Source organism: Colias croceus, chromosome 2 (assembly GCF_905220415.1).
Source record: "Colias croceus chromosome 2, ilColCroc2.1".
Taxonomy (NCBI): domain Eukaryota; kingdom Metazoa; phylum Arthropoda; class Insecta; order Lepidoptera; family Pieridae; genus Colias; species Colias croceus.
The window spans coordinates 6,278,710-6,567,067 of record NC_059538.1 but is presented as its reverse complement, the minus strand read 5'-3'; the positions used below and the strand labels follow the sequence as shown (position 1 = coordinate 6,567,067).

The 288,358-nt window shown below is 33.3% G+C and overlaps 14 protein-coding genes and 2 long non-coding RNA genes across 45 annotated transcripts in view; 9 read left to right on the top strand and 7 right to left on the bottom strand.

The window, feature by feature from the left end:
* The window catches only part of LOC123705691, a 1,542-nt gene extending 1,399 nt beyond the window's left edge, over nt 1-143 (top strand). For both annotated transcript variants that reach the window (XM_045654654.1, XM_045654653.1), the window contains exon 2: nt 1-143. This exon is cut by the window's left edge. In XM_045654654.1, coding sequence (XP_045510610.1) covers nt 1-84 — 84 coding nt within the window. In that variant the 3' untranslated portion in view covers nt 85-143.
* Nucleotides 144-991: 848 nt separating this feature from the next.
* On the bottom strand, nt 992-67,111 carry LOC123705666 (extracellular sulfatase SULF-1 homolog). Its single transcript, XM_045654588.1, has 17 exons — nt 66,807-67,111; nt 38,272-39,079; nt 37,378-37,517; nt 18,162-18,313; nt 11,445-11,614; nt 6,659-6,797; nt 5,801-5,988; nt 5,406-5,570; nt 5,065-5,254; nt 4,849-4,987; nt 4,614-4,765; nt 2,938-4,412; nt 2,637-2,751; nt 2,341-2,560; nt 2,035-2,163; nt 1,874-1,952; nt 992-1,799 (listed from the first exon to the last, which is right to left on the bottom strand). Exons 2-17 carry the CDS (start codon nt 38,925-38,927, stop codon nt 1,718-1,720), a joined length of 4,191 nt encoding a protein of 1,396 aa, XP_045510544.1. The 5' UTR covers nt 38,928-39,079; nt 66,807-67,111; the 3' UTR covers nt 992-1,717.
* A 5,655-nt stretch (nt 67,112-72,766) lies between these two features.
* LOC123705674 (glutamine-rich protein 2-like) lies at nt 72,767-83,145 on the top strand. Its single transcript, XM_045654627.1, has 22 exons — nt 72,767-72,793; nt 73,034-73,095; nt 73,935-74,105; nt 74,210-74,243; nt 74,335-74,379; nt 74,969-74,998; nt 75,282-75,477; nt 75,577-75,747; nt 76,120-76,283; nt 76,592-76,639; nt 76,955-77,094; nt 77,284-77,392; nt 77,741-77,853; nt 77,999-78,184; nt 78,382-78,569; nt 80,561-80,685; nt 80,898-81,006; nt 81,625-81,784; nt 82,167-82,209; nt 82,367-82,455; nt 82,637-82,658; nt 82,934-83,145. Exons 1-22 carry the CDS (start codon nt 72,787-72,789, stop codon nt 82,951-82,953), a joined length of 2,232 nt encoding a protein of 743 aa, XP_045510583.1. The 5' UTR covers nt 72,767-72,786; the 3' UTR covers nt 82,954-83,145.
* On the bottom strand, nt 83,124-91,054 carry LOC123705667. The gene is made up of 8 exons (XM_045654589.1): nt 90,590-91,054; nt 90,333-90,482; nt 87,105-90,068; nt 86,435-86,567; nt 86,159-86,246; nt 85,907-85,993; nt 85,243-85,398; nt 83,124-84,698 (listed from the first exon to the last, which is right to left on the bottom strand). Exons 1-8 carry the CDS (start codon nt 90,854-90,856, stop codon nt 84,563-84,565), a joined length of 3,981 nt encoding a protein of 1,326 aa, XP_045510545.1. The 5' UTR covers nt 90,857-91,054; the 3' UTR covers nt 83,124-84,562.
* A 3,738-nt stretch (nt 91,055-94,792) lies between these two features.
* Nucleotides 94,793-102,662, top strand: LOC123705703 (prenylated Rab acceptor protein 1). Of its 2 annotated transcripts, none has more exons than XM_045654671.1 (6): nt 94,793-94,961; nt 95,878-95,980; nt 96,246-96,349; nt 100,786-100,870; nt 101,307-101,415; nt 101,790-102,662. In XM_045654671.1, exons 1-6 carry the CDS (start codon nt 94,891-94,893, stop codon nt 101,891-101,893), a joined length of 576 nt encoding a protein of 191 aa, XP_045510627.1. In that variant the 5' UTR covers nt 94,793-94,890; the 3' UTR covers nt 101,894-102,662. The 2 variants fall into 2 exon arrangements, with proteins under 2 accessions (XP_045510627.1, XP_045510626.1); XM_045654670.1 differs by having other exon boundaries at nt 94,793-94,982.
* Nucleotides 102,663-108,443: 5,781 nt separating this feature from the next.
* LOC123705694 (transcription factor E2F7-like) lies at nt 108,444-110,226 on the bottom strand. Its single transcript, XM_045654658.1, has 3 exons — nt 109,799-110,226; nt 109,387-109,720; nt 108,444-109,311 (listed from the first exon to the last, which is right to left on the bottom strand). The coding sequence occupies exons 1-3, from the start codon at nt 109,984-109,986 to the stop codon at nt 108,832-108,834; spliced, it is 1,002 nt and encodes a 333-aa protein (XP_045510614.1). The 5' UTR covers nt 109,987-110,226; the 3' UTR covers nt 108,444-108,831.
* A 2,072-nt stretch (nt 110,227-112,298) lies between these two features.
* LOC123700028 (protein cereblon-like) lies at nt 112,299-114,411 on the top strand. The gene is made up of 4 exons (XM_045647132.1): nt 112,299-112,359; nt 113,368-113,576; nt 113,811-113,976; nt 114,249-114,411. The coding sequence occupies exons 1-4, from the start codon at nt 112,299-112,301 to the stop codon at nt 114,281-114,283; spliced, it is 471 nt and encodes a 156-aa protein (XP_045503088.1). The 3' UTR covers nt 114,284-114,411.
* Nucleotides 114,285-114,647, top strand: LOC123700012 (RNA guanine-N7 methyltransferase activating subunit). Its single transcript, XM_045647097.1, has one exon. It carries the CDS (start codon nt 114,285-114,287, stop codon nt 114,645-114,647), a length of 363 nt encoding a protein of 120 aa, XP_045503053.1.
* Nucleotides 114,648-115,785: 1,138 nt separating this feature from the next.
* Nucleotides 115,786-213,489, bottom strand: LOC123705668 (TLD domain-containing protein 2). Of its 21 annotated transcripts, XM_045654610.1 has the most exons (26): nt 189,935-190,193; nt 180,115-180,793; nt 159,454-159,516; nt 158,688-158,785; nt 156,400-156,461; nt 154,778-154,913; nt 151,663-151,755; nt 150,862-150,962; nt 147,917-148,110; nt 147,629-147,701; nt 147,202-147,345; nt 146,736-146,828; nt 146,396-146,614; nt 144,680-144,871; nt 144,055-144,203; nt 143,472-143,558; nt 141,781-141,908; nt 140,966-141,128; nt 139,311-139,449; nt 134,226-134,279; nt 133,407-133,499; nt 123,457-123,575; nt 122,006-122,165; nt 117,963-118,155; nt 117,463-117,562; nt 115,786-117,020 (listed from the first exon to the last, which is right to left on the bottom strand). In XM_045654610.1, exons 2-26 carry the CDS (start codon nt 180,669-180,671, stop codon nt 116,885-116,887), a joined length of 3,546 nt encoding a protein of 1,181 aa, XP_045510566.1. In that variant the 5' UTR covers nt 180,672-180,793; nt 189,935-190,193; the 3' UTR covers nt 115,786-116,884. The 21 variants fall into 21 exon arrangements, with proteins under 21 accessions (XP_045510566.1, XP_045510550.1, XP_045510546.1 ...); XM_045654594.1 differs by lacking the exon at nt 143,472-143,558 and having other exon boundaries at nt 189,935-190,192; XM_045654590.1 differs by lacking the exon at nt 143,472-143,558 and having other exon boundaries at nt 147,905-148,110; nt 189,935-190,191.
* On the top strand, nt 204,421-205,932 carry LOC123705713. The gene is made up of 3 exons (XR_006753328.1): nt 204,421-204,538; nt 204,900-205,038; nt 205,797-205,932. It is a non-coding gene; the product is annotated as an uncharacterized LOC123705713 (long non-coding RNA).
* A 2,112-nt stretch (nt 213,490-215,601) lies between the features above and the next one.
* LOC123705712 lies at nt 215,602-216,879 on the bottom strand. The gene is made up of 3 exons (XR_006753327.1): nt 216,839-216,879; nt 216,210-216,404; nt 215,602-215,762 (listed from the first exon to the last, which is right to left on the bottom strand). It is a non-coding gene; the product is annotated as an uncharacterized LOC123705712 (long non-coding RNA).
* A 2,253-nt stretch (nt 216,880-219,132) lies between these two features.
* LOC123705686 (ankyrin repeat domain-containing protein 13C) lies at nt 219,133-221,512 on the top strand. The gene has a single exon (XM_045654648.1). It carries the CDS (start codon nt 219,440-219,442, stop codon nt 220,769-220,771), a length of 1,332 nt encoding a protein of 443 aa, XP_045510604.1. The 5' UTR covers nt 219,133-219,439; the 3' UTR covers nt 220,772-221,512.
* An 851-nt stretch (nt 221,513-222,363) lies between these two features.
* On the bottom strand, nt 222,364-233,694 carry LOC123705670 (coiled-coil domain-containing protein 39). Its single transcript, XM_045654613.1, has 24 exons — nt 233,436-233,694; nt 233,180-233,288; nt 232,937-233,084; nt 232,630-232,787; nt 231,953-232,072; nt 231,769-231,870; nt 231,305-231,496; nt 230,807-230,932; nt 230,597-230,686; nt 230,370-230,496; nt 230,139-230,227; nt 229,711-229,808; nt 229,112-229,241; nt 228,735-228,929; nt 228,343-228,482; nt 228,187-228,262; nt 226,849-227,008; nt 226,200-226,365; nt 225,906-226,053; nt 225,193-225,368; nt 224,154-224,209; nt 223,932-224,050; nt 222,931-222,955; nt 222,364-222,641 (listed from the first exon to the last, which is right to left on the bottom strand). The coding sequence occupies exons 1-24, from the start codon at nt 233,564-233,566 to the stop codon at nt 222,535-222,537; spliced, it is 2,988 nt and encodes a 995-aa protein (XP_045510569.1). The 5' UTR covers nt 233,567-233,694; the 3' UTR covers nt 222,364-222,534.
* Nucleotides 233,695-234,313: 619 nt separating this feature from the next.
* Nucleotides 234,314-237,141, top strand: LOC123705684 (zinc finger protein 33A). The gene is made up of 4 exons (XM_045654646.1): nt 234,314-235,548; nt 235,963-236,160; nt 236,455-236,558; nt 236,629-237,141. The coding sequence occupies exons 1-4, from the start codon at nt 234,705-234,707 to the stop codon at nt 237,094-237,096; spliced, it is 1,614 nt and encodes a 537-aa protein (XP_045510602.1). The 5' UTR covers nt 234,314-234,704; the 3' UTR covers nt 237,097-237,141.
* A 623-nt stretch (nt 237,142-237,764) lies between these two features.
* On the top strand, nt 237,765-284,443 carry LOC123705663 (E3 ubiquitin-protein ligase TRIP12). 7 transcript variants are annotated; one of them, XM_045654579.1, is made up of 39 exons: nt 237,765-237,955; nt 251,917-252,192; nt 254,534-255,492; nt 255,746-255,859; nt 255,934-256,025; nt 256,322-256,420; nt 256,820-256,937; nt 257,198-257,271; nt 257,359-257,455; nt 257,828-258,022; nt 263,201-263,391; nt 263,719-263,907; nt 264,122-264,270; nt 264,362-264,497; nt 265,034-265,198; nt 265,561-265,735; nt 267,124-267,345; nt 267,729-267,907; nt 268,168-268,371; nt 268,688-268,820; nt 268,991-269,066; nt 269,293-269,471; nt 269,804-269,978; nt 270,340-270,535; nt 270,872-271,059; nt 271,340-271,532; nt 271,736-271,833; nt 273,109-273,240; nt 273,422-273,546; nt 273,650-273,802; nt 274,107-274,327; nt 274,753-274,844; nt 275,000-275,231; nt 275,608-276,066; nt 276,218-276,406; nt 281,829-281,997; nt 282,194-282,310; nt 283,142-283,321; nt 283,655-284,443. In XM_045654579.1, exons 2-39 carry the CDS (start codon nt 252,134-252,136, stop codon nt 283,849-283,851), a joined length of 6,921 nt encoding a protein of 2,306 aa, XP_045510535.1. In that variant the 5' UTR covers nt 237,765-237,955; nt 251,917-252,133; the 3' UTR covers nt 283,852-284,443. The 7 variants fall into 7 exon arrangements, with proteins under 7 accessions (XP_045510535.1, XP_045510537.1, XP_045510538.1 ...); XM_045654581.1 differs by having other exon boundaries at nt 237,765-238,009; XM_045654582.1 differs by having other exon boundaries at nt 237,765-238,138; nt 255,937-256,025.
* A 143-nt stretch (nt 284,444-284,586) lies between these two features.
* On the bottom strand, nt 284,587-286,412 carry LOC123705705 (transmembrane protein 256 homolog). Of its 2 annotated transcripts, none has more exons than XM_045654673.1 (3): nt 286,346-286,412; nt 285,784-286,059; nt 284,587-285,249 (listed from the first exon to the last, which is right to left on the bottom strand). In XM_045654673.1, exons 2-3 carry the CDS (start codon nt 286,003-286,005, stop codon nt 285,106-285,108), a joined length of 366 nt encoding a protein of 121 aa, XP_045510629.1. In that variant the 5' UTR covers nt 286,006-286,059; nt 286,346-286,412; the 3' UTR covers nt 284,587-285,105. The 2 variants fall into 2 exon arrangements, with proteins under 2 accessions (XP_045510629.1, XP_045510628.1); XM_045654672.1 differs by having other exon boundaries at nt 286,200-286,388.
* Between the last annotated feature and the right edge of the window lie 1,946 nt (nt 286,413-288,358).

Below are 288,358 nucleotides of genomic sequence, written 5' to 3'. Positions count from 1 at the left end.
ACGAAAACCAAACAAGGAAACAAATCTTTATTTTCAATGGTGGATGAAGATGATTTAGACAGCATTTTAGATTTTTCAATGTAACAAATTAAAATCTAAATGATGAACATGAGTAAAAGGAATAAAATACATGATTTTTTTAATTCATTTCTTTATTTTTATCTTCAAAAACCAAATACATGGTGTTTACAATGCATGCCTCAGTTTGCAAATCTCTGTTGTTACACATTTAAACCTACAAGCATTTCTATAAACAACCATTCTCATCACATGGCAACAACATTATATCACTTTATTTCTAATACATAAAACTGGCTACAATCATTTCACTTAATAACTCCTAATAAATTGCATAAAATATATTATGCATGCAAAATACATATAAAAAGTTTGTGTTTTATTAACTAAGATATAGAGAAAATGCAAATTTTGTAAAAATTAACATTACATTAGTGTTCTTATCTCAGATAATAATACTTCAGGCAGTGTCTCAAGTCCCAGAAAATATAAATATTATTTTAGCTACGGCTAGTCCAGTTGTATGTCACAGTAAAACCACAAAAAAGCAGCTAACTGCTCCTGTTCAGTGAAGTCCTTTAGAATATGATAACTTATAGAAAAATAAGTCTTACGTTTTTTAATGTAAAAAAAGGTTTTTTATAACCCGTTAATTCATTAAACAAAACTTAATAGGTACGAAATTTAAATTAATTTTATTAGCTCAAAACCAGCTTTATTATTTAATGTGTCATGACTCATGAACTATCTGATAAGTTTCTGTTGGACTTGTGTCTGTTACTTATAAAAACATTGCATCACCCCTAATTCATGAATAATATTCAAATACATATTTCTAACACACCTACCTAATTATATAATTCTTTTTTGCCGTTATATTACCGGATAATAATCTATATATATAAAAATGAAACCCGTTTTCCTTGGTCACGGCATCACGCGTGAACGGGTGGACTGATTTCGATAATTCTTTTTTTATTATTATTCTTTGAAGTACGAGGATAGAAAAAACATAAATATGTACCACGGGCGAAGCCGGGGCGGACCGCTAGTAATTAATAATTATAAAAAAATACTGTAACTCTCATTTGAAGATTAAGAAGTTAAACGGGTGTTTTCGATGAAATATTGTTTTCCATCAATGTTTATAAGAATTATTTAATAAATAGATTTCGTCAATGAAATATAATGTTACCACACCATAACCTAACTTTATTCTATAACGTACGTACGTACGGGCTAAGTTGCGACTTAGTCGCTTATATCCAAGCTTTGAAGTCAAGGATATTAAATATAAGAAAATAATTTCAGTATTATGCGCATTTTGAATTAAAGAATTATTCTCCATCGAGTTATTCTTGTGGTCTTACTGCGACACAATATTAAAATCACAGAAAAACAATATAAACATACTGCGTAAAACAGAATTATCAATATAATAGCATAGAATACATTTAAAGTAGGTTTAAACTTTAAAGATAATTTCGGAAGCCCTACAAGATTCGATGCTTTACAATTATCATAAATAATATTACAATATCTAATCAAGATGAAGTAGTATAATTTAACTAGACTATTATAGATACTGTATTCATCTAGATCTAGAGTATAGACAATCTTCTTTTCTCCTCTGCTATTTTCATACCTTGAGGGCATTAATACGTTAGTAAATTTCTTCAACAAAATAAATATTTTTCGACTAGTATGCCATCATGTGTCGGCGACGATGTAGCTCACGGGCTCTTGCATATCGCCGACCATAACCACTCCACCTCCATGCTCTAAAATACAATAAGTCTTAATATTGTATAGGTATACTTCAAGTGTAATGAAAAAAATGGATAAAATAAAATACCTTTCATTATAGCTAGGAGAATCTCCTCTATACGTAATATGATCATCCGCATATCGTCTACTAATATCTTCAATGTTACCTGCAAACGAAAAGGTCATTTGCAATAAATTAATGCATTTGACATATAAATAATAATATCCTAATAAGTGTCCGTAAATTACCAGAATTAGAATGCGAAAAACGCCTGCAGGATGGTCCTCGACAACTAAGTAATTGTTGTAACTGATTGTGGAAGTAATCTTTTTCCGCCACTGATAAATATTTAAACCTGTTTTGCGTTTCAAATGGATCTGAAAAATGTTAACAATTATTAAGTTTAATTTTTTTTTCTCACAACACTTAAGCGCTTGGCCACTATCTCGCCTGATGTTAAGCTGAGACCACAGTCTGAACTGGTACGCGCTAATATTAGTGGTCTAATGCATATTGAAAGAATATGTTCTACTATTTGTGAAATTTAAACTTACCTATCCGTAGATTATAGTAAGTCACGAGTCCAGTGACAAATTCACAGTATAATAAATTATGCGTTGCATTTATAGTTCGCACACAGTTGTACGTATTATTTGAAGCGCTCATACAAAAGCAGAATGGCCCTGCAGTCCATAGCGGAGCAGTTCGCCAATGTTCATTGTCGTGTCGGAAACAGTTCATACGCTCGGATTCGCATAACCGTTCAAGCTCCGCCTGTATACAACAAATAAAAAAATTAATATTATTGATCAACAGGAGCATAAAATCTAACATTCGTATCCGTTTATACCTTCTTTTTAGCTTTTCTTAACTTCTTACGCAATCGCTGTTCTTTTAGCTTCCGTCTTTCTTCTTTAGCCCTTTGAGCTGCTTCTAGATAAGCTTGAGCAGGTCCTTTAACTTTTCTGTCGATATTAACAAGTCTTTGTTGAAATATTAAGAATTGTTTATGTATTAAGATTAAGTAATTTGCCTCAGATTATATAATTTATCAACATGATCGATAAGTAATGTTTACATGTAATTAAATAAACGAAAAAAACAGAATAAAAGACAACTGTTAATTTATTATAACAATGTCTTTAACTTACCGATTTTCTTCACAGTAACAAACATGCTTGTCTTCATTTTCAATGAACAGAGGATGTAATCTTTTTTGAAATATATCTGTAGGCTTACTAAATATATCCATGTTGTTTGGAGTTCCCCTATTAGGGTTAAGTTTTTCATACTCTGAAGCATCAAATCTCGTTGGCCCCAAGTTCCCCGCTGTAGACGATACAGGCCTCCCTTTAGAAAGAAATCGGGGCGTTTCCGTAGTTCTTTGAATCGACTTATTATGCATATGGTTTTGATGATGGGAAAGTATAACGTCTGCTTCAGAATTATAATACTTCGCGGTGGTATAAAAATCAGTTGCTGCTGTTGTGCTATCAGTTTTTGGAACAGATACATTTGCAAACGGATCTCTGATGCTCGATGATTCCATCATTCGTGAAAATTCGGTGGTAATTTCATCAATTGATGTTGATAAACTGTATAGCGTACTTTTTTCGACGACTTCTATATTTTTGTCGGAATTATCGTTGTTGGTAATAATTGTTGTGACTTGAGGTTTCGGTAAATCTTCGAGAATTTTTGTTCTATTATTGGAAATATTACTACTGTTTATACTATGTAACTCGAATATATTCGGCATAGTGGTTGTATTATTTTTTAATTGTATTTGTAAAATATCATCCTTTATATTAGTGTTTACTGTAGGTACACTATACTCATTTGTGTGTTTTAACTTTTTTTCAAATAAATCAGTATTTCTCTGTTTAGGCTTTAGTCTTTGTATTCGAAATTTGCGCATAGAATCTTTATTAGTGTTATTGCCATTTGCAATAGTCTTGTTCTGCACGCGGTTAATTATGTACGATGGATTAATAGTTTGAACTTCTACTTGAGCAGGCTTGCTAATTTTTAAATGTCTTTTAATTTCTTTTAAATCTTCTAATTTCGTTTTTAGCTGTCTTATTTGATCTTCTAAACTTAATCTGTTAGTATGCCAGGCTTTTAAATCATTGTATATAACTTGTGAGCAATTAACTGTGCCATCCTTTTCAAGTTTGCACTCTAATGTTGAATCATTGTTATTAATCATGCCTTGATTTCTTTGTTTGTGTTTGTTATGATTCCAGTGTTGTGCCCTTCTTTTGCTTCTCTTATGATCTATAGTATCTTTGGTACGTTCGTAAGCTTCTAAGAAGGCTTCAGTCTCTTTTATCAGTTTGTCTATTTTATCTTCGACGTTCTTTTTCTCAACTTCATTTAATGGTTCATTTTGGAAACTCAAATGGCCTATACTAGGGTTTTCTTCAAGGATGCTATCAACTGTGTTGGGTTCAAAAACGTCGTTGTTCATAGAACGTTTAGTTCTAGTTATATTTTCTCTATGGAGATCAGCCGGTCGCCTAGCAATATTGCCGTCAGTTTCTAATCTTGTATATACTAGACCACTAGGTGTAAAACATGCGCATTTCTTTGTGCTCATTTTTGGCTGAGGTTCAACTACACTTGGCTGTAAGAAATATTACAGATACACGTAGGTATTATATTAAAATTGGAGACAAATTTTATATCGATAGAGCTGTTTTTTAATATTATCAATATGAAATATAAATAGTATAGTTAACTGTTAAGTGTAACCATCCTAATTATAAATTTAAGTTTTATGATTGATATTATATCTGTATAGGTACAAAATGCAATATTGTGTTACCTCGTATTTGCATTTGTGTTTTCTCCATCGACCGTTAACAAGCACACACTTCCACTTGCGTTTGTCAGAGCATGGAGCTCTTAGCTCAGCTTTTGAGCATTCCGCAGCTAGACGTGCTGCCTTTCCATTAATTATACTAGTCTCCGATGATTCTAGAAGAACATTAAATTCATATTGAACATTTAAACTAACTAAAAACATAATTCAAACATAAATAAAGCATAAACCTATGTACCTGACAAATAATTTTGTTCATTAGAGTTAGGATCATCAGCTTCCAGAACTTTCTCTAAACTGGCTTCAAGGATTGGATTGTGACTTTCATTTGATATTAACGGCTCAGAAGATTTACTTGCACCTGTTGCTGCAGTACCCTATACATTGATTGGGGGTTTTAGTTTGTAAAAAAAAACTTAAACATCATACTTAATTAAAAAAATACAATACTCACATCATCATCATCATCGGTATCGTCGTCAAGTTCTAAAAAGTCATCCTCCGAATCATAGTCGAAGTCTCCACTTTCCGAAGACGACTCAAAGGGATGCGGTGTTGTTGCCTTCTCGTTCATTTCACGGCTGTACTTCTGAGCGCGCAGACGTTCTTCCATAATATGAGCTTGAGTTTCACGACGTCCAGAACTTAAAGATTTTAACATTTATAAAAGTGTGAATTTAGTACCTATGCAAAAACTGAACGTAGTGTTATATAGTATTATTAATATACTGGCTGGAAAAAAAGCTTGGACAATGCAAAACTATTATTTAATATCTTGTTTCACATGTTTCTTACCTCTCTACAAGGAAAGTATCCGGCCAATGTGCAGCAGCCACTCTTCTCCTTCTAGGCTGGAGCAGAGGCAGCAATGAACGACCATCCATGTGTGCAGGAGGGTCCACGCCGCCCATATCCAGAAAAGTTGGCGCCAAATCTATATTTAGGACGATATCGTCGACGCTGAAATTGATATAAGCTTCGTAATTTTACCTATATAAAAAGAATTGTCGGAATTGGATTTGGACACAGCTTATATTTTTAAGATTAACTATTCATCATTAGTCACGGAACATTTTCTGCCAAACAACTCGACTTTTCAATGATATTTAATTTAAATTGAAAAATAACTACTAGCTCTATCTACATTTGTTTATAACACAAAACTATTATAAAGTGACATTGTAACTTACACAGTGCCAGGTTCAACGCCGGGTCCACGAACTAGAAAAGGTACTCTAATATCAAACTCAAAAGGAAAACTTTTTCCCTTTACGAGCCCGAACTGTCCCAGGTGATACCCGTGGTCCGAGGTATACACGAGATACGTGTTATCTAATTCGCCGAGGGCCTTTAATTCTTGATACACCCGTTCTACTGCCTGCAACATTGAACATAATTATTAACGTCATCTTACGTCGTAGGTACGCTTTTTCCTGGCATAAGCTTTTAGGATTAGCATTGTTTGTATCTAGGAACATTATTTTTATTATATCACAAATCACTATAAAGACAGGGAATTAGAATATTTCAATATAACCAAATTTAGTTTTTTTTTTACAATATTCCGCTACTATTCACGTTCATTTTCTTAATATCAAGAAAAAATCTATACCTATATTACCTACCTAGTATGATAATATGAAATAGCTCACTCGTGGAGGTATTAAAACTGTGTATTAAAATATAATCATAGAGGTTGTTAGGTAATAAGTTTATATGCCTCTCGTCTTTCTACGGACTAGAAGCGTTTTGATTTTTTGCTCAAGTAACATTTTAATGTGGCGTAACCGGTAACAGATTTTGAGATGAATAGTCCTAATTATTAATTGCAGCCATAAAATTTTATAATTTGCCTGGAGAGTGCAATGAAATCTGAATGGTAAATTATAAAATAGTTTGTTGAAATATTACGATATTTCGCTATTAGACTAGTTTTGTTACTTATTGGAGTTATTATTAGGCGCAATGAATATTCAGTTAGGTATAGTATGATTTAAAATAATTTCGATAGAATGTCATATTTGTTCCTAACTTCTGAATAATATTACCATATCAACGCTCTGCAGTGTCTGCAAACGTTTGGTCATCAAGAGGTCTGTGAACTGGCGGTGAATGGGTTTCATTTTCTCCGTCACACGAAGTATCCATTGCTTGTCAGGATTTGGCGCCATGTCATATGTAGGTGTGCTGAAATAATGAATACGGTTATACTACGACATGATAATTATTTTCATAGGTAAGAATTACTCTAACTAAGTAGTTGTAAATGATTTTTTTCATTGGTAGAGCGTGTATAGCGCCTGGCAAACTTGGCCAAAAAGTAGCGTGGTGGAAGAAGCTTGCGCATATAAAAATGTACTAAAACTTGATGCGCAAACTTCCCGGGCGCTATACTTCACTATCAATAAGTTTAACTGTATTTAAATACATTGTAGAGAAGAAATGTTTTAATTTTAGAGTTGATAATATTTTATTAAACAAAAATATTGTAATTTAAAAACAGAGTTATAAAAGTAATTATTCTGCTTGTGCAATTATCCGCCTTGCCGGAACTTGATCTAAAGCAGAGTAAAAAACTCAAACAATAATCAATTAATTAACCCGTTTAATTGACAAGGGCGAAATATGTGGCATGTGGTTTATCGTCATGCATGATGCATCGGCGCAAAAAGACTAAACAAAGATAATTTCACTTATTTGTAGTAAGTTATTATTATTCATACTAATAGGTATAGGTAATTTATGTAATACCTAATTGTAACACTAGGTGTTTAATATAGATATGTATCTATATATTATGACCTAATTGTAACTCTAGGTGTTTAATATATTTTATTAACCATGTCGATTTGAAATGCAACGTATTACTTTCCCAATAAATTTGCCAGTTCATACTTCCTTATAAAAAGTAAATAGTAATTATCATCACCAACGCTTCGATGGGTGTGTATTTTTTTGTATGGAGTCATAAAATACCTACCTACTACAATACTTACAATATATTATAATCAAACACAAGTGATAACTGCGTTAAAAACAACCGACTTCAAACTTGCACTTGCAACATTTACAAATACAAAAATGCTCATAAAAAAAACTACTGGGCCTATCCGAATAACATTTTTATGGGACCAATTCGACTCCATTCCGCATCGAACAATAAAGAATCACGTAAATCGGTTCAGAAACCTCGGAGTAATCAGTGTACTAACATAATTAAAAATAAAAAACAGAAATAAAGGTACCTATTAATAACAAAAAACAAAGCTTTACACACTAATTAATCTAAAACCCTTGATAAAGGTCTTGATAAACCTTAAACAACATTCGCCGATGTTATCATTTTGTTATATTTTGTAGTTTTTTTAAGTGGTATCATTACAATATTTTAAAATTAAAATACTTTTTATGTGTTTATTTTTTATTGCAATCCTGTTTGTCGGCTCGACCCCCAGACAGGTTTGGTGGCCACACTGAAAGAACAGAATCAATAAGAGATGCTGAACAAATTATAACAACGATTTAGATCTCCAATTTTTATCATAAATCGTAGGGGAATAAACTTATTCTAATGAATAAATTCAGAACAGTTTCAGATACAACGCTTTGAATGTACCTACCTAACTAGTAACTACCAGTTGAAGGTATAAATTATAATAAACAAATATGTACACTATGTTCTTATTTGATGTACCTAAGCCCCATTAACCAAAAAAGTAAATTTAAAATCTTATTACAGGCCCCCATGTACCTAGTTGGTAAACAAATTCGATACACCTGTTAGTTCTATGATATATTATATACATAGCTCTCGAAGTAAACCTGAATATTAAAAAAAAACACTGTCAGTTGCCAACTTTACACCGGGCGGTGGCGCCCAGACGGTGTGCGAAAAACTCGCTTTATAATATACCTATCTACGTCTATATTATAACCTCAGCCATAACGCGGAAGCCATCAAAGCCTTCAATGTATAGTCATTAATCACACCAAGATGCAAATAACTTACCCGAGGCAAAAAAACAAAGGAGTTGCAGTTGTTTTTATACATAACTTAGTTTTGGTAATCGTCTTAAAACGTCACTTATAAATTCGACTCGTATATCTTAATATTCTCGATAGGTATTACGAAAAGTATAACCATACTTCCTTTTCGTATTCTTTTTGTATAAAATAGTTCCTTGGTGGTCTCATTAAAAAATCAGATTATCTGATCGTGGATTTGAATGCATTTTTTAGTGCCACAGCCCACATTAATTAATTTCAGCTGTCATTGGGTACCGAATATTTAGAATCGATTTTTTAGCCAGCCAGTTATAATCGAGATTAAAATTTCGAATATTGTATTTAAATAAATATAGGTACACTGCTTATTCCAGGTAGTGAAAAAAAACATAAAAAATAATAATATGTCTTCATGGTACGTGATCACTGATCGTGTGTGCAGTTTACTGCCATAACGGTGATCCCTCACTCCTCAGTACGGTTCCTACCTACTAGAAAGACATAGAAAACTAGAACAATATTTAACAGTTAACACAGTCATTAATAATTTTCTAATTATCACGAACTACGTTCAATTCCAAGTAATAAACCTCAACAATAATTTGTATGCAGCATGCGTGAAATATACAAGATTTATGCTCTTTAACAAGACATTATCTTACAGTTGTAAATTTTTATATCTCTATGTACAGCAGTTAGCTATTTTTTCCATGAAAAATAAATCGGCGTTGGGTTACCTAAAGGTAAAATTATTCACAGCGGTAAGTACTCATGTTGGTACGTGAAATTTTGGTGTTCAGAAAAAAAACAAGGTCGTTACAAGGTTCTTATGCGATATTCCAAACGGTTCCGTAGTTGCTCTTAAGACAAATTACTTGATAATATAATCACTTGTTCGTAAACACGCCATGCAATCGATTAGAATGTTTGTAAAATATATTTAGCATTGATGTCATGATCATTATGTTTATGCAATAAAAACCTAAGTATTTATAAAATTTAACTGTAAGAAACGACTTACAATCAAATTTATTATGAAAAGATATTTAGTACAGGTAAATGCAGTTAGATATGTAAGATATAAAATACATAGGTATCACTTAATAATAGGTACCAAAGTAGCTAACTACCTATCCTCAAGTCTATTGTTTCTTCAAAAATTTTACCTGAAGATTAAGTAGTGGTTCTTTATATTATTATGTTACTTTGTTGCAGGCTAGACGAGTTTAATTGACATAATAGCTTCCGTTGTAGACAAGTGTAAGGGTCACTCTCTCCATGGTTGAAGAACCCTAAAACACGGTCAACTCCTTAAATATTTAAGGGATGTAAGATGGCCGCTAAGCTCGCAAAAATACCGAAGCAATTAGAGTTTTTGTTGAAACATTTAAGAAACATGCTCCGTAAGTCTGGTAAAGATTCTCGTCTCATTTTGATTTAATTTTAACGGTTTCAATATTGCATTTTTTGTGACACACAGAACGATAAAAATAAATTAATATAAGGAATATAGTTTTTGTGTTTCTCTGTTTGCTTAAATCCATCACTATAGTTTTTAATCCAAATCAAACTTTTGCACAAGCAAAACAACTAGAAGGAATTCAAAAATAATATTTAACTTTCGTGACTTCGTGTCTTGTTGGGTCATCAATATAGCTAGCATATTTTTATTCGTACATTTTTTTATTATTGTTTTTATAGTAGATAGGTAATATGGAAGTCGGCAGAAAGACTTCTTTGAATAAAATTAAGGCTCTTCTTGATTGTATCAAAAAATATTGTATAAATTACATAATGCAAATGCTGTTAAGTTTCACCCGGTTGACTTGTGAGGAAGCTGTCGTAGAAGCGAATGGAATGAATAGCTGTATTTATATAATACATACGTATACTTCTCAGACTTGCAGGCATTTTTGAATGAAAATTCCGATGCTTCTTCGTGAGCATACTTGTATAATCGCAATGTTATGATGATACTGATAACTAGCATAATATTACATCAGATTTAGTAAATCTTCACATATTAAGTTAATATTGGGTATAGGTACTTACCTAATTTATTGCAAGAATTTCACCGATATGATTTTTATTTTTAAAACCTAAGATAATTAATTTTAAATTGTAAGTGATACCTATTGAATAATTTGAATAAACCATAGATAGTTCTCTTTATACTATGTAAAAACCATGAAGATGTGTGGAAAATCGTCTGAATTTTCATCATCATCATCATCAGCCCATATACGTTCCCACTGCTGGGACACGGGCCTCCTATGAGGGTACAGGCCATAATCCACCACGCTGGCCAAGTGCGGGTTGGCGTCTGAATTTTACTGTTTACCTTTTTTTATAAGAGATCAAAAATACTCTTTTCATCATTGGCTAGAGGTTATAGACAACATTAGACAATCTATTTTATATGCAAATGTTGACAAAATTTCATTTCACAATTATTTTTTATTACTTGTGCACAGTGTGCACTGCACACATAAAGCTCAATTTCTCTTATTATAAAGTACATATATGATATGGTACCCAATTTTATTGAATCATCCTAATAGTATGCTTAAGAAGTCTATACTATTAATATCTGTCTTATCCTAGCTGACTATTAATCATATGATGATTATTAAAGTGTTATTCGATCGTCTCAAGTGCTTTCACACACGGGTGTGATGCGACGTCTCAAAATAAAAATATGAAGAAATACATAAGTACCGTATTTCTTAACCTTAAAGTCTTACTTTTACGAAACATAACCATTTGATGATCATAAAAGGCCGGTAAATTGTGTCAAAATATTAATTTGGTCATTATAGATATACTCACTGGTGTGTCGTTACATTAAAGAATAGATGCGAATACTGCGGCGCCGAGTCTTCAGGCCCGTGTGGTGCCGGGAAGGACATAACAAGCAGTACCGGTTTCCTCGTAAATCTTCGCTTCGACGCTCTCAAAAACGCTATTGAGTCATTCGCAATTAAATCTGGATAGTAATCCTGGAACAATCACAATTATATGTAGCTGGCTTGTTGCCAATGTCGCTGTAAATCATCGCATTGTTTACTGTTTCATTCTTGGAAATTAGCTGCCATTACAAATTCGTAAAATAAATACACTATGCACACACACACACATATTGGAAAATTTGCGAGCATAAATTACAGCAGGCTACGTCGTATTTATACTTAAGACGTAGGTATATAATCCAATATGCATGTAATTTGTATGAAATAGGAAAAAAAATTACGTACGTGAGAATAGATAACAATGTAAAATACTTAGATTGTACCAAATTCCAAAAGTACCTACCCTACATACCTATGACATTTAATCACAGCATTTAATTAAGTAATAAAATACGTATACAATACCCACAAATTTATTTATTAAACCGAAATATATGATAACAATAAACTACCTTAAACTTACACAGTTCGAGGGTAGGCGTGAAAACGTTAAAACGACTTTTAAGTGTGCTCTAACTAAAAAGTATTTTAAAAATATATTTATTGGGTAGAACTAGTATAAAATATGTTCTAAAGCCCTAATTTGCCTACTGTGTCTTACATCCATTGTGTTTCTCCGAGTTTAAATACGTAAAACGCAACAGGTGTTTGTGAAAACTGCACCGCACTTAGGTAACAATGGAATCAATTCAGCAGTCAATGATGGATATGTCCGAAATGTTTCAAAAAAAGATGGCTGATTTTCACCAGCAACTACAAAACTCGACTTCTTCATCAGCAGACCCTCCTCCGCAACTGATTTCGGAATTCCACGCGTTTCGTACATTTGTCCTGTCGTCTTTGCAGTGTCTCCAAAATCAAGTTGCTTCACTTGCAAAATTACTGGATCAGCAGGAGATGAGGAGTAGGCGGAATATTCTTTTGGTACATGGAATCACTGAGGAAAGTAATGAAAATCCGACTGATTGTGTTGTTAAAGTGATTACTGAAAAAGTTAAGGTGACCAATTTCTCCAGTGTCAGTTTGAAACGTTGTCATAGGTTAGGAGCTCTAAAAGGTGACAAACCAAGACCTATACTTATTAAATTTCATGAATCTAATATGAAAGAAGAAATCTGGTCTGCAAAGTCTAATCTTAGAGGGTCAGGAATTACTTTATCTGAATTCTTGACTAATGAGCGACACAAAGTATTCATGGCAGCAAGAAATCGCTATGGTGTGAATAAATGCTGGACTTCTAATGGCCGGATTTTTGCAGTGATAGATGGTTCACGACGGCGTATTGAGTGCATATCAGATCTTGAGGCTACTTCAGACAATATCCCTGCGCCCCCAAAAGACAATACAATTGCTCAGAAATATCCTCAGCGGTCAAGACGTAAAGCTAAGTAATGTTGTAAAATCTATTACCTATTTTTATTTATATACTTACTCTCTTTTCTCTTCTTTAATTGGTTGTACCTATGTATATTTAATAATTAAATAGTACCTAAGTAATTATAGTTCCATCACAACATACATGCTACTTCTAGTTATGCCTTTTTTGTTAAATTTATTATCTAAATTAATGTTTATTTTTTTCTCATTTCATTGCATTATCAAGAATTGCATATAACCTATAATTATTTGTGATATAAAGATAAAAGATTTTAGTTATTTTGGTAGACCTTTCATTTTCATTATTTCCTTAACTAACTTTGGCTAGCCGCTTACCTAATTAAAGTTTAATCTAAATCTCAATCATCTTAATAAACCAATAATTGTAGTAAGCAACTATAAACTGAAAGTAGCTAGTATCTAATCAGTGATGTAAGGATTTGAATTGGTACTTAAATTAATTAATTATGTAAGTAATACCTAGCTAATAATTTTTGTGTTATAAATTACTTCTATATACTTTGTTAAACATAGTAGCTGTTAATTTATTTTCAAATTTCTTTATATTATCATTAACTTCATTCTTTAATTTGTTACCTGCAAATTTGAATGTAGTGTTTTTGATGTACACTTCTCACCTATTATTATGAATTATAAAACTGATTTATTCAATTTCCTTATATTATCAATAATTTCATTCTTATTCTCATTTGTAACCTGCAAATTTGATTAAGTACTTAAGGGTTTTTTATTGATCACTATTTAGCTAAATTAGTATATGGAAGTTGTATTGATGATCGCTGTAAACTGTTCCTAACCTGCAATTTTGATTGTTTTTATTATTCACTAGGTAATAGCTAAATAAGTATGTTTAAATTGAATCGTTGATTGCTGTAAACTGTAACCTGCAAATTTGTTTATGTGTTTTTTATTAATCACTATATTAGTTAAATAAGTATGTTAAAATTGAATCGTTGATTGCTTTAAAATGTAACTTGCAAATTTGTTTATGTGTTTTTTATTAATCACTATATTAGTTACTTATATAAGTATGTTAAAATTGAATCGTTGATTGCTTTAAACTGTAACTTGCAAATTTGTTTATGTGTTTCATATTAATCACTATATTAGATAAGTATGTTAAAATTGAATCGTTGATTGCTTTAAACTGTAACTTGCAAATTTGTTTATGTGTTTTTTATTAATCACTATATTAGTTAAATATGTAAATATGTTAAAATTGAATCGTTGATTGCAAATGTAACTTGCAATTTTGTTTACGTCTTCTTTAGCTTCACTATTAGCTTAATAAGTTTGTTGTTAAAATTGAATACAGATTCAAAGATTAAAATGTAGGTATGTAAATTTATTGTAAAAGGTAAAAGCCACAAAAACTGAATTGATGATTGCTGTAGTGTCAATCTGTCAAATGTCCTATGTCAATATTATGACATATGCAAGACTTAGATCAGTACACTGATAATTATTGTTGTATACCTCTGTGTTGCCGTCATAATAATTAATGTAAGATGCCTTAGGTAAAGGATAAAAATTTTTTTTTGAACTTAGTTAAAATTATAATTATTATTTTTATATTTTTTTTTATATTATTATTAGTAATATAAGTATTGTTCATTTATTTATATTTCAATAAATTAAAAGTATTAGTAGTATTTCTTGTATTTATATAATCTATATTTTAAAGTTGTCTAGTTTATTTAATATTTGTTAATTGTTTTCCCTTAGTGTTAGTACCTATACCTTAGTTATTATTTTCATATTATTACATTGCACATTCATTCTTTTCTTTTTACTTATTTATTTGTGTATTTTTTGTACTTTTTTATTTGTTCTCATCTATTATTTAAAATATATTACTTTTCTACAGAAATGTCTCGGAGCGATATTTCAGATTTTAATGATTGTCTATCTAGTATCTCATCACAGTGTTCGTTCAGTGATGATAGTTTTCATAGCGTTTCTGCAGAACCTTTGGACGTTACTCTCTCTGCTTATTTTTGCGACGTACCTAAACATTTAAATGTTATTCATATGAACGCTCAAAGCATCCCTGCTCATTTTCCGGATATGCTGGCGTCATTCGTGTCGAATAATATTCACGCAATACTTGTGTCTGAGACATGGCTTAAGCCATGTCTTCCTTCATCTTCCTACTCCCTTCCCGGATTTAACTTAATTCGTAATGACCGAATCGGGAAAGGTGGCGGTGGTGTGGCCATATACCTTCGCTCACACTTGCCTTATAAAATTGTAAGTACTTCTCCCCAGCCTCCACCTTTAAATACAGCAGAACATCTTCTCTTAGAACTGGATCTTTCTCCCTCAAAAATTTTACTTGGTGTATTTTACAGCCCTTCCCTTTTAGTAGACTACTTTGCATCTTTAGAAAATACGCTTGAAAACTACTTACCGATTTACAAACATGTTATTTTTATGGGGGACTTTAATACGTGTCTTCTGAAACGTGACCACCGTTCCAACAAATTTCTTGGCCTTGTTAACTCGTTTAACCTTCATGTTCTTTCCCAAAATGCTACTCACTTTATGCCTGGTTGCATCCCTTCTCTGTTAGATCTCATGATAGTCTCCTCTCCCGAATTTGTTGCGAAGTTTGATCAATGTCCTGCTGATGCATTTTCCTGTCATGAACTAATTTACTTGTCCTATAAATTACGTCCACCAAAACTTCGACCATCTGTCCTGTTGCTACGTAATTTTGGTGGAATTAATCAGGAGAACCTCTTGTCTGATGCCAGACAAATGAGCTGGTCAGATGTTTTTGAAGCTGAATCAATTGATGCTAAAGTGGGTATATTCAATAGCATCATTACTCATTTATACGATAAGCATGCACCGCTAAGGCGCGTTAAAAAGAAACATCTGCCTGCGCCGTGGCTCACCAAGGATATTGTTGCTATTATGAATCAGAAAAACCGAGCGAAGTCAAAACTGAAGTCCGCAAAAACTGATGCAGCCAAATTGAAGTATAAGAATATCAGGAATCGGTGTAACATGTTGTGTAGAGATGCACAACGACGCCATATCCATAAATCTATTGACAGTGGTGACACTGCAAAAACATGGAAATTTCTTAGAACCTTAGGTGTTGGAAAATCAGAAACCAATCTCCCGCATAATGTTAACATCGATTCTTTAAATCAACACTTCTCTTCTTCTTCTACCTCCTTCGATGACAAGTTAATTCATCGTACCTTAGCTTATCTTTCATCACTTCCAACACCTCAATTCCCATCATTCGTCTTTAATCAATTCACCGACTGTGATATTAAGAAGAACGTTCTGTCCATATCTTCTAATGCGGTCGGAAGTGATCTTATCTGTCGTAGTATGATCATTCCCATCCTTGATATTATTTCTCCTATCCTCACCCATATTTTAAATTATAGCGTAACTACGTGCAGTTTTCCTGACCTTTGGAAAGCTGCTCAAATTATACCTCTTCCAAAAAAAAATAATCCCAGTAATCCCACTGATTTCCGCCCTATTTCCATTTTACCCTTCCTCTCCAAAGTCCTAGAACGCTTGATACATCAACAACTTACCACCTTTCTGAACAAAAACAGCGTCCTTAGTCCTTTCCAATCCGGTTTCCGTCCTGGTCACAGTACTACGACAGCGTTGGTTAAGGTTACCGACGACATCAGATCAGGTATGGACAATAAGCAGCTAACCGTATTAACTCTTTTAGACTTTAGTAATGCTTTTAATAGTGTCAATCATAGAGTATTGTTAGGTCTGCTTCGTTCAATTAATATATCTCCAGAGGTGATTGATTGGTTTCAAAGTTACCTGCGTGGACGGCGACAGCGCATTATAGTTGATGATAAAATATCATCCTGGTCATCCATTACTGATGGTGTCCCGCAGGGTGGCGTGTTGTCTCCTCTTCTTTTTGCGATATTTATAAACTCTATCACAAGTAATTTAACTTCTCTCTACCACATTTACGCCGATGACTTGCAAATATACACTCAATCAAGCCTCGAAGATATATCACATGCTATAGCCTCAACTAATGCTGATTTAGCCAGGATTGTTGAATGGAGCACAAACTATGGCCTTACCATTAATCCATCTAAGAGTCAGGTCATCATCATTGGTAGCCCCCGTCTCATCTCAAGGCTTGACTGGGAGAACCTCACACCTATTTCTATTGATGGCATTGTTATACCTTTTAGCAAAACTGTTAAAAACCTTGGTGTGTACCTTGATACAACTTTATCTTGGCGTGATCACATAAAAGAGGTGAGTCGTAGGGTTTATGCTTCATCTTGCTCGCTAAGGCGTTTGCGTAACTTCTTGCCATTCTCCACGAAAATCATACTGGCACAATCCCTTCTTTTGCCTATTATCGATTACGCTGACGCTTGCTGTTCGGATCTTACGCAGGAGCTTTTAAATAAACTGGAGCGTCTGCAAAACTTTTGTATACGTTTCATTTTTGGGCTTCGGAAGTACGATCATGTTTCGTATTTTAGAAAAAAACTCAAGTGGCTGCCAATCCGATCTCGTCGTAATATACATTTTCTCCGTCTTTTGTATCAAGTACTTTTTGACCCTAAATCGCCTTCATACCTTAAGAATAACTTTGAATTCCTCCAGAATGAAACTTATACTCTACGGTCGAAAGAAAGACTCACACTGCGTGTGGCTACTCAAAAAACTGATTTCTTAAGTTATTCATTTGCTTCAACCGCTGTAAGATTGTGGAACTCTTTACCTGTGGATATAAGACGTGCACAATCTTTGACTTCTTTTAAACGTCTAATACATAAATATTATTTAGATCTGGAATATGGCTCTGAGTAGTGACCTTAATACTTTAAGTAATTAATAACTATTAACTATATTTTTATATGTGTATGTTTATCATTTAGTAGGTATATATTATTATGTAATTATTAAGTAATATGTATGTTTGTAAAATATTGTTTAGTTTTTAAAATAAGATTTTGATGCCTCCCTTTATACAGCAAACACTTGTCCTTTGCCTAAGGGGTCGCCTGGTAGAGATCACTCTGAAGTGATAAGGCCGCCCCGTTACACATATTAAGCTGTAACATTGTGACTTATTAGGTATATACTTTTATATTTTATAAAAACAATGTGTGTAATGAAGTGTCAAATAAAAAAATAAATAAATAAATAAAAAACTTACCTTAAAATAATCATCGCCGTGTTTGATTTTCTTCCCATTCATGTTAATACTGTAGTTGTAATACTTTGAGTTCATAATAAGGCCGCCCCATTCACGCCAGCCAGGTGGTATGTAGGAACCGTTGTATTTGTTCAGATATTTTCCGAAATAACCTGTGAACAAAATATAAATTTTTATCAACATGATGATATATTAAGAATAATATAATAATATCCACTAAATTAAACGATGTTTGTCTGTTAAATTTGATCTGGTTTTTTTTCATTATTAGTAGATAACTACAATATTGAAAAAAAGTTAAGAAAGAATCATGTTCGGAATATATATAAAAGTTAAAACCACAATAAGAAGACCTCTCCACAGGCTAATTCTATCCATAATATAATCCAACGTTACCAAAACATAATAGAAGTATATAAAATCATATCATTATTTGGCACCATAACTCATTTATATGATCGGCGTCCCGTATCCAAATTTTGAGAAGACCTTTAACCTCATTAAGACCAGATATTTATCGGTCCCAGGGCAGGGAGCTTTGCTCCTATTTCACGGAGGACTCTGGAATTTCATTTCGCCCGACCTTAATCTCTTCACGGACGTTGACTGAAATCTCTCACCCCCTTTATGACCGCTCGAAATGCTTGCATTGCTTTTCGCTGCTTAATTGAAAAAATGCTAAATTGATTAAAGAGAGACACTTTATCTCTGACGATTTTATTGTTTTTATTTTTGTGTTAAAAGGAATTAAGTAGATAATGGATGAAAAATTTAATAGAATTTAAATAAAATTAATACATATAAAATAATCTTTAAGTCGGCACTTATTGATAACAGAGAATGGAAAATAATAAATTTTAGAAAAATGTAACAGTGCACGAAAAATATTTAACTAATAAAAGTTCTTTAAATATTTTCATACGTCGGAGAAAGTACCACATTCTAACAGAACTAAGTTGTTAAAGTGAAACGCTTTTATATTGAAAACTTCTAACGATACTCAGAGTGAGCGGTCAATATCCAAATCTCATTTTAAATATTGATCCAAATCAAATCCTAATCTGCACATAAATAATGTCGCCTTTTGCGATGTTCATTTCATAGAGTATCTCGCATATAATAATGTAACTTTATTCTACAAATAATAATAATAAGTCCAAATAAATACCTTCCGAAAATATCATATTATCTGGAGTAGCTAGTTAAAAATTGTATCTTAAATTGTAACCTACATCCAATTTTATTTTATTTTAACGAGCCAACACAGTGCTTAACCCACATCGTTGTTAAAAACTCAAAAATTTCGAGCAGTAAGTGACACCATTTCTTCGTTCCGTTGTCATTCACAACGTAACGAGCTCACCTTAGCCCCTGGCACTTTCCTGGCGCAATCTTTGTTACCTCATAATTTATTATTTTAATTAAATCCTTTTAAACTGTTCGCCTTCAGATCCATTCACTATCTATAGATGGAAAATTTCAATAGAGTTTAATTAATTGTGGTTTTAATTAATGTTCAAATCATTTTTTACCCCAACTGTTAGCAATTTAACCCGTTGAAAGGAATTCTATACAAAACAATTCATAATAAGCCACTAGACATCTAGAGCAGGCTCCAAGGAGATGTTCGTTTGCAAAAATAGCGGACCTAAATCTGACTTCTGATATATATTGTATAGATCCCAGACATCCTATAGACAGATGTTGCCAACCAGTTTTGTGGTCCCCCTCCCCCCACCCCGGTAATTAAATATGGCATACAAAGAAAAAAATAAAAATTTCCAAAACATGCCGTGTGGGGTATCAAATGAAAGAGCTTATTGAGTAGATCACGAATATATAGCATACTATAACATTTCTTACACTTTCTCTAAGATTTTTTAGAAAATTTACGAAAATGCTCCATTTTTGAGTTAACTTTAAACCACTATAGATTGAAAACTCATGAATATATTTTTTAAATTATTATTTTAAATAATTAACAATAGAGAGTCCGGTCTAATCAATAAATCTTAAATTATTACAATAATGTATAATAAAATATGAGGTTTCTTAATAACTTGACGTCTGATTTGTTAAACGTTTGATATGCACGGAAATGTCCTGAAGCAAATGCATAAACTAGTTCGATTTTATCTATGGCCTCCACTCAACAGCTTTAAGTTATTTCACAGGCCAACAACTTACTAATTCATTTAATATTGAACGGCAATTAATCATTTCCACAGTGCTTGTTGCAGTCGCTGATGTAATTTACGGTCTCTTAGAGATGATAATAGATTTTAAATGCTATGTTATTTTGAGCGCTTAGAGTTACCTTTACATTGTAGTTGAAATACTATTATTGTGATAACGTTGTATTGCTAGCATTCTTGACCTACATCGGTCCTAATAAAGGCGTCCTTGGAACATTAATCATCTTCAATAATATTTATCACTGCGACTACCTACATCGCTAAAGCTGTCACTATTTAATTATTAATGTCGTTTTATTAAATGCCTCGTAATTATTTAAATTAAATTTTAATTTAACTTTATCAGGGGTATCTCAATTTAACAATATTCCCGGAACTGTTTCTTCGATTTGTTGATCTTTATTTAAATTGAATATTATATTTCTGCACTCAACAGTAGCACAAATTAGTAGATATAGTTCGTACTAATTAACGTTTCATATTTACGACAAGTCTGTTTTGGTTTTTAACGAACAAAAAAAACACTTTTTGCTTTACAAATGTTATATCTATACAGTATCTCATACATTAATTGATTGGCAAGATAATAATTGTACAGTAAAATAACTAGTTGGTACATATCCTGGTGAGTCAATCGTAATAAATATGTCAATGGTTCGCCACTTATCTTTACATTTAAGCGAACGTGATGTCACGCAACACTGCTTAATTTACACAATCACTTTCAGACTATGGTAGGTCTAATTCTAGTATTTAATGAGTCAACAATAGAGCTAAATTCTGTAAACTGCGACTGCTTTGTGTACTGCGACTTCGTGCGATTGTAGAACACTTATTAATCAAACTTTGTATAATGTAACCTAACAATCTCAATATCATTAGTAAAATAGGGTAGGTGCCTTACTAATTTATTATTGGATTACTACAATAATAAGTTTAAAAATTAAGCCTAAAAGATTTGTTCTTCTATTCATTTGCATTAAAGCCTATCCAAGTTCGTGCAAACACACCTCGTTTTATTTACTTCTAAAGTTGCTTTGTTATATTATTCTAAGCATTATACTAAAACATTCCAAAATGAAATGAAAAGTGATTTCCATAATAGCTTGAATCGAATGGTTCATTGACAAAACTTATGAATGGTGTGCGCAGAGGCAGCGAGGCGCCGCGCCGCCCACACTCAGGCACGAGCGGAAGCAATTAAACCTACGAAGGTACAAATTAAGAATCACCTATTATTGGAACGTGTTTCTGAGAACAGTTTTTCTAACTTATTTATTTAATAACAATAGTCGTCAACCTCCTACACTAGTTTTTGCAGATTTGTATTTAGATCTGAAATCAGTTGTACGGCTTCCAAGAGCATGTAGCATTCATTTTGATTGTGTGAAAATATCGCACAGAATACAATAGTCATATGTAGATATATGAGGGTATGTTATGAGTTGAGAAACTTACAACATGATGATTTTATAACATCAGCCTCTCCTAATATGAAAACTGTATGATTTATTCAGTGAATTCAGCTAGTAGTTAAGCTTAATTTAATTTACAAGCATGTTATGAATGTAATTTAACGAGGTGGTGAAGTGGCACGTGCGACACCCACACGAGCCAAGCGGAAGTGCCGTCCGCTTTGAACATCTACCCGCAAACTGGCTACCGAAATACGAGCTAAGAGCTATAAGCTTTAAGCGTACCTATATAATATGTTTATAAGCAAATATATTTGGCAAAAAATTATGTAAACTTTTTATATTCTGAGCGTGAGAATACATGTAACATGCGTAATTATTTGCTGGTATGATTGAATCGTTCATACGTGTACATATTATCTTAATTTTTGAAGATTTAATTTAAAGCTAACATCCAGAGCTTTTTTCATTATAAATCAATGAAAATGTTGACTCTATTTTATTCTATCCTTTTATTATTTAATTGACGTTAAACATTATTTTCCTATCGGAACTGGGATTTGGAAAGTGGGGAAGACAAAAGAAGAATATTCTGAAATTTATATTTTTTAAGACTTTCATTCGCATATATAAAATGTTGTACTAACAATGGACCACAATATAAATTCAAGTATTTGCGTGACCCACGTGGGCGTTCCACACTAACTGCCGATTATACAAATCTATGAATTATTTAACAGTGTCCGATGTCGCAAGCTAACGCTAGAGCAACGCTATAAATCTGTAAGTACAATAAATATTTATTGGAATTATACACTATCGCATTATTTACTTCTTATAAACGTTCTTATATAGTATTTTATGTGCAACAACGACAATTAGTCTCAAAGTAATGGTGCAAATCGTTTGAACTGTACAAATAAACATCTACACATAGATTTTAGAAGACAGACAATAATTTTGAACTTATAGCTTTTCTTGGAAAGTCTTTCTATAATAATATGTTAAGATATTGTTTACAAGAGAAATAGGCTATCACTATAATGCAACTATCATTATTCACATTACAATGTGTACCATTCGAGAAAGCTGTTATCACTTTATCAAGCCAGATGTTTTCTGAGAAATCACCACAAATACATTATTAACGCTTGCTATATTCTGTAACACAAAATTATGTGAATAAATTTTCTACTTGGATTATAACATGACTTTAAGTATACATGTAGTTGCAAAAATAGAATTATTATTAGACTAAGCATGGTGTTGTATGAAGATACAATATAGTAAAATAAGCTGATAAGATTAACAACAATATTCTATAATTTTTTTGTGAATGTATGCATAATGCATCTGCCCTTCACCTTACATGGGGACATGGGACTACACTTTTGTAAACTTGGTTAAGTGACTACCTACACAAAACAATGTATCTGAAAACACTACCAGTGAAACAAATCAATTCCCGAAGTTTTAGGAATCCAGATGTTTATCAAAACATTCCGTGATATTTTTTTAGCTTATTTGAATGGCAATGACCAAAAATAAACTAACGAGCTGCTATCGACAGTGGGTGGGCACCGTAACAAGATCCAGTCAAGGACGTCTATTGACAACTTAATTAGGAACACAATGCTCACCAATAATAGCTGTGATAATTTTAATGCGATCAATAATATTCGTCTAACAATTTATACAATATCACAAAATATACCCAAGGAATGGAAATCCTCCGGTTTTGGGAATACCGCTTGCTAAATAAAATAAACAACACAGACTATACCTATACTAATTTATACTTAGGTTTAATAATAATAATCAACGACAGACCAATTATCAAGACAATTTTAATTTGGAAAATTGCAGAAAAATGTATACACGCACGGCGTTATGAACCAACCCCGATTCGTGGTCATCCATTTATGTGGATTAATATTTATTTAGAAAATCGCCAAAACTCAATATTTAGTCATGTAACATGTTGTTTTAAATTGTAAAAACCTTTTTTTTATTTACTCGTAATTGACACCACGTTTCGCCATAACCACACAATGCCAATTTCAAACTGTGGTTTCAAACATCATCAGTAATAAGCAACCGCACCACTGAAATATGTTTGACATTTTAGTGCTTTACATTATAAATGACTTCCGTTTAAGTCATTATAATTCAGAACAGTTTAATTTACAAGTACCACATTTAGGAATGTTGGAATTTATGAACTGACTCAAAATATACGGATAACAAATAAATCTTTCAATGAGAATGTAATACTAATAAATCAATGATTCTGTTTTTTTTTTTCTGATTCTTATATTACACACCCACAAACAACCTACGTAGTAAGCACTATCTCAAATTTTTTCGGGGTATTTCGCTATCAGTAATCATATAAGTATATTGTTACCTACTTATAAGAAACTAATAGTAATTTAATTTATATTAAAAAAAATTAACAAATTAAGACTAACACAAATATTAAATCCTAGCCCCTTATCCCAGACTAACCGGGGAAAAAAAATAAGTATATTATAATTTATAACTTTTCTGTTGACGAAAGCAATGTTCAATTGGTCCACTATAAATCAAAAGCTCATTTAATTTCATACAAGTACCTACCTACATAAACACAAAGCCTTCCTCTTTATAAAATTAGCGTAGACAAAGTTTGATAAACTTATCAACAAAGTTCTTTGTGATTAGTTAGTACCTAGAGCCAAAGCATAAAGTCATATACAGAACTCTACATCTATCCGGTCACTATGTTTTAATTTACTTTAACTAAACTACAATAACCGTATAATTTTTGTGGCGTTTCTTATTGATTATAAAATTTACAAACCTCCATTTCTAAAACCCTTTTAAAAATTATATTCTCGTCTACTCACATAACATTATGTTAAAGAAATAATCGTAAATAAATTTACATTGCAGGCATTTATAATATATTGCCCAGTTCTATTAGACGAATACCTTTATATTGGACGTGAGTAGGCGGGCTCGTTCATTCATTTGCTCTAATGAATGAACAAATTATAAAATCAAACTGGGAGTCATTTACATTTTATTGCTGTAATGAAATTTCATAAAAATCAACGTTGAGATATGATATTTAATGAAGCAGGTTAACCCACACATACTAACTTGTGAGTTCTATTATATGAAGTAAGGGCCGAAGCGGAGAGTTGTTAAAATAACTGGATTTACCTACATCTTTGTGACTTTAGTGTGAATGTGTGTAGTCCCGTGTTGTATGCCCCGTGTGGTATGTCCCTAGTAGAGATGCACCGAATATTCGGTTCCTATCCGGTATCTGGCTTATCCGGCCCTTTAATACTATCCGGCCGGATACCGGATGGTAATGTACTATCTGGCCGGATACCGGATAGTAAAATTGGTAGATTTTATAAATAGAATCGAAATAAAGACAGTTGTAATTGAAGCTTTTTATTATTTTTAACGAAATTTTTTTTCACTGACACGATAAAAGTGTCTCTACCAAGAACTGTGACCGCGCGAACGTTCACTACAAAACAAGTCAAAACCTGCACTGCACAGGCGGCGTGCCGGTGCGCGACACGCACCTACGAAACTCAAAATGCCGTCAGCCGAATATTCGGCGGCCGGATACCGAACATTCGGCTGGTGGTCAGGCCGAACATCCGGTATCTGGTATCCGGCCAAACAACTATTCGTTGCATCTCTAGTCCCTAGTATGGGGGCAGATGACTAGTTAATCCGATATTATTTACAAACACGTAGGTGAATAATGTTTAATAACATGCTGTAATTTTCAACAAATGTAACCCAGAAGATAAATTAAGCACACACAACTTGGGAATTGGTGGAATTAAAAAACCAGTTTATGTTTCAGAACATTTAACCCCAGCCAACAAAATTCTCCATGCATCTGCTAGAATAAAAGCAAAAGAAGTGAGATATCAATTTGTTTGGGTTCGGAACGGCAAAATATATGTGCGTAAAAACGAAACTAGTCAAGCATTACAAATCCGATGTTTAGACAGTATAAAACTGATGACATAGTCTCTTTTTCTTTATCCCCAGTGAATGTTGCGGTTCTTATTTAAATTTACAATTATGATTACCCTATATTATCAGAATGTTAGAGGATTGAGAACTAAAACTAACGACCTATATAAAAATATTCTGTTAAACTCATACGATGTTATTGTTTTAAGTGAAACGTGGCTTAATTCTGGCATTTCTAGCAGTGAGATATTCGATTCCCGGTATGTTGTTTATCGTAGAGACCGTATTTGTAACAAAAAAACTAAGTTGGATGGAGGTGGCGTCCTAATAGCAGTAGCTCGGAAAATACAATCTTCCAGATTATTTAAATACGAAAGTGAATATGAGGATCTTTGGGTGAATATTACTTGTGTTATTAACGGTGTGACAAAAAACATACCTATTTGTGCTATTTATCTTCCGCCTCCAACCAACTACAATGCCCTTGACAAATTTATTTATAATGCTAATAATCTACTAGAACATATGGAAAATGTAATAATACTAGGTGATTTTAACCTAGGTAATATAGAATGGGCCTATGGTCAAGGCGGTACTTGTGGAATGGTTCCTGTTGCATGTCACGGTCGTGTGGAGTGTGCTTTGGTCGATTTTATCAACTTAAATAACCTTGAGCAAATAAACAATATTACAAATCAAAATGGAAAAATATTAGATTTAGCCCTAACTAATGTTCCTCGTTTTAAGATATCTACTGCGATTGATATATTGACCAAACCTGATCCCCATCATCCGTGTTTATTTCTGAGTCTGGTATCTGAAGCACCTTCCACACTAAGATGTGATGACTACGTTAGCTATAACTTTTTTAAAGCCGATTATGATTGTAGTGTGCGGGAATTGGAGAATATTGATTGGTGCTCCAAATTCGCTAAATTCGTTGATATTAATGATAAGTTAGGGGCATTTTACGACATTATGCGAAGTGTAATTGATAACCATGTGCCTAAGAGTAAAATGAAGAAAAGTAAATACCCTCCCTGGTTTACGTCCGCCCTAATTCACGTTATCAAAGATAAGGAAAAAATGAGACTCAAGTATAAGAAATATAAAAATCCCCGCGATTTGTTTGAATTTAGTATATTACGTGAACGTTCCCATAAATTAATTGCACAGTGTCATCAAAATTATAAGTTAAAGATCGAAAATGCAATCTCGAAGGATAGTAAAGCTTTCTGGAAGTTTATAAATAGTAAACGGAACAATCCGACATCTTCCATACCTTCTGTTGTGTGCCTAAATGACAAAATCGCGACTAACGGCCCTGATATAGCTAATCTTTTTGCATTGCATTTTTCTTCTATATATTCTGAACCCTTATCAAATATTTGTGTTCAGAATAGAGAAGCCGCTTGGGATTCTTGTGCAAAGGTTATTGTATCAAAAAAAGAGGTTCTTCTCAAGTTGAAACAACTTGATATAAATAAGGGTGCTGGTCCAGATCAAATTCCTCCTGTATTTCTTAAACGCGCCGCTGTCGCAATTGCCTCCCCTCTCGCTATAATTATTAATGAGTCACTTAAACAAGGTATATTTCCTGAATATTGGAAAACCTCTATAATTGTGCCCGTACACAAGAAAGGCGACCTAGGTGCAGTCAGTAATTACAGGCCCATAACTATCTTATCTTCTTTATCAAAGGTGTTTGAATCGTTGATTTGTCCAGTTTTGACTCGATATTTAGATAAATTTATAACTTCACATCAACATGGCTTTAGGAAGGGTCACTCAGTGCAAACTAACCTTGTTAAGTTTTTGTCTGACCTGACGCATGTGATGGACATCGGTAACCAAATGGACGTAGTCTACACAGACTTCAGTAGCGCATTTGACAAGGTGGATCATCTGACTTTAATCACAAAATTAAAAAACTATGGTATATCGGGTCCTATTTTACAATGGATTGCATCTTACTTGTATAAAAGGAATCAAGAAGTTGTTGTAAAAGGTTTCAGATCTAAAGTGTTTACTGCTACATCTGGTGTTCCCCAGGGATCTCATCTGGGTCCACTTCTGTTCGTTGCTTACATCAATGACATCTGTGACTCTATCAAACACTGCAGTTATGCACTTTTCGCTGATGACCTAAAAATTTACAAAACTGACAGCTTGGCGGATGTAGCTGCTATCCAGAATGATTTAGACAATATAGGTCAGTGGTGTAAAAATAATAATATGATAATTAACTCTAATAAGTGTTCATTCATTCGATTTACAAGGAAAAAAGTACCATTTAATTCGACTTACAGTATCGACAATGTTCCTCTTCTTCACCAGCATGAAATTGTCGACCTGGGTTGTAACTTTGGATAGTAAACTCAAACTTACATCTCATCTTGATATAATAATTAAGAAAGCTGCAAGGATGACTGGGTTTATTAAAAGAAATGCTACATCCTTTAAAGCATCAACAAAAATTGCCTTATATAATGCACTCGTACGGAGTCACCTCGAGTTTGCATGTGTTGTGTGGAATCCCCATCACGCCGTGCACTCGCAGCGCATAGAATCCATACAGCGATCGTTCACTAGGCATTTGGCTTTTACCTCCCCAGGTATCTCACATCGTTGTCCGTATGCTGAGCGCTTACATTACTTCAAAATGATGACGTTAAGAGATCGCCGTAAATTACACGACTTGGTATTTCTTTTTAACTGTGTAAATGGTTTAACTACCTGTGAGGATATTGTTTCTGGTATCACTTTTCGAATCCCGTCTAATTTACCCAGAAAACCGATTAGTAATCTCTTTGATTTACCAGTGAGCCGAACTAATTTAGTACGTCAAGCACCATTGCCTCGTATGTGTGCAGCATATAACCAATTTGTCACTTCTATACCGGACCTTGATATATTCTTTGGATCTCTTGCACAATACAAACATAAAATTATTAATTGCTTGATTAATAATAATTTGTAAAACGATTAATAATAATTTTATAAATACTTAATTATAGATAACACTAATAAAAAATAAATATTTATATTGTAATGTAATTAATTATCTGTTATGTTCATAAATAATTCTATTTAATTTATAAATGCTGTGTACACCTTTTATTGATAAGTACATAATATTAATTAATTAATAATGTTAATTATATCAATGTCAAATGTATTTATTGTTGGTGTGCCTAATTAAAATAAATAAATAAATAAATAAATTTGAAAATAGAAAAACACAATATTTTAAACTGGATCGGAAATTTTACTTAATAATAATATGTATTATATTTATGTATGTAAGACTCAAAAAATATAAATTTCCTCTTCCAATCGTTATTATAACAATATTTTAAACAATAAAGAAAGTTGAATCCAGTGGGCGCGCAGTCGAAGTAAATTAACGCCTGTCCGGTTTTAATCAGGATATCCAGGCAAAACATTAACACAACCGCAATTGAAACAAATGACACTTAGGAAAATTACAATAAAAAATCTTCGAACGACGCTCGTAATTATGAAAAAGTAGAATTAGATTCAATTAGTGACCTCTTCGTCCTAATAGACTCTTCCTTGTCTCTTTAATGAATGGAGGCGCGCAGTTTGGAAGTTTTATTGTCTTTAATTGGATTACGATATTTTCTAATTTGCTGCCCAATTTAAAATACTCGTACAATTTAATGATGAACAACAAACATAATAAAGAACATCTTACAACATACAAGATATATATTTAAGGGATATATATCTACATGATACAACATAATATGACAACACTCGCAAAGTCATTATTTTTACAGCAGTTTCGTCGTGTCAACAAATGTGTTCAGATTATCTTTTTACAAGTTCACGGCAAGCTGTACTTAAAATAAAGCTTTCATTACAAATCTCTATGAAAGACTAACGAGAGCGATATTTTTATCGCTGCGACGCGACTCATTCAGTGCAATGGTTTGTGAAAAGAAACATGCATCGTGACTCACATTCCAATTTCGAGGGATTTGTATGGATTTACTGGCGTTTAGAAGTTTTATTTTCGTTGAAGTTTACACAAAAAACGTGTGCTTTTTCTATTTGGGTATTATTTTCAAAAAGTTTCTTGCATGGATGTGTTGTTATATATTTTTAAATGGTTACTTTAAATTTAAATATACCGTTCATGATACATTAGATACTTAACATTTTTTGTATGATTAACATTATGTGGAATATTTTAAGTACCTATGGCTACCTAAAGGTGTTTTAACTTTTAGTTTGCCCATATATAATATATTTTATTAGCTGAGTCTTATCTTTAATTCTTTAAAGAAGCGATTTTATTAGGAATTCCTAATGATCGATATGTGACCTATTCGCCTACAACCTTTCCGCAGGGCCACTTAACGACGCGCCCTACGCAACTTACAAATCAGCTATTACGAAATGTTTTTCTTATAGTTTAGAGCTTAACAAATCAATATTTGAGTTTTATGGATATTTATAAAGGAAAACATTTTTAAAATATATCTTATAATTGTATCTTTATGTTATTGTTATACTGTATACAATATCTATCGTTGTATATAGGGAAACATGTTTATAAGATGAAGGTATGTATTATATAAAAAATCGTAAACAGGCTTAGATTTTATAATTCTTCTGAGAATTCAGATGAATATTCGATAAGATCAACAGACCCTCCTATCCACGAAAGTATATGGAATGGACATCTAGACTGCATACTTGTTCATAAACATATCAACCCTAAACCATTACCATATCTACAAAGTTATACTCAAACGCTTATCAGGGTCGAACGTACTTGCTATCAGTAACCGCTTACTAAAGTAGAGATGCTTTCACGTCAAGGCTGCTTTACTGGTATGACAGAGAAAGCGGTTTGGTCTTCTAATAGCCACTAATGTTTGACCTTATGAGCTTTTGTTACTATGTGTTTTGAGGGCAATAAAATGCTGTTATTTTGACTGCTGTGATTTAAGACAGTTGGACATTTCTGGTTATAAAAACAAAACTGTATTTCTTTATAATTAAGATAAAATAATATTTAAAAGAAAGAAGTTTTAACGAAAGTGTGTATGTTGTAATATTATTGTGATCGTAATAAATAATTCATCTACTTTACCATATTATAGTCTAATTGCAGTCTTTTTGAGAGTATCTTACATTTATCAGCAATAAATAAAATATGTAAATGTAGACTATACAACTTAAATGCTTTTGAATATAATAATTTAAGAATCCTGTAATATGCCATATCAAATATCTCTTTTGTGGTTTAGCAAAGCGAAGGGAAGCGAGAGTATTATTAACTTATACAGCTTGCTACATGATTTAATGCCTAAAATTGTTCACAATATAACATAAATGTTCATTGCGTATTAGCACACGTCATGCCTTATTATCCGCCATATATTGTTGGCGTATTAATAGTAATGGACACTTGCGGCGGAGTGACATGCAACATGCGAGGTCAACATTGTACTTTGATTTGATTATATCTCGACGTGAAGCTTGATGAAAATGAATTTGTTAACATGCACATACTTTTACCAAAATGTATTGTACTTATTTACATGATTGCTATATTACCTATGTATATATGAATACTAAAAATAACTCTATTAAGATTATACCAGGGAGAAGTTCATTGAGAAAACGTTTTCTGAATACAATAAAGAATTTAGATAAAAGAAACCCTTTTGTTATTATGCAAGATTCAGTGAAAACAAATCCACCTGTCTTTAAGAATAGGATGGATAAGATGAATAAGATAGGATTAAGGATAGGATTTTTTTTGAATTTATTTCAGAAATCAACAGTTGATCAACTAAAAAGATTGATAGAATCATTGCATTTATTTGCCATAAATCAAAATGTATAAAAAAAGACTTTATTTATACATACCTTCTCAAAAATTTCCTAGAAGTTTATCATTTCGTTAAAATATTTACTTCAACTAGCTCCCGTCTGCTAAGAAGTATGTTGCACGAACGGCCTGCGGTATTTGTATTGCCAGAACAAATATTTACTTCGGAGAGGATCAAGTCTACCTCCCTAGTTTATAGAGCAGCCTGCATTTCGATCTTTATTAACTTTGTGATGCACATTAGTTTAATGTGCAGGTTACGTTGTTTATACGAACTTGATATCTTTGCTTTGATCGAAGTATGTGAGCAATATGTAGACTACAAATTTACAATACGAGTATAATATGATACCTGTATGAGGGTGTGTAATTAATATTATATCCTGCATAGGTGGTACTGGTACTACCTACTGATATAAGTAAGTAAAGCTTGACTCAGGGTCTATTTATACCCTAGGCCTAGGTGATTGCTGTTTTCAGCAAGTTCTATGTTCCATCCATATTAACAAAGAACTGGGCTTTTATTATATAATATTTCTTCGGATTCACCATTCACAAGTCCAAAAATGTTTAACACTCAACTAATAAATATACGATTGCAACAATAAGTTTATATATGCAGTTCTACTGAAACACCGGCCGTACAATATCTTAAAACAAACGTAGGATAAGTAGTAGATGAAGAAGACTTTCTATTTATATTGAATAAACTTTATTCAGATTGCAAACGACTAGACAGCACGGCGTCGTCTGCGCCCACGCATACAAGTTTACAATAACGTATACTGTTTCAACACCATTTACATAATGACACATGTCTTCATTAATTTATCAATAAATTTACAATATTTTATTACATCACATTACCCACATTTAATTTTTTACCCCTAATTAGTAGTGGGTATGAGAATTTATTAGTAGTTGGTAATTATTTTTCTGGATCTGATACAATGTGATGTAGAAAGACATCCCTGAATAATAATTTAAAACCATCAGTTGGTACCGCATATTTAAATTACAGAACTTTGTAGCTGTGTAACAGTAGTTAAGAGCTTCTTTGACTTATCCAAGTCAAAGACCAGAGAGTTTCCGTCGTATATTTACTTGAGAGTTGAGATGCTATCGTTAAAAGGTGTGCCTGACCCCTGAATAACACAAAGGCACATTAAGGACCCATTCCCTTTCCTAGTGGAGCATGACGACAAACTGTACCTTAGTAGGATAATTTTGCATAATTAAACCTAAGTCTTTGTACTACAATCGCTGAACATTTTATTAACGTTATGGAATGATGCTCTTTTGTTAAATTAAACTCTTGAATTTATCTAGCAGCTATTTATTTCCTTTTAAGTTAATATTATGTTTGTAAACAATACAAATAAATAAAACATTCAACAAATAGATTTGTTGGATTGACCACAATTTAAAAAACATTGCATTCTAACTTGCTTATGACGTCACATGGCTATAATCACTATATTCTTATAATAATAAACGTTTTAATTTTCTTCATACGTTACTTATTTTAAAATATGAATAGTTGTACGCTAGGTTGAAAATACTTGAAGGTATTTTCCTTACCTGTGTTAATTACACATTGCGCAGGTAATATATACTTAGATAAAAGGTTAACTGTTTCTAGCCAATTCAAGACAATGTAACGTAAATAACTAGCCGTCTTTACAAATGTGAACGTTATGTTTTGAACCTTGGTCCAGTAATTAAAATTAAACATTATTATATTAAATTGAAATATTACAACTTATTATTGTATAAATAACATCCTTATTATTACACTATGACGCGGCGAGTATTTTGGTTTAAATACATAACAAATTATTCTGAAAAACGTAGGTTTATTCTGAATATTAATAATTGGTCCCGATATTAATATCTGTATTGTAAACGAAGTATTTCGATGTAAATAACGTAAATATGCCATAGTACAAATTTGAATATCTCCTCCGAGCTCTACACTTGAAGAAAACCAACAAGCTCTATAAACAGCGACCCACACACTTTCATCTGTTAACGGAAGCAGCAATCTATGTGATTAGACTGAGCAAAGAATCTAAAATACTGGTCTTCCCTCATGTGTAGGCGTACCCTTCGCCCACATGCCCGCGCGGAAGGGAAAGCACAGGGCGAATTTATTATAGCTCGTTTGGAACATAAATTTACCAACTAAATGGACTCTTTAACGGCACAGTGATAAATCGTCGACACGTGCTGCTTGTCACATAGGGCAATTATTTAAATTGCACTGAATGAACAATAAAACACGAGAGAAGCTCAATACCTACTGCAAATACTAGGTAAAAGTTCATACGAAACTACACTAAAGTAACTAAGGATATTATAGTTCACAGCTCGAGTTTGAGTTACTTATGAACAGACTGCAATGGGTCCACCACCAACTATTCGTCGCGTGCCATAAATTCCTTTATCAATTTAAACAATAACCCTCCAATAAATCGCAACGTTCATTGCAAGTGATTCCTTCCGTTAGGTCCAAATCACGACTATTCATAATGTCTTCGCCGGATGGTCTATCGGTCACCCCAAATACCGGCAAGGACATTTCTATCTGAATTTATTCATTCGTGACGGCAACAGTAGGTATCGCAAGTGTGATGTGACCAAATGGCTAGCGTCCGGCGACCCACGTGCGCCCACGCCCAGCCTATGATGATATTTAAAACAAATCCAGAGACTACTGTCGGATACAATCGCGCTATTGACTTATGGGCCTTTGTAATGCGCCAGGATTAGATAACAATCGGACAAGCGTAAAGATCATGTGTCTCTTTGCACTCAGTTTTATTGTTGTGCATTTGATAGTGTTTACGGGTTTCTATTTCTTAGATTGCGAACATAAATCGATATCGTATCGTCGTACTGCAATGTGCCATTGAAATGCAATACAAGTTTAAAGTTTTGCATTTCTATCTCGGTGTTCAAAGAGAATTTGAGTAGAATTTACTTATTACCCAGAAAGTTGGAAATATATAGTTACTAGTGGTTCGCCCCGGCTTCGCCCGTGGTACATATTTCGCAATAAAAGGTAGCCTATGTCCTTTCTCGGGTATCAAAATATCTCCATACCAAATTTCATGCAAATTGGTTCAGTAGTTTAGGCGTGATTGAGTAACAGACAGACAGACAGACAGAGTTACTTTCGCATTTATAATATTAGTATGGATTATTGCATCATTAATACAAACATTGTGTTTTGGGTCACCACTTCTCGTCTACGGCTTTTTATTATATTTTATGAAGATTCTGGTATATAAAGTAGATAATAATCAAATGATACGAAGATTTCAGTGCCTATAACTTATAAGCGTAATAATGACATTAAAAAACAGATCTCCCTTGCTAGAAATGTTGGCAAAAAAGCAATTACTTTTTTATTAATATGGGTATGCTGACACAGTATTCGTCATAAACTTGCTTGCAATGCAAAAAGAAATCATTTGGTATGTTTTTGTGCGATTCCCAATGTAAGGAATGTACAAAGCGTAAGGTATTATAATACTTGTTTTAATATATTTAAGAGAGCTATCTTAACCCTGAAAGGAAATAAAATTGTATAAAATATATAATCTATACATATAATAAATCTGTAGAAGGGTCAATTCTGTACATTGAAAATATTGAAAAAATAAATAGCAGGGGGTGTTACTGGATCGATACCAAACCCAAATATGTGATTAAAAAAATTTTTGTCTGTCTGTCTGTCTGTCTGTCTGTCTGTATGTGAAGACATCACGTGAAAACTAACGGTTCGATTTCGATGAAACTTGGTATAATTATACCTTATTATCCTGGGCGTAAAATAGGATACTTTTTATCCTGGAAAAATACGTAGAAAAAAAAATAAACTAAAATTTTCAGTTTTATCCATAGACGTTGTTCTATACCGCAGTGGATTCAGCGCCGTAACATGTAGCTCCGAAAGTCGGATTTGGCTTGAACCGTTTGCGTCACACGAGAGCCGCACGATGCCACGCCTGCCACGACTCCTATATGTATAAGGACTGCGATCCGCGCCGCGCGACGCCCGCGTCCGCGTTAAAATGTAGAAGCCCTTCTGGCTAACATTGAGAAACACCATACAAAAAAAAAAAAAAAAAAAAAAGCCGCGCGACGCATAAAATTTATGAATTTTGATGCGAGCGGACGTGTCCAGTGTGGCGAGCGGTCGTTCTTATTGGAATAAAATATATTGTATGCATAATAATAATAATTAACATATTAATATTGTTTTCACCGTAAATTGGTTTATTCATTAAACTCATAATTCTCTCTGTCATCTCATTTCATTGTATTTGTAACTATACATATTATAATAAATCTGTAGAAGGGTCAATTTTGTACATTGAAAATAAGTTGAAAATATTGAAAAAATAAATACCAGGGGGTGTTACTGGATCGATACCAAACCCAAATATGTGTTTAAAATATTTTTTGTCTGTCTGTCTGTCTGTCTGTCTGTCTGCATCACGTGAAAACTAACGGTTCGATTTCGATGAAACTTGGTATAATTATACCTTATTATCCTGGGCGTATAATAGGATACTTTTTAAATAAAATACGTAGAAAAAAATTAATCTTTTCAGTTTTATCCATAGACGTTGTTCTGTAGAACCGCGAACACACGTTGCGTATTATTATAGGCCTAGCCGTATTTGGGTCCAATATATATTTATAAGATATCATTGTCAGAGTTACTCAAAATGAAGAAATAAACCATCCACGCGAAGACCGACATCCGCGCGGACGGAGTCGCGGGCGGAAGCTAGTAAATAAAACCTTAGCCTATTAAATGTATTCTCGTTAATTTTAATAATTTAGCATTATAAAATTTTAGTAAATCATTAACACGAATAAAGTTGACATTAACATAGAAGAGGTCGTAAAACCTTATATCCCAAATTAATAAGCAATAAAATGTTACAAAATGATTTGCTATAAAGGTGTTACATTCCACCGGCAGATTGGAATGTAACATGTTATGCTTTAGTGAAGCATTCTCAGGTGCTGTCAGTATCGTATATCGAATGCTTACAAGCAACGACTCTATTGATAATCAGAATCAATGTAACAACATATTACAAGGATAATACCATATAAGATTTCACTTTTAAAACTATTTATACGACCATAAATGTATACGGATGTTTTAAGTCTATTGCACGTGTTACGTAAAATATATATAGTAGAGATAAAGGGAACCATGTAGTGACTCAGTGACATGCTTTTTGTGTGTAAAACATAAATGTTAAACACTCATTTAATTACAGCTCCAGTCAGTCTCTACCACCTCTACATTCAAATATCACGAAAGCAGTTAAACATCGGTAAAATCTGTCAGTAGCTCTTCATCCTGAAACTTACAACTTATATATAGCTTGACAAAACTTCAAAGGATTATTTATGTTGTCAGCCTTCAATCTTCACGTTAGAAAATAAAACATTACAAACAACACTTACTAGGTACTGGAATAGATCCGACACATTTATGAGAGGTGAGGACTTACGGGTTGTGTATACTGAAAATATACGTGATTTTTATATGTATTTTTATGTTATCATAGCGCCATTAAGAACTACTGTTTCTGTTCTGTTCCCACAAAGTGACACACTTCATACTTCATAAAAACCCTTAATGCACACGGTATGTATTAAGTTCAACGTCAAACTTTTTTATGTACAATTTATATACAAAGGATAATGAAACTTACCAGTGCGATATCCAGCGTTTGAAAGATATGTAGCAAATGTATTAGTTTCGTGCTTGGCCTGCCACATCGGGGAAGAGCAGTTGTCATTATTTGTAAACACATTGTGGTTGTGCACGTACACTCCGGTGAGCAGTGAACTCCTGATTAAAAAAAGGAAAAATAAATGAATATAATATCTTAATATAATTGAGTAATAAAAATCAGACCAAATACCTGCTACCCCATGAAAAAAATATATAATAATATAAGTTATGATAATATTATTTGATAACTAGCTTCCGCCCGCGACTCCGTCCGCGCGGATGTCGGTCTTTGCGTGGATGGTTTATTTCTCTTTTTTGAGTAACTCGGACAATGACATCTTATAAATATCTATTGGACCCAAATACGACTAGGTCTATAATAATACGCAACGTGTGTTCGCGGTACCTACTACAGAACAACGTCTATGGATAACTGAAAAATTGAGATTAATTTTTTTTCTACGTATTTTTCCAGGATAAAAAGTATCCTATTTTACGCCCAGGATAATAAGGTATAATTATACCAAGTTTCATCGAAATCGAACCGGTAGTTTTCACGTGATGTCTTCACATACAGACAGACAGACAGACAGACAGACAGACAGACAGACAGACAGACAGACAGACAAAAATTTTTTTAATCACATATTTGGGTTTGGTATCGATCCAGTAACACCCCCTGCTAGTTATTTTTTCAATATTTTCAATGTACAGAATTGACCCTTCTACAGATTTATTATATGTATAGATACAAATACACTTGTGATGGAAATATACATATAAATACACCTACTGGATATTTGATAATACAAATACACTTGTGATGGAAATATACATATAAATACACCTACTGGATAAAAAATAAACGCACCGTGAGGGACAGCACATTGGCGTAGTAGTGTAGGCGTGACGAAACTCCGCACCGGCACTTCTTATTGCTTTCATTGTACGCGGCATAAAATTTAAACTGCCCAGTTCAACGTCTTGATCATCTGTCAGAATTAAAATGATATTAGGCTTCTTCTCGCGTGGCTGCGGGTACGGAATGAAACCACCAGTTTGCCATTTGTTAGCCGCTTTAGACTTGAATCGTGTTGTGTTTTCTCTAATAGGTGCTGAAGATCTTTCCGGAGGTTTGTTTTGCGCCTGTTTCCTTCTCTCGTATGATTTTTCAGTAGTACCTTTTGTATGCTTATCTTTCCTGGATTTATCATTTTTAAAAGGATTCGTTCTATTTAAAGATTCTTCGGACGATTCAGATCCTCTCCGTCGGTCACGTCTCACTTCATGTTCTCTTTCCCAAAATCTGCGTCGGTCACCGCGATACCTTGAGCTGTTCCGGTGCCTCAAATTTCGTCTCTCCGGCAAATCTGTTAATGTACCATTAAAGGTAGTTCGATTTCTATTATTTTCCTTATTTCTTAGCTCTCTGGCCCGTAACGAGTCATCATCCTCAAACGAATCTCTCTTTGCGGAAATTAATAAAAAATTCCATGTAAGAAGGAGTGATATTATTTTCAAATTCATGTTTGATTCAATGTGTTTAATATTACACAAATACTGAGAGTAATCCTGCGTTTTTTTTTTATTTTGTTTTACAATAAACAAATCTTCAGGTTGTTATAGATTGAAAGTACCAATAGCAAAGCTTAAATCGTAGTGCCATTTTGGGTCGCTACCTGTAACAAAGAAAATGTTTTTTTAGTAAATTTGTAACACTCAAATGCAATTTAATTAGGTTAAGTATTTCAATCTGAAATAAGTTCATACGCTATTTAGTCCCAAATTATTCGACGAGTAACTTACGTGAATGAAAAGCAAGCCAGTTGTATAACTATTTAGAAGGGTCTATGTCGAATTGCTTTTAAGAAAATTACATCTTTGAGAAAGTAAATATTTTCCTGTATTGCTTAGAAATGAGTTAGGTACCGTAGCATCTTTGCTTAATTTTTAAATCATAGGCTACCTACTAGTGTTTTGGCCCCGACCTCGTGTTCTTACTCTACAAGTTTTATAAATTTTACACGGTTTCTGTATATATTGATATTACTACTGTTTTCTCGATCTCGAAATTACTTTGCTATTGTATAATACACATTATGTTGTATTATTATTATTTAATGTATCTTTTTTAATATAAGTAATTTAATCGATAAAAATACTTTGCATTATTGCCTTACAATATTATGATATAAATACAAAATACATACGAATTTATGTATAAGAATAAGATGGTTATGAAACATAACCACCTTTGATAAATAAAAGACAACGAGATAGATTGCACTGCTAGTTCGTATACCTACCTACTACGTCTATCGCTGACCTCCAATTGATTTAAAACGCATTTATGTATTTGAAATTGAAACGCAGTTTTGTTCATCGTCTTAAATTGCTGCAATGATTGTCAACCAGTATGGTCAATTATTGTCATAAATAAATCCTATAAATTACATTCAGTCTCTGTAAATGACTGCGAAATGACTCAACCAGTGGTGTCATTAAATTTAATGTTTGGTCCTTAGATGTGCTTAGGGCATAATGAAGATGTTTTGGACAAGCCTTTTTAGTGGGTACAATTAAATTAACTTTGATAAAGCAGTTATTGCATTTTCATCATGAGTATAATTATTTATCTTGGCTTTACCAAATGCGTAAAATCATAACAGCTGCGTAGATTTCTATGTTTGTGCGGTGAAAGCACGCATATCTCGTAAACCTCGTTGAATTAGATCAAAATGCGTAATTTTAACTCAAAGTAACTTTACGCTAACAAAAACAGTTATTGCTTCAGGCACTTTCTCTGAAAGTATAAACAAATATTAGCAACGTGCCGCGAAATTGTTATTTATGTATTCCCGCCTAATGTTTAGACGATATTGGCACGTCCTATTTCCAAAGATACTAATATAACTCCTAGCGTTAGACCAAATAAACTTAAATAGTTTCGCATCACACTCCGAAGTCTGATACCCACTTTTTGGTTCTTGTAATAAATTTATTCGGGAAAAGTATTAAAAGAATGAGAAAATTTAAATTTAATTCGTTCTAAAATATACATAGAAATTTTAAAATGAATTATCTCTGCAGAAACTTAGGTTGTAACAATGTTAATGATCATTATAAATTAGAAGTTAATCACCCGCTCTCCAAAGTTTTGCCCGCTGTCAAAGAAGTTTTATGTAAATCTCCTTAACGATTTCTGGAAACCAAACTTTATCCTCCATTAATATTTGAATCGAGGAAATATTTGCCGTAATTAGTAACTTAATGTATCAGTTATATTTAAAATACATTTCTGCTAATGTAATTTCGTCGTAGGAATCCTTACAATACTGATTATGAACACTAAATACAACGATGATATAAAATGTTATATTCATTTAAAACAAATTGTTGTTCTACTTTGTGGTCTATATTAAGCTAGCGTTTTATTCTACTTGTAATAAAGTAAGTTTCACAGTACGGGCATGATTGGCTTCATAGGCAACGCATCACGAACACGCTCCTAACAATACCTTGTACATTTTATGCTCGAGCGGACTCCTAAGTATTTTAAAGGTGAGAACAAAGGAATCGTTAAGGACTATGTAAATAGCGGGTGCAAGATGTTTCTTCTTTCGTGAGCTCACATAATTCCATAATTAAACATTCCCTTATCTTGTCTATCTTTCGGTGCAATTTGTTCGAGGTTGGGTTTATTAAATTTTTTGGGGGGAATATTGTTTATTTCAGCGCTTACAAAACATAATGAAAGACAGTCTGTTTTAAAGTTATATTTTTTACAGTAGGTATTGTTTGAACGTTATTTAGGCCACGTTTTTTAAAACTAAATAATATTCTTATATTAGGTATTAAGAAGTATTTTCTGGAACTATTCAACCAAATGTGAAAACTCTATAAAGGCTCTATTTTCTATAAATTCGTCGAGATTAACGTTATTTAAAGTAGAGCTCGTGTAAACTGAAAACATTATTGTTATTACAAAGTGTAATTTGTATCTGACATTTCAATTATTATTAAATGTGCTATTGACTGTATAAAGTTGATTAATACAACCGCATCGTGTGACACATTGAATTAGTGAGAAGTTACGACGGCCGTAATGAAATGGTACGGTCATGTTACATTACATTAACTTAACTCTTAATTGATATTTACATACAATTAAATAGCTGTAATTATTTTGTTAACCGTAAAAAATTAATAGCCGTATAACCATGTTTATACGGCTATTAATTTTTAATAGCCCAAATTATTGTTACAAATTAAACTAGCTATAGTATTAACATAACCTACGTGTGTGTATAATAAGAGGGCAGGTTCATACCTGAAATTTAAAATAAATAATAATTTAATTTCTGATATATTTCCTGATATTGTAAAGGGATAGAGCTAAAATGGCTCTATGGTATCTATGAAATAATTCAATTATAAATATCAACTCATTTATCAAGCCTAAAAGTACCAATTTCTTTACAGTATATGTAGACTAGATAAAGCATGAAAAACAAATTATACATAAACTGATTTCTCCTGAGCAATTACTTATTTGGAACGTGTCATGCTGGATGCAATTTATGAATCGTGTATAAATAATATGGGGACGTGTGTTGTAAACAAGAATAATGTTTTCGACAAATATCAAAGTTCAGACGCGGGCGAAAGCAGAGCGACTATTGATTCATTTACTGCTCGTATGTATACATTTTACATCGAGTTATATTGATTAGTGTGCCATTTTTATCTTTGTTGATTGCCGGTATATGATTAAAAAGACTTTTGAACTTTTCATTGCATTTATTAGAAGTGATTTGCATAATTAAATATTATGTTGTTGTTGAAGTATTCATCTATACATCTATACATATATAATAAATCTGTAGAAGGGTCAATTCTGTACATTGAAAATATTGAAAAAATAACTAGCAGGGGGTGTTACTGGATCGATACCAAACCCAAATATGTGATTAAAAAATTTTTTGTCTGTCTGTCTGTCTGTCTGTCTGTCTGTCTGTCTGTCTGTATGTGAAGACATCACGTGAAAACTACCGGTTCGATTTCGATGAAACTTGGTATAATTATACCTTATTATCCTGGGCGTAAAATAGGATACTTTTTATCCTGGAAAAATACGTAGAAAAAAAATTAATCTCAATTTTTCAGTTATCCATAGACGTTGTTCTGTAGTAGGTACCGCGAACACACGTTGCGTATTATTATAGACCTAGGCGTATTTGGGTCCAATAGATATTTATAAGATGTCATTGTCCGAGTTACTCAAAATGGAGAAATAAACCATCCACGCAAAGACCGACATCCGCGCGGACGGAGTCGCGGGCGGAAGCTAGTACGTAATATATGAGAGCAAAAGCTCTTCTTCAAGCTGGTGGTTTTTTTTTAACCGGTATTAACTTTTTCATTGGTTTTATCCGAATTTCATTGTTTGATGTTTAATTTCGAATTCTCTTTTTTATTTGCTCGTAAAAAAATAAAAATAAAAATTAAGTAAGTACCTACACTTAGTCCTGTAGTTATCAATAAATAATTCGTTAAGAGGTTTACACGGTAGGTATATGCAAAACGAGCATGGAAAGTACAAACCTGCCTCCGGCAAGGGCTGGTGCTTGCTAGATCAATATTACGAAGCATAGATAAACTCAAAGATAAGAAAATCTAGGTATATAACATTCTACGAATATATATTAGTCAAATGCAGATACTCTTTGTCATAATAGCTCATCAAACATGAATCACGATTGCCAAATTGGTCTTTGGATTGTTAAATTCATCGAGTAATTGTACAATGGAAGCCTATGCTGACTTCATAAATTCCCGATATCAAATACCTAATAGAAACATAAGATTTCCACTTAAATAGTTTCAAACTAGCTTGTTCAATTACACAATATACAATCATAGAAATTACGAATTTCCCATCAAATATCTATTATTAGCGTCGTCTAACTTTGACAGCCCTAAAGTCAGTATTATTTAACGCCCAGAGAGAGGATTACGTACAAGTCTGCACTGTGATAAGCTTGTAATAAACCTCCGGAAGATTATAGAACAGTAACGACTCTCTAAACGTAATATTAATAGCATGTTAAATGTCACTAAGGGCAAGGCCCTTCTTATGATAAATATGGGTTCTTAAGCTCTAATGAATTTATAATGTTGCATTACTAGAAACTTGCAATGGCCGATCAAATGAAGTATATTAAGTATATGATGGCAATAATAATAATTCGAAAACATGAAATTATTTTTTAACAAAAATGGTTATGTAATCAATATAAGATAAATAAGTACTCAATTGTTAAAAATGCCAAGTAATCATAATGTATCTAAATACCTGGATGTAGATCATAGTATAGATAACAGAGAGTTACCTATATCCAAATACATTTTTTACACTTTATACAACTGAACTTGTGGAATAAAGTAATTGGGAGTGCAACAAAGACCGTCTTTGAGAGCTATTTCTAGAACAATAAAAGCTGGAGGTGTTTTAAACTCAATGCACCCGCGGGCTAATTTTACTACTAGATCGTGTTTTAGAGTTAGTTTCAAGGCAAGTTTATTTTTAACTTTTTAGACGATTACGTTTACGAAGATAAAGTAAGCTTATAATATTAGTTCCATATAACTAAACAGACTTCGGCTAGAGAAAAGCTAAATAAAAAGGACTTAATAACTTACACCTTAGAATTACAGAATTACTTAATACTTACTCATGTAAGTTCTTTAAAAGTTCATTAATTAAACTAGGTATTTATCGACTGTCAGTAGGTACCTAAGTACTTTGTACAACGACTTTGTCGATGCAATGTAATTTATAAAAATCCGTATCGTATCCATGCAATTTAGCGAACTGACTAAATCTTATCTGTTGTTGTTGCATAATAATTAACACATTCCAAACAAACCTTGACAGAACTATGTGGTTGCGCATTTAACGGATTCCCACGGATCTATGCGCAGACGCAGGTCGGGCCATATGGCGCCGGTTCCTGGCTCTTAATTTATTTGCCGACGAAAATACATCATGCATTAATACACACTATTGTTTGTTCTAACCTAATTATTAATTACTTTTTCGCAATAGTTTAAATTATAAAATGTGATATAAAATACCAACTCACTCATTTTAAAAGTGCAGTTACTTAAGACATTTACCAATGAAGATTGTAAAGTGTATGCAAGTTTATTATTTTGATATGATATAATATGTAACAACCATTTTCATGTCATTGCTATGCATAATATAACAAGAGTCAACAGTTATCTACCTATATTATTAACGATCTCGTTATCCATAAAATCCATAAATGGTTAAGCACATAAAATAAACCTTCCAACTAATAATGCGAAATGAAATAAATTTAACAGTAGGTAAATCTTGGCTTGAAGCTAACTCTTTTGGCTTTAAATTCATAGAATACACACATTGAGATAATATTATACTACGTATGGAGAAGACACCACGAACAAAATCTGTGCGCCATTTTTTTGCTCTAACTAAGTTTTAAAAATCTAGTTAGGTATACTTACCGATGAAAGTTATTCCTTTGCACTTTTCCGTATAATTTGTGCAATATCGTAACACACACGAAGGCATATTTGATGCGTTTCACTTTAAAACAAATAAAAAATGAGCGTGCAGTTAAGCCATATGGCTTATGGTGAGCGGAACATAAGTGATAGGCGGTGTCGCCTCCATATGTATATCTCAATGAATACGCACAACATAAAATTAAAGAACTGTACTCCCAACGAATTTGCGTCATAATTGAACTAATAACAATGATAAATGTTCTGGATCGAACACGTGACTCCAAGGCTCACTTTGATTTGTTATTGTTGTAGACAGCCGCTATAAACACTGCACAAATGTTCGCCAAACGCAGAACAATAATATTCCAGTAATATTATATCGTGTACAATTTGTAGATCTCTGGTTCGTTTTCATGATTTATTATAAACGCCAAACATAAAACGTTGGTATCATTCCATTCCTATGTAATTTAGATAGAGCAATGTGCAGCTATTTTGTTTTAATTTCTTTAAAGAAAATATCTTTTAAAAATATATAAGTAGGTACTCCACCGTAAAAACTATCGAATCCGCCAATATTTAGGTACTTACATAGAAGTTACATAACAAATCTTACGGTTCCCTACAAAATATTATTCCTATTGTTCCACATGCCAGTCTCGATTCCCGACTTGGCGTCGTCAAAACACTGAAATACACAATTACTCGTCTACATTTAGCTAATATTAGATGAACTCAAATGTGCATACGGTCTGATGTCAGCTACAAAATTACTCTAGGAATCAACTTTATTTGTTAAATACTGCATGGAACTAAGAGATGATGAATGACATTTACAAAGGTTAGTTTTAAACGCTTACACGAGTGAGCTAATCTAACTTCAGTCAATATTGACTATAAATAGGTAATTCCTTGAAATATTTCATTTCATGAATTCTCAGGTCAACGTATTTCAATTGCGATCAATATGGAATCTATTAGCTGGGTCCACACCGGACGATCCACCGCGATCCGATCGCGCGCGGCAGGCGCGCGATCTAAAGATGCGGGCGGTGTGGACGTGCCGCGCGCGATCCATGCACGCGTTTTGCCGCGCGCGATCCCTACCTCGTGCGATCCGTTAGCGGGCGGTTTTTGTACCCGCTTCAAAGGTGCCTCAGTTGCGTGATGCGCGCGGTGTGGACGGTTGTGTTTTGGTTCGCGCGATCCACCTCACCTCAGAAAGTCATGGATATCTCGGAAAGTCGCCGTCTGATATCGTTATACAAAAAATTTCCATGTTTTTGGGATCCCAAGGATTCGAATTAGACAAATAGAGGTGTCAGGGATGATGCATGGCGTCATATTTCTTGCGAAATGGGGAAGTCGGTCAAAAATCTGAAGAAAATATAATTTGTATCATTCTTTCTTAGCTTGTTATCCAATAATGAACACAATAATATCTCAAATTGATTAGCATTCATTCTTGCAAAATTGTGTTCCACTTCATCTGAAACTAACTCTGCGTACAGCTGAGTCCCAGATTCCAATCGATTTTTGTAAAGTTGTTTCACCCAAAACCGTCGATTTCTTTTTTTTGATTTTTTTCGCAAACATTTCAGTGTAATAAAAGTTACTGCTGCAACGGCAAGACGTCGCCGTTGTACGTGTGACTCCATATCGTACAAGAGTTAGACTGGCTGAATCACGGATCGCCTTAGGATCACTTGGAGCGCATATTTTGGATCGCAAGTTTTTAAAGTGGATCGGCCTAACATGATCCACGATCCATGCTCCGCGATCCTGGATCGCGGATCGCGGGATCACTGGATCGTCCGGTGTGGACCCAGCTATTGGGCATAAATAAGAGTCAAACTAAAATAATCGAACAATATGATACCTTTACACAGAAAATTTGAAATACGCTTCGGGGAGGGCCAGCTCTCAGTTATCTGAAGTTTGTAGCAGAATTCACAAAGCACAATAGAGACAGCGTAGAAACTAACAAGAAAAGATCAACATCACCGCTCAGATTATTACGAGATCAACTTTTCTCGGCGTCCGGTGGCAACCGGCTGAAAAAAATATGGAGAAATAGTTATCACATTATTATTTACCATTTTATCTTCATCTTTTATGCATTTATTCGTCTTGAATCTATGAATTGTATATTAACTAGTATAACATCGAATAATTAACATACAAAATTTCGGCTTCAATTTGCATCCCGAACAATTTCAAATACAAAATTGTTCTTTTATATAAAATAGTTGATAATTAAAAAATAAAGGAATATACTCCTTCTATTGTAGTAACTAGTAGGTGACAAACTTTGAATAATTTGAGAATAAAAATTATTGTGAACCAAAAAAGTTTGGGATGCATCTAGAAGTCAAAGGATTTTCTATTCACACGATGTCATTAGCATTGAGAAATGTTGCCAAGTTTACGCCAACAACATGTTTCTAAGCTCAAGAAATTATTACCAACCTTCACAATAGGGAATGGAGAGTTATGAATAATTCAGTCTCCTATTTAAGACTGACGTGAATAAGTACATATTTAAACTATTCAATTTATAACAAGAATGCTAAGTTATTATAAAAAACACAGGTCACTTTTCCACTCATATTACTCTTCAAGCTCATTTCTTCTCTTAAACGTTTAATAGACGATCTTTTAATTTATACTGAGATTATGATCGACGATTGAACATGAAAATATAATGGAAAATAAAGAAGTCTATTTTGAGATTATTTGATACCTAAATTGAATTTGAAGAATTAAAATACAATATACATATTATAATAAGCATATAAACCTATGCTAAATCCATACTAATATTACCTATAAATGCGAAAATAACTCTGTCTGTCTGTCTGTTACTCAATCACGCCTAAACTACCGAACCAATTTTCATGAAATTTGGTATAGAGATATTTTGATACCCAAGAAAGGACATAGGCTACTTTTTATCCCGGGAAAATGACGCAATCCCGGGAATCCCACGGGAACGGGAACTATGCGGGATTTTCTTTGACTGCGCGGGCGAAGCCGCGGGTGGAAACCTAGTACTTAATAAATCTTTTAAAACTAATGTCACTTTTAATATTGTGCTGGCTAGACAATCAAAAGAGCAAAATACACATATTTTAATAAAAAATAGGAAATCAATATAGACGAGTTAGAACAGCTTTGCTTATAAATTAAAAGGTCATAATGAATTACCCATTTTAGAAGATAAACGTATGTAATATACGTGATAATTTGTTATGATTGTTTTGGACATGACACAGTAGGTACCTATATACTTAGTAGTAGCAAAATAAACAGTGATAATTATTCTTGGTTAAAAATATGTCTACTTGATAGTTTCTCAGTAATAGTATGCTGCTTGAATATGATATTTTATATGGTCTTAAATTTCGCGAAGGGTGGTCTCGAATCCTTACAAATAAGGATACTTTATTTAAATATGCTGGCATCGTATTTCAACCCAAAATATGTATTTTACATTATGTGTGCGATGCATTCACCCGTTACTTAGCTGTAGTTTACCATTATATAATTATAACTAAGTTTACATGTTTCAAATAATAAGTTAACATAAAAAAATGCAATTCATAATTTATTGCAATGTCGCTTTTTTTTTTCATAAAAAGTAGTGTCAAAAGCTAGTTATGTTAAATTAACATTTGCTTAATAAACCGTAAATGCCACCCTAGCCTTGCAAGCACGTATTAAACTGTCCAATAAGAAAACTGATACCAGCATAATCAGCGAAGACTGTATTTTATTCTCAGCGGATAGTCGACGTCTCTTGTCGTCTAATTAAACGGTCTTGGATGCCAACGATAATTTCGTTGAGACATTTTATAAATGTTCCTTCAATATCTTTAAGACATACCCTGTGCCTTAATAACTTGAAACTTTTTAAGCTCTTTAAATAAGGCATTCTGTCGACTGTCAGCACTGTCGATACTCGATACCTTAAATCGACGCATATACCTAATAATGCAAGTTTTTTGAAGATTTCATTGTTTCGTAATAATAATCACACACACACACAGTATTGCTGTGCTGCTTTAAAACTTTTATCTTAATAGTTTATATTTTAACTATTATTTGGAGTGAATACCCATTGCTTTAACTTTGAGCATAGAACACTTTATATAAAACATACTTTATTAAAATATTATTAATTATAGGCAGACTAGAATTATAGACTTTTGCTTATAAAATTTCACATAAAAGTCCTTTCGCAATTTCAAGTATCATTCATTAATTATAAAAATGACTTCAAAGAAAACAGAAGAAATATATGATAAATAACTTACTGCAACTAATAGGTAACTATTATTCTCGCTACATAAGCTAAACGTATTCAAAGACATCTGATAACTTTGATAAATATGAATGATAATATATTCAACTACACACTAGGTTATAGGTATATAATAAAATCTAAAAACATCAGGTAAATTCAGGTAGGTCCTAGTTAAATACCTAGATTAAGTACTAAAACATTTTTAAGCTATTGCATAGCTTCTATCGCGGGCCTTGAGCGCGGGGAATGATCACCGAATCGAGAAATTCCGTAACGAAAAAACCTCACGCTCCCCACTCCGACGGGCTCGGAGGTGTGGCTTGAAGGCATAGCATGCAATAGCTTTACCGCGGCCGCGGCAGTCCCCGAGTGCCACTGGCCACACGTCTTTTTTTCTTGTTTGTAGTAGACACGCTTTTAATTGTCAAAGCTTCATATTTATTTAAGTCATAAAAAATATAGTAGGTAACATATTTTTCTAGGATACAATGCGTTTTCTTACAAACGTACGGAGGTACTTACTTTTAGCATGTTTGTTTAAATAACATAATATGAAATATGCAACTACATCTCCGCAACTCATATTAATCTTTGTATATATTACACACCTATATGCTTAGCCTATAAGTAGATATATACGTATGTGTAAGCCTATAAAATATGTGTTGCTATTTGGTTGCTATGCTGTAAAAGTCGTTAATGTTGCTATTATAGGTGTTATTCATAGAAAGCAAAATCATGAATCGAGAGTCGAGCCCACAAAGAAACCTGTTTAGGCATATCTCGATTGTGAATACCAAGTTTGTTTTAGGTCCAAGCACTCTTTACTAAGGGTCAGGGGCCTGATTGAAATATTATCTTCTATTTTTAGTAGATAGCGTAATTTATACGTTCATTAATACATAAAGGTAGCTACAATTAAAATTATTTATATATAGTAATAATGAAGAACTGCAATCTGCAACAGATCCTTCCCCCGTTCGTCATCGTTTACAAGCAATTATGAATACAAACGGTCTATAACAATCTTAACAATCTTATTAATCTCTTATTATGCAGATCATCAAACTTAAAACGACCTTAATAAGTGTTGAATTTATAGAATCATTTACAATGATTTCTCATTCTTCCTGCATAAACTAAAACAGCACAGAATTATAAATGTTTTACAACAATCAATCTTTAAATTAGGATGGACACGAACCGCGCAGCAGAAGTTTAAATACCACTGAGGCTTTAACAATTAATACCAACAGTCTATCTCATCGAAACATTTTTATTTTACTAGAAGACTGCATTAATTAAACATTTGTAGAATAAAAAACGACGTTTTAATATGTATATCTAATCCAGAGTCTATATCGTATTCTAATTCGTCGTATTCTAATTGAGACTGAAATCATTTCGATTGACGGTAAATTACTGAGACCCTTCTCAAAATGCATGCTAATTAGACTATTTGTTACTTTCTTTATAAATGTATAAAAAAAACATACTGAAGAGTTTCTAAAATACTTTAATATGGCTATATTCTACACAATGCGATTCTCTATATAGCTCTTTTAAAACCTATTTCAAGTTCTGGTCACTTTGTACCTATACATTGTAAAAAATAAGTTCATTTTTGAACGAGTCAATATTTAATAATCTTTTAGTAAAAAAAAAATCATAAGTTTTCACACTTTCGTTCTTTATCTCCAGTACCTATTGACACGGCCAACAAGGCAGTGATTGAGCTTTTCTATATGCCATTATCGATTATATCAACTGCATGTTCTGCACAAATCCCTTAGTAAATATAAGTTAACTTTCTCTTGGAATATACGTTATTATATGCTGTTGATCTTGTTCATAATTAATTATTCCAATCACATTTATAATTAAACTAGCTTTGCTTTCGCCCGCCTATTATACCTAGTAGGTATTTTAATCTATTTTATAGATATATTGGATTATGGATATAATAATAATCTGAATACATGCAATATTTAATCAACCGTATTGGCGCTTCTCAACATTAATGAATAAAATAAATATTATTTAAGGAGTTTACGTGCTAAGCTTTCATTACTTTTGGCATTAATTTTGGCATGAATATGTTTTTAAGCATGTTTATATAATTTTTCAAACCATTCCAGTTACAATTAATTAACCTTACAAACGAACGAATATATTCTTTCTTCTCTTAAAAAGGAAGAACATTTTATTGTTCCTATCAGAACTAAAAGTACATGAGTCTGTATCAGGTTGTGTGTGAAGCAATGTTTAAGGTTATAGTAAATCTTCCATTAATAAGAAATACTAAACTTATAAATCCGTTATGTATTTATTTATTTTAATTTTCTAAAAATAGCAATCCTCATAGTTAATTTTTTATAGCAATACAAAAAAGGGTGTACAAAAATTAATATCTTAAAAATCATTCGTAATGCAAATTCAAGTAGGTTTGAAGTAGATAGTATTCTGTCAAATTTCGTGAAATAGGATAATGAATTCAGCCTTTGAATAAAATCGTACAAAGGACTGACTTTCCCATATTATATAATATTGTAGATAAGTACAGACATTGGTCAGTCTAGAATATCAAGAATAATTAAAACATAATTTCAGGATAAACAGACGGAACAAGGTAAGATACTCCGTACCTACATTGTTTTACTAAAGATAAATCGTTTCGTAGACCTAGATTCGTTACATTAGAGTTTTATACACTTACTATATAATATATTATACAGTCTTAAAACTTTAAAAGAAGTACGAAGTCGAGCTGTCAACATCCTTTTTGTTAAAAAGAATCCATGATTAGCAAATAAATCAGCATCGATTTGTGTGCATTGTGATGCACGTCGCTACCAACCTGACTGCAATCAGTCAAGTCCTTTTTAAGCATCCTTACGAAATTTATAATTCAATTGAAGATCACATGGACAATTTGGTACTCTCGATCAGACATTCTATTTGATATAATTAACAACTAAGTACCTATTTTTTATGTGTTATCTACTGCTATATGTATAAATTATCATCTACACTACACATGTTTTAATAGCGCTATAATTAACCATTAAACTATTTTATAATTTATTAAATGTTGAATTATGTTGTCAAAATTTATGGTAAATGGATGAATCTATGATATACCTACCCACTATGTATTATAATTAATTATTGCAATAAATAACTTGCGTAGGATCTAAAAGCACTTTATATTGTAATACTTTATCCATAAGAATGAAAGAATAAAATCTCCTTATTAAGCATTCAAATCAAGACTGAGAGTAATGTTCTTCCGATTTGCATTTATTTGTTTTCCCCCTAAATGCCATTTTAATTGGGTACCTACCTAATTCGTTTTCATCTCGTTATAAAGCGATATTCATACAAAATTAGATACAAATATTATGTAAGTAGTAAACAACGTAATACATCCAAAAAGCTATTACTTGCTGTGATTAGGTACTTGCCTACTTTAAGGCTTCAATTTCTACAATTATATTATTTGTACCGTTTTAACAGTGCAATAAACATTAGTATTTATCTATTTATATCCATACTAATATTATAAATGCGAAAGTAACTCTCTGTCTGTCTGTCTGTTACTCAATCACGCCTTAACTACTGAACCAATTTGCATGTAGTTTGGTATAGAGATATTTTGATACCCGAGAAAGGACATAGGCTACTTTTTACCCCGGGACATACGATAGGTTTATCCCGGAAATCCCACGGGAACGGGAACTATGCGGGTTTTTCTTTGACTGCGGGCGAAGCCGCGGGTGGAAAGCTAGTAGGTTATATATTATTTACCTTTAAATAAGTAATTATCATTTAAAAATAAATAAAGAATAAATTGCACCCCCGAATGAATAAAATCATAATATCGAAATCAAGGTTTTTCAGAAAGGTATAAAAACTGTTTTGATTATGGAAGCGATTATAATTTCATTTCCCATAAGATTTATATTCATAAATATTTTAAATATGTATTTTATCAAAATCATATTATAATTATACAGACATGTTTGAAAGGAAACTGAGATAACGGTTCGAAAATATCGTGTAACTCGGCAAGAGCAATATTTTTAACCGACTTCAAAAAAAAGGAGGAGGTTATCAATTCGGCCGGTATATTTTTTATTTTTTTTTTTATGTATGTACACCGATTACTCCGAGGTTTCTGAACCGATTTACGTGATTCTTTTTTTGTTCGATGCGGGATGGTGTCGAATTGGTCCCATAAAAATTTTATTCGGATAGGCCCAGTAGTTTTTATTTTATGAGCATTTTTGTCTGTAGGTATTTGTAAATTTTGCAAGTGCAAGTTTGAAGTCGGTTGTTTTTAACGCAGTTATCACTTGTATCTACTATGTAGTATGTACAACTACTTTCAATGATATCCGCAAAGATCACATTTAGATTATGTTAGATATTTGCATTCAACCTGTTTGCAACGTTTTGAAACCGACACACCTGATTTGAACGGGCTTAACATTCCTTAAAGCCTCTATTCCACTAAATTTATAGCGTCACGGTCAATGACGGGTCAAAATTGTTATAGATAAAATATTTTAAAACATCTGTTTGGCGATACCTACAATCTACATTCCAAGCAATATGTAAATACGTTTAACTTTATACATCGTAAATTGTGTTTAATTATATTGCGTGTTGAAAATATGTCGATAATGGAGCTTTTTGAGCAATCCTCCAAAATCGTAGAAATAAAAATAATTTGTAAACACTTAATGATTGAGGAAAATTATATTTAGAAGTTTGTATGCTAATTATTATATAATTTTTATATTAATATACATTATCTAGAAATTAAAGGTTTAAATGATTTCGAAAGATGTACATAGTTATACACATCAGAGTACCTATCGGCTATGTACCGTAAACAATGCATTTGTATGTAGGATAACTTATCGTTATTCAATCTACCTACGATCCATAATTTTCATAACATTATTTAAATTTCTTAATAGAAATTCTAGATGATTATTTATTAAATTGCTCAGTCATTTAGTATAACGCTGCGGATACCTCCACTCTTTCATACCTGTAAAGCTCATGAATAAAGTAATTTATATTTAACCTAGCAAATATAAGAGTCATCCAGCTTATCCTTTAGTAGATGTCATACAGCTGATAGTGCAAAAATATTCAAAGCCATCACCTTCTTCACGCATCAGCCATCAGATTTAGCGGATTAAAATAACATTGCAGGTTTCTGGAATACGTGTTACTTATGGACATTATTTCATTTTAATGAGTTATTTGTTACTAATGGAAATAACAAATATACAAAGCATCTTAGCATAAAAATCTTTTACTGTTTTCATCTTCATAATATAAAGTTTACCTATGTAGTTATGTACCTACAGTCAAAAAATACACCATGCATTTATCTACACATGAATAGTTATGGGAAATATTATATTAACGAATTCTCCCCACGTATCGTAACATTATAATGGTTTTTCGTATTTGTATTGGAGATTTATGGTATTTACCTTTGTTGTGAGAATGAGACTGATGAATTGGATCACCCGGCGATCATGACAACATAGTTTATTCGCGAGATATCGTTATCATCTATTATGCATGTACTTATGAGTTATGCAAGTGTTAAATAAATTTCTACTCTCAATTCAATTGATAGGACCAAAAAAATATAAGCAAGACGTTTTAAAGTAATGTATTCAGAAACCAGTTGTAATTACATAAAAAACCGTATTGTTTACGATGCAATACATGAAAGTGCACAACAATGGGTCTGTTATCTTTCCACAATTAAAACACAATCCATTCTCAAGACCGCTAAGAAAGTTTTTATGTAATCTATTCAATAAAAAGTAGTGTTAATTATCATTTGCAATCAATACAAAACGATTATTAAAAAATGCGAAACATAGCGGGTCTCTTTGAAAGCTTACAATGTACTACAAGACGTACATATACTTAGTATAATGAATGGATATAAGAAATATAGGTATGCAATGGATTAAGTGGATAATTATAAGAATAAAACGGTGGATTAATTCATCAAATTAATAGGTATGATGAATACGTTTTGTTATAAATATAAATATGTAATGATGACGGTCTAGTATGCTCAAAGTTTTTATAGAACATCAAAAGGGATGTTTTTTGAAATGTAACTTCTTTAGGCGCGTTAAGAGTAAAATTTTGATATCTTTAAATTTTGCCAAAGAAGTTTCACTTCTGACACATGTTCTCGGCACGCGCGCTCTTTATTTATTTGTACATAATTTGGTTGATTCGAAAATAGAATAGAAAATGAGTAGGAAATCCTCACAAATACCGAAATATTTTTCACAATCCCCTAACAATGTAACAAGCTCTTAGTAAGGTCATATAGATTAATTACCAGTAGATATGGGGTATAAACTGCGTTCCAGAGTCACCATCAACTGCTAAAGTCTAGAGTGTTCCATTAGAAAGATGGCTGTTTCTATATTATACCATTATACCGCTATAGCTATAAGCGTTAATAAGTATGTATTTTATATCTATGTTGTCTAAGATATACCTTAAGATATACCTATTTTATTAAATTAATTTTACCATTCGATTATTATATGTGATCCCTGTCTGTCTGAGTGCTACAGGCTAAAAAATAAAAAATCTGATTAAACAATAAGTAGGTATTATAAAAGTGATTAAAATTTAAAGCCGCTAAATATAATATAATAAAAATTCAATGTAGTTCTTATTATAGAAAAAAATGTCATAATTATCAACAGTTTATGATCATGATGGTTAACTTTTTTTTAATCCTATAAAATACCTGATAAACTGGAAAGTCAGTACCTACCTAATAGAATACTGATTAATACAATTTGATTATTTATATTTATGTAATCAAATGATTTCAAATATATCGTATTATTAATTATAAAATACTAGTTTATTAAAAATAAATTGCCAAAAGAAATTGTAAATTTACATATTTTGAAATGTTAGAATAACTACTAGCAAGAAATATAAATCAGACACCTGTTTTCGGTGTCAATCCAAGTTACACTAAATGTGTGTGCCAAATTTCATTGTAATCGGTTCAGTAGTATTTGCCTGAAAGAGTTACAAACATCCACACAAACTTAACTAACTACTAATATAATAACTTATTTATTATATTAGTAGGATAGAATCATAGATGTAGTCCAATATGTTTTAAAAAATTAGTAAGATAAGAATATTATGCATACCTACATAGTGCTGATTTACACAGTGCTCATGACTAGTATATTGACCGGCCTCTGCCGCGGCGGTCAAAAACCCGACCTTGTCAAATCTAGTATCAAATAAGTACGTTTGACAAATCTGCATTGTAATACGAAAACAACAATATATTATGCATTGTCACGTACAGATGTACATGTATAGGTACATAGCAATGACCACTCAATAATAGGGGAAATCGGCCAAGTAGGTACCTACCGACGTAGCTTTATTCCAATTTTTTTATTTGATAATAAGAAAGAAAGAGTTAGTATTAGTTAGTTTAAACTATACAGATTTTATATTATCAAACCCCACATCAATAAATTCCTATGACTTTTTTTATTTTATTTATTTTAATTCCGAAAATTCGATTCTCTAGAATCTAGATTAATCAGCTGTTTTTTGCATTAAAATTAATATCTATAGCCGCACACCTTTACAAGAAAGCTGCAAATAATTATCCCTTTACCTATGCCGAGTCTAATAATGGAATGCATTCATTATTATGGCATGCTACCGTATTAGGGTCCAGCACCCCGCATCCTACCTTATCCGTCCTCAGTCCTAAAAAATCGTGGCCATAGTTACTATGGACTATGGACATTCCTGGAAACCAGTGGTACGGAATAACAAACCACATTTAGATAATCAAGTATGTTAAAAACAAAGGATCAATAAGGAGAAAGGTGCTTGACATTGAATAACGTATAAAACTTAGATAAATACATAAGTGATATCAGTCGTTACGCTGATTAATTGATATCAATAAAAAATATATAATATTTACTGTCTACATTTATTACTCACCTCAAGCTTAATGGCCTTCAATTTTAAAGATTATTAAGACTACTCAGAGGTGGTGCGGGAACAGAAGAAAAGAGAGTTACATATTAATATATATAGAGATATATATATATATATAGATATTTATCAATCATTATTTATCACTTCTTACCTATAGTTAGTTATTATTATTCTGTGTCTATAGGTAAAAATAATAAAAATCCAAACTGCATTTTGTGATATCTATATTATTTCGGAATAAGACAAGAATGTAACACCTTGTAAGTTGTAACGCCTGACAGAATAAAAATGTTACAATAGCGCACCATTGTTTTTCGTCTCTGACATTATTGTCGCATACATTTTATTTAACGCTGGTACCACAATGAATGGAACAAAGAATGCCAGTCATTCATAACTTCACCAAGATCCTTTTGTGAAGTTTTACCGCGGGCGCTAGCAAACGTCACAAAAAGATGAGCAACCCAGGCGGTAGGTAAATTTTCTTTTTTATCATAAAGAGGAAAATAATTTTAGACTAACTAATTCACGAGCTTGAATCCCTACTATCTAAATAAATACATATACTATCAACGTTTGTATAATGTTTGAAAGTAATACGATCAAATTACATCATTTAAAAGGTGAATTAAATGCTCTATACTCAGAGATCAACCATATATTATATAATAATTAATACGTTTCTGTAAAGAATAATGAGAAACCATTATAATATCCTGAAAAATATATCAAGTTTTAAATAACACTACACTACGTATGCATCTAGTGCACTAGTTGCTGATCTACAGAGGGCACTACATGAAGGGTGTTCTGTTTACACTGTATTAACTGTTATATATAAATATATCACATAGCGGCACAAATAAAATGTACAAAAACGAAAACAAAAGAAAGATTAAGTTACAATGTTCGACAAAATCTCTCCCAACTGCTACAAAACACCACTTTTAAAGTGTTTAGTCCTCTTTCTTCCCAGAAGTCGGTAAGTATCAATGAATGGGTTTGTAATTACCTTTTTTTTATATCTTTCATAAACGCCGACACCTGGAATTATGGTCTCGTTAACGTCTTCATGTCTCATTAAAAATAAATAGCTTGCTAGACAATGGGTTTGTTACGACAATGTTTATGACGAAATATTTGAGCCGGTTTAAGATAATTCAATTATCGATGGATGTGGTATTGTTATTGTTATGTAAAGCATTTTTATCCGCTTTTCATGTAGAAACTAATATTTTGAATAAGTAGATACTGTATACAAGACCCAAAAAATATTCAGGAATCTATATTAATATGCATTTTATAACAAAAACAAATAACACGATTAAATTAAATTGTAGAAGAAAATAATACAGCTTTTTTGGAATGTACGCACGTGTAAGTGTTAAATACTTCAATGGAGCAAGCGCGCTTAATAGGATAATGAGGCAATTAGAAATAACACTAACTATCTATTGGCAATTTGTACCATTGAGTGGATAATTTCCACGTATTAATTACGTTACTTTTCGGACGCATTTATATTGCAATTTTAAAATGTGTTCATGTTCAAAAATTTTAAATAAGATACCATCAATCATCGGTAGATTGCTTAACCTAAAAGCCCTCTTTATAAAACGATTTACAAAATTCAATTCTTGTAAGTTGTAAGTTACGCAAATGACTAGTAAAACTACGTCATTACCGGTGACTTCCGCTTGTCATAATGACAGGTGAGTGTCGCCCGAGTGCCTCTGGATGATAAGCACGACCCGATTGGCCCCTTCTGATATTACCACCGACTAATAGCTGACATGGACATTATCTGTGACGGAGACATAAATTTCCCGGCGGGGTAAATATCGAATATCAATGTGATTTAATAAATTACTTCAACTTTGCTTTTAGTCCCAATATGTATCAACAATCTGCATTACTCATTCGACTCGACTGTGTATTGTACCTCTATAATAACGTATATCGCTTCAGCAAAAAGAGGTTGTGCAAATATTTGTTTAGCTCAAACCAAACGTCGGACAGTTTGACAAACATTATTATATCAGTGTTTAAATAAAATATGCGCATATTAATTATTTACATAGACTTTACGAGTCCTTGTTAATTATATGAAATAGCAAAAGCTCGCTCAGTATTATCCAATATTACAAAGTTATTTTGTAACACTTTATTGCGTCTGCCGCAGTTAAATTGATGATAAATTAGTTATACCAAGAAATAAGAATATACACAATAACCTCAGTTAATAGTTACAGGAAGTGAGATGCCGTTTTAAAATAAGTACATTTTACTTAAATAGCCAAAAAACCATCACCAACAGTTTATATCACACATAAGACGCATAGGTTGTGTTTATTTTATTATAAGAAGCTAGAATATACCACGTTACTAATTATTGATTACACTAAAACTTGTTTGCGACCAATGAAATATTTCGAAGTTGTCAGAGCTCTTCCTAAAGAATCCGGGTATAGACATTCGACAATCTTATAAATAATGACTAAATTAATTTAAATAAAAATTTTAATGATACTGCAGACTCATATGAGAAGAGTGTGTGTAGGTACCTAATTTTAGTACTTACGTTAATATAATTTTTGATTTGAAATTACTAAAATAGTAGTGGTTTAAAAACAATATTATATTTATTATTTTGATGACTACTATCAAGATTGGTCGTTTTTCAGTGCATTAAGTCGAATGATGAAAACGGTTTGAATTGAATCAATTTAAACAAAAATTGCTTGATTTAAATAAATAGTAATCACTACCAATTAAAATTCACCAGATGTAAGTCAAGTATTAAACATTATATCTACCTGAAATAATGCAAAGAACAAAAATGTTGCAGTTCCGACGGAAATTCGGTCAACCAGGCGGCCGTTTGGTTTAAATCGTAGAACTGTATCACGCCTCTGGCACACTTCTAAGTAATTCATTTATGCAACAATTTTATGAATACATATGGAAGCGCTCATGTCAATACAGACCGACACGCTAATGACTTACGATTATTTTCCTTTTCGTGTTCGTGAGCAATCACGAAAACAGATGCCTTTCTTTCTGATGAGATGGAAATAATTAATTCATATACGATTTCTATGATGATTTATGATAGTCCTGTTTTTCTCCCCTTTCAATATCGGTAGCTGTCATGTACCTATTGCATAGGAAGCCCGAGATCAAAAGTATAGGTAAGTTGGCAAATTGGATGTTTAGAATAGCCTGCATTGAACACAGCTTGAATTCAATTACAATAGAAATCACATTTGATACTCTCTTAAAATGTTTATCTTTAGGACAAGCTTTTTAGCATCGTGTTTCAAATTATTTTACATCAGTATAATGTCGTAAAGCTTGAGCTCTTTAGTATCCTATTAGAAGATCCAAACATCCTCAGCAAATCCTGACTAAATAAGTTTATTCGAAAGAAATCACACACTGTTTGTGTTATCGGAAATTAATATATGTTTATTAACTATGTTTAATTCAATGTCGATGTATTAATTTCCAATAACACAATACAAGCAGTGTGTGATTCGCTTAAATAAACATTCGTTCCGATTTCTTTATTATTATTAATTAATCAACATAATTAATAGATACAACGACAATAAAACGGAACAATTGCATTAATTTCTTAGGGAAATGAAATATTATCATTTAAATTGTACTATTATATCTGTTTTCAAGTTTATATAAAAATTTCTTTCACTTACTCCTTTTGATCCTTATAAAAACCTCCTAACACTTCGTTATTTGACCTTTAATGAATTTTGATCTTCAACCGCGAAGCATTTCAAACATTCTATTTATGCTGCATATCAAAGTTAACACAATAAAAGCAATCTAGTCGAAAATGAATCTCACAGAATGTTTGACACAAAGGCGGGGCCGGCTCGCTCTTGACCGGTTTTTGTACCATGGTGTAGTGAGCGCAGCAGTGGACCGAAGCGGCTTTGTCATTCAATCGTCCCATTGTGGTCTTTGTCGGTTGGCCTGAGCCGACCATACCCTACACGGAGACAGGTCTGAATGCATTAGTTAAATGGTTATAAAAATCAGGGTGAAAATCATGTGAGCGTATTATATGGCTCGTCGTTGTTATTCGTGTCTGCGTAAGTATCCTTATATGAATGCAAGTCGGTATCCTTACCGTTTCAGCTTAAAATTTATTTTTTTCATTCATATTATATCAAAATGATTTAAAGTTTTTCTAATGGCAATAATTATAAATGTTATGGTTTTTAATTTTCTAAATTCTAACTACGAAATAACATATTGTACTATAAAAATCCCAATATTCCAAACGTATCCAAAATCCAAATATTTTGTATAAGTTCATCGACCAAAAATATCCATAAAAATCTTTCTAATCTATTTTTAAAGAAACCATTAAAACTTGAAAGCTACGCTAAGCCTCTTTAGACTTGTAATTAACAAGGCTTTACATTTATTATCGTTTCATTGTTGTCCTATCTAACTTTAATCTGAATTCAGATAAACTCCTTCTATCTTCAAAATCATTAAAGGATAATCTTCTTAGATTAGCTCGTTAGCACGGCTCCAAAAAACTACAAACAAAGTGTTGTTTGTTATTGTTTCTCTGTGTTTGCTGTAATCCCTTCGTAAAATCATTAATCATCCCTTACGAGATGTGGAGTTATGGAACATAGACTACATTTTGTATTAATGTTGGTTTTTGTAACGTTTTGTGTCGGTTAGCACACGTAGCGATTTTAGCAATTAGGTATTTCGTAACGTTCATATCCCCTTTCTTATTCACACTAGTTTTCGTATAATATCATGTCAAAAAAATGATTGGTATATATAAAAAAATATTATTAATAAAACTATTCTTCTTTCATTTACAAAGATCGCAATCTCTTAACGGTCATAAAGCTAAACGGTACTGAAGCACGGTAAAAATAGTGTTTTTCATGTCATGAATAATTGCATCGAAAACTTTAAATTCGACATAAATATCTACAACTACACTACCATTGCTTAAGCGCAATACACATTGAGCCCGCCGGGCCGCCGACATATGTCGGCAACTTTTTGTCGGCGGTCTAGTTGGCGGCTTCACTTATTACAAGTCGGAAAATCGCCGGGCAACTGAGCGCAGGCGTACCCAAGCCGCCAACATGTCGGCGGGTAACACGCGCGGGCGCATGTTGCCGACATGATTCTTTTCATACAGGCCGCCGGGTTGTGTCGCCGGGCTTTGTCGGCGGCCCGGCGGGCTCAATGTGTATTGCGCTTTATATATCATTTGGACATCGCAGCAGGCGCCTCGTAATCTACATTGAACAATGTTGTAAACTGCTTCGTGTGCAAACAAGATTAGTGAAACGAATCCTGGTTTATTCATGAAAGTTCAGGTCATCGACTCTACAATAGAACTTTAAGCTGTGTTTACAACTCGATTCATTTAGTTCACTTCGAGTGCACATTTGTAATATGCATACGGCTCCAATTTTATTGCTGGGACAAACTGGGCATGTATTCCGCATTCTAATATAAATCGAGCCTGTTCTCGGAGCTCCATTTATGTACCATTTTACGTTGATTTTAATTTAGAATCGATTTGAGAACAATGCAAACAATGAACGTGAAACTTGTTAAACTCGAAGTATTTTCTAGTTAGGTATGTAAGTTTAAGTTTAGCGAGTAATTACTGGAACAACAATTTTATTAAAAAAAAAGACCTTTGTTTTAGAAAATATGATAACCTACAGAATATCTTTGATAACAAATTCTACTATTTACTTTTATGTAAGTAAATAAAATAATAAATATTGTAATTATTTAATGTAATTATTCGAATAATATTTTCTTTCGATATACATAGAAGAAAATATAAAGTCATTTCTAATATCAATCTTGTAGGAACGGTAAAATAACTGTAGAAGAAAAAGAATACCTATATTCATTGATTTAATTTAAACTAGCTTCCGCCCGCGACTCCGTCCGCGCGGATGTCGGTCTTCGCGTGGATGGTTTATTTCTCCATTTAGAGTAGGTACCTACCTCTGACAATAACATCTAATAAATATCTATTGGACCCAATTCCCAAATACGGCTAGGCCTATAATAATACGCAACGTGTGTTCGCGGTTCTACGGAACAACGTCTATGTATAAAACTGAAAAATTAAAATTAATTTTTTTCTACGTATTTTTCCAGGATAAAAAGTATCCTATTTTACGCGCAGGATAATAAGGTATAATTATACCAAGTTTCATCGAAATCGAACCGCTAGTTTTCACGTGATGCCTTCACATACAGACAGACAGACAGACAGACAGACAAAAATTTTTTTAATCACATATTTGGGTTTGGTATCGATCCAGTAACACCCCCTGGTATTTATTTTTTCAATATTTTCAATGTACAGAATTCTACAGATTTATTATACTATATGTATAGATGTACATAGATGTATAGATTATAATAATAAAAGATTACAAAAAAATAAGTATTTTAATTCTTATATCGAGAATTAGTTAAATATATAATTTTGATTAAGTACCTTGTACCTACGAACCTAGTATGTACCTTTGATGTACCTAGAACATCATCAGAAATTTAATAAAAAAAAGATAGGTAGTCTAGGTTTATCTCTAACAAACTTTTACAGATGATATACACTAGGTAGGTATGTATAAGATATTACTGAATTAATCTGTAACCTGTTTACATAAAGTTTTCAATCTCATCAAGGTGTATTCAAATTTGCTTTATCTTATAAATTAAAACGACTTTTTTCTACGTTTGCCAAAATATGCACTAGCTTTTGCATATTCAAATTGAGTTTCTTTATTTTTACCCAACAACGTGGAACATTTAAATCAGCCCGTGTTACTGCGCTATATACACTTCTATATAAAATAAAATTGACTGTTATTTCACTGTTGTTTTCTATTTAAACATTTTATGTCACACACAATGCTAATGAATTATTGATATAACGGTTTTAAATTCGATATTTTTTTATCAATATAAGTAACTACCTATATTATTTAAAAAGTTAATATACCTAATTGATTTATTTATCTACCCACATCACAAATGTAAATAGGTATATACAGATTTAATATATTTTTGTTAATTCTTGCGGCTAATCTTAGAACTAGCTAGACATATTTCACATATTTTGATGGGACTTTTACTCCTGGATTTCTGATGTTACAATTAGAAGCTACCTAGGTACCTACATATTATAAAAAATTGAGTTCATAGACCTTCCTACGTACCTATGCATGTAATGTCATGAATTGTCTCCAAAAAATACCTTACGAATATAGGTACCTATTATTAGTGGAATTGAAATTAAGGCAGGTTTACCTACGGCCAAGTCCGTTTCTGAAAATAATAACATACCTACCTACCTACGAACAATTTCAATCAAAACCTGACAACATAATATGACCTCTATTGATTGAATTAAAATAATATTTACGAACGATAAAAACATATTAGCTAGGGTAATTGCGCCAGTTCGCGTCCACTTAGTGCAGTTGGAAAGTTTGAAGGAGAAAATAAAAATGTTCCAGAACAAATTTCAACGCAAAATTTATGTAACGTGTTCCTTACATAGTCTATTTTATGATTTCCTTTCAATTGTGTTGGAAATATCATGTGGTTTTTATTTATCTAGACAAATAGCAGAATTTGGCGTTTTACCCAGTTCGCGTCCAAAAATTCCTTTTTGCGTCCACCCGTGGACCAGTTCGCGTCCACCAGCTTAGAAAAGGAATTAAGATTGTATTGGGTGATATTTTATCAGATAAATGCAAATAAAAATTAGATTTTAATAAATTATTTATTTACGAATATAGTTATTTAATAAAAACCGGCCAAATGCGAGTGGGACTCGCTTACCGAGGGTTCCGTATTAACCTGTCTTTTTTCATATGTTTTAACTGTAAATGATTATTTTTTCAATGTTTCCCTTATTTGTGCTATAAGACGTTGCTTCGTACCAAACTTCAAGTGTCTGTGTTTAGGTACGTAAAGTACCCTGTAGGTTTTGATTCCCTTGCGAATGTCGAAATTTGCAGCATAAACGGCTGTATCTTTTGATTGCTTTGGCTTATAAGTTTAATTTTTTCACTGCTTCAAGGGACCGTAGACTTGAGTATTCAAAATAAATTTCAGCTTTATACCTCTACGCGTTACTGAGAAAAAGGGTCTTGACAGAAAGACAGACCGGCAGACGGACATACAGACGGACGGATATCAAAGTGATCCTACAAGGATTCCGGTTTTTCCTTTTGAGGTTCGGAACCCTAAAATCAACATTATTTATTAATATAATTCACTGTGTAAGGAAACTGGAAAAACTTAATTATATTTATCTTCTCATCATTATTAGAAGTTAGAATCAAAAATTAACAAAAAACAAAGTTACGTTATGTAAATAAATAATAATCAGTTCTATTAAGATTACGCTATTTTTTAGTTTCTAATGAATTAAATTTCCTTTTTGTTTATATTATTTTCTTAACCACAGACTTATTGACTCTCATTCTCAAAAATACTGGTCTCATTCTTAGAATACCCATTTTAAAATGAAAAAATAGCATAAAAATTTGCTAATTTGAATGAAAATTTAAATTAACAACTTGTGGTCTTAGTCAAAAATTTACAATATATTTTAAATTACATATTTTAACAAACAATTCATTGCTACGTAATGAAAAACAATGTGGACGCAATATGTTCTATTGTTATGCACTACAGGTATAGTTTGCGCCCACCGTGGACGCAAAATGGAAGTTGTACAAATTCGGTGTAGTAATTCGCGTCCACCTTATTTTAGCTATTAATTGTAAGAGAAATAAACTTATTTATAATCCATACTATTCCATGTTTTGTTAGCAAAGCAAAGAAACAGTTACATATTCAAAAATTCACATTTAACAATAAGATACTTACCGTCAAACGCGACGCTGCGCACTATTTTTTTCTCAAAATCCCGCGCGTTTTAGCTCTCTCGTTTAATAGCCAAACTTAAATAATTTTTTTAAATAGGATAGGCGGTGCGCAGGCATAATTTGAATATGTGTGCATGTCTCTTATACATTGAGGTAATTATCGGAAATTTTTCTTATTACAATTTTACATAAAGTATACTTATTTTCGTGAATTTTCTAAAAGATATCCGCAAAATGGACGCGAATAGGCAGGTGGACGCGAACAGGCGCAATGACCCTATGTATTAATATGAATATCAAATAACATTAATAGGTATCTATGCAATATATATATATATAACATATTGCATTTCGCGCAATGAATATACATGTCATACCTATCTAGGTATAATAATTACAAGTCTGTAATCATAAAACGTAAAAATCATCTCTTATCATAATTAGATATTACAAAGCGTCGGTTTGTCTGTTAAAACAAAATTTTAGCACGCCCGTATATTCCCTCTGACCGACTAATTTATAGACCAACTAGATATCGTTAAAAATACTCACCGCAGATAAAGATGCAACAGGATCTTGCATGCACTCGATACCAATGCTTTTCACAAAATTGAAAACACGAAACTGCTCATTAAAATAATAATAAAAACAACGGAAGATATCGGAAATAATTCAAACAAATTAAAAACAATATAATAATAAGAGCTACGAAATAAGAAATTTATACGAAAGCTTAGAACCGATATGTAACACGTAAAGTTTTTGACGTTTGAACTTGTAGGTATGTGTATTGGAGATACGTAATGCGGTCGGCCGCCAACCGTGCCGACACAAGACTGTTCCGCTGAACAGCGAACTGTACTCCCGGCTCACAGCTTTCGTACTCTTCGGAACGTGCATCCCGCTCTCGCAACCAGTCACCTGCCGGCTAAAAAATAAGAAGCCTCATATTTCGGCGAAATACGAGTCAAACCAAACAGCACTTTATTCATGAACAGGTACAAGGGACCATCGGAATCGTTTACAAAACAATATAGACACCCCATGAGAGTGTGTTAGAAAGATAGCTCAGTTTACACATTCCCTCATACGTAGTTAACAGAAAGGCCGTTCGCACGCCACGGACTATAATTTGGATACATTATCTATCATTCAAGATCTCGTAAATTGCTTCGGTGGGAGCGCAGCGGCCTATCGAATCGAGTCTCGAGGGAACTTTAACGTTTCATTGATAACAAATCATATAAACAAGCAGTGTGTTTTAGCGTCGAACATGTAATCACTGATACAAACTAACACATAGTTAAAACAGGGATTGGATACAGCATAGCCGTTGTTTCTTCGGTTTATCTCGGAGTATACGTACATCCTAGATCAATATTGATGGATCCAAAGCAAAGAAACCCCACCGTGTTTTGTTTGTACACCCTATTGTACATCTTATGTAACTTATTACTGTTGCGCTACTAGGCTCTTCACATAATTTAATGCCGCAATGCATTTTAAGATTATTTTCATGTATTTTTCCTGTTCCATCACATTTATTTTTCTCGCCCTTGTTTCACATGAATGTGAAATCTTGTAGGGTAATTGCGCTGGTTTGCCGTCCAGCTTCTGTTTTCGTCCATTTGACTGACCTGCTACAATCACGTGCGTAAAACTTGAATACAAACCTACCTTCCCGCGCAAGTTTGCACTTTTTACGGTCCATAATGTTTAAGCAACAGTACTATCAACATGAAAATTTGATTTGACAAGAAGAGAGTTCAAAAAATTAACGTAAAAGTGGCCGCTTCGCATACGTGCCTTGCAGATGTCATCGCGCGAGAGAAAAATTTGCCGGCGAGAAAAGTTCATGGTAAGGTAAATCACTGTTTTAGCTAGTTTACGTAATGTTTTTGGTACGTATGTTTATTTCTAAGCATAATAAACGCAATTATAAGTGTTTATCATACTTTTTTATAATACTCTTCGAAATATTAAGTGGACGGATACTAGGTTACCAAATTCTCAAAATATTTGGTTTTCGTCCAAGTGGACGGAAACTCAAACAGCTACGTGAATATTTGTTAGGGTCATTTTACTTTATCGGACCTTTAAAATACTGAATAGTTTCTCCCGAAGTGATCTTTATTGCTATTAGTTTAGTTTTTTTGGTTTCCGTCCACTGCTATGTCAGTGCTGCCAAAATAAAAAAATATTTAAAGAAGTGGACAAAAACTAAATTAAGCTTTAAATGTTTTAGTTTTCGTCCATGAATGAGTATTGGAGTAGACAAAAATTAAATATAGCTATTCTTTTGCATTACTTTTCGTCTATTTTTACGTATTGAAAAGTTTTCTATTCAGTATCTTCCTTATAAATAATTGGTGAGGGCCAGAGTGTTGTAGGTACCTAATATTGTCATTCATTCAGTCATGTATCATTCTCCTTATGTGAAGTAGAGTCAATTATTCGTAGCATAAATGAGGGTAGGTCAGACATAATACACTGTATTTTTCTTGATTATCATTCACTTGAGTATCATCTTTTATTCTAGGTCTGTTTTGCCAATGCAGTATTTTTTTATTATACTTACTCAACGTATCCTCAGAAAGATCTTATTGTTTTTAGATGGCCTCGAAGGAGTCTAAGAAATCTAGAAAAAAAAGACGCTGCGTACACTGAAGATTCTGTAGCTAAAACTTATTATTATGGCTGTGTGTGTATAGTACGTTTCATTTGATAAAGAAAGTATTAGAATGAAAATTTTTGTTGTTAGAATGAATATTTCTGTTTTTTGATGTTATTTCTTAGTCCTGTTATTATTACTTGTTTTATTTAAATTGTAAGGAACGCATTCCTTTCTTTATTACGAATGATTATACAGTCATCACTAACGCCTATAAGGACTGCCAAGTGCTACATAGATCTCAGTGTTGACTAGTTATATTGATTATTATTAGTAAAACCACAAGTAAAACTAAACATGTAAGGTAGTGAAAAATTGTAATGTTAATTAAATAAACGTATATATTTACCTGTAATTGATTTTTAACTTAATAGTTGACCTACCCTCCTTTTTCTACACGGTGGTCGAAAACTAGCTTACACTAGGACGAAAACCAGTTTTTTTGGACGAAAACTAGCATTTACCCTACTTTTGCAGAAAATAATTTAAATAAAAAGATACATCAAAATGAATTATTTTCCCTTAATATTATCATAAAGAAGACTATATAAGGACTTAAAAAAAATATTATATGTTTAAGGAAGGGTGCTCCAAAATATTTATTTCGTATCACAAAGTTGGCAACTCCTATAATTGGACGAAAACCAGCGCAATGACCCTATATTGAGTTGATAAAAAACACCAATAGCTACACAATTTTTTCCAGCTAAATAACTTAAATAAGGATAAAAGTCAACCACCATACCATATTGGAACCCAAACTTTGTAGATATTATAAAACTTTGTTTTTTGTCTATTTCTATATTATCTAAAATCACAAGCATGAAGCAGAATAAACAAGAAGCCGTATTGCCTAGTATTCGATCTTGCTATGCCTCGCCTTGCCAGATGTTAAAGTTCCTTCATCCCGAAAAACCACGGTGGAATACTCAAATCTCTGCACGTTACACATAAGGTTTTTATCCTTATATACCCAGGATAAAACTAGATAGGACATGACAAAGCACTTTCAAAAGCCTAAAATAAATTCGGAGTTTCAAACCGCATTGTTACGAGCGACAACTTTAAATCCTATTAAATTCTAAGCTGCGTAATGCAACACAACCTCAATATTTTCCTCGAACAATGATGTAATTATGTTTAAAGTATAACATGAGTAATCACTATCTTTCGCACTATCTAAGTATATATTATGTTTATGACGAAGAATTTAGATGTAGCATTGATAATAAAACAAAAATATTATACCGACGCAGACACTGCATAGAAATTGCAAAAAAGTAGACGAAAGAAAATGTTTTTCAGTTTTTTTTTTTTTTTGTTATTGAAAAATAAACTATCCGACCACCGGATGCCATTCAAAATTAAAAATGGAAAGAATTATTATCATAATTACATAAATCATATTTTATAGTGCAAATAGTAATTACGATCACACATATAAATTATAAATATGCTTGTATAAAGTAATAATTATCTATAATTCTTTGAAAAAAAAAATATTTTTAGGGGCGATCAATGTAACCGGGGCCTTAAAAATTAAATTCGGGAATTCATATGAAGATAAATGAGGTATCCTTGGATTAGTCTAGATTTAAAAGTTAAATAGATAGTTCCAAATTAGGTTTTTAGTAAAATAAATAGTGTTCCTACGCAATATTATTTTACGAGACAACACGGGTGAAGTGGCTATTATATCTATGTAGTTCTTTTTAATTAAAAGGGATTACAATACCTATATTTATATTATTCCGCAATCTAAAAGGTAAAGTTATTGATTATAAGTTCTACGAAAATCGCAACCAAAAGGCAACCTGATGAAAAGCAAGAAAAGGTTGGATTACGTAACCAATAACTCCTTTAGGTACTTTAACTGATTATGAAATCTGGTTTCGAAAATAAATTCAAGGACTTTTTATAAAGTTAATTAAGTAGTTACCTATACTTTTAATTAAACACAAAATCTTACAAATTTTATTTTTATAATTTATTACAATTTACCTGACTGCACAATGTTTCTCATGGGATGCGATAGAGGGATGTGTTCCACATGGATTTTCATATAAAAAAAAATATCGATTACCGGCAGTAATTCTCAATATAACAAACATACCTATTATGCCATAAAAATTTCCTCCACACCATCTAGCATCTGAGGTGTATTTAGCTTTTTGTAATATGATTCGAAAAACGTGAACTGTGAAAATAAAGACGTGAACATTATTGTATTATATAGTTTCTCGGAAACCTAATGAGCAGTACTTATACGTGATTATGATATATGATATAATGATATCTGTCAACATAACAGTAGTTAAGACGTGATGTGCTGATGACCTTGTGGGTAACCACTATACCAGCACTTTAAACAAACCTCAGACTTGAACTGAATAAACCCTTTGATATTGTAAAAGGAATTTACTGGGCTATGAACACTCAGTAATAATTATAATATTAAAATTTAATTAAAATTAAAGCTCTATCTGCAAGGAAATTTTTAGGTAGGTATATTGGATATTAATGGGGTTGGTAAATATTAATGATTAAAAAGTATGTCTGCAGGCGAATGTCTTTATTATATACGAATTACGAAGTTGGAAAGGTCAGTACTGAAACATATACAAATGGTTATTAGCACGCTCGTTTCCTATAATAATATAAGCGATCCATTTACGAATCCTGGCTTAATTTCGTAAATGAAACCGCAAACAAAAATATATTTCATTTATTCATGCAATTCACTTCCTGCTTTTGTGTACAGAGTACAAAATAAAAACAGCCAACGCGACCGCACGGTTCATCTGTCTACCGTACGGACTTTTTCGTTTTGTATTCGGTACATAGAAACACGCTCCACGGTCTTAATAAACGTACCGTCAGCAACATAGTTTATTTTGGATCTTAAGCTAAAGAAGGAAGGTGGAAAACTCTGCGCGTTTTTTATTGCTTCTTTACTAAGTAATAGCAAACCTTTCGATTTAACTAGGACTTGAATTACTTCGGTTTAGCTCAGGTTTATGGGTGGGCTAAACTTACCTTTATTTTAATGGATAAAAATTTTCATTTTAAATTAATTTTAGTTAACTACCTATTTATAGTCTATATTTTTTACAATACAAGTTTTGTATGTCTGCAAGATTGATTGAAGTTACATACAAAAGCTACATTTGTCGTAAGAAAGCTAACCTTTTCGATTTTTCCTTTTTAAATACACCCATGTGGTTTTCATACTAATTATGACATTATAGCACTTCTATGTGCCTTGTTATTTAGATTTCTATGAATACACCCCTAAATTAAAAAAAAATACTAGTGCAGTCCTCAGGTACACATCATCTATTACATATATAAATTGCAGATATAATTTATCGTTCATATTTTTTCACAGTAGGTAAGAATTTTCCATTTTAGTATTCGGCGTGGATGCAACATAAGGGCTGTGCTGTTTTGCATTTTTATAAATACATTCTCCCACAGCTTTCTCCCCTATCCAAACCACTTACAATATGGAGCAGATGGAAAGAATCGTTTCTCTTTTAAATCTTGACATTAATTTTCTTATTGGTATTCAGTAGATACCAACGTTCTTACATAAAATAAGCTTTATAACACCGCAATTTAAATTATATTTCAATATTTTTTTTTTTTTTTGAGAAAATATGCAAACAAACAACACCTACAATAACAACTCGTTCTGTAGACATGAAAATGAAATTCAAATGTCAATAAGGTAGTACTTATTTGAATTGTCAAAATGTTTAACAATATTTTGTAAAAGATTTGTTCATTATTTTTGATTTATTTTCGTTTTTAAACTTATACGGGATCGTGTTTTGAAAAATATACATCGAAACTATCAATATGGCAGGTAAGGAGTATATATTTTTTATTATCTATTAGGAATTAGGAAGGTACCTAGTTCATAATAATTATAAAAAGTTAATTCGAACAAGAAGGTAAATAACTTATCTACTTTTTTTGTTAGCTATAAAATATAAGTAAGTACCTAGGTACTAACTACTAAGTATTAAAAAAATTTTAATGCTCCTGAGATCTGAATAAAAAATTCGTTAATCGTGCAAATAGGTACCTAATGATTATTTTGCAGACGAAACAGCCGTCCTTTTGAATATCAGTGAAATGATTGATTTGGCCATCGGTACGCCTGAGGTAAAAGCAATTATATTCTGCTTTTATTACACATAGCATTCATGACACTGGAAAAAAACTGCTTACGCTGTACGGTACTGATCAGCTTAGCATATTCTTCAGGAAATCGGCTTTATATATTGTTATCTGCTTATTCTCGACTTGAATGATATCTACTGTCTACATTACCGTTTCAATCTGTCGAAGGAAAGTTACTATTAGCATAAGATTCGTAAATCTCATAAGATAAAATAACCAATTATAGTAGAGCCATTTTAATAGGCAACATTTGACAGTTCAACAAAATTCAACAACGTAACTTAGTAACGACGACATAGAATAACATGATATTTCGTTTTGTTAGAACTGCACATTTGCTTAACTTTTTTCAATTACGATTACATATTTATAATAATAATGACCGATACAAGTAATTTTAAGATTTCATTTTACCGATAGACCATCCTAAACATAATAAACAATTTCTGAATTGAAGAACTGACGTCGCTACAATTTTGTGTCAATAAACCTTTTTTCTTTTTAAATACTAGAGACGTTACTTTAAAAATCGAAATCTGACATCTAGAATAGAATGCATTGATTACTTGTGAATAAAAATCATCATAAATTAATAAATTCGATTGACAAATGTTTCAAATCCGTATCGATTAATACACTTTAATCGATGTTTTTAAGCAGGTTACCTCTCTTCGAAGATAAAATTGATAGATGTCAAATGTTGCCTATTAAATTGGCTCGACTATAATAATTCAATTTGTCCTATCAATCTTATTATCTAAAACAAATACCAATTCATTAACAAAACATTAACAATATGGTTGTTATATCAACTCCTTCAGGTTGGTGTGGTCGATTTCTGCATGCTTCAAACAGTATTACATTGCCTTGCCCAACAATTGCGTGTACTTGGCAAGAATGTAGAATTACGAGGCAGTGTAGCCGCCCTGCCCCTCGGCAGAGAAAACTCTCAGACCATAGCTGTCAGCGAATTTGTCGTTGATACTGATCAGGTATATTAAATAAACCTTTCTAGTAGTCATTTAATCCGATAATCTTAGTTCCGATTTTTTATACATCATCTTTATTTGTAATAAAATCTTTTTGTATGTGTCAGGATCAGAACAGGACAATTAAAAAGACAGAAATGGGTAAGTGACAGTAAAACCTTCTTAATGAACCAAATATTATGTTTGAAAAGCTTTCAAACATTTAATACACTTAATATTTGGTTGTTTACAGTTTCATCGCAACCCTCTAGTAACGAGCAAGAAACTATATTAGTAGGTAAGAATTCATCAACATAATACTTAAGTTAATTGGCAACTCTTGATCATCGATGCACACGCATAGGTATTTTACTTTCGACCAATTATATTCACGCTATTATGCAAATCGTATCCAATAGGTTGGACACCCATAGGAATTAATGTTAAATACGCGGCAATTTCCATCTACCAACGATTATAATATACCTAATAGGTACCTACTATACTAGTACTTCTTCGAAACTCCTAGAAGCAATATTTTGTTGTAAGTAATGTGCTGAAATTCCTTGTGATTTGTTTTTTATGGTCAAATGCAACTATTTAGCGCTGGTATAATAATTAATGTTATAATACTCATATTGATGCACATTTCTGACATATCTGGGACAAATGAAAGTGATCACGCAGCTAATTATTTTATTTTATATGTGTAGGTACCTATTAGCCACAACCTATAAAGATTTCCATGGACCTTTACAATGTTATTAATAGGATAATATTAAAGTCACGATACGCAAATGCAAAGCAACGTGTATATCTCATTTATAAAATTAAACCTTTGTACCATTTTATACAAAATCTAATTAACAAGGTAAATCTGATTACAGTTGAACGAGTAAAAAGGGCGGACTCACCGGGTAAGCATTATTAAATTATTATATTATCCTGCACATAAAGAATTACCTAAAGAGGCCGAAACGGGTAACACATTATACTTAGTACAATGTCTGTCAAAACATATTAGTCCCACTTTATAACTTTCTCCGTTCTTTTCGTAATGAATTAAAAAAATGTAGATATTGCCAACAACATCCCTACTCTAAAAGCAAGTTAGAATTCATTTTCAATTCAACAACACAATCTGCGTATCTGCAATAATAAAATTAAAAAATAATAAGCTATTAAATCTATTTACTTAAGTAAACCGAAGTCCTCCCCGGGCTCAATCACCACAACCAACCGCACCGTCTCCTGCTCCTGTTAGAGTTACATCAACGGAGAAACTATCACTCGTTACCCTTAGTAAATTCAACTTGCTTGAAAATACCGTGGAAGATCTGAAAAATCGAGTTTACGGTAGTATGCCTAAAAATGAAGAAATTCTGGAAGAAGTGAGGTAAGATGATATTATGCGAATAGCCTGTAAAATATGAATAATTTGTTGTTTTAAGTACATATATCTAGTTTAAATATTAATTCTGCTTTAAATTTTGAGATCACAAACAAATCTGAAAGCCATAACCGATATGTGGACATCTCTAAACGTGTCTTCGCGCCTGGAAGCGGCGGAGGCAGGCATCGCCAAGCTGAGTTCACTAGTGCAGGACATAATATCTGATACAGCAGGACTCCAAGAAGCTATTGCAGCTCGTAGGGCGTCTAAACCGTAAGTTTTAATTTGATAATTCCAGTACTCATTTAAAATTAAGCTGTACCTAAGTAATATAGAAACTTTGAATAACAAATTCTATTTCACCTGATATCCGACAAGATCCTCAAGGTTTGGCCAGGATTGAACCAGCCTTAGAAGTTGTTATTCTAGGTGTAAATCTAGATTACATGTATAATATTTGTGTCTCAAATTTCATCCAATTAGCTAAATATTTTCGTTCATAATATTAGCATGAATGTGTCGTTATGTTTTGTAATACATTTTTTTTTTCATCTCTGTTTTTTAAATAAAAAAATGTCTGTTCTGTATTTGATTTAATTTAAATTTAGAATGTATTCTTAACAAAGTAATTGTTCATCTCCTCAGAGCTGAACCAGTAATAACCACAATAGTAGCCCCTCCAGTGGACAACGTTGCATCTAAAGAAGATTTAGCTTCTATACAGCAACATCTCACGCGTATACGGAATGATCTTGATAACCTGACTAATGCTTATTACACCGCTATGGCTGAAATTCAAGCTGGTTTAGGTAATTTCATGGAAACTTTATGACAATTTTCTAATAATTAAAATGCTATAAAAATTAATAATTTTGAGCTATGTTTATGATATACTTACTAAGTATGTATTAAAGTTTAAACAATGCCGAACCGAAATCTTAATTACCTACGCACTTACACAGTAAACTACACTTCGATATGCTAAATGCTAATACACTATTCGCTATTAGAGAAAGTCAGTCAAAAATATTAATTAATTTAATTTAATTAATGATATAACTACCTATTCGATATAAAGAAAGTGTCAAAAATACGAAAATATTATTCCAATTTTCAGAAGCAGTTCCTCCTGTCCCACCGCCTATACCTCCTGCAGAACCTCCTGGTACGTAATTAGTAACTATAAGAAGTAGTACTTTACATTAAAATATCTGCAATACCAATACCATTACGTCTATATATGATTAGATACGTATAGACGTAATGGTATTATATTGATATTTAAAAAACTTTGCAATCCGTCTTTTTCAAATTTGTATTACAAATATGTAAATAGCTTATGGGGCAGTATTTTAAATAGTACCTAATACATAATCGTAGTATCTGTTTTTCCTATTTCAATGAATTTTCGGGTTAATATACATTTATTTATTTTTTGTGTCGCAAATCCAATATAAAACAAAATTAAATTTCATTTCAGTGCGAAAAATGTCTGAACAACCTCGTAGATCCTTCTCAATGTTGACAGCTGGTCTTATGGAAAGAATGAATGATTTAGAAAAACGGCTTAAGGAATGTTGTGACAACCTTGGAAAGAAGGATGGCATAATACAAGACCAGGTACCTTTATTTTCTACAATATTTTTTGTGACGTATATTTTTTAAAACTGAAACACCATATCTATCGGCTTTTAAACTAGTATTTGTTTATTCAGATACCTAATAATTCAAACATAAATTCACCTACAACTTATAAACTGTTGTAAACATATCTAATTGATTATTGAAACTATTGTGATATATTTACAGATTAACTCTTTCCAAGATCAAATCGAATATTTAACCAGGCAAATAGCAGCTTTAGCGCAAAGTCAAAACGCTAACGCGCTATCCCCCGACATGTTCAAGGATATTCAGGGTAAGACGTGTTTCTTATACCTAAATAAAATAAGAATATTCTTACTGATTACGAAAATAAACATTTCTAACGCTAGAAATAGTACTGTAAGGTGCATTAGGGTAATTCCGGATGACGGGATAAATGCAATAACTTTAAATTAATACGTAACTATAATTGATTGATTAAACAAATATGAATAAAATTGTTATCAAACCCGTTTATTTTCATGCGATGCCTTCACGATACTCACAATAAAACGATGGTCTGAAGTGGTATTCACAATTTTCCGATTCATCCGACATCCGGAATTCTTCGAATGCACAATATAGGTACCTAATATACAAAATCGGCTATTTTCCCAAACAGGACTCATGACACTCTTCCAAACTGTACAAGACATGCAAAATCAACTTAAACTCGTACACGAAACAGCATTGCAACTAGCTGCAGAAAAGGAAGACCGACTCTACAACATGAACGTATGTTTTAGAAATACCTATTTTACACTTACGATATTGATGTTTTGTTGCGTAGCATATGCCAATAAAATTGTAGACAAATTACCATGTTTTTATCTAGGTATGCTCAATGTTATCGTATTGAAACGAATAAGTCGAATTCCAGGCTTTATTAGAACAAATTGAGCTACTTAAAACGATCAAACTGGATCGTGAAGATATGGTGGAGGCGATGGCTGAGAAGGCAGACTTGCGTATGCTCGCACGCAAAGTCTCCCACGACCAGTTCGAAATGGCCTGTGATGACTTATCTCGGGGACTCGAACATGCTCTTGGAAAACTTACTTTGCAAGTAAGCAATATTTATCTAAGTATCTAGTTAAAAATTATGAAAAGATAACATTACCTTTTTTGGTTATTAAATATTTTAGGATTTCAAAACAAAAATATTTCTGGATAATTTATTTGAATGAAATGAATATTATTCATATTTTCTACATCTAAACAATTATTTCGTACATAATAACATTATGTTCATGTATTTTCAAGGAGTCATTATGGCAACAAGCTCTGGATGACATACAACGAGAGATTGAGATGAAGCTTGACAAGATGGAGCTATCACCAGTCAAAGAATTCTTCAACAATAAATTAAGACAACTGCAAGAGAATCTTAAAGAGATGGCCGCTCTACGACGAGAGGTCGAAGCTGCCGGCACCAAGAAAAAGTTATTGAGGTGAGAAATAAGATGGGTATTCAAATATTATTTGTATTTTACACTTCAAGTTATTATTCCAGGTAGGTAATATTTTAATAAAGTGAAGGAAAAGACCCCTGCTATTATATAGAATGTTTCGCAAGCAATAATGGTTATGTTTGAACTTACTTTGCTAAAGGGCTTTTCCGTGTTCAATCATTGTTTAGATTCCATTATAGTTCAGGATACATCGCCTATTTTTGCAAGTGACTACTATCAAGCTGATTTTCCGTTTGTAGCTTTATTTTGATGAGACACCGAATAATTTCGTGTACGAAACTCTCATTTGTGGTAGCTAACAGAGATAACAAGGATAAAAATTTTTGATTTGATGGTTCTCAAATATTTATTACGCAATTTGTAGGACAATTATATGTCTGTTGAATTATATAAACATTAACCTCAGACCAATAAAAAAGGTATAGACGGAGCTGTCGCAAACAATCGGGGCGAAATAAGTGAGGACTAGTCTCGGCTTTGTGTGCGTAACTTGGTGTAAGACATCGTAGATTTGCGCATGTGTGCTAGAGAAAAATGTTGCAAGCGTTGCGATGCGACTCCCAAGTGCGAGAGATATACTTTAGTGAAAAGTGTTATTAGTATGTAGTATTGTTGTGTATTATTAATTTATTATGTATTTGTCTTGGGTGTATGAAATGAAAGATAATTTCTTTTAATGACAGTTAGGTATTTATTTTCATTTTAAATACAATTATGAAAAAAAAATCTAATTTAAGAAAACACACAACATTTTATACGTGAATGGATAAATGAATGACAATAATGCGAACCATGTATGCTCTAGCTTCTGTCTTCCACCACCACCAGCCACCTTTGGTGTTGTACATATCAATTTCTTCAAAATGTGCAGAACAAATTACACTAAATTTTGAAGGGAGCCACTCGACATCATTTCTGTTGTCCCGTATAGTTTTAATCCAGTTTTCTTTTCACGTTTTTTCAGCTGGGAATCTAAGAAATACCATTTCAAACACATATATAACAACAATACATAATAACATACCTAATGTATACCAAAACTAAGTAATTATGCAATAGTAAATTTAATGTAGTAATTTTGCTTACTTTGTAAAGTACTTAGTATTCGTAAAAAATTACGATTTCCCTTACTTTTGGGAAAAAAATAATGTTTTTAACTTGCAACACTGACATAATGGCGTGTTCCGAGAAAGTATGTCTAGTATTTTTACGATTTTGTTTAAAATATACAGCAAATAGGTTACTTACTTGTGAAAAGTTATCCCAGAAGCTTTATTTTTAAAACAGGAATTGTTTTTGCAACACTTTACAACACAGGACGGCATAATTTCGCAATTATTAGGTATTGTTTACTACGTCATGCGCGCTCGCTTACTCGCTGCAGACTACCGCACAGCCGTCTTCATATTTCCGAATCGTCTTCATATTACGTGCCTCACTTGTAGGAGCGCAATGTTCCGTCTATACTTTTTTATTGGTCTGAGACATTAACTAAGTGAAAACAAAAAAATCAGCTTGTTAGTAATCATTTGTGATGACCTCGTTATCGATACACTTTGGAAAGGGGGACTCTTTGAACAAACCATAGATTTTGTAGGACAAATATTTTTTCGAATAATTTAGGTAATTATCTTGAGATTGAACAAAAAAAAATTCATTCAGTTAGTAATAAATATTTGAGAACCATCAAATCAAAAATTTTTATCCTTGTTACCTATCTCTGTTAGCTACCACAATCGAGACTTTCGTACACGAAATTATTGGGCGTCTCATCAAAATAAAGCTACAAACGGAAAATTAGCTTGATAGTAGTCACTTGCAAAAATGGGCGATGTATCCTGAACTATTAAACAGCATATCGTAGAAGTTAAAGTAGTAGGTACTATGACTATGTATTTATGCAAGATTTCCCAACTTAAAAAAAGGTACTAGTCATAGTAGACGATAGTCATAGCGTGTTTTGGATATAGGGATGTCAACTGCATATCATGCGATGCACGTGCTGTGATGCCCATGGAAGCGGCGTCCAATGTACCGGTCAGCAGACCAATGCCAGCAAATTTGTCTATGAAACCATACCTCAGCTATGAACTGGGTAGATATCTTATGTCTGTTAAATTAAATACCTATTAAATTTCAGTAAAATTTTTGTTATGCACTTCTTTTCTTATAAGTTATCCTATCTAGTGTTATGAGTAGAAGAATTATTAGGCACACATTCTATAAGAATTTTGGAATGAAAAGAAAGCAAAGATGAAATAGGTACCTAAGATAATGGTTTCCTATCGTTTTCTTTTCCAAACAAAGATGCAATCAGGAAGACACAAGCAACCAATGTGCCACAAAGGAATATGCGAGATTGGGAAAACATAGAGAAACAAATGGGACAGACGAAACAACCGCCACCTAAGCCAAAGTAAGATTGAAGTCATTGTTGATATTATATAGCCGTTTCTCTTCTCGAATCATAAAGATATAACTATGGACTGACAACATAGTACCTACTTATTAGATAATACTTATGTTTCAACGTAGTAAGTACCTACCTACTTAAATAGTCTCGATTTGGCCGTATGCAAACAGTAAATAAGGCTATGTGCAGGCCGACTGCCAGCTGCCAAAAGTGAGCGAGCGTTACGCTTTTTGTCGTTACAAATATTTTCATACATGTACACTTTATCGTAGCCAGACATCTAACCGACTGCACGTAATTACGCTATACGTAGACAGTAGATACGACAAAAAATAGCGTTTATTGTCACGTTGACACTGGTTCACAGACCACAGTGAGCCTGCTCTCAATCAGTAGCTGTAGTAAATTAGCTGATAAATTGTCTGAACATGGCTTAACAATTTGCTTCTTCATAATATAGAAGACATCGAAAATTTACAATTTTATACTCGGGGATGAAACAAAATTGTAAAACTTATTTCAATATTATGCATTTCAATTCATTCTCAAAACAAGCTCAGTCATAATATCGCCTCTATTTCTTCCGTCAAATGTGCTATAATATTGTGTACTGTTGCTCAGATCGGTAACAGACAAGCACCTGTGCAACCGCTACTGCGGCGGTTCCCACACCACTACGACGGCGGCGCAGCGAGTGGCTCGCCTGGGCCACTTCATGAAACAATGGGGACCGGATGTGGTGCCCCTGTCCTCTGGTTTGGCGGCCGGTGACGATGGGAGGGTGCGTTTTTATTAATATTGTTAATTGTGGAATATTAAATATGTATTGTCGGTAAAGGTTCATTATAAAATAAAAAATAAATAATATATCGCAACTCATCAACAATATCGTAGATTATCTACGGATGGAGACCCTTTTATATTTTGAATAATTTAAATAAGTACCTCGTAAGTCTTTACTACTTATACATACTATGTATAATAAAATGCGATTTACTTAGAAATACTTTTTTGTATTTAGATAATTACTGATTCATTTCATTTAGTTACGACTCTAAACTCTAATTTAAGTACAAACATTATTGATTAACTTATTAGTGTTTGAGTTAACAACAATGACGTCACAATATGGCGCTAAAATGATCCTATTCTCCAATTTACAGATGTACAAAGTCAGTCCAGTCGAAGGTGCCAACGTCGGTCCAGGTAATTATGATCACCGAAATAACCTTACAAATTTAGTATCCATATTGCAATTTATCTTATTAGATTTATCTTATTAGATACGTTGTATGCAACGTATCTACAATTTTATAATAAAATAAAATAACTCAATGTAAAATATTAACTTTATTTTTCTAAGGTGGCGCTGTCGATGCAACTTGCACACCACGATTTAAGAAAACTGATATGCCAGCAAAGCCTCCTCCGAAACCAGTACTCATTAACCCAGTACGTCATTATGTCTTATCCATTGCCATTTCATACGATTAAATTTCTAAAAGTAATATTGGTCTTTACACCTTCCAATGCGGTGACTTTTCAAATCTAATTTTATTCGCGACATAAAATATGTCATTATTTTCTTTTATATTTTGTTAAGCAACTTTGTAAAAATATTACATTCTTACAGGAATGCCGCTGCCTCGAAGCAGGTAAGATTATGAATTTTTATTACTTAAGAATTTCTTCTTAAATACTCTCTTTTCTTAGTCTAGATTTTTATCGTTATTTAAAGTAGCATATGTTTTATTATAATAGATAGTCAAATAAATAGAGAGATGAACAGAAAGGACAGCTTTAAAAAATATTCTGTTTCCTTCTGAGACTCCGGTTCCGCAAAATAATTTCATTTTGATAATAAAATACAGAAATCAATTTCAATAATTAGAAAAAATATAAGTATGTAATAATCCTTTTTTTATTTCAGATCGATCAACGAAGGGCTGAATTTGCTTATGCGACGTGTTGTTACATATTCTTATAGATTTTAGATAATTAAATATACTAGCTTCTAGATGAATTCAATATATTTTGAAATATATTATTAATGCCATTTTCTATATTCTCGTTAAAATGTTCTCCATATATTAATTGTAAAAATAAATAAAAAAACAACGTCTGGTTTATTTTGATTTATTGGTAAATCAATTACCATACATTTTCAACTTAAAACCTATTAGATGGTAATGTTCGGAACAGAAAATAACACAATCGTCTTTTTGCAAGTATACCTGTATGTATGTATGCAAGTATACATGTATGTAAAACAAATACATTGAAATTACTTAAAACTAAACCTATTATATATTTACATTATATAAGGAGCATAAATCACATGTTAGCATTATAAAAATAATAGTGCGAGGGACTGAAAGCATATAACTAAGCTCTAATAATAATAGAAGCATGTAAAAAATATAAACTCAAATTCCTATAGTTTTACCAACTTAGTTCTACAATATTCAGAGTTATATACATATCAATAAACAATACAAACATATTAATAGTATATTACTAAAATGGCTAAGACTGAGGACAAAATAAGCTAAAATAAGGGGAAAATTTATGAACTTATTTCAATGCTACGACGATAAATTTCCTTTATTTGAAAATTGTGCACAAAAACTTTTTTTTTTCATTGAATTTAACCACGCGGTTATTTCCCTAATAACTTGTCCCCTATCTTAGCCCACTAAACTTATACGATCTAGCAACAACTAGGGGACAATATCTTTCCGATTAAATACTGTACAAGATCTTCCAAGTTTCAACCATTAAATTCCCTGCTCTTATAATAAATTATTATTACTGTGAAAAATAAAATTATATTCATTCACTAGAAAAAGATGATTTTTTAAGATATAACTAAGTACATACATATTTTTCATATTGTATGCATATATATTAGCTATACACTAATGTTGTTTAAATTTGCACTAGAAAAAATTTACTTGTTAAATCATTTTGAGTTATTAAATTTAACTTTATCTACTTTAATATTATGTGGAAAAAAAACGTGGCAAAAAGCGACAGATTTCAGAATATATATTTTTAGAATCTCTGTGTTTTGTAAGATATTTTTATTCTTAGTATTAATTTTTTATATCGTATTCGGGTGAATAAGAATGTTATAGTATAAAATAACCGTTGATGTTTTGACACAAACGTGGCATCGCGTAAACCACTTCTTTCGAGTCCATTATTTAAGAAAGCCCATAAGTAAAAGACAATCTACTATATTTTTTTTACCAGAAATACCTTTCCATGACTTCATGTTATTACACAGAACATGACGTATTTGTGATTTATCTTTCAGTATAAAAAAATCGAAGCTAGGCATACTCTTCGCGTTAACAATATAGCTATCCCCCTCTAGCGCCAATATACGCCCTTATCACACGCTGCACAGTGTTATCTATCTCGCTCTATTGAATCATAAGTGTCAGAAGATAATATCTTGCTGGATGTGGAAAATTCCATCTGGTTTTGGAAGTTTTAGCGCTAAGCTGATTTTAGTTGTTTGTTTAGTCCTTCCGTTAAAATTAGTATATAAGTATTAACGATGTCTGCCGCGGCCGCCATAATGATTTCCAGAACCTTCGCGGCTGTACCGACGCTCCTTCTTTTCCCGGCTTCCGCGAGACCGATCCCGTCTGTCGCGGTCACGTGACCATTCCTTGTCTCGAGACGTTCTAGAAAATAATCGATTTATGATTTGGAGACTTAGTTTATATCTAGTACTATAATACATATTAGTAGGATGTTTAAGTATATCGTGTGATTAAACATTGCGCCACATGCACGCACTGTACAAATTTAAAAAGTGCATGAAGTAGTAAACGTAAGTGACGGTAAGTATCATGTAAAGTATAAAAAAGTATGGTGTGGTTATTAAAACCACGGTAAAAGTGAAACTTTTTTCACATTATAGACAACAATAGGCGCCACCTTATTGGCCTCGGCTGCTCTGAATAGCGCCTTACAGTGTAACCCTACTCCGCGGCCAACCGTCACACGGCATGCAAGACACAAGACGAAAAAGTCAAAATATCACATAGATGTTTTTAATTTAGTTTTAACTTAAACTTTACCGATATCTGAAAATCATCATACAGAAACATAACCAGCCTTACCCCACCAAAAATGCTATTACATATACAGTTAACCATTCAAACACATTAAAGACATACACAGACACACTATGCCACTTTCAAACACTACAAAGTTATATCATACCTATTCTCGCCAGCGGAGCGGCTATCGCGCGACCTGCGCCTGGCGGGCGCGCTGGAGGAGCGCGAGCGCGGCGAGCGGGAGCGCGTGCCCGACTTGCGGCCCTTCGGCGAACCGTTCGGCGACTCGCGCTCGCTGTTCAGGTTGAAGTCGTCGAACCTGAACGTTTCATTGTATGATAATAAAAGGTGTTATTTAAACGGTTAGCAAAGTATCGGTTTATTTGTGAGCAGAAATATGTAATTGGTAAGCTAAAACTTGTGTCCAGCAAATATTTATAAATTAGTCTGCAATATCATAATTTAAATATAATTAAAAAATAGCGTGTGTGCCGCCACACGTGTCAGAAATGAAACTTCTTTGGCATGATTCAAAAATACCAAAATCGTCGCCTTACTCTATGACGTGACGGTATTGCCATGATGCGACCTTGAAATTTTACTCTCAACGCGACTAAAGAAGAAGTTTCACTTCAAAAACAACAACTAAACACCGCAGGAAAATCATTGTATCGTCAACGATCCTTGATCCGTCGAGTCAACAAGTAAATTATGAAATTTCAATAAAAGACACATTGATTTGATCACCTATCATTTACATCTCTATGTTGAGAATTTAGAAGCATAACTAGTAAATGATAGCACCAAAACCACACTTATTTACATACTTATTTTTCGGCGTCTCTGTATTTGTTGAACTGTGACTAGAACTTGAGCTGGATGACGAACTCGACGACGACGAGGAACTTCTCGATCTTAAAAAAATTTCACTATTAAGAAATACACAATAAAATGTCATTAAAAATACTAAGAAATACGCTATTATTTTACTCAGGAACTCGTGTTGTACATAAAATATAAACATCTGCAAACACTTATTTCTTTTTATTTAAGTTCTATTAATGATTTTGTTGTCTTACCTGCTTCTTTCTACCGGCGATTTCCTATCATTAACTGGTTCCGCCGAGTGTTTCGAATTTTCTGACTTTTTTTCATCTTCGTCGTTTTCTGTCAATATATAAAATACAAAAACCATTTAGATATAATGGAAAAAAGGCAGCAGGGAAGCAGCTGCATCAAAAGTATCACATATGGGAGCATAGGAAAGCACTTCAGAATGCAATATTATTAAAATCACCAAGTTAAATAGGCGAAAACATAGCCCTTTAATTACTTTAACAAGTATTAACAATTACCAGCTTTGGATTGGTTATTTTTTTCGTCGTCACTGCCCCACAAATCATATTTGGATAGATCAGCTTCATCTCCCGATTCTTCCTCTTCGTCTTCTTCAACCGCATTGCCTTCTTGAGAAGCTGAGGTTGTGGGCTAAAACAATTAATTAAGCCTTGATAGAAAAAAAAATACCAAATACAAAAATTAATAATCATAATTTCCAATGCATATGCATTCAATGTGCAATCAAGCAAAAAAGGCTCATATAGTATCACTAATATGACTAATAAACACGTCACTTCAAGGATTTTGCAATTTGCTTTAAATTTATTGAATTATGATTTATTTCTTTTACAAACATAAATAAATTCAATTTAATAGTTTGATGATCACAATTAAATTCTTGTGTTATATTCATTATTAATAGATAGTTTTCTATAAACACTATCTTCGCCTTTTTTACTTGGAATTCCACCAGATGCAATAAATAAAAAAGTATAAAAAATACATTATGTGATCTTATCTATAAAAACGAAAAATAAACGCAAAATAAGCTCTTAATATAGTCAAGATTCAAAAGTAATAAATAAAATACGAAAAACATTTTTTTTTAAAGTACAAAAAATGTCAGTAAAGTTAAAAAAAATCGATATAAAAAAAAACGGATACAACTTCATTAGAGATACAAACCTTTTTCTTGCGTTTAGATCTTTTTCCCTCGGCACTTTTTTTATTTCTATCTGGTTGTTTAACTGTCAATTTAAGCCTATTTAAGATGACAGGTTTGGGGAGCGCGAAGCTTTTAAAATTGCCTATTACTGGTGCATTTTCATTTAAAAGTGGTATTTGAGTTTTACTTTTATCATCAGGATTTTTGTTGTTGTTAAATTTTATGTCAATATTAAAGGGCATTGTAACAGGGCCTGGATCAAAGATGTCACTTAGAAAAGGTGTGTCACCAGAGTTGCCATCTAATTGCCGCAGTTCCCTTTCTATGCTATCATGTCGGATTGATTCAAGTTCCCAATCATCATTTGTCAAATTTATAGTTTCAACATTCGTTGATTGCTCTACATTATTTTCACCTTCCGAAATGTTTTTTTCAACTATATCTGTTGGTGGATTATTCTGTGGCTGAGACATCTGTTGTAAATTTTGTAGAGCCAATAAGAGTGTATCTGTATTAATATTAGAAAGTATGTTAGATAAATCTAGTTGCGGAACTGTATTGGTGACGTCTTCTGTCTTGTCGTTCTTATCATCATTCTGAAGAGTTTTTCTAATTTCTTTTGCATCATTTTTCATTTCAAAAGACTGAAATTTGTTCAATTCTTCAGTGTTTCTTGGAGAATTTTCTGGAAAATCAGGATCTTTTGGCTTTATTGTGACAGATTCTAATATTTGTACCCTCTTTGATGGACTTATAATTTTAATTTTGCTTTTTGAGATACTTTCAGGAGATTCATGTGAAATTTTAAGTATTTCAGTAGACATTTCCGTTGATATTGGCTCAGGCAATGGAATATCGAATAGTGAAGGTGCTGAATGATAACCTAAAGTATTATGGTTCTCTTGATTAATCTGACTAGTAGAATTATTGGATATTTCTTTACTTTTTGGACGAGCAATATTATCATTGCTTTGTAAATCTTTTAACAAGTCCAATAGTTTATCACAATGTTTATCAATGTTTTCCTTGTTCAGTCCTTTCTCATTCGTCAATTCATTTTCTGACTCATTATACAACATATTTGAAGTAGGGCTTTGGTTTTGTTTTAATTCTGAATTTGAATCAGGTTGATTAATATCCTTATTATTTGATTCTGCTGTATCAGAATCTTTATAGAGATCATCATCATCTTCATTCCATGAATTTTCATACATTTTTCTTACACTATCATACTTATCTAAATCACTGACTGGCTCAGGACTTCTTCCTATATTGTCATCTTGAGTACTAAAGATATCCATAATATTTTTGCTTTTGTTGAAACAATCTGATTGGACTACATCAAAAACGCGTGAATTATTAGAAATTTCTTTTTGAGAGTTGGGTGTTGAGCCTAAAGGCTCCCCAAAGAAGACATAGTTCTTATCATGAATTATATTATCAAATTCATCTTTTGTGAAATCATCATTCTTGTCATTGTTGGTTGCATAGTTATTTTGTTGCAATGTTGTATAGTTTGCATAATAATCAACTGAATTCAGTGTAGATATTACAGCGGGAGAATTTTTTACAAAAGAACCATTACCTTTTGCCCAGAACCCTTTTTTCTTTACATTATTTTTAAAATCCTGGTAATGTTTTTTAGCTGTGGCTGCCATCATTGTGGGTACATATTCTGATGACAGACCATCTGTATCCCCTGAACTATTTACTTGGGTTTTTAAATTCATATTATGGAAATTAGGTGTATATATGTTACCAGTAGCCAAAGGAGATTTTTCAATTGGTTTCTGTGTAGTATAACCTTGAAAAGGTTGACGAGTGTCAGGTACATATGTATTTTTATAGGTTACATTTCTTTTTAATCGTCTCCTATTTTTTTTAGTTTCACCATAAACTCTCGACCTAAAGTCTACATCTTCACTGTTATAAGAAAATGTCTCTGAATCACTATCACTACCTGTGTGTTTGCTAATTTTTGAAGAAACTGGAGTATGCCTTATATTAGAATCTTTTTGTTCAGTAAGCTCAACATCTGATTCAGGATAGTTTGAATCCCGACTATCTCTTGAACTTGACCTTGTACGATTATGTGTTGAAGATGATTGGCTCCTTGTTGCTTCTCTTCCATCGACAGTACTCACAGAACCAGTAGCAGTGTTGTTTCGTACCGTATCCATATTGTCAATTAGTAATGTTTCAGCACTAACACTCCTGTTATGTAAAAAGGGCACTGCCTTATTACTTGTTTCACGGTAAGGAGGTTCTTCATGCTCACTTTCTGAAGATATATAAATTTCATCAGGGTTAGGTAACTTATAGGAAACTGCTTTTTGTTTTTTATTTTCTTGGTTTTTATGATCATACAATGGCCTTTGTATGGATTCTTTTCTTTTATCAGTATGGTTGTCAACAAGACAACCTGTTCTCATAAGTCTTTGCCTCCAACAAAAGATTGTCTTAAAATCTGGGGCAGGTTTATCAAACTTGCTCTCGAATTTAGTACTTGTAATCTTACAGTTATTATGAACAATAGCAAGAGCAGCAGCTACCACTCGTTGCTCAATAGTGTAAGTTACTTCAAATGCTTCAGAGGGTGTGGGACCTGAGAATTTATATACAATATCATTGTTTGTTGATGAAACTCTGTTTTCCATAATGGCATTGCCCTCATGGCTTGACGATCCTGACTGGTCCCTATCGCTTATACTTGAATAATGTTTTCTTTGAAATCCCTTAGATTTGGGTAATGGATGTGTTATATTCTGTTTATTATAACTGTAACTTCGTGCATTTTTTTGAATTGACAACCTGGGAACCACAGACACTTCACAGACGGAACCATCACTCAGACTGCTACTTTTAGGTTCATTAACTTTATTAGTCTTCTGTGTTTTAACGACAGGGGGTACTGGCAAAATTGGCTCCTTGATCTGCTTTGTCGGTGGCAAACTTTTGAATACAGGTCCTTCAGTGATGCCAACCTGAAGGCAGGAAAAATTATCTCCACTTTAATAATGATGTGCTTCAAAATTTATTTCATAACGCTATGTAAAAACATCAAGTCTTCTTAGCGTCATAGGTATATCCTTTATCTGCAGTAATATTAAAATGTTGCAAGTCTAACAAGTTAATGATGAACAGCAGTCTACCACTAAGTTATTAAGTTTAATACTATACTAATTAAATCTTGAAAGTTTGGAAAATTGCATGCTTTTTAAGAATGAAATTGGAAAATATATACATACAGTGTCAGCAAAGTCGGCAATGTCGCTTCTACGCTTGCGTTTCTTTCTTCCGAATTCATCATATTCGTCGTCAGAAGATGCTTCCCTCTTACGGTATTCTACAACTCCACGCTCATTGTAACCACCACCATACCCTGTTCGCGCTTCAACCTAAAAAGTAATTATATTAAATAAACCTAAAAATTCAAATCAATATTCTAAAAACATAATTATACATAAATAACTTTCGTTTATTTTTAACAATAAATTTTACGTACTTCACCAAATTTCGGTGCATTACAAACATTACAAGTTGGGCGCCGGGCCCAGTTGACATTTGCACATTTATTACATTGCCAATCATCGGCATTAAATAAACCGCGAGATTTCTCTGCAGCTGATTTTCCTATTTCTGTTCCAAGTTTCCTTTTAGAAGGCTTTGCTCCATTAGGGCGCTCTTTATTACAACGATAACAAGATACTCGTCGAGAAAAGTTTATATTTCCACAATTCGGATCGCTGCAAATCCAATCACCGTCGTTCATTTTGTTATTGCAGAAAAACCTCCATTTAAAACAATAATTTTAGACTGCATTCATGTGTTGATGTGATTCAAAATAACTATTCGAAATAATATGAGACTTAAAAGTTTTTTGAACAATCTTCACAATTGTACAATAATAAATAACAAATTTATTTCAAACCACTTTTGTAGAAAGTAGGTATTCAGAATCAAGCTTCGCTTCGTGCCAGCCATAAAGTGGCCATACTATAAATGCCATTATTGCCATGCCAGTTGCCACAGAGCATGTATGGCGCCATAGCTGAGAGCGATTGGCAGTCATCAAGCAGTCATGATATGATATGAGATTTATTATCTATGGACATGACGCTAAAGAAGATATATTTAAAATTTAGGTACGTAATGGTACGTAACACAGTACGTAATAATAATTTAGATTTTTTTTTAATCTAGAGAAAGTAATTGAAGTGAAACTTCTTTATCGGGGTTTGAAAAAAATTTCGTGTAACATTTTTTCGTTACACGTGACAATTCTCCGTTATGCGCCATCTTTTTCTTATCCCTACCACGCGTAATTTGACGTATTTCTGTAAAGTTGCATATAGTAAATTATTTTCTGAAAAATAAGGTCATAAAGAAGTTTCACATTACTTGCTCTGTGAGTTTCACTTCTTACGTGTGAACACTAGAACATGCACACAATGTTTTATTTTATTTAACGTATTTAACCATGGTCAGACAAAATGAACAGTCCTTTGTCGTGACCACAGTCGTGTGTCGTGTCACATTTTTAGTAGGTATAGCACCCAGGAATTTAAAAATGCAGGAGTAGGAGTAGTTTTCCACTACCACGATACGAGCTAGTTGCGGTAAAAAGGTAATAGCTATGCTGTGAAACTATATGACCGTTGCCACTCATACTATGTTGCTATATATAATGCGAGAAAAGGTGAACTTCCAACCACCGCGGCTCCGGCGCGGCGTCACTAACGCAGCGACACTCGACAGTGACGCGGCGACAGAGCCACAGAGCAAGTAATATGACAGAGCGATAGTATTAATACGTGATCATAGCCTTCTCTATCTCCTGGAGATAGAAAAGGCTATGGTATGATGGAACGTTCGAGCGCAGCGCTACTGTCGCAGCGACAGTGGCGCCGCGTCAGTGTCGCGCGGCCGTAGCGGCCGTGCAATGCTCGCGCAAGCACTGTCGCGTGGCAGGCATATTACTTGCTCTGTGTTACTTGCTCTGTGTGGCAGGCTGCGAAAGCACGTTGTTTTTAGGTTATTATCGTGTTATTTTCGAGAGAATATCCAAAAAATGGACGTTAGTAACATATTTACGAATGAGCAAGACGAGGCACTAATAAATTTAGTGTCTCAACATGCAATTTTGTACGATTTAAGTGAAACAGGCTACAAAAACCAGCCTAAAAAGGATTCTATATTATTTATTTATATATATCTATACAGGGTGGAAGGTTAAGATGGGGCATGAAGGGCAGGTACCTTAACCGTTGTAGCTACATGAAAACGTTCTTAGGAGACTATCCTTAAATTCTAGAAATTTTAATCTGCATTCACAGATTTTTGAAAAAATGTACGGTCAGCAAGGAAATCGGCAGTTTTCAAAAAAAAATTTTTTGATGCCAATCGATCCAGTTTCTCATAGGGATCAAAACACTCTAAAAGACCAACTGAGGTATGAGTACTATAAAAGTCAGAAATCGCGAAAAACTATTTCGACACATTCACTAAGAAAATAAGTGATTCAACAAAAGATGCGCTAATAGAAAACTCCAAAGAGATTTTCAGGCTTTTAGACGCTGCGGCCGTTGCGATAGAGCCGCGCTGGTCGGAAGTTATGAAGACGCGCCACCGCAAAGTAGATTTGCAAAGAACGCTGCTCCAGCTATGTGTTGTATTGATTATAGGCACCACACATAGCTACACCACTCGTGACAGCACGCATCCATCGTATCGCATTGTGCGCATATACAGGGTGTAATCGTTAAGTGTGCACAAGCGATTATTCCGTAACTATTGCAGATACCAAAAAACTTTAAACTGATATGGAAAGTACTGAACCTAATGAGTAAAATGGCCATAATAAATGTTTAAAAATAAAACGAGAAATATCCAAAAATGTTACATTAAACGCTCCCATACATTTTATTTCCCATACATTTTGTATTCATAGCAGCTTTTCGAAGTGATGTCCTCATTGTGCAATACAACGAGGAGCTCTATTTACAGTTTATAAATGAACTTCCCTTCAAATTTGCGAAGTAATAAAAGCAGAAAATCAAAAAAAGAAAGAAAAAGCTAAAATCTTTCATATTAAATGTACTAGGTTGATCCAAAAGTAATGATAATTGGGTATTTCCTGTGCACATAAAAATATAAAATAAATGTTTTTTGCTTGCTCATGTATTCACTAAGTAATCACAAAAAAATCATATCAACAGGCCACGTTTCCAATTATTTACATTAATTTGAATGTGAACCGTGCCTGCCAGAATGTTTCCCGACGAAAAGAAGAAACAACGATTCGACATGTAGAGGGTAAATTTCTAAATTTTTAATGATATCAGGATAATTTTTGTCACGTTTTGTGATCATGGACGTTACCCGAGTTCACCATGTTTATGCTGAAACCAAAAAACAATCAATGTCCTGGATGCGAGCTTCCAAAGTGACGATGAAGAAATTCAAAGTGAAAATCAGTAGGTTAGATTAAAGCGGTAGTTTTTTGGGACGCTGAAGGAATAATTATGGTGGAATATTTTAAAAAGGTAGCCACTTTATTAGGCTCTTACTAAACAGACCAAATTAAAAGATTGCGGTAGGTTAGTAAGGAAAAGAGACATGGCAAACTGCGGACCTGAACGCTGTTTCACCAAGACAACGCACCAGATCACAAAGCGTCGTTTGCGAAGGCTGCCATTCAAAAATCGGCATTCCAAATGCTTGAACACCTACCCTATTTTTTAGATCTAGCTCCTATTTACTTTTATCTCTTTCCTCGGCACAAGAAACACTTTCTTAGCAATAAATTATTTTAAGACGACAGCGAAGTGATGGCTGCGTGGAGGGGTTTTTGTGGATGAAGTCAAAGTTTTTTTTTTAAGTTTAGGAAAAAATATATTGAAGTATATTTTCTAGTTAGAAGACTATCTAGAGAACTACATAATTATTATAACTGTAATGAACTTGTTTAATATTGATTATCATTACTTTTGGATCAACCCATGTACATGGGATATTCGTATCTCATACTAAATGTATGGGAGGGTTTCAAGTTAATTTTTTAGATATTTCTCGTTTTATTTTTAAAAATTTATTATGGCCATTTTACTCATTAGGTTAAATACTTTCGATATCAGTTTAAAGTTTTTTTGATATCTGTAATAGTTACGGAATAATCGCCTGTGCACACTTAACGATTACACCCTGTATATAAAAACTTATCTTAGCTCGTATCCTAAGAATTCCTTTACACCAGCGCTAACTTATGTGCATCAATGAATATGATTGGTGAATGGTGAATATCAAACGCACCCACAGCAACGTAGCATATGGCACATATCTGATGGAAAAGCACCCTGCTTCAAATACGTATCTTATCAATCTATCCGCCCGGGGCTTACCGGGGTCACGATAAAAATTGAGTTTAGTAAGGATACTGGCTGATAGGAAAACATTCAACCTAAATATAATCCTGAATACGATAAAGAGCAAAAGAAGGGATAAATATTATCCTTTCTATTGCTCTTCTTCTTCTTCATTCTATTGTATTTGTTTTTGTCTTTTTTTTTTAAGTCAAACTTCAATTGACTAAAAGTCTCGTAGCCAGGTCATTAATTAAATCTCTTAAGAAAACTGAAAAACTTCAAACTTTTGACAGAATGACTTATTTTCTGATTTCCATTTTCCAATTTCCAATTTCCATCAAAATCAAAATATTTTGCAGTAAACACACGTCGCTAGGTACCTATTTATTCTAATCTTAGATTCTAATAGATTTTTCAAGGATTATTTTTACAAACTTCAAACATGTCTGAAAATGTGAATATTGATTTATCTGGTGAAATAAACACCACAACAGAAAAAAGAGGTTTTCAAAAGTATGTTATTGATATGGAATTGTAAGTTTATATATTTTACTAACAAATGTTAAAAATAAGGACGTGGAACATGATTTTATTTTCTTTGAGTTTTATAAATAATGTGATAAGTAAATTATAAATGTGGTTTTAACTTTATTATAACTCATATTTCCAATTATTAAGACTTTTCTATTTATTGCTTATTGTATGATTTTAAATACCATATAGGTATTTATTATTTTAAATAATAAAATAATACATTAAACTATATTATATTACCTACATACCAACTAAAACCCCACTGTGTATTTAGATGGGATGCGGGAACAAGGAACATAGCAAACTCAAACATTTATTTATTAAATTAGACTTCTTTTAGAAGCAGTTTTGAATCTTCATTACATATTTTTAAACCACAGATTCAGAAAGCAGTATCCATGGAGAAGAACCGGCAAGAAACTCCATAGTTGCTCTTTCAAAATCATGTCAATATCACAATTTAATTTTACATAATGTGTAACTTATATCTAATATAACATAACTTAATATATCATAATATGCCAAAGAACTGTCCTGTGGTTCTTCTGCGACAACCCTCTATGGATTTTCATCTTCCATGTATTCCTTAAAGCTGTAATAGGCTCTGAACTAATCCTTTTTTACATACCTAATTTTTAAATTTAGCACTACTAAACTCTTTATTACAACATTATAGGTATTCTGGCAGAGGAGTCTTAGTTTTTGTGAGATAATATTTATTTAATGGTGGATCAATTGCTAAGTGCTAACCATAATAATTATTTTGATCAATTACTTCCTACAGCTAACTCAAATTAACTATAGTGTTGTAAAATTAATAATAATTGCACAATGCACTAATTAATTAAAGAATACTACTACTATAAATATGATGACAATTTTTTTATGTTTGCAGAATATTACAACATGTGCGGAGCGGTGCCGGACCTGCACTGGTGATGGGTGTCCTTTCTACACGTAAACCATGGACACAATTTGTGGCTACTGACAATTTTAAAGTAAGCTTTGTCATGCATGCTACCTTGTTAATTTTGTTACAGTTTAATGTATTTTTGGGATTCATTTCCCGTTTGAAATTTATATTTCTTCTCTAAATTAATGGCTCCACCAATAAAAAGGGACTTCGTAAATGTCCAGTAAATTTATAGAATCATATTATAGTCATTTTGATTTTTCATGATATAAAAAGATTCCCACTAAAGATAATTCCAAAAAATACCTATTAATACAAATACAACATTTGCAAAAAAATATTTTTTACAGGTCCCAGCGTCAATACCGAGATTATCGCGACGTTTTTACCGAAATGTGGAATATTTTCAAGCTAACTATTTAATGATATTCCTGGGCTTATTTGCTTATTGTTTGTAAGTACATATTTTTTTTTAAGTTATAGAGCTTTTGTTTCATTGCACTCACCGTTACTAAATCTAGTAAAATTTTAATTATGTGTCATGATCTTTTTTTAATAATTCAAAAGATGAATATTTTTTTCGTTCATAATTATAATATAATATCTATAAATAAAAATAGAAAAAAAAATGTTTTTCTAGTGTTAGTTAATGGTAATAGTAAAATAGTGTTATCATTTTGACCATAAAAGTTTAACGCGCCATCCAAAGCTTGTTGTCAATAGTAATTAATATAGCGGAAAGCTTAGATTACAAAATAAAAGACAGATGGAGCGTTGCCGAACTAAACCGAATGATTTATCGTCATTTTCAATAAAGCTATGTGTGCTGTCATTTCGCCGCTGCACTGTACGTACACGGTGCTTCTGTGTGCGTGTAATGTTGCCAGATATTGAAAAATTTCCCAAATTTTTCTCCGACTACGGAAAAAAGAGGGTTATGTTTTTCGAGTTTATGGATGTATGTATAATATTTCTTTGACACGCCCTGCAGTATAAACCGTTGGACCGATTTTGAGTTGTGAGGTTTCATTGCAATGATCTGAATTATGTATTATGTTAGTGGCGGTAGTGACGTAGGCTATATACATAAATGAGAAGTCAAGTTTTAATTTTTATTTAAATTCTTTTATTACATAAAGTACCTGCCTACTAAAGTTATATATATGGACAAAATAATTGTATTCAATTTTTTATTAAATATATTACATAAAAAAAGTTTCAATATTAACTATAATAATTATATTATTTTTTATTTTTCATAATATATGAATACGAATAGCGGTAGTTTTTAGTCGAGAATACGGGACATTTTATTTTCATCATATCCATCATGGAGTTCACATAAATTAAATCGCTAGCGAAAACGACTATGACGTTTTTAAGCTTTATAAAAGTAACAAAATAATGTCGCACACTTAAAACATAAGTGGCACTATACAAAAAAGTTCATTTTTTAGTTAAGTATGCAGTCAAAACGCATAAAACGAAACGCGCCTAACGCAAAGATCCCGGTAGCTCTAATGCGTCAAATTTTTGCTAGATGTCGCTAGTGTCACTTATGAATTTGTCACAATTTGTCCGGACGGTAATTGATAAACCGGCACTATGCCAGTTCGCGTCAAGTCTCCGGAGGGAATTCCTTTCGAGGTGAGTCAAAAACTGGCACTTTGTGTAAAGTGCCACTTATTTAATTAATTTGCTTTAGAATATTTACAGTGAGTAAATGCATAAGTGGCAGTTTGAATATAATGCCAGTTATTCAATAACTTTAGTGTGGATTTTGTTTTTATATGAATTCAATAACGGGCATTTTCTTTAAAGAGCCATTTAATCAATAAATATGCTTTCAAATTTTCGCTGTGCGCAATTACATAAGTGTCAGTTATATGTTAACTTTAATAAGAATTTTGTTTTTATACGAATTTATTAATAAGAAAAGGCTTTTTGTTTAAGGCATTAAACTATCATGGATCCGAAAAGAAGTAGATGTAGAAGTATAATAGAATTATCAACTCAGAACAATGAAGACGATGATGGATCTCAAATTACTAAGCCTGCTTCTAAAAGAAATTCCGATATAACAATACGCACTTATAATACGAACAATAACGGACGCACTCATTGTTGAAAGCGGTTCAACAGAACCGCTTTCAACAATGAGTGCGTCCGATTTGAACATCATGAGAAGTTCACCCTTAACTAGCTCTTATCACAACCAAACTAACAGTGACGAAGGTGACTTTTTTCTCGCCTCAGACGATGACAGAACATACTTTCCATCAAAGAAAAAATGCAGCAGATCAAACTCAAGCTCGTCGTCATCGTCTTCGTCGTCCAGCTCGTCCTCATCTTCGTCCTCAAGCACATCATCCAGTTCAGCTTCAGCTTTGTCTGTACAAAGGTCAAACACCCAACAAATTACTCAAAGTACCACAATGACACACGTAATAATTTCGACCCTTCTAATCCGGATGACGAAACAGAGAACGCAAAATGTAAAGTAACATGAATGACCAAATGCCAAGCTCTTTAAAAATTGATGACATTTCCTTCACTCAGATTGTTGAAGTTTCTTATAATCATCAAAGAAGTGATCATCTTCCTGCTTATTCGAATCTAAAAAGTGGTCTTGCTCCGAATGATAGTGATTATGTCGCCTCTTCCAGCCCTGTTGATAACGTCGTTATCATACATTTTAATACAAATGACACAGGAACGATGAACGATACTGCAAAAGAAGCTCCAACTCAGCCAGTTGAATGCAATTACAAGAAAACGAAAAATAATAAGATCGTTACTACAAAATAATATTGTGAAGATACTAAGAAATACAGGCAAAAAATATGTTTCAAACTCAAAACATTAACCCAGCTAAAATGATTAAGCAACCTTGTGGAAGTACATGTCGTCTGAAATGCGCAGATAGAATTTCTGAAGAGTCACGAAAACTTATTTTTAACTTAACAGAGATAAAGCCTAGATATCAATATAAAAAGATTAATTCCAATAGAAAACCGAAGAAGGTTAACGAAGTTCCGAGATTAACGGCTCACAAATAAAGGGTTTGCAAAACTTTTTTCAAATATTCCAGATACTTAGGTGCATTAGAAATGTGGTAGAGAAGAAAAATACATCAACCGGTATTTTAGAAGGAGAAAAAAGCGGATAAGTTTGTTTTGTGATTTATGTGCGAAAATGTTTTTAAGTTACTGTTATTTTGTTTATTAATATTTTTTACGGTTCTAGAACTGAGCTTAACGACTAAATTGCTAAAAGGCTTTGCTGGTTTTTAATTAATTAAGTTTTTACAAGATTTTGATACAATATTTTTATAATTACTTACGGTTTTTTGTGAAAAACTATTCTTTAAGTTACTGCAAGATTTTTGCTGACTCATGATAATTAAACCTTTAATACGCTGATTTTTACGTAACTTTTACAGTTCCTACTTCGAAAGACTTTTATCCTTAGCAGATTAATTGAAATACCTCTAATAACTGTACTGATTAGTAAGTAGTAAGAACAAGATTTCAATGTTAATGTAATTTATGATAATACTTTTATCTAGATTCAAACAGACTTGTTAATTATTAATATGTGTGGAAATTTTGACCGAAAACTGTGAGCATGTGCCAAATAAATATAATTCTTTATTATTTTAGTAATTCTACTGTTTTATTTCTCTCTTTGTTATTATTACAATGTAGGGAAAATGACAATTTAGAGGTCATTAAGCAAAAATTTTGAATAACTAGAAAACTATAACCGACACTATACTAAACATTTTTTTTAAATGCTTCTCCATTAATAAATAATCAATAATTTTATTGTTTGCCACTGGATTCTGAAACAGCGTTAGTTAAACTGTTATTTTAATCCGATCACAAATCTATATTTGTATTTTTTTAGTTCCATATCACCCATTCAATTTTTAAAAAATCTTAAAACGGCCGTACTGTAAAATTAACATTTTCGTTTAGTGCCATTTTTGTTTTAAGGGTGCGATGTATTATGCTTATTAAAATAATCTAATAATTATCATGAACCTTTAGTGCACTATACAAATAATCACATTCACGATCGAAAAATCCAACAGCATTACCCTGAAGATCTTTTAACCATTTTACCGTTTTACCAATAAAAATGGCAAATTCATTTTCAAAATACTGGCAACATACGTTGAAGTTTTGTATTCCTTCATATCTGTAAAATTATTATTCGTATTAAAGAAATAAATCAGCCAAATAATCTACAGAAAACCTGTGAAACGATGTTTTATCTTTTTTTTTGTTGTCGGGAACAAATTTTACAGCGTTTTATTATCACAAGACGGCATTTTTTTACTAAAATTGCAAACCCTTTTTGACGTATTGCATGACACTTTATGCGCTATAGCACTGGTGCAGCGACGTATTTGTTTTTGATTTCGTATTTTCTTTGACAAGGGCGACGGGCGGTTGTCATGCTCCATCTGTACTTTATTTTGTAATCTAAGGCGGAAAGTTGCAGTACCCTCTATATGGCCGCACTCTTCGGATGTGTCAGCAACCCAGTGATATGGACCTGGGAAGTTATCTTTCCTAGACTTTTTCACGGATTGGATAAGAATATTAAGAATTTATCTATAATTAGCCTTTTAGACGGCTATTTATTTTAAATAAAATACTTTTAAAGAATAATCACAATTTTTAATATTAAAATATTGACAAGCGAAAAATGGTGACGTCTATCCGATCCGGGTGTCGAAAAACAAGAGAGCGAAATCGAACGCGGTGCCTGACATATATCCAACTAACTGGCCAGCAATCCCTTTTCCATCTTTCACCTCCATGAAGGCCGAATACGTCCCCTATTGCCTATTCCGCTAACTCTATATTAGGTATATTCTAGGATAACATCACCATTGCTGCTGATAGCTATGGTGGCAAGCTTCTTTGGATACAAAAAATTGACATCTGGACCCAATACTTGGAAAGTATGTACTCACTTATTTTCCTAGATTTATTTTATTGTATTAAATTATATTTTAGTTACAGTAAAACTAAAGTTACGTTTAGGTACTAAAACTAAAATTCTTCTTATTTCAGCCTAAAGTAAGTTCAAATATGTAATTATTATTTATTACAAACTAGCTGCGCCCCGTGGTTTCTTCCGCGTGGCTCCACTCCTGTTGGTCTTAGCGTGATGTTATATGGCCTGTCTTCCTCGCTAAATGAGCTATCTAACACCGAAATATTTTTTCAAATCGGACGAGTAGTTCCCGAGATTAGCGCGTTCAAATAAACTCAGTATAGATTACAGTTTCTACTGTATTTTTTGTTTAAGTACACACTTTTTTTACTTTTTTTTTTTTTTGTATTTCTAATGCAAAGGAAATCATTATAATGTTATGTTTATGTTGACTTTTATAGATTGGTGGTTGGGAACTAACGAAAACTCAGCAGTATGTGGTGGCAGCTGCATGTTCCACCCTTGTCATGTGGTTGGCTGGCGCTGGTGCTGTACTTTTTTGGGTTTTGGGTAAATATATTACTGTTGTCCATCTTTTGATAATCTATAATCAGATAGACGCTTAACTTTAAAAAGTTTTTATCAACCATTATACTCACCTATTTGGCATTCAGTTTCCAATAGTTTAGTATTTTATATAGAAATTCTATAAAATTAACTGAAAGAATAGGATTAATTCAGCGCCGTATTGTCAATTGTGATGTCATAGGTGTATCGATCAGGATAAGTGAGAAGTAAATAAATAAAACCAAAAATAATAGAAAAATTTATTATTTTCTTAACATAGGTAACTCTGGTTTCCAACCACTACGTTATCTTTATTCTTTAAGGACGTTTTTTTAAGGTTTTTATGTGCATACAAATATTTCTCTGTCGTCTAACAGGTGCAACGGTGACCGTGGTTGCACTCCACGCGAGCTTCTTCGATGCGGAAGTTTTACCCGTTTTGGACGACCCTGAAAAGTTTCCCATGATTGAACAAGTCTGACAATGTGAATTGCCTCTCTACATGCCAAACCAACGAACGGCCCTCCGTTAAGATACCTGAAGCACTTATAATAGAAAAATAATGGAATCACATACTTACCTAATTAACATTAATTCTACAATTTTTCATATTTAATCATAATACATGAAGTAAATGTTCCAAAATTTATTGTTCATAGATACAAATGTTTAGTCATTTGTGTCTGTCTAGTAAATTAAAAACTACATAAAAGCCGTCCCTATAAAGAAACGAATCTAAAATGGCGGTCCATACCTAAATTGACATTTCAAATTCATAAGTGTGACTAAACACAATACACAGATATACATAGGTAGTTTTCCAATTACAGAGCATAATGCGACTCAGTGGCGCACAATGCCGAATTTAAAGGGGAAAAATTAAAATTCTGTCACTGAGTTAGCATCGATTGCACGCATCACGCGCATTACTTTTAAGAGTGCTCGATTGTGCGAAGCGTTGCTGTAGTTGAAACATTCAACGTTAAGCATTATGCCGCATAATGCGCTCTAGTGCTGTAATTGGAAAACTACCATAATCATGTGTGAGTAAAGACGGAATGATAACCTGTGCCGCCATTTTAGATTCGTTTCTTTATTACGCGTGTTATACTTATTTTACTGATCTGTAATTTTTATATACATATTATATTAAAAATAATTTCAAATTAGCATGGCTATAGTACATACTAGAATTTAAAGTAACCATAATGTATATATTTAATTTAATGTAAATAAAACTAGAATTACTACGTGATATTTTTTTATTACTAGGTATAATATTCTTGCAATGTCACAGAAAGAGATCCTTTATGTATGCTTACAGATCTTACAGACGAACGGCAAGTTGTGAAGCGCAAAAGCTACTCCAGCGGTCGCCACCTGTCGACGGCAGTCGTCAATGCGTCGACGGCAGCAGTCAATATGTCGACAGGACGTGGCGACGGCTGAAGTAGCCTTTGCACTTCACAACTTGCCGTTCGTCTGTTAGAACGCATACATGTTTTTTTTAGAATTTGGAATTTCTGATCGCAACCCCCTGGTAAGACATTGTGAGATTCAAAAAAGGATTGATTTATTTAGAAGACTTAGCTGTTTTTTTTTGTTTTCATTAAAACAGGTCTTTATGATCATTACTGATATTCTTCTCATTAAGATGAGATTTGGACTATGGTTCAACCTCTCCCCCAGTGGCTTAAGTAATTAATGGGCTAGGGCCTAGGTGGGATATTAAATAAAAATCTCATTCTTTTTATTTAAATCTATATGTTTAAGGTGATTGCTACGATCTGTTCCCAGCCAATGTCCCGCTAGATGGCGCTGAATTCTACATTTCTAGTTTATTTGAGTTTTTGCGTAATTGGAAAAGATTAAGGTCGTAGGAATAGTCATGGCGATTACTGAATATTATATTTTATTTAAATATGTCATATCATTGCCTTAAAATCCACCCAATTCGGTAAAACCATGCGTTTTAACATCTGTCATTGCATACAGGGTCGTTTACACACACAGACGTATACAAAAATGATAAAGATTGAACTCTAGATGGCGTGAATGTAAAACAAGTTTGGCGTGTATGTATTTGAGTAGTTAGTAGCATATTATATTCTGAATTTCTGATCCATGCCTATTTACTCAAAACTACCTAATAACACTAATGATTTGTAACAGTAAATTATTTCAATAGGTAGGTATTTGAACATTTCCCAACAAGACGTAAGAATAATTATTCGTAGGTATACAAGATACAATAACATATCTAATACACTATTTATTATTTTATTATTTACTAGCGGTCCGCCCCGGCTTCGCCCGTGGTACATGTTTACGTTTTCTCTCCATAAGAAGTAAGAACCATCCTCGTACTTCAAGGAATATAATAAAAAAAGAATTATCGAAATCGGTTCAGCCGTTCTCGAGTTATGCGCTTACCAACACATTTTGCGATTCATTTTTATATTAGACTAGCGGTCCGCCCCGGCTTCGCCCGTGGTACATGTTTACGTTTTCTCTACATAAGAACCATCCTCGTACTTCAAGGAATATAATAAAAAAAGAATTATCGAAATCGGTTCAGCCGTTCTCGAGTTATGCGCTTACCAACACATTTTGCGATTCATTTATATATATATAAGATTATGTGAAAATAACCAGGAAGGTGAAAAACATATTTACGAAAACATAGTAACATATGGCTGTCGCTACAATAATTATATTTCAATTTTATCTTTTTATACCTAGTAGAACTGGCCGACGAATAAAAAAAATCGTATTAGAATACAATATATTACGGAACAAAAAAAGGATTGTAACTGAATTAGGTAGGTATGTTTGTTTCTGGGCGCACCGTTTTCGACGACGCGACGCGACGCGCGACGTAAGCGTATAGGTATAGGTACCTACTTTGCTAAAACAAACTAATAAAATTGTGTGTCTGTCTGAAAATTCGGAAAAGCATATTTTGCAAGTTTGTGATTACTTTGATAGTTTACCGATTTATAATAATTGTAATTGTAATTGTATAATATATAATTTGCAATGTGGTGAAATTTCATAAAAATCACGGGCCAATTTTTTGTTTTGAATCCCACCGAAAATATAATTGCGTTATTAGAATAATTAATTACTATACCTACCCACGATCAATTATTACAATATAGTCTCAAATGCATACTAGAGAAATATTGCAATTTGATTCAATTAAAATGCATAGCATACAAAAATAAATTCACAACACAAGAAATTCCGCGCGAAAATCATAGCGCGTGTCAATGAAATCAAGAATGTTTTATATCAAGCCGACGCGGACGAGCGACGACGCGACGCCGAACAAAAGTACCTACGACGGACGACCACGCTTCGAGTTGCCAAACACACAGCCAAACAACAATAATGAATAATAAATTGTTTACAAAAAAAACAAGTTTTCCATTTTTCTGTATGAGTAGACAGAATTTCAAAACGCCACCTGCTACGGTTTATATTATGAACGATGGTTATAAAAATAAAAGTTATATTTGTTGGTGTAAACTATTTTAATGATCAATAATTTTGGAATTTAAAACTGTCAACATTGATTACAATAAAACGCAGTTTTATTTTATTACACTATTGTTTTTTTATCAAAACATGTATTTGAAGTACCATATAATATTATGCTGATCCAAGCATTTTCACTCAAAACTAATATCACTAATGATTTGTAAAAGTAAATTATTTCAATATACATTTCATAACCAACAAGTAAGAATAATTATTATTATTCCTACCTACAACAACAAACCTAAAACACTATTTACTATAGGAAAATAACCAGGAAGGTGAAAAACATTATATTATTATTTACGATTTTGACGCACTCGACTTTTAGTAAAATATAGTAGGTAAACATAATATTATGGTTTTGATTTTTGCTACTAGTATAAGAAAACTGCGTGTTCAAACTACTTGTTTGTCTGTCTGAAAATTCGGAAGTACTTTGGTACTAGTTTACCGATTTATAATAATATTGTATACCTATATCGTTGTTTAAAAAATATTCAAACACAATAAAATATGATATACTGATTTATCACTGGTTTCAGTGATGAACTGATGAGTCAATGTTAGCCACTATACTTTCGTCATACGTGTGTATGATTGATGTGATTTGCAACGTGGTGATATTTCAGAAAAATCACGGGTCAAATTGTCCCACCGAAAATATAACTGCGTTATAAGAATAACTATACCTACGATAAATTATACATAATACAATATAGTCTCAAATGCATACTAGTGAAATATTTTATTTGAATCAATAAAATAAAAAAAAAATAAAAAATAATAATAATACAAAAATAAATTCACAACACAAGAAAATCCGCGCGCAAATCATAGCGCGTGACAATGAAATCAAGAACTTTCGAGCCGACGCGACGCGGACGACGAAGGAGCCTAACAAAAGTACCTACAATCATAGGCGGCTCGTGACAAAATTGTATGGCCGTGTTCACTTGAAATAAAACAACGAAAATAGGTACCTACAATAGCGTTAGCAGTACAAAAAAAATGAGCACCACATTATAAATGTCTATTTAATATTTATACACTAAAAATTATAGAGTATTTCAAAACGAATTCAATTATTATTTAGCAATAATTAGAAAATCCCCGAATTTGCATTCGTGATCGCATTCATAGTGTTTGTCTACACTAATATTATAAAGAGGAAAACTTTGTTTGTTTGTTTGATTGTAATGAATAGGCTCATAAACTACTGGACATTTTACCAATGTTTGCAAGTTTGTGATTACTTTGATAGTTTACCGATTTATAATAATTGTATACTTATATCATTGTTTAAAAATATTCAAACACAATATGATATAGGTACTGATTTATCACTGGTTTCAGTGATGAACTGATGAGTCAATGTTAGCCACAATACTAATCACTTTCGTCATACATGTGTATGAACTATGATTGATGTGATTTGCAATGTGGTGAAATTTCATAAAAATCACGGGCCAATTTTTTGTTTTGAATCCCACCGAAAATACATATATTACTAATTGCGTTATTAGAATAATTAATTACTATACCCACGATCAATTATTACAATTTACAATATAGTCTCAAATGCATACTAGAGAAACATTGCAATTTGAATCAATTAAAATGCATAGCATACAAAAATAAATACACAACACAAGAAATTCCGCGCGCAAATCATAGCGCGTGTCAAATGAAATCAAGAATGTAATTTATATCAAGCCGACGACGACGCCGAACTAAAGTACCTACAGTACCATTTACCTTCAGTGTACAACAAAGAGTGTACAATACAGTTTACAGACCTACGACGGACGAACAATAATGAGTAATAAATTGTTTACAAAAAAAAACATAGTTTCTAAGGTCATTAGTTTTATTTTATTTTATTGTTATTTTCTTTGAACGATTGGAAATAAAATTACTCAATTTTTACACAGAACTTTGATTTATTAGAATTATGCTCATTATGTATAAGATAACGAACGCGAATGCACGACATCTAGCGCGTCTTAAGTCTAAACATCGCCTTTCGTTTAGACATTGACGCGCTAGATCTGTAATAAGTATATAGTCTATGCGCTAGATGTCGTGCTTTATGTCGTGTTTCGCTTGGCAAAAGTCACGCACACTACTGTAGAAGTGTCAAATTTTTCCGGTATTTTACTGTTGTTTTTCTAAGTAAATATTGTAAATTATTGATTAAAAAGGTCGAACGCGCACACATTTCATTATAGAGAAGTGATAAAATGATTAGTTTTAAAGAAATAGTGTCTGTGTTAAGTGTTTAGAGGTAATCAAAAATGTATGGAGGGACGGTCGGAACATCCACCTTAAGCAACACATTGACTATAGGAGCAATAAAAAAACACTTGTAAAATTTGCCATATTTATTTAACAAAATATGATTATAAATGCATAATATAGACAACCTGGCATATTAGCAACTAGGTACTTAGTTTCACTTACAAATATTACATGAAATCACATTTACCAAAGGACCTGTTGACACACCAACATCTATTCACCTAAATTGCAGTCAATTATTATGGTTCCTACTCAGTCATAAGATAGATAGATGTTAAATTATTATATTTTCAAAATTGTCATCACATTCAATAAGGTTAATACTCTACAAGTATAATATGTATTGAAATATACATTATAATTTATAACATTTTAAAATCTTTAAATATAGTATGATGTCGGCTAAAAGAGAATAGTTTAAGATAATTGATAGGTTATACATAATTATGTTCTTTTAATGATATTAATCTGAATTATGTGCTTAATATGTCTCTCTATGTATAAATACTATTAAAATAATTTCATATTATATAACCATTGCATACAAATAAAAATACAGTCAGCTGTTACATATAAGAAAGCAATACATCAATTAAAGTCAATAACATGGTATATAATTTGTTTAATTGATTTAAATTGTTTACCATGAATAAAGGAAGAATGTTGAATTATTTACATTTACATACTATATAAGCTCACTAATCCATACTTTCAATACTGTGCAACATATAAGTTTTTGATTAGGAGGGCTAAATCTTCCTACTTTGGATATAATTTTATGTAACATTTCATATAATAAAGACAAATGAAAATTCAGACTTCACTGGAAATAACTATAATATAATTTAATTTTGAAGTGAAACTTGGCGCTTTGAGAATAAAATTTTGAGGTGACGTCATGGCAAAACCATCACACCCTAGAGCAATGCAACAATTTTGGTGTCTTTGAATCATGCCAAAAAAGTATCACTTCTGACATGTGTGCTCAGCACACCCACTTATTTTTTTAAATATAATTCAATATGTTAACTAAATAAATAAAAAATAACCAAATTTTTTAATACCTGAATGATTAGTGAGGTTATTTTATAATATGTATAATATAATAACATTATTTCCTTGGTAAATGCTTGCTTTTTGTATATAAATAAATATCAGATTTTTATCCAAATTGCACTATATTAAAATTTTTTCTATTAGTAACACTTTAATAAAATTTTCAACAAAGAGAACAGTTTAGTTTTTATAAAACATTAATAAGTTCATTTTCTGTATATAAAATATTTCATGGAAGACCAGTTCATTCCTACATACTTTTTATTGTTATGATGTATACATAATTTTAGATAAAGTTAGGAAGGCACTTAAATATTATTATTAATTCATAATAATTACATATTAAAAGGATTGTTAGGATATTGTAATATTTAAAAATTCATAGAATTTGATATTTACCAAAAATGTAAGATTTGGCAAGTTCATTGTTATTTGTCTCATACTTGTCAATCTTTTTTGCAACCTCTTATAAATAATAAATATAAAAATATCATAATATTAAAGATAACAATTATCAAGGATTTACAAAGTTACTCCATTATTAATTCTACTTAACTCCATATCGGCTACAAGTAAAATTTCATCCCATTTGTGTGATGGTGTGTGTGGAGGAGTGGTCACACCTAGCTTATCCGTGCTAGTGGTGGGAGTGGTGAACTCTAACTTACGTTTGGACTTGCCAGCAAACACATGGCACGGTGTGAGCTGTTGTGACCCATGCAACACTGTCACCGGTGTCACAGGAGATGGTGTAAACAAATCCGCTTTATCAAGCTTTTTTGTTCTAACCCCCACATACTTAAACACTGGTTTCTTTAATATTGAATTACCATACACCTTTTCTATGAGACCAATTGAAATCAGTACATTGGCTATATCATAGAGCCTCCTCACTTTGGATTTGTGTTGACGATCCATTTGCTCTGGTGATAATGTTGACTTACATTTAGAGTTTGTGTCTATGAGTACACTTACAGCCATTTCTAAATTAATCAGTCTGTTCTGTAAGTAAAATCGTATTAATTAAAATAACAATATTAAAATTGAAACCAAATATAAAATAAGGAAAATACTTACAGGAGGCTCCACTAAAAAGAGCATGAGAAATCTTTGTGCTAATACTCCAAGAGTCTTGTGCTTGGGGGCTGGTGGCTTTGGCGCCCTCCCCCGGAGTACTTCAGACAGTCTTAAATTTTCTCCTTGCTTTTTTAACATCTTTAAAAATGAATTCAATCTTGACGCACCATGCCATAGATATGTATTTTTTCTCTTGTGGACTGCACATTGCATAGCTTCTAAAATATTTATTATGTCGTACATACGCCGCTTCTCCACCCCCAGTCGAGCTGCTGTACTATCTAGTTGTAGCTCAACTGGACCATTTCCATGCAATGGATATAGATCCAGGAATCTAAAATATTGAAGTGTGATTAAGTTTTTAAGCAAAGGTACATTACCACTCTAACAAATCTCATTGTAATAAACTTACTTGTCGCATAATATTTGCAAAGATTTTTCTTTGCGGTGTACTGTGCTCGGCGGCGGCGTGGGATAATGCAAGGCCACATTAGTCAACAATTTTAAATTTGCTGTTGGGGAGACATAGTTTGACGAATTGGTGACTTCAGTGAGCACGCATCGTTTTGGAGTAGAAGTTATATTATCATCTTCATACATTGTGTGGGAACATTATGTAAATATCCTACGTTGAAATATTCGCGTACTTTTTGACACTTGAATCAAAATCAAGTTGGCTGTATTTTAGATGATTAAAGAGAAGGTTCCTTTTTAGTAACCATTGTGAAATTAGTTCTGTTATCTTTCACTTAATTTAATTTAATAATGTAATTTCTTTAGAAAATTATTAACCTAACCGTAAACAACTTTGACAAGTGACATTAGTAAATGCGCGCGAGCTGTAAGGATAAAAAATTGAGTTACGTTCCGTTTTGCCGATTTCAATTCGTTATCTTTTTCCGAGTGAAAATGGTTTAGTCTTTAATGGATGCTAATTTAATGCAGTTGAACTATGTTTCAAATTTCTCTATAGTTATCTGGACATTTTATATAAATTTTCACTTATTTAATTGAAAACACTGTTTTCATTCAAGACCACCAATATTAATATTAGTCCCATATGTATTCGCTTTTGTCGTAAGCTCTGTGCACGATCTGTGTGAGGTTGGTGTGAGGCGTAGACAGAGAATGTGTGAGGTGTGAGTTGGGTGTGAGCATGTGTGAGGTATGCTCAGTACACAGAACAGTAAGAACAAATAGAAGTGCAATAATTTCATAATTAATAATATGAAAACCACACATTTAAACCGATAGCTTAACAGCTGTACACTACAAGTACATTAATGGCCAAGAAGCTTATATCTTAATGGCATTATCCTGATCCTGATGCCTTCCTGATGATATGTCCCAAGTGATGTACCATGTCTATTTCAGCCTTGTTATTGATAATTTACAAATAGAAAATATTATGTAGTAGTTGATTTTGATACAGTGAAAGCCAGTTGAGCGTCGAGAAACGTTTACGCTCGTTTACGTTATTTAAAATTACTTGTGCTTGTCACAGAGCAAGTAATGTGCCTGTGAGACTCCACGTCTACAGTCTCCCTACAGTAGTGGACACACGTAAGAAGTGAAACTTCTTTATGACCTTATCTTTCAAAAAATAATTAACTCTACGCATCTTTACAGAAATATGTCACGCGTGGTAGGGTTAAGAAAAAGATGGCGCGTAACGGAAAAATGTCACGTGTACCGAAAAAATGTTACACAAAATTTTTTTTCAACCCCGATAAAGAAGTTTCATTCAATAACATCCATATTAAGGGTTAACTTATGTAAAAGACGTATCTGAAGTAATATTCTATTGATGCTATGCATTATGTATATGTCGTGGTCATATCGTAGATTTGATCATTTCATGATATGAGTGGCCATTTCACGAAATGGTCGCATATCGTGAAATGGCCAATTTAGTTTGGCCACATCATGATGTGGTTTGGGCAGATCAATGATAAGAAATCGTTTCACGATATGGCCAATTAACGCACGGTTTTTTCATGAAATGACAAAAATTATTTGATCATATCGTAAAATAGTTACATTAATCGTTGGTAGAGGCGCTGCAAGCTCTGTGTTTATGTGATAAGATGGCGGCCGCTGGCGAAAATTAAATTATTCGCAGTTAAAAACTTCATAATTCGTTTAATAACAATATTATGAAGAAAGTCATAGCAAAGAATTTACGACGAAGAGGTACGAGTACTATGGAAAATGTGGATATCTTATATGTATTTAAGAAAAAATGCGACTTAAATAAAATAATTTAAGAAACTACTACTATATTATTATAATTGTTTGTTTTTTAAAAAGCGATCCGGTTCTGGCCCTCGCCGGCCGCTGCCGCGGCACGCTCGCTTTGCTCGCTCGGCTCGTGCGTTGTTTATCAAAGTGTAACCTAACCTAACCTAACTGTTTTCTATTGCAAAAACGATTCGCTTCTGGCATTCGCCGGCCGCTGCCGCGGCACTAACTTAAATGACATTAAACAAGTTTTTAGAATATAGTTATTCTGAAATTTTTTAATATTTTATGGACTCTTTATATTTTATACGATCTGGCCAAATGTGGATGACCAAATCGTGAAACGTTGACGATTTAACGATCTGATCAAACTATGTTGGCCATTTCACGATATGCGACCATTTCGTGAAATGGCCACTCATATCATGAAATGATCAAATCTACGATATGACCACGACATATATATAATATATATATTATAGTTTACATTAATTATTTTGTATTTGCTATTTAAAAAATCTCAAGTTAATTTAATGAATATAGGAAAATTTTAAAGTGTTTCTGTTTCATCCACGTTATTCTAATACAGTATTTCGTTGAATCTAGGTTTGTTATGATTTTAAAAAGATCTTGAATGCAACATAACGCATGCGCAATGCAACTTTTTTGAAATGTCACACAAAAATAATTGCAAATTAGACAATCAAACGCCAATAAATGCTCGAAAAAAAGGTAAGAAAAAACGTTATTTACTGAAGAACAAACGACAATAAAAATTTATAAACTAATAATGCAACAAAATATTAATGGTAGGTAATTTTGAATGGGGGCCCAACCAAATTTATATTATGATATTTTTGTTTTGTTTATTGTTAATGAACAATTAACGAACAAACAATTATTTAAAGCAAATAATTAAGAACAAACCACGAACTAACGATATGGCTACAGGCCAAGCTACAGGCTAAGTAAAAATTTAAAACAATAAAAACATATTTGGGGAGGGGGGGCCCGTTTGGTGAAAGTCGTCATTGAGGTCGTCATCATGTAAAACGTCATTTTATGACAGATAGTTAAGTGTGTTGTTGTTGCTGGATGCGTTTATAAATTATAATATTATTACCTTATTTCAAATAATGTAATGTAATGTAAAAATATGCATATAAATAAAAAATTATGTGATCGTTCAGCCACTAGGTACATCAAGTCAAAAAAATTATCCTAACTACCCTAAAAATCAGTTCGCGTAACTGGCCGTTCATAAATTCCCCGAATCAAAGGAGATTTTTACATCGCCCAACTTTATTTCCCCACGCCCCTCTGACAGTGTCAGCGACTGCTGAACTAGGCAAATCAAATGCCAAAATTGGACTTGATGTGTTTATGTGTCAAATGTCAATCACTAACTACCTATTACCTATGTAATTGAGATTTGATAATAAATTTACCCCATTATTGAGTTCCACGTCTCCAGACAGATAATTGATAGTATTGATAACAGGTAAATGAAATACTTCGCAATAAACACCTAGTGCAGTGTGTGATTCGTGGAACATAATATTATTATATTTTGATATTGACGATGGTTATACTTTTAATTCTTTTTATCGTACTCTTGTCTTCATCTTTGGCTGTTAACCATGGTTCTCGCATTATCTAACATGAAATACCACAAATCCTCGTTATTTATAAAGTTTTTTCTAAAGTATTTATATAATTTCTTCTCTTAACCTATTTCAGAGGAGAATATTATACTATGCCGAAGTTGTGGTAATAACATATCGAACGCTAGTGATATAATTGCAAAGGAAAGTCATTCATCTCTATATTCTTTTAATGACACAATATTTAATGAAGAAAATATATTGGTTCAGATATTAAGGAAAGATATTATATTTCAATTCACTATAATTACCGCTAACCATTCCAATTGTATTGGATTTGGGGAGGTTAGTAAAAACTACTCAATTTATCTTATTAGCTTTAGAATCTGGGATTGCATTATGGAATAGAAGTAATCACTCATCACTTATTGCACAGGTTTTGAAGTATTACTTTACACTTAGTCATAATGGTTTATGGTTTACTTTATAATATAAATTAATGGAAACGTTATTAAAAATATTTAATGAAATGCATCTGCCCTGTACTGGGACCCCAATATATGTTGTTTGTACTTTCAGTGGGAGAAAGAAGAATTGTGGTTCCCTGGATATCATTGGAAACCATGTTTATGCCCTGAATGTGGAGATATAATTGGTTGGCTCTTTGAAAATCGTAATCCAGAACAAACCTATACATTTAATCGCTTTTTTGTACTTATTCTACCTAATCTTCTTAGCGAAAAAGGTATTTCCTTAAATTTATATATATCTATATTCTATATGATTATTTTTTTTTCAATTTGACAGATTTATCAACAGTAGCTACTTGCTACTATAATTTTATTTCACATTATTATCTAAATTCTCTGCCATTATTTATAATTATCATCAAAATCTGTTAAAGAGGAACAATATATTATTTCCTCACATACTTTTTAATTTAAGTAAGGTTGTGAATGTCTTATTCTGGCTAGACCCAAAAGGCTCTCAAAGTACTTTAATTTAATAATCTTTCAGTTTTGCAGTCCCTTATTGCATATCCAGTTTTATAACATGGCAGAATTATCAACTGAAGATAAAGATTTCCTAGCTCAGTGTGAAGAGGAGTTTAAAGACAGATTTACTGAAAAAGATGAAGAATTTATGAAAGTGTTCAATGCAGAGCCAAGTGTGCCTCCTATTTTAGAAAATAACTGGCCTTCTAATAACTCAAGACGGTATGATCGCCGCAATAATAGGCGATTTAACCCTTACGATAGAGATAGATATAATAACAGAGATAGAAGATATCATGAGAGAGGCTCCAGCGACAGTTACCATGATAGAGGATCTGGTGAAAATTATAGTCGAGGTTATAGTGATTATCATCAAGATGATAGAAGCTATGGTAACCGATATGATAGAAGACAATATTAAAATTACATCTTAGCATAAGTGAAGGATATTAAATAAAATAAAGACATTTTTTTCAAAAGAATATATTCTCAGTTATTATGGCTTGATTTACATTTTAACAACTTAGAAATTACAATAGATCACCTGAAATAATACAGCTACAGCAGTTAATGAAAATTAAAGTCAAACAAATAAATATACATTCCTCATTACTACTCAACAATATTTATTATAATTAAAATTTTTAACAATTATGCCGATATAATCATATGCTGTAAAATAAGTTCGATTTCTATGACAATCCGATGACAAATAACAATCTATAGTACTGCATGGACAGATGCACTCGCAAATAAATGTGCTTAACAATGCCTTAGACAAATTTTCGATGCCGCTATAACTATGAACGATTACAAATAATTACGATACTGCATAAAAATATATCTCACCAATAATCTCATAGCTTAAATCTTTAGCCCTTATAATGAAAGAATAATAGGATTTGCTGATGCCAGCTACTAGTCTCATGATAGCTTCATGCTCTACGATGCGAATAATTGACATAATGTAATAAATAAGCTGCCCTAGCTAACTGATGCGACACAGATCCACCTTTGGAGTATAATAACATTGCTGCAAACGTTTTCACATAAAGGCCCACATAGAATTTAATTTAACAGTATACATCGCAATGGCGTAAATGTCTATATTATACATCAAACCATAGTCGAATACTATTTCTACAGTCCTCTAAAAACCAGCAAACTAGAATGTTACACTAAAATATTGCACAAAACTTCCAAGGTACTATTATGGTTAAACTTGTATATACGCTTAACACAAACTACTGAAGAGGGTCATAGGCGTCTTTAGCGATAACTTATGACCAGAAACCTGAGTAACACCATGCTAAGTGACACAATTACTAAGCACAATGACAATTACATTCATTAAGCTTTCTAATAACTATATCTTTACTAATTTATAATACATTATCAATTTATTGGCTACTCATTTATGTACTCAAGCGATAACATCGTAAAATAATTTTATGATTACTTATAAAACATAAATTTAAATACTTATGAATGTAATTGAAATACATTCCCTCTAAATATGGTGAATAGTGTACCAAAGATACTCAAATAAAAAGCTAACGATAATGTTACAGTATAATAATTCCATTATACCTACAATAAAATGCCATATCAATCAAATCACAGTGAAGTGTTAACATAAATTATGCTCACTAACTTAAGAATATGACTAATATACAAACAGACATGAAAACAAAACAAATACTCCTCTACTACGTAAACTAAACCTAATAATTACTGATCGTGTCACCAGTTCTAATACAGATGCAGTTAAATAATAAAGAGTGAACCAGTCACGTTCGTTTATTTGGCAAGTTTCCTCCGTGGTTGCCAGGAGACCTTCGGATGCAGTACTACGGTAAATAATGCGAACATCGACAACACAACGTGAACATTATATAAACATTAACTGGGTAACACCGATATACAGCTCTCTAAACACAATGATCATTTGTTTCACTACGACCCGTGAGAAAAGCTCGGCCAAGTGATATGCGTTTTGCTTTGTACTGTCATAGGGTTGTTGACTTCATACAATTGAATTGTATAAAAGATGCCACGTATATGGCAATAGGTAAAACTCGAGTTTTATAAAAATAACAAATAATGAATGAAATAAAAAATTTGACACTACAAATTTTTAAATATGTATGTATATTTTAATTTAAAACGTTAAAATTTAACATCAGTCAACAACCCGTAAAACGAGCGTATATTAAATGTGTTGTTTCCAAAAGTGTAACAGTAATTTGGTCTGATATGAGTCGAGCCTTTCCCATCGCGCCACCTACGAATATAAATTTCTACCGGACATCGTACATTTATTTGATGTCATTACAAATACGTTTACAACGTCAACAACGTTACAATATTAATTGAATTGACACGTGACGAGGGGAGCTCGCGGGCGGCGTCCGTCCTTACACACGAACGACAATTGACTAGGATTGGTGCACGAGTGTGCGCAGTCAGCAGTGCGGCGACGGGCGACTGCGTGCGGCGACGGGCGACTGCGTGCGGGCGAGCGGCGACACGAGAATCAAAGCGTCGAGCTTCAGCGCTTCTGACTAGAGATACGCGGCCGCGGCCCGGTCGCGGTCGACGGGTTGCGGTGTCAAATTCTCGTAGCGAATTTCATAAGACGGGATGAAGGTGGACGCTTCATATGAACGTCCAGCACTCCATGATCTTGACGATGAAGTCCTCGCGCGTGCTGAGCGGCTCGTTGCCGTACGTGGTGCAGCGCTGCGTGCGGCCCAGGTACAGGTCGCCGTCCAACCAGATGCCGAACTTGCCGCTGCAATGTACACCAAACGACATTAGTACACGACAAAGGGGTAAGGGAGGGGATTATTGAACGAGTGAGATACTACAGTAAACAAAACCCATACAATTGAAAAAAAAACAAAATTCACGGTGTGGGTGGGTTACCATTACACCGTGAATTTACTATACTATCACATATTATATTCACCGACTTTTGAGTAGATATCGATCGAAAAACAACATTATCATGATATAAAGATAACAATAAAATAACACCCATAAAAGAAGGCGGTGTGAGATATGTTAAACAACACATTGACCGATACAGGGGGTGATAAATCATTCGTTCGATATACACACAGATATAAATAAATACTTATGGCAACAAAACAATGAGATATACTTTTTTCTAGACATAGTAATTATAAATAAACCTATAAATACTCATAAAAATAAAACTAAGTTTGACTTACTCTCCAGCGCCAATAGATATGTTGTCGTTACTCCCCCTGATGAAGTACATGTTGTCTCCGGTCCAGCCCCAGTATTTGAATTTCGTTTTGAATTCTGGTTCTGAAATAAAAATACCACAGTTATTATTCTCTTTTTAAAACTATAATTTGTTTGTAGTAGGGTAGGAACTGTTTTTCAGGTTCCGTTTTGAAACTCCGTCACGTTTATAAACATTACAAGTTACAACGTTCACTTTACCAAAGTCATTCTTTACGCGGTGTTTATGATTAATTACTATTTTTGGATTATCATCACTACATGCTTACATAGTATAAAACAAAATCTATCCCCACGTATGCTTTAGATCTTTACATTACGCAACAAATTTTTATGCAAATTTTTTATAGATAGAGCTTATCCAGAAAGGTTTTTGGTTAGGTTACTTTGTTAAGTTTAAGACAGAAAAAATGGACAAAGCGGGCGGAAAGCTACTTTTAACCACTGTTAATTTGAAACATACCTTCTTTTTCGACCTTGTCCTCGTCCTTCTTCTCCGTGACGTCATCTTCCTTGTCCTTGATTTCGTCCCCTTTATCAGAGAGCGCACGCGGCCGCGGCTCGTCCGCCCGCTGGAACGCGAACAGCAGGGATTCGCCCGTCCCGTAGAAGTGCTCAGAGGGACGCAGGGCACATGACGTTAGCGCGCCAAATACCTACAAACAAAATTATGTAAATTTTTAAAGAATTTTTAAAAGACGTGTGGCACTCGGGGACTGCCGCGGTAAAGTTATTGCATGCTTGATGCTATGCCTTCAAGCCACACCTCCGCCCGTCGGAGTGGGGAGCGTGAGGTTTTTTCGTTACGGAATTTCTCGATTCGGTCCCCGCGCTCAAGGCCCGCGATAGAAGCTATGCAATAGCTTAAAATTCGAGGCGGGATGGATTTGAATGCAATAAACATAATTATAATTTTTTTAACGTCAGATAAAATTTGGCTTGCAAAAAAATGTCTAAAAATTCAAACTTGGGTTCTTGCAAATATTATAGTTACTTCTCTTCTTTGAAGATTCCTAACAAATAACAGGGCCAGAAAATAGAAATCAGTATTCATGTTTGGGAACGACGTTTTGACATAAATTTAGGTACCTACAGTTACAACTGAGATGATTTTCCATATCGTGGTTAGAAATATTATTTTCGAATACACTGAGATAAATTTTAATAAACTTTCAAGTTTTCAACTAGCTACATCATAACCTTCTTACACAAACAAGTATGAACAATTAATCGCTGCTACAGTTTACTAAATAATTTATTCGCTCCTTTCAAACGACATTCTTTATCGATTCATTATTTAATATTTTATTATTTTTATGTCATACATTCGTCTCAAAAGTCCTTCATACTTATTTAAAGTAACTTTTAAAATCAAATTAAATAAATATTTATCTTCAACAGGGGCGTAGCTACCGCCGTATCAGCCGTATCAATTATACGGGGCCCCCGCGCCAAGGGCCCCCTAACGTGCGTAAGCAAAAATTACTAAAAACTTCCCAAATTTTTTTTTCAGAAATGACAAAAGTCCAAAAAGCAATTTTCTGGCCTCCTGTGTGTATATTTAATTTGAATTGTTTGTAAAAATTTTGGAATAAGTGGCAGATAGATAATTATGATGAATAAATATTTCTTTTAATTTTATGCAAACATTTTTTTTCTTTTGTGAGAAATCTTTTCCCTTCCTAAGGGCCCCCAAATAATTTTTTATACGGGGCCCCGCCAAGGCACGCTACGCTTCTGATCTTCAATAAGGAAATAATATACCTACAGCTATCTACGAAGGAGTCTCGAGTGTCAGTTATTTATAACTTAATTTAATACACATATATTACATAGCCATACTTTATATATTCTGGACCTATTAAAAATACATTACCGTCAAGAACCGCACATAACGATCTCATTTTGCACATAATAATTCTAAATTCTAAATTACATATTACATTGTCTTTTTGTTTTGATTCTAATAATAATTGTTTTAATGAACATTTATCAAAATGATGTTCTTGTTTCAACAACATAATGAAAAATTGTTTACATATAATTAAGGATGTACATAAGTAGGTACATTTTTTTGATGGATCGCGTTTGCTATTATTAAGATAATTTTATTGATTATTATCGGTATAAATTAATCATCAAGGATATTTAATAATAATTATTTAAATCAAACTATAAATAATGAAAACGTTAGTTTAATAAATAGGCGTTTATTTCATCATTATAATTAATCATTTTTGTTATTATTTTGCTACGAGGTTACTGATAAAATTTATGTGAGCTTTTTATGAAGTACCTAGAAAATAATCTATAATATATCTGTTACATGATTCTTGTAAACACAAACAAAATCTTTATATAGGTACCTATTTATCCATATATCTATGACTAGCTGCTTCGCGCGGTTTCACCCCTGTGGCGCCACTCCTGTTGGCCGTAGCGCAGCGTGATGATATAAATGATATCTTCCTCGATAAATGAGCTATCTAACACCGAAATAATTTTTCAAATCGGACCAGTAGTTCCCGAGATTAGCGCGTTCAAACAAAAAAACAAACAAACAAACTCTTCAGCTTTATAATATTTGTATAGACATATTAGAATTTAGTACCCGCATTTCGATAAATGCCAAATGCAATAAGTATTTAAAAAATAAATGTACGTTCGGTAAACTTAGAAGTTAGAATATAGAAGATGAGTAAAGATATACTTATTATTAATTATTATGATCAATTATTACAAATAACATAAATAATGGCATACAATGTGAACATTTACGGGATAAATTTCTGATTACAATATGACAAATCAGTTCAATTAAAATTCTTGTTTTTATTTATCCAAACTAACTGTGTTTACACATAGACAAGGTAGAGTAGGTCAGAGAGGTCATCAGAATATTTAGTAGCATATCGGTCAATTAAGGAAAGCTGGCATGTTCACAGTACTCACACTCATGCAATTTCACTTACAGTATGTTCAAAAATAAATGCGACTCTAGTTTCATTTTAGACTTGAATTGTAAAATGGGTGCGTTGTAGATAAATATATGCAAATATAATTATGAAAGCTCTCATAATTTATCTGTAAAATTATAATTTAAAAGTAAATCAATTGATGAACTTAATTATTTATTCTAAAATAAGCTCGAATAATCCAATTAGATTATTTATTATACTGTATGTCAGCACCTATATGTTTGAACTAAAACCACGTGTCGATTATAAAATGATTGCACTTCTTGAAATTTTAATACCTTCCTTGAGTATCTTTTAAATGTCAAATATGTGTTTATCTCGGAGTCTGAGGGTTTAAATACAATTAACCGGAATGGTTTCATAGTTTTTACCATAATATGCATTCAAGTCAAACATATTATCCTTTTGAAATTTTTGTCCATTTACTTAACTAGCTTTTCCCCGCGGTTTCACCCGTATTGCTCTGCTCCTGTTGGTCTTAGCTTGATGATACATAGCCTATATATTCTTCCTTCCTCGATGAATGGACAATCTAACATCGAAAGAATTTTTCTAATAGGACCAGTAGTTCCTGAGATTAGCGCGTTCAAACAAACAAACTCTTGAGCTTTATAATATTAGTAAAGATTATTCGTTAATTTAAAGCAACCTAATAAATGATCATGTTCAAGCAATTTAATTGTACAGTTAGGTATTTGCTTGATAATTATGTATGCAATTGGAAACACGGTAATTCATACCACTAGAATGCGTTCAGGCGTGTTTCTTTTCCGGTACGGTTCTCGCGGTCTTTTTTAAAGGAGTATTTAATTATAAAAAGAATAAAATACTCGTAAATATATTCTTATACATGTGAAGGAACTTTTTTTTTTCTTGCATACTTTACATTTTAAAACCTTTTGTTTTTAATAAATTTATAGTTCGCATTCACGTGTCCATAACACTTCTAGCAATGATAAATACTGACAAGATTTTTTTAATATCGTTTGTCTTGTGGGAGATCGAAATCCTTAAATGTATTGTAATTGATCACAAACAGTCCCTGTAGGAGAGAATTGAGACGACTATGCTACAGCCACAGCCACAGCCATACCTCTAAAAACTTACATGACAAAATTCCAAGCAATTACTCCTTGCAAACTTCCAAAAACTCAAGACGACTTTACCCAGTACTTTTTAATTATAACGCCGTTAGTACACCGACGCATTCGCGTGCGGCGGCGAATCTCTGCGAAACTACTGCGTAGCGAAATATCTGCGGAACGTTAATAAACAGCAATGTTTTCGCAACTTTTTCGCAATGCGTCTGAGTAATGGCCATTTCGCAGTTCCTTGCGAAACAATACTGACAAGGACGCAACTATTTCATCTATATATGTGCTAGAGTGAGACATATCATATGCGAAATTCTGCCATACTACTGACAGATTTTTCGTTGTTTCGCTGCCGCACGCGAATGCGTCGGTGTACTAAGGGCGTAACTGCTCATTTTTCTTCGAAGTTGGTTAAAAAAAATGTGTAAACTCACGTTATTATCAGTGTCCTGTATGACGAGCAGCACGGGGCTGTCGACGCGCTGCATCTTGCGGTACATGGACGCGAGCGAGAAGCCGTGCTGGCTCGTGCTGAACGCGAGCGACCACATGTAGCCCTGCGCGCGGGCCGGTAGCACGCTGCATAGCTTCTCCCTGAATGTACATACAGATTATTGTGAAATGCACTTTAGTTGGACATATTCTTACGCAGTTACGTGCGTATATGCGTTGGAGAATACATAAATATCGTCATTTGATTCTGTATTACGCTGCATACAGATCATTGTGAATTACACTTTACTTGGATACCTATATTCTTACGCATTTACGTGCGTATATGAGTATATACAGTATAGGTTGGAGAATCATAAATATCCTCAAATGATTGTGTATTACGCTTCTGAAGTCGCTTAGTTAGACATTATCTAAGACATTATGGGTACAAAAAATTAGAAGAAAGATTGGAAAGTCTATTGGAGATAGGTAGGATACTGGATGAGGCATTCAAAAGGGATAGGAAAGGAGACGATATGCATTCTGTAGGTATTGATTGGAAGTTAAACTAATTTTATTTTGCTTGAAATTCTTACGAGGGATTCTCCAATTCATGGAAATGGCGAGGGCATGTTATATTATCAAGTACATGGATACTTTACTGAAGCCATGTTAAATGTTTTGCTAGATTATTCACTTCTGTCTGCGCATCTCTCAATATCTCCGAATATACAACGGTTTAAGCACATTACATCATACATGTTCCTCATTCATATTTATCTCAAATCTTAACCGAGATTTAGCTTTGCAGACCGACCCAATTTAAATTTAATTACCTACTTGCTAATTTACACCAAAGAATGCAAACTTTCTCAATCGATTGGATATTTCATACGAAAGCAACAATCGAATAAAGATAGCGAGTTTATTCTTACTCAATATTGTGCAAAATGATTCGCAAGCTATTTATTTATACACAATCACATTACAACTCGTGGTCAACATTTCACCCGTATGACAATATCCCTCGTTAATTTAATACATGATAATATTATGATTCCCCCCATACATTGTACCTGAATTATCATTGTTTATAAAATCGCACCTACAGAGGTCGTAGCCTCTGTTGAATTAAACATACTTAATATGTTAATATTGTTTTTACGCTTCACTCGATTGTTTCAGAATATAAGAAACGAACGCAGCAAGGCGTAACTCGCAATAGCTCGAATTGATGCAATTAAACAGAATTTTCTACGTTATTTTAATATTTCTTATTGCTTGCTTGCTTTAAGGTTTATCTTTATGACTGAAATTTTCTGAATTCGGTTAGTAGAAACCGCTGAATGGAAGTGGGTCAATTTGGATGTCGCAGAATAATAAATCTTATATCTTAGGAGTAGGATATGAACATAAGAGGGGAATGTCAATAGCCAGTGGAGTCATTTACCTGTGTTCCATAGTGAAGATCTCGGAGGTGCCGATGAGGTCGGGGGGCGAGAACTCCATGTCGACGGAGGCGCCAGACGAGTAAAGCGCTCGTCGCAGCTCATCGCTCATGGACAGCACCTGTTACGGCACATTGTGGACTTTAATACACTTCCATACATAGCCTATCATAAAAATAGAACACGTGCAACATCACGTTTCCAAGCTACATAATGTCATGAAGTTTTTTCCTGAAATAGACTCGTACATTAGATTAAACGAGCTCTAGAAAAATGAATATGCTCCAACTATGCCATATAAAAGAAACATCAAAAAATATTTTCGAGCTAAGAGATATTTAGCAGCCTACATAACATATCTCGGCAAAAAACAGACTTGATACATATTCATAAACCTGTTCCCACATTGATAGTAACGGTGCGAATAACGAGTTGCTTTTTAAAACAGAGAAATCTCATAATATGTATTAGTACTTTGTCCTCAATGTTTCTTCTGAACTAGTATACGGAATCATCTAGATATGAACTGTTAATACCTATACAAGTTTTGATTGAGAATGAGATGACGTTATTTTTTGGGTATGCTGTAATATATAGTTACACTAGCTTTCCGCCCGCGGCTTCGCCCGCGGTTTCAGAGAAAACCCCGCATAGTTCCCTTTCCCGTGGGACTTCCGAGATAAAACCTATCCTATCTCTCAAGTTGGATCGAACTGCACATGGTGTGCGAATTTTATTATAATCGGTTAATTGGTTTAGGAGTCCATTGAGGACAAACATTGTGACACGAGATTTATATATATTAAGATTTACAAAGTTTATGCCTAAAATACAATTAACATAAACAGAAATACATTATGAGACAACATTTTTGTAGTCATGCAAAAATATTTATTCAACATTCAATTCATTAAATGAACAGGCACATTATAACGTTGTGCAACATGCCCCGGATAATGTGAAAAATGATACAGCTAATACACTGAAAGTGAGACTTGTTGAATGAATGAAATGGCAAACAATTTCATCTAATAATGACAAGATGCACTAATGAGCATTCCGGACACTACAGTTCACATTCAACATTCACGCTGGTTTTATATTTTAACATTCAATTGCGTGCGTTGCGCACTACTTCCTCTAATGACAACTATGTCGACAGGCAAGTGAAAAGAATAAATTCAACGTCCATATATGGATCTGGTGGCGTTATTTATTATTTTTGTACATTTTATATTATATAAAATGCACGATACATTTATATGATATGTACCTCTGATAGGGACGTGGATATAAAACACTAGAAACAAATAAAATTTAATCTGATTACCTACTTACATATTTCAATACATTTAATATTTATTAAATAGTTCAATATCAACTATAGGTACCTATTATGATATCAAAATCGAGCCTAATAAATTTGACTTATACTTAAACAAGATTGCTGATGGTAGTTCTAAATATGGTAGTATGAATAACCTCGACATTCGACGGACACAGTCAACAAAAACACAAGAGAAAAAATATATGCTTATTGCTTACATCATAATAGTCAGCTTCTAAAATGTAAAAAGAGAATTAATTGAAGTTAACATAAGTATTATTTTCTCACGTATCCAAAAAGCGATTATTTAGGTATAACTCATAGTTATAAACGATAATATTACCTAATGGTCGGTATGAAAAATCTCACCTCAACAATGGATTCTAATGTGCACCTTCTACTAGAAGGAAACTTTGGTGGCTTTTTCATTTTCATAGTTACTTTAAGTAACATGGTATTAGTCTTTTCCACTTTCTCGGAAAGCTTTTTTGCTAACTTTCCTAACATCTTGAACGAATTTCACTTTCGCAACTAATAACGTGTAATCAATTCTTGCCAACTCACGTAAGAATATATTAAAACGTTGTTTAGTTGATAGCTAGTTAGAACATTATAATCAGCGGTAACTATTAAGGTTGAATGCCAACGATCGTCATTTTGAAAATAACCGGTTAATTTTAATTAAGGTTCCGAAAAGCATCCAATGCACCGCCACAATTACGACTGAACCTTCATGTTGTGAGTGTTCCATATCAAACCTAGATGTTATCTTATGTCAATAATTTGTGAATATAATGCACAATACATTTATTATTGTGGATTATATGTTTTTTATTAGGCAATAAATGTAAGTTGATAAGTAACTATCAAAAATTGATACTATTAATATTATTAACCCAAGCCAATTTGTGTTATATGTAAGAGGGATTTCGTCATAGTTTTTTTTTAATTATAGGTACCTAAGGGATGTAGGTAATGTAACATTAATATTATAATATTGTTTATTCTTTACAGTATAATACCCTTTTGGTTGATTTATATTTGTATATCTGTCATTCAGCTAAATCGCGACATGACGGCCTTTAACTGATCAAAGATAATAAAATAAATTTTCGTGATTTATAGTGATAATATGATAACTAGCTATAGAAAAATATAATAGTATATTATCTCTAATAGATTAGGAAACATTATGTTAATTAATAAAAATCCATTGCAAAAAGCTTTTATTTTCGACTGCTTTAAATACTAGGTAGGTAGGTACTTTGTGTATTTTCAATATTTGGAGCAATATTGTCATTGATACGAACAATTTTTTAGCAATTTGCTCGACATCCTAAACCCGTTTATATGTGACATTTATTGCAATATGTACATTTAATATTCTTACGATACAGGAAATGTAAGCGAGTTGTATTCAGTTAATTAATTAGTAGGTCACAACAATTCTTTTTGACTACCTATCATATATTTAACTTGGGTAACAAAGGTTATAAGTAGCTTTATCTTTATACCATGAAGATAACAGGTTATATCATGCTACTTAGAAAAATTAGATACGATAGCATCTTTAAATTATATGTATTATTTTTACGATAGATGGATATATAGGTACCTATAAAAGACCAAACTTATGCAAGATTTTAATAGCTTTGATCTCTCTAGATACACAATAAAAAAATATTGTTAGATACAAACCGGCTGACAACTCGATTAAATATCAACAATAATTATTATATTATATTGGCGGTATAAACAGTTAAGGCATATAAGTGTTTATAGCGCACGATGTCAAATTTACAATCCGATAAGAAAGTATACATTATTGTTTTCGCTATAGTTAACGGTATTTCGTAACCTCACCTTCTCGCTGTCGAAAGTGGAAGACCTCTCCGGCGACGTTGGCCCGAGCCGCACCATTTCTATCCATTTCATAGTCTGCATTTATGAAACGTTATTTCGCACAAAATTCGCGAATACAACAACTGCAAGTGTGCACAAGGAACGTAAAACACGCAAGTATTCACGAGACGTTTTTAGATTCACCCACACGGCTAAAGCGGTTTCGAAGTTGTTTTGTATTGTAAACTCCGCCTCGGCTCTGCTTATAAACAAAGTTCTGTATTTTTCGCTTTGAAAAGTGATTCACTTCAGTCGAGTGCATTTATGGCGCGAATGCTGCCTGAAGTCGAACTCGCGTATTCAAGTTGTCGGGCCGCGTATTAATTAAAAAAGTTTTTCAACGAATAATCCGTCATAAAGGCGAGTACGGCGCAGCACCGCTGCTTGGGGACTAGCTAGAGGCTAAAGAAAGAATCGCGGCATGCCACGGCGACCCCGCCACTGTGACGACAAAAAGTGCACGTTTGGCTGCTCTAGCATGCTGTTTATCGGGAAACGAATTAGTTCCCTACTTAAACTATTAACTTGGCTGCCTGAACGTGTATAAGAGATTAATTGGCGGACAAATGGGATCATTTACCGAACTGCGCACCACTTATCAGTGTTGGAATGTAAACAGACTTTTCGACGATTTATTATTTTGAAACTGCAACAACAATGCACCTCGGGAAACTGTTTTATTGTGACTGTTCAAAATTAGTGGATAAAAAATGGCCAGATGAGTGGGGTGATGGCATTGGAAATATAAATGCACCGTAGTGGCTGACCCGTGTTCGAAGGTGACGTCGACTCACGTATCCGGACGTGCTAGGCCGCTCTCCTACTGCGAGGCGATACCATCACTGGCTGCCAATAATAAAAAAAAAATATCTGGAAAATCCATTCAAATAAAATCTACCTAAATCTTCTCCATTTACAAACAATGTCATACGACAAGGTTTGTATGCATTGCGCTAATACCTTAACCTCATGTCATTTGTAATTACATGCATTGCAATTATATTTTAAACGGGCTTCTTATTTTGTTTTACCTATGTAGAAAAACATGAACATATAATTAAATTAACAGATGACGTATACTTAAACTGATGCTGTACAAAATGCTTAATCGAGATTTGACCATGAAGTGGGATTATTCGCAGTGAATTTTAGCAAAAGGCTTTTATAAATATTTCTTAATCGCTGCCTTGTCTAGGTGAACACGTCAAGGAAGTATGTCTAATGCTTGCGAATTTATACTTATATTATGGCTATGTTCTTGAGATCCGACAGCAGCTACCGCACAATTTATGAGATCGTATATCAACGTGCCGAGATTTATGGAATCCAAAAACAAATAACTAATAATACTGTACAAACATCCATCAAAGTAAGTCTCTGTATGTTCTTATCGCCCCAAGAAATTTTCTAAAATCTCCAGACGATATTTGCTTATCAGTAATCCCTTGTCTGACACTGACTGGACTGGTAGTTCTAACTTCTACCTCATATAATAAAATAGTTAACCACACATTCAATTTCACTTCCCTTTATCTAAAATATGATTTAAATAAAAAAAATGGTTCAAACACTCTTGACTGGCTGTAAATCTGTTTAAAGTTTGTACACACCGTTATGGTATTAAATGAAATACGACACTTATACTTTCATCCTATATCTTTTACCTCAATATCAGATTTCATTGCAATACTGGTAGCCCTGTATTTACAGTTCATTGATCTGAATAGCCATTTATTTCCTTTTATTTATTATTGTTAAGAACTGCAAAGGTTAACGTAAGAACCATTTTCACCACACGTTATTGACGTTCAATTAGCATAGGTCACAAATTTTGATAATAACAGTTAACGAAAGGCTAAATTTCTGCCATGAATAATAAAGATTCTAAAATTTGCAAATAGACGCTAAAAACCTAACAATTAGCGATACGCCAATTAGTTTTAGAATTTAACGTCTCGAGTTACAGGCTTAATTGAAATGTTTTCTTTTATATAATGACACGTTAATGTAAGACAAGTTCATTTTCATTTACATCTAAACAATTGAGAAAACCTTATCTAGATAATTTATTTTTTCTTATTTGTGACAGTTGAAGTGTGAAATATATAAAACAAATATTAAAGAGGTGACCTAAAATTGAATCTATCGTAATATTGTAATGAGGTAATTAATGATGTAAATTTTCCATACATAGAATGTGTAAACATACGTCGTTGTAAGTTATCTACACAGCCTGTATATCACTTAAAATACTTCCAACAATAAAAACTGAAGTTATTTATGGGCACCATAAATATAAACTCGATCTCACTGGATCGCGGGAAATGCAGCCAGTTCCATTTTATCCTATACATTTAAACGAGATATCATTAATTAACCCATTTAAAACAACATAATACTCAGAATGTTAACAATTTCTGAATGGGACTTAACCGAAATAAAAAGAAATTTGAAAAGAGTGCTCTATATGTTATCGCAGGCTTACTTTTCTGAATCTGATATTAAACATCTAATTTATTTACACTATTGCGTATACACCTACTTATACATAGTCTATACATATAATAAATCTGTAGAAGGGTCAATTCTGTACATTGAAAATATTAAAAAAATAAATACCAGGGGGTGTTACTGGATCGATACCAAACCCAAATATGTGATTAAAAAAATTTTTGTCTGTCTGTCTGTATGTGAAGGCATCACGTGAAAACTAACGGTTCGATTTCGATGAAACTTGGTATAATTATACCTTATTATCCTGGGCGTAAAATAGGATACTTTTTATCCTGGAAAAATACGTAGAAAAAAATTAATCTTAACTTTTCAGTTTTATAGACGTTGTTCTGTAGAACCGCGAACACACGTTGCGTATTATTATAGGCCTAGCCGTATTTGGGTCCAATAGATATTTATAAGATGTTTAATTGTCAGAGTTACTCAAAATGGAGAAATAAACCATCCACGCGAAGACCGACATCCGCGCGGACGGAGTCGCGGGCGGAAGCTAGTCTTTAATATATTAAAAATGTTTATGGAGTAGCTATGTCTGTTGCACAACCTGTCAGAATTCAAAAACAGCTTTAGCACTATCGCTATTGCAAATATTTTCCATCTGATTGTTATATTTTACTTCAAATTATTTGAAGACACAAGTTTAATAAATATAAAAGTAATCTATTAACTGTGCTATTAATTTTAAATCTTGAGTAATTTCCGTAAATATGTTTTCTTCACATAATATGATTTTGTAACACTATAGAGAATGGAAAATACCCTAATGAGTTAAGACTAAAAAACAAGTATCAAGCATCAATGTCGAACGATGTATGGAAATTTGACTAATTTCGATTGCAACTAAAATTCTTTTATAATTAATATTTACTTTTTTTATCGGGGACAAATAAAATATATACCATAAAATACAGTAAAGGGTTAAAAAAAATAGAATGATGTTTTTTATGTAAACGTCGAAAATGCCTCAAAAAGCACCCAGTGGAATAATTTCGAATATGAAGGACGAGGTCAAATGCTCGTACATTAGACTGTTTACCAATTTACTATCTAGTCTCCAAGGGCTATTTGATGACGATTTTATGAGCCCTAAGTAGATTGACATGAGTAGAATGAAGCCTTTTTTTAAAGTAATTTTTTTATATAGTGTTACGTTACCTTCATTTAATAGCATACTAACACCTTAAAAAATGAAATGCAATCTTAAGCGGCACTTACAAAAACATTAGTTCAACGGACCCTTTTGTCACAGAAAAGTTACTATTTTAAATCTATGTACAAAAAACGATAAAAAGGAATGTACAAGCAACTAGTACTTTGACAATGCGAGACAGAATTAGCTTATTTCCAACGCTACATCTCATTAAATGCGCTAGTTGTCCGGTATTTTCCAAGAGCATGTAGCAATTTGAATTCATTTATCTGACAGAGTATTGTTGTCAGCTTGATGATAAATTCACATAGCGTAAAGTATAGTACAGTCGAATTAGCGAATTCCTTTAACAGTTACAGCGTAACAAACATGATGGTTAGCATTCATAGTATTTGGTATCTATACGTGATTATGCAATATTATTAGTATGAAAAGATGAACTGCGTTCGTAATACTCGATTCACAATAAATAAACATCAGACGACGAGTTATTTAAACGTTTGTGTACAACGCAACGCCCGCCGTCTTGTAATGCAAGTTGCAATGTAAATGAATATTAGTCTCAATATTATCGCCAGTTGGCAGAGATACTAAACAAACTGAACGGTGTTCATCACGTGTGCTTGTACAATCAGTGAATTGATCACGTTTATCCTCGCCTATTAAAATCGTATTTAGTTACAGTCTCATTCCTAATAAACGTATTCTGTTAGTTTGAAAAATTAATCGCAAGCTTCTTTTCCAAGAGACCTTTTAGCTTTAATTTTACGACCGGAATAGAATAGCTAGATTGAATTTAGTTATATAATGTGGAAGTATTTACCAACCTGTGGAAAGGTCGCGCTGAGATTTACCAAGAATCACAGATTTTACTTGAAAGTTAGTAATTTTTCCTTGAATTTTGATTCTAAAGAACAAGAAACAGTTGTAATTTTTTTGACATTTTTGACGTGAAGCGTATTTTGAGAGACAAAAAAGCGGTTACACGGATTTTGCATATACATAATTTAAGATTTTTCTGGAAAACTTTTGGGAATTATTAGAACTTTGAATTCCGTTGGTATTTATGGTGAATTGAAAAAGCAGATAAAAAATATTAATTTAGTTTGTATGAAAGTTTTTAATGCATCTCAAAAATACAGCTTTATCCACATTAATATATTATGTGAATTAAACTTAAAAAAATGAATACATACCTAGCAACAAACCAACCATTAAATTCAATTGATTTAAAGTCTAGACAAATAAATAAATATGTAATTAAATAGAGACAAAATAAAAATCAGTGATAGATAGGGAGGCGAAGAGGGGAATTTTCTGCAATACTCGAGCGTGGCAGTTTAAGATATGAGAGATACCTTAGACCTAATAGAACAAACTTTTTCACTATTTAGCTCTATATGTAGTGACGCGCGCCTAGGATAGACGATCAGATTAGTAAAAAAAAAATCGATAGTCTGAAATACTCGAGCGCGTCAGATTAAGATATTGGGGGTTGATTTTAGTGTTTTAAGACTAAATTTAATTAATCTGACCATAAGTCCTTGACGCCGCCGAGTTATAGGGTCGCGAACTTGTAAAAAAAAAAAGTTAACCCGGCATTCTCGAGCGCGAATTTTTTTATTTTTATTTTGAAGAATATAATCTAAAACTTACTAAAAACACAAAATCTGCCGGTTTCCGCATGACCGGAAGTCTGGAGGAGCCATTTCGTCTTCCGAAAAACGCGTTGCAGCATATAAGTCGCGAACTTTACTTTTTCAAAAAAAAAAGTTTAAATAAACAAAAATGGTAATTTTATTTTACAAAAAAAGGTCTCTTTTCATTTTTGTCCAAAGTTTAATTTTTTTTTACTTGAAGCATCATAAAAACTCAAACTCCCGGTTTTTTTAGTATATCTCGAAAACTGAGGGTGGTAAGAAAAATTGATATGAAATAACGATGATTAAAAAAAAGAAACCCACAAACCTTTTTCGGTCAGATTAAGAGAACCCACCAACATTTTTATCAGATTAAGAAAATATGCTTTCAGGTTACCTAGATAAACCTCCCCTATGAAAATCTGACGCGCTCGAGTATTTCAAAAGGACTTTTTTTTTCTGCATTTTCAAAAATTCATCGTAACTTATCGTCATGCCGTAATCGTCAGTTTTTTTAAGGGGAGCTTTCTTGGGGCCTAATTAACACCCCTTCCGAAAATCTGACGCGCTCGAGTAAATTTTTTTTTTTGTGCATTTTTGACGAATTTATATGCCTAGCCCCACCACGCAAACCGGCAGATTAGTATACTGTTGTTATCAGAGGCACTTGGGGCATACGTAGTATGAATATCTGACGCGCTCGAGAATGCCCAAGTAACTGTTTTTTACGTGGTTACGTGGCGATCGCGGCGTCATCTATTGTTTCCTAGAATTCTTAACTATCGAGTGTATATTTGGAAACGTCACTAACTCACTATGATCATACGAAACTAAGATACGAAATTTACCTTTGGTGATCGTATGTTTATTTTTATATGTGAAATATATTCAGAAATATGCATAGTCATCGTCTATGAACATGATTATAAATTGTTAAAAATATTGCATAAACTAAAAGGAAAACCAAATAAAGAGGATGTTGAGAAATCAACTTGTTTTATTTTACAATTAACGAATAAAAATAAGAATAAACAATGTACATTCATCAAAACAGGGTTTAAAGTGGATATAATCTTGCAATCCTACAGGATTGTGCATAGGTATCTAGAAGTGCATACAGATAGTAAGAACACACCAAGGCTCGCGTCCGTACTTGGATATCCAATCACATTAATTCGATATTAATATGAACAAAGCATTGAACCATATTACTGCACATTTATGGTATCCTATCAAGGGGTCCATAAAGTGACGTAAATTATTAAAAAGGATCGGAGGAATCAACGCGACGCCTTGACGTGTTCGTAAACGCGCGTTGATCACATGGGCGTTTAGCATCGTGCATATTCTAACACCCCTACGAGTTATGACTACAACAAACATCGTAACTTCTAGCGTTGCTGTAAAGCGCTATAGTACCTCGGGCTGAGGCTCCTCTCCGAGCGAATCGCCCAGCGCTTCGGCTTGACTCTTCATTATCGAATATATTTTCACGTAGGGCGCCTTCAGCAGCTACGCAATCGCGTTATTCATTACAGTTTTGTTATATCAGACAAATTTATTAGTTCCTCCGGTAATAAAACGTGTCATATGTAGAGTTTATGTGCAAAGTATGTTTACGATATGTAAAGATATCCTAAAATAAATGTGTTATAGCGATTAACAAATACTAAGGTTCATCTAGATAACACTTGTATCCATCGAACCTATTAACGACGCTATCGTACAATAAAGACAGCGCTCAGATTTTCAAAATCAATTACGTGATTATCTGATCGACTTATTAATTTATCGAAAACAATTAGTGCGATATATCAATAGCCCTTTTATTGAGCGGGCATAATCGATTAATTCAAAAAAATCGTGCGCACATGTTCAATTAGAAAACGTAACTTTCCCGCATACACATTTATGTTACGTAGGTATACGAAAGCATTGCACGCGAGTAAAATTAAAAGTTATATTGTTCATTGTCTGTTATTCATTTATAGATATTTGATACATTATAATTGTGTAGTAATGAATCTAATTTAAAGATAGCGCCTTTGTTTGATGCACAAATTTATCACGATAAAACACGCAATACAACAAACTTATCGTTGTTTAATATGTACCGTAATGTGGAATGTGATGTGTTAGAATAGAAAGCGTTATTTGTTAATCACAAATCATAATACAAAAGTTGTAAAATATTGACTTTAAGCAGTAATATAAGTAGGTACAGTTTATAATTCTTACCTCCCACGACTCTCTCGTAAGGTCAGATACATCTCCAGTGCTGCCGGCGCGTTCCTGTAACAAAACAATAATATTGTTTCTATTGGTATGCATTATAATATATATATATATATAAATACCAACTTGGGCACTAAGTTGATCCAGACCGACTGCCGTGCATTCCTGACTCCACCTTTTCCCCCATATTACTCGACTCCGGTTGCAAAGATCTTGCCCGGAGTGGCAACGGCGCAAATTTTTGGGCGATGTTGCCAAACGTATTCATGGAGAAATTGATATACTCAACATTTTTATTGCTAAGATCTTGAACTGAATCGACTCCGTAACGGCCGAAATTCAGAAACCCATAAACACTTGTTGGCTCCGTTTTATATACTAAATCCAAAGTCGTATGTTGATCAGATCCATTTATATTATCAAAATTACAGCTTTATTTGATCCGACAAAACGAAACTGTATATTAAGTAACGTAGATTAATTTTTCGTAAACACTACAGTATTTGTTGGCTCCGTACATAAACATATTATAGTTAGGTATAATGTTCCATACATTGCTAAATCCGCCTAGACTAGACGAACTCGACTTCCGTAATGGTTCAAATTTTGAAATGCTCAAACACTTCTTGACTCCGTTTTATATACCAAATCATAAGTCGTATGTTGATCTGTTCCATTTATATGCACTTGCATGACATTGATATGGGGATATGAAATTAGGGCTAACAAAAAATCTCCTGAGTTTTATGGAAGTTGAATAAGTCGACCGTAATTCAATTGAAACTTATTGAAAACGTTGTGAAACTAAAAATACGGAACCCTAAAAAGATAGATATTTGGACGAACCTTTCGTCATACAGTGACGGTGATAACTCTCAAGTAGTATGCAACCTACAAATAACAACCTACCACTTGAATCAGGGCAACTCTTTCGCGAACGCTTCACGTGTTCCGTCAATATTTACTATCGGATTACGATATTTATTGACGTGTAGGGTAGTGTATTGACCGATCAAAATATATCGCTGGATTTCTGGAAATCCTTGTGATCTGATCCCAGGACCTAGATCGCTATATTTATCTTGCCGTCAGTATTGATGGTGTAGGGTGTGCTGTGATCTCTCCCAAGATACATCAGTAAATATCAAGATAATTATCATAATATTTGTTGACGTGTAGCGTTTGCCTTTGCCCTGGTTCTGACATCAATCTGATAAAATAATTAAAATGTTAGATTTAGGTCAAACAAATGACGACTCATATTCCTGCACAAATTATCCATTGCGGAGTAAATATGAGTGTACGCAGATCGCCAACATGCAGTGGGTACTGCCGGTGGATCGCATCCCGATCTATGGAAGCTAAGTTCGTTTTCTACGAGTTCTACGCCAACTGATACTCAAATTACTTACAGAAAACGGAAACAACCGCTAGAACAAGATTGCAGATTTAGTGATGATATGAAGGATATTCGGTCGGAGTTGAGCCGTATTTATTACTTGAAAAATATGTATGCTCAAATAAACAAATAGTAAACAAAATTCATGAAAACATTTCTGAGGTAAAAATACAAATTACCGAAATTAAATCGTCGAACGAACAATCTTTGAATTTAATTCGCCAAAATACGAATCAAATCAATGAAATTAAGTCATCAGCATAATTACTGAACAAAACATATTGAAGAGTGCTATTTCTCAATTAGAATCCCAGATAAACCAGGGTGAGAGTAAAATAAAATCACTGGAATTAAATCTTCAATCAATAAATCAGTCAGCCAACCCATCGGGTCTAAAAATCAACTTCATATAAATTAAAACTTAATCAAGGAACTACGGGACAGAAAGAGCCGCAAAAAAATGTAATTTTTACTGGTTTCCCAGAAAGACATCTTATAATTCAGAGGAGAGGAAATCTAAAGACAACTACGAAATTTTAAAAATTACCTCACTAATAAGTTCCTGGGGCCTTAGACAAAGTAACAATTACAAAACGATAACGAAGTTAGAAATCGCAAAAATGTATGGGATTGACATACGCCGCGTTAGATCACGTGGTCTATCTAATGTCAATCCCATACATTTATGCGATTTCTAACTTCGTTATCGTTTTGTAATTGTTACTTTGTCTAAGGCCCCATACCTACCGAAGCCAGTAAAAATATATAATTATAAATAATTATAAATAACCTTAATTCAAACTGTAGTACAGGTCTTGATGGTATTACTACACAAGCAATTAAATGCATCAAAGAAAAATTAAATCATACTTTAAGCGACTGTTTTAACCAAGCCATAAGTCATAGACGTTTTCCGGACTCGTTAAAAATAGCGAAGGTAACTCCTATCTATAAGAGTGAGTATTCGGTTTTGCCAGTATTGTCAAAATATTGGAGAAGATTTTACACACGAGATTACAAAAATATTTAGACTCATTTAATTTTAATTCAGTGCGTCAATACGAATTTAAGCCAAAAAGTGAGCTCTGTGAGCGACTATGGACCTAACTATTAAAATAAAACAGAACATTGACGCAAACAATATAGTTTTGGGAGTGTTTATTGACCTACAAAAGGCCTTCGATACCGTTTCTCACGAACTTTTAATAAAGAAATTAACATCAATTAACATGAATGGTAAAGCACTAGATATGCTGAAATCATATTTAAAAAATCGATCACAAATAGTTAAAATAGATAACCACGATAGCATTCCCTTACCAATTACATGTGGCGTACCCCAAGGTTCGATTCTAGGCCCATTGCTTTTTTTAATTTATATTAATAATTTACAAGATTTAAAGCTAAATGGTCACCTAACACTTTATGCGGATGACACCTGTCTGTTTTATTTTGGTCCTTCTATACATGACATAATAGCGCAAGCACAAAATGAATTAAATAAATGGTTTCAATGCAATCTACTAAAAATAAATATATCTAAATTCAAAGCTCATAAAAAAATTATTCCACCACACGCTCCACTTAAAATTAACGGTGTTGTATTAGAACATAAAACCCACGAGAAATAACCTAGATTTGCGAATCGGCAGCTCTCTGAAAAATAAATTATCAGCACTTCTTAGATCTCTGCGTAATATTACTTCTTGCCTTCCTCATAAATTACGCCACACCATCTACAACACGTTAGTAAAGCCGCACCTAATGTATTTAATAGAAGTATGGGGGAGTGCTTACAAAAATAAATTAGCGCCACTCCAAATTTTACAAAATAAAATCATTAAAACTATCTTTAACTATCCTTTTTTAACTTCTACAAATAAAATCTACGACGATACTAAAATAATGAATTTAAAACAATTATACTTTTATAATACGTGTATGTTCATCCGCAAAGCGCTACATAAAAACATAAATACAAATATTATAATCTCAACATCAAATCGTCACTATCCTAATAGACGAGCTAGCTATCTTGCCCTCCCAAAGATCCGAACAAATTATGGAAGGCGAACGGCAACATACGTTTTTATAACGGGAATAAATGTCTTTAAACCTTCAAGTGGCTAAGGCCGCAAGCGACCAATGGCTGAGCTCGGTGGGCTCTGATTGGCTCATTTGAATCGGATCAACAAGAGCTAAAACGCAAAAAAGGTGGATTTGTATAAAAAGCACGTAATTATTATTATTACTGATGGTGACACTTGTGGCTCCGTTCGGATCCACATACGGACGGTGATGTGGCAATGGATCCACAAATACCAACCGGATCAACAAGTGAAAACGGATCAAATAATTACTAACTATATGGCACGTTTGATCAACATAGTGCCCATGGAGATATCTATATATATATATATATATATATTGTTATATAATATTAAGGATTAACGATCTCAACCTGTCACTGATAAATGTATTTTGCAATGGAATCTGCAATGTTTTGTTCGAAACCGGTATTGCATTCGAACTGCGTAGAAACATTTATATACCTATTTGTTTAAGTACAACGCATAATTATAATATTTACCTAGGTCGAGGTATAGTTCTAGCGCATGAATAATTAAAAACGTGATTAGTTTACAAATATTCGCACTTGTTGGAGCATGTGCTATATGAGGCTCAAGTTTTTATATAAGTGTGTAGAGGCTGCAATAATTAAGATGTATAGTATATCTAGTATCTGATCTAACAAACGGGAGCAGTTATCTTGATGAGTGATGTCGCGATAAAGGCGGAGTCGCGTGTCAAGCTAATTGTTGATTTAGCGCGATACAATTAGCTGCAATATACTTTGTTCGTGTATTATTATGTATTACGTTCGAGTCAAGGTTACGGCCGTATCGGTGATATACTAAAATAACTGCTTATAATTTATCAGAAACGAAGTATGAATAACCCAATTATCAGTCTATATTAGATACACAACTATCATATTTAATCCGACAATTAAATAAATGCAATAAACGACTTTCGCTGTCCTTCTTTTGAGAATTTCAAGGATTTTTGTGTAATTTATTAAAGGTAGGATTTAACTTTAAAGTTAACATTGTATTACAAAATATAATATCGATGCATAAAGTAAAAGTCACAGAGCGCGTTTAAATGAAACATGTTCATAAAACATATTAATTACCTACTAAGTATTGTGAATTATCCCAGTACATAGTTTGAATTAGCTAGGAAGATGCCTTGTGGTTCAAGCGTATTCAAGTTGACTGGTATCTAATACGAACTAATTTTATTCTTAAATCTATTCGTTGATCATGGAGTGAAATAGTATTTTTTAAGTTTTTTCAATACACATACAAAACATTCCTTTTATATTATTTTATTTAGAACTTTAGATACCGAAATACTACTAGATGTAGGTACAATAAATAAAGTAAATGAAAATATAGATCCAGGTGTAGTAGAAAGTGAAGATGAACGTCTACTTATCTCTTGATACTTTAGGTCCAAGAATACAAATTTATATTGAAGTTAAAATAGACAAACGTATTCATAAAATTTCATGGGTAAAAGTGCAGATATTAAAGTAGATAAAAATGAATATTAAATTAACACACAAGATAATAAAATATTGAAGTTATCATTAATAAACATAAACTATAAAACTTCTCGTCTACCTTTTGGCCCGGCTTCACTTCATCGTCGTCCCACTCAGTGTCGCTATCGATGAGCTCGTAGCCGCGCGCAGCCACGTCGCCGAGCGGCCCGTACCGGTCGGGCACCCAGTGTGTGAGGAACTTGAATAGATCGTCCACCCTGTACAACATTCATCAACATCGTCATCATCATCAACATCATCATCATAATCACTATCAAAATTATCATCCTAATAGCTGTTACACAAAGTTTCGCCGCGTGGTCAAAAAAATTTTCATCGTACAAACTTTCATCCCCTATTTTATCCCCTTGCCTACATCTATCTATTTATCTTTGGCTTTCTGTTCGCCAAATTTCAGCCCGGTCAGTTCCATAGTTTGGACTGTCGGTTTCTAGATAAGTCAGCAGTCAGACATCTTTGTGTTTTCTATATGAATGTTGAAGATAAAATGGCTAAACACATTTCTGCCCACCCCACATAAAATGTTCGTCATCATCATACATACATAATATGTAACGGATACATTATGATATAATGATCATCATTATTATCAGGCTACTGAGGAAGAAACTAAACCAAAAATGCTAAATGAATCGTTCGTTGGCATATCGCCTAGATAAAAACAGACTGATAGTTTATTAATTTTTTAATGTATGAACTAATGCTATGTCAACATTTTTATACAATGAATCACAAACATGATTGGCGGTTTTATGGGTATTAGTATTAGATAAAAAATAAACTGTATCTACTTGGCAGAGATTATATTACTCACTTAAAGTTCCTTTAAACTACCTTGATAGTTTGATAACATAATATGCAATTTAAGAAGAATAAGACACTTGACAATGATATAAACATATGGAAATAAAAATAAAGTGCAAAATCTTAAAAACAATCTTTACATACAAATATGTGAACAATTCACGCTATTCTCAACGATTAACGATACAGAGACAAAACATAAATAAATCAGTCAGTTTTTATGCTGAGTGTCAATAGCACTTCCTTATATGCAGACCATGTCATATTTTACAATATTTATACGTCACAATAGTCTAATCAGTTTCAATTATCTACATCCATTTATGATGGTAAAAACTGAGATATTTATAGACTGGGTAAACATTACTTGTTATGATTTTAATAGAACTGAACACCATCGATTTTGTAAAAATTCAGCATCGATATAAAAAGTTCAAAGAATTACCTACTTGCACATAAAAATAATTATACATCATGACATTACATAGAAGATATTAAGTGCAATAGATTTACCAATGGAACAGTTTTCATAATAATATGATGCAGAGACAGACCACAGAGTCTTCATAACTCATAAGAGACGATCCTTTAAAAATCGTCAAAAAACAACCTTTTTTGCTTAGCTCTGAAATTTTTTAACAAAAAAAATGTCTTATACAAATTCAAGTCATAAAAAAATGTGTACGTGTACTAGTGACACGTAAGAAGTGAAACTTTTTTTATGACCTTATTTCTCAAAAAATAATTTACTATATGCAACTTTACAGAAATACGTCGAATCACGCGTGGTAGGGATAAGAAAAAGATGGCGCGTAACGGAAAAATGTCACGCGTAACGAAAAAAATGTTACACTAAATTTTTTTCCAACGCCGATAAAAGAAGTTTCACTTCAAAAAGAAAACACGCACCTATTCCTCGGCACGCCGAACCAGTACTCGGGCTTCATGCGCTTGCGGCCGTACGACATGAGCTGCGTGGAGCGCGGCAGCGGGCGGCCCGCCGGCTTGCCCATGCGCAGCCGCAGGTACAGCGGCGGGTCGTCCGACGCGCGCGCCGGCCGCGGGATCAGTTCTGCGGGGATACACTTTATTGTAAGGTATATTGGATATACATTTTTAAGTTTTAACCCATTGAGCCCTGAGCGGCTCGATCGGTCCACGACACAAAAGATTTTCTATTGTGTCTATGATTCCGGGGCCTGAGTTATTAAAGCATTACATTTGAATTCGATATTATGGTTTTGTGGCATTCAAATGCTTTATAAATATACATTTTTAAAAAATAGAAAAAATAATAATTTATAGCGTTATATTTGTTTAAAAGGATTTTTTTAAGAATATACATTGTTTTCATGTATTTATAATTTACTTATTTAAAGTAGAAGCATAATGATATTGTCAAATCAAATCAGATTTCTTATTATGCCACCAAGGTGTTTACTTTGAAAAATATTGTTAATATTTAACACCATCTTTGCTGTAGTAAGGTGATAGGTCAAATGTTTAAGAAAATTAGCACCTTTTGGTTTCATCTCTAAGCAAATGTCTGTTAATATTGTGTAAACACTAAGTAAACTCCTTCATTAAATAACGGTACAATACAATATTTTGAAATTATACTTAGTAATTCAACTGTTGTTCTTAGTATAATTTTATTTTTATATATGTATAAATTACAGAAATATATGACATATCAGAAATATAAAACATCATGTTATACGCACTATCAAAAGATGCGAACAGGTCTGGCATGTCGTCCACGGACACCATACTCCTGTAGTCGAGTTTTGGCTGAGGCACGCTGCTCGTAGACTTTGTGTGAGAACGCCCGAAACCGCCCAGTGAGCTGCGCCTGCGCATTATCACTCAACATTTCAAAAAAATCGTCCAAGTATATAATTTATTATGTTATAGCAAGATGTTTTAAAATTCTAATGCTTTTTTTGCTTATTCTTTTTATTGTTTTAGTTTTTCAATGCTTACTGATAGAATCTCTTAAATAGACGGAAAAAAAAATTACGCTTGCTATAACATACGTTTAATTTAATGCAATACAATAAAGAGTCCAAAATAAAAATTTGGACAAGAATAAATTTGCCCAGTACCTTGGTTCCCACGAGATAAATACTTTCATAAAGTATTTATTGTAACGTTAAACACAAAACTAATATAAATGTTATCTCTAATAGTAAGCTGTAAATAAAACATCATTATCTCCTCCTGTAAGAAATCACAGTTATTCTCGGTTTACTTATTTCTTAACATGCTCCAATTTGTAACGAAACAGATAGAGGTGCCAATATGTTAGAAAAGTGAATGATGAACACATAAACAAACTCGAGTCACAACCTTAAAGACATGAGACAACGTTTCTTGAAAGAGCGGTAAGACAGAGGCACGCCATAGCAAATACAAAAGTTGAAATAGATCTATTGAAAATTTATTAACTGTGATTGAGTTAAAAACAAATTTTAACTTATAACCCACAACAATAAACATCCAATATAATATATTATGTAATAATATTAAATTTGTGCCAATAAACGTCGAGCCAAGGAAATGTTTGATCTTATCTAGAAAGCGTGTCGTGTCACCACACCGCTAGTGCTCAAGATACACTATATACTAAACTTCACAATTACTATTCTTTTTCGCCTAACACATATACCGCATGCCATTCAGCGATCGATTTACAAAGAGGTAAGCGTATTGCATTTTGAACCATTACTGATAAAAGATAAACAAATATTTTAAGGCAGTATTCTTATTGAAGAAAAACACTAATTCAAAATGCAATTTTCACAATACAAGACGAGATAAAAAGATAAACCGGTGGGAAAGCCTAGAAACATAAAGTGAAGTCACGAACAATAAGGCTTTGTTAGGACCACACTGACACGACCGGAATAACCAATTAACAAATATTTTGGAAAATACACAATGGAAACAATGTGACTTTTTATATCTACATACTACTTTAAACAGTTATCAATCATTATTCTTACTATTTTCCTGGTCTAATAATTGTCAGAAACAACGGCTAAATGAATGAATCTTTATCATAAGCCATCTCACAGAAACTGGCAACAATTTTTTTATAGTGTAGTTATTTTCACATCAAATATATAGTAATTATGTCTCGACGTAATCGACGTGCAAATTAAAATTTACAAATGTAAACATATTTTTAGACTGACCACACCAAAAAAGATTTACATCAATTAAAGCAGTTGTTGAAAATTGTGAACAAGAAAGTCTTTGAAAAATCAAACACATCATAAACAGTTGCTGCTTCTGTGAGACGGGCATCTATTCTAACGACCAGTCGATAAGCTCAAGGTAAGTTTTGGGGAGCGTGTCACTATGGTCTACGGGTTGAAGGCAACACATATTGGAGCGGCGTCTCTTCACGTACCCCGATAGAGTCTCGTGCGGCATCTCCTCCGACGGAGTCTTACTCAGGAACAAACCAGTACCGAACTCGACTAGGTTCATTGGCGAGCTACACCAATGAACAGAGCGGAGTTCGTAACGGACGATCCCGGTTAGCATCCACGGTAGCAGGGGGAAAAATTTTGAATTGCCATATTAATTTAGAGCATGTGTATATGTGTGCGTTGTTGGTACGTTTCGCTTGATGTTCGATTCATTTCCATTGTATTCGAAATGTTGCGAATTTGAAGTACCTGGCCCGGAGGCGCCTTTGTTTATCAAAATAACATTAATACATTATTCATAGCCAGTGCATACAAAATGGCAATGCATAATGTATTACGTGTGGTTCATAAAAAATCCTTCAACTTTATTTCGTATCCATAAAATCTTTTTATGTTTTCCATATATTGGAACATATTAAGACTATCGATACATCCCCAATATATAATAATTTTAAGCACCATTTATCAATTCCAATAAAAGTTCCCATGTTCTGTTATGTTAGTAAACAAGTAATTGCTACCAAATTAGAGAAAGATAAATAAGTCGATATTTTATCATACCTATTAAACACTTTGGAGAAGACGCTCGTAGAATGCTGGCTATCGGCTGAAGTAGGTAAAGAGTCACTCTGTGACGTCTGTCCAGTCGCTTGTCCTTCACCGGTCAGACCCTCCACCCATGATAGTGGATACGAAAGACGTTTAAGCATCTATAACAACATAAAATACTATTGAATATCTAGAAAATAAATAGCAATGAAGATTAAAAATGAATGTCTTTTTGTCTAACAAGTTTCTATGCACAAAGTACAGATTTGTCATATTTTGATAACTTAGAAAATTATCTTCCGCTAATATTTTATGAGAATAGCAAACAATGGAGCATTAATCACTGGAGGAACGAACGATCGATTATTAACCCATAAAGCAGGCTAGTCTGTCTGCCTGTAGGAGACATAATACATAATAGGATAAACCAGATAAAAAAAAAGAGAAGTCTGCAATATCATTTGAAATACACTTCAAAAGATCTCTCTCTTCTTCATAACCATTTATTGTGAGTATATTTAACCCATTGAGCCCCAAGCGGCCCGATCGGTCCCAGACACAATAGATTTTCTATTGTCTGTGGTTCCGGGGCCTGAGTTATTAATGAGCATCAAGACAGCAATATGTCACACTTTACCTTATTCTTCTTATCTGGTTTAGTAGGATCGTCCTTCTGGGTGCCATCGAGCGAGAACGACACGGCAGCTGGTTTGCGTTGCGCCCGTTCGTTTTCCCCAAGCGGTGGCGCTGAGAGCGGCGGTTCGCCACGCGGGAGGCACACGGGTGGGACCCATTCCGCTGATAGCACTATGTCTGCGTCGCTGTATACCTACACGATCATAATACATATGTGGTTTGTTAAACGTGTATAGGTATACTGGCTGTATCTGGATGCGGATATGAGTATGGTTCGAAATTCGAACAGAAGTTCTCGTATAGGGTTCTATGTTCGTTAGAATTTATAAGCTTTAATATACACACAACGATGATATTGACTGATTTCAAAAATATTGTAATTCAGAAGAGGCGAATCCAATACTGTAAATAAGCGATAATACTTTTCAACAGAGACACGTAAATTTAAATTTTGATTTTGATAAAATTCGCGAAACTCTTGATTTCTAAGTCTGACTTTTATGAATAAACTTTTATTTATTATAATGATGATTTAATCATTTAGTTTATTAATTAAAACAATAAATAATATACGTACAAAAAAACCTGCACCATTACAATAATTAACTAAGACAAAACGCCGAAAATAGAGAATAGAAGAGTACACTAACTTATAAGATAAACATCACGACTAAAAGTCACGTCACGATAGAAATAAGAAGACCACTTAGTTGGACGCCACAGAAGAATAAATCGATACTATAGGTCGGAATAAGATTTGCAATCACCAACCATTTCCTCAGATATCAACACATATAAACCACCAATTACTATGTCCACTTATTTCCTCACCATATGATGGTCTAAAGAGAAACATTTCAAAAAATGCTCTTCATACGTGACGTCACAATGAATGTCGTATGACTCTTCGCTAGACGACTCGTATATTGTTTCTATTTCATGGTAATAGTCCTCGTGGTGCAGACATTCCTAGAAAATTACTTTGTATGTCAACAAAAAGTTAAGTTGAGACGACACAAATATCCATATGTACACGTTGTACTTCGATTATGTAGACAATTTTTTTTTATAATAATAATTACTAGTGGTCCGCCCCGGCTTCGCCCGTGGTACGTATTTAGTATCCTATATCCTTCTCCTGGCTCTAAACTACCTCCCTGCCAATTTTCAGCTAAATCGGTTCAGCCGTTCTTGAGTTATAAGTGGAGTAACTAACACGACTTTCTTTTATATATATAGATATATTCTTAAACATACAATTCATATAACACACATAATTTTTGCGTTATATTATTTATTGTACCTAGTCTTCTTCTTGTACGTATAACGCTTGTAGAATACACGCAGTGGTATTATAATTATATATCATCGACTTCCGATACAAATTCGTATGACTTTTCCCGAGTCGTGGTATAAGAGCTTGACGAGGTGCGCTCAGTTCTTGTCCGGCCCTTCGCAACTCATAAAAATGCGAAATTCAAATAACACAAACCATTACCTTCTTCGACGTGTTAGGCGCGACGTGCAGCATCGGTAGGTATGTCTATTCCCGACTCGTGGTAGATTCAATACCCGATATTCCAAATTCGAAATTCAAATTCCACAAAGTATCCGGTATCCGTATACCTATCCCAGTCATGATAGGACAGTTTGACGAGATGCGCCGCGTCTTCCCCACCGATATTAAAACTACAACATTCGAAATTCAAACTATTACCTTCTTCGACGTGTTAGGCGCGACGTGCAGCATAGGATCGCGTATGTCAATCCCCGAGTCGTGGTATGACAGTTTGACGAGATGCGCGGCGTCTTCCCCTTCAGCGGCGGAGGGCGCACGTTCCGCGTCCGATCCCTCCGCGCCCTCCACGCACTCGCCGCCCTCCGCCATAGACACTTCGAGGCTTTCCTCCTTGCCGTGATCTGCGCTTGACGATACCTGGGAAATAATTTAAATAAAAATAAATTATTTTATTTTATTTTATACAAATATTTAATGTATAATATTAAGTACGGATTAAGAAAAAAAAAAAAAACAAATACAGTAAAAAAAAAATTACCTCACTTCCTTGGTCAATTGACATTCTGTCCTTGCTTGGAATGGCCCAGTGTTGATCCAACAGGGATTTCCGCCTTTCTTCAGTAGTCTGTTGCTGTAAGTTTAATTATATTGATTCAAGTTACGATGAATTTTACATATATTATAATATAATAGAAAATTAAAACATCTCTTTACTTAATTACAAGTGATAACTGCTTTAAAAACAACCGACTTCAAACTTGCACTTGTAACATTTACAAATACAGACATACAAAATGCTCATAAAATAAAAACTACTGGGCCTATCCGAATAAAATTTTTATGGGACCAATTCGACACAATCCCGCATCGAACAAAAAAAGAATCACGTAGATCGGTTCAGAAACCTCGGAGTAATCGGTGTACATACATAAAAAAAAAACATACCGGCCGAATTGATAACCTCCTCCTTTTTTTGAAGTCGGTTAAAAATAAATAAATATTACCTGCAAAGCGGTAGGCGTGACTAGGTCCCGCTCGAACGCCTTGGGGAAGGCGGCTCCCCCGCGCTCCTCTTCCGTGGACGCGGGCCGCTCCTCCCCGCCCTCGCCCTCCCCGCTAGCCGCCTGCAGCTCGGGGAATGTCTCATCCTGGTTATATAAAGAAGTACTTTAATAAATATTAAAAAAAATATGATGTACATAATCGAAGGAATATCAGAAGTGAAACTTCTTTGGCAAGATTACAATTTGGAAAGATACAAAAATCGTCGCTTTACTCCATGACGTGACGTGACATGGCAATACGCCATGACATGACCTTGAAATTTTACACTCAATGCTTCTAAAGAAGTCACTTATTTATGAAGCATGATATTTTTTTAAGAAATAGTTTTATAAGAATATACTTAATTATAACAATTATTAAACTTACTTTGACTAGAAGCGAGTCTTTGCCTGGGGAATGATCAGCTTTACTCATGTAATATATTTCAGCTTGCTCCGCTCTGAAATCAAAACAATTCATTTTTAATTTATGAGTCATGTTGTTTTCGCGATATAATTTGCGATAAGCTAAAAATTTGCTTCTACAATGCGCAATACTATTTTATTTTACGAAGCGTGGAAGCGAAACTGAAATTTTATTTTTCTTTAATTTAATGCATATTTTGACTTCCTAGGCTATTAATATGAAACGGTCATCATTTACATTTGCTCGTACTTGTGCGCGTTGTGGTCTGGTCCATGTGTGCGCATGTGCGCGATGTCGTAGAAAATGGCCGCATTGACGACGTATTCCATGGGCGCAATCACACCGTACGACTCTGGCCCATGCTCCATCACCAGCGTGTCCGATACGTTCGGGTCGAACATCACTGCATTCGGTGTGACTAGCAGCACGCCGGAGACAACGCCCTGTTAATACATACAAGCTTGATTAAAATTTGTATTCAAACAGATTGACAATACCATCAGTACGACGGTTTCGCTCATTAATTATTAATATGTTAGAAATATACTGAAGTATTGTACAGCCTTGGCCTGGTTAGAGAAACCAATGATGTTAAAGGGACAAAAACATGCGATATATTTTTGTATAAGAAAATAAATCATGGGATATTATTACGATAAATATGCCGATGATGCATCTAAGATTACCATAACAAACGTATTGTAAAACGAAATAGACCTGTCTTCATTTATTCGGTGTGGACATTTTAAAGATTTACAGAGCGTTTATCCAAGATGATAATAAAAACTTATTGCTTTTAGCAATTTATTACCATTTTGTGTACAATGCCATTATAAATTATAAGTTGTCAACTTACGCTAGAGCAATTAGTCATTTTGTCAACGTTGTAAACGGGCGATAAATAAAAGTATTCATAAAATCGTAAATCGTAAAACATATGTACATTTTATCTACACTAATATTATAAAGAGGCAAACTTTGTTTGTTTGTTTGATTGTAATGAATAGGCTCATAAACTACTGGACCGATTTTAAAAATTCTTTCACCATTCGAAAGCTACATTATCCACGAGTAATATAGGATAGGTTTTATCCCGGAAATTCCACGGGAACGGGAACTATGCGAGTTTTTCTTTGAAACCGCTGGCGGAGCCGCCGGCGGAAAGCTAGTATTTTATTATTTACACCTTTTAGTTTTTAAACTCTCTAATTACATTAAATTGGTTATATTGTGTAAACTAGCTTTCGCCCGCGTTTTCAAAGGAAAACCCGCATAGTTCCCGCTCCCGTGGGATTTCCGGGTCAAATAATAAACAATCATATGTGTTAATCTAAGTTACACTCTATATTTGTGCTAAATTTCATTATAATCGTTTCAGTAGTTTATGCGTGAAAACCATACATAAAACCTTTCCTCTTTATAATATTAGTATAGATGTGTTGATATACAATATGATTATTGTGCAATGTTTTGACGATACTTATACCCCTATCTTTAAGTATCTTAACAATCAACGTAAACGGTAGGTCAATAACCATAAAAAAAATATAAATAGGTATGTAATTAAATTGACCCCATTAATACCTAACAGTAATTAAGCTTATACTATTACACTACAAATATATTATGAAATTTGAATCAAGTTCTATGTAATAAATATTCTGGTTGGAACCCAGATTATAAGCAAGTCACGCTTACCAGCATTATTCAATTTCAATGATCACGAAATTCAACTGATAACACATAATCTACTTTTCCTACAATAGATTGAAGTTATATATAATTTCATGAAAAGTAACACTTTTGATTATAAGAACGGATATAATCTTTTTATATGAATTTGATTTGTTATTGAGATCTGATATATTAATAAGCTACATGTTGTTGTTTATATGCCACTGCATGCAACGACTTAATTTCAGAATTTAATTGGATTTTAATTCTAAGAGTGCATTAGTATTTACAACAAAGAAGAACTTGAGTAGAACAAAGAAATAAAGAAGTTTGTTTTATTATTTTATTATCTACTGAAATTAATTTTTAAAATACTTTTCCCGCTTGTAACAATAATGTATTTTACATGTCAAATGTGCGGATTCCTTTTACTATTCACAATAATAAGATTAGTTGGTGTTACTTGGAATAGAGTATTAACCCTTAAATGCAGGTTAAGTATTGCACAATACATACACATAAGTAATTTAAATGTTATTTTTAAAAAGGAGAGTTCGAAACTCCACACATAATTTGATGATGATGATTTTTAGTCATGTAAAGGGCATTGAAACTTTCTGGCATATCAACCCGGCCGCCATTTTGATTTTTTTTCAAAATCGCGGCGCACGATTAAAGTTGTATGCATGGATAGAGGATACATAGACAAACAAAAAATGTCTAATAACATAGTACCCTAAAGCGTCACATTACCGAGATATTTGGTGGTAAATATTCACTTATGAGTACAACGACAAACACTAAAAATAGACTTATTACGTGTCTATATGTATAATATTATCTCCAAATAATCACTCCCAGGTAGATTATTATTAATTAACCGTTTATTGGAAGAAAGTAGGTACATTCATTACATAAAAACATACATACTTACATAAAAATGTAAGTAATGTAATGAATACCTAATTTCTTCCTGTAATAATAATAATCTACCTGGGAGTGATTATTTGGAGATAATATTATGCATATAGACACGTAATAAGTCTATTTTTAGTGTTTGTCGTTGTACTCATAAGTGAATATTTACCTCCAAATATCTCGGTAATGTGAACTATGTTATGAGACATTTTTTGTTCGTCTATGTGTCCTCTATCCATACATACCACTTTAATCGTGCGCCGCGATTTTGAAAAAAAATCAAAATGGCGGCAGGTCGATATGCCAGCGTCCATACAAAAAGTTTCAAACCCCTTTTGTTTCAAAAGCAGCAAGCTATGCTCTAAACGTGGAACAACCACATAAATGTTGTTTCGTCTTTCAAGCAATATTTTAAGTGCTATAAACCTTTACTTCGACACAGAACGATTTTGTGGTGTGATTTTTGTGTCTGAAGATAGTTAGAAGGCTAAAGAGATAAGAAGATTACTTCATATCGCGGGAAACGTATCACTCCCTTTGGAATTTCTTATTCCACGCCAGTCAGGTCGAAGTTATGAGTTAATAAATATTATGAATATTACCTGTCCATCAGTAATGTGCCGAACATTGATCTTTAGGAATCGCTGCGGCGCATTGCTCGCAGGCGCTTCAGGCGATCCGGGCCTCAGACTATCCAATATTTCTGTAAGGATTGTAAATAAATGTATTAATAGAACTATATTCTAAATAGAAAACTACACACTAAGAAGAAGGACCATAATTCGCGCTTATAAAAATTGTGAAAATCAACGATCACATTAAATATTACGATTATTCACTGTACTATAATGACTTTATGTCCTAGAATTTCTATACTATAGATTAAATTGATCTCCTTATAACCTAAATAAGTACTGATAGATTTTCTAATATAATTCATAATTTCTAAAGTGCTAAATTTAATATTCTTTTTCTTAAAATATTTGACTCCACCTAACATGCCGGTGCAAAAGTAGGTGGCTGATAAAAAGTTTTCCTTGAAGCGTCGCGATAACAAATAACAATACAACTACGTCGCATATTTGCATGTTTTTCTAAACAAATATCACGCTACTTTCATTCATTCGTTTACATGACGACGGATAAATTACGTAAATCCAAAAATTATAGCTGCATTAGGTATAGTGACAGATGGCATGTGCCATGTCGTAAATGATAAATTATTTAAACTTGCAGAGGAGGTTTACGATTGTATAAAACATAGATAATTGCTTGACCAATTAAGCAGTTAGATTTTGCGCGCTAATGACTTTTTTAAGGTTATTTTCCGTCACATTAACTACGACTAAATTAAAAATGTAATTTCCAGAAAGATTCTGTATCTTACTAAAATAAACCTTTACCTTTTTCTTGTGTGGGTTCACTGGGAGCCCCTTGAGTGGATTCCGACGTGTTATCTCCGCTCTCAGACGGTCCATCGGACTCCTTGTCGCCATCTGAAGACACAGTTATCAACATTTTACTATACAACACCGTACAAATGCTTAAATTCCACTAAACATAGCCGATAAGAATGCAAAACGAAACGCACCGTGATACCAACGCTTGAAGAATTCAAAACTGAACATTCTTGAACAGCTGTTGCTATACAATGTACATTATATCAGCGTATTATCATGCGATAAACTGGGCCCATATCGTCGCAATTGTGGCCACAAATACCAGAGCTGTTGAGAGCGATCGCGTGTAATGTGGGACAACAATACCGGCTAATTGGTAGACAAAACTTTGAGGCGCTGTGACGCGGGCGCATTTGCAGGCGGTCCGCCACGACTGTTGTAACATTTGTAAAGCGAACAAATAGAAAAAAATGTTTTCATGACGACGTCACACGTGAACAGCATAGAGTCTGATGCGTTTTAGTTAATAAGAGGCCATTATGTAATCATATGTTTAGTGCAATACACTGAATTGTATCACCAATTAAAATCTAATACGTATTTTATCATTAACGATAATAATAACCAATTTAGAGATTGCGAAATTACATGTCACTTATTGATTGGATTCATTTTTATTCTGCTTCCTTGTAGGGTTTATATTTTAAAACGAGTTTTAACAAATCGTTTTGCATCTGTTACGCCTGCGCCCGCGACCATGACCTACACGTGAATATAAAGAGCCCGTTAATCAGTTAACACCGACAATTACGGTACCTTTAAAAATAATATATCATCGTCAAAAATATCACGTACATACCGATTCATGGAATACGATATAATAGGTAATAAAAATAAAACGGTCTTTAAATGTTTTAATGGATTTTAAGTCACGGTTATTTTATTATTGTTGATTCAGTTTAACTATTAAATCATTTTATATTTAACTATTGACTTATTTATATGTATATTCGTAAATAGTCCTTACTAAAAAAATAAATTAAGGTTATGCAAAAATGATTGATGAATGTACAAGTACACACGAGAAAGTACAACAACCTATGTACCCTTGCCGGTCAACAGATGTTTGCCTTCAAAAGCATATGAACGGAAGCACAAATATATTTTATTGCTCAATAATAATTTATCTAAGACCATATAATTAACGAATATGACAAAGCAATGTGTTTGAGTCGTAACCACTCACCCATTACTCACACCCTTGTTATGATTTCGTTTATTATTCGAATATGACATTGACCTTTACTATACTAAAATTACACGGGAAGATTAAAGAAAAATAGTAAGAGTCTGCGAGTGAAACATCTGTGCAATCGACAATAGTGAGATTTGCACAGCGTTAACAATTCCGAAGGCCAGTTGCGCAAATCGGTTTTTCACTTGAACGATTCGTCACGGTTCAATCTGATCGAGGGGTACAGCGCCGGGGACGCGATTGGTTAAGAAATATCACCGCGGTAGGTGCTTGTGGGTGTCGGAATCTATGTCAATGAGTTCTGAACAATATTATAGGGTTTGAGTACCTTGATATGGATTGACGGTATTTGATTAATGTTTAACAGAAATGGACGCGGACGTAAGCAATTTTAGATTTCAAAGATTACCTACTAATTAGTAATTACATATAGGTAGGTACGTTCACGTTTTTTTTAATTGTAGAGATTATACTATAGTTAAGATTGTGGTCTTTAAATTTAATAAATGATGTATTAATCGATAATCGATTATAAATAACAAGTTATAATATTATGTTTATATCTATGAAGCATCCCAAGCTCTCATATTGTAGTATATTTTATATCAGTTACTTTCCCTTAATATGGCTGATCTAGATGAGAATTAGTTAATTATAATAGTGTTCCTGCAGCAATGGAACCATAAAAAACATTTAAAAAGCCCGTTATTAAATTAAAATGTGTATTTTCTTCTCATATATCATGTCTCTACTATATCATAAAAAATCCATACTATAATATTATAAATGCGAATGTCTGTTACTCAATCACGCCTTAACTACTGAACCAATTTGCATGAAATTTGGTATAGAGATACTATATTTATTTATTTGGTATAGACATAGGATAGGTTTTATCCCGGAAATCCCACGGGAACGGGAACGGGAATTATGCGGGTTTTCTTTGAAAACGCGGGCGAAGCCGCGGGCGGAAAGCTAGTTATAAAATAAATTAACGCCTTATATAAATTCCACTCGAGAAATGTAAATTGTAGAGAAATAAATTAATATTAAACATTTCATTGACCCTAACCTAATAGTGGAGCAATTTTCACGACAATAAAGCAATTCTCTTAACAATATCTCAGGCGCTCGAAATAATTCCAAAGTCCTCAGCCAACACGAGTGAAACGCTGTTTCCGTTTCGTGGAAACGGATTTGATAACCAGAATCATTCAACAAAAAACATTTGTATCTGCCTTTGTAATTTATCGCTCATATTTATTCAATCTTGATAACAATAAAACAATATCGAAATGTTCAAAGGATGCTTTGTTGTATTGTTTAAACACTGCTTATACCATGGAAAGTAGCAAATCGAAATCTCTTCTTATTTTCCTGTATCGTTATCACCATTCAACATTACATGTTTTGTTGTAAATAGTTGTTAATTTTATTTTTATCTCAATAATATATATTTTCCAATATTCCCAATAAGGTTATCAAAACAATCCCGTATGATATTATGTACCTAATAATAAATGATTACCTAAACTAATAACATTTATCTCCGTCTTACGTTGTAGACGGATATTACACACGATAAGACAAACCAACAAATCTATTTACGGATATCAAATCAGTCTACGATTTCAGCTTATTATATTACTTTACAGTACATATTATAATATAGGTACCTAGGTAGGGAGAGATTATTAGATAATTAATTAAAAAAAAATATTAATTCCAACAACAATACAAAAACGATGATAAACGGTTTTTTTTGGGTATACATCAAATGAAGTATGTACATTTCCCTACTAAAATAAACGGGCCAAATTACGTGATCCCCAAATATAAAGGAAGTCCTTTAACAATACATACCTTTCCTCTTATCCGGCACGAGCAGGGTCTGGCCGGGGAATATGAACTGCGTCGCGAGACGGTTCAGCTTGGTCAGCTCCGAGGGCGTGGTGTCGAAGCGAGCAGCCAGTGACGTCAGCGTGTCGCGATCTCGGACCTGACATTAATGTTAAATGGTTTTAATTGTCCCTTTAATCTGTTCAGTTCTGAGGTACCTATTCGTCCCACGTAGCTTTGTCGTACCGTAATTTTTGCAACTACAATTTGAAAAAAAAAACGTAACAAGAACGATGCTACGAAAAATGAAAATATATATAGGAATATGTAGTCCAAGTTGGACTTTTTTTTATTTATATCTGGGAAGATTCACTTCTGGAATGCACACAAAACTACATTATTGTGCTACGTCTAAGCTCCATAAAAAGAAAGACAAATCCACTCGGTTAGAGCTGCATAATTGACGAGTCAACGGGGTGACCGTGAGATACGAGGGTACAACTTGTTATAGCTAAAGAACATCGACTTTTAAAACGATGGAACTTCAAAGCACTTTGAAGTCCATCTCAATCTACGTTAAGATCGATGGATATGTTTATCACATTGTTGTTTATGCCACTCATGTGTCAACAAACCAAAAACTAGTTGAATAACATTTGGTCTTGATCTGAAATGAAATTTGCATGAAGAATTATTATATTCAGAGATATATTAAAATGGAAAAATCATTTCATATGAAAATTAATTTCAAAAAGTGCATTGTAAATATTTTACCATAAGGGGCCATCCATAAAGTACGTCACACGTAAAGAGGGGGGGAGGGGGTCGACAAAGTGTGACATGGTGTGACAAGGGGTGGGAGGGGTCCTAAGTTTCGTGACATCACATTTCAAAATCTAGAGGTACCTACTAATCGCGTAATTTGAAATATAAATTATATAAACTAAAAAATATGTCCATCTCTATCTTTAGGTCAATACGGTTTAAATTGTTTTGTTGACAATTTATATTTATTCGTTAGGTAGTTTATTCTTTTGTTATTGTTTCAAATATTTGATATTATGTAGATTTCATAAAAAGTACTTAATTTAAATGGAAATAAAACTAATTTCGGAACTGCTGTTTTAATTTAATAATTTTTCGATGTTAAATTGCAAAACATGTGACGTCACACTAGGGAGGGGGGGGTCTTAGAAATGTGACCACCTGTGACAAGCACGGGGGGGTGCTCAAAAACTCATGAAATTAGTGTGACGTACTTTATGGATGGCCCCTTAAATTAGGATTACTTTTTTTTTTCTTCGATTACTTTTAATATAGAAACGTTAAGTTCAAATATCCATTGGTGTGGTGGATTTCATGGAAGTATGTAGTAATTTTTTGCTTTACTTTTTGAAATTAATTTTCATAAGAAATGATTTTTCCATTTTAATATATCTCTGAATATAATTTTATTAAACATAAGCTTCTTGCGGTTCTATCATTATAGGAGGAAAGAATGACTACAGTCGACAGGTTGAAGATCTCTTTTATAAATCGAACTAAGTACTAACAAATACACTAATGAATAAACAATATGACGTAACGTATACAGGTATTGATCGGATTAAGTAGGACAAATTAATAGAATAATATTAAAAGCTTACCGTGTACGTCACAGTTTTCATCGGGGGCGGCGGAGGCAACCGCTTGGCTTGCTCATCCTCTTCTGCAACAAAATATATTCAATATAAATACAATTTTTCATAGAATAAACATCTTATCAAAAATTCTCGAAATCGTTCCCGCTTACAGCATAAATGAATCTCGTTTCGAGTTATTTTTGATAAGATGCAAAGTGTTTAAGATTAATAACTTTGACGAACTTCGTCTGGATAATTTTTATCTTCAAACATTTTAATCACGCCTACATGATGTCCTCAAACGCGCTGATTAAATACATAAGTTCTGAGAAACAGGAACGATCTCTTGAATAACTAATGGCACTAATTTGGATATCACATGAGTTTTAGGAAATAATCTCGGCATTTATGAGTCAGAAGAATATCTCCTTTGATTTTCCTCCCAGTGAATTTGATGATATACCTATTTGGAAATTCGTTTTAACTTTCTGGGAATAAAACGGAAGATCACTAACCTCCATTCATGTTCAGGTATTATCACACTAACGGTTCTTCAGAGAGACGTGCATTACGCTTTATGTACCTTAAGCGCGCACCATAACAGTTCATTTTGGAGTATCTTCGTGATAAATGCGAAATCGTGACAAGTCATCTCGAAAATCAATCCAGCGTCAGTGTAATTTATGTTGGCGTTGAATATTGACAAAGGCGATTTGACTGAGGCCTGGCTTTGACACAGAAATCAATACAGCTGAACTTGACTGTATCGCTCAGGGCAGATCCATAGCTAGCACTGCGTGCTGTGTCGTTGCGACAATAATCCTATTATGTAGGTACTTATGTCTTTTTTACTCAGTGTTTCTATGTAAGTACTTGAAAATGATTTATGTATGGCAGCTTAATATAAATTAGTATTACTTTTAAATAAGATGAAATCTCTATAATATCGATCTGCCTATGTAAATTATATGCATAAAACACAATGGATAACTCCTGCTTTTTATAGTTATAATTTAGGACACCTTATGATCTTAATACATATAATAAAATATTCCCATCTTTATTCCGAACATATGGAAAAGCATAAACTGCAATCTAATAGAGTCATAAGATCACGAATAATATGTTGGCAATGTTCCAGTAAAAATGTGCAAATAATGGCGCTCAATATATTAAAGATTATCATTATGGTTTGGAAATAATTAAAGTTTACCATATTATTATCGATTTGGTTAACATGACATCAGCGTCACATATGCCTCCCTGAATAAACTCGTTACTCACGCGCGGATTTATAAATCATCTTTGTAATTAAAATGAAAATTCTGAAACGTATGTTTGTATATAAATAAACATCATAGACAAAGAGCTTGTTAAAAAGTGAAAATTTTATATTGAGTTATTCAACTACACCTACAGTCTACATATAACCATTACTAAAACTGTGTTTATTATTAAAACAACCATTGGAATCGAAGTATTAGAAAATTGTGTCTTTTTATTAAAGAGTAACAGTTTTATTCCAAACGAGATTCATATATCGAAAATTATAATTGTCTGGTATAAACTCAACGGATACCTATACGCATTTACTGCGTGCCGACATGTAAGGACTAAATTGTAGTCTGCTCACTGCTATTATTGCTATCCTTGTGAAATATTTTGTTACAGTTGAAAAATCAAATCTAATCAATATCAGTGTGTTAAAATCATTCAGAAGCTTCGAGCCTATCATGCCAATTCCAAATAAATATTTTGGATAATTTTATTAATATAATTTACGTTACCGTGCACTAACTTTATGAGTGGCATGTTTATTTATGAGACTGTGCCAGAATCCGCCTCATTCTGCGGCCGGCGATAACAAGTACTGCTCCAGTGACATTGATATGAATAAATAAGAATTTTCCTATGTTTCAGTATAATAAACGAGTCCCGGGCCAGAGAGGAAGTTCAATTTATTTGTATAGCTGTGCGCTTTTGTGCAGTTTCGAAACTAAAGCAATGATTTATATGCACAAATGTATTATTAATTATTCTGTGTATAGTGTATACTCTTAATGAATACAAACATTCTTAAGCATATGTTTACATAGTGAGATCATGATAGCCATAAACTAATATGTATTAAATCTTCTGATTATCTTGATAAAACAAGCGCGTATTGATTTTTACAATTGAATATTGATACATAATATTATGTAAGTTACGCCTAAATCAAAATTATAACGTCATTATATCCAAGGTAAAGCAGTGTTTAGAGGTGCCAAAAAGAAGGAAAAAACATATTTCGTTATATCAATTGATATTACCTTTTTGTACAGCATCAAATCTTCCCTCGACCTTCGACCGTAGTGACTCCAGGTCAAAGGGTGGCGCAAAGCCATGGTCCACTGAACGACTCTTCGACCTGAAACATTACATTATCAGTTAACACTTAACACTAAGTGTTTACGATTTTGCAGAACAAAACTATGTTATTAGGTTTGCCGATTTACTTTTCTTCTCGACGTGATAAAAAGCAAATCACAGATAAAACATAAACATTATATGGAACAATGTCAAAACCTAAAAAGATAGTAATGTTAACATAAACATTTACTTTGCCCAGATATCTGCGTCATAAAATAAATAACACAATTATTAATATATTTTCACGTAATTTCGACTTGTAAATAAATGGGAGCAAGAGGTAAGTCATTAATTTAAAGTGCCGTCGCCGGCGCGCGCCACGAGTGACGAGTAATGGTCCATGATGTTGATGTGCAAATTCTTAAACTGTTAAATTTCGGGTGATTGCACGAATAATTGGCCAAAATTAATACAAACGATCTAAATAACTTTCAAAGCTTTGTCGACACAAATAAACATCTATCTTTACTTTCATATTCATCGCAACATTTTGAAATAAATAGGTATAAGGTCAAACAACACTTACAAATATTTAGCACTAATAAAAAAGCGACAAAAAGAAAGCTGCATATAAATCACACTCTGTACATAAACGATGCGTACCGCCGTCATCGCGCTAGAGACGATTTCATTGACGAAAAACAAAATAAATGAAATGAACATTACCTTTTGTATGATTGGTCGATGCTTTCGGCGCTTCTGGATAACTGCTGGGAAGCTCTTCTAGACCTGCATGCAACAAAACACAAGCTAATCACAGGCAGCGCATGCATGCACACATACTCCGATAGGGAACAATTTCAAATCAATGCAAAAACACAATGTTTATTCTTCGTATCAATAGAAGTCATAATAGCCGACTTCATAAAGGTTCTTGATTGTTTTACTCTAGAATAGTAGGTAAATGTATGCATTCGATTCTGTTTGTCAATATCAAAGTAAGCGTGCAAAAAATAAATGAACAAGCTAACAAAGATTATCATTTGGTTAGCTTATTTAAAATGGTGTACAATAGCAATACTTATATTATGAAAACTACATGCTTCTTAAATTATTTTTATGTAGCAATAAAATGAAGTGGATAAATATGTGCAGTCGAAAATCAGAGGTCCGAATAATCGCTAAAAACTTAACATTTATGGAAAAATAACATTTAAATAAGTTAAAAGAAACCTAATAGATAGGTAGGTATATTGATCATTCGTTTAACTTATTATACACTAGGTTTCTGCCCGCGGCTTCGCCCGCGCAGTCAAAGAAAAATCCACATAGTTCCCGTTCCCGTGGGATTTCCGGGATTGCGTTATGTTCCCGGGATAAAAAGTAGCCTATGTCCTTTCTCGCGTATCAAAATATCTCCATACCAAATTTCATGAAAATTGGTTCAGTAGTTTAGGCGTGATTGAGTAACAGACAGACAGACAGAGTTACTTTCGCATTTATAATATTAGTATGGATAATATTTAATAGAACTATAATTAACTAAGTTCAAAACATAGTTAAAATATTATGTGGTTATATTTTCGAAAAGTTCGTCTCATCCATCATGATCCTCAGTAATGGGACCGAGAACTAATTACATCGAGTCCCAGATGTGTAATAACAAATTACCTAAACTTTCAATAAATATAAAATAACAATCCAAACAAGAAAAAAAGATAAGTACATTGATCATCTGCCAGGATTAAATCTATTTCTCAAGCGATAAATAGTAATTAATTTTTATATTCATTGTACCTCATAATATACCATAGCAACCGTAAAGATAACGACCCATTATCACGATAAAATAAACTTATCACTTGAATCAATATTTTCGCTCTGAAGCTACTATCTCACTATAAGTAATTTAGGAAAGATTTTATTGTATAAAGCCTAAATTATTAACAGTAATATATTATACTAGTGTACACAAGATACTTCATGATTAACGGCTATAACATAGCATAATAATAAACAAGATAACACAATATTTAATTTCACATTACCTACCAGCTAATTTTAAAGAAGTCTAACATGTTTTCAATATATTTTGAGACTATGAAATTGTTTATCACACTAACGTTTGCACTGGACTGCAAAGATTGTCCCTGTATCGAATTAATAAACTGATAAGTCGAATAGACTAATAAGATATCGAAACTATAATAATTATTCTTGCATGCTTGAATCGTACATAAACTATGATAATATAAACGCTATTAAGAACTTGACCTAGGCCGACTCACAAAGTAGCCACTCAAGGAAGACCTACGTTGCTTCATTACGTCTTCGTGTGCGCGAATGTGAAGAGATCTTGTTACATTGGAAGCCGCGCGAGCTAATCGCACAAGTGGTGGATGGAGGGCGCGTCCTTGACACTGGGCGCGACATCGCGCGTATATATTATACATAATATACTGTATCTACTTTACCTACATTGTATCACAAACATCTACCCTCTACAGTACAGAGTACTTACAAAATTTTAACTTCCACATCAAATAATATCTACTCTTTTTTCGTTTTTAATGAGTCTTCGTTATAAAGGAGTAAGATACTGTAGATGCTATTAATCCGTTCGATGAATAATGATTATAAGCTGCTGTCAATTCTATAGCCCAAGGATATCCTCAGGATTGATATGAGTTGCTCTAGTGTGGTAAATATTGTTAGTTGACAGTCATCAGCATGGAGTACGTCGCGGTCGTTGCTTGAAGTATTAATGGCGTAGTAGTTATTCAATCAATTATTAATAAACGTCTATCGTAATGTATACGGCTATAACTGTATACGTATTATGGCCGTAATCTATCGCTATACCAAATTCGTAGTTGTGAAAGAGATCCATATAAAATCAATGATCAATAAAAATAAATGATGAATACAAAGAGATAAAATATGTTTAAATTGGCATCGCGTACAGTTCTACGGGTATCTGACACCAGTAGGGCAAACCATAGCAGCTTTCAGAACTTTACTATTACACAACTGAGCAAACAGTTTCCCTTCCGGAGGCACACTTTCGCATTCATTGAGCGCCATGACCGTCAAACCAGATGAATGTTCAGTAATACTGATACAAGATAAAGGCAGAGGACGCTGCGTTCGACACAAATGAAATTTTATATATATATATATATATATATATACCAACTTGGGCACTAAGTTGATCCAGCCCGACTGCCGTGCATTGCCGACTCCACCTTTTCCCCCATATTACTCGACTCCGGTTGCATAGATCTTGCCCGGAGTGGCAACGGCGCAAATTTTTGGGCGATGTTGCCAAACGTATTCGTGGAGAAATTGATATACTCAACATTTTTATTGCTAAGATCTCGAACTGAATCGACTCCGTAACGGCCGAAATTCAGAAACCCATAAACACTTGTTGGCTCCGTTTTATATACCAAATCCAAAGTCGTATGTTGATCATTATCATTTATATTATCAAAATTACAGCTTTATTTGATCCGACAAAACGAAACTGTATATTAAGTAACGTAGATTAATTTTTCGTAAACTCTACAGTATTTGTTGGCTCCGTACACAAACATATTATAGTTAGCTAATGTTCCATACATTGCTAAATCCGCCTAGACTAGACGAACTCGACTTCGTAACGGTTCAAGTTTTGAAATGCTCAAATACTTCTTGACTCCGTTTTATATACCAAATCATAAGTCGTATGTTGATCTATTCCATTTATATGCACTTGCATGACATTGACATGGGGATATGAAATTAGGGCTACCAAAAAATCTCCTGAGTTTTATGGAAGTTGAAGAAGTCGACCGTAATTCAATTGAAACTTATAGAAAACGTTGTGAAACTAAAAATACGGAACCCTAAAAAGATAGATATTTGTACGAACCTTTCGTCAAACAGTGACAGTGATAATTCTCAAGTAGTATGCATCCTACAAATAACAACCTACCTCTTGAATCAGGGCAACTCTTTGGCGAACGCTACACGTAAGATCCATATTGTGATCCATCAATATTTACTATCGGATTACGATATTTATTGACGTGTAGGGTAGTGTATAATTGACGGATCACAATACAGGGTTAGTTTTCAATGACCAGCCAAAACTTAAAATTAAGATCTAGATATTAAACCAAAGGTGCATTTGAAACATTATTGTCGAATAAAATTAAATAAAAATAATAGCATTCATTTGAAAATGTCTTAAAAATTTCCTAAATCGTAAACACCCCCAGAATCAATGCACTTGTGTGCGTGCGCGCATTGCCAAATTTATGTGTGTGCTAACTTCTACCTATCTAGGTTGTTGAACTGAATTGTTGCTTTTGTAATGTCCACACGTTCGCTTTTTAGTGGTGGACAGGAATGAAATCTAATTTAAAAAAAAAAAAGTTTTTTTTTTCATTAGTTCTAAAATGTTATCGATTCTGAACCATTTCTGAAAATTTGGCCGGTCATTGAGAACTAACCCTGTATATCGCTGGATTTCTGGAACTCCTTGTGATCTGATCCCAGGACCTACATCGCAATATTTATCTTGCCGTCATCACGTCTGGCTCATACAAAGAACGTTTCAGTACTGACGCGATACGTATTGATGGTGTAGGGTGTGCTGTGATCCCTCCCAAGATACATCAGTAAATATCAAGATAATTATCATAATATTTATTGACGTGTAGCGTTCGCCTTTGCCCTGATTCTGATATCAATCTGATAAAATAATTAAAATGTTAGATTTAGGTCAAAAACAAATGACGACTTATATTCTTGCACAAATTATCCATTGCGGAGTAAATATTATGAGTGTACGCAGATCGCCAACACGTTTAACTAGCAGTGGTGCAGTGGGTACTGCCGGTGGATCGCATCCCGATCTATCGAAGCTAAGTTCGTTTTCTACGAGTTCTACGCCAACTGATACTTAAATTACTTACAGAAAACGGAAACAACCGCTAGAACAAGATTGCAGATGTAATGATGATATGAAGGATATTCGGTCGGAGTTGAGCCGTATTAGTACATTATTTGAAAAATATATATGCTCAAATGAACAAATAGTAAACAAAATTCATTCAATTAAACATTCATTTCAACATTTCATTCAATTAAACAAAATCATTTCGGCGGTATGGCGACCATTTAGAATCGTCTGAAAAGTATGGCGATGCATGGCGATTTTCGTAAATGGCTGCACGACGATGGTTACCTGTGCAAAAGTTAGCCTGGTACCAATAAAATAATAAATAAAATAAAATTTATTAACTTCAAATATAACATTACAATATTGCTCTGCCTTCTGAACTAGGTAATTCCTATATCTCAGAAGGCAGTGCCTTCCCTTGCAAATTCCATGTTACATTATATTTGGCAAGTTAACAAAATAAATTTTAGTGACTAATGATAAAGGATACAAAGTAAATGATTAAGAAAATAAAAATATACGATTTGAATTGCACAATACAATGGTTGAATTGTTTTTTTTTTAATCAACGCATTCGCGTCGGTATGGCGGGCTTTATGTCACACCGGAAAAGTATGGCATGACACTACCGTCTACATCTTTTTTATTGGCTATCGGTAAATTCTAAAATTTTTGTGTTACAAATCGTTTGACTTTCGCTATTTTTCCGACGAGTTTGACTAACGCCCACGCGACTAAGCCGCCGGTACCAGCGTTCACACCATCATTTTTCTTTCTGTCATTGCGTACTAAGACCCCTGTAGAACCGCCATCCTGTTACAAATGACTCGAAATTTTGTGTCAATGACTCCCGATCTACTAGGTTTGCGAATCGACAGCTCTCTAAAATGGAATCATCACATCGACCACCTAAAAAATAAATTATCAGCACTTCTTAGATCTCTGCGTAATATTACTTCTTGCATTCCTCATAAATTACGCCACACCATCTACAACACGTTAGTAAAGCCGCACCTTATGTATTTAATAGAAGTATGGGGGAGTGCTTACAAAAATAAATTAGCGCCACTCCAAATTTTACAAAATAAAATCATTAAAACTATCTTTTACTATCCTCTTTTAACTAAAAAAAATCTACGACTTATTAAATAAATAAATGCAATCTACTAAAAATAAATATATCTAAATTCAAAGCTCATAACAAAATTATTCCACCACACGCTCCACTTAAAATTAACGGTGTTGTATTAGAACATAAAACCCACGAGAAATGCCTAGGTTTGCGAATCGACAGCTCTCTGAAATGGAATTATCACATCGACCACCTAAAAAATAAATTAAACAAAATAAAATAAAACAAACAAAATAAAATCATTAAAACTATCTTTAACTATCCTTTGTTAAGTTCTACAAATAAAATCTACGACGACACTAAAATAATGAATTTAAAACAATTATACTTTTATAATACGTGTATGTTCATCCGCAAAGCGCTACATAAAAACATAAATACAAATATTATAATCTCAACATCAAATCGCCACTATCCTAATAGACGAGCTAGCTATCTTGCCCTCCCGAAGATCCGAACAAATTATGGAAGGCGAACGGCAACATACGTTTCTATAACGGGAATAAATGTCTTTAAACCTTGAAATGGCTAAGGCCGCAAGCGACCAATGGCTGAGCTCGGTGGGCTCTGATTGGCTCATTTGAATCGGATCAACAAGAGCTAAAACGCAAAAAAGGTGGATTTGTATAAAAAGCACGTAATTATTATTATTACTGATGGTGACACTTGTGGCTCCGTTCGGATCCACATACGGACGGTGGTGTGGCAATGGATCCACAAATACCAACCGGATCAACAAGTGAAAACGGATCAAATAATTACTAACTATATGGCACGTTTGATCAACATAGTGCCCGTGGAGATATCTATATATATATATATATATAAATACCAACTTGGGCACTAAGTTGATCCAGCCCGACTGCCGTGCATTGCCGACTCCACCTTTTCCCCCTTATTACTCGACTCCGGTTGCATAGATCTTGCCCGGAGTGGCAACGGCGCAAATATTTGGGCGACGTTGCCAAACGTATTCATGGAGAAATTGATATACTCAACATTTTCATTGCTAAGATCTTGAACTGAATCGACTCCGTAACGGCCGAAATTCAGAAACCCATAAACACTTGTTGGCTCCGTTTTATATACCAAATCCAAAGTCGTATGTTGATCATTATCATTTATATTATCAAAATTACAGCTTTATTTGATCCGACAAAACGAAACTGTATATTAAGTAACATAGATTATTTTTCGTAAACCCTACAGTATTTGTTGGCTCCGTACACAAACATATTATAGTTAGGTAATGTTCCATACATTGCTAAATCCGCCTAGACTAGACGAACTCGACTCCGTAACGGTTCAAATTTTGAAATGCTCAAACACTTCTTGACTCCGTTTTATATACCAAATCATAAGTCGTATGTTGATCTGTTCCATTTATATGCACTTGCATGACATTGACATGGGGATATGAAATTAGGGCTAGCAAAAAATCTCCTGAGTTTTATGGAAGTTGAAGAAGTCGACCGTAATTCAATTGAAACTTATAGAAAACGTTGTGAAACTAAAAATTCGGAACCCTAAAAAGATAGATATTTGGACGAACCTTTCGTCATACAGTGACAGTGATAATTCTCAAGTAGTATGCATCCTACAAATAACAACCTACCTCTTGAATCATCAGTAAATATCAAGATAATTATCATAATATTTATTGACGTAGCCTATGCTCTGATTCTGATATCAATCTGATAAAATAATTAAAATGTTAGATTTAGGTCAAACAAATGACGACTCATATTCCTGCACAAATTATCCATTACGGAGTAAATATGAGTGTACGCAGATCGCCAACACGTTTAACCAGCAGTGGTGCAGTGGGTACTGCCGGTGGATCGCATCCCGATCTATCGAAGCTAAGTTCGTTTTCTACTCAAATTACTTACAGAAAACGGAAACAACCGCTAGAACCAGATTGCAGATTTAGTGAGGATATTCGGTCGGAGTTGAGCCGTATTAGTACATTACTTGAAAAATATGTATGCTCAAATGAACAAAAAGTAAACAAAATTCATGAAAACATTTCTGAGGTAAAAACACAAATTACCGAAATTAAATCGTCCAATGAACAATCCTTGAATTTAATTCGCCAAAATACGAATCAAATCAATGAAATTAAGTCATCAGCATGTATGATAATTATTGAACAAAACATATTGAAGAGTACTATTTCTCAATTAGAATCCCAGATAAACTAGGTTGAGAGTAAAATAAAATCACTGGAATTAAATCTTTAATCAATAAATCAGTCAGCCAATCCATCGGGTTTTACGTCTAAAAATCAACTTCATATAATTTAAAACTTAATCAAGGAACTACGGGACAGAAAGAGCCGCGAAAAAAATGTAATTTTTACTCGTTTCCCAGAATCGACATCTTATAACTCAAAGGAGAGGAAATCTAAAGACAACTACGAAATTTAAAAAAATTACCTCACTAATAAGTTCAGACCTACCGAAGCCAGTAAAAAAAATATATAATTATAAATAACCTTAATTCAAACTGTAGTACAGGTCTTGATGGTATTACTACAAAAACAATTAAATGCATCAAAGAACAAGTAGATAACTGCGTTAAAAACAACCGACTTCAAACTTGCACTTGCAACATTTACAAATACAGACAAAAATGCCCATAAAATAAAAACTACTGGGCCTATCCGAATAAAATTTTTATGGGACCAATTCGACACCATCCCGCATCGAACAAAAAAGAATCACGTAAATCGGTTCAGAAACTTCGGAGTTATCGGTGTACATACATAAAAAAAACATACCGGCCGAATTGATAACCTCCTCCTTTTTTTGAAGTCGGTTAAAAATTAAATCATACCTTAAGCGACTGTTTTAACCAAGCCATAAGTCAAAGACGTTTTCCGGACTCGTTAAAAATAGCGAAGGTAACTCCTATCTATAAGAGTGGCTCAAAATTTAAACCTGGTAACTATAGGCCAATTTCGGTTTTGCCAGTATTGTCAAAAATATTGGAGAAGATTTTACACACGAGATTAGAAAAATATTTAGACTCATTTAATTTTATTTCAGTGCGTCAATACGGATTTAAGCCAAAAAGTAACACTCTGTCAGCGACTATGGACCTAACTATTAAAATAAAACAGAACATTGAAGCAAACAATATAGTTTTGGGAGTGTTTATTGACCTACAAAAGGCCTTTGATACCGTTTCTCACGAACTTTTAATAAAGAAATTAGCATCCATTAACATTAATGGTAAAGCACTAGATATGCTGAAATCATATTTAAAAAATCGATCATGAATAGTTAAAATAGATAACCATGATAGCATTCCCTTACCAATTACATGTGGCATACCACAAGGTTCGATTCTAGGCCCATTGCTTTTTTAATTTATATTAATAATTTCCAAGATTTAAAGCTAAATGGTCACCTAACACTTTGTGCGGATGACACCTGTCTGTTTTATTTTGGTCCCTCTATACATGACATGATAGCGCAAGCACAAAATGATTTAAATAAATTAAATAAATAAATGCAATCTACTAAAAATAAATATATCTAAATTCAAAGCTCATAACAAAATTATTCCACCACACGCTCCACTTAAAATTAACGGTGTTGTATTAGAACATAAAACCCCCGAGAAATACCTAGGTTTGCGAATCGACAGCTCTCTGAAATGGAATTATCACATCGACCACCTAAAAAATTAATTATCAGCACTTCCTAGATCTCTGCATAATATTACTTCTTGCATTCCTCATAAATTACGCCACACCATCTACAACACGTTAGTAAAGCCGCACCTAATGTATTTAATAGAAGTATCGGGGAGTGCTTACAAAAATAAATTAGCGCCACCCCAAATTTTACAAAATAAAATCATTAAAACTATCTTTAACTATCCTTTTTTAACTTCTACAAATAAAATCTACGACGACACTAAAATAATGAATTTAAAACAATTATACTTTTATATTACGTGTATGTTCATCCGCAAAGCGCTACATAAAAACATAAATACAAAATACAAATATTATATTTTCAACATCAAATCGCCACTATCCTAATAGACGAGCTAGCTATCTTGCCCTCCCGAAGATCCGAACAAATTATGGAAGGCGAACGGCAACATACGTTTTTATAACGGGAATAAATGTCTTTAAACCTTCAAGTGGCTAAGGCCGCAAGCGACCAATGGCTGAGCTCGGTGGGCTCTGATTGGCTCATTTGAATCGGATCAACAAGAGCTATAACGCAAAAAAGGTGGATTTGTATAAAAAGCACGTAATTATTATTATTACTGATGGTGACACTTGTGGCTCCATTCGGATCCACATACGGACGGTGATGTGGCAATGGATCCACAAATACCAACCGGATCAACAAGTGAAAACGGATCAAATAATTACTAACTATATGGCACGTTTGATCAACATAGTGCCCATGGAGATATCTATATATGTAAATGTCACATACCGACCGCATAATTGTCATGTTATTGCAAATATCTGTTTACGTGGCTTGTAACGAGATAGCAGCGGATAATATAACTGCATATTAATAGCAGGTCCGACATAATACGAAACCGAGTTTCCTATTCCACGTAGCTCTACGTGTATGGGAGATATGTAATCCTTGCATGCCAACATCTATAATGCATTGATGGATTGGATACACGATGCATTATTAAATAAACAATAACAAGTCAATAAACTTTGTACACTATTTGTATTTGGATTAAACAATCCTATACAATATATTAACCATGCGAAATACCTACGTAGGTAATAAAAATCTCAGAATCATAATAAGAAAATCTGTTTAAAGTTTATGCAAAAGCAATAAAATATTGTGATAGTGATCTCATACCTTATGTGTAAATGTGTGTATGTAATTCTAATAGAAAAAATGTTATAAGTTTACGTTATAACTAGCTGTTGTATATTTAGAGCGCGATGACCACATCTCAGAAATAATTACACAACAATAATCAATTGCATGAGAAACATCATTATTCGATCAGCTGCACGCAACATTAAACACATAGAAAAAATCATGTTATTTAATTCGAGTCGCTTGTACCAGTGACAGCAATTAAGTTCATTACTGAGACGTAAATAAAACAGATCCATGCCAATTGAAGAAATGTTCAGAGTGCTTAGTGACTCGAGGAAGCTGGCACGATTACCGTATTGGATCTCAATCAAGCATTTATATGTTGTCAATAAGCAAATGTAGTCAGGTAATTGTTATCTGAGCAGATAATGGATTTAAGTGAGGAAGTGTTTAGTAACCCATTGAGGCGAGGTCGTTGGACCGCGCCGCCGCGGTTGCGAAACAGTGTATGGTGACTATGCGCACGAACGCATGTACATGTTACAATCGAGATAGTTCGCTATTGAGCAATTATTGAAGATAACGCATTGCACTCGTCGATATTTTTTCTATAACGACAATTATTATTTAATCGTCCTGCGCTCTTCTTATCCAATAATTTCTATCCGTCAAGGTAGTCATTTCTTGAGTAAGATATAGTGAAAAGGGTTGAAAATTTGTCACCCCGCACCCGCCCTTTGTTCTTTCTCCCAAGTCCCACGGTTCACTTCAAAGCGCCATTTCATGTCAAGACAATGTAAATTATGTAAAGCTATCGATATTATAATTTTGTTTTTTTTTTAGCTGATCGCTTTTTTGACCGAGAGTAAGAAACAAAATGTGAAAGTTTTATGTATCGGTATTTTCAAATCATTCACACAAATATGGCACAAAGATATAATTCAAATAACATATAATTTGAAGCTAGGGCTGGGTAGCTATGAATCAATTAATAAAAGTCCAAACAGCTTCGTCAAACTGACCTTATTGGTACCGAAAGAAAAGATACGTATCTCTCCAATCTTTTAAACAGTATCCAACGTATGAGCCATGCAAGTTGCAGTGCATATGAATGATTAAAGGTGAGTTGTAAATCATCAAGGTGGAACGGATAATGGTCGCGGATCCGCATTACGCATTCCTATACCTCGACGATGCTGTAATATCGAATTACCACCGCGCCGTCAGTGTTGAAAGATGATAGACTACTTTAGATATTATTTTGAATGCAACGCAACTTTTGCAAAAACTAATTATTATGAGTGCGTGAGTAAGTGACATTAGTGGCAATGGTATTTATACTGCTTAATAAAGCGATTATGTAAAATGAAAAAGCTAGTCGTTTGAGAGTTAAGAAACTTTCCCAGTATGGTTTCCAAAAGGATTGCTCAGTTTATTATGAAAAAGTTCGCGGCTTTACTAAATGGTATTTTAGTTAATAGACTGCAGTTACCTACCCATACATATTCTGTTTATGCTATCTACCTTAGATGTTAGAAAATTATCTATGTATTTATGTACCAATATAATTTGAAGGGTGTTAAAGATAAGCTATAGAATTGTTATGAATACAGTAATTGACCCCGAACGCGACGTTGTATTGCACAACCGATACATAAAGAAACTTAATGTACCACATTAATGCATCGCCATACAAAGGTGTATTAAATTATATAGTTTGCAAACTATTCAGAAACAGACAGACATTCAATTGTAAGTGCTGTACTGTGTAATAGTCATTGAATTGTGTACTTAAACCAAGTACCATAACATATTTGTAATGGAAGCATAAACTTTACCAATTGACACACATACATTTTTCATCAAGTTCCATTCATAAGCTTTTTCATGAATCCGATGTATTCATTTTAATTTATGTGTGGATTAACTTGTATAAGTAAAACATACGATTTACTATAATCCTGTGATAATGGGATGATAATTTAGGCATTTATGTAATTGGGTATTGAGGCTGAAGGGACCAAATTGAATGGTTTGCGGCGCATTCAACCGTAAACTAAAATTTACTACGCTCCAAATTACTGCTGATTAAATTTTGTTCACAAATTCAAGTCAGAAAAAACACAAGTGACTCACCCGAAAACGTTAGTTGTTGGTTATTAGTTACAAAATATAAGAATAGTAAAATACGATACCAAAATTGAAACGGTGAAAATGTCACTGTACAAGAAGACGCGTTGTATGTCACGAAAAAATCCTGTATCCATTCTTTTAGTCCCATTATTAATCAAATCGCTCAATCGTATGATTTATTTTGTCAGTATGGATATCGAAACACTGCACTTTTTAACCGACGTTCTCAAAAAGGACGCTTGATCAAAAGATGATTCTCAATTCGTATTGAATATTTATTTAAACTGCAACTCCAACCGCCATAAATAATTTTATTTATTCTTCCTGTGTATTCTAACACCTCAGTCTAACACAAACTAACTCAAAATGTGTGCCGTTCTCATCTGTGATATACCTACACTAATTATTATATTAAGGTAAACTTATAAAATGTTCATTTAAGATTCCCATATTAAGGAAAATGTGATACATATTATATCGTCAGTCATATTGACGTTTTCTGTTGACGCAACTTCAAGTTTCAAATTATGTATTGTCATGTCACCAATGTCACCATAGGATCACAGACATATCAAATAAATAAAAAATGATCACTAAAGAAATGCAGCAAATCATGGCGTCGATGGCATAAACATACTTGTACAATATACTTTCCAGCAAATTTTTCACAACTTCAAAAATTTTACAGATAATTTTTCGTACGAAATATCTTAAGTACCTATATATGTATATAGTAAATACAAATTTTATTGCGGTAAATTATTTTAGATTTATTATAGTAAAGTGACACTTCGAAAATAATTAAATTTAGGGTATAAACAAGAGCTGGGTCCACTATTAAATGAATTATACAGTAACAAAGAATTCAACTTTTATACGAAGGGTTCACTAAAAGTGTAGCACGTTTTTGCTTGACAAGATCGTATGCATTTAAGAAACCTTTTCAGAGCAAGGGTCCACATTGTTCCTCTAATCTCAGAAGATCTAATCGCTTTATCTGACCTTATAGCCATTTGGTGTAAAAAATATCGTATTTTTTTCTGTCGATATTGTTCGCCGAATAACTTGAAAATAAACATAACAATAACTTGACAAAAATTGAATAAAATAATAACGCAAAATTTATTTAGATATAAATTTTTCAACAGCTCACGAATTCCAAGAAAAATTAAAAAATAAACGTCCCCTAGAGTTAGACTATTGTTTGAAATTTTAATCAAACATTAACATCATAATGGAACGGTGTTTTTCAACTGGCGTCATATAACATAAAAAATGAGAGCGTCTCATATCAGTATGAAGTTTTTATCACAAACGAGTGGCATTGACGAATGTCGCGAGGTGCGCTCATCCATCAGCCGACTGCTAATTGCGGAGCTTCGCAATTAGTCCAGTGTCGTCCACAAACAAGCACAATTGATGGAATACAGGGTAAACGAACATCTATTATAAATGTACCAATATATAAACTGCACTAATTATATTATTATCGTTCTATTCTCGAGAGCTTTAATCTCGCCTCGGTATCTTCGTGTTGCTGATTATTATTATTGTAATCGGATATTTGTTATGAAATATTCTCAAGACACGTGAGAGATATAATTTTATAATTACCTTGGATTATTCATTAATTTAATTATGTAAACCTATTGTAAAAAATACGATATACACCTGAACACAAAAAAATAAATAGTGATTTTAATTGTTCATTTCAAGCCTAAGTTTCAAGTTGTATTTTGATAATGTTTTTTTTTTAAGTGAAGGTCTAATATATAGTATGCCACTATAAAATGCAGGCCGGATTTATAAATTTATAATCGATAATGGTATCTATTAGCAACCTGCTATTAAAATAATTTGTAGTCATTAAAATGTAGATTTTTACATACTAATCTAATGATTTCCGGCAAGAGTTTAGAAGAAAATACATATATACAATATTTACATAACGCAATCACTTCATACATCTCGTAACCAGTCCAGAATGCGGCCGTCCTTGTTCGGACCACATTGTGACCACACTCAGGCAAATGGGTCAACTTCTATCCGCATTTATTCGGAAGGAAGCATTTAATCTTGAAATATAAATAGTCTGCTAATGGTTCCGCCTACTTGATAGCGTTTATTGGCTTTATGTATAATAAACCGTGTAAAATATATTCAATGAAAATCGTGCATACTGCGTTATCTTCCGCAAACAGTGGCAATACTATCACGATCCCTTCAAGCGCACAATAAATATTAAATATGTAGGTAAACGTCAATAATCATATTTCATTTTACTAATTACCCTAGCACTCGTTTCCCGAGTTATCATAATTACTGCAACGGCAAAAAAGTCACGTGAAAAAAACTAGTTATGTATTATACTCTGTCCATTATATTATTTGCTTTTTGACAGCTCACAACTATGAAATTTTGTATTTATTATGTAAAAATGTCATACAATAAAATACTGTTCTTTATGGACAGGTACCGCCCACTTAGAGATGTGCTTCACAGAACGATTCAATATTATTGTGCCACAGATTATAAATAATCGAAATGTGAATATATCCGATAAAAAATTCTTCTACTAAGTTAATGTTATTTAAACATAAAAACAACCAAATTGTAAGATAGAAACCAAATAAAATATTAATATAATATAAAGTTTTACTTTTTTTTTAGTTTGAAAAACAAATAAAACAACGAGAGTAGTTTAATCTATTTTATTAGCCTAAGTCGTCAGAATTACAATCTTCACTGGATTCGTCCGATGAGGAGTCTTCAGTAATATGTAGGATAAGGTCTTGTGTGCATATATTGTCGAATGCAATATCACGGTCCCAATCAGATAATATGATACGTTTAGTTCTCTCCACCACTCTTGCCCAGTTCTCGGCCGTCACGTGGGTGCAAGCGTCTTTTAGTAATGCCAACATTTTATTCGCTGTGAATGGCGGGCTCGTATTGCTTCTCGCAGCATGCCCTTTTACTTGAGCCCAGATGAGCTCTATAGCGTTGTATTGGCAGTGATAAGGAGGAATTCTAAGGACGATATGGCCATATTCTGCTGCCATTTCATCTATTACATAGCGTTTAGGTTTTTTTTTTGTTTTTAATATTTGTAATAATTCTATTTTTAACATAGAATCGTCCACATTTTCTCCATTATCGCGAAGCCAATTAATAATTTCATGTTTTTTATTAGCTTGTGTTGGCATTTTATCAATTTGGCGAGAGTGGTAAGGTGCGTTATCAATTAAAATTGTAGATGGTTCTTCCAATGATAGGAGCATGTTTTTGAACCACTCTTCATAGACCTCTGCATTCATTTCTTCGTGGTAATCGCCTGATTTCTTAGATTTGAATGCCAGCAGTGCATTTCGTACAAAACCTTTTGCCGTACCAGCGTGACATATGATGAGGCGTTCACCTTTTCCCATTGGTACTGCGGAGGTTGATGCAGCAGTACCGTCAGTCCAGGAACGGGATATTGTGTGGTTAGCGTTGAGCCATGTTTCATCTGTAAAAACAATATTTGTCCAATCTTGTATTCTTTTTGCCTTTCTTAAAAAGTCACATCGTGACAAAGCAACATCAGTTCGTTCCATTAACACTTTTCTTTTATCAGATTTTTTAAATGAAAAGCCAATTGTTTTTAAAACTTTGGCCAATGAAGATTTTTGACCATGAAATAAACCACTTCTTTGCAAGGAAACAATAAGTTTTCTTAAAGTTGGAATTTCTTTTTTTAAATAGTAGTCATATACATGACGACGAATGGCATCAGCGTCAAAATCATCAACACCTGTCACCTTACGAGGCCGACGCTTTCTTTTTGGTGTAGAAGGTTTGTTTCTTTCCAAGCCGCTCCTACCGTAGGCATCATTCGTAATTTTAGTCACAGTTGGTAGACTGATACCCAATGCAACCGAAACACGGTTTCGCACTTGCGAGAAAGGTATGAGAGGACCGCCATTTTGATTTTCTTTCTCAAAGAAATCACAAAGTTTTAGCACTAACTGTCTGGATTGTCCTTTCAAAACTTGTCCTTTCGGCATTTTCAAGATCAATGGATCTAAACACTCACAAAAGATGCACCGAGGAATAAAACTACTCAACTCAAGGCGACTAACAAATGCGAGAGAACACTCAGCGAACATAAATGCGTGTGACTGGCACGGGCGTTTTGCTGCGAGTGACGGATGACGTCAAAATTGTGGCCGGTGGATGGTCGGTTGATGTTACCAGTATACATATAGGTAATATAATGTCAAACCGTTTGGAGATTTTAGCAATTAAAATATATGTATTTATATTAATAAATGATATATAAAATAACATATAAACAAAACAAAAATGCAACATAAAATGTATCTTTATAATATGTACTTATTATTACATTTACGTAATAATTTAATTAATTTAATTTATTTATTCGATTAATGATTATGTTAAAAATTCATAATCGGAATGATATCACAATCGAGAATCTTTTGAACATCACTAAAGCTATAAACCGTCGAGCTGTCAAAAAGCAATTCTTATAGTGGACAGAGTATAATGACTTGCATTGTCCGTGCTGTTCAACATGGCACTAAAATGTGTTATATTGTTTTAAAATTGTAAATAGTGCATGTAATTGAATGCAAATATTTCTTTTCTGTCCTTGTTAAGTATTTTCCTATTGAAAGAACATATTTTAATGAACCACAACCAAATAAGTAATTTTTATGATGATTCTTGCAAGTATTTTTAGTATTCACTACAGATTCTGTAATCCGTTTAATATATTATAGGTATGACAAAGGAAATATTTTCCAACAATAAATCGATACCCTTGTTAAAATCCTACCTATACAATAAATAATATGGGATGGAAAATATTCGAATGGCGCGGCACAATGGGGCTTCGATGTAAGCGACACTTAGAAAGGATTTATGATACGAATGCTTCGCTCTGATAGCCGCTGTTCGTAACAAAGTACTTACTTCAAGGTGTGGTTCGGCTTATGTTTTATTGTAACTTACAAAGGATTCTATGAAACGCAAATATTGACGATCTCACACCGGTTTCCGAATTTAACTTTATTAAATCAAATTAAGAAAAATAGTGTCGATAAAATGTATCACGAAGGAAATAACCAATATGTTTATAATATGTGTAAGAATCTGCGGGGGTACGGTAGTGCCCCGAAAAGTCGAATATTTTTATAATTTGTAATGACTATAGAGTTATTTGTATTTATAATATTCAATAAATAATAAATTGCATACCTAATATATATTCTTTGGAAAACAGAATGGCAGCATAAAACATAAATTCTGTCGACAGCCTTTGTTTGAACGCTGTAAATCACTCATAGATTGTCTGGGTCACGCAAATATCAACCGAAAATTTTGTATATTATTAGTATTTAAAGAAAACATACATTAACCAACCAGAAGGAAAATAAAAGATCATTTAAATGACAGCATGTATAGCAGGAACGGCAGGAACTATAATAACATTATGCCCGTCATCGCGGGCGGACAGAAATACATAATTTCTCTTTCTCGACGTAAACGTCAGTGTTATAATTTACAATCGCGGTGCAGACAAAATATATCACAAGAGGCACGTATGAGGCGCACACTTCGTCTGCTAATGTTTTACAATAATAATAATAACTAAAGATTTAGTTAGTACGTGAATGTATTGTGGAGGCGGGACTGGCTGATGGCCAAGCGTTGGTAAACATAAGGAATTCTATTTTGTAAACACGCATAATCACGCTTGCACAATCATAAACAGCGTAATAGCAAAATACTAGAGTTAAGGAAAGGATTCATTGAATTATAAAAAATGTAATTAGCACAACAGTGCAAACAGTACGTGACCTAGGTATCGTAACTATACGAAGTGATTCACTGTAGATATAATGTCGATGACTATAATAAATTTAATTATAAAAGCTAGTTCATGAATAAAACTTAATAATTTCTCATAATATATGTACAAACTAATTATGCCGTGGATTAATTAAAACAATAAATATGTATAACGAATTGGTAAAATTAAATCAATAATATTTTTAATTGTACAATCACAATTGCTATAACCTCATTTACGCCACGGTAAATAGTTACATTGACCTAAAGGCGAGGTTATAACAACAGTCCTAAAAGTGGATTAGAAGCGAACATAATAGGTCCTCTTGCTTTACAGCGCGTGGGCTTCCTTAAGCTCCTTTTATTGGGACCAGCTTAAGACTAATCTATTTAAAATATAAATAGTACGATTTATTGATTTAAGAGTTGTTTATATAATTTGCAGGAATGAGTTAAATAAACGGGATTTAAGTTAATGTTACTATTATGCTTCTTTCACTGGTAGTGGTATAGTATTAATACCAATATAAATATTGAAAGCTGCTTCCTTCCAAATAATTAAAACAGAATTATTTGTGTGAAAATTCAGAATTAACGCATGCACGTAATGTGTTAAAACTGGGATTTACTAACGCCAAAAGAACTAACGACGCGGACGTTGATGAAAAATGAAAGCAATAAAATAAATCGTACAATAAGTGTCACATAACTTTTTAAAACAGACAAGATGGTATAACCGTATAGCATCTTATATAGCATAGAACAAAGAAAAAAAGGTGAACGTACGATAGCGGAAATAAATGGAGGCCACATTATGATGAAACCACTGTGTGAGTTGTGACGTAGGCAACACCATGAAGTAACTGCAAGTCGCATTAAACCTTTCAACGTTTACCTACTAGCATTTCATGAATACGAACGCAATCGATCGTTATTGCCCACGGTGCATAAATAATTCAATAATAAATATCCGAACATTATTTGGTTAAATATTTGCGGAAATTATTTTTACAAGTGGGCGTCGCTTTATGCAAATCGCGAGCAAATATGCTAAGATTATGATACGCTTTCGACCTTCACTAAGCTGAGTAATCCGGATTTAATATGAATAAAATCATATTGAGTCAGTGTTTTCTAATTGTAACATATTTTTTATCATATAAATGTGACTTTTGTCAGATAGGTAACAAAGATAAACGCTACTACAGGCATGGCACAATACTACCCATTCTACGATACTTTTTATACAATATTATTTTAATAAAGTAAATGGAAGGTAAGGGGTATAGTGTATGCGTGACTAAAAGTAACAATAGTACGTGATAACCATAAGGAGACAGTAAATGATTCAAGGTGAAAATATCGTGTTTTGCAAATTACACAAATACCCTCGTTAAAAGGCTGGACACGTTTTAGTCGATGTCGTCCAAAGAAATCGTGAACCAGCTAAATCTAATATAACATAAGTGCTAATAGAATTGGAAGAAGGATCTAAGCTATTAATGAAAATAAATAATATTGTGTTATTAGTTATCTAAATTGTGTTAGTATCTTCGTTAAATACGAATATAAAAATATGAAACTGTTTATTTGACACAAAAAATGTAATAGATTCCCATGACAATGAACGATTTTCATAAAAAAACTACTTACAAATTACATAAAATAATTTGTATTTTAATAGAACACGGAACCTTTCAAGGTAAATATTGCTGAAAACAATTATCACAATATCAAAAAAAAATATTATCCTATGTGTACGTCGGTTATGCGTGAATTGTGTTAAATAGTATCAAAACATTACGCATTAGAGGGCCCACTCCAAGAGTCAATCGTTTTATTAAGAGTGAAAGCTGCAGATAACTTTGACGATTAAAGATGAAATCGAGCTCAAAAAAAATTAGAAGTGGTCAAGTTCAATTCTCGACTCAATTTTCAATTTAAATGTTAACGAGAAGAATATAAAGTATAGTGTAAGATATCGCGTTTGTGTGTAGCGAATTTGCGCATTTTTTTATAATGTACTGAAATAGCTAATCTTTTAAACTTTTTATTCAAATCTTGTAAAAAGTTCATATATTGCACATACTTTTCCACATTACATTAGAACGTTAAATAAATTAACATTAATCACTAACAACATAAAGAACATGTAAGTTAAAAGAACATAATATTTAGAACATAAAATAATTTAGCCATGAAAGAGCTGTGATACCCTATAAATATTGTAAATAAAACCGACTATTGAGAAAACGCTAGGTCAAGGGGATCTAGTTTTATGGTGCATGTACGTATTTCCTTTCTAGTCCCATATACCTACACGCTCAACCCTACAGAAATGTGAATTAAACATACATTATTCACAAGTAGTTCTAGAAATGCATCGTGATTCGTGGCTAATGAAGTTTGATTTATATTATGAATAACTTTTAACATTTGATTTTGTCTTGTAATCGTTCGCTTAAAATCCAAGCTAATCAAAGTATTATATGTACCTGTTCTTTAACATGTTGTCTGGAACAAATACATTCCACCAAGAGGGGCGCTTTTGCCGTATGTAAATTGATGGCTCGCCTTCTTCATCAGTATCGTTACCGCCTGATTTTCGTCTCTTTTTACGTTCGAGTTGCAATCGTGCTGCCCAAGACCGCCTACGACCTTTTTCACTGGGTCCGTAGCCGTCAGTTCCAACGGGCACGGCCAGGGAGGCACGGCGCGGCATGTCCGGTGAGGGGGCCCCATCGAATTCGGTGAGTTTTCTATATCTCTCAGCGAACGTTGCATCCGAAGCTCTGCGCCCATTTGACACGGATGGTGATGGGTTATTTAGAATAACTGGTTCGACAAAAGCTTCATCGTCGTCTGTATCAGGATTGAAAGGTTCATCGCTGAAGCGTCTCGGAGTTTCATCGACTGCCTCTTGCAAGCTAGCTAGGGGCAAACTGGGCCGATGTGTGCGCAAACCGCGAGGCAATCGATTCGGCCGGCCCTGCAGTCGAGCCAACGCCAGAGGAACCGGCGACTCGGTTAATGTAGGCTCACTACCACTCATTTTCGATGTCACACTGGTACTCACTAGTCACTAATACTGAACTTTATGCAATACGGAAATTAGCCATTTATGAAAAACATTTTCCTTGGTTACAATTTCAAACTAAGTTCTAATTAATAAACCTGCAAATATGCAATACCACATTTTCACTCGCTTATTAATAAAACTGATTACCGGGCACATTCCTGTTGTATTATATTTAACTAATAAGATCAGGCAAAAATATGTTAATTATTTTCGAACACAGGAATGGTAGATATATTTATTAACTATAACGCTTGTACCTTGACATTAGCCTTAAGAGCATATTGTGCTACACAAGAAGCTTATATCTTATACACTGGAGATTTCGGTATGAACATTTGACGTGTACCAAGAAAATTGTTGTGTTTTATCACTTTCACACCTAACTTGGTATTGCCACTGTTAATACGAAGTTTTCCCAAGGCTACTATGTATGCCGTAATATTCTGTGCAAAAGGTTAGTTTTTGTACATGAGTTTGTTGACAAATTGCCAACAACGTCATTCAGAAGCATTGTTGGATGAGACAATTATTATTTATGCTAAATAAAATAAGTATCTGGACCAATTATTAAAAAGCGAAACTCCCTGATTATGGGTAGTTACCATAATAAAATTGTAGCAACTCTCACTTTGACAATATGGCATAAGTGTCAAAAAAATTGCGTCACTTCGAATATTTATGTTAATATTGTTGCATATTTAATAAATATTTTCCGAATATAAATAATGTATTGCATTGTGAAAAATTGCAGAAGTGTTTGGACACCAAATTCTGGCATAGAATTTCACAGGCAAGTGTATATTTACGCACTCCTGCATTTACCTGTTTAGAATCATTTCAATGGCAAAAATTGTAAAATTTTGCATCATTTTAGAAAGCAGTCATGATAAATTTGTTATTTTCCTAATACTTTATCATTTTTCAACAAGTTTTCAATAAACAAAATTAACAAGTAAGGTAACCATGATGACGAGTTTTTATGGATAGTGAATACTTTATCATTTTTCAACAAGTTTTCAATAAACAAAATTAACAAGTAAGGTAACCATGATGACGAGTTTTTATGGATAGTGAAGAGAATATATTGTAATAACAATATTATGATGAAATTTAGAACACCATTTTCAAGATTTTTACTAGTAATGAAACAACACTCGACATCGGTATTGCACTCACATGTAGTTATAAGATTGTTCGTTTTTACATTGAAATTTATACTTTTTTAACTTACCTCATATTTTTTGTTTTAGGTATTTCAGCTTTCCAAAAAGTAAAATAAAAAGAAATATATGTGCCCATCAAGGGTAAAATTACTGAGGATTACGACCCAGAAAAAAATACCTTTTGAAAAATAAACTTTGTAAAGTTAGCTGAAATTTGTGCAAGGCGTTTATTATAAACAGTTTTTCTTTGATGATTTTGGCTTGAAATTGACCCGTCGAAGCAACGCGTTTAAAAAGAAGATCTGAGTAGCTTACAATTTGGTAAACAGCATCTGATGCAAAACACAACTTTCCTCTATTTACAAAGGATGTTAATGCTACATATCGGTTCATATCCAGGCTTTGTAGCCAATAGTTATTTAAAACTATCATTCTATACCAATTAAAATTGTATGTACCTATAAAGTATGGCCAGTAATATTATAATATAATTAATACTGTTAAAAATATATGTCGTTATTATTTATAGACCATGATTTTTAGTTTTTTCTATTTCGAAAATACAAACCAGTGTGGTCACCCACAGAAAGAGACAAAAAACAACACTGACGTCATTCAAGGTTATATTTTCTTGTGACAAGTCAATGGTCATAGTGCAATCTCCAGTGTATTAGATATAAGCTTCTTGGTGCTACAACCTGTTTTAATAATATGGTGTCGCATCCAAAAGTTGCATTTTGATGTTATTATAATATGTGACGTGAACGTTGCAAGTTCTTTTGCTACGGCATGTCATAAAAGTCATGCTATTTTGGAATACATTCTTATAGATTACATAGACACTAAAATAACATAAGAAACTGTATTCGTTTACTGCTTGTCGTCTCAATCAAATGACGTACAATTAGAAAACATTTATATGAACGTATCCGATAACTCAATTGGTTATCTCGTAAACATTATCTGGTATGAATCATAGTAACAAGTATAGGTGCCATATAAGCAGGTGCAGCTTTCGTAACTGCATATAGTCGTCATCGCGCGGCTCGCTCCGGGGAAAGTTGCCACCGACTCGTATAAATAGCTGTCTCGCGTTACTACGGTCGATTTCATTATCATTACTGTGCGAACCTAAAGGTGAACTCATAGGCCTCAACAAATTTTAAATTAAGTCTCTATAACTTTTGTTTGCAACTCGACGATTTCTTATGACGTAGAGATTTGTCCGTTGTATAATAATATATTGTGCTCGCTTAAAATAGCAAGAAAAACAATCAGTTGTTGCGTCCAACATATTCTATCAAGGTCGCGCTTCAATTCAGTTTATTAATTGACACTCGTTGAGTTTATAAAGCGCATTCATTATAATAAATATTTACTACTATTAATTACCGAGCCAATGAACTACGCGCAGCGACGTACCTCACAGCCAATCAATGTAAATAATTAATTACATCATCATATACCTGCTGTTCTTTCTGCCACATATGAAGTAAGCATCCTTTTAGATAGTTAAGACGTTTATTGCTTAGAAAGTTACAACTGACAGCTTGCAGTCGATAAATCCAAGTCAAGGAGAGCAAAACGTAGTTTGTTTTTTTATCAAGCAAAAAAGTGCCTACTTGTGATGTGTGTAAGGCAAGCCACATCGCGTCAATCAATCGTCGACATCGCGGGAAATGACCAATGTCGTTGAAGAGTGGCCTTACTTTGCTCAGATGTGCTCCTCCGATAGACTTAAAAGGTTTTATAGATCCCATAGTCAACATTACGTAGGTTTCTAGTAATACGATACAGTCATACAAGCTATGTTGGCAATTGAATACGGAATTGTCGTGAAACAGTTAAATGATGATTGATGAATCGCTTGATTCAATAAACTACTATAAACAAACAAAATTAAAACTCAATTGAATCTTTTGATGTAGAAGGATGTTTACAGTTTTTTTATAAATTAACAAGATTCTATTTTTGCAATTGCCGATTTGATAGAGAGTCGAATCAAACACTTTTCCATTAGATTTTTACTTATGATGCAGTCTTACATTTTGTTATTCAAATGCATGAAAATGTTAAATGTATTTTTATAAGCAACTACATTACATAAAGTCCGTTTTTTACTCCCGTCCTTTTTTCAATTTGTGAAACGCCCATAAAATCAGACAATAGAAAATTAAATTAACACTACTGAAGTAAAGCAAAGGAATCGTTATAAAACCGCAAGTTTGCGGCGAGCTGGTTGGCGTACGGCCCGCGGCGGCCTGCCTTTTCAATGAGCAGTCTTGGAGTATAATAATTATAATGTTGGTATTATATGTATGCTTTTACACGACAACGCTGATATTCCGAGTAGACAAATCATTTAGAAACGTTACGCAGCTTACGGTAATGGGCTGTCTGACGATAGAGCACGCACAATGGATTGTAAATGTAACTTCTGTTCCATACTTAACTCACGTTGCAACTACGCATTCAAATTAAACACATCTATATATTATTATATTTTATAACGTTCATTATTTTCAAGGTTTCTTATTTCTTACGTAGACCTAGAAAAGTTGTTTTTATTATTCTTTCACAATGTTGTGTTTGCTAAATTAATTTCAGTTTTCCAGCCAATTTTTGTTTCATGGCCGTTGTCGTCTACTCGTTGGGACTTTACACGTATGTAGTTAAAAATAGTTTCATCATAATATGTATTTAAAGTCGGAACAACGCAAATATATGATATAATTCAAAATAAACCTGATTATTTCAACTTAACAAACTTTATAACAAAAAACATATGACATTGTGACTGCTTTGTTTGGCGAGCTACTTTAAATCGTAATAACGTTCATAAAATAAATTTTTAACGCGGAGATAATAATTCAACATCAAAAAGAAAAAATAACAAGCTTTTATGTTTACCAGCTGTTACTTTTATGTTGGCGTTATGAGCTCTTATTATGAAAAAATAATTTGACTAAATTGATACAAAATATTGCCATTATAATATGGAAAATTACATTTCTCACAATAATAACGTATAATAAACTTGAAACCAGAAATATCATATAAGCTCAATTAAATGTAAATCAAACAAACACGCGAGGCATTATTTAATGAGCGTATCTCCTGAAAGGCAAAACAGCTTCCTCTTGAATTATACGGAATAGTTTATTGAGAGCAAAACGTGATGTAGGTACTGATACAATAACACGTTAACAAACAATGTATCACACGGCTGCGACCGTAGCATATTCAATGAGTAGACGCTGCGCGGAGCAGAACACGGAATACAGATTAATTGTTTACCACAATGGACTCGCATAGGACAAAGAAAATATCGCAGTCATTACGTACATTCCTATAACGAATAGGAAATTAGCTTCGGACGATATAGTGTATTGATTAAGGAAGTTTGCAGCCAATTAATGGGCGTGTTCGTTTACTGCTTATTGAATAGAATTGCTTGAATTGCTTACGATACTACTGGGATGGTCTGCTATTTATAACTTGTTATGCGCAATACCTAAAAATAATATACATATATGTATGTATATAAGTATTTTAGAATTTTCCTTAAGCTATACCTAATTGAGCTTTTTCCCCATATCGATTGATGTAACACCGATAATTGTTCTAAAATACTATATTATGTGCAAGTAATATAAATGTATTTATTATTCACTCATTAACACTGTAGGTAACAAGCTATTTGTCCTGCATACAAATTACTTCCTGTAAGGAGCCTGTAAAGAACCGTCGAGAATTGAAACAATACCAACAACCCAATATGGACCCTTTGTTTAAGCATTTATATTCATCAATATACAACATTCCTTATGCATTTATGTGCATATGAACAGTATTTTAATATAAATGAAAGAAACAATACATAAGATATAATTCATCTCGATTTATGACTAATTAATCCTTTACCTGTATAGACTATAGGACGCGACTTCATATCATTCATGTGCAAAATAATAGCCTAACGGAACAGTAGGCTAACGTTCACTAAATACGAGATGACAAAAAACATGACTCGCAATAGAAATTAGAACACAATTCGCGGACAATGTGAACACCCTCAATACGATATCGCATAAACAGTTATGAGGAAAGAACGTGACATAATAACCGCTTAAAGCATGTTGTACTCGATTTATCCGGGTCCGCGCATCAAAAATTAGATGTTTCATTGCAAAACCTTACCAATTATGTGGTAAATCGCCAGTTTATCCATCCAGGTATATTAGATAGTGCAAGATAATTATGGAACCTTTGTGTATCCGTAAAGTTCCTGTTTAATATTTACGATGTGCATCCACATCAACGCTTGAATAAAGGATGATGAGCTATTAATACCGTTTCAAAGTCTATTTTAATCATATGAATGATTAAAATAGGTTAGTTAATTCTGGGTAAGACTTTAATCTATGAGAAGGTATATTTGAATTAGTATACAACGTCAGCGATTGTTTCCATATAATCTATGTTTAACTTAAATATCGCAGCATTATTTTTTAGATAAGAGAGGCTGGTTTATTAAATTTATAACGTCGTACCATAATATAATAACAAGGTGACAAGATCTAATTAAGGAACACATAAAAATTATAACCTGAGTAAAAACTTCTAGGTAACATTACACTGTTTCATACTTGTTAATATGCAGAATATATTAACTTAATTTTAATAAAATAAGGTACATTCCGTAGCATGTGTTATAAATTATCATATTTTTCCATTCATAAAACGTAAGTGTAATATGAAAATGCATATTATACTTATGGTCTAAGAGCCCGTGGGAGATCGTCCTTCACCGACCTCATAACCAGATGAGACGTATTTTTTATTAAATATTTTTTTATAAACAAATATGCCTATAATTGCTTGCCTAGCGAAAAGTGGTCATGGCTATTTTTTTTTTTACAGTACTTTAAGTACGATTTTTCGCAGGCAAGTATATATGACTGATTTTGAAATAAAATAATCTAAAATTTGAGATAACTTTCGATAACTTATCTCATCACTCAATCGATGGAGTCACCTATTTTGACTTACCTGTTTACACTTGCTTGCCAGGTGAAATGAGTAGGCAAGCATACCTTGGCATATTCTGTGTATCAAAAACTATCAGTAAAATAAATTTCATTGGGTTATCAAAAGTATGAAGGTGATGAAAAAATATCGATAAAAGGTAATTTAATTAAAAATAGTCATGACCACTTTTCGATAGGCAAGCAATTATAGGCATATCTATGGTCTCATCTGGTTATGAGGACGATCTCCCACGGGCTCTCCTACTATTAGGTATATACATATTTCTAACTAAAACGCAAGTACATAATATAATTATTATAGTCACATTTTAGTATTCGCAGTTCAATATAGGTATATATTTTTCGCAGCAAGACGTCATCTAATACAAAGTGATTCTTATTAACTTTTAAAACATAAGTTAATGTTCCGGTTGAAAAACCTTTTGTAACCGATAACTAACAAGGAAAGGACCACTGAGTCACGATAAATTCCACCAGGTGATTTCCAAATGACGTGCTCTTTTGTTCAACGTATTTTGAAGACATCAGAACTTTACCTAGGCACCATGTTTGTTTCTGAAGATACAAATCGTATTCAAAATAAAAAGTAATTCTCAGAATTTCTACTTTTGTTAATTCCAAAGAGAGAACAAATGCATGGTTCTTTCTGTATGTGTTATAAGTATGCACTAATGCACTTTGGAACGAGCGTCATAACATGACCGTGATATAACGAGGAATATGTGGGAAATACTTTGGGAATATTCCCAAAGTTGCAACTGCTACAAATAAATCTCCGAAACTGTTCTGTGCAAGCGCGTCGTCCTCATTTCGCGAAACGAAATAGACCAAAAATATATGAACTTCCCATCATAAAAGAAAACACGCTGAAAGAATTCTATTCACATAATACTACATGGAAAGTAATTGCGAAAGCAGTTTCTTCAAATGAAACGTTTCTTGGAAAATGTAATATTCTTCAATAATGCTTTTAATTAGGAAAATGCAATCTTTCAAGATTTTATTAAGACGCCAAGAATGTGCTTATTGTGGGGAGATTCAAGAACAATTTCGACGATAATAAAGATGAATACGTTGCCTGCTGTACAATTTTATTTACTTGATAAAAAATAACGAGCGTATTCTAATGCGTTGTACAGTCAATGCAAGGATATAAATATCATTGCTTTTAATCAGGACTATTTACGATTTATTACAATATAATAAATAAAACGAAGTGAGATGCAGAATTGCATTTTTGTTAACAAGCCTGACCTGAAAAATAGTCTATAAATAGTTGTTAAATTATATTTTAATTTTTTATGCATATTTAGGTATTTAATGTGTAAAGCTTGTTAAGCTTAGGGCGTGACTTTTATTGGTATTTAATATTTTATTATGGGTTATTAGAATACATCGAAAAACTTTTAATTATAATTTTACGACATGACACGTTTTAAATAAATACCTATGAACATTCAATTCTAAAGAAATTAAACTATTGAAATGCAGTAACCAAAACGCGAGGTATATTTCAAAAGAGCTGAAATGAATTTAAATTATTTAAGAATTTCATAACTGTTATTAACAAATTCTACATGCCAGTCTAAGCATAATTTTAAATGCTGACATAATTTTTTTAGATCATTTAGTCTACTGTATATGGTAGACGTACTTGAAGGCACACAGTTACCTTGCCGTGCCTAAATAGGGTTCATAAGGTTTTGTTTACAAACTAATCATACAAAATATTATAGTATCTGAGACCGTTCTCAGTAAAATAATATTTTATTTGTTACATATTTAATTGAATAAAATGTATATTATAAATAAGCTTCAAATTGGTAAATTGCAGATGAAGTGAAATATCAAAGTCAATAGAATATCTAATTTAATATGACTAATAAATAATAATGCTACCGTATTAGAAAACCAAATACCTAGTTAGTTACCAAATGCAAATGGTTTATTTTATTAAACTATTTAAAAAAGCTACTAATTAGTAAGTACATCATTCGTTTCTTTTTCTATTAATTACATTTCTTTGAATACAAAAACAATCGGTCGCGTTGTATTGCCAAGTCAGCGCACTTGTGGACAGCCCTGACATAACAAATCTCAAGTTACATTTATTGCTAGAAAAATGTAGGTCGTGTCCGATTTCAAAGTGCACTGGGACTTGCATAACTTCTAAAGCAACAGTAGACAGCAACACGCCACACTGACATTGAGAACTCTTGTTGGTACTTACATATATTTCAATGAAATATTCACAAGTCACAGCAATATAATATTGTGTGTGTGAACATTATTGATAAGATAGCAAATTCATTATTCAGTATTCGCGCCTTGATTGAATCACTCAATGAATATCTCTCAATGTCACCCTAATGCAACATGAGTAACAATTACTTTTAAATCGATAAGTAATTATTATCAATGATGTATCGGAGTACGTTTCACAAAGATAAACTTCAGATTTCCTCAGATTTCAGAATAACGTTTGCGAAGAAAATAGCGGCATAATATTAATTGCAAATATGCATCCGCTTCTACGTCGTAGACGCTCGTAGCGAGCTAATATTGCCGGTAACTTGCATCTGAAGGAAATATTCATTAAAAGGTTATTAATTAATTTCCTTATTTTTATTTACGTTTAAGGTTATATTTGAATATTAAATTGTATCTTTTAGATTTGGTAATACTTGTATGAATTAAAATGTGTATTGTTTATTAGACGTTGTTAAAACGTACACTTTAGTAGTAATTTCGAACCTAAAACCTAGAAAAAGGAAATATTTTATCAGGAAATGTGTTACACACTATGAGCACTCATTTCTTGTAAATAAGCCTTTTTTAATTCTTTTATATTCTAAAAACTCATTGACTGTGATAAAGTTTTCGTTTATAATTGACAGCGAGGGTAGGTTTATCCTGAATAAAAAATAATCAAGGTACAAACATTATAAATAACTATACCCAACTTACTAAACGTTTTGATTTCATTAAAAATTATTTAAAAATAATTAGCCGTATATAATACCACAGGAATGCGCGTAATAATTTTTAAAAACGTATCCAAATGTCACAAACACAAAACACGAGGTGTTACAGGTTGCGGCCACGTACCGACCTCCTTTCCCCGCTGCACTGGCGCAACGAACTTAACAAAATAACTAGACGAAGATGTCGGAACACGAAATCGCGGAATCTGCGCGTACGACTTTCACTTGTTGCCGGTTGCGCATACACTTGACGCGGCGTGCGAGCCTCACAGCGCTTTGAATGCTACTGACTGCTGCGACACGGCGTCGTTGGAGGGGCCGCTGGCCTGCTTGTCATATCACCATCAACTGATAACCGATCTCAAGTGCATCCCCTATTGCGCGCCTCATACCCTCAATATTTACCTATCTTGTCATGATTACAATACCTTCACATTCGAGATTCACTTTCGCAAGTTTTCATCATGCCTTTCTAATAACCTACACAGTGTTTGTTTTTTAGAAAATAAACGTTAAAGACAAACAAAATAAAGACCACAAAAATTCATTTAACCAAAAGCCAACCAATTTTTTTTTTCCTTTACTTTAAAATTAATTTGAATTACACATGAAAATAAGGATTAAATTTAATTTCAATGTCAAATGATAAAGGAGAATGGCAAACTCCCATAGGACTCTGGGCCTGATCGTTACACTGATGATTTATGGGTGATTAAATAGATAAAAATATACAGACTCTATGAATATAATAATTATAGATCTTTTCTATGGGATAGCAGAGATATTGGGATATTGATTAAGATCAATTTTGAATATAACGTTACTAAAGCCCTTCTGCCATTAGGTACGATACTTCTAGAATACGATACTCACGTAGAATACTACTTAGATATTTGCTGGCTACCCGATGCTCGCATATTATGCGACTGAAAAATGACTAAATTCATCATTATTGTGCCTCGTTTTTGTGGACCGACGTTATAATAATAATAATTCATTTATTTATTGCAACAACAGTTACGTCGTTATGTCGAGCAATCAGCAATTCCAGTGACGAAGAAGCTCTTGCAGTTTTTCTTTTTTATAGAAATAGAAGACGCCAACGTAAGAGTAAGAAGTACTGGATTCATCCATATATTGAAAGAAACATAAATTGTAGAGTTTTTGTAGCCGAACGAGAACTACTTACAACATGATGATTAGATATTTTTATCTTTCTAACGAAGAGATACGCGCGAGAGTCGAGACGCGATGCAAAAGCGACCGACACGGTGAGTAGTGCTATACTAGTCGCGGACGTGTAGGATACCAGTAGCGTAGTGTGCGAGCCTACATAAAAATGTATGTGAGATACTCCGCGGCGACTAGTCTCCGAGACTGCAGGATACTTGAATCGCCTATGCGTATCGTAATGGGAGAAGGGCCTAAAACTTCACTCAAATGTCAAACAACAAACATAAACAAATCACTCATAACTGACACAATTATGATTAATAATTTGACATTTTATTAATGGCCAGCTTCCTAAATAAAAATGTTATAATTATTATTGATTAAGTAAAACATGTTTTTATTTTATAGAATGATCTAAATAAATTAAGATATGTGTTAAAAATAAGTTAAGTTTTGCTTCTGATTTATAAAGCATTTGAATTCAATAAAATTAAAAATAAAATATAGACATTCATGCGTATTAATCGATATATTCGACTTTTTTACTCCCGACAACACTGACAATCTCTGCTTGATAAGACCGGTAGTCATAGAAATCTAAATAACAATGCCGGTAGTGAACACATTATCTTTTTTTTCAAAGATTTGTTTTCCCATAGAATCAGAAGTAAATATTTTACCAAGAATTACTAAAAATAACATAATGAATTTTAAATATATTATGATTTCTGTAACAGTTAGGCCCAGTTTCGCCATTCTCCTTTGATGTTGAGTGATGATTTAAAATGTATTTTTCTTACGCGTCCTTCAAACATTATCATTAGGATAAAAAAGTAGCAATTACTATTTACACACTTTAAATTGATTACATAGAACTATTAGCCGTTTACAGGTGCAAGGCAAAAATCTTACCTAGGTATGCCGCGAATATTCTTTATCAATAAACACGTTTATTTTCCATCGAATTTTGTAGGTAAGGTCGTACAATAATTACTAATTACTTTTATTGGAATTAGTTAGGTACATAAAAAGGGAAATAAAAAATACTTAACATACCAAATCATTAACCCTTTTTGATAAAAATACATACTCAAAACAAATATGATACCTTTTTAAACACTATATTAGTTTTATACATAAAACACATAGATTTAGGTTGTTAATTGCCCAATTATGCCCTTTGTGCTCGTTCTTGACATATTTTTATTATCATTATGTTGCAAGATCGTTTTATATCAAAAGCTTAAGCACCGAGAATAAATTCGCCCTTATTATATAATTCGTGGTATTTAAGTAATTCTGTAAAACGCTCCAGTAGAAATTACTAACTCACGGGTAAAAGATTTTTTACTGGCACAGATTAAAGGTTTATACCTTTACATACAACACGTAATAGAACTACTAAACGTACGTAAAAAATTACTTTTGTAATGCCATCGTTTTAAATTGTGAAATAAACGAGATAATGTTATTGGAGAACAGAATTTCAAAGCATATAAACATCCAATTAGAATACTTTATGGAAGGATATAACAATGCGGAGGTAACCCAAAATTTCAATTTGCTGTATTGTGGTCATAATAAGTAACGGAGATCGGCCGGTACGTAGAAAAGACGTACAACGGTATTCGAATTGTAACTTAACTTCTTACAAATCAGGTCAAAACTAATGGGCACGCCTCTCGCGGTAATTAAAACATTTAGAAACGTTGCTCATACTGTCGTCGAAATGCAATACACGCATACTGAAATTTTATACCATTTAGATTATTTATTTCGCTAAAATTTGTCATGCGAATAACAACATTAATAAATAGGTATCTAGTTTAAAACTTTTCTGTTTATTCGTATTTGTTAGAGTGATAAATTTTAATTATGAGAGTATGTACGTGCGTATTTAGTTCTCAAATTTCATTCATCTTCCTCGCGTTTTCCTCTTAATTTCGCATAATTATCAATATAAGATTATCAATTATTATAATATCTCGTGACTATGAAAATGCAAATATAAGTTGTTACTCTGCTATTGCACGCCTCATAAGCGAAGCGTTGAGGTGGGTACTACTGTCACTTCGCGCAAAACATCTGATTTTTCAAACTTAAAATGTCTTTATGTATCATACATTGCACTTGTAAGATAATACATACACACACATATTAAGAAAAAACACTATTTTTAACATTCATGATATTTTTGATGTCATTTTTGTTATTTAAACTACATAGTTATAAAACAGTTTAAAAAAGTTCTGTCCTGGACGTCCGTGTGTCTGTATGTGCGGAGGATTTTCTTGTTAACACGATAGCGACCGAAATACTTTACTAATCGAGTCTTTTTTTTTCTCTTACGCTTGAGTATGCTCAGGAATAGAACCCTTTCATTTTTCAGGGTCTGATTCGATGTGGTTTAATTGTTATTAAATAAACAAAAAAAATATCGACTTTTTTTATATTTATAGTGTACTCAAAATTCACCATTATAAACTCGATTCTTTATACTTTAAGCCAAGGTTTAAAAAAATAAGTTGGTAGTCAGTCCCTTAAACCTGCGCAGTTTCACATCTAGGTGGGGCCACAAGAAAAATAGCTCAATTATTACGGTACCGCTTTCTTTACTTTTCCAACTGTTTTGAGACAGTACAAGAGGATTGGCACATGAGAACAAGTGTATCTACATACTTATATTATATACACCTTTATAAATAATCAATTTTATTGTAAAGGATGAGATTATGAGGCGTGCACTTTTGGATTTTCCAAACTTTTTTAGCATTATGGGCAAAAACATTTAAAAAGGAAAACAAAGCACACAAAATACTCGTTTATGATTGTAATATTTCCCGTCCAAATGTATATTCAATTTCGCGATTAGAATAATATTTCACTTAAAGCCTAGAAAATTCTGAAATTTTTACGAAATTACAGCCAATAAACCATAATATACTAAAGTTAATAATAATTTAAAACACCATTTGGCATTTAGGTATCTACTTATATTTTACGGTATGTAAGAAAATTCACTACATCAAAGATGAACACTCGGCTGCGGCGGTCCGCGTCATTTGTTTTGTTCGAGAGCTAAACATTATTATTCAGACCCTGCAATACTAAATTATTTATTCATTAATAAAACGAGTGAGCAAACGTACCTACGCTAATAAAACACAATGATGTTTATTAAACATTGTCTAGCTATAAGTCATATGCACGCCTTCGATGCATTTGTTTATCATTTACTATACAATGCACCGAACGTCAGAAGGACGGAATAAATATAGCGAACACATGGAAGGTCAGTTATTTTTACGCAAGACCTTTTTACAGCAAAATTTTGGACACCAACTTATCGGGTAAAAGATCAATTTTTAAGATAATATATTGGTACAGTAATAAGTCACGTCCGCCGCGGCGAACGGATGAAAAATGGTTACTCAATTGGCCATGCATTAAACAAAATAATTACGCGTGAATTAATTTAAAATTATGCAACCGAATTATGATTTTTACGATCGCGTTTTCCTTTAAAAATTTTATGAATAAATTATTTTGCACTACGTGACCTGGTAATGTAGGCAAGTAGCGTTAAGATATATAAACAAAGATCTAAATTAACCAATTAGATTAGATATATTATGTGTTAAAAATTCAAGTAGTCATAGCTTTATTTGAATAACAAATTGTTTACATTTACAATATTTACAATTTTATCTTCTGTCTATCTAACATATATGATTGTTGCGAAAATTGGATAAAAATAACTTCCTATTGTGATTGCACCAATAAACACGGGGAGTTTTGTTTTCGGCTACATTTACATAACATTTTAGACATCACCAATCACCGTACAATCTACATTAATAGGTTGGCATTGTCTCCGTTATCCTCTAACAATGATAGTGTACTTTATGTGGACAAACATCGTCTTATCTTGATTGGTTTGCCTGCTACCGGTGATAACAAACATTTCTAAGAACACAACATGTTTATATAAAAAATCTGATTTCCAAGTAGGTATCTAATAGGTATCTGAATAAAATAGAAATTGCAAAAAGAATGTCCAGAGAAACGTTTTATATAAATTATTTTGAAAGCCTGGATATAGAATTCATAAATTATTATCAATAATAAATCAAAAGAAAACTTAGAGAACGGATGTACCTAAGAAATCTTTATTATTTAAGTTCCTGTTATGAGCATCGTGACTTTATATAGCATCAACAATAAGGGCAATCAAGTCCCCTTGTTGAGATGTTACTTGTATAGCTAACATACTAACTGCACTTCGCTGTCAAATGCTTAGACTATAGTCCTTTCCACCTAAGATGATTTCTGTGACACATCGATTTTTGACACGTGTAGAGATGTCTGTACTGAAATCGTATCAAATGTTTCCGATAATCGATAATATTTCATATGGAAACGAAATCGATTTGAATAAAGTACCAAAATTAGTTTTTTCGGCATTTCGCCAACAATTAACTAAGGAAACTTAGCAAACAACAGCAACAAAAAGTCAACAATAACAATTAGTAACAATAACAGAATACCACGTAAAGTATCAATATAAAAATGCAACTTGTATACAAGGCTGACGCACTCGTACAGACGATTGACTCGATTGACAAACGATCACAAGATGGGCGCCGATTATATGATTTTCCAACTCTATGATTTTTCAACGGTCCATTTCATGTACACGAATTGCGTAGGTATTATATTTTTGTGTTATTTTATTTTATTTTTCATTATATTTATCTAAACAATACTGTTTTTGATTTTTATGCTTAGGATGTTTCATTTTTATATTTTTGGCAATAATGCCGCCATTAAAGAAAAATATTATGCACTAAAATTATTTTGGCGTTTTAAACATAAAATACGTAATTCGGAACACGATGAAGTGTCACAGGAATCATCATAGCTGAAAAGGACTATAGTTGGTCCAATCCAAGTTCAATCAAATTTTCAAAGTACATACCTAAGCTATTTGTAGGCAAATGTTCAAAAAGATTCCGAATATTTATTTGTCAAATTAATCAACGTCTGCCTGCGTATGTGGGAGGTGTACATAATTCTAATCGGCACCGTTCTGAAAGTAGGTTATAGCATTTAGGTGCTACCGACTATTGATCTGCAAATTCGGAATCTGATAGGATTCGGTAGGCCGATTAACGCCTACCTGCGCTTTATGCCTTAGTTAACATTTGCTGTTAGTAAAATCAGATAGTACATAGATAGTTATCTGTAGAACTACGCATTTCTTACATAATTTGATAATTTATATAAGTCTTTGTAAATGCCTAACATTTTAATGGACCAATAGTCAACAAGGGACAAGATTAAGCAAACAAATATAAAACAATCCGTTTCCTATATGCCTCTTTCGTAATATATAATTTAAATTTTAGTAGTACCTACATAAAGATACATTTCGTATGAGGTGGTAGAGATTCCCAAAATATCTATCGTGTTGTTACAAGGCTGAAGGCATTAAACAACTTAAAACAGTTTAATATATTCGTACAGACTAAAGTTAAAAGTATACCTGTGTAGGTAACAGGTATAATATGTAAAGTACCACAGATGTTGTACCTATAGATGAAAAATTAATAATATTTTTTATTCGTATACAAGACAGAATACTATTTCCTGAATCGGCGGAATCGAACGCATCCATTGCAATAAATACATACATCATACCTACCTAGATTAAAAAAAAATATTTTTTGTGTATTACATAATTGTTTATGGAAATACCTTTATTGGCAAAAGTTAAAGTATTGCTAGCTTATTTGATTTCCTCTCTCCAATGTCAAGCACGCCTTATTTAGGTCGAGAATATCGGTGCTAGCTGTGTTAGGAAAGCATTCCATTTATTTAATTTATATTGGATTAAATACTGAGTTTAAATTACAAGTTAAACTGTCTTGCATTTATATAACTCTAGTTGACTACAAAATCGATACAATTTTGAAACTTTTAGTCGTATTGGATAAAAAATATGAACAAAATATAATAAAGATTATAATTAATTAAAGAGAAATATTATTTAAACTGTTCGTACCATTTGTATTTCATAATTTGCAATTATTCAATTTATTCATTTGTTCGCTTCCCAGTGTTTTGTAACGTATTCAAGGATATATTTTTATCATCATCATCAACACAATATTTGGTTGCTGGAAATTTAACAAAAAGCTATGATTTTTCAAATGTTACACAGGTTTGTCTCAATACCTATATTATGGCATGGCGCATGGTATTTGGTATTTTATACGAAAACAATTTAAACTAAAATTGTATCTATAGATACGTAGTTATATATTATCAGTGACATAACATACTTTAAAATTGTCTACATGATATATTTTTTATAAAAACTATTAGAAGTAGGCTGATGTAGTTGGCTCAGGAACTTCCCCTTTTATAAAATTAAATGGATGAGGATGACTTAGACGTCTGTTCATATAAATTATTTATTAGCATTAACCGCCACTTATATTACTCTTACGCACTTTACAATGTCATTCTTCCATACTTACGCATAAATCGCATCATATTTAGGTACACAGATTAAAAACTAACGAAATTATAAAAAAAAAACTTAATTCAAAATCCTACCTAATTAATCAGCGATCTAAGCTGAAAACTTTATATTTTATCGATCATATTTTATCAGACTAAACAGTATCCAACAACGACTATGCTATACATACAAAATTAAATTATGTATGTACAAAAAAATAATTCCAAGGTATAGGATGAGTATAGGTACATACCAGAAGAAGTCCAACAAACTCATTTTCACAATTTTCACTTAACGCAAATATAAAACATTGAATGTAGTCAAAACAATATCACAAATGCTGTATTTTACTGAAGCATTGAATGTCTACTAATAAATATACTGATTTATCGGCAGTGATATAAATCATTATCGCATATATAGGTACGTAGAGGTAGAGCGTTGCGCTGTGAAGATATCATTTTAAATTATTGTATCAGTAATGACATCTAAATTAAATATTGACGGTGACATGCTAAGAAAATGGTGAATCGTGGTAATTTAACTATTTTTAATTAGTAATTAATAATATAAAGTATATCTGAACATTAATTTATTGATAAGATATTGTGCTTGAAATTTTAAAGGGATTTTAACGGCTTTCCTTTTCCAAAAAGGATATGATTCTGAAAATATTTGAAACAAATGTACCTGTACTAATATTATTATTTGTACTTATAGCTAGAAACCATTTGCGCCTTCTCATTAAATAAGGGCCAAATCTCAGTTACCGATAAACACTCGCAAACTTTGGCAATATGTCAATTTTTTACATTTTGTTTTCATTTTATGTTTTATTCGTAGACGTTTTAATGATGTTTATAAAATTTTCTAGATTTAACGTCAACACTCCCTCTAACCAGACATTGGACCATTTTATGTACAGTTGTTTGTTTGAATATAATTTATTGCTTATAAACTTTACTAGGTCTCTTAATAAGTTTATGATCATCCATCTGCATTTTATTAGCCAGCCGAATAAACCAAAACATAGTTAAAACTTTAATTCGAGTCATCCTTACAGATGTTTTTTTTTTATTTACGCAGATATATTATAATTAAAGAATAGAACATTAATTTGAATAATGTTTATTTGTGGTTACCTTATAAACTAAAAACAGTCAGAGCAAATAGGTATATAATATATACATATATCAAATAACAACTTTACCGTGTATATTCAAGCGTTTAAATATATGATGTCCATACGATATTTATATGATTCAAGCTTGGAAAATATTGAAGAATACCTGTTGCAAATGGTCTAAAGAAAGAAGAAAAATCCTTAAATTGCAAAACTCTGAAAAAGTATAATAAATATCTATTTTAATTGTTATCTAACTTTGATGAATGGCTATTATTATTATTGATCGACAATCTAAAGGTACTTATAAAACTTAAGTCTTAACGTAAAATAAAAAATGATAAAGGTATTTTGATCAAATAGTTTTCTTTAAATAACATCTTAGGTGTATATATTAAAGGGATTTCTTGGTTATCTGCCTGTCTGTCAATCATTTCGTTAAGTCTTCTTTCTTTGAAAAATGTATCAAGTTGAAATTAATATAATAGGTAAATTATATTTTTACAATCATTAAAAGTTTCATACAGTAAACGACTTTTGGAAGATCCAACAAGTTGAGGGTTCTTGCTTAGAAAAAGTCTTTCATATTTTTGTATAATACGGTTACATTATTTAAAAAAAAGTATTGGAAACCCCTCACACAAACTTGTACAAATATACATATATTATGGCACTCATACGTTACAGAAGCAACAAGCAATAATTCGCCAATTGTTTACGGTTGAAGTAATTAAAGACCTATTTGTTTACTCGGTGGAAATATAATAACTATGTAGTTAAAGGGACTCTGTATTAAACTGCTCTGTACTTTATCATCCTTAAAGGTCAATAGCGTCAGTAGCGCCATTGCAGGCACGAGTAAAACTAGAAAGCGAGCCTAGAGCCGACTCTGAAATTAGCCGATTGACGTAAATGCATCGAAATAATTCCATAGTTAGAGTTGAATGCAACGGGATATCCTCGTATCAGTTTAAACAGAGTAACGATGTGAAGTACATGTAACGAGACGGATGCGCCTGCCCAGCATCATCTCGACAGGTGTCAGATCGGCGCCGGCACTAATCTTTCAATTATGCGCACTTCTCACTGCACATCTCCATACTTCAATTATAGAATGTACTCGAATCATATTATGTATCATGTGTTGCATTCGCTTCTGCGTACTGCAATTTAAGACCGGCTCGTTTAAAATGTACGTGACTGCTTTAAAAATAACCATTATATCTGAAACATTGTCATGTCGTTCGTTGGAAATATTTCCTACTAGCTTTCCGCCCGCGGCTTTGCCCGCTCAGTCAAAGAAAAACCCGCATAGTTCCCGTTCCCGTGGGATTTCCGTGATAAAACCTATCCTATGTTCCGGGATAAAAAGTAGCCTATGTCCTTTCTCGGGTATCAAAATATCTCTATACCAAATCTCATGCAAATTGGTAGGGTAGTTAAGCCGTGATTGAGTAACAGACAGACAGACAGACAGAGTTACTTTCGCATTTATAATATTAGTATGGATTATACTAATGTATAATGCGTTAGTATTATACAGTTTACTTTTGCAACTGCAGCAGGTCGAGACTAATGGCAGAGAATAGAATAAACGCTACGGAATAGAAACTGCTATCGCTAATTATTGACATTAAAGCTCATGACATTTTAGTAATGGTTCGGTCACACTACCAACGACGACGACGACAACGACCAAAATTCCCATCCAGACAAAATTCGTTCAAAATAAAATATTAAAATTACCCGTCGTAATGGTACTCGGAAAGAAAAAAATTTCTAGGTCAATCAATAATAAAATAGGTTTTTTGCGATTTTTTCCGAGACGATAAGTTAATCGTAGAATCGACTGGGACCAAAATAGTAGATTATTTGTTTCTATCAGCCACCGTTTCTACGAAAAATCTACGTTTTCATTCATTATTCGCAAAAAATAAAATCCAATTCACCAGAACGACAGGAAATTTTAATATTTTATTTTTAAGTCTGTTTTTCAGAATTTTTTTCAATTACGACTGGATGAAAATTATGTTTGTGGTCGTCTTCGTCGTTGGTAGGATGAACAAATCCTTAGCGAAATTTCATACGCTTATGACATTTTGTATCGCTATAGGTAAACCAGAATCTGATGGCAATTAGGGAAACCAAAATTTTGAGTGTGCAACCCTAGGGAAAATGGACTGAACGATCTTGATACTGCTTATTTTTTATTTTGTCCTCAACATCATTAGTCACATTACATAAGTGAACAATACTGTACTTAATAATGAGATATCCACTTAATATTATGTAGGTACATACTTACATGTATAATGTACATATTACTTTTATCTATGTAATACATATTATTATTTACACATACCTATATTCATTATCATTATGCCATGTAAAAATATGGATGTAATGATAATGCAGATCAAAACTAGATAATGCTAATAATTTTTTTATAAAATAAATAAAAACTATGTTTATTTTCGTAAGTATTAACAGATACACACAATATCAAATTGACTTGGACAGCTTGGACTTGACGAATAGCCGTATTGGAAACTCTTGTAATAAGTTTTCATAAAATTATATTGTAATCAACAAACAATATTATAGTTACCTACTTATAATAATTTTAATTTTAAGTATCGAAACGGGTAAGTTCAATTTACCAATAAAATATTCAAAATTGAAAATTGTGATGTGTTTGACCCTTCTTCATCGAATGTGTTTCCATACACATTAAAAACAACACCTCTTGCTTGTGATCGCAGCGGCTTTTTCCACATTTTCGAAGATTTTTTAGACGAAATCCTAAAAATTATTCATCAATTCCAAAGAAGACAAATAATTTGACAACCAATTTGATAGTTGTCAAATAACATTGCCATATGAAAATCTTTTATTTCTTAATTATAAATATGCCATCAGATTCTGGTAGACCTATAGTGAATTCTATTCCTTTCTTTTATCTTTTATTTCTTAATTATAAATATGCCATCAGATTCTGGTAGACCTATAGTGAATTCTATTCCTTTTCATTCTGACGTTTGTCTCAGCGCTCTGGTACGGTTATAATTAAAAATTAAAAACATTTACACATGGATAAACGTTTGTCAAAAATGTCAGATATAAATGTTTTGAATTCTTATGAGGAAAATCAACTTTATCTTGCCCATCTCGACAAACTAAACAGCAAAGTGAGACAAATAAAAAACAGGAGGCTCGACGCTTTAATACACTATCTCTCTTATCATACTGTATGTAGAGCGCAATAAAAATATTGTCACGTTTTGGAGCCAAATGCCTATAAATAAGCTATAAATATACTAGAAAAGAAAAGTGTGTTTTGTTATTTTATTCTAAACACGACGTATTTTGATATTTCTAAGCATGACATGATTAAGAAATGTTGAACCGTTGATGTCATATTTATCATTTCTTTATCACGCGTATTGCTATATCCCGCCAATGGTGAAATCTGAATAATATTTAGATTGTGTGTCAGTGATATTTCTATTGAACGGAGATAAAACGCATCTGCGCAGGAACATCTTTCCTAAGAATCGGCCGAGCACAAAAGATTAGCAGTTATGAGATCAAGTAATATTGATATGTAAATGTGTACATAGAAAGGGAAAATAGGTACAGATAATATGATAGTTGTATCGCGATCGGTGTGAAATCCGCTTGGACGCGGTACGAGCGCGATAAAGAAGAGCGTTTTGTGCCGCGCGTCGCGCGTGACACCGTGTTTACATGTTCAATGTGACACGGCCTCGTTTATTCGAGTTTGTCACGATTTTATCAACAAGAAATTCTTCAGAATTGAATATGTAAAGCGGTGCAGTGACTAAGACGATCATAAAATAAATACGCCCACCTTGCACTGCTTCATTCAAAAGGAAATTAATCAGAAAATTCCTGGTAGAAACGACCAGAATTTGAAAACATCACTAGGTACATAGTATAAAACAAAGCCGCTTTCTCTGTCCCTTTCTATGCTTAAATCTTTAAAACTACACGCAACTGATTTTGATTCGGTTTTAATAGATAAAGTGATTCAAGAGGAAGGTATATAATTTATTAGGTTTTAGACAAAGCGGGCGAAGCCGCGGGCGGTAAGCTAGTAATCTATAAAAAGCTGTTGAAATATTAAATGTAATGTCCGGTTGTCTATTAGGCTTGATTTATTTCAGTCAATATAATATTGTTGGATTCGAGGCAAAATTTAAAAAACTTTTGAAATGACGGAAAAACCTATTATCAACTACATATATTAAAAAAAATATTTATATGAAAATTAAAAAATATTTTCCCTACTATTTCAGGATACATCGCCCATTTTTGCAAGTGACTACTATCAAGCTGATTTTCCGTTTGTAGCTTTATTTTGATGAGACACCGAATAATTTCGTGTACGAAACTCTCGATTGTGGTAGCTAACAGAGATAACAAGGATAAATTTTTTTGATTTGATGGTTCTCAAATATTTATTACGCAATTTGTAGGACAATATGTCTGTTGAATTATATAAACATTAACTAAGTGAAAACAAAAAAATCAGCTTGTCAGTAATCATTTATGATGACCTCGTTATCGATACACTTTGGAAAGGGGGACTCTTTGAACAAACCATACATTTTGTAGGACAAATATTTTTTCGAATAATTTAGGTAATTATCTTGAGATTGAACAAAAAAAAATTCATTCAGTTAGTAATAAATATTTGAGAACCATCAAATCAAAAATTTGTATCCTTGTTATCTCTGTTAGCTACCACAATCGAGACTTTCGTACACGAAATTATTGGGCGTCTCATCAAAATAAAGCTACAAACGGAAAATTAGCTTGATAGTAGTCACTTGCAAAAATGGGCGATGTATCCTGAACTATACTTAATTTCCTTGTAAACCAAATAAAATAAATATTGTTGTTGTTTTGTGTAAATAAACTTTAAAAACTTTAACAAAGATGTTAAACAATGTTGTCTTGGCATCCAAAAGACCTCAATTGCGGGTGATTAACCTAGAAAGAGGTTTAATAACCAAGATTCATGGCAGCAAACTTAAAGGAGATATACTCATATCAACATGCGTAATGGCGATCGATCAACTCTTTCGCAATTTACTTGTTGAAGTGAGCAATCTTACAGTAAATACCGGCATTAACACACAAGTCGTTTGCCTTAAGCACTTCAGAGACAAAGTGAATTCTTTTCCAGGCTTGCCGAGTTGAACAAATTGGAAACAAACAATTTGATTAAAGTTTTCCCGCACTCTCTGGCGCCATTTGTCTTAAATTAGAAAAGAAAACACAAGTATTCCATTTGAAACAATGGGCATTTCATAAATCATACTTTCATTAAGCTGTTGATTAAAAACATAGCGGACGTAGTATTTTAAAGAAATCTCTTGTTGAGACGAATAAAAAGGCCTACTTTATTTCCAACACAGCCGTACCTATCTCATTTGTGGTATACGTATAACAGCGGATGGGACAAAGGAAACAATAGGAGGGAGATACACCTCTTACTACCATTCTGATGTTAATGTTGGGAACCTAAACATTTTATATCGGTCAAGGCTGTGTGATTTATACATTCGATGCTATTATGACTGACTGGTAGGTACAATTGTTATTGTTTGGAAAATGGAGCATCCAATTTTTTTTTTTTATTCATTTTTTGTTTTTTTCTTTCCAAACAAAATAAGGCAGTTAATAAAAAGTAACCGAGTGAACCGAGGCACTTATTTGCCAGGCCGATTACGAAAGGCGAGGTGCACCGTGCAAGCATAAGGCGCAATATGTAGCAAATTGCATCCTTTAAAAGTAATGTATTATACATTATTCTATCAAATTGCATTTACGTTCTTGTTTTCCGATAATTATAAGATAGTTATGAGTTTTTTTTTACACGCTTTATATTAGCTTCACCTGTATGTTTGTATGTTTGTAACCGACTTCTTTGGGCGCGATTTTGACCCACTTTAAACGGCCAGATTTCGTTCAAACTTTGTAGATTTATTGAGGACCGATGACAATACACTAATTTGATAAAATTTTCTATTTTTTAGTTCGGTTTTCTATAAAAAGCGTGTATTTTAGTTTTTTTAAACTATTATTATTATATACTAAGGTAAAACGCTTGCGTGTTATTAACACTATTAGTTTATATAAACGCTATTTTCAGAAAGTGAGCCTGCTGCAGACGCGATAAGGGTCTTGTAGGTGGAGGTAATGTACACAGTCGAGATAGGGAATGTTGCTCAAGCTAAATATTTGCACGCTTGCCTACTTCGCGGAGACTACGTGAAAATTTGCGCGTCGGTGTGAGTATTAAATTTTCCGAATATCCAAGACGTCGACATACCTGCGTCTTGACGTTTTTAAGTCTACAATAGGTACCAAATAGCTGTACCTAATTGCTTTAGTTTATAACCGTAATAGAGGGGTATTAGATACGATTACACTTTACACGAATTTTATACAGAATAAGGATAAACGTTCAACACAAATTAACCGAAAATTGAAAAGACCCATTTAACTTGATAACTGTGGAAAATATAAGATATTCCTTTACTAAGGTTCAAATAATATAGCGGTAAAATTTCCAAGTAACTAGGTGGTTCAAGGGAAATTCACTTTAAAGTGCATTTGAGCAAACAACTCTCGGAATCTAGAAAATCTAATTTTTGCCGAGTAGTTGAAGCTCATTTGTATCGACTTATAAAATATGCACATTATGTACCTATAGGCTATCTATGAAGAAATTTATCTACATCTATTCAATTTTTGTGCAAACTTAGAAAAGTATAATACACCTTCTAATCCTGTGTTGAATCCTGAGCCCGTATGAATTAAGCCGTTACCATATAATTTTTTTAGATTGCGCAATTAAAATATTATAAACATAGTGCTAAGCGATATCTGAAAGCAAAACAAACAAGGTGCGTGAAACAGAAACACTTATCCAAGACAAACCGTATAAAGTGGGTAACCTCGTAATCCACTTGAGTATCCTGAGAGACCGAGCGTGTGTAAAGAGTACTCACTGCCAATGGAAGGGTCCCGTAATGCCTTCTTTCAGTCTGTCCTTGAGGGATCGCTGGCGGGAAGGGCCGGGCCCGGGGGGCAGCGTGCCCGCGCCCGCCGGAACCGCGGCGGGCGGCGCGCGCGCTGGCGATGACATCGCGACGCGCGAGTCCAGAGGGCTTCACTAGCACCCGGTGCACAATTACATCACACCACTGCACCGATATACAGCACTAAAACGCGCACTGCAACAAAGCCAACCGACAAAAGCCACATAAATAAACACAAAGCGAAGCGGTGGTGAGTAAAACGATAATTGGTTAGCGGAAGAACTGTTTCCACAATTCGCGATTATTGCGACGTTGAGGTGTAAGCACACAAATGTTGATAGTGTAATAATGTATCAACTATTCGACTCATTGCAACATAATGGGAATGGGGATTGTATGCAACTCATGTATGTAAAGCTGTTAAAAGGCTTGTTTGCTGCCAAGTGTGTAATAAAAGTAGGCTTAGAAATATTAAAATAATGAAGAATAATATAAATGTATGATAAATGACCTATGTATTTGTAAAATAAAACATAAATAACTAAACATACACAATTAATTTCAACCTATGAACAGAATTCTAACAAATCATAATTTATTAGCAAAGTCTTCAAACGATTATTATGCATCACGTTTGTGTAAGGCGCTACAAAATGATTTCAGTAATTTTAACTTGATTTTTAAATGTTTTATTGTAGTGTAAGCGTCTCTAAGCAAATAAATGAATTTGGAGCATTGAGAACACATCGAATAAATAAATATTTCAGGTATATCAAAATAGGTAATAACTTCCCTTGTATGAAGATAGGACGTGGCGCGAATAAATTCAGAGGAGCGTGTGAAAAATTAATTATGCATTACTTGCTTGGGGCTGCTGTAATGTGGGAAGGTATGGTAATTTAATGTTCACTGTAAAACCAAATTCCTCTCACATTGATTTAAATTACACACGATGAAAAATTATATTATATCGTCTCATATTTAAGATTAATAATAAACTTCAACAACAACACTTTCTAGAATGGATAAAATTTTAATAGATGTAGGTATGTGTTATATGTTTATACGTAAGTGGGTACACAGTATGACTTTTAATCAAATAAAACATAGGGTAGTGTATATGTACCGAATTTACTTTACTCCAATTTTATGAAACGCATTGAAACATGCACCTTAACGCTAAACCAAAAGGAAATCTCTATCACTAATTTTTAGAGTTCTTAACTATCTAAGTCTATCATAGTGGTTAGGAACTGTAGCCAGCAAATATATATTTCAGAGACATGCAACGTCCGCCATCCATTATCTAGCAACGCGGCACTATCGCGTGCAACATTCCAGAATGCTGTCCCCCAACTATATAGCAAAGTTCAAACATCAAGTCACGGGGTCACAAAGGTCGCGCCGCGGCGCTTTAGGCTAAGCGCGCACCACGATTTTAATTTTTGCGACACGATTTCAAAATCGCGCTGTAGAAAATCGCAGAGAGTACGGTGCGCGCACAGCGATAATTTAATAGTGATCCTTACTCACTTTCATCATGGATTTCGTACAAGTTGCTTGTCTTTATTTACTACTTCGCAGGATAAGAAGAAAAAAAAAAAGAAAATTCGTCTATATTGGACTCTTTTACAGCACATAGAATTGTCAAAGGTTTCTTTTATCCATACTAATATTATAAATGCGAAAGTAACTCTATCTGTCTGTAAATTTGGTATAGAGATATTTTGATACCCGAGAAAGGACATAGGATCGGTTTTATCCCGGAAATCCCACGGGAACGGGAACTATGCGGGTTTTTCTTTGACTGCGCGGGCGATGCCGCGGGTGGAAAGCTAGTCAGAAATACAATGAACTTCGGATGTATCCCAAAAAATTCTTTAGCTATTATAGAATGAAAATTCCGCCAAAAGGCCGCCCTTTGTGCTTTTTTATTTTTTTTATTATTGTAACCTTTATGTATATTTTGTTTCTTGTACAATAAAGTGTTAAATAAATAAATAAATTCAAACCTTTGACAGATTACTGAATTTATGTTTACCAAACAGTACCTACCTATACCACTACGATGTTTACTGTTGGACAGACGAAACACAAGTGAAGTGCCGGCCGGGCCCGAGTGTGCGATTTTATTATCGCAGTGCGCGCGGTACCTAACAATTTCATATTCTGCATTTCATTTTCGCGACAATCGCGTCGCGAGCAGTCGCAGCAAAATGTGACAAATCACAATTTTAAAATCGCTGCGATTATTTAATCGCATGTGCGCGCATTGTCATAGTAACTCATACGTTGTATTTCTGCGATAAAATAATCACGCTGCATAAAGTCGTGGTGCGCGCTTAGCCTTAATTGACCTATACAGGGAACTAAGCGAACATGAACACGTGCCAAATCACGATTTTCATTGGCACTTCGTGGAACCGACAGAGAGGATTCGGCAAATGTGATTTAGTGATGATGTATCTGCTGATTTACATGCCGAAATTTTGAGTTGTTATTAAAATGACTACCTATTAGGAACTTTTCTCTTGCATTACCTATATTCTAGATCCAAAATGATATCAATCTAAGATAAGAGTCTTTTAAATAAATCGGATATGGAACACTTATGTGAATTAATAATACTATTGTAGTGCGACCATAAATTTTTTAATTAAAATAAACTTGATAATATAATCCGCTCATCGATAGACAAAAATCTGGTCGATTATTCTTTTTAACGAAAACAACAAGCAATTATCTCTTAAAATCAACAAATTAGGTACAATTAAATTGTGACGTGAAAATGCTGAAGGGAGAACGACAGCAAGCGGCTATCGATCGGCCCTAGCCTCCGCTTGTGGGGCTCTTCCCTCCTCCCCGCGCTGCCCGGCCGCGTGCCTTACGTAAGCCCAGCTGATCGCACCCACCCTGTAACCTTGGCAACCAGCCCTGTGCACGCGCTTCTCAACAAAAAAATATCAACATATTTTCCTGTTTGTTTAGGAACTTTGACCTATTCTACGTATGAGATAATATAAACCTGTCATAACTTTGCATATGCAAACTTGGGGAAATTAATGTTTAAACTCGCTGTGAAAGCGAACGGAAATTTATTTATTTTATAGGGCAATGTATACTAAATATTATTTAAAAAAGGAAAAGACAAAGTTGAATTATAAATCAGCAATACATCTAACGTTGTTATCCAATACGAGACCGACAGTATTTCACAATACAAGTAGGTAGGTAGTTCGAGCGGAAGAGCTATCAATATAAGCTCGTTAGAGAACGCTATTCTCCTGGGAGCCTACATCAGACGACATGTTAATTTCCTGCGACGAATACGAGCCAACCGTTCATCCTACCAATAACCTTCCATTACGTATATGCTACATATTATTATGTCTTGCTGTAGTCAAACACGATATTCAGATTAACTATAATATAATTCACAACAGCATTCAGTTTTCTGGCATCCTTCTAGTTTAAGATTATCGATTGTTATTTAACGAATTTATTTACTTCAAAATGTTTTCACGTGAAGGTTGGACAAACATCATTTTAAATATTAAATAGCTATTTACTTTCTAGCCCCTTGTTTCTTGAAAATATGGACTACCTACATAAAATATAACATGTTGCTTGTAATCCAAAGTAACAGGCGATGCGGAAACAGACCCGGACGGGTAAAATACGAACAAAAGTATCTCTGAAAGTCTGAAATACACTGCATTCAGCATAGGTATAAAGTATGCTTTACCTATGTATAACAAGCTGAATCATACTGCAAGTAGAAATTTATAGTGATCAATTAATACGCATACCTAACACAAACATTTCGTGGAAAAAAAAGTTAATAAATTCTATGACATATCTGTAATCGAGGCTAATATTTGTTATTTAAAATAAATTCCTTTGATAAAAATCTATACTACAATTCGTACATAATATTCAGAATCAGAAACATCTTCAACTTTTTACGTCTTCGTTACTATCTACGTATGCGGTATGCCTCATACGCTAACATCTGACATCTAGACAAACAGGCTACATCAAAATTGCATCAGAGTAAAATAATGAGACACTTTCGAATGAATCTAACGATACTAATTGACAATATTATTATGGAACGAAAGAGAACGATGAAGAAATAAATGAAAAATGATTGAATTTCTTTGACAATGTTTAATGATGGTGGCGTGCAGAGAAGCATCTAATGTGGTTCATGCATTGTCGCAACGAACCGTATAAGAACGAGGTTCGCATGAAGCAGCGTAGACAGGCTGAGCAGCATAACGCGCACACGTCTACTTCGAAGGCTGGAAACGTGCAACTGTTCTAGACGACGTCGGGCGGGGGCGCAGTGAGTGGGCGGCGCATGACGATGGCGCCCAACGAGAAACCTCACCCTTTTTCTCTCCGCCTCGCAATTACTGGTCGGTGTATCGACACCTATACCGTGGAAATTTACAGAAAACTATGCAAACTTAATACAAATAGTTGCTCATGAATGAAAGCTCAGCTCGAAATTAAAAGTAAGAAAACCATAATATTTGGTACATAGACTTTATAAATACATGTGATCTGTGATCACACAAATTATCACTAAACTAATATTAAAAAAAAAAAAACAATAAATATATAAATCTACAATATCAAGACATAAATGAATGACGAAAGGATAGTTTAGATTTGAGGGCACCTGCATCGTGGCGTGGCAATACGAAACCCAATTACATATTATAAATTGAAAAAGATCAGAAATTTTATCGCTGTTTTCATAGTTAGTTGTCGTACAAAATATTCCTTTAACATAATTATATACTATTTAGTTATTTACTATTACGGCCTTTTAACTAGTGCAATCATATTTCACCGCAAAGTGCAAATACCTACATAGTAATTAATACCAATTGTAATCCCTCCACAAAAATGAATATAGGTACATACCTCCTAGGTATTATATTGAAAATCTAAGGTGTTCGTGTAGTTTATAATAGGGATGCCTCGCATACACAAAAATGAACAAAAAACAACAACATGAATCGATTTGTTGTATCGAGGTACATAATCATTTTATGTTGAACATAAATCATCTTCACGTCGCGAGTCGCGACTCGCATCGTAAACTGGTCGAAGAAAATTTCTTGCTCGGGTCATGTAGGTAGGTACCGTGTGAAAAGTAAAGGTGTTCACATGCTAATATTTTATTTGTTGTTGGTTTCCTAGTATTCTTGGTTTCATAAAGACTAATAATGAGTTTAATTATTATTATACTACGAAGCGAGCGTGCATGATACATTGCCACATATTATGCCCACATAACTTATAGATTGGCAAATCGACCATTCCTTTGACCAAAGAATACTGTAACAGATGGATAACTTAGGCCAGTAAAGCCGCCGATTTCAAAGAATAATAACTACTTAATGATGATTTTTCCCTTATATCGGGAAACAGGATAAGAAACCCTTCCCAGCATATCGATCTTCTCTTATCTAATCGAAAAGACTGAAGCGATAGTAAATAAATAATTCAGTTGCAGTTAAGGGATAAAATTGGTCAAGGATATCTTTTTTTATTATAGAATGCGTATCTAAAACCAGTCCTCAACGTCACTAGCTTTGTTCTACATCAGTGGGATTAGACACGAAATACGGAAAAATTCCGCGCAATGGCGTAACTGAGAGATACGCCATAAAAATAAGGATTGTGTTAAATACATACAGACTTCAATCAATTACCAATTAGGTATGTATTATTGTCTCTTGCAAATAAATTAAATATAGGGCTTCTATCACTCAGTCACTAACAAAGCCATAAAAATTGGTATTATAAAAATACTGTAAGTAGTAATCCATACTAATATTATAAAGGTGAAGAGTTTGTTTGTTTGAATGCGCTAATCTCGAGTACTACTGGTCTGATTTGAAAAAAAATCGGTGTTAAATAGCCTATTTACCGAGGAAGGTTATCCATACTAATATTATAAATGCGAAAGTAACTCTGTCTGTCTGTCTGTTACTAAATCACGCCTTAACTACTGAACCAATTTGCATGAAATTTAGTATAGAGATATTTTCGATACCCGAGATAGGACATAGGATAGGTTTAATCCCGGAAATCCCACGGGAACGGTTTTTCTTTCTTCTGCGCGGGTGGAAAGCTAGTAGGCTATATATCATCAACCTTAAGACCAACAGGAGCGGAGCAATACGGGTGAAACCGCGTGGCACAGCTAGTTTGAATATAAAACTACAGAAGGAATAAGAAACAATTCCTTTCTCATGCACCAGTAATACAGGGGCTCTAAAATAACTTCCAAGGCTTAGTCATAGACATAATGTGTGGGGCAATTGACTCACTTAACTTCAACTAACTACCTAACCTGCAGTTGTAATCAGATGATGTAAGATAAATGGGACTTTTGCAAATGTGATATGATAATAATTGATAATATCTGAGTTTTATATGTGAAATTCATCATTCACTTTATTATACATGTTTATGATATGTATAATTACTGTAAATGTGTATAATTTCTAATATGTAAATACTGACAGAACAAATTGATTCAAATATTATTGCATATTTTTTTAATTCAGAATAATATTATGCAAAAGTGATCCCTGCTTATAAAAGGGTATCATGAAATATTTTTTACATAGTTATAATAACAACATAGATACAAATAATTATTGTAATCTTTATATATTATCTATTTAAAATGTTATTGTAATGACCAAAGCATATTTTAAATAAAAATAACTTTTTATCTGTTCTGTGTGTCACTTGTCGGCTGTAAATTTTTATTTACAAATCGTTATCAAGAAACGGCAAAAACTGATTGTACATTTACTATGAAATCAAATAAACTATTGTTAAATTTTGACTTTAATTAGATTAATTATAATCATTTAGGTGATTGGATGGTACAAATAAAATTCAAAATGAAATATTATGTTAAATAATGAAAATATTACGAAAAATAATAATACACAGATCACTAGCATGCAATGAAGTGTAACTGAATTAATTTGACGGCCTACTTTATTCTCAATAATGAATAAGGTATTCGGACATATTAAGAGACCCTAGATGGCTTGTGTTAAAAGGATGTAACAATGAAAATGTATTTTAATTCTAGATCGCTGTTTATTAAACAATTACATGCAGATAAAATTGCCCTGTAACATTAGCAGTGTACAGAAAAGATTAAATGTTTACCTGGCAACAATAATAATCTATTGTAGACTAATCAATATTTATCATTGAATATTAAATCAGTAATACTTACATCGTGTTATTTTCCTGGAAGAGACCTTTAAGAAGTTTGAGGACTGAAATCACATCTTATACTTAAAAACGTAAATGTTATTCAGTTATTTTCTACGCACTTCTATTGCTATCTTTATTAAGAGTTTCAATATTTCCACTTATAACATCATTAAAACGACACACATTAAGTCTACTGATCAATACAGGGAAAATATTTGGATAATCCAAATCGCACTAAACCGGTACCTAAGTTAGCAAGCTGTAGACGATTCATTGACGTAGGTAAGTGACCAATTTAACACAATCATTGAATAAAACTATATTTATAGTTTAACAATATGCTCTCGGTCTTTGAACATACTACGACATGAAGTAAAATTTATCCCGATAACATAAAAAATAATGAAAAACAAGTGTTTGCTTTGCGCATATGTCAAATCAATCACACAACACAAAATCAGAAATCTTTCAAAACAAAACGGTGCACTGTCTATTGGCTATGTACGACATCTATTGACAAACATTTTCATTTTTCTGTGCATTGTTCAGAAGAAAAATTTTATTCTGTGTATTTATTACCAGTGCAAACTTAGCACCCCATCTATGGAATTTTGGGTCGAAAATGACCTTGATCGTTAGGTCCCCATTAGGTCCTTTAAGGTCCCACAATTTTTTCGTTAGGTCCCCTTTAGTTTTTTTTTAAATAATTTTTTAAATTTTAGGTATAAAAAAATGCAACTTTAGCACCCCATCCATAGAATTTTGGGTCAAAAATGACCTTAATCGATAGGTCTCCGTTAGGTCCTATAAGGTCCCACAATTTTTTCGTTAGGTCCCCTTTAGTTTTTTTAATAATTTTTTTTTTAATTTTAGGTATAAAAAAGTTACACTTTAGCACCCCATCCATAGCAAAATTGGCAAATTTTATCAAAATCGTATTCTTTACCGTTAGGTCCGTATAGGCTCATCATTGAAATTGTTGAATTATTTATTTTATTAAAATTATAAAATAATAAAAACCTGCGCATGCGCCTTAGAGCATTAAGGCATGCGCACATCATACATAATCAGCGCGAAATTTAAAATCGTATCGTTTCATTTATTAAATAAATCTATTGTTCTGAGAGTGCTTATTTATTAAAAACCTACTTTTCAACCTAGACTTAAAATAACTATTAGTATATTAGTGTCAATTTATGGTGTATAGGTATATATTTTTTGTAGCGGCCACAGGGCCACACTATCTGGAATGTCATCGCGGCGTTTCTGCGTAGGGTCAATCATCATAATTATGGTAACTTAGGTTATAGTTGGAAATAAAGTTTTGATACTTTAATTTATTATTACGAGCTTTGTTTTTTTGAGAGATTAACAACCTCTTCATCTATATAATATTATATATATATGTAATCTGGTACTGTTATCTGATACAGATAAAAAAAGAACAGCTAGTGAAAGTAAGAAAAAACATAATAATTAAAATACAATTAAATTTTGTTTAATCAATATAATCATATTAAATCTAAAAGCCGCGTTCAGCCGCGAATAAAGAATAAGAATCACTATCATTATCTCTGACATCATTAACTCTTCCATGTCTGCAGTTATTCCATCTTGTTTTTTTTGTACTGCTCTTCAACATGAATAACCGTTTGGTCCTAGAATAAATCTCGTCGAGATACTGATTTTGTGTCTTTAAACATTTTGAACGGACAGATCGTTCAATTTTATATTGTTGCTTGAATAGTTTTTAACTTGATTACTGGTATCATCCATGCAAAATAATAATATTAAACAAATCATACCTACTTATAATAATGTGCAATGCAATCAAGATGAAAAGCATCAAAATATTAAGTCACACTTAACAATGCATTGAGATAGTTCTCGTAAACACTCTTGTTTTTCCTTGAAAACTACATCTCTTTCAAATTGTTTCATTTTAAATTTATTAATCATAGTTTAAAGTTTTCGTCATGTTTTCAACTCAGTTTTCAAAAATATTTTTTTTTTAATTTTTTTTTAGAAATCACTAAAATCCTAAGCTAAAATTGTAGAAAAAAAAATCACTTTGACAAGCTTTGACACATCAACAACTCAGGTTTTAATGCAATGAATAAGGAATCACATGGAAGTGACATACCTACAAAAAAAGTGTGGCCGGCGCCATATTGCTTGTAACAAAACATGGCGGTGGTTAGTGCCGAGAATATATCGATAAACATTATTATGTTTATCGATATAAAAATAATATTAATATATTTTTTTGAAGTTATACTTCTTTTGGCGCGTAACTTCTAACGCGTGTACATAAACACACACTCTTTTTTATTTATTTTAACTTTATTGTACAAAACATAGAAGTAAAATTACAAATGGAAAAAATGACAATGCCAATTAATAAAATTAAGTATGACTTCGATATAAGGATTATGGTAGACTTACAATTTGGTAATTTCAGTTTTGAGGAATGTAATATAATGAAACAACATAATATATACTAATATAGGTATATAATAGTATTTTATTACGATGAACAACACAATATACAGTAATTGTATTTATTTATTTATAAATAATAGACAAAAAAAAACAATAATATATAATAATAGAGAAAATTATAGAGCTAAACTATTTTGTGCAGCCTGGAATGCACTCGGATACACTCTGTTCATTTTTGAGTTCGGGATTTGAGGCTCAACTGGTACCTGGAAATGAAATGTCACAGTTTACATTTACTAGCATTGTTCACTTTACATTTAAACTAAAATGCAATACATTTTAATTAAAAGGGCAATGCTGATGGTTTGAAATTAATATCAACATTAGGGCTTACAATAGCGGAACTTGAATTTATATTTTTGGTTTTATGGCATTGAAATGCTTTATAAATATAAATTTATAAAGAATAGAAAAATAACTTAAAACACCCCATGTATTTAAAGTAAATTGCACTTTCCCTCAGTCAATAACATTTCAACAACCAAATATCACCCAAGTTTGTACTCAAAAAATCATATAAAACCATCTCAGTTTGTTCACAGGCCTCCTTCAAAATAGGAGAAACGTTAGATTATAAATGACAGCCCTAAATCTAAACAAAAAGACCAAAAGTAAATTGGAAGACATCACGTGTCTACAGATAAAAACCTCACCCTGTGTGAATGCAACGGCAGACATACTGGTATAGCATCATCGTGCAGACTAATCACATCCATTGTTCTATTGAAAGCACTTTCGGGGAAATGTAGGGAACATACTATGATATTATATCCTTTACATTTGGCTTGATATTTTCAGTTTCAATTGCTTCTAACCATTCTCCTTTTCTATTTTCACTTCTTGGTAACCTTCAAAAAATGAATTTTTAGGTTATTATAATTTTAGTCCTGACCTGACTTATTTGTAAATACATTTTTAAAGTACCTACTATAAAAGCGATTAATCTTACTTAAGTTAAAATTCATATTAGGTAAATTTAAGTGTTTTATTTTTCCTTCTGCTGCTCTTGGCAAAATTAATTTGTTATTTTGGAAGTGTATTCACCAAAGCAACTATTCTTAAGATTAAGTCTTCATCGAACATTTTGCTGATGTCGATATTATAAGTCATCCCTAGCACCCAAATTCATTATTTTACTAGAACGAAAATATACAAAATAAAGCTATATTTGGTAACAATTTTACACTGAACATAGTCTGTGAATACTCCTCAATTCAATATACATGAAAATAAGTATATCAGCAAAGTAATAACTAATATTTCAGTCAAAACGTATACATACCGGTGCAAAGACAAACTTTTCTAGTTTTCATTCTTTCCGGAGCCACATCCCACAATACTGCGCTTTGGTATTATGCCACTATTTGTCCTTGACCACACTATATGTTTTAGACACAAATGTTTGTCACAATCACAAAAATATTCAATATTTTTCAATGTTTACTACGGAGCAATGACAGAGCATGTACATCATAATAACGAGAACATAAAATGGCGCCCGGCCACAGTAGGTATTTGAGCTAACTTCAAATGTCAAAAGGTATAGAATTAGCACTGACTGACGTATAGTCATATATTTTCACTTAGCAGAATATTCATTAGTTAGAAAGAGACAGTATTCGTTTTATTATTTCGGTATCGAAATGCATGATATTTGTATAATCAGTTGTTTGTATAGAACATTATGCCCTGTCCATAGGATTCCTTAGTCATTGTTTTAATGACAGTTAACTGTCAAGTGCTGCCAAATAAATTTTCGAAATAAAAAGCCAGTTTCATCTTTCGGACGTGACTAGTATAGATTTATTTATTGATTTAAATTTAATAAATGAAACGATACCAATTTAAATTTCGCATTGTTTATGTATGATGTGCGCATGCCTTAATGCTCTAAGGCGCATGCGCAGGTTTTTATTATTTTATAATTTTAATAAAATAAATAATTCAACAATTTCAATGATGAGCCTATACGGACCTAACGGTAAAGAATACGATTTTGATAAAATTTGCCAATTTTGCTATGGATGGGGTGCTAAAGTGTAACTTTTTTATACCTAAAATTAAAAAAAAAATTATTAAAAAAAAACTAAAGGGGACCTAACGAAAAAATTGTGGGACCTTATAGGACCTAACGGAGACCTATCGATTAAGGTCATTTTTGACCCAAAATTCTATGGATGGGGTGCTAAAGTTGCATTTTTTTATACCTAAAATTTAAAAAATTATTTAAAAAAAAACTAAAGGGGACCTAACGAAAAAATTGTGGGACCTTAAAGGACCTAACGGGGACCTAACGATCAAGGTCATTTTCGACCCAAAATTCCATAGATGGGGTGCTAAGTTTGCACTGGTGTATTTATTGAATAAAATGACAAAAAATATTACTTCAGTTTCATAAATCACTAAAAAAGGAATTTGTTTATAATATATATATATATATATATATTAAGAAATAGGAAGAGAAAGAGAAAAAATAATGTAAAAGATTATTATTTAATTATTTCTGTATAATTTAATTAGAATTTAGACAGAACGACATTACAAGAAGAATAAAAAGAAAAATTATGTAAGAATAAGGATTTTTTATGTGTATAAAATAACAATAAAAATCATAAAAATATTTATGTAACAAGAAAGTTTTAAGTTGACATTACTGGCCATTGTGCTTCTTTAATTTGACATGCCTACGTTATTATTTTTATTCTGTACTCGAGCTAGGAGTAATATAGGTAAACCAGAATCTGATGGCAATTAGGGAAATCAAAATTTTGAGTGTGCAACCCTAGGGAAAATGGACTGAACGATCTTGATACTGCTTATTTTTTAGTTTGTTCTCAATATCATTAGTCACATTACATAAGTGGACAACACTGTACTTAATAATGAGATATCCACTTAATATTATGTAGGTACATACTTACATGTATAATATACATATTACTTTTACACAGGTAATACATATTATTATTTACACATACCTATATTTGTATGTTCATTATCATTATGCCATGTGAAAATATCGATGTTATATCGATAGAAAACTAGACTGCTTATAATTTTTTATAAAATAAAATAAAAGTAAAATAAAACTATGTTTATTTTCGTAAGTATTAACAGATACACACATTATAAAATTGACTTGGACAGCTTGGACTTGACGAATAGCCGTATTGGAAACTCCTCAAATCTCCATTGGAAATCAACAAACAATATTATAGTTACCTACATATAATATTTTTTAATTAAAAGTATCAAAGCGGGTAAGTCCAATTTACCAATAAAATCTTCTAAATTGAAAATTGTGATGTGTTTGACCCTTCTTCATCAAATATTTTTCTATACACATTATAAACAACACCTCTTGCTTGTGACCACAGCGGCTTTTTCGACATTTTCGAAGATTTTTTAGACAAAATCCTAAAAATTATTTATCAACTGCAAAAAAGACAAATAATTTGACAACCAATTTGATAGTTGTCAAATAAGTTGCCACATGAAAATCTTTTATTTCTGAAATATAAATATGCCATCAGATTCTGGTAGACCTATAGTGTTCTGTGTACTCGAGTCTCTAGTCTTTGGGCGTATGTCGTTAACCTTCGGTAAATTGTCAATAAATTTGCCACAGTTTTCGATTACCTATTCCCTGTATTATTATATTATATTTTTCTATACTAAAATGATATTAGTTTAAAAAATTATTTGTATTTTAATAGCAAAAAAATGATTTATGGTACAATAAATTTAGAATGTATGAAAACTGAAAATAGGTGTGTAGGAGTGATAATTAGTTTTGTAAAAATCTAATCTAATCTTTATTATATTTGTTATAATTTATTTCAACAAGTATCGAAAGTAATGAGTATAGATTCATACTTGCGCAATGTCTAATTCGAATTGCAATGATGAGGAGGAGACGTATCCGCTCCACGAGTGTGTTTTTGGTGGAGACGTACGAAAATTGTCCTCCTTGTTACGGTCCAATGATGTGACGCGAAAAGACAAACATGGGAATACAGCTTTACATCTAGCTGTTATGCTAGGCCGCAAGGAATGTATACAATTGTTGTTAGCTCATGGTGCCCCAGTGAAAGTGAAAAATCTCGCAGGTTGGTCTCCACTGGCAGAAGCAATAAGCTATGGAGATCGGCAGACTATATCATCTCTCGTTAGAAAATTAAAGCAACAAGCAAGAGAGCAAATGGAACAAAGGAGACCTGACCTTATCAGAGCTCTGGATCAGATACAGGATTTTTACATGGAACTTAAATGGGATTTTCATTCTTGGGTCCCTCTTGTATCCAGAATTTTGCCATCAGATGTTTGTAAAATATATAAATCAGGATCAAGAATACGGTTAGATACTACATTAGTTGACTTCACAGATATGAAATGGGAAAGAGGAGATTTATCTTTCATTTTTCAAGGTGATAAGCCAACTAGTGAATCACTGACAGTTCTAGATAACAAAGCAAAAGTATATCAAAGAGTGCGGTATGAAGAGACAGAAAATGAAATAGAAGATGAAGTAGACATTTTAATGTCTAGCGATATTCTGGCAGCTCAGATGTCCACTAAAGGCATTCTCTTCTCAAGAGCACAGTCTGGTTGGATATTTAGAGAAGACCGCAAAGAAACTGTAGCTGGGATTTACAAAAGTGATGTTTACACAATAACTGGACTTGTTTTAGAGTCAAGAAAGAGAAGAGAACATTTGTCAACAGATGATTTGCAAAAAAATAAGGCAATTATAGAAAGCTGGACAAGAGGAAATACACAAAATTTAGATACAAACGGTGAACCTGTTAGACGAGCTTCATTGAATCCACCTCCAGAAAGTGGTATAGACTGGAATGCTTACATATCATCACCCCCTGGTCAATATCCAAGTTTGGGAAGGGAGTTGGTCTATAAGGAGTCCTCCCGTAACTTTCGCGCCACTCTTGCTATGAGTGATGATTTCCCTTTGAGTGTCGACATGCTACTTAATGTTCTTGAAGTTATAGCACCATTTAAACATTTTGCAAAGCTAAGACAATTTATTGCTATGAAATTACCAAAAGGGTTTCCAGTAAAAATAGATATACCAATACTGCCCACTGTTACAGCCAAGATTACTTTTCAAAGATTTGAATTCCATGACAACAATCCACCTCATATGTTCATAGTACCTGAAGATTTTGTGGAAGATCCATTGCGTTTCCCTGATTTATGACATTTTGATATTCTAGCACTGTTTGAAGTATGTGAGTATCCAATTCTGTGTGGTGAAACAAAGTGTGGTCTTCGGAGACCAAGTTTTAGTGACACATGTGGCAAGTCTGTGCATGGACTACTTTCTATTGAAATACCAATGCTTTTTGGTTTGGGTAGTTCATACTCCAGCCATTATGTCCTGTATGTTGAATAGAAAACAAGGAAATTTTCAACAGTGTTAGAATGTGTAAAAAAAGCATCTAATATGTTTGATTTCCAATACCAAAATTTTTAGTTAACCAGTTTCCAATTTTTCAGAAAATATATTAAAACCTAAATTAAATATTTGATGCAATTTACAAATGTAGTTATCAATACTAGAGTTTATAGCCAATTTAAATTGTTCTTAATTGTAATTTATGTACAAACCTACATTATTTATTTATTATAAATAGTTTATTAAAAGTGTTCTAGATTTATAAATTAAATTTAATAAATTTTTATTTGTTACTCTTAAGAAATGATGTACATAAAGGTTTTATAATATGAATATATGGCCTGAATCTTAATGATGAAAAAATGTTTTAGCATAATAATATACTGTAGCCGTGATATAAATAAATAGTTCCTGGCAGAATATAGTAGACGTGAGTTTAACATCTTTTGTCTCTCTGCATCATGACATTGTAAGGAATAGAATAATTAGATTTGGTGTTTTACAACAAAAAATCATAAAAAATTGTCTCATTAATCATTAAGATCTACTTCCAAGAATAGAATAAAAGCATTAAATATTATTCAATATTTTTTCTAAACATTGTAGTTCATCACATAATTATTGTCCAAAAATGTGGATATGTTGAGTATTACAACATCAATGTTAGATAAAAAATAAACATTTTCCTTAATCACCTAGCATCACTTAGAGTCGCATCTAATAGGCTCAGTTCTATAAATAGCTGTGCCTAGATCAAGTTACTTATAAGCCAATAACATGAGTAATTCAAGTGTACCAAATACAGGGACTTAAAAAAATTAAGCCAGATTCACAACATACATCTCTCATATCAATTGCGTTAAATCTATTTTTATATGACATATAAATTAATGAATTCATATGCATGTGAAACATAGAAACAGAATTGTTTTGTAAATAAACATTGTTCATAGTGTTCTAAAATCATTTTTTTATGTTTGGTGAATCTGGATACATAGCACCTTTATTGTAGGTATGTAAAAACATGCTCTTATCTAAACTTCAGTGAGGTAGTACACAAAATTAGTATGTATTAGTACAATCAAATGTAAATATTTATAAAAAAAATTCATATATTACTCACAATTTAGACAATTTCACTTCAACCTAGATGCTTGAGCAAAGCAACAAAAGCAAGCTGTTGACAATAATGTTTAAACCCACCTGATATTATTTTAATGTTAACATTTTTTCTTGCCAACCTGTTTAAATAGTATTAATATTTTAAAAGACAATGTGTGGTGTAAAATTCTGGTATGAAAATTTGTAATCTAATAAATTGTAGAAATAAAATATGATGGTTTTATTACTTTTTTTATTGTTCACATTTAAGGCGTAAAAATAAAACGAAAATATTTGAACTGTGGATATTTTTATTAGCATAAAAATAATTAAAAACTTTTTGGTTCCACCGAACCAAACATTTATGAAGATACAAGCATAGCAACAAGGCTCCAAATTGCAAACGAATGTTTAAAAAATGAATAAAAAGTAATACATACTAATAAATCAACAAGACAATAAAATTATCTAAATGATTTTCGTGATCGCGCACTAGCTATAGGATGCATCGCTGGCGAAGATTCTTCCAAGCCCAGAGTCACCACACGCAAAGACACCGTTGAACGACGAGCTGAGTAATGACAAATAATTACATGACTTGATCACCTTTAGTTCTTTAGACAATTATTCACTTTCTCAATAAATCTCTACAATTATTGTAAATGAGTGATTTTTACGCTTTCACAAAACTAGCGAAACAATGATAAAACGTACTTGAGAGCAATGGAGTTAACAAATTTCAATAAATAATTTATTTTTTAGTAGGTATTAGAAGATAGTAGCAAATTAAAGTGTATTTTTAAACTTGGAAAATTATAGCTAGTGTGCGATGTGTTATCATTTAAATTATAAATGCTTACCCTGCTCAGGAATATCTTCGATCAACTGTAACAAGACAGTCATGGCTTTAATATTATAATAAATACCAACAGCTATATATTTTCAAAACTTTATCTTGTAGTTGGAATAATTGATTGAATTATTCTGTTGGTGAATAACATAAGAAATGAACTGTATTTAAATCTATTTATATAGACTAGAATGAGAGCAATATTTAACCCATGAATAGGTAACCAGTGAATGTGAATTCCTAACAACCAAGGAAACTAAAAACCTACCTAATCGATTTTATGCTAATTATTTCTTAGTTACCTAAGCTATATCTATTGTAAAGAAGGTAGACATTGTTACTAAGTTAAATCCATACTTCCATACTAATATTATAAATACGAAAGTAACTCTGTCTGTTTGTCTGTTACTCAATCACGCCTAAACTACTGAACCAATTTTCATGAAATTTGGTATGGAAATATTTTGATACCCGAGAAAGGACATAGGCTACTTTTATCCCGGGAAAATGACGCAATCTCGGAAATCCCACGGGAACGAGAACTATGCGGGTTTTTCTTTGACTGCGCGGGCGGAAACCTAGTATAAAAATAAAGCCCTATTTCATTTTTATTACATACTAGCTTCCGCCCGCGACTCCGTCCGCGCGGAAAAATTAAGATTTTTTTTCTACGTATTTTTCCGGGATAAAAAGTATCCTATTTTATGCCCAGGATAATAAGGTATAATTATACCAAGTTTCATCGAAATCGAACCGTTAGTTTTCACGTGATTGCTGAACATACAGACAGACAGACAAAATTTTTTTTAATCACATATTTGGGCTTGGTATCGATCCAGTAACACCCCCTGCTATTTATTTTTTCAATATTTTCAATGTACAGAATTGACCCTTCTACAGATTTATTAAATGTATATAGAAAACGTATCTGCCTCAGTAGAGTTGAAAATCTAGATTTTTGTTTTCAAATACAACTAACAGTAATTTAAATAAAAGTATAACAATATTTACCGCAGACTCCTGGACCTTAGGTGCAAGAGACCTCCTAAATGCTGATATTCTCTTAGTATAGCCGCTGGCGATGCTAACCCCACTCCTGATAGATTCTGATGAACTTGAAAAGACAGTTTCTGTAAAATAAAAGATGGAAAGGCTCGCGTTTATAACTTTGATTTATAGTATAAAAAATTTAATTCGATAAAGAAAAAAAAAAATTTTTTTTTGATGTTTTACCGTCTAGATCTTGTATAGATTCTCTTACTCGAGAACCCGTTCCTTCCGATATAATCCTGCAATATAAGATTTTAAATATTATGATCACAATTTTAATAACTAATTATATCCGAAACTACCGAGAAGTCTAAAGCAAAATTGAAGGATTACGTAATGTGATATCAGAAAAATGGAATACAGAATAGATTCAACGGCTCGCCAAACTATATGGCCGCTCCGGCTCCCCGTCTACCATGCGCAAATTCGTACCGACGCCCATAAAGAATGGCGAGTACAGTACTCCCAAACTGATAATGCGCATAGAAAAATTTGTCACTGTTCGGCAACTGTCATATTCCCCGAGCCTCCGAAGACGATAATTATGTATATAGAGTGGTTAAATGTATTTTCTTCATGCATAGTTTTAGACCGGGAGATACTGACACAAAATTTCGAGTCATTTGTAACAGGATGGCGGTTCTACAGGGGTCTTAGTACGCAATGACAAAAAGAAAAACGATGGTGTGAACACTGGTACCGGCGGCTTAGTCGCGTGGGCGTTAGTCGAACTCGTCGTAAAAATAGCGAAGTCAAACGATTTGTAACACAAAAATTTTAGAATTTACCGATAGCCCATAAAAAAGAAGTAGGCGGTAGTGTCATGCCATACTTTTCCGGTGTGACTTACAGCCCGCCATACCGACGCGAATGTGTTGATTTAAAAAAAACAATTCAACCATTTGTACCAGGCTAACTTTTGCACAGGTAACCATCGTCGTGCAGCCATTTACGAAAATCGCTATGCCATACTTTTCGGACGATTCCAAATGGTCGCCATACCGCCGAAAATCTGCAAAAATTTTTTTTTTTCGCCAAACTTTTTGTACCAGTATTGCATTTGGATTTTTGGAGAGTATTTGATAAAATGTGACCATTATTATATTTGCCATACTTCTAGTAGGGGGTTGTTTTTGGAAATACGATAATTGGCGAAGATCTGCATGCGCATTATTCATTTTGGAGTACTGTACTGTATTCCATGAACGTCCCACGTACGTACCTCTGCAGCAGCGCCTGCAGCCGCCTCTGGTTGGCGGTGAGATGCTGGCGCAGGTCGGGCGCTGCGAGCGCGTGGGCGAGGCGCGGCGCGGCGGCGGGGCAGGCGGCGCACAGCTCGCCCAGCGCCTGCACCGCGCTCGCGGCCGCCTCGCCGTAGTTGCGGCTCCATATCGACATCTGCAGACACAATATTATTACACTTCTCATGTATGGCATTTTCAACGCTTTGCGGGTACTTTACAATATATAACTAGCGGCTTCACCCGCGTTTTCAGAGAAATCCCCGCATAGTTCCCTTTCCCGTGGGATTTCCGGGATAAAACCTATCCTATCTCTCAAGTTGGATCGAACTGCACATGGTGTGCGAACTTTATTATAATCGGTTAAGTGGTTTAGGAGTCCATAGAGGACAAACATTGTGACACGAGATTTATATATATTAATATAAGATATATACAGGTACTATATAATACTTACAAAAATTACAAAGATTTTAAAAAAATATTTAAAGCGCGATTATTCAGTATTTTCGTCATGACTATCAGTAAAAGAATTTCAGCAGTAAAATCGGTCGTTAAGTTTTTCAGGATACAAAAAATATAAAGATACAATCAAATGGGCATCTTTATAATAATTCTTGTATAAAAATATACGTACTGCAGTCTCATAATTTATCATATCGTGTTACAATCTCAAAGTAAATCGTCACAGTACCTGAAAGATCCTCCAATCCTCCTCGCCCTCCACAAGTTTCTTGGCGCGTCTCGCGTTAACTCTCACAACGTCCTGTGCGTTCTGTAACCGGCTCTTGTGCCGCTGCACACGTTCACGAGCGCCCTCTAGATCGTTCTCGTAGTCCGCTCTATAAAAAATAAGTTAAAAATGATGGATTGCGTTACAATGTTACGTAAAATTGTAATAATCATTACCTTTAAAATTATGATATGCTCCAGGAATTCATATATCAAATTATTAACTTATTTTTTATTTATTTAGTATCCAACTTACTCTTTAGCAGACAGCTGTTTGCACTTATCATTGAGCATAGTGAAACGAGAACTCGCGTCTGACACAATCTGTTCGAGGGACGCTATTTTGTTGTTCAACTGTTTGAGCTCTTCACGCTTTTCATAGTATTCCTTTGTGAGATTGTTCAATTCTTCTATTTCGGGAGCTGTAATTCAATGTAATAGTTTGTAGATTTTTTATGACATCACCATATTATAATATTGCTTTATTTTTGTACTAGAGGTTTCGTGACTAATCTATACTAATAGCTGTAATAAAGCTGAAAAGTTTGTTTGTTTGTTTGAACGCTGAGATTACTCAGGAGCTACTGGTCTGATAAATAAAAATTATTTTGGTTTTAGATAGTCTATTCATCCAGGAAAACTATGGGCTATATATCATCACGTTCGCGTTAGGACCAACAAAAGCGGAGCAATGCGGGTGAAACCCTGGAGCACAGCTAGTTTTAAATAAAATTGAACTCGAGAATAAATTTAAAGATTGATCGATTCAATTTTTAACCGACTTCAAAAAAAAGGAGGAGGTTATCAATTCGGCCGGTATATTTTTTTATGTATGTACACCGATTACGCCGAGGTTTCTGAACCGATTTACGTGATTCTTTTTTTTTTAACTCGTGAACACTGACTGTCGTCCTGCAGCGGCGCCACGTGGTGCAGGAAGTGCGTGTGCGCCGCGTGCAGCACGCGCAGCGCCGCCTCCAGCGCGGAGATGTCGCGCTCGCGCCGCCCGATGTCCGCGTCCAGCGCCGCGCCGCGCTCGCGCAGCTCCGCGCGTTCCGCTGCGAACTGCACGCGCGATCATGTTGTAACATTCACGTACAATCTATACTTCTATAGTCTATAGTCTATACTAATATTATAAAGAGGAAAGTTTTATAATTATGTATGTATGTATGTATGGTTTTCACGTATAAACTACTGGACCGATTTCAAAAATTCTTTCACCATTAGAAAGCTGCATCTTCACTGAGCGACATAGGCTATATTGCATTTTCAAAAAAATTAGAGATACTTACCAAAAATGCAATAATGTAACCCAAGGTGTAAAAAAATCCTTAATAAAAATTCTGTCATCGCATGCTCTGCGGAATTTATTCCTTGAAGTACGAGGATGGTTCTTATGAAAAAAAACGTAAACATGTAGGTACCACGGGCGAAGCCGGGGCGGATCGCTAGTAAACCATAAGCCTCGAAATGACGCACAAATAGTTCGAAGGAAAACTCTGCCCACGTGTGTTTAGGCAGAGTTTTCTAAAGAGCGGTGCAAAGAACTCAGAACATTACTACAAGGCAATAATATGTTAAATGGTTTGTATAATGCCGCAACAACACATTTTGACGACTTTGTGACGGACGATTGTGAGTGAAGTTACCACGCTACAACAACACACAGTACTATTCACTTCTCAATCGAACTAAAATGCTTCGGAAAACTACATCTAATTTAGTATCCATAATTCCTAACCACCAAAACCTTCCATGAAATTCATCGTTGTCGTATCGCTCTAAATAGAGGTAATCGTCGCGTCGGTCATGGTAATTATCTGAGGCATGATACCCGCTACACGATGTTTCGCCCTCTCCGTTCCCTAGATTCTGACTACACTTGTGCCGTCATGAACTACCATATTGTCCCTTGTAATCTAAGCTGTCTCACGACTCACGTCATTTGTTCCGTTTAATTTTTACTATTTTTACTACATTTCCATGTTAATCATAACTCGTTTGATCCGAAAAAAGTGAGACTAATCGATCCGTTTTAATTCTACCCAGTTTGAAAATATCGGCAATTTGTTTTTATTGCCTCAGCCCCCGGAATCACAGACACAATAGAAAATCTATTGTGTCTATTCCCGATCGGTGGTCAATGGGTTGAATCACTATTACATAATATATATTGATTTGTATCTATATTATTTTGCAATTAAAAAATGAACGTTAATAATAATAGAATGTTTTATTACCTTTATCTTAAAGAATGTCACTGACAGTTGCTGTCCAGATTCATCTTTCCCCAGCGAAGCTATGAATATGTCATATCTGAAATAAATATATACATGATAAATTAACCACAGACTGCAAACATAACCGAGTACTAATCATTAATATCTAATGCCGACCTTTTGATCAGTTGCTCAATCCGCTGTTCCCTCTCTCTTATTTCGGAGCGAATCTTTCCAATATCTTCAAACAGCGCTCTTTTCTGCACGCTGAACATATCTCGGCGTGCTGCGATCTCTACAAGGCGCTCGTTCATTGCCTGACATAAAATTAATATATATTATAATTCAGTTTCTTTTCATTCAGAACATCAATAAATCACTGATTATAGTATAAATACATTATTAGCTATTTTCCTTGCAGATGAAGCTGATTAAAACATGTATCTATTCACGATTAATAATTTTAATAAATTACTAAGATCATATTATGACTTTATTTTCACATACCGCATCCAACAGTAGTAGCTCCTTCTACGTTTAACATGGATGTTTCTAGAACAAGAACTTACCGCATCCAACTGCAGCCTCTGCTTGTCGAGCGTGAACGCAGTATCATCCAAGCCAGCGAGGGCCCTAGTAGCGTGTGCGACCCGTAGCCTCATCAGCGCTTCTTCAACACGCAAGCGACGCCAGGTGTCGCGGCGAGCGCGTAATTCTTTCTCCCCACCCTCGACGTTCAACATGGATGTTTTGAGACGACTTTGCTGAAAAGTTAAAAATGGTTGATAGAAAATGTAGAATTAAGTCTATAGATAACAGGACACACGAAAATCGATTTTTTTTACGCTACTTTATACTTTTACTTATTTTTTTTTTATTAGCACAAGGGAAATAAAAAATGCACCATATATGAAACGCAGTAAATATGTAAAACATAGTTACGTACCAGCTTGCAATGTTCTCCGCTTTTAAATTCAAGATCTCTTGTAAGTCGACGCATGTCATCATACAATTTTCCGGAATGTCGTTCCAACGTCGCCACGCGAGCGGCGTGACGCGCACGCACCTCTTTAAGTCTGAAATTATATAATTTAAAACTAAATCTACTTGATTATAACTATAACGTTCTATTCCATACATTTATTATCAAATAAAATTTTAGAGTTTTTTATAAGTACGTACTTAGTATCTACATTATAAAATATTGAAACATAAAATACTGTACAAACAAAGCAACAGGTAGTGACAGCGATCTCTACGTGGTTTCTCGCAGCATTACTGAATGTATTACTATTTTTATCATACTGTTACTATTTTTTATATTATGTACTTACGATAGGAACAAGTCTATATGAATATATGTCAGAAATAATCGCAATTTTCTTTGGATGATACTTCTAATTACTTATCTTTAAACTACACAACAATACAAATTATAAATATATAACTGGAAATCTCGAACAACATGAACATAATGTGTGCTCACACGTGCAACACACGCAAATAGTGCGTGCAAATGTGCGTATACTGTATATAGAATGAAACCTGTTTTCTCTCTCAACGAGCTCTGCTGAGCATTCGCGTTCGGCTTTAGCGCCTTCCATATGAGCTACTTGAGCACCAATAGTTTCAACTTGGTAACACTGCAATTACCGATTATTTGTTATGTGAAATGAATTGTTTGATTCAATTTGATCAGTATTGAGTCGAATTTGAGCAAATGAGCAATGAGCATTTTTTATATCTAAAATGTTAGTTAAAAATGTATGTTTCTAAATAAAATACTCTATATAACAAGAAAGGGCGAAAGTTTTGAGTATTATAGAATAAGGATATTTCATAAGATTGTTTTTAAAATGTTTACACAGTTATTGATAATCTGGATTGTTTAATGTTTATCCTGAAAAATTAATACCTCTAACGTCTTGTACCGTTGTATTCCTGTATTTAAATATAACAAAGGACCTACTTACAATACCATAAAGCGATTCCTTTTGACTTTGTAAACTTCTTTCAACACTACGCTGTTTGCTGTCCAGTTTGCTCATTATAGCCTTTGACGCTAAAAAACAAATATTTTATATACTTATATTTATTTATCATATTTTTAATTATTATTTTATTCTTACCGATTTTTTGATCTTGTTACAAATCATGCGTAGCCTCCAAAATTTAAGCTAAAATAAAATAATGTTAATCAATACCTTTCAGCTGCATATGAAACAGCTTCTCTTCATTTTTAAGAGCTAATAACTTCTGCTGTTCAACAAATGAACAGTGCATGGCACGTTGTTGGTTCACTGTTAGTTGGCTTGCATATCTTTCTTCTTCCTAATGGAAAAATCATAATGTTAATAACACTACACATACAAAAACCAAAAGGAATAAATAAATGTAATTATTTCCAGAAGTATAAAAAATCTTATCTTACATTCAGCATGTCTTCCAGCTCCTTGGCCCGTTTTTCTGAACTTTTTGATTTGTCAGTTGACTCTAGAAGTTTTTCTTTTAGTTCTTTGATCTACAAAATAAGAGAAACATAATCAAAACATAAGCCCACAAGTATATTATGATTTTAAAACAGTTTAATCTTTATTTCAAAGAAAATAAAATACATTATAATATTATGAAGAAAACTAACTTTACTGTGAACAGCCTGCAGTGCGACATCCTTGCGATGTTGTTCGTCCATTAGTTGTCTATTTTCGGAATGCAGTTTTTCCAGTCCACTTATCATGTTGCTGGACACGCGTTGCAAACTTTGTACCTATAAATTTAAAATTAAGTGTTATATATTATTAAGTATTTTAATCATAGCCTAGGATCCCAATTCCCCATGCTTGATTTTGCAGGTATCTATTTTTTGATGAACTATCATAATACAATCATTTTAAATGAATTTCGTAAGTGTATGCAGCAGATAAGCGATAAATTACCTGTAAAAATATAAGGCGAAAGTCTGATAATAATTAAAATACTTAGTTTACTTGTATAAATTACAGCTTCATTTTTTCAATAAATTTAATTTTACGTAATTTTAAAGGATATGACACAAAGCTTTTCTATACATCCTTTATTAATTCTGGATAGTGATGACAGTTCTTTCTCTCCAATAAAATTATAATATTCAGCACCATACCTCACTATCTAAAGTGACATTATCATCAAACGTCTCCTGATACGCCAGCCGTATCTGACTCAGCTGTTGCGCGAGGCCCATATTCTCTCGCTGTGCGTCTGCATTATTGCCTTGTTGCTGGTCACAGAACGCTTGCTGATCACGACACTGTTCCGCTAGGTTGTTCGCTTCTGTATCTAATACAGCATAATCCTGGAATATGGATTTGAAATCAATTAGCTTATAGGTATATTATTTTAAAACTATTTGGTTAAAACAATAAAGGTAGTTTCCTATGATATTATTTTTTCTATTATACTGCTTATAGAAAACAACCATCAAACATGACACTGAGAAAAAACATATTGAAAATTGAACATATAAACTCATTTTTATGTAGGTATGATATGCAACTCAAGGGAATCATGACATAACATACTAGAAGGGTTAATAAAATAATTATAATTATAAGCTAAATATTTTACCTCTCTGATGTGACGTATATCTGTATCCCGCTGCCGTAAATTTTCAACTGCACCCGTCCACATTGACATCATCTGTTTTCGTTGCTCCATACCTTCCATAACCTAAATACATATGGATATTTAAACACTTAGTCAAACAACTCTTAATTACTATTATCAATAGTATTAATATTAAGAAAATAACCTGAACAGAAATCCTTTCACATGCCCTTTCCTCTGCACTAAGGTTGGACACAAGTTGTACCAAACGCTCGTGCACACAATCATGTTCGATCTTCAATTTCTGCCTTTTTGTTTCTAAATTCTACAAAAAAAAATTGGCATGATTAAATTCCTTGCTTAACAAATACCTCTTCAAAGAAATTCAGTTACTAAAAGTTACAATAAAAATAAAAATCAAGACTAATTCGATTTATTTTTGACACATATTAATTCTTATCGGCATGATTAAATTCCTTGCTTAACAAATACCTCATCAATGAAATTCAGTTACTAAAAGTTACAGTAAAAATAAAAATCAAGACTAATTCGATTTATTTTTGACACATATTAATTCTTTTTTTATTTATTATTTATTTATTTATTATTTTTATTATTTGAGTACAAAAAAAGCACATGGAGTATGTACATAGATAATATTTCTATTATAAAATTGGTGTTTTATCTTAATATATATAAATCTCGTGTCACAATGTTTGTCCTCAATGGACTCCTAAACCACTTAACCGATTATAATAAAATTCGCACACCATGTGCAGTTAAATCCAACTTGAGAGATAGGATAGTTTAAATTTCAAATCGTTTTAGAGAAAGCGGGCGAAGCCGCGGGCGTTAAGCTAGTATTAATTATAAAATAATTACTTTAGCTTTAGATAAATCTTGTTTAGTGAATTGTTCAATAGCCGATATATCACCAGCGCTTCTTTCTAAAGCGGCCCTCCATTCTTGCAAAGCTCCACGCTCCCCACACACTTCACTTTTCAAAGAATCAGCCTTCTTGAGAAGCTTTGCAATGTTTGCTGAAATATTTATTTATATAAAAAGACAATTTATAACTATCTTTAAATTTTTGAGTTCCTTAAAAAAAATTCAAAATAAATAAGCCTCTAAATATAATATTAGCAAGTTAAAGATATAAAATTATAGAATTGTGATAAAAAGAACTTACTCTGTAATCTATCAATCCTTGTATTAATAGTTGATGCCTCTTTGTTACAATCAATGACATCTCGATCTAGGCGATCTGCTTCATTGCAAGACAGCTGACGCAGCTTCACTTCCTGCTCTAACTGTTGCTTATTGGCAAACAGTAAACGCTAAAATACAAATAATAATTTGCAGCAAATAAATGTTTGACAAGACATTTATGTGTCATGGGAAAATATATTATTAATAAATATTAAATACTTACTGTATTTTCCTGATATTCAGTATGAACATGTTCTTTATATTTATTGAGATCAGATCTTTTTTGATTTTGTAAAATTAATGCTTCTTTTAGGCGTTGTATTTCATCTTGTCTGTAAAATGTGAATGAAATGGTAAATTTAAATTTGAATATAACATTAAACTCAAAATAAACTATTAAAAATTGACAACACGTAAATGTAAAATATATCTAAATTGTACATGAGTTAGGTTTGATTTTGCAGTGCTTGGCTTTGTACCTTGATATAAGAAGTGTTTCTAAATTCTGGTTGTCTGGATTAGCTAAGGGAATCCTTGTGCCTTGATTCCATCCAAGTTCTTCCAATAATTGGGCCATGTAACCTGGCACTTTTGTACTAGTCTCACTCATTTTCAATATTTAAGAAGTTGTTCCAAAATGTAAACGGAGAAGAAATACTTCATAAATCGTTTGATCGAACATAAAAATACAACCCAAACAACGGATTCAAAATATTTATTCTCACGTCAATGTCATGATTTGACATTTCGAAACTTGAAAGTATGGGTAGGTAGGTACTAGGATCTGTGGTACTAGGTATGAAAAAATTATAAACAAAAAAAATCGTAAAATCGGAATCATTTTTAAAATAAAAATAAAGGCGAGACATCTTCGAGACATGGACGAGGGCGTTTCAAAAAAACTAAATTAAAAAAACTGTTGGTTGTGTAGTGTTTAGTCATCTAAACAACTATAATGCTTAGCTATAATGGTTTACCCTTGGTCTTACCTAATGTACGCTCTTGTAATTTGGATTTCCAATTGAATCAAAAGGAATAATATTATATAATTGCAAAATTTATTTTATTTTTAATTTATGATTGTGTCTTAATATATTTGGAAGCTATTATAATTATAATTAATAATAATGTAATTAATATTATATTTGATTCAGCTAACAGAAAAAGATGCGGGCCAAAAATCCTATCTCTAGCCAAGCATGGCTTATATTTTGATGTTTCTATTTTCTATGCTCGATTTATTTCACAATAGCTTAGAAAATAATTGACAACGATTATAAAAATATATCGTTCTAGTTACATATGGTGTGCATATGGTAGATTAATTATATATATTCGATTATTAATATTCTTACTAAACAAGTAGCTGCTCTTGCCAGCTCCGTCTATTGTTTGTTCCTTATATAATGCTAATATAAGTGTACAGAAATCCAGCGAACCAAAAATCATTAAAATTGGTTCAGCCGTTCTTGAGTTATAAGTTGTATAACACGCATTTCTTTTAGATACACAGATCGTTGAAACAACTAAACAAGCTATTTTTATAATTAACTTCATAATTAAGTAAATTAAAAGTATGGACTTCGATACAAAAAGTAGCTAGAAATGTGAAGATGAAGTTATTTGTAAAGCTGCCAAAAATATACGTACGCAATCTTCCCAAAATAACTTGCATGTAGATTAGTATCACGCTCAACTCTGAAGGATCTTACTAACATAGTCGTGATTTTAAAAATATTTTTGTTAAAATGAGTGGCGACGCAGCTTCTCTTCCGTGCCCTATATGTTTACACACTGGAGTTTTTAATACAGCGCAATCGTTAAGAGATAGATTAATATACGTTTCGACTCATAACATTGTGTGTCCTATCTGCCAAGAAGAGGTAACAGGTTTGGATAAGTTAACAATACACTTATTTAGTCATGTCAGCATTATTCCTTTTAAAAAAGGATTACAAAACAGAGAATTAGACATTAAACAATTGCATACTAATGAAAAACAATTGACAGTGGTGGAAAAACAGAAAAAGTGTAGAGCTAAAAATAAACCAAGTACTTCAACATCATGTGCTCCAGTAAAATTTGTGAAAATATATCCAAAACTACCTGTTGTTGCGTTGAACACAATGCCTGTTATTAGTTCTGATAATGTGGTTGCTAATCCATTATTTATTTCATCCACAATAAAAAATGAAACCTCGTTAATGCAAAGTGCAAATAAATGCAACATTTGCGGTGTACAATTTGTGAATGAAGGTATTTTAAAAATGCACAACAGTATTATACATAACTTTGAAGACAAAGATAATTCCGTTACAAAATATAATTGCCACCTCTGCTCAAAAAATTTCAAAATGCGCGGGTCTCTTATGGTTCATTTAAGGGTTGCACACTATGGATTTACACATAAGAATAAAACAAATTCAAACACTGAAGAGTCTTTTAATAAAAATGATGGTACAAATGTTCCTAATGTAGAAGAGAAACCAACAGAATATTTAAGAACAGATGGAAAACAATGGCAATGTGATGTGTGCAATAAATTTTTCACTACTAAGTATTTCTTGAAAAAACATAAGCGTCTTCATACAGGTTAATAATCCTTTTAAATACATTAACAATAGAGATAATATGATAGATAATAGCTAACAATGTATAAGCTATCGCTGTTCTAAAGGAGCATACAAAATATTATTCAGTAGGTTTTTATCTAAGGTATTTATGTAAATCTAGCTGATTTTCGAGATTTCCTCGAGCCGTATTTTTTTAGTCATCATAATATGTTTATTTTCTTAATCGAACAAGAATTATTCCTTCTAAATTTGGTTATCTTCCAATAAAAGTAGCATTTAAACTTATCCGGCAATTTCAGATAGGTACTAAGTAGTTAAGCGAATAGAAAATTATTGTAAGATAAAAAATGAAGAATAATTGATATACCTACTTAACCAATATTAATTAATGTTTTTTAACATATATATTCTGATGCATATAAAATCTGTTCAGGTGAAACTCCGTATGCGTGTACGCAATGCAACAAGACCTTTACATTTCAACAGTCCTTCCACAAGCATCTTCTGTATCACAACGATGATAAGCCACACGTATGTAATTTTTGTGGTCGAGCCTTCAAGGAATTATCTACTTTACATAATCATCAACGTATACACACGGGTGAAAAGCCATTTGCGTGTGAAACTTGTGGTGAGAAATATTTTATAAGTACCTATACAAAATTAAAATATTCCTACCGTGTACGAAACTTGGTCTAGGTAACTCTTTCTTCTAGTCTCGACTCTCGTCCTATGAAAGTAGTATTTACCTATGTTTTTATGAATTGAATTATAAAACTTTAACTGTACTTTAAATTCTATTTTTTTTAGCGAATAAAACGGATAACCTTGTGGATAACCTGCCTGCTATTTGCGAAATGAAATGCATACAATGCGCAATTATGTCTAGGCAACTTTTATTGATTTATAATTGTTTATTTTCTAGGTAAATGTTTTCGTCAACGAGTTTCATATTTAGTACATAGGAGAATACATACTGGGGCAATGCCATATAAATGTACCGCATGTGAAAAAAGTTTTAGATACAAGGTGTGTAGGTATTTTTTAATACATAAACCGATGAAAATTACATTTCGCTGTAAACGCTGTTTTATTACAGGTTTCCCAACGAACACATAAATGTCAGGCTCAACCGCCAGGTGCGGTGGTACGAAAATCAACGGATTTAGTCGAAAAATTGAAAAAAATAAATTCAGATCATGACAACACAAATGATACAATTAAAAAAACTGACCATTCCCAAAAACCAAATTATGTAGAAGTATCTGAAGCAAATGCCGAATTAGTTAGAAATAGTGCACAATTATCATTAGAAGATTTAGAATCGGAAAATTTTTCCATTATTTCCAATTGTGTTTCCGGAAATTCAAGTGAAGGTACTATTGTGAAAAATAAAATGATAGCAATTCAGGAACATAATATGCAGAATGATAAAGGATACGATTCAAATTTGGAAGAACTAATTGACTCTATTCCTATTGATGAAAAAAATATACCCTCACCATCAGACATTTTGAAAAATTTGTGTTTATCAAATGAAGATGATTTCTTACATATACTTGAATAATAAGTTTTTACATTATATGATGTGTATATAATATTGATATTTCAACATTTCGTTTAATTTTTCCCAAACTACCTTATTGCGACCCGTTATGTATGATGTGCACTGTTTTATGTTTATAATGCACGCTTACCGCGAATCATAGTTTTTCATTAATTAATTACAATAGGTAAGGTCTGATCAATGTCTGACTCCAACTCGAATATAATAATCCCATCCAATCCGAGGTAATTAAAATGAAGCTATTCTGAAAAAAATAACAAACAAATTACTTTGGATAACGGTACAATCTTCGAATAGCAGGTTGTCAATGTGACATTACACGCATATGCTCCCTACGATTATGATTAATAATTTATGTAATAGAAAATATTATACAAGCTTGATATAAGAAGACCAATAAAATTACATAATAATGATGGAAAAATATAGTTATGAAATTATTTTATTTTGCAATGTTTATGTTGATGTAATTTGTACCAGAGGATATTCCTAATATTTAAATAAATGAGATGAGAAAATCTTACTACTTTTCATTCTGGAATTGTATTAATGTTAAAGATTAAGAAATTTAAAAGTATCACCGTAGAAAAACCTAAACCGATATTAATAATCGGTTTATGCTTGGTTTATGCACATCACTTTATTACCATTGTGAAAAACAATGTCAATGTGTTTGTGAGCTTCGCTATTTCGAAAAAAAAACACGCGTTGGTATCGGCCAGCTGTTTTTGTTCCAAGTTTTTGAATTGTTGAAATCATCATGGATCAAAATTGAACAGTGTCAAGTGGACTTGAAACAGTGTCGTTTGGTGAACTAAAAGTGAATTTGGTGAATAAAATACATACTGGAAAATTCAAGGTGTGTTAAAAATTAATCGATTCGATGATTCGTCGAACATCACGACAAATGCAGGTTTAGCGATTTATTACGTCGTATTTTATTCGCTTAGTTTTTGTCGAGTTGATACTAATGAACCAAGAAGCGAATTGTGAACGTAAATTTTAGTATCAGGAGTTCTAATTATCTTATTTACTTCCAGGGGTAAGTAAAGTCAAATCTATAAAAAGAAAAAGGGATTTTTGAACATGGGAAAGTAATTTTTTTGGGAATTTATTATTTGGCAGCCTTGAAAATTGCAATAAATTCTAACTTATTTTGAGCAATACCTAACAAAGGTCAAAATTAAAAATAAATAAGATTAATTCTAGATGATTTTTAGAACAAAGAAAACAAAGACTATCTTTTTTCTTGAAAGACGCAACGTTTTATTTCTCGAAATATTATTTTTTAGCTACCCACAAAATTCGTCATGAACTATGGAGATGTATCTAAATAATCAAGCATCTCTAAATACAATATAGGTAAATCAATAATTACATATTTATATACATGTATAGTTAAAAAAATTTATGATAGTTGAAAAATATTTGATATCATTTAGATATATATTATAGATATAGTAGATACCTGCATATATATTTCGCTTTGTAATAGGTACAGCTGTTAATCAATCTGTGTAACAACAAAGAAATTGATTGTGCATATTTGTTTCTGGCTGATTATTGGGATTAAGTTTTAGGGTTTTAGATAATCTCTAATAGAGAAAAGAATATTGTAACAATAGATGTAACAATGATTTTGATATGAATATTATGACAAACTGTAGCATCAGTGAGTCACCTGATTATGCCATTTAGGTCGCAACATATCACATTGTGTATCTAGAGCATGTCATGTTACATTTAACAGTGAAGTTAACTAATCTAAGAATTAAACTATAACATAATATAAAGAACTGAAGAAGCTGGTATGTAAAGTATACATTCTTTAATTGTGCTTCTTGATTTGATTTTTTACTTGTTGATGTGATTAATATGGGCTATAAAATAATCTAATATATAAAAATCAATGCCACTTTTCGTTGTAATTCCATAACTCGAGAACGGCTGAACCGATTTCGATAATTCTTTTTTTATTATATTCCTTGAAGTACGAGGATGGTTCTTATGTAGAGAAAACGTTAATATGTACCACGGGCGAAGCCGGGGCGGACCGCTAGTTATTAATAATATTATGATTAATATTCAAATTTTGTTGCAACTTTTTAGAACTAGGAAAAAATACTCAAACAAGTAGTCCGCTGGCTTCAAACATAGCATTTTCTTATATTTTATACTAATATAACTAAAGCTGAAGAGTTTGTTTGTTTGTTTGAAGGCGCTAATCTCAGGAACTACTGGTTCGATTTGAAAAATTATTTTGTTGTTAGATTACACATTAAATGACCTATTTATCGAGAAAGGTTTTAGGCTATATATCATTATGCTAAGACGTACAGGAGCGGAGCCACACAGGTGAATCCGCGAAGCACAGCTAGTAGTCTATAATCTGATATATGATTAAGGAATCACAAACTACCAAGTAAAACCACCAGTGAAATTGATCCAGTAATTCCTGTAATAAGTGTATTCAAACAAACAAACAAATTCGTCAGCTTTATATTTGCTAGATTTTTGTGTTATGGCAACAAAACAAAGAGACAAGATTTTATAACGTCTGATTTATTTTAATTACAAGTTTGACTTGTTTATACTATGGTCTATGTTACTATTTCAATCTTAACTTATTTGTGAAATGTGTGCTTAATTTACCTACGTGACAATTTACACCTCTCCAGATGGTACAACTTATACTGGCTGTGCAATTATTGTTAGAAAAAGCTTACTAACTTCACTCAGATTTATAAGTATGTTAGGTAATTGTTTCAATGCTGCAGCTGGTGGGAACTCTAATGTTAGTAATAATTGTTAGGGTTCAATATGAACTACATCTTGCAAACAGTGTCTGAAATAGTATCAGGCCTTAAATGACCTTCTGGATGGGTTGTCCAACCTCGCGCATATTAAATGGACCATCGGCTCTGTTATTTCCAACCTCTGACCGTAAATGAAAATCTCTCTGTACTTAAACCCTTCCGTGGTATCAGTGGATGAAGTGGAACAAGCCTGTCTTTATTTTAGTAATTCACCAATTGCTGCTTGGAAAAATACTCCTGAGCTCCGATCAAGTACATCATCCAACATACTGCCAAAGATATTTTAAGCACAAAATCGAAAAGAAACGTTAATTACGTAAAATATGGTAGTGCTCTCGTCGACGTGCCGATAAAACTGCTTTCTACCAATCAAGGATCTAGAAAATTTTCTTAAAACATCAACTTAAATATGCAGTGGCATCTCACGTGCACGCACCGATACAGAAAAGGCAAAAAAGCTTTTGCTCTTGACTTGCCATCTGTTTTCAAGCCTAATGAATCAAAGGACTCAGAAATTGACCATTCTTGTTTTTTGTGTGTTTTTAAGAAAACAATTTAACGCCATATCTAGAAATCTCTCAAATAATTAGATGATTCACAAATATGGTAAGAGTCCACTCATGAGTTATCTTCTTTTTTTGTGGCTGCTTCATCTTAACGCGAACGTAAAGTTATCTGCTTACCATTTATCAGCTTAATATCAGTCCTATCAAAACCGTGGGAGATATTATTTTTGGTAAAACTGTCTAAGGGTCTCAACTGATCGGAAATTATCCCACACCACCTATTTGGATAACGAAAACAGTATTCAACCATAGAACAGATTCATAGAGTTTATAACATATAATTTATAACTGCTTCATACCTGGATATTCAACAGGCTTTTACCAGGGTTTTTCCACAATATTACGACGCGTTGTAAGAAAATGTTATCCCACATAAAATATTCTGTATAATAAGATCCTATCTAGAAAAAAGATTATTCCTTGTTAAACATGGGTAAGCTAGATCTGCACTATACGATTGCAAATTGTCTTGCTGGGGTTCCTCAGGGTTCAGTCTTAGAACCCGTCCTATTACATTTTCACTTAGACCCACCAAATAGCGACGACGTTGTATTCCTTCCCACCATCACTGACCTATTCTAAGCATCTTCTACTTTGCAAAATCAGCGAATAGCTCAAAAATGTCGATATAAGCAATTAGTAATTACAAGACAATGTTTTTCCATAAAGGGAAACCGCCAAAGTTTTCTGAATTGACAAAATGTATGGACTGCCACATCACGACTGTACCTATACCCTTTACCATTCTTCGCAAAGCTTTCAGACAAGTCTGTGGTCTTTTAATACTTACAATTTTATGCAATGATCCAACACCATTTTTATCAATAATTGCTATGCATGCACTTATGTCGCCTCTACACATAGGCCAGCGCATTCGCCAGCGCGCTGGCGGTGCGCTTGCAAACGCGCTTGTGAGTAATCCACACATTGGAAGGTCGTTCAGTATGGTTTGGTTCGAGCCAATGTGCGGACGGATTCAAAATGGATGTAACAAACAAAGAAATAAACACACTTTCACATTTATAATATTAAAATAATATTAAAGTAGGATGCTCTTTGTGAAGTAAAACATTATGAGGAAAACGGCATGTCCAAGAACCTTATTTATTTGGCACTTTTAATACATACAACATTTTTATTTTTATGGTACTTATTTTTTGGGTTCCACAGGCAGTTTTAACTCTGATAGAGCTCAATAAATTTAAATGTTTCCTCGTTACTCATATTGTTCGCCATTTTGTCAAGTTAGGTGTTAATTCGCCGCAAGAATAAAACGTGCACTCCTGATCGCTGCTACAGTCAAACTGATCGCGCGGCCAATGTGTGGATGGTGCGCCAAGCTTGCGACAAGTGTCCTTTGATGTTTCCGAAACCGCGCGGCAAGCTCGCAAGCGCGCTGGCCAACGTTCAAATACCTACCACCAGCGCGCGAACGCCCGTTCTACACATTGGACAAGTGCATGTGCCAACGCGCTTGCCAACGCGTTGGCCTATGTGTAGTGCCGGCATTACAGTACATCATCATTACAGTACATCCGCCAACACGCACTTGGCCAGCGTGGTGGATTATGGCCTGTACCCTCATAGGAGGCCCGTGTCCCAGCAGTGGGAACGTATATGGGCTGATGATGATGATGATGATGATGCACTTACAGTAAATATCTTCTAGGTACATGTTGATTTGGTAATGATAAACATTTGAAATAGCTGAATTGCTTAGTTTTACACGACACCTTGTACGAAAATTAGAATAGTACAAAGTTAGAAAATGGATTATTGGCATAATTCTCTCCATCTAATTACGATCATGGTGATTAACATTTATAAACGTAATTTTTTAGAATAATATTGTCGTCACTATTTGTGCATATCCTAATAGGTATTCAATTATTTGACGATGAGAGACTGATAAATTAAAAAATCCAATATTATGCTAGAACAATAGCAGCGGTGGTTTAATGCACCGAAAAGCAGTGTTTCAGTTTCCAACGATAGTGAGGTCATAATTATTTTTGAAAAGATTGGGCACTCAGTACCTATTCCCGATCGCGTAAAAGAAATAGATGGATTTCATAAAAATGTAAGTTAATGTATACTTAATAAAAATATATTTTCTACTATTTAGTTTTTTATAACACTGAGTAAAATGTTATGGGCATAATTCTCCCATTCTAAGTATAAAATATTATATCGATCAAACATTGGTTTTCTCATATTTTATAGACTCTTAAATAAACTGGCCTGGAAGAAATCGCTTTTAAGCGATAAGGTCACCTTTTGTACTTCGCATCCATACAGATATATATTATACTATACATTGTAATATTAAATGGTGTGGTACAATAAATGATTAAATAAATAAATAAACTGATTGGTGTAAAATTGCGACGATCATAGTTTAAATGTATGTACTTAAATCAAGCACTGACGTTCATCTCTATTATCGGTAGAAGTATATATAGGTGAGGAGGCAGGGTGGCTGCTCGCTACTCAGAGCAGAGCTCGCTTCTATCGATCCGGCTGTGGCGGCCCGGACGAGCTGTAGGGTACACTAGACACTTCTCATTACCTGTGTTGTATGCGACGGCGGACTCCCTTCAATTATTAGAATATTATATCTTGTATTGTTTGCTTTTACTTTGAAAAATCAAATTAAAATATGATGACGTGCAATTTATAAGTTGTAAAGCGGTTAATAAAATGATGCGATTCATTTTAGAATCTATACATATAATAAATCTGTAGAAGGGTCAATTCTGTACATTGAAAATATTGAAAAAATAACTAGCAGGGGGTGTTACTGGATCGATACCAAACCCAAATATGTGATTAAAAAAATTTTTGTCTGTCTGTCTGTATGTGAAGACATCACGTGAAAACTACCGGTTCGATTTCGATCAAACTTGGTATAATTATACCTTATTATCCTGGGCGTAAAATAGGATACTTTTTATCCTGGAAAAATACGTAGAACAAAAATTAATCTCAATTTTTCAGTTATCCATAGACGTTGTTCTGTAGTAGGTACCGCGAACACACGTTGCGTATTATTATAGACCTAGTCGTATTTGGGTCCAATAGATATTTATAAGATGTCATTGTCCGAGTTACTCAAAATGGAGAAATAAACCATCCACGCAAAGACCGACATCCGCGCGGACGGAGTCGCGGGTGGAAGCTAGTGTGTAATATAATTTGAAATAAATCAGAATGCACAAATGCTAAATAAAATCATATTAAATTTTTTGGTTGGCATTATTTTTGCAATTTTTATTCACTTCATTCGCAAGTCGCAACCAGCAGTCGTTATCGCATGTAAAGAGTTCGTACACCTAAGTAATGTTCATAATGCAATTTCCGACAAGGTCGCATGAAAAACTGTTTGCGTGTACACATTAAATGCAACTTTTAAAATCTTCAAGTTAAACTTAAACAAAAAAATCCGTATTTACTAGTGCCACTGCTATTTTATATGTATGGAAGAGTTTATTAGAGTACTAGCTTCCGCCCGCGACTCCGTCCGCGCGGATGTCGGTCTTCGCGTGGATGGTTTATTTCTCCATTTTGAGTAGGTACCTCTGACAATAAAATCTTATAAATATCTATTGGACCCAATTCCCAAATACGGCTAGGCCTATAATAATATGCAACGTGTGTTCGCGGTTCTACGGAACAACGTCCATGGATAAAACTGAAAAATTAAGATTATTTTTTTTCTACGTATTGTTCCAGGATAAAAAGTATCCTATTTTACGCCCAGGATAATAAGGTATAATTATACCAAGTTTCATCGAAATCGAACCGCTAGTTTTCACGTGATGCCTTCACATACAGACAGACAGACAGACAGACAAAAAATTTTTTAATCACATATTTGGGTTTGGTATCGATCCAGTAACACCCCCTGCTATTTATTTTTTCAATATTTTCAATGTACAGAATTGACCCTTCTACAGATTTATTATATGTATAGATTTAGGTATTTAAATGTCGAACTGAAGCTGTTTTTACATGAGAATCTTTCTTTTATTAATTCTGAAGTGAAGTACCTAGCCAATGTAGGCACAATAATTTATATTATATGGATTTTTAATTGAGTTCAGCTTTAATTATTAAAACACCGAACTAGTAAACCAATACACATAGGTATATAAAGTAAGTACATACCTACCATGTATTCGTCAGAATACGCAAGTAACTACATAGATTCATATGGTTTTCACTAACAGGCTTAAGTCATAGGTATGTAAGGTACATATTAAGGTAAAGGTCTGTGCTTAAAGGGGTTTATTACACAACTATTAATACTGTGTGATTTACGTAATGAAGTGATTGTTATATCTTTTTGAATGGTTCATAGTACTTTAAAAATACAAATACATAATCATAAAATAAGCTTTTTCAGTGGGTTTAACTTTTAACACTATATTAGATAATATGACACAAACTCAAGAATCTCTCGTTTTAATTACTTCAAGAATATATAGGTAAACGTTTTCCTTTGTCGAACCTATTGTAACGAAAAATAGATAAATTTATACGAATAATATGCATCGATTATATCGATTTTTCATCTGCGCTCATAAGGTTCAGGCGTCATCTCACATATTCGTAATTTCCGTGCATTCATATTTCATACCGTCACGCGTCGCTCCACAGCCATACCTAGTCAACATCGGTAATATACGGTACTAGCTGCTCCGCGCGGTTTCACCCCCGTGGCTCCACTCCTGTTGATCGTGGCATAGCTTAATGATATATAGCCTATAACCTTCCTCGATAAATGGGCTATCTAACACCGAAAGAATTTTTCAAATCGGATCAGTAGTTCCCGAGATTAACGCGTTCAAACAAACAAACTCTTCAGCTTTATAATATTAGTATAGATTACGGTGCACTTACATCAAACGAGCGAATGCTCATCAAACTCTTTTAGTGTAAACAGACGTAGAGCATTATTTTCGTTATTCTTAGCGCGTTCGAAAAGATTCTATGCAATGTTCACTAAAATATCACAAAAGAATGCTCTTGATCTAACTGTAGCGTTTGATGTAAGTGCACCGTGACAATAACGAAAACATCAAAAAAGAATTACCGAAAACGGTCAAGCCGTTCACGAGTTTTCTACCAAGTGAAATAGGGATTCATTTTTGTATATTATAACTACAGAGATTATGTATCTCGATCGAGAAAATTTACTATTATTTTAAGTCATATTACTAATTAAATCATAATAACTGCGTTAAAAACAACCGACTTCAAACTTGCACTTGCAACATTTACAAATACAGACAAAAATGTTCATAAAATAAAAACTACTGGGCCTATCCGAATAAAATTTTTATGGGACCAATTCCACACCATCCCGCATCGAACAAAAAAAGAATCACGTAAATCGGTTCAGAAACCTCGGAGTAATCGGTGTACATACATAAAAAAAAAAACATACTGGGCGAATTGATAACCTCCTCTTTTTTTTGAAGTCGGTTAAAAATAAGGAAGTACTTACTTAAGTAATTAATAATTAATTAATTTCATTGTTATATTTAATTATTTAATGTAAAAAAATTAGGTGAGCTTCTCTATTGGACGAATTTCAATACATACACGTGCTCACAGAACGAGAATGACCTAGATATAAAACGTACACTGTGTGACGACATATTTCAAACCACAGCTTGTTTACTAATACTATAACGATTATTTTGCTTTTGAAATGTTGAAATAGTTATACTATACTTTTCGAAGAATTAGGTACCTACTTAGGGATAGGAATAGTGTACCATTCAGTTGAAAGTTGGTGGAATAATTTTTAAAGTCCAGTACTCAAGCAAGTTTCAATAGTAGTCGATTTTTTATTAAATATCTTCTTAATAGGTATCTTTTGATGGAATGCCCAGTTACAATAATTCAAAAAGTAATCAATAGATTTTTAAAACGGTCTTGAATAGGTACGAAGTGATTTTTTGGATAATTATGGATTGTTTTGTTCTATCATCAGTGCCTTCCGCAGCGCTTTTCTTATAAATATTGCCTTATTCAATGATAATGTAGCTTTCTAGATATTCTGTTTATTTGTAAATGCAAAATTACAAATCTTTCCTTGTGAAATGATATGACCTGCTTTGAATTATGATACACTTTTTCTTTTTATTTATTATTTTTTTTAATCTTTTATTAAATTGTTTCCATGTATTCATCCATTAAAGCTATATTTATATTCACGTACTCAGTACATAACGTTTTATGACGCAAGAAGCTCAAACAGCCGCAAAACCTTTTGACTTTATGTCGAAGATATTGTTGCGACACTCTAGCTTTCTCTGAAACACGAACCACAAGTTCTCTTTGGAAGGTTTACTTTTATCGATCTTTATTCAAGGCAGTTAACTGAAGTAACATTCGTATTTTTAAGCCCTTTTTCATAACACCAAAGTTAAATATAATGTTTAAGGATCGACTTGTTTACAATATAGAAACACTCAAAATAATATTGGTACGGAAAAGTTCGCTATTATACTCACTATAATAGCGAAGTTCATGTTTCAAGTTCATGTGTAGTTCATGTTTTTAGATTAATACTAAAAACAGCTATAGAAATACTAGTCAGTACTTAATTTTATAGCTCGTAGGTATGTTATTCTGGTAGGTACATTTTTTAGGTTCATTTTTAAACATTTTTTTTAACAAAATCCGTTCAATGATTTTCAGGTGATATCATAGTAACAAACATGCTTCTATCGTCACAAACTTTCGCGTTGTTATAACATAATATATATAAAATAGTTAAATTTTTACTTTGAACTCAGTGTTGTCAACTTTTTTTATTTTTTTCTTTTATTTCCTTTCTGGTGTTTACTGTTCGACGTATTAAGAAAGAATTCATCTGTAGCAATATAAGTTTTTCTTCAATGTATAAGAGAAAATTCAATGCTCTCCGTTCCGCTAGTGCTTTGTTTCTTGTCTTTGCGCTTCTTTGTTCTCACCGATATCTTACAGTGTATTTAGGTCAACATAACGCTATGCAATTTACTAAGCGACAAATTGTTATTGTTCATTATGTAATTTTTATTTCATTTAAATTTATTAATTTCTTCTGTCCCTTCGTATTTATTTGATGCTTTTATCTGCCTGCTAGGTTAGATCCATATATCCAATTTGTTGGCAATTCAGAAATATGCATATATTTTAGTCTTGCCATATTTCCCAACACGATTTAGTTTCATTTAAAGCGCATCAAACTATTTCAAGAGGGCGCGCGACGTGGTCAGTTATTTTGGGAATTTAGCTCTTATCACTTTTTGTATTTGTATAAATATTTGTGTTAGTGCATTTAAGTGTGGTCCCGTATTATATTTCCACTAAATTGTGCTAGCTAAGTATTTTTTTTAAAGGAATCCTGAATGAACCCGCTATTTAATGTGTCATGAGATTTTTTTGGAATGATAGTATTCCAATTCAAAATACAAAAATAGCCTTAGCCACAGGCAGATAGCTAACATTAAGATCAGCTATCTACCTAGCAGTGAAATAATATAAAAGTGCTTTATATACCGGAAACCAAGAAAGAAATGCAAAAGTATTTTTAGGTATACATATTGTTTAATAACTAAGTCCTTAAAAATATTTATTAAAAAATGAGTCCGATATTACAAAAATATCAGGTCTGAGTTTTAGCCATACATGGACCATGGTAAACCAAAAGAAAAAACCGAAAAAAAAAACACAGTAACAAGTTCTGCCTGGGTAGACAGTTCTTGTTGCATTTGGTTAGGTCATGGTATCGAACCCTGTTATTCTCTTAACTTGTCGGTTGCAAATTTGGCAAATTATCCTAAAGAATATCTAGTTATTATATTTTATTTACCTAATAGTTTCGAAAAGAACTAACCGAGTGGTTCTTTTCTGTAGAGTTTGATCTTTTGTATATTTTGCGTGGGGCATAAACGAAGGGTCGTTTAGGTCGTTGAACCGATTGGGATCCGGAGAGGAGTGTGTGTTTCGGTTCTGGCGGGGGCGCGGGCGCTGCAATGGGCCGGTCGTTGACTCCCCCTTGCTGCACTCATGTGAAACACAGATTGATTTTGATTATTTACTGCTAAATTTTGAGCGCTCAATTATTAACTTAGTCTTCTATTTATGACGAAATTTATCATTTCACACACTCTTTTTAATCCATAAAAACATAATCACTTTAACTCATTTAAAGCTTAGCCATATCCTGATCTTTTCTACTTATGTATAAAAGTGAATGTTTCAGAGCTACTGAACCGGTACGCTAACGGTTTATGAGATCAAAATAAACTAAACATGTATTCAACAGTTAGGTTGATACCCATAGAGCTTTATGTGTATATTATCGTCTATTTATATATAGGAACAGTTGCAGTATATATTATTTTATTAAATGTGCTTTAAAGTAGACTCGTTGTTACATGTATAGTGTATTGTTGAGATCTGTCGCCAGAGTAGATATTTATATGCGTGCGAGGCAGGGTAGTATGGCTATTGGCTAGTGATTTCTGAGCTCCGAGGCCAGCAGGATTCGCACGTGCTATCGCATCAGTGCTATCGGGTTGTCGACCGACGGCCTTGGGGCGCAGCCCCTCTCCTATTTAATACTTCCGAAACATTTCAAAATCAACCTTAACACATACTGTTAACGTACATAATAAAAATATCGACTGATATTTATTTTTGATAAAATCTATCCCTGTTACTACTATGTAATTAATTCTGCGAGTCCTGTTATTTGTAGCACCATAGTAACGAAAAAAAGACAAATCCAACTCGATGAGATCAATACATTGTTTTGAAACCGCAATGTAAGAGGTAGACCAGGTCCTCCTTAATTCGTGTAGGTCACAATAAAAATACTCTTTACACGTTTAAAATGAAATGAAATAAAATGAATCTCCATATTCCGTTCCATGTATGTTTTGTTCCACTATTGATCCAGAACGTCGCGTTTACCTGTACACAGGTAGACGTAAATAGAATTGGTCGTATTCAAGTTTATCTACCTGCCATTGCACATTGCACTTTGCGATCTCATAAAGACGATTAATAAAGGAAAAATGTCAACATACACAATATGTAATCTGACCCTTCATTTCCTAAACTGTACATAAATATCCCTTCATTTATTAAATTCTGTACGATCATATTTCTATAAGCATTCTATTGTAAACATCTGCATTTAATACCTAGTTCACTTTTACGAAAAAGCGTAAAATAAATAATAAGTAGTATATGTACCTACTTACTATGTTGGTGGCCTTCGTGTAATTGGTCATTGTTCCATTACACAATGTCAAGAAGATTCACTGACTTACTCTCTACAGAATAAAAAAAATTAATATTCATTTCAACTTTTTTGATTCCTAGGATTATTAATATGTATTGCGTACGTAGGTACTATAGTTACTAGTTATTATTCTTTGTTACTACGTACACTATCTCTTTATGTAGGTACCTATACTTAGTATCATATTCAAGTGACCAAGTGTACCTATAATGCCTATATCCTTTGTCTTAATTGCATAGATCCAAGTAAATAAACTCATTATTACTTTGTGGTCATTTTGATAAACCAGTGACATTTAAAATATATTTCCCGAGTGATAATAACATGATTTATTTATCTTTGTGCCCCCTAAATCCGAGACGTATTTCTTATATTTTAATATAAATGCATTATTTGCTAGCTAGTAATTATAATGGAGTAATTAACAATGTATTATTTACCTACCATTTTAGGTTACATTGAATGTAAATACAAATACTTGCATTAATATTTATAATGACTGCGCTGCGAAGGTCATATTACATTTCGGTTATGAGGTCAAGTAGTAGGCAATCACGCCCTTGATCGCATAACGCATTAGTATCTAGAAATCTTACATCTGTTATAAGACTTAATATTATTTCCACATTACGTAAAACCGTACCTTATGTAAGACATAAGTAGGTATCTCAACAATAATCTAGATCGCCAATATCAGGTGGGATAACAGTGTAACTTCGTATAAAATCTGTACCCTACTAGGTATGACTTGGCATATAAAAAGTAGCAGTATGTTGCTCATCCCATGATAGTCAGCATCTAGGCGAATAAAGTTTACTTATTCATAATTAAAAAAAATCAAAACTATTACCTAAATTTCCAATTTTAATTTTCGGAAGAAATCCAATCGTGGTCCGAATCGGATCCAAATTTCATGATAACGATCATACAATCATTTCATTTCACTAACAGAACTAGTAATCGTGTAGACTGTAGACTATTCAGTAGACTTCTTTTATCCCGGTTCAACCTGAGCGCAGCCGGAGCAAACGGCTAGTATATTATAAATTATAAATTATAATTGCAAAGCATTGAGGTATTATTACTACGTATAGAGAGGACACCACGAACATAATTTAGAAAAAGAGACTTATTAGAAAAATATGAATAAACTTATCAATTAAAACCAATCAATGTAACAAAAAAAAATGATTTGGTTTGAGACGATTGACTTTAACTCGTGATACAAATAGTGTAGTAGCGATGTCCTCTCTAGTACGTACTACGTAGTACAATATAGTAACTCAATGTTGCAAAGTAAAATTGTTATAAAAAAAATGTAAATTATATACAACTTCATAATATACAGGCGAACATCATAATATGTATATTGTTATTGTAACCTTTGTAACTTATGCAAGCTAATGTTTGAAAGTGAAAATATGCCTTTACATTTGCAGTGTTGCTAGTACATTTACATCATGCACAGTAGTAGAAATAACATTACTAAATTAGTATTCACCCTGTTAGGTCATCTTCTTTTTAAAAGAGTTAATTCTTAAAAAAAAATAAAAAGGAATCCCCAAATGTTTTGATAAGCGTAAAACATGAAATCGGCTGGACCAATTCGGCAAATTTTTGACACTACGAAGATTCCTATGAGCACGTACTAAAAAGAGGCAATAGGATAGAACATCGTCTGCTGGGCAGCAATTGAAATAAAATATTTAATAGTATCTTAAATGGTTTAAGGGCATCATTTTATTTATGATTTTTGCTGAAATAAAATACTACCAAATCGATAACTGTAATGGTAGTTTTTATATTTAATAGGTGGCAACACTCAGTAAGTTTGACAGATGGCCAGCTGTGAACTGTGAATAGTGAAAAATAAGTCGAAACTCGAAAAGTGTAGCCGTCCTTGATGTGTCATCCGTATTGATAATTTCCATGAAACGTGGTATAAAATTAATTTAATGAGCTGAATAATACCCTTATTCATAAAAAATTCAAAAACGTTTTGCATATCGCGACCTTTAAAACATAATCGTGAGCCTGCTTTGCTGGCAGGTATTGTGTTCTAATTAATTATCGAAATGTTTATGTAACGCAGTGTTATTCTAGTGCTGAGTGTTCGTTTTCTTTGTTTCAGATATTAAGACGGAAAGTGTAGACATAAACGGTGGTGAACATTGGAAAGCTTTATCATTGTGAGTGTGTAGTAGGCGATGAGGTTTTGAAGACGGGGACCATAGTGGATGCATAGAAAGTGGTGTAGCGCTCGCCCGGGCATGGTGCCGGGCAGGTAGCGGGCGCGGGCGGCCTGCGCAGGCCACACACAAGCAGCCGCGTTTCTCTCAGCGTCGTCTATGGCCGAGCAACTCATCACACCGTCGTCGCACTCTGCACTCACGAGAGAGTCCAGCAGGTAAGATCCCTCTTATAAAATAATTCAAAAAGTTAACTGTATTAACAATCTTGTTTGATTCTGCATTTTCAATAAATTTAACAGATTCTGCCGCTTTCTTGACCATGAAATATAGGAATCAATTAAGTTAATAAGTCCAAAGCGTTGTAGGAATTTTTGAAAGACTCATAAGGATGATGATACTTTCTTCAGCTTTATATGTTAAAATTTCTCAATTCCTGCATCCCTTTGTGAGATACAGGGAAAATGCATTGTTTGTTATAGTGGTTAATTTTCTCCTGACCTTACCGACAAGCCGGTTATTAATCTTCTGCCAGAGTGACACATTTTTTGTTAGTCCCCACCATTTTACCCCTGTATGCAGAAATTATGCAGTCATTCTGTTGAGGATGCTGAATAAAAAAATTGTAAATACATAATACTAGTTGAATATCAGTGGATGCAATTCTGTGTAAAAAATTAAAAGAAAATGTTACACTGTTAGTTGAAATATGACAAGGGATGCCTCAAATTCTTAAATCACACAAAAGGATTGCCTAGCTGTATAGCAATCCTTGATTCCTTTGGGTGTCTTTTGTGATATTTACATTACTTGATGAAATTTGGTGTCATTATTTGATACAGTAACTTTTATCTCTATTTTGTAATGGCTCTGTAACAAAACAAGTCTTACTTTGTGGTCTTAATGATATGCCATTAGTAGATGGATGTACAAAAGAAAAATAATTTGGTTTTATTGATGATTTACTTCTTTATTAGAAAGCAAATACTTATCAGAAAATATGCACTGTGTATGATATGTATTTTGTAAGCAATTGCTTTCTTACTATACTATTCCCTGTAATAACTGTAATAATTATAAGAAAATTACTCAGTAGTTTTTTTCCTTTAAGAGGATACACAGCAAATATGTGTAAAGGACCCAGGGACCAGGACTCGTATTTGGCTATTTTGACCAATTTTTTCTAAGAGTTATTAACATAATTTAATTAATTCCACAATTAAAGAAATTTCAACCCTAAAACCTTATGGGCCCTTTTTTTTACTACCATACCTATTTAGGATTTATTTCTAGATTTGATAGAAGCTCGAAAATAACAGTCCCCTGGCTGTCCCTAACACTACATTCTCACAAATATATTTGAATTTATATACATTTGGCAGATTATATCACAGAGATAAATAATTAATTTTTAATATTTTCGTCAATCGAGATCTCATAACTTATTTAATTTATTTGGAATACTCCTGTAAACTTTGCCCCAAAATTTTTATACAGTTCCTTGCCAAAAATTAAAATTCACTCTCTTAATTCATTGGTAATTTATTGAAAAACTATTTTTAATCCGTTTCAAAAATATTTTGAATTCTACTCCAAAAAAACAGTCCCCTGGGCAACAGTCCCCTGAATGAAAATACTGCAATATCATATTGGTTATAGTTATTATCGTAAATTTATATGCTTAATTAATGTAAGAATCATCAAATCATAGTTAGATTTGCATTATTTCCTCTTATTTTGCTCAAACACATATGACATAGAAAAGGTCATCTCAGAGAGGAATTTCTATAGAAACTGACAGAAAAGGAGTGACTTAGTACTAAAAAAAGAAGAAATGATCATAAAGAGTCAAGAAATGATAGAATAGAAATTGAATTACCGAAGAAGACACAGTCCCCTGTCTTGCAAAATCGTTAATAACTCTGGAAATATATATAAATTCAGTGGGCCTCCACATCTTACTTAAATAAAAGTTAATTTTCTCTCAAACAGACCAAGGTTTTTTGGAAAATATAAAAAAAAAATGCCAGGCCAGCTTTTGTATGGGAACTGTACGAGCTTACAGAAAAATGCCCATATAGATCTTTCTTTACAAACTCATGTTAAAAAAAATTGTTTTTCTTTCTGTCTTGTATCTCACTTGTATATAATATGGGTGTTTTCCCACCAAAGATGGAATATACTATGTCTGATATGGATGCGTTTGATATCCAGCAATCATATAAATTGAGGCATATAGTGTAGCACAGGTGGAAACAGATTCAACTAAGATATAATGTTTATTATACTATGGAAGGATGTGAAAGTGTCCTATGAATGCATGCTATGGATGTGTGTGTTGGATTGTTGTGAGTGGTATAAGTATGGCAGAGCAGAGCCTTCTTTCGATATATAGTTAGATTATAATGGGTGACTTTATCGCTCGTGTGCGATTTCTTTCAAGCAACCCCAAGCTTCATTGTTGTAAATGTATACCATTTTAAAAGTTACAATTTATTTACACACTAGATTTTTATGCCTTTTTGAGGCATTTTCAATAAAAATGAATATTTTTTACAGGTCTTCTCCTAGCAGGGTGGTGGGCGGTCGGTGGTTACGTCAAGTGCGTAAAGCAAGCCGCAGTCGTCGAAGCAGACGCAACGCGACGTCGCCCTTGCCGCGTACCCACCGGCACCCTTCAGGCCGCGTGCCTGATTCGGAGCCTCAAACCAACGTTGAGTTACGTAGAAGTTCTCGTCTCGTTAACTCTCTGCCCAGATCTGATTACTCTATTTCGGAACGGTGGTCCTACGGAACAGACGTTTACGAAACTCGCTACGATACGACTGAATACAAACACGGAGATACACCTAGACATTCTGCCGGTGAACACTCTAAACGGCGTCGGACTTCTTCGCATGACAAGAAAAAACACAAACGGCATTCCACATCCAATAGTAGTACTGCAGACGAGTGCGTAGCTCACTGCACACGCTCACGTACTGCTCTTAAATCAACAGAGAGTGTTTGTGAGCAAGTACCAAATAATATAAATACACCGACGACGCCACGTTCGTCTTTAAATCAATCCGCAGCAACTACTTCAACTCAACAGTACACGTTAAATCAGAGTGAAGGTGGATTATTGCCCTTAGACGAAAGAGATTTTGCGTATTCACCATTCAGCTCCTCTACTATCACTGAGCTATTAGATTCTGACTACTCCGTGTATAGCCCGACCGCTAGTCGAAGAAAAGGGAAGAAGAGGAAACGATCAACACATAGATCACTTTCACATAGAAAAAGTAGTAGCTGCTTAATTGATATCGAAGAGTGCAGGAAGAAGTTTAAAATAGAGTCTCAGGCAAAAGAAATTCCAGAGACAAATAAAAATACTTTCAGTGATAGAGGAATTCCTGAGCAAGATCCCGAGAAAGTTGACACATTTTCTGGACATACAGCGTGTACATATTTACTACGAAATCGTCACAATCGTGATCTCGGCCCGCCCACTTCTACTGTTATTAGCGACAGTACAGGTAATCTATACACTTATCGACAACAACTATTATTTACGTCTCATTTAAAAAAAATAAACAAATATTTAATCGTCAAAACGTCATTGCAACATATGTTTTAATGAATAAAGCGTTTATTACGTTGACATAATTGTGCTATTTAATGTTGAACTGAGCCGCTCGGCTTATCAGACGTCTTATCACATATCAAGTGCAGTCATTTATGAAAGATAATGTATAGAAACATACACTAATAATAGTTATAATATTTCAGTAAACCCGTCAACAACTAGCGACGTGGTACAAAGTCAAACGACATTAGAACGTAAGACTGCTGCCGAAACTCGTGGGAGGACCACTACTCCACCACCATATAAAGATTTACAGGGTTTGTATCTCTTTCGTTTGTTTAAATTTAAATTGTTTAGATGTAATAGTGGTTGATTGTTTTTTCTTTTCCAGAAGCTAGTTCATCTAAACCGCATAGTTCAGACAGTAAACTACTTATCGTTCCACGAGACCTCCCCTATTTACGTCAAACTAACGCCAGAAGAGTAAGTTAATTGGAATGATACACATTTATTATACTGTATTTATGTTTTTAATGATGGTAATCAAAATCAACTTTACTAATGGTATCTCTCATTATATTGTGTTCTTAATTGTTCTGCATACAGATAATAATAATGATTTATCAATAATTATAAGCATTGTAACCTTTTTAAATTTAATAAAATTTTCATTAAGTCTATGAAAGCTGGCTACTTGTTGGTTTATCATTTAAATTTTTGGTATTGTGATTTATTCATCTTTCAATACATTCAATTTCAAATTAACTTGTGATTCTCAGAGTATCGCTGCTGCAACGGGTGCGACCCTGGGTGCTTGCCTGACGAGAGGAGCCAGCACCTCTCAACGTCAGAGGCAGGAAACCTCTTCTAAGAGACAGGTTTGTATTGAATTGGAACAGATATCAGCTGTTATAATAGTAACATGTATAACATATTAAAAATATATTAGACTAGTAACTTATATCATGGGGCACATATTTCTTACACATTCATAATTATAATTAAATCTATTTTACAGCCTATTTTTTTATTAATAATGTTCTTTTAATTTCCTTTTTCAATTTTTTTTACCTTTTAATAAAAAAGGAGCGTGGCCTTTTTATTGCCAATTTTTCCCCTTTCGCGATATACCCTCAATTTGTTTTTAATCATACATGTCTAAGCATGATATTAATAAAAATGTGACGAAATATATCAAGGGCAAAGCACCTGTAACAATTCTAGTGTTACAAGTGTTTATGTGACTTATATCTGATGTGAACGTGTTTGTGGCGCAGTCGGGCGGGGGCGAGGACGCGGGCAGCAGCGCGGCGAGCGGGCGGCGTGCGCGCGCGCGCGACATGCCGCAGCCGCAACCGCACGCGCAATCTTCCTCCGCGCGCAGGGATAAGAGGGGTGAGATAATATGTGTTTTTATTATTATTGGATTTTTAGAACACAATCGTGTGATTTATCTTTACTACGATATTATTATGGTTTTTCTTTGTCGGACAGTCTTTGTAACCAATGATTTTAAACCGATTTTATTAATAAGTTAGCGGTATTTAAATTGAAATAAAATTATAATTAGTCATTTTATACAATATATAATATTATATTTTGCACAAAAACCTGTTTATAAATTATAATTGTTATAATTCTTTTTTGTTATTCAGGTAAAGGCACTCTGGGTTCGTGCGCAAGCACTGGTGGTTCGTCCAGCCGGTCCCACTCCCAGGCAGTAACCACGGTTGGTGTATTTTATAACTTGTTTACTAATACAATTTTTCTATCTATGTATGAATATAATTAAAAGTTTCTGTTTTTTTCTAAACAGGGTGCTGTAGCGTCAACATCGTCTACGCCGCCGGTGTCAGCTTCAGCGGTATCTATGCCTGATAACGCTTCAAATGATGCAAAGCCCAAGGGCAAAGGTAAATAACATACTTAGTTTTAATAGGCATCGCCAGTCATGTTTTCGTATTTATAATTTATGTTTAGTGCCACGAAGATTTAAGATATTAAATATTATAGAAATATCTATTCACACTCAATATAATATTTATTTAAAATATTATTCCATTAATTTTCTTATCTCGATTTTTCTACACACAGATTCATATATTTTTATCATAGAAGTTTCGATTCTTTAACATAAAGGTTTTATGTTTTACTTTATGTTTGCCTCCACTGATCGAAACTGTTGTGATGCAGAAATTATATCATGCACACAGATTCAATTCTCTAGATTTTTCAATTCTGGGCCGTAAATACCGAATCAACACTGCTCCGTATTATGTGTGTAGCATCATCACCGGCGGAGGAGTGCAGCGCGGGCGGCGGGGCGAGCGCGGGCGGCGCGGAGGAGTCCTCCTCGGAGGAGGGCGAAGTGGGCCGCCTGCAGGCGCTGCTCGAGGCGCGCGGCCTGCCGCCCCACCTGCTCGGTGCGCTCGGCCCGCGCATGCAGCACCTGTTGCATCGCACTGTTACCGCTAATTCCGGTACGTAAATTGAATAAGCATCAGCATGCATACTATTCAATCACATACTATGTTTCTGGCTCGGGAACGTTTTTCATTGTCTTTAATTTTTTTGTTTAAAGACTACATTTTGATTTAAATGACGTATTGAGAACTAATGAAAGCATTTAATTGATAAAAAAGTTAAATAATTAATGTGAAGATTAACAGTTTCAGAGAATGTCTGGACACTTTTGCATTGGAGATAAAAAATGTATTAAAATCTATTTATAAAAACTCCACAATATGAAACAGTGCTTATGGCTGTTATATAAAATATATTTTTTATATACATATTCATGTACATAACAAAGCAAGTTAAAATTTTTCTTTATAACTACTTGAACTACTAGAACTCATTTATTTTTATTTATCAATTAAACTGTCAACTGTGGTAACGATAAACATTTGCTGCTGAGTTTTTAGCTGTTGACATTTCCGCCTTCCAAAGACAATAGATCGCTATCGTACTGACGTGCTTCAGTGTTGTCATCACCAAGAAATTACCCAACTATAGGCCAAATTTTACTTTATTTTTATAATTTAAAAATAATTTACTAAATATGGGTCTATTATGTGAGGCATGTAAAAATAGCATAAGTGTCACGCAGAGACGCATAAAATGTACTACATGCGCGCTTGTTTTCCACTCCGAATGCGTTGATTTTGGGAATAATTCTACTTCCATGCGTACACAATGGAAATGCCCTAGTTGCACCGCTGCCTTACGCAAAGGAGGCGACAACAGTAATACACCAGTCCGCGGCGGTATCAAGAATACAGTTCATCAACAGCAAAGCCAACCATCTTCGGATGTCAGTGGACAAAGTTCGAAAGCTACACCGGAGTTCAATCCTCCATCTACCACCAATGCAGCCCTAACGACACCCGAATTATTAAGCTATTTTGAACAATTGCTCGATGAAAAATTGAAAAAGATAAAAGAAGATTTTCTAGATGAAATAAAAAATTGCTTATTAAAAAAAATCAAGAATGAACTTACGGAAATCTCTACAGAAGTTAAAACAATTAAGGAATCTTACGATATGCTTCAATCTGAACATTTAGATCTCCAACAAAATTTTGAAAAGTTAGAAGCTGTAGTTCTAGACAAAAATAATCAATTGGATGAGTTACGTTATCTCATGAACAAACAGCAACAGTGGTCGCGGCAATGGAATTTGGAAATAATTGGTCTACCTGAAAAAATAAACGAAGATCCTAAACAAATAATTACTGAAATTGCGAAATATGCGGGTATTATATTATGCAGCGATCAAATTGAATTTGCTCACAGAGTCCAGCCATTTAAAAATATACCAGGGCGTCCCAAACCGTTAGTTGTTAAACTGAAGGACCGCCTATACAAAGATAAAATTATTTCTGGTATACGTAAGAAGAAAGGTATAAATACTAACAATATTGGTGTGGAAGGTCCCACTACTAAGTTTTTCGTCTTTGAACACCTTACTCCTGAGAACAAGGCCCTCTTGAAACAAACTAAGGATCTGGCTGCTCAAAACTCTTATAAATTTGTATGGGTTCGAAATTGTAACATTTTTTTAAGAAAATCAGAAGAATCTCCAGCTCTGTGTATAAACTCAAAGCGGGATCTACAAAAAATTGTATAATTAAGCCTAATATATTATTAATTAATTTATCAACTATTAGTCTTGCTGCTGATAAAATGTTCACTTTTAAGTTTATAATTGTACCCGTAGAATTTGTTAATATCTCCCATACATCTTCATACAAACACAACATTCACAGTCACATATTATTTCGAGCATATTCGCCACAATCACTAAGAGTACACACTTTTTTCAATACAAATAAAACACATAAATTAACAAAACCACTAATAGCCGAATTAAATAACATGTTTTTAGTGTCAGACATTAATTATTTTAGTTCCTATTTTAAGTACTTATAGTAATGGCTAATAAAATCTATCAGAACGTAAGAGGACTTAAAACTAAAACACATGAATTTTATAATAATATTCTTTTGAACAATTTTGATATCATTTTAATCACGGAAACATGGTTAGCGGAAGGTATTTTTGATAGGGAGTTGTGTGATGATCGCTACGATATAATTAGAAATGACCGAGACTGTACTACCTCAACAAAAAAACGAGGCGGAGGTGTAATGATTTGCTGTAACAAGATCCTTCAAGCTCAAGTTATGACTGATTGGAGACCCAAGGCTGTAGAGTGTCTATGGGTAAGTATACCTTCAACAACTGTCCTATCACACAATAATCGAGGTCTCCATATCTGTGTAGCTTATATACCTCCAGATAAAAATCAGGCCCGAACCCTTCAAACGTTTACTGCATCAGTATCTAAATTACTCATTGATTTTCCAAACGATAATTTCTTAATCTTTGGTGACTTTAATTTACCAAATGTTAAATGGTCCCCAGTTAATGTTATGCAGTTAAAAAAAGGCTCTATTGAAATGCAGACTGCTGCTTCTGACTTCTTGGACATGTGTAGTATTTCCGGTCTAGATCAGTACAACTTTATAACAAACGACAAGAATAACATACTCGATTTAATTTTTTCTAACTTTAGAATAGATGTCAGTAAAGCATCGGGACCTTTGGTACCTGAAGATACATATCACCCTGCTTTGGAAATAGATATTTCTGAACTAAGTATCAAATACATAAAGAAATCAAGGATAGTCCGTTACAATTTTTACCGTGCTAATTATTCAGACGTTAATGATTTTCTCTCAAAAATTAACTGGCCATCCGTTTTAATAGGTGATCATATCGATGATGTAGTTGATGTGTTTTACAGGAAACTCAATGAGTGTTTTGTCACACACGTTCCAAAAACGTATAAAACTGTGAAAAACTTTCCCCGATGGTACAATAAAGCATTAATACATATAATAAAAGATAAATTAAAACTTCACAAAAGATGGAAAAAATACAAAAATCCCCTTGACTACGATGAATTTAGTCTACTTCGTTCGAGACAAAAGATCCTACAGGAAAAATGTTTTTCACTCTACCTTGATCGAATGCAATCGTATATTCAGAAAGATCCGACTTGTTTTTGGTCGTACATAAAATCTATAAAGACGGGCTCAAAAGGATATCCTAAAAGTATGATTTATAAAAATAAAATTTTTTGTACCGAAACAGACATATGCACTGAATTTAACAAACACTTTCATAGCACTTTTGCTGAACCCGCTACGTCATATAAAGAATTCAACCTTCCAATTTCGTGTCCGAATAATGAACTTATCTCTAATATTTCATTCAAAATTTCTGAGGTTAAACGTGTTTTAAAATCACTTAAAGGGAAAAAGGGTGCAGGTAGCGATGAAATACCACCAATTTTTCTAAAACAGTGCTCTGAAACTTTAGCGTTACCCTTGTCCATTATATTTTCGATGTCAGTAAACCATTTTGGTGAGTTTCCTTCGAAATGGAAGGAAGCTCTTATTGTCCCTATATACAAATCGGGTCCTAAAAACCATATTATCAATTATAGGCCGATTTCTATATTAAACTCACTCAGTAAAGTTTTTGAAAAACTTATACATCTTCGAATAAGTCCTTTAATATATAAATTCATTCCTCCAGAACAGCACGGCTTTATAAAGGGACGCTCTACCGTAACAAACTTATCTATACTTACAAACTATACATTGCAACAACTGGATGGGGGTAAACAAGTGGATGTGATCTACACGGACTTCGAAAAAGCATTCGATCGTGTAGATCACATCATACTTCTTAAAAAACTATATGCTATCGGTATACGAGGTGATCTATATCGATGGATCTGTTCTTATATCAGTAAAAGAATGCAGGCTGTAGTGATTGGAGGGGCAAAAAGTAACTTCGTAAATATCATATCTGGAGTTCCGCAGGGCTCAATACTTGGACCTCTTTTATATAACGCTTATCTGTTTGATATTTTCAGCTGTTTTATCCACTCTAAATATCTAATGTATGCGGATGATAAAAAAATCTATCTTGCTGTTGAATCTATTAATGATTGTAAAAATATTCAAAGCGACCTTACTAATTTAGAAGCCTATTATAGAAAAAATAGAATTACTGTCAATATTAAAAAATGTCAAAAAATATCAATTACTAGAAAAAAGGCACCCATTTCATTCACTTATACATTAAATGATGATCCAATAAAAGAAGTCAACTGGGTAAAAGATCTTGGTGTAATTATTGATCAAAAATTAAGTATGACACAGCATATGGACGTAGTCGTGAATAAGGCGCTTAAACAACTTGGGTTTATTAAACGCACTTGTAAAATTTTCAAAAATATTAGTTGTATCAAAGTTTTGTATTCTACATATGTCAGGAGTATACTCGATTATGCCTCAAATATTTGGTCTCCATATTATGCTAAACACGTAAACAGATTGGAATCTATCCAAAAAAGGTTTTTAAGGTTTTTGTGTTTTAAAGCTAAACACTGCTTCAACACATATACGGATGTTTGCTTATACTTTAAATTAGAACCATTACAACTTAGACGTATTAAAAGTGACTTATTGTTTCTTCATGCTTTATGCAACGGAAGAATTGATTCTTCGGAACTCCTAGAACTGGTTTATTTCAATACCCCTCAGTTTAGAACTCGTCACACATCATTATTTTATACTCCTAACCCTAGTAGTAATTACGCAAAGAATCGAATTATGTGTAGAATTTCTCATATATACAATAAAGACTATAAAGAACTAGATATTTTCCTTTTATCAAAGCAAAGATTTATAAAAGAAATTAACAAAATTCACATACAATTCGGCTTTAGTACTAACACGCAAGTCCAGACAACCACACATTCACATCACACTAACACTCACACACACATACACACACTCACACAAAGGGAGATTTCAGATTTAACTGTTTAATTATTTATTAACCTTTCTTTCTGTATTATATAATTCACCAAAACATGGAAAACACTCCTTCCTGATATGTCATTTAAAAAATAACTCATTTATCTAGCTGTAAGTATCTTGTTTTGTAATCTTAATTGGCTCATAGTTCTGTATCAATATATTAAGAAATGTTATTTACTGTAATGCTGTATGATTACGAAGAAATAAATAAATAAATCACAATAAACAAATCTACAATAATATACATCTATCCCGCAGCGGCATCAAAAGCAGCCCAGTTGCTGGCGGGGCTGCAAGCGACCGGCGACGAGGGGCAGCAGCTGCAAGCCGTCATAGAGATGTGCCAACTGCTGGTGATGGGCAACGAGGACACGCTCGCCGGCTTCCCCGTGCGACAAGTCGTGCCCGCGCTCGTTAATCTCTTGGCAGCTGAACATAACTTTGATATGGTGAGGTTTTTATGATGTTATGTTGCAAAAAATGAGTCCCTTCACATTTTATTCCGGAAATAATAACTTTAGAAAGATACAATTGTGCGCTAAATCTTGTCAATACTGTGAAGGTGTACTTTGTTTATTTATGAAAGCTGATATTTAAAAGATCTACTTTTGTATATCGTTTATACTGATAGCTTGGAATAACTTATATAAAATTAATATCATAGTAAAAGTGTCCTCTGTAAAAGCCTAGTTCATTCTTTATCTTAAAAATTGTTCATGTGCATTAATATATTATTTCGTTTATTCATATTTTAAGCAATAAAATAAATTCAACAGATGAACCACGCGTGCCGTGCGCTAACCTACATGTTGGAGGCTCTTCCTCGCAGTAGCGGCGCCGTAGCTCTAGCAGTACCGGCATTCCTGGACAAACTGCAAGCGATCACTTGTATGGATGTAGCTGAACAGAGTCTAACCGCGCTGGATATGCTGTCGAGACGACACTCCAAGGCTATATTGCAAGCGGTGAGTACTTATTTCCCATTTATATGACATCAAAAAAATGGTGAAAGTGCGTGTATTTTTGTAAAAGTTGAAAGAAATATTTTTACTACAGATGCAGTTTAAAATGCGTAAATAAATCTATTTTTTTAGCTGATATTATACTTCGTCTTTTGATATATTATATTCAAATATTTGTAAAATTTTATGTATGATATATATTAAATGTATTTTGCAGCGTGGAGTATCAGCATGTCTTACATATTTGGACTTCTTTTCGATCAACGCCCAACGCGCGGCGCTGTCTATCACAGCTAATTGCTGTCAGAATCTCACCCCTGATGAGTTCCATCTAGTTAGGGACTCACTTCAACTACTGGCTAACAGGCAAGTTATATTTCTTTAAGATTGAAATAAGATTTCAATTTAGATTTCGAAGGATTTAAAATTTAATTCAATCTGTTACATTGTTATCCAGACTGACAATTCAAGACAAGAAATCGGTAGAGTGCGTTTGCTTGGCGTTCTCTCGGCTCGTCGATAGCTTCCAACATGACCCATCCCGTCTTCAGGAAATTGCCACACCTGAATTGCTGACCAATCTGCAACAGCTTGTGAGTATTTCATAATTAGCTTAAAGTTATCTCTATTTATAATTGTAGTTATTTTTTAAAGATATAACTATCATTGAATAAAACTAATTGAAATATCATTTTCATTATGTGAATAATTATAAGGATACTTAAAGTGCCAATTCCCTTAAACATTAATTTAAAATTTACATTTGATTGTATGATGTTATGTATTATTACATTATACCTATATACGTACTTTTCGTGACTTTCATATTTTCTTAAATTTGTTTTTTTTTATTTGTTGAAATGTGTGTTTACTGTAATACATAATAGAATATAATATTATCTATATTAATATACATTGTACATATCACTTCAAATCATTTTTTAAATACAAACTTACATCAGAAAATGAACGCGGCTTTATCATTTTTCCGGGAGGTGATGAACACTTAGTGCCTTTTCACACCAGGGTAGCCAGCGCCGGCTACCCAGCAACCCGTACGTGTGAAAAGGCACTTAATATCAGGTGGTTTATCGTATCTGGCATATAAATAAACAGCAACACTCCCCAGTTGGTGGTGCAGCCGCCGCTGATCTCGGGCAACACGTTCATCACGGTGCTGCGGCTGCTGTGGGTGATGTGCGGCGCGTGCCCGCAGCTCGCGCTCGCGCTGCACTCGCGCTCCATCGCCGACACGCTGCTGTGTCTGCTCACCGGCTCCACGGTGCACCATGAGGTTTGGAAACATATTTAGTTTTTATAATTAATTCATTTTTTTTTTATGGTTTAGTAAGGCAAATGAGCAGTTTTGACTGAAAAATAAGTAGCTTTGTCTATCCTGGCTTCACTAGATTTTATAATTATTGTATACAAAGGCTTCACTGAGGTGATTCTTCGTGAAGTTTTTTAATCTTTTTAAAGAAACAGTGATTCAATCATGCGATGAATAAATATAGCGTTGACTAAAGCATCAAAGTTTACAGGTAACTTTATACAAGAGTTATGATACGATAATAGTACCTAAGTTTATAATAATAAAAGGAAGTGCAAAAATATACTTGTATGTACTTAAACAATTTTATTATTTTTCCCTTGCAGCAAGTTGAACTCCTGCCGAGGCTCCCGCAAGAACTTTACGAAATTACTTGCCTGATTGGCGAGCTGATGCCCAGACTGCCCACTGATGGGATATTCTCAGTGGATGCGCATCTCGACCGGCCTTGGTCTGCTAATAACGAGCGTGGCGCCCAATGGCAATGGAGGGATGATAGAGGTATATTTAAAATCCAAATAGTTAAAAAAAAATCTATAAGAAGTATTTCTGTGATATGCTAATTATACCAAACTTTTTGCTTTCAAGGACTCATTTAAAAAAGCTATACATATTTCATTTATAAATTATGTTTATCTTCACTTTCGACAGCTTATTGTTCCCATATTAGCAAGTTTGATATTATAGTACGGGAGCTAGCAACGTTTAAAAAAAAGTCATTTTAGTATAGTTGGGTTTTTGATATACTGTTTCTCTTGCTATTTCGGTTAGAGTCCGGGCTGTCTGGCTGGCCGCAGTGGTTGCGTTTATTAGTGCGCATCTTATCTGCACAGGAAAATATCCTTAATTTAAAGTCATTTTTTAACGCGTAATTTTTAATCTTTTGCCTTTAGATAGATCCATCAGACATAATTTTTTTATTGCAAGACGTTTTTTTCGTTGTAAAATAGGTGCCATACGCAATTTTTATTTAAAAATAACTAAAATGTCATCGAAATAAGTGAAATTACATCAACATGAGTCCGCTTAAAAGGTAAGTAATATATTTATTATTTATATTATATTATCCTTTTTTAATACTTATATTGAATAATTAGTAAACTAATATTTTTAATAGATGGTTTCATATTTATTACACTTTTGGGTATAAATATGAATTTGATGATATTTGTATTTTCTAGTGTTTGATTTTAAGCGAGTATTATACATTTTGAAATTAAAGACTTGGGAAAATAATACAATGAATAAATCGCGTTTAAAATCCGTTAAAAAGTCTTTAATTTCTTGATGATATTTGGTTTTTATCAAGTTTACATTAACGTCCTATTTGAGGTTCGTTGGGAAAAAGGAGGTGATATGGTAGATTGTTGCAAAAAACTGTAAATAGTAAATGAATATTATATATAGTATAAGTAACACAGTGATTACTTATTCTTCACTGGGACTCATGTTGATGGAATTTCACTTATTTCGATGATATTTTAATTATTTTGAAATAAAAATTGCGTCTGGCACCTATTTAACAACGAAAAAAACGTCTTGCAATAAAAAATGTATGTCTAATGGATCTATCTAAAGGCAAACGATTAAAAATTACGCGTTAAAAAATGACTTTAAATTAAGGATATTTTCCTGTGCAGATAAGATGCGCACTAATAAACGCAACCACTGCGGCCAGCCAGACAGCCCGGACTGTAATCGAAATAGCAAGAGGAACAGCATATCAAAGAACCAACTATACTAAAATGCTCACTTGTCAACGTTGCTACCTCCTAGAATATTAGAACAAGTTTACCAGGAAGCAATATTTGAATATCATAAACATGTGTGTCAAAAGCACTGTACACAGAACAAATATAATGTTTACGCAAACAATTATGATCACACAGGTGTATGGAGATGTTATTCTTGGGCAGAATGTCGCGCGCTGGAGGCGGGCGCGGCGGCGGGCGAGGAGGAGGTGTGCCTGGCGACGCTCGGCCGCTCGTACACCGTGGACCTGACGGCGATGCAGCAGCTCAACGACCACACGGGCACCGCGCGCCCCGTGCAGCGCCTGCCGCCCGCCAACGCGCCCGGCGCCGCGGCTACTGCTGATGCGCAGGCGCCTGGTTAGCTACTATCACTTATATTGTTATTACTCTATTAAAAAATGCATGAAGTTGTGCTAGTTCATAATTAGATTTTTTTGCAATGGTTTTTTTTTTTAATTAAACAATTCAACCTAATTGTTGCCAATAAGGCACATATTAAGCACGGTAGACTTTACATTTTGTTTTCATATAATATGTATTTATGTGTGTGTTAAATAGTGTATTGTATTGTAATATTTACCTTATTATTTTAATAATGGATAACGGCCATCATTGTTCATCTCAAGTTTTTAACTTAGTAACTTTTTTAAAATGTTAGCGCGCATATTGGTCACTTTTGTGATCATAACAATATACATATAACTAATACGTGTAATAACAATGTATATGTCATGTTCCAGACCCGCGCATAGCGATGGTGCGCTCGAGCCCCGCGCTGGTGCGCGCGCTGCTGGCGGTGCTGCACGAGGTGTACTGGAGCTCGGCGGGGCCGGCCGTGCGCTCGCAGGCGCTCAAGGCGATCCTGCGCTGCGTGTACTACGCGGACGCCCCGCTCCTGCGGCAAGTGCTCAAGACGCAGGTGCGTGTCACGTCTAAAGACTTAGTTAACTCATTATAAGACGTAATATTCTCCTTTTTTTTCGTAAATTTTTCTAACTTATGAACTTTTAAAATGTCCAAAGCCAAAATACAAACTACCATGTTAAAATTTTTTCTGAAACATTCTGATCAGAATTGCAAGATCTAAATTTATGTGTAATTATTTTCCTTCATCAAACAAAAGCGTGAAATGTTTGGAGATAAAAGTGAATGTCAAAAACAAGTTATTTTTATCACCAGGTCATATCATCACACATTGCTGGCATGATGGCTTCAAGCGACCTCCGCATTGTGGTCGGATCTCTCCAGCTGGCAGAAATACTAATGCAACGTTTGCCCGAAGAGATGGGCGTGCAGTTCCGCCGAGAAGGCGTACTGCATCAAGTAGCGCAATTGGCTCAAAAGGCGCCCACTCCACAACCGGCTAGACAAGCTAAACTCAAGGTTTGTATTTATTTATTTATTTGTTTGAAATTTGAATGATACACTACAATATTCTTCATTTGCACTACTATTTTAATATAAAAAAATTCTTAATTTGTGTACAATTTTTTTTTTTTCACCTACTGGTAAAATAATTTTTAAAGTCAATTTTTATTGAAGATACGTTTCGACTTTGTATATTTTTTTTATTCCAGTTCGACGTGAATTAATAGATTTTCTGACTTTTTACAATGTTTTGTTACATTTGTGTTTTTTGACAATTGTTGTATCAGATTCATTTATAATAATTATTATTAATCAAAATGTTTTTTTGCAGTCACCAAGCGGAGCCAGCGTTCGCTCAAGCGGCAACTCATCTCCGCCCGCCTCTACATCGGCGTCTTCGCTCGAACACAACAATATTTCACTCGCTTTCTCCGCCTCTGGATCATTTATAGCTAGCACACTGTGTAAGTGTATATGTTTTTTAATTTGCTACAAATAATAATATTTCGAAGAACCGATATTACAAATCAATATGTTAAATTTAAAACTTATGATTGGAACAAGGATGTATTTATAATAAAATATTAAATGTCAATGGTATATGATGTTCATAATCTTTTTTATTTATTTATAGTAGCGGCCACTGAATCGACTGAACCCGGCCCAGCAACCTCCGCATCTACACACCAAACAACAACCACAGTACACAGGTGAGAAAAAAATATTTAAAATATGAGTTGATATAAAATACATATTTTTAAATAAATGCACATCAAACATTAAATATTAATAAATGCCTAGAAATTGTTTCCTAACGGGCAGACTTCCCAGATTTATTTCGCTTTATTACACTTTTCATGTTCTTATACCTTTTCGTGTGTTCACTTTGAAAAAAAAAGACGTTATATGCAATTAACGATATTACTAACGTGTCAGATCCAACAGCCCCCTGCAACTGGCGGACATGCTGAAGCGCAAGCGCGCGGTGAAGCGCTCGGGCGGCGCGGGCGCACGCCGGCCGCGTACTCGTGAGGAGGTCACGCTGGGGCATCATGCGCTAGCGGGACACACCAGCCAGCCGCACACGCCCTCCGTGTCTACTAATGTGGCGCACTGTATGTGTTTGTTTTTTTTTTTTTATTTAAAATATAATTGAGTGATATTCTTTCCCTCAGTCATGCTTACTCTTCTTTGAGTTATAACACAGTTTGTATAAAAATGTTGTATAGATTACGATATCACTTATTATTCACTGATTATTATTATTATTCCATGTGATGTGTTACTTAACTTGTTCAGTTAATAAAATATAATATATGTTGAAAATAAGTATAAAATAATATTGATTTAGTATCACGTTTGGTGTGTTTTGAGAATACAATATCGTCGGTTTATCTTTAAAGTAAGATGCAATTTGTATCACATTTCCACAAAACTGTTTTCGCAGCGTCAAGCGTAGCAGCTGCGGGCCGGTCAGCGAGCCGTATGGGCGGCACGTCCAAAACGTCGTCGTTCCTGTCGTCGCTGAACCCGTCGCGTTGGGGCCGCTCGCCGCACGCGCACAAGGACACCGCGCTGCTCGCCTCGCCGCCCGCTTCCGCTAATCTCTCGCTGCAGAACAAGTGAGTTATAGTTTTGTATTAGAAGAAATATCATTCAAATGTTGTGTACTTTCCAATTTACTTTGCTGTATTCGATAAATATTATTTTATTTTGGTCCAAGATAGGTAGAATTTAACCTTTCTATTATAAATTTGAGATGAAAGAAAATAAAAATAATGATCTCCACTTTTATTTCACATTATTAACTATTGCAGCAAAATGGATTGACTTTATTTTAATACAACGATAATTTGTTTGAAATACATAACTAAATTGGTTTGTAACAAATGAAATAATAAATATGAAAATGAAATATTCTTCTTTATTGTTTCCGACGTGGCTCGCTATTCGCAATTACTGATTCCATAACGCTATGTACAGGGAGAAGGTGCGCGAGTGGATAGAGTGCGTGGCGGGTCGCCTGCAGCGCGAGTGGGGCGCGCTGGGCGGCGGCGCGGGCGCGCTGGAGCAGCTGGCCGCGCTGGCCGCCGCGCTGCCGCGCCGCGCCGACCACGCGCGCGCGCCGCTCGTCGTGCTGCGCGACACGCTCACGCACCACGACCTGTCGCCCTTCGAGGTACATAATATTATATAATTATACTACAAATATATTCATACATAGTATACATACTGTAAGGAAGCGATAACTTCGTTATTTTCACTGAAAAACCTTGTTCCAAACAGGTAAAGCCTTGGTAAAATAATAATTCGAGTAACTATGCATGATGCAATTAAAGGTCAAAAGATCTTTTTTTCAGTTTGAATATTTTAAAGGATAATTAAGTAAAACTGGGTGAACATACAAGTTGCCAAGAATATTTTATCAAATTTAAAATTTTATTAGTGGATTTTGAAATCGAAATACATAGATAACAATTTATTAATGTTTCAATATTTTATTTGTATATCACAGATAAACCACTCTGGTGTGATCGGTGCCCTATTGCAATTCTTGACTGGCTCGGACTCTGACACTGAGTCTACAGAGGGCGAGCGCGAGGGTGAAGGTGAAGGGCGGGATTCCGCAGAACAAATAGCTGCTTGTGAAGACCGCCTCCGTCTCTTCCTACACGTGTTCGCTGATATGCCATTGGCTCCTGAGTAAGTAAATTTATTCAATATTTAATTGCTTTTTTCTGCCTATCCAAATTTATTGATTTTTATAATTATGTTTAAAATTAGTTTATATTTGTAAAACAACATTGTAACTAGGGGCGCTGTTCGATTTCCCATACTAATTCGGCTGTGACGCAAACGCGATAGTAACGTTTCGTACTCGATGAAAACTCGCACTAGGCACACAGCTCACAAAACCACAAAGTGTAAGCGAAGTATAGATTTTATATCCAATGTGTAATACTTTATCGTATATGTTTTACAGCGAGGGTGAGTGGCTGGAGAAAGCAGGCGCAATGGGTGCGTTCGCAGCTAGCGGTGCGGGTGCGCTGAGCGCTCTAGTGTGCAAGGTGAACGCGTGCGTGTCCCACTTGGAGCAGTTCCCGGTGCGCGTGCACGACCTGCCCGCGCGCCCAGCCACTTCCGCGCTCAAGTTCTTCAACACGCACCAGCTCATGGTGAGACACCGTTGCATTTAACTAAAGTAACGAATGTGACAGTTATTAATAATGGTTTAAAATTTTGCAAATTTTTTTGTTTGATGAAGTTTATTTTTTATATTTTAATGAAAAATATAATCAGCCGAATATTGAAACATAAATATGTACTATCATTTGCCGTATGTACTTCGTATTTCTAGAATATTGATTTTTCCTTACAGTGTGATCTCAAACGCCATCCTTCATGTAACACATTGAAGCAATGGAAGGGTGGTGTAGTACGGATAGACCCTCTAGCATTAGTACAAGCTATAGAACGGTAAGTAAAAGAATACGAATTCAAATCCTGTAACCTATTCAATCGTCCATCACATGTAGCTATTAGAGCAGGCTCCAAGGAGATGTTCGTTTGCAAAAATAGCGGACCTAAATCTGACTTCTGATATATATTGTATAGATCCCAGACATCCTATAGACAGATGTTGCCAACCAGTTTTGTGGTCCCCCTCCCCCCACCCCGGTAATTAAATATGGCATACAAAGAAAAAAATAAAAATTTCCAAAACATGCCGTGTGGGATATCAAATGAAAGAGCTTATTGAGTAGATCACGAATATATAGCATACTATAACATTTCTTACACTTTCTCTAAGATTTTTTAGAAAATTTACGAAAATGCTCCATTTTTGAGTTAACTTTAAACCACTATAGATTGAAAACTCATGAATATATTTTTTAAATTATTATTTTAAATAATTAACAATAGTCCATTGTTTACGATTCAATAGTTTGTAATAAGTGAGCTATATGTATGTGGTGGATTTGATGACCCCACAAAATGTTTTAAATTGCAAGGCGCAACTTTCACTGAAGTTACCGATTTGAAATCTAATCACACAGAGGCTGATTCAAGAGTGTTCTGCCATATTGCAGAGATAATTATTCTAAGCCCTGACACCGATATTTTTGTATTAGGCCTTTATTTCTGGCATAAACTTGAAAATATACTCGCCATCTTTGAATGCTCCCCCACTCCCCCATGCAACTATTTCACTGTACGAACTATTGAATCGTAAACAATGGACTATTGTTAATTATTTAAAATAAGAATTTAAAAAATATATTCATGAGTTTTCAATCTATAGTGGTTTAAAGTTAACTCAAAAATGGAGCATTTTGGTAAATTTTCTAAAAAATCTTAGAGAAAGTGTAAGAAATGTTATAGTATGCTATAATATATTCGTGATCTACTCAATAAGCTCTTTCATTTGATACCCCACACGGAATGTTTTGGAAATTTTTATTTTATTCTTTGTATGCCATATTTAATTACCGGGGTGGGGAGAGGGGGACCACGAAACTGGTTGGCAACATCTGTCTATAGGATGTCTGGGATCTATACAACATATAACAGAAGTCAGATTTAGGTCCGCTATTTTTGCAAACGAAACTCCTCTGAGAGTCCGGTCTATATACATAAATGAATATCGTAACAATGTTCTATGAACGATATTTCGATAAACCGTGTATTTATCTATACATTTTACACTGATAACAAAAAATTACTTAAAAATATAATAATTTAATCGTGCAGGTATCTCGCGCAACGCGGTTACGCACAAGCCCGCAGCCGCGAGGGCGGTACGGGCCCGCACACGGATGATGAAGCGGGCTCCGATGACGACGTGGACGACACGCTCGCTACCACACACCACGCTACTACTGAGTTAGTATAATTAACACATTTCCAAGTACATTTCATCAAAAGTTATATCATTTATTAGTCTATGATCCGGAATTAGAAAAATATACCCTCATCTATTATTAGATGATACATTTTATTTTTTAAAAACTATCTCTGCTACGATAATATAAGTTAGCTGCAATTTTATTTCTTGTATTTACAGTGCGGATCACAAATTGGAATTCCTAATTGGAGACACGGTACTACCGTATAATATGACTGTATATCAAGCCGTGAGACAGTTCGGTGAACAGAATGATGCAGACACAGACACAGAAACTCCTTTAGGTAAGCCAACATTTAGAAATAATATGTAAAGAGGAAGGTTAAAAAGGCAAGCTACTTTACTAACGTTGTGAGCAATAAATAATAATATTGTGTATAATTTCAGCTAACGCCGGTATTTGGGTGCAAACGCACACTATCTATTACCGTGCTATAGAAGGCGGCGAGCAACCACGCACTGACGCAGCCGCTTCGCGTAAGGGGAAAGGACAACCTACAAAAATGTCTTCGAGACGTAAACCTGACTTATTATGGACTGGTAATACATATTTTGTGTTCATTTAAATTTTAAAATGTAGCAATAGCGTATGAGCAAAAATTTAGGAATTAATTTTTTTACGATGTGTAACGATTAAGGTTACAAACATATTTGTACAGGATGCTATGCGTTTGCGCAGAGAACATCCGCTTAGTTAAAAATCGTCTCATTAATAACCTTTTTGTTGACATAGATGGCGTGTGATTCGATAAAGTATTGTTACTTTTTTCATTTATGTTAATTGTTGGCATACAGGCCGCGTGCCACATAAAAGTTAAATTAGTAATGTGATGTGTGTGTGCAGAGGGCGTGGTCCCGTCCCGCGCGCGCTCCGTCGCGGTGATGCTGCGCGCGGGCGGCGGCGCGGGCGCGTGGGGCGGCGAGGTGCGCGACGCGTCGCTGCCCGCGCTGTCGCTGCTGCGGGCGCTGCACGCGCTCTCGCGCCACTGGCACACGCTCTACCGCGCCGCCTGCCTGCCCGACCACCGCCCGCTCGTGCCCAACGCGGAGTTCATTAATAATAAGGTGTGTAGTTTAAGATTTTAAAGTGTACACTAGTTTAGCATAGCTGTGATTTGAATATCGAATATTGGAGGCTTCGCTTCTACAATCTTTATCCGAACCGCAAGGGACTGGAACATGCTTCCTGAACTTCCTTGTGTTCCCCGACGAGTACAGTATGGGGGTCTTCAAGCGTAGAGTGAATAGGTACCTTCTAGGGAAGCGCGTACCATCTTAGACATCATCTCAGCTTAACATCAGGCGAGGCGAGATTGTGGTCAAGCTCTTCCCTATCGACGATAATAAAAAAAAATACAACGTGATTTGTACACATGAGAAATAATGAGACAAATTTTACAACCTTTCTAATTATTTCAATGAACGTTAAAATCTTTTGTACTTGAAATTATATATTTACTTGTACTGATTGTGATGTTTCTACCTTACAGCTTGCTGCCAAAGCAAATCGGCAACTACAAGATCCATTAGTGATCATGACAGGAAACTTGCCGCCTTGGCTAAAGAAAATTGCTTACGCATGGTGAGTTTACAATTTAATGTTTTTGTATTAAAAATAATCAAAGTTGGAAAAATGTTGTTTCTTCAGCGTTATACATCATAGATCAGGACGTTTGGCGTATATTTAAATAGTCAATCGCATGCCATGAGATATAACTGGTTCGTTTGGTTCGTCAGCCCGTTCGTGCTGCCGTTCGAGTGCCGGCACCTGCTGTTCTACGTGGTGTCGTTCGACCGGGACCGCGCGCTGCAGCGGCTGCTGGAGGCGGGCGGCGAGCGCGGGCCGGCGCCGGGCTCCAGCGACACGGAGCGGGTCGCGCCGCGCCTCGACCGCCGCAAGCGCACCGTGCAGCGCCACAACGTGCTGCGCCAGGCGGAGCACGTCATGCACGAGTTTGCGCACTCCAAGGTAACTACTCGCCACCATATTATAGACCATTTGTCACCACATCAACTATAGCACGAGAAATGTGTATCAACGGGATATACCATATTTTTAGTTTATAAAATGTATCCTATATGTATGGTTTACTATAAATAATTTTTCATTCATTTCTTTCATTCATTCATTCATATTTATTTCATACTATTCATTCATGATATATGATGTATGGTCTGTTATTACATCAAGCTAAAATTATAATAATAGTATTAGTAGTAGTAATTGCAACAAAATGTACATATTATATCTTTTGAATAAAAAGTTATCTATTATTGCCTTATTAAATCGTTCATATTTTAATTCAATTGTTTACTGAATATAATTCAAAAAATTTTTTTTCCAGGCACTTCTTGAAATACAATATGAAAACGAAGTCGGCACCGGTTTGGGACCGACATTAGAATTTTACGCGCTCGTATCGCAAGAATTGCAACGGGCTGATCTTGACTTGTGGCACGGTAGTGAGAACTTCAAGCAGAAGCCGACATCCTTTGGCGGCGAGATAGTGAAGAGCCAACCGACTGTAGTTTCCGACCGGTCGTCTGACGCGGCCGCACGTTTGGCTTCCTCAGTACGCGATGCCCTCAACCTTGACGAGGATCGCTCCCCGGAGCCTTCAGAATTAGAAAAGGAAACTTCGATACCGTCTCCAGCACCAGATGCTACGTATGTGTCGTGGCCTTGCGGTCTCTTCCCTCAAGCGATCGGCCGTAACGCAAGAGCGTCACATCTTTCGAGAGTCAAAGCGAAATTCCGTTTCCTCGGCAAATTTATGGCCAAAGCTGTTATGGATTCCAGAATGGTGAGCATTTTTAGTATCCATAGCATTTTTAGTATCATAGTTAGTAGATTTAAAAAAAGGAGAAGGTTATCAATTCGGCCGGTATATTTTTTTTTCATAATGTCCAATTCATTTTTCATGATGTATTTAACACAAAACATGTGCATGTTAGGTGGACATCCCGCTGTCGGTGTCGATGTACCGGTGGGCGGTGAGCGAGCAGCAGTGGCTGGGGCTGAGCGACGTGCGGCACGTGGCGCCGGAGCTGTGGCGCTCGCTGTGCCGCCTGCGACGCGTGGCCGAGCGCGCGCAGGCCCTCGCTGCCGATACGCGACACTCGCCCGACCAGCGGAATCAGATGGTATGTAGCATTTTGTTCATTTACATGCATAGATATTTACAGCTTATTCTATTAACACTCATATTATGAACAAATATTAGGTGATTAGTAAATATTATGGAACTATCATAGATTCAGATAAAAGGCCGAAATTAAACCCTCGTCTGTCGGAACACAGATCTGTGCCAAAAATTTTGTACCCGTAGTCTGTCGGAACACAGATCTGTGCCAAATCACCGCCGGTTGGAAATTGGCTCATTGTAACGCAAATATAGTTTAAATCTGCATAAACGACTATTTAGTTGATAGCTTATGAATTACTGAATATTTTAAGTCCATCAATTAATAATTTGACCGATAAATATTCGAAATATAACAGTAATAATGTCATACTTTAGTCGAGTAACTTTTAACTTTTAAAGTTTTACAAAATGTAAAATTTTGCGGAAAGTTGAAAAACGGTAATTATTTATTGCTCATTTTATTGTTATTGACTATATAACCTAATGTTTATGTGCCCAAATAATGAAAATTACCAACGATTATACCATAAATAATGGTTTCAAATATGTATCTACCATTTAACTGTACGTTGCTTAGTTTTTGACCCCTGGTAAATCATATTTTTTTTTACATATTGTATTTGTTCTTTATATCATTTTACGAGAAATTTTATGAAGATTTTAATGATATAATTCAAAATTTTATACTGTGTTCCATTTTAGAGATATTTTGTTTTCAAATCAGAACCGACAATAATTTCCCCGTAAAATCCACATACAGGATGTTCACAAATTCAACCTCTCTTTTTTTAAATTTCGTCTTCAATTAAATTTTTTATTTTCATACAAAATAAAATGTACATGATAATATGTTATGTTTATATTAAAAGGTATCGTTTTTGTGGTATTTATTGTCCTCAGGTTAAAAACGATATACATAATAAACTACAAAAATTATAGTCCGTAACCTACTGCTTACGAAAAAATTCCAGAGACACATTTTCTTTCTTAATTCTTTTAGTTTTAGTATATTATGGTTAAAAGTGTATATATGCTGGAAAAATAGTAAAAAAACCTACATGGGGAACAATGGTTTTCACTATGACCTATATATAGGACAAAGTGATACTATGTAATTTGTGTAGGAAAAACTCAAAAAGAAATTTAACACTTTAATTATTGTACACCATATGTACCTTCATACAAATACAACATATTATTATTTATTGGGGAACCTTAAGTTTCAGAAAAAATAAAAAGCCGGCCAAGTGCGAGTCGGACTCGCGCACCGAGGGCTTCGTACAAACTTATTTTTTTTATTATGCTGTAGGTATCTTTTAATTCAGATTTTAGAATTCTTTATCTGTGCTATATGACGTTGCTATTTAACAAATTTCAAGACTCTGTTTACGGAAAGTAAGTTTTGATAACCTTGCAAATGTCGAAAGTTATGAAAATTTGCAGCATAAACGGTTGTATCTTTTGATTACGTTGGCATATATGTTTGATTAACTGTTTATTTTGTTTTTCTGTCGTTTCACTATTTCAAAAAGAACGACAACACGGGAGTTGTCTTTTATCTCTATTTTTGAAACCCAGATAGTTCATAGATGTCACCACATACTTTTTTTTTATAGCTTAAATGGTAAATCTGAGTTTTTAATGTGAATATCAATTTAATACATGTAGGCGTTCATATGAGTTGTAAGTTGAAATTTTTTTTTTTTTTTTATTTGTAAATGGCAATTAAAAAATCATGTTCTTTGCAATTATCCTTCTATCTGTTTTTATAAAACATTGCTTTATATCAAATTTAATGATTTTATGTACTTGGGAAGTACCCTGTCGGTTTTGATTGCCTTGCAAATGTCAAAATTTGCTAAAAATTGCAGTATTAACGGCTGCATCCCAAAGGGTTTGGTTTTTAAGGGCCCAGAACCCTAATAAGATTATGTCTGTCCATCCCTCTGCCCTTCTGTCTGTCTGTCTGTCAAGACCCATTTTCAAAGGAGCGCGTGATGTGACATTTAACTGAAATTTATATTGATTATTTGAGTTGATTGAAGCTGTGAAAAAATCAAACTTATAAACCAACGCAATCAAAAAATACAGCCGTTTATGCTGCAAATTTTCGCAAATTTCGACATTCGCAAGGGAATCGACACCTACACGGTACTTCCCGTGTACGTAGAGTTTTGAAATTGGGGTAAAATATATTCTCTCTTATAGCGCAGATTGAGGGATAATTTCGAAAATCATAAAATTTTAGAGTTATGTACAACATAATAAAAAAATGGTTTGTTTGGAGCTCTCGGTGTGCGAGTCCTCTCAATTGGCTGGTTTTTTATTCTTATGTACTATACGTAGTACATTCTGATCGCTGTCTGAAGACGATTATTTTTTTGCATTCATGACTTTAAATAGCCTTGGAACATTACAGATTTAATAAACGAATTAAATGCATCATTTGCAGTACGCCTGAAAATATAAATCTATCCTCTCATTTTGTAAATGACTAGCGATAACAATTATTGTATTTTTGGTGTCAAAACTGCTTCTATTACCCAGAAGAAGAAATGAATTTTTTATTTGAAGATATCACATTGCTGTCTAAAACTACATAATCAATAATTACTTATTTGTTAGGTAACCCTAAATAAACTTCCACCTTGATATTTTAATTTTCATTTGAAAATAAAAATATCTAAGTAACTATTTGATAGGATTACCTTTTTCCGATTCGTAAGCATTTGAGTATCAATAAAAGAGAATTCAAATGGAACAACGATCCTTGTGGTAATGGAAGACAAGACACTCCAAGGCTTACATTAACAATAGGACGTAACAGTATTTGAAATCAAGAAAATATAACTCTGTATACCTTGTCAAATGAACAGATAATACTTACACGATCAGTGTCTGGGAATTTACAGCTTTTCATTCCTGATACCAGGATTCTTCATGAAATTCTACACATTACACGTTTTATTTTATTCCAATCAAAATATTTTTAAGTTTCATGCCGTTTGTGTACTATGGACTCCCTAAACTACTGAACCAATTTTAATACAATTTTACCGATTAGTTTATATCTTAATTACAATATGCTTGGAAGAAATACTGCATGTATTGAAGTAAAATAAAAACTAGATTGGATAGCTTTCATCACTTTCCTGATCAAATTCAAGTGGAACCTCGTGGTAATAAATCGTCGTCTCAAGGAGGTCGTTGTGTTCGATATATTATAAGAAATAATGAACAGAAGTTAACGTTATTTGTGCTAAGTTGCAAATATTCCTATTTATTGGCCAATGTTGGCGTCAACACCACACATTACAACCACATGAGTATATAAATAGTACAGACACAAAGCTTCATAACAATTTTTTATATTGCTATCAGTTAAATAAAATTTATTTAAGTACTTACCTATTATTTCAATCCTTTGGATGATTGATATTTTTTTAGAGAATCTCTGTACTATTTATTTACTCATAAGCTAATTTACCCCAGGGACTAAATTATTTGCGTAACGCGTGGCTAAGTTATATGAATAAATAGGATTGAGAGTGTTAATTTTATTAAGGCATAACGTTCATTTTTTTTTAAATAAAACAATAATATGATACGATTCTTTCTTCTATACAACTAGGGACATAATAATATAATGATTTTCATTTAGTATGTTTACTGATTCCTATTATTTGTTGATTTTTAGAATGATAAGTATAACATTTAGATGTATATAATTTATATGTAATTGTTTATTTATTCTGAATCTTTAAGTTTATTGATTTTTATCCTTTACATTAGCTGTATTTTATAAAAAATGTTTCAAACTCAAATTTCCGTAAATTTTTGATTTATAAATTAAATGTAACGGTTTATAATTAAGTTATGGTATAATTAAATGTAGATTTCACATTTGTACAGCTTAGACATTTTTCTGAATGGATACAGTGCCTTTCGATTTGTAGTTGGACAACATTTCATTTTATACTATTACTAGCTTCCGCCCGCGACTCCGTCCGCGCGGAAAAATTAAGATTTTTTATCTACGTATTTTTCCGGGATAAAAAGTATCCTATTTACGCCCAGGATAATAAGGTATAACTATACAAAAATCGAAATCGAAACGTTAGTTTTCACGTGATGCCTTCACATACAGACAGACAGACAGACAAAAATTTTTTTAATCACATATTTGGGCTTGGTATCGATCCAGTAACACCCCCTGCTATTTATATTTTCAATATTTTCAATGTACAGAATTGACCTTTCTACAGATTTATTATATGTATAGATAATTAAGAGCATAAAAGAAAAAAAAGCATTTCTTCATAATGCTATTGTTACCACAAAAATATTTTCTTAATCGCAAATTGTAAGAGAAAATAAATTAGAATTAAAATTGATGTGGAGACGTTATACATACAGACGTTAGAACAAAGCCCACCATAAGAATGACGTCATTTAGGAATAAGACGATTTTTAAACATTAATAAAAACCTAAATATTTCCAAAAAGTAAAAATTTCTGTTAGTTTTTATCTAATTTTGATTAAAATAAAAATAAAAACAAGTAGCAAAAAATTTTGAAATGTTGTAATTTTGGAGCACCCTGTAAAGTCTGTATTTGTATGAACATGATTGGGGATCGCGTCCGCTTATGTTCATGCGTAAACGATGATATTCATACTCAAGTTTCTCGAATTTTTATAAAATAAACCTATGTTTTTGTTATATTCACTCAAAAGATTGTCTATTCTAGTATGAAAATACAAAAATAAAAATCTAAAATACCTTGATATTATTTTTTTATGAGTATTTTTCTTTACAATGTCACATTTATTCAAAATGTGTGGGAAAAAATGCTTCTAATAAGTAAAATAAACATGCCAGGGAGTAAGTAAGGTAACTATTATAAAGTTTAGTTATCTAGCTAGCATCAAAATTTACAAGAGTCTCACAGGTTAAAGTTTATATCACAAATTTTAATATCGAAAAAAATCGGCAAATCAGCGCCGAACGCTCGAATTTTCCCGACAGACAGCACCTTTTCGGCGCGGCGCGCCGCGACAGCTGAGGGGTTAATGTGATAACAACCCCCAATAATCGTCTTCATGCACATATAGAAATGTCCAACATTAGATAAAACAGTCTTTAGTTGGCAATATATTATAGTAACTAGCTGTTCCCCGCGGTTTCACCCGCATTGCTTCGCTCCTGTTGGTCTTAGCATGATGATATATAGCCTATAGTCTTGCTCGATAAATAACACCGAAAGAATTTTCAACCAGTAGTTCCCGAGATTAGCGCGTTCAAACAAACAAACTCTTATATGATTAAGATATGTGCATTAGTTATTTTGTCTAACAATCAATGTTAACAGGAAAAAGTAGTGTTTTCGTTTCTTAGATTAACTAATATTTGTACGTATAGATAAACGCACTGGAGCTGGACGGGTGCCCCATCGAGGAGCTGGGGCTGGACTTCATCCTGCCGGGCGACGGGTGCACGGAGCTGCGGCGCGGCGGCCGCGACATGCCCGTCACCGCGCACAACCTGCACCAGTACATTGCGCTCGTCACGCACTGGCTGCTATATGAAGGTATGGATAATATATTCATCTGTTTAATAATGTTTTTTCTCCCTTTCAATTATAGTGGTGATGTGGATATCATAATATGTGCATGGAATAAAATGAATCAAATCGATAATCCTGTCTGTGTGGCTCATCTATGTAGATCCCTCTACTAATAGTCTATTTAATTAGATACTAATGTATACAATTTTATTTGATACAGGTGTTATAAAGCAGATGGAAGCGTTTAAAGAAGGATTTGAATCAGTATTCCCATTAGCAAATCTCAAGATTTTCTATCCAGAAGAATTGGAGCAAGTGTTCTGTGGCAGTCCGTCAGGTATGGAAATGTGTAGTTTCCTGTTTATAATTTGACCTTGTTTAAATACAGTCATAGACAGTAGCTTATACTTATGCCAAATACTTGGCTCTTAGCCAGTCTCAGTATGATGAATAATATTTTATCACATTGATTACCCTGAATATGATTATTATCTTTACTAATATTATAAAGCTGAAGAGTGTTTGTTTGTTTGAACGCGCTTATCTCGGGAACTACTGGTCGGATTAGAAAAATTCTTTTGGTGTTTGATAGCCCATTTATCGACGAAGGCTTATAGGCTATAATATATCATATTGCTAAGACCAACAGGAGCGAAGCAATGCGGGTGAAACCGCGGAGAACAGTTAGTAATGAATATGATTGATAGGCTTGGTTTTTTACTTTTCCTATGGACCTGTGACTATAACAGAAATGATTGTTGTGTGTTTATTTAATATAATAGAGTAAACTAGATTACTTAACTAATTTTAAAAAAATGTTGTGTGGTTTTATGAAACCACGGCAAAAGTGAAACTTTTTTTCACACTATAGACATTTAACTAAAAATAAATACGATAATTATCGTACGTATCGTGCGTCACGCGACATGCGCTACACAGACCAAAAAGTTTGAGACGATGTAATAAAAGTTTCACTTTAAATTATATTTGAGCATTCTTTCAGAGCAATTTATGAAAAGTACCCCAAGAAAAAACTATGTATACTTACTATTTATTTCTATCAATGTTTTGCTTTTCAGTTTGTTTTAAAGAAAAATTTTTAATTTTTGTATTCTTAGAATATGCCTTTATCATGCATTATGTTTAAAATAAAAAAAAAATGTAACAGGCGGTCGAGAGCAGCGCTGGGAGCCGCGCATGCTGGCGGAGTGCATCCGGCCGGACCACGGCTACAACGCGGAGTCGCGCGCCATCCGCATGCTGATCGACATCCTCGCGTCCTACAACCGCGACGAGCAGCGGCTCTTCCTGCAGTTCGTCACTGGGAGCCCGCGCTTGCCCACCGGAGGTACACTTTATCTTATCTTATATATAAAAATGAATCGCAAAATGTGTTGGTAAGCGCATAACTCGAGAACGGCTGAACCGATTTCGATAATTTTTTTTTTATTATATTCCTTGAAGTACGAGGATGGATCTTATGAAGAGAAAACGTAAATATGTACCACGGGCGAAGCCGAGGCGGACCGCTAGTACCTAATAAGAGTATTTAAACTAACATTTCATTTACGCCCGATATGTTTTTCCCATAACAGTAATTTGTAGTATTGTAATATTTGTATTATTTGTTTTGAAAAGCATAGACAGTATCTGTATAATATTATGTATTGTATGGTGGCAGGGTTCAAGTCGCTAAACCCGCCGCTGACGGTGGTGCGCAAGTCGCTGGAGTCGTCGCTGGACCCGGACGAGTATCTGCCGTCGGTGATGACGTGCGTCAACTACCTCAAGCTGCCCGACTACAGCAGCGCCGAGGTGATGCGCGCCAAGCTGCGGCTCGCGGCCTCCGAGGGCCAGCATTCCTTCCACCTCTCGTAAATTCTCATTGTGAATGTGCTTCGTACCTCCAGATCTTGTATACATGTTTGAATGCGGTTAGTGATATTCATAATTTCTATGTAAAACCTACGCGCAGCCCCCGGACTGCTGTTTATGTGCAATCGAGTGATTTATTTCAACTGTGCGACAGACACTTAAAGTGCTGTGTTCTATAATGTTTGTTTTCCTTTAGATTTATTTAGATTACAGAGATATGTTAATAATTATATTTTGTGTTAATTTAATGTGATAGTCTTGTATATTTCTTTATCAACATTTAGAGAGACTATTGATTCTCCATTTATTGTAATAAGTGTGATGTGGACTATGGCTTCAGAAAACTGTGTGCAACCCTCATGGTGGAACGCTCATCATAGACGCCAACATTGATTTCTTAATAAAAATTATCTCTTAAGCTATTTTTGAAGGACCATTGATAGTCTCTTTGTGAACTTCTATCTGTTAACATAGCATTTACTACCAAATGGTGTATGTTTTGAGTAATATTTAAGTATCATAAAGGAATTAAAAAAAAGTGCAAAATTTAATATGTAACAATTTCAATACAACCATGTAAACAATATTCATCTTATATGGCGTTTTATTTTCTTTCCTTTGTTCCTTTTATTATAATGGTAATATGGTGGTCGATATCAATATAGCATCAAGCCAGTAATCACACTCAACCTGTTAAAAAGATACTGGGTTACGAGGAGATGTAGTGAAAATCAAAAATAACAGAAATAATTTAATTTAATGAAAGGATATTTACATTGTTGTCACTGATAAATAAAATAATTTTCAACACTATCACCATAATAAACACTTTCTTTAATATAAAGTGTAATTCTACACATACACCTATATTTCAAGATGCTAAATATTTTTCAAATTATATTCAGAATGTGCTAAACGCAAAGTAATTTTTGTATTATTTATTTAAACAAAATGAAATACATTTTGTACACCACTATGTAACACCAGAACTTTAATTTTCTATGTGATGATTCTAAGAAAGTTACTTAGTTCAAGTAGCCCTTTCAATAAAGAAGAAGACAATATTCTCAATGATATACACTTTATGCACAACCACTAGTTCACAAACTAAACACAAATAGTAAGTAATATAAGTTCTACAACTTTCACTTAACTGTAAACAAACTATAAATTGGAATGACAGGTCTATCTTAACATGAACTTGATGAAATTGTTAAACTAACACTAAATTGCATAGAATTTACAAAAAGGGACACATTATAGTACCATGGCGAGCCATCCAAGAATTAGACAAGATCCTCCAATTGGTGTAAGTCTTCGTAGAGCCCTCTCTCCTGTGAAGGCATGGTAATAACATGTCCCACAGAACAGGCCCATTCCAGTGATGAAGAAAGAACCAGCCTGAAAATTAAAGCAAACGATACATAAAACATTACATTATAAAACATTAATGAATATCAAGAAGATCTTAATATTATGGAAAGAAATAAATTAGGATAACAAGACTTCTATGTATTGTTTCTTCTAGATAAAAATAGTTTTTGTAGTGGGTTGCTTATGTATTGTGTATTAGATGTTAATTTAAGCAGCATTCTATTGTTATATTATAAATAGACTGAACATTATACCAGGGAATTGGATTTTTTTTTACAATAACAATTTTTTATAATAGTACTGCAGTACAAAATGCCTGCTTATGACTTACTATTTACAGACCCACAATTGAAACACAAAAAATATAAGGTCAGAAATTATAGTACCATGTTGAATGAATTACTGTCTTGGTCTGGCAGGACACAGAAGGCTCATCAACTACTCGTCCCTAAAGAAAATCAATAGGTGAAACAGATGTATTCATGATGCACCTGCTCCTAACATGGGACTTCACTACTTATATTAACATCAATTGATTTATAATAATATTTTAAAACTTACGATATAAGGTCGTCGGCATAAGGGCACCGTCATTAAAGCTAATGTGTGCAGAAAGTGGAATCTATTAGCAGTTTCAAAGATTTTCTTCAAGTCTTCCTTAGATTCAGTTTCTGGAAAAGTGCGGTGTGCTCCCATAGCCCCTAAAACCACGGCGACTGCACCACTTAATCCTGCAAGCCTTACAAAAGGTCCTGCTTGTTGCGCTAATTCCCAAAGAGGCATTTTTATAATTATGGGAGGAGGTGCCTTTTCTATTGTCTTAGTTTTAAAAACTCCCTGTGAAAAGCACATAGACTCTAAATAATAATAAATCCATCTAAAGCTGTGTTTTAGTTCGATTAATATCAAAAATTTATCAGCTAATCTACCGATATCATAATATTAGCTTCATCATGCACAAAATTAAGGTAACTTACGATACTGCGTAAAACATTCATTGCACCCTCCGTCACCGTATTTACCATTAAGGTATCGACGAAGTTAACCATACCTTTATCGTCCCAGTACAAATAAGACAAGAATATTGAACAACTTGATTTATAAAAAAATCAATAATAGGTACCTTGAGTCTCCAAAGTCCAGAGCCTTCGAATGACAATTTAAAATCAAATAAATGACAATTCAATTGACAGTAGGCAGATGCAGATAACACTTACAGTTATTAACATCTATAACAGATAACTTAGATATTGTTGAAAAAATTAAAACACGCTTTATTACACCTACGCATTAAGTATTCGTATTCGTTCGTTTGGCCAATGATATTTTATGTATAGATACGTTAACTACACTCACAGTATAATATATAAATAAACAAATAGTTGCCATGGCAATTGGCATTTTGGTGCGTTGGTGGGATGTAAGCTTCTTGGTTGGTGGCGTATCTACCTCTTGTTTCTATATAATATCATTGTCCACGGACGCGAAAATCTGTCCTCACCGACAGAACGCGAGCGGACGCTATGCGACACTATGCGATGCGAAACATCACTAGCGTAACGTACGCGTCTGTGTAACGGCGGACGGCCATTTCGCAGGTCCTTGCGAAACAATACTGACAAGGACGCAACTATTTCATCTATCTATGTGCTAGAGTGAGAGTGAGACATATCATATGCGAAAACCTGCCATTATACTACTGACAGTTTTTTCGTTGTTTCGCTGCCGCACGCTAATGCGTAGATATACTGAAGCTGGGAGGTAGAGGACCTAGAGGGCTATCCGAATCACCCCTACGCTTAGATTACAAAATAAAAGACAGATGGAGCGTTGCCGAACTAAACCGAAAGAATTATCGTCATTTTCAATAAAGCTATGTGTACTGTCATTTCGCCGCTGCACTGTACGTATACGGTACGGTGCTTCTGTGTGCGTGTAATGTTACCAGATATTGAAAAATTTCCCAAAATTTTCCCCGACTACGGAAAAAAGAGGGTTATGTTTTTCGAGTTTATATATGTATGTATAATATTTCTTTGACACGCCCTGCAGTAAAAACCGTTGGACCGATTTTGAGTTGTGAGGTTTCATTATAATCATCTGAATTAATATGTTAGTGGCAGTTGTGACGTAGGCTATATACATAAATTAGCAGTCAAGTTTTAATTTTTATTTTAATATAATCTCGGGTTTATGATATTATTTTTTTTATAATATTGTAAAAATTCTTTTATTACATAAAGTACATGCCTACTAAAGTTTATATAATGGACAAAATAATTGTATTCAATTTTTAATTAAATAAATTACATTAAAAAAGTTTCAATATTAACTATAATAAATAATAATTATATTATCTTATATTTTTTAAATTATATGAATGCGAATAGCGGTAGTTTTTAGTCGAGAATACGGGACATTTTATTTTCATCATATCCATCATGGAGTTCACAAAAATTAAATTGCTTGCGAAAACGACTATGACGTTTTTAAGTATTATAAAAGTAACAAAATAATGTATTATGCTTATTAAAATAATCTAATAATGATCATGAACCTTTAGTGCACTATACAAAATACAGGGTGTCTCAAAAGAAAGTTTATATTTTGTGGATGAATAAAAAAAAAGTAAGCGGTGTATTGAAAAAATGTTTATTAATTATTAAAGTGCATAATATGGGAATTTATTTCTTAAAAATAATATCGTCCAAATGCAGTCCATTGCGTTCACGTTGCGTTATTTTTTTTTTTATTCATCCACAAAATATAAACTTTCTTTTGAGACACCCTGTATAATCACATTCACGATCGAAAATACAACAGCATTACCCTGAAGATCTTTTTACCATTTTACCGTTTTAGCAATAAAAATGGCAAATTCATTTTCAAAATATGTACTGGCAACATACGTTGAAGTTTTGTATTCCTACTTTAAGATTGCGACTGAAGGACTTGTATCCATGGTTATGAATAAATTATTAAAAAAAAAAAAAATTTTGTATTCCTTCGCTGTAAAATAATTATTATTCGTATAAAGAAATAAATTAGCCAAATAATCTACAGAAAACCTGTGAAACTATGTTTTATCTTTTTTTTGTTTTTGGGAACAAATTTTACAGCGTTTTATTATCACAAG

Coding starts and splice junctions, on each gene's coding strand:
- LOC123705667 (XM_045654589.1), bottom strand. CDS start 90,856: ATGAACGACGGTGATTGGATTTGCAGCGATCCGAATTGTGGAAATATA. Junction 85,994..86,158: donor TCGCCGGTAGAAAGAAGCAG/GTAAGACAACAA, acceptor AATTTTTTTAAG/ATCGAGAAGTTCCTCGTCGT. Junction 84,699..85,242: donor CGCTCCGCTGGCGAGAATAG/GTATGATATAAC, acceptor ATTATTTTCTAG/AACGTCTCGAGACAAGGAAT.
- LOC123705666 (XM_045654588.1), bottom strand. CDS start 38,927: ATGAATTTGAAAATAATATCACTCCTTCTTACATGGAATTTTTTATTA. Junction 4,413..4,613: donor AACACAAATGCAAATACGAG/GTAACACAATAT, acceptor TATTTCTTACAG/CCAAGTGTAGTTGAACCTCA. Junction 2,752..2,937: donor TGTTACTGTGAAGAAAATCG/GTAAGTTAAAGA, acceptor TAATATCGACAG/AAAAGTTAAAGGACCTGCTC.
- LOC123705670 (XM_045654613.1), bottom strand. CDS start 233,566: ATGAGTGAGACTAGTACAAAAGTGCCAGGTTACATGGCCCAATTATTG. Junction 231,497..231,768: donor ATATACGTCACATCAGAGAG/GTAAAATATTTA, acceptor TCCATATTCCAG/GATTATGCTGTATTAGATAC. Junction 224,051..224,153: donor ATCTATACAAGATCTAGACG/GTAAAACATCAA, acceptor TTTATTTTACAG/AAACTGTCTTTTCAAGTTCA.
- LOC123705686 (XM_045654648.1), top strand. CDS start 219,440: ATGTCTAATTCGAATTGCAATGATGAGGAGGAGACGTATCCGCTCCAC.
- LOC123705668 (XM_045654610.1), bottom strand. CDS start 180,671: ATGAGTGGTAGTGAGCCTACATTAACCGAGTCGCCGGTTCCTCTGGCG. Junction 144,872..146,395: donor CGCCTAACACGTCGAAGAAG/GTAATAGTTTGA, acceptor ATGATCGTGTAG/GTATACAGCGACGCAGACAT. Junction 133,500..134,225: donor TTACGAGAGAGTCGTGGGAG/GTAAGAATTATA, acceptor GCGATTGCGTAG/CTGCTGAAGGCGCCCTACGT.
- LOC123705694 (XM_045654658.1), bottom strand. CDS start 109,986: ATGTATGAAGATGATAATATAACTTCTACTCCAAAACGATGCGTGCTC. Junction 109,721..109,798: donor TTGCAAATATTATGCGACAA/GTAAGTTTATTA, acceptor TCAATATTTTAG/ATTCCTGGATCTATATCCAT. Junction 109,312..109,386: donor TCTTTTTAGTGGAGCCTCCT/GTAAGTATTTTC, acceptor TTTTACTTACAG/AACAGACTGATTAATTTAGA.
- LOC123700028 (XM_045647132.1), top strand. CDS start 112,299: ATGTCACACAAAAATAATTGCAAATTAGACAATCAAACGCCAATAAAT. Junction 112,360..113,367: donor AATAAATGCTCGAAAAAAAG/GTAAGAAAAAAC, acceptor AACCTATTTCAG/AGGAGAATATTATACTATGC. Junction 113,577..113,810: donor ATTGTATTGGATTTGGGGAG/GTTAGTAAAAAC, acceptor TTGTACTTTCAG/TGGGAGAAAGAAGAATTGTG.
- LOC123705663 (XM_045654579.1), top strand. CDS start 252,134: ATGGCCGAGCAACTCATCACACCGTCGTCGCACTCTGCACTCACGAGA. Junction 252,193..254,533: donor CTCACGAGAGAGTCCAGCAG/GTAAGATCCCTC, acceptor TATTTTTTACAG/GTCTTCTCCTAGCAGGGTGG. Junction 264,271..264,361: donor CTTCAACTACTGGCTAACAG/GCAAGTTATATT, acceptor ATTGTTATCCAG/ACTGACAATTCAAGACAAGA.
- LOC123705684 (XM_045654646.1), top strand. CDS start 234,705: ATGAGTGGCGACGCAGCTTCTCTTCCGTGCCCTATATGTTTACACACT. Junction 235,549..235,962: donor ACATAAGCGTCTTCATACAG/GTTAATAATCCT, acceptor AAATCTGTTCAG/GTGAAACTCCGTATGCGTGT. Junction 236,161..236,454: donor ATTTGCGTGTGAAACTTGTG/GTGAGAAATATT, acceptor TTTATTTTCTAG/GTAAATGTTTTCGTCAACGA.
- LOC123705705 (XM_045654672.1), bottom strand. CDS start 286,271: ATGGTTAACTTCGTCGATACCTTAATGGTAAATACGGTGACGGAGGGT. Junction 286,060..286,199: donor TGAATGTTTTACGCAGTATC/GTAAGTTACCTT, acceptor TGCTTTTCACAG/GGAGTTTTTAAAACTAAGAC. Junction 285,250..285,783: donor TATGCCGACGACCTTATATC/GTAAGTTTTAAA, acceptor TTTAATTTTCAG/GCTGGTTCTTTCTTCATCAC.
- LOC123700012 (XM_045647097.1), top strand. CDS start 114,285: ATGGCAGAATTATCAACTGAAGATAAAGATTTCCTAGCTCAGTGTGAA.
- LOC123705703 (XM_045654670.1), top strand. CDS start 94,891: ATGTCTGAAAATGTGAATATTGATTTATCTGGTGAAATAAACACCACA. Junction 95,981..96,245: donor TGGCTACTGACAATTTTAAA/GTAAGCTTTGTC, acceptor TATTTTTTACAG/GTCCCAGCGTCAATACCGAG. Junction 96,350..100,785: donor GGCTTATTTGCTTATTGTTT/GTAAGTACATAT, acceptor GGTATATTCTAG/GATAACATCACCATTGCTGC.
- LOC123705674 (XM_045654627.1), top strand. Junction 77,393..77,740: donor CATGTTCAAGGATATTCAGG/GTAAGACGTGTT, acceptor TTTCCCAAACAG/GACTCATGACACTCTTCCAA. Junction 81,007..81,624: donor CAACCGCCACCTAAGCCAAA/GTAAGATTGAAG, acceptor ACTGTTGCTCAG/ATCGGTAACAGACAAGCACC.